Raw genomic sequence first — 242,161 nt, 5'->3', positions numbered from 1 at the left:
CAATGAGCCAATGAAATTCAGCGGTCAACACCGGCGACCACCTATAAGAACCTACGACAACCTTCGACCTCCTGGCGACCCACTACCACTGCACCTACGTCACGAGAATTCTCGCTACTCTCCATGGCGTCAAAATTCTGGTCGCCGCTAATTTTTCAACAGTTTGAAAAATTAGCGGCGACCAGAATGAAGTCACAGCTAGTTGCGAGAATGCGGTAACTACTCACGACCATGAAGGCGACTCCCCGGCAACCTCCGGCGAACATGTAGCGACCTTGTGGCGACCTCATAGTCTCCTGTAGTCGCCTCAAAAGTCGTGTAAGTGGGACAGGCCCTTTCATACTTAAATATGTTGTTTTTTCCCCCATAAATTCTTAACTCCAAAGGGAAAGTATTTGCATTTCTGCACCACCTAATAATCATAATCATAATAATACTTTATTAGCCAAATATGTTTTGCAACATACGAGGAATTTCATTTGCCATACCAATAAAAAGCAACAGAACACACACAACACATTTTAACATAAATATCCACCACAGTGACTCCTCCACATTCCTCACTGTGATGGAAGGCAAAATAAGTTCAATCTCTTCCCCTCTTTGTCCTCCCGCAGTCGGGGGCCTCAAGCCTTCCGTTGACGGGGGGATCTTGGCTCCTGTATTCAGCGGTCGAGCCCTCCGCGTCAGGGCGATCAAGCTCCAGGCATCAGGGGGCGAATCTCAACTCCGCCGCGCTGGGCGATCTGACCCCAGGTTGGGGCTGGTTGAAACCTGCATCATTTGGAGCTCCTGACATCGGTCTCTGCCCGAGACTGCAAGCTCCTCGGTGAAATCCGCAGGCCGCGGTTTGATCGTCGATCCCAGGCAAGGGATCGCTGGCTCCGCTGGTAAGTCCACGTCCACGCCGGTGGGGCTCAAAGTCAGTCCTGAGCAAAGGCCGCCAACTCCATGATGTTGGTCCACAGGGCGACCGGAGATACGATCCGGAAAACAATCGCATCTCTGGCAAGGTAAGAGATTGAGAAAATTTTCCCTCTGTCTTTGGGATGTGGGAGGAAACCCATGCTGTCACAGGGAGAACGTGCAAGCTCCACACAGACGGCAGCCAAGGTCAGGATTGAACCTGCTTCTCTGCTGTGACGCATCATCTTTATCAGCTGCCGCACACTGCTCAGCTGTCAATGGAAAATAAGTTGTAGCATTAGCACAGGGAAGTTAAAAGCAAAGATATCAACAACTAATTGAAATGTAATAACAAAGAACTGCAGATGCTGGTTTATACCGAAGATAGACACAAGCAGGGTCTCGATCCAAAAAGTTACCTATCCATTTTCTGCAGATGCTGCATGACCCAATGAGTTTCCCCAGCATTTTGTGTCTATCTAAGGAATTGAAATTTGCTGCTTAAGAACAGAACAGCACAGGAACGGACCCTTCGGCCCACAATGTTTGTGCCAAGTTAAACTGATCTCATCTGCTTGTACATAATCCATATCCCTCTATTCTTTGCACTTCCTATCTAAAAGCCACTTAAACGCCATTATCTTGTCTTCCTCCACCACCACCCCTGCGAATGCGTTCCAGGCCCCACTATGTGTGAAAAAAAACTTGCCTTGCACATCTCCATTAAGCTTTCCCTCTCACCTTTTAGCTATGCCCTCTAGTATTGGACATTTCAACCCTGGCTTCCACTCTATCTATAACTCTTATACCTTTATATACTTCTGTCTTCAACCTCTGACATTCCAGAGAGAGCAGTCCAAGTCTATCATACTTCTCGCTGAAGCTGTAACCCTCTAATCCAGGCAGCATTCTGGTAAAACCTCCTCTGCACCCTCTCCACAGCCACCATATCCTTCCTGTAATGAGGTGACCAGAACTGCATGCAATACTCCAAATGCACACCATACGCCTTCTTTACTCCCTATCTCCTCATGCTGCCACCTTCTGTGAGCTATGAACTCCAAGAGCCCTCTGCACATTAACGCTGTTATGGGTCCTGCCAATAACGGTATACATTCCACTTACATTCAACCTCACACTTGCTCGGGTTAAACGCCATCCACCATTTCACCACCTATTTTTGCAGCTGATCTATATCCCACTGTATCTTCTGACAGCCCTCCTCACTGTCTGCAACTCCTCCAATTTTGGTGTCATCAACAAAATTACTCACCAATCCATTTACACTTACGTCCAGGTCATTTCTATACAGCACAAGCAGCAGAGATCCCTGCGGAACTCCATTGGTCACAGATCTCCAGTCACAATATCTATCGTCCACCATAATACTCTGTCTTCATTGAATATGCTAGTTCTGAATTCATACTACCAATTCATTGTGAATCCTGTACATCCTCTGGACCAGCCTACCATTAGGGACCTTATCAAACGCTTTTCTAAAATCTCCATCGCCCCACCTTCATCAATCTCCTTCATCTCCTCCTCAAATAACTCTAAATCAGAATCAGAATCAGAATGCTTTATTGTCATTGCATGTGTCACATACAACGAGATTACTGTGTCTCTCCATTTAAAAGAACTTCAAACATTCACATACTCATACTTTTTACACTCCCTCCCTCCCCAAACCCACCCATGGATTCACATTTACATAAATTAACACTGTCTCCCACCCCCCCTCCTTCCCCATAACCCGCTCCCGAGACAGAGTTCAGTTCCAAGATTGCTGATGGGTAAAAGCTGTTCTTGAGTCTGGCAGTGCGTGACTTTAGCGACCTGTACCTTTTTCCTGAGGGCAGCAGTGTGAAAAGGTGGTGACAAGGATGTGTAATGTCTTTCACGATAAATCAACTTGGTAATACAAAATCATGCTGGCTATCCCTAATTAGCTAATCTCATCTAAATGGGACTAAATCCATTCACAAAGAATTTGAGTTTAGTTAATTGTCACACATACTGAGGTACAGTGAAAAACATTTGTTGCGTGCTAACCAGGCAGCGGAAAGACAATACATGATTACAGTTGAGCCATTGATAATGTACCAATACATGATAAAGGGAATAACATGAATAACATTTAGTGCAAGATAAAGCCAGTAAAGACTGATCAAAGGTAGTCTGAAGGTCTCCAATTAGGTAGATAGTAGTTCAGGACTGCTCTCTAGTTGTGGTAGGATAGTTCAGTTGCCTGATAACAACTGGGAAGAAAGTCTCCCTGAATCTGATGGTGTGCATTTTCACACTTCCTATACCTTTTGGCTGATGGGAGAAGAGGGAGTGGCCAGAGTGCGACTCATCCTTGATTTACCGGGTGGCCTTGTCGAGGCTGCATGAGCTATAATTGGAAGGGAGGTTGGTTTGTGATGATCTGGGCTGCTTGCACAAACTCCTGCAATTTCTGGTGGTCTTGGATGGAGCTGTTCCCAAACCATGCTGTGATGCACCCTTTCGATGACGCATCTGTAGAAGTCCATGGGAGTTGTTGGGGACATGCCAAACTTCCTATACTTTCTAAGGAAGTAGAGGCGTCGGTGTGCATTCGTGACCACTGCTTCAATGTGGGTGGTCCAGAAGAAAATGGTAATATTTACTCTTAGGAATTTCAAGTTTTCAACCATCTCTACTTTGGTGCCGTCAAAGCATGTACCACTTGTATGAGTACCACTTTGCTTCCTGAAGTCGATCACTATTTCCTTTGTCTTGCTGATATTAAGAGAAAGGTTGTTGTCTCGACACCAGTTCCCGAGGTTCTCGATCTCTGTCTTGTACCTCGTCATCATTATTTGATATCCAGCCCACAATGGGGGTGCAAATTTGTAAATTGAATTAGATTTGTACATGGCTGTACAGTCATGGGTGTACAAGGAGTAAAGAACGGGGTTGTGAACGCATCCTTGCGGAGCATCAGTGTTGAAGATTATCGTGGAGGAGGATTTGTCCCCTATCCTCACTGATTGGGGTCTGTTGGTCAGAAAGACGAGGATCCAGTTGCAGAGATGAGTGCTGACGAGTCCCGCGAATATGGTGTTGAGCTTGGAGAGAATAATATACAGTGTTAGGGCAGTGCTGCAGTCTATGAATAGGAGTCTAACGTAGGTGTCTCTCTTATCCAGGTGTTCCAGGGATGGGTGTAGGGCGTTCCCGGGTGATGGCATCGTCAGTGGATCTGTTGTGGCGGTAGGCGAACTGTAGTTGGTCAAGGCCGCTGGGTAGACTGGATTTGATGCATTCCATAACTAGCCTGTCAAAACATTTCATGATGGTGGATGTCAAGACCACAGGACGGTAATCGTTTAGGCATGAGATCTTGCTTTTCTTCTGCACCGGGATGATGGTGGTTTTCTTTAGGTAGGTGGGTGCCACATACTGGAGTAGGGGGAGAAAATATATATATATTTTAAAAAGTATATGGAACTTCGTCTGGCAACTTGTTCCATATACCCTCCACTATGTGAAAATGTTGCCCGTCAGCTTCCTGTTAAACCTTCCCCATCTCATCTTAAACCTATGCCCTCAAGTTCTTGATTCCCCAACTGTAGGGAAACGACTTTGTGTGTTCACCCGATCTATTCCGCCCAAGATTTTATACACCTTTATAAGATCATCCCTCAGCCACCAGCACCACTAGTAATAAAGTTATTGCCTGCCCAACCGCTCCCTATATGGTGCAGGCTCTTGTCCTGGTCAGAATCTGACCAAGTCTGACTGCTGATAAAAAATACTTTGATTGTTAATTTCTTGCCTTACTCTTTATTCTCTCTATGTTCTTGGGCTTTGTCCTTTCATTTAATAGGACAGTATTAAATGAGACAGATTTTTTTAACAAGACTTTGTTATAAATATCATTAGATTAGATTAGATCCTTTATTTGTCATTTAGACCTTTCGGTCTGAACGAAATGTCGTTGCCTGCAGCCATACATATAATAATAAACAACAAAACACACAATAAACACAAATTAACATCCACCACAGTGAGTTCACCAGGCACCTCCTCACTGTGATGGAGGCAAAAGTCTTAAGGTTACTGTCTCTTCCCTCCTCGTTCTCCCTCTGCGCTGAGGCGATATGTTGTTACCCCACTGGGCGATGGTAGTCAGTCCCGCGGCTCAACCGAGCTCCGCGAACGGGCCGGTTTAAGCTCCGCGGCCAGGGGTGGTCGAAGCTGCAGCCCTCCAGTCCAACGAACGCAGCTGTTGATAGAGATAGAGAACCTCATGTCCTGGTGTCGAGACAACAACCTTTCAAGCCAAAGGAAATAGTGATCAACTTCAGGAAGCACATACCCCAGTGTAGTGACAGATTTTTATCTCGGTTCAAGAATTTAGTCCTTTAGTCATTTTAATTGAAGACGGGATCCGAAGATAATCCATACGCACCCACGAGCTCTCCACCAGACACTCAATGCCGGCAAAAGATAAATCTTCCAAACACAGTCTCTTGATTAATAGTTTCTTTATTGTAGTAGTAAAACAATAAGATATTCATCCAAACTTGTATAAGTGCATTTCAATTCCATCGTGGTCATGCTCGTGTATGGTCAAAAGCTATGACCTCTCCCCCATTCTTCAAACTAAACTAACTACTGGGGATTCTGCACGAGAATCCCAGCCGCAAGCACGCCTCAGACTACCTATAAATCTCACCCACATAATTACAGGCAGATAAAATGTAAAGGTAAGTGGTTATAGTTACAACATACTGAGTTAAGCTAAATGGCTACTACAGCCAGTTTGCATTGATGGCGCTGAAGTAGAGATGGTTGAAAGCTTCAAATTCCTAGAGGTAAATATCACCAACAACTTCTCCTGGACCACCCACATTGAAGCAAAGACCAAGAAAGCACACCAACGCCTCTACTTCCTTATCAAGAAGGCTTAGGAAGTTTGGCATGTCCCTAACAATTCTCGCCAACTTCTACAGATGCACCATAGAAAGCATTTTATCGGAGTGCATCACAGCTTGGTTTGGGAACATAGACACAAAATGCTGGAGCAACTCAGCGGGACAGGCAGCATCTCTGGAGAAAAGGAATGGGTGACGTTTGAGGTCCAGTCCCTTCTTCAGACAGATGTCAGGGGTGTGGGCTGTACAGGGATAAAATGTAGTTGGAAACAGTAAGACTGGTCAGAGAACTGTTAGGGGGAGGGGATGAAGAAAGAGGGAAAGCAAGGGCTACTTGAAATTAGAGGTCAATGTTTAAACCACTGGGGTGTAAGCTACCCAAGCGAAATATGAGTTGATGTTCCTCCAATTTGCGTTGGGCCTCTGACAATGGAGGAGGCCCAGGACGGAAAGGTCAGATTGGGAATGGGAGGGGGAGTTAAAGTACTGAGCATCCGGGAGATCAGGAAGGTTTAGGTGGACTGAGTGAGGTGTTCAGCGAAACGATCGGCGAGCCTGCGCTTGGTCTCGCCGATATACAGGAGTCCACACCTGCAACAGTGGATACAGTAGATGAGGTTGGAGGAGGTGCAAGTGACCCACTGCCTCACCTGAAAAGACTGTCGGGGTGCTTGGACGGAGTCGAGGGGGGAGGTATAGGCCCAGATGTTGCATCTCCTGCTGTTGCTGGGGAAAATACCTGGGGAGGGGGTGGTTTGGGTGGGAAGGGATGAGTTGACGAAGGAGTTGCTGAAGGAACGGTCTCTGCGGAAAGGGGTGGAGATGGGAAGATGTGACCAGTAGTGGGATCCCATTGGAGGTGGCTAAAATGTTGCAGGATTATATGCTGTATGCGCCGGCTGATGGGGTGGAAGGTGAGGACAAAGGGAACTGTCATTGATACGAATGGGGGGAGAGGAGAGCAAGAGCGGAGCTGCAGGATATCGTGGAGACCCTAGTGAGAGCTTCATCTATAATGGAAAGGGGCACCCCCATACCCTAAAGAATGAGGACATCTCCAATGACCTGGTATGGAACACCTCGTCCTGGGTGCAGATGCGGCGTAGACGGAGGAATTTGGAGTAGGGGCTTGGAGTTTCTGAATCGGCCACTCCCGAAGTCTACAGGCTATAGCATCTTTACAGGAAGCAGGGTGGGAAGAAGTGTAGTCTAGATAGCTATGGGAATCAGTGGATAGTCTGTCTCCTGTGATGGAGACGGTGAGAGCTAGAAACGGTAGGAGATGTCGGAGATGGTCCAAATGAATTTTAGTGTAAGATGAAAATTTATAAAGCAAGTCAATGAGTTCTGCATGGGTGCAGGAGGTAGGTTTGGGAACAGCTCCATCCATGATCGTAAGAAATTGCAGAGAATCGTGGGCGCAGCTAAAACCATCAGGCAAACCAACCTCCATTCCATTGACTCCGTTTACACCTATCGCTGCCACGGCAAGGCCAGCAGCATAATCAAGGACAAGTCACACCCTGGCCCCACACTCTTCTCCCCCCTCGGGCAAAAGGTATAAAAGTGTGAAAACGCGCACCTCTAGACTCGGGACGTTTCGTCCCAGCTGGAATCAGGCAACTGAACCATCCTCCCAACAACTATAGACAATAGGTGCAGGAGTAGGCCATTCGGCCCGTCGATCCAGCGCTTCCATTCAATGTGATCATGCCTGATCATCCCCAATCAGTACCCCATTCCTGCCTTCTCCCCATATCCCCCTGACTCCGCTATCTTTAACAGCACTATCTAGCTCTCTTGTGAAAGTATCCAGAGAACCGGCCTCCACCGCCCTCTGAGGCAGAGAATTCCAGAGACTCACAACTCTCTGTGTGAAAAAGTGTTTCCTCATCTCCGTTCTAAATGGCTTACCCCTTATTCTTAAGCTATGGCCCCTGGTTCTGGACTCCCCCAACATCGGGAACATGTTTCCTGCCTCTAGCGTGTCCAAACCCTTAATAATCTTATATGTTTCAATAAGATATCCTCTCATCCTTCTAAACTCCAGAGTATACAAGCCCAGCCGCTCCATTCTCTCAGCATATGACAGTCCCGCCATCCCGGGAATTAACTTTGTAAACCTATGCTGCACTCCCTCAATAGCAAGAATGTCCTTCCTCAATTAGGGGACCAAAACGGCACACAATACTCCAGGTGTGGTCTCACTAGGGCCCTATACAACTGCAGAAGAACCTCTTTGCTCCTATACTCAACGCCTCTTGTTATGAAGGCCAACATGCCATTCGCTTTCTTCACTGCCTGCTATACCTGCATGCTTACTTTCATTAACTGAGAGCAGTCCTGAACTATTATCTACCTCATTGGAGAACCTCGGACTATCTTTGGTCAGACATTACTGGCGTTATCTTGCACTAAACATTATTCACATTATTTTGCTTTATCAAGTATCTGTACTCTGTGGATGGCTCGACTGCATTCAAGTGTATTGTCTTTCTGCTGACTGGTTAGCACGCATCAAAACCTTCTCACTGTACCTCGATACACCTGACAATAAACTCAACTCAAACTCAGTAGGTGCGGAGGTCTCATTACTGTAGTATGTGAAGATCAATGTTGTAGGGTTTGGTTACATGGGTGTTCAACTTACTTAACCCTGACCACAACTACCGAGAGCCTGACCCTCTGTGATGAGGGTGTTAGGACAGTCACGGGTTAGAGCCCGAAAGAAGAAAAAGTAACCTTTGTCTTCTATTACTGTCACATTCAGGTAATGTTGAACCTTATTGGGTTGGATATTCCAGAATGATGCTCTACACCCACAAGGACATTATTCCAAGATTTATTAAAGGGGTAGTTACTTGTGTAACGACAGATTTTTATATCGTTCAAGAGATTACTCCCACTAGCTGCTAAATGGACTACATGGTTAATGGGAATGTCGTTATTCGCATGCGAGTTCACCGTCAGAGACCTTCAGAGCTTCTTCACAGATAAGTCTTCAAAAACACAGTCTTTTGATGAATAAATTCTTTATTGTTGATGAAAAACAATAAGGTACATCCAAACTTCCGACTCGTTACTATAATCTTCATCGAACTCCAGCTTATCGCTTTAATCATTAGAAAATTCCTCGTGTCGCCGTTACACTTTGCATGGTCAAAGGGTAAACCTCCATGCTGGTTCCAAACTAAACTAACAACTAAGCTTCTGCGCAAGAATCTTAGCTCCAAACATGCCCTAAAATACGTCATAAATCCCACCCACAATATAAGTGCAGTCTAAAATTTAAAGACATATGCCATTATTAATGACACACAAAACAAGCCAAATGGCCACTACAACTTGGAAAAGGGATAAAAACACATTGAATTTGAAGAAGACTAGTAGGATATGCAGCAGGGCTATCCACAGTATGTACCAGGACTTAGTGAACAATTAGAACAGCTGAGAGAGAAGATAGAGATGATAAAGAGAATGTCAGCAACTGTGTAAAGATGCTGAGACATTGAGTAAGGCAGAGGGGTGAGCAGTGCAAGCATTTCTTAAAGAAGCTAAATACTCAAACATATGAGGGGACATTAATTAGAATGTCAGAGAGTAATATTTCTCGGGAAGAGCATAGGGAACAGGTGTGTGGAGTTTATCCCAATGGCTAATGTCTCAGGTACAGGGTGGCATTCTACAACCTCCAGGTCCCCAGCTGGATATCAACTTAACAACTGAACATACATCCTGACTGTCATCTATAAGAGCTGACTCTAGCTGGTCAAGTGGATCAGATATACCAAGATACTCGGGAAACATATATTATTGGAGTTGTTATCCATGTTTCACACCAGCTGAAGAATAAGACTTTTACCCTATAGCAGGGGCATGATATTGAACAATATAAAGAGGGAGCTTGGATAACAGTGTACAATGCTACTGATCATGCTGTAATAATTGATGAAGAACCAAGAATGGACAGATGTCAAAGAGGGAATCACTGGGCCTGCCCAGAAGAAGAGTCTTTTTGTGGATTAACTAAGTTTGTGATTAATGTAAAACCTAATGCTTCTTTTGTGCGTGTTGCTCTATTACTAGGAAAATATTATGTCTCTATCTCTGCCAAATGGTATGGAAAGAATGGCCGGAAGTGTACTCTACCTGGATACAATCCAGGGTTTTAGAGACACATCACTACCGGAGACAAGGAATAGATGATACCGTTGGGAGGAAAATTTAATAACGGTAAACTTGGTTATTGCTTGGTTATTAAACTTGATGATGCGTGTCCCACTGAGTTACTCCAGCATTTTGCATCTATCTTCAATATAAACCTGAGCTGCTAAATTCCTCTACAGATAACCTCTCTGTAGAAGGAAGAGATGACACTATATATTAAACTGGCTATGGCAAATAAAGCAGAACTCAAGTTCAAGTGAGTTTATTATCATGTGTCCCTGTATAGGACAATGAAATTCTTGCTTTGCTTAAGCACACAGAAAATAGTAGGCATTTACTACAAAACAGATAAATGTGTCCATATACCATGCTAGAGTCAGTTATTAAAGATGGGATAGCAGCACATTTGGAAAGTGGTGAAATCATTGGACAAAGTCAGCATGGATTTACAAAAGGTAAATCATGTCTGACGAATCTTATAGAATTTTTCGAGGATGTAACTAGTAGCGTGGATAGGGGAGAACCAGTGGATGTGGTGTATCTGGACTTCCAGAAGGCTTTCGACAAGGTCCCACATAAGAGATTAGTTTACAAACTTAAAGCACACGGCATTGGGGGTTCAGTATTGATGTGGATAGAGAACTGGCTGGCAAACAGGAAGCAAAGAGTAGGAGTAAACGGGTCCTTTTCACAATGGCAGGCAGTGACTAGCGGGGTACCGCAAGGCTCAGTGCTGGGACCCCAGCTATTTACAATATATATTAATGATCTGGATGAGGGAATTGAAGGCAATATCTCCAAGTTTGCGGATGACACTAAGCTGGGGGGCAGTGTTAGCTGTGAGGAGGATGCTAGGAGACTGCAAGGTGACTTGGATAGGCTGGGTGAGTGGGCAAATGTTTGGCAGATGCAGTATAATGTGGATAAATGTGAGGTTATCCATTTTGGTGGCAAAAACAGGAAAGCAGACTATTATCTAAATGGTGGCAGACTAGGAAAAGGGGAGATGCAGCGAGACCTGGGTGTCATGGTACACCAGTCATTGAAAGTGGGCATGCAGGTGCAGCAGGCAGTGAAGAAAGCGAATGGTATGTTAGCTTTCATAGCAAAAGGATTTGAGTATAGGAGCAGGGAGGTTCTACTGCAGTTGTACAGGGTCTTGGTGAGACCACACCTGGAGTATTGCGTACAGTTTTGGTCTCCAAATCTGAGGAAGGACATTATTGCCATAGAGGGAGTGCAGAGAAGGTTCACCAGACTGATTCCTGGGATGTCAGGACTGCCTTATGAAGAAAGACTGGATCGACTTGGTTTATACTCTCTAGAATTTAGGAGATTGAGAGGGGATCTTATAGAAACTTACAAAATTCTTAAGGGGTTGGACAGGCTAGATGCAGGAAGATTGCTCCCGATGTTGGGGAAGTCCAGGACAAGGGGTCACAGCTTAAGGATAAGGGGGAAATCCTTTAAAACCGAGATGAGAAGAACTTTTTTCACACAGAGAGTGGTGAATCTCTGCAACTCCCTGCCACAGAGGGTAGTCGAGGCCAGTTCATTGGCTATATTTAAGAGGGAGTTAGATGTGGCCCTTGTGGCTAAGGGGATCAGAGGGTATGGAGAGAAGGCAGGTACGGGATACTGAGTGGATGATCAGCCATGATCATATTGAATGGCGGTGCAGGCTCGAAGGGCCGAATGGCCTACTCCTGCACCTAATTTCTATGTTTCTATGTTTCTATGATATAAATATATACACACATGAATAAATAAACTGGTAAAGTGCAAATAACAGAAAGTGGTTATTAATAATCAGAGTTTTGTCCGAGCTAGGTTTAATAGCCTGATGGCTGTGGGGAAGTAGCTATTCCTGAACCTGGTTGTTGCAGTCTTCAGACTCCTGTACCTTCTACCTGAAGGTAGCAGGGAGATGAGTGTGTGGCCAGGATGGTGTGGGTCTTTGATGATACTGCCAGCCTTTTTGAGGCAGCGACAGCGATAAATCCCCTCGATGGAAGGAAGGTCAGAGCCGATGATGGACTGGGCAGTGTTTACTACTTTTTGTAGTCTCTTCCTCTCCAGGGCGCTCAAATTGCCGAACCAAGCCATGATGCAACCGGTCAGTATGCTCTCGACTGTGCACCTGTAGAAGTTAGAGAGAGTCTTCTTTGACAATCCGACTCTCTGTAATCTTCTCAGGAAGTAGAGGCACTGACAGACATTATTGGATAGCATAGATATGTGCCATTTCGGGTCAATACCGTTCTTCAGATTGGAGTCTGAAGAAGGGTCCCAACCTGAAACATCACTTATCCATGCTTTCCAGGGTTGCTGCCTGACCTGATGATTACTACAGCACTTTGTGTCTTTTTTTGTAAACCAACATTTGCAGTTCCTTGTATCCTGACAGAAATTAATATTGTACATCATTGATGATATAGGAAGGAAATTATACCCTGTGGAAGAACCTACTAACTATACCCTGAAGAATATGTTAGTTGTATTTTCAGGCACATTGTAACCTGCCTAGAAATGAGGCAGTTGCTGCTATCAGTTCTTTATATGCACCCAGATGCAGAGAGAATCTTTTGTCACTTGCTTAATAGAGTAAGATTGTTAGAACTTCATAGCAGCTGTTGTAGATATAATGGACGTGCTTATCAGAGATCAGATAACTTGTGGAATTTGGGAGTGTGATCTGAGGGAATGGCCATTACATGGACAGAATTAATTGGAAAAGTACTCAGACATGTATAGGTGGAGAGCTATCAAAACCTAGGCAATAAACATTGGATCGCCAACAGAATAGAATATGTAGATATGTAGAACTGCAGATGCTGGTTTAAATCGATGGTAGACACAAAATGCTGGAGTAACTCAGCGGGACAGGCAGCATCTCAGGACAGAAGGAATGGGTGACGTTTTGGGTCGAGACCCTTCTTCAGACTGATTTCAGAGGAGTGGGCGGGACAGAGATTAAATGTAGTCGGAGACAGTAAGACTGGTGGGAGAACTGGGAAGGGGAGAGGATGGAGAGAGAGGGAAAGCGAGGGCTATTTGAAGTTCGAGAAGTCAATGTTCATACTGCTGGGGTGTAAGCTACCCAAGCGAAATATGAGGTGATGTTCCTCCAATTTGCGCTGGGTCTCACTCCGACAATGGAGGAGGCCCAAGACAGAAAGGTCAGATTGGGAATGGGAGGGAGAGTTAAAGTGTTTAGCAACCAGGAGATCAGGTAGGTTAAGGCGGACTGAGCGGAGGTGTTCAGTGAAATGATCGCCGAGCCTGTGCTTGGTCTCGCCGATGTACAGGAGTTGACACCTGGAACAGCGGATACAGTAGATGAGGTTGGAGTAGGTGCAAGTGAACCTCTGCCTCACCTGGAAAGACTGTTTGGGTCCTTGGATTGAGTTGAGGGGGCAGGTAAAGGGACAGGTGTTGCACCTACTGCGTTTGCAGGGGAAAGTACCTGGGGAGGGGGTGGGAAGGGACGAGTTGAGCAGGGAGTGGCGGAGGGAACGGTCTCTGCGGAAAGCAGAAAGGGGTGGAGATGGGAAGATGTGGCCAGTAGTGGGATCCTGTGAGAGGTGGCAAAAATATTGGAGGATTATATGCTGTATGCGACGTCTGATGGGGTGGAAAGTGAGGACAAGGGGGACTCTGTCCTTGTTACGTATGGAGGGAAGGGGAGCAGGAGCGGAGCTGCGGGATATCAAGGAGACCCTAGTGAGAGCCTCATGTATAATGTAAAAGGGGAACCCCCGTTTCCTAACGAATGAGGACATCTCCGATGACCTGGTGTGAAAAACATCATCCTGGGCGCAGATGCGGCGTAGATGGAGGAATTGGGAGTAGGGGGTAGTTTCAAGTTTAAATTTATTGTCACATGCACCAATTGGTACAGTGAGATTTGAGTTACCATACAGCCATACGAATAAAAATAACACAATACATGATAGAATTTAACATGAACATTCCCACACGGCAGAATCAACGTTTCCCACTGTGAGGGAAGGCAATAAAGTTCAGTCATCTTCCTCTTTGTTCGCCCGTGGTCGGGGCCTCGACCCCTCCGCAGTCGCTGCTACGGCGGCCCGATGATCAGGCCCTCTCGCCGGGATAATCGGAACTCCGACGTCAGAACGGAAGAACATTATCAGCGGCTTGGAGTTTCCGAATCGGCCACTTCTTACCGGAGACCGCAGCTCCCGAAGTCTACAGGCTATAAGAAGTGTGGTCTAGATAGTTATGGGAGTCAATGGGTCTGTAATAGATGTCAGTCGCTAGTCAGTGGGAGGGTCTAGGACTAGAGGTCATAGCCTCAGAATTAAAGGATTATTTTAGGAAGGAGATGAGGAGGAATTTCCATCTCAAGTCTCAAGAAGAGCTAACTGCACACCACTATGTGGCTCCTGAACCAATCATTTCTTTCACACTCCATCTCCATACGTCCTCTTGCTCTTCATTGGACTCCATTATTGTACTTTAATTAAAAAACATAGAACAGCACAGTGGGCTCCAGCTGTGGCGAAGAATTCCACCGATTCACCACCTTCTGACTAAAAAAATTCCCCCTCATCTCCTTCCTAAAAGAATGTCCTTTGATTCTGAGGCTATGACCTCCAGTCCTGGACTCTCCCACTAGTGGAAACATCCTCTCCACATCCACTCTAAACCAAGCCTTTTGCTATTCTGTATGTTTCAATGAGGTCCCCCCTCATTCTTCTAAACTCCAGCGAGTAGAGGCCCAGTGCCGTCAAACGCTCATCATAGGTTAACCTACTCATTCCTGGGATCATTCTTGTAAACCTCCTCTGGACCCTCTCCAGAGCCAGCACATCCTTCCTCAGATATGGTGCCGAAAATTGCTCACAATATTCCAAATGCAGTCTGACCAGCACCTTATTTTCTTTTGCACTGTTTGGATTTTGCACTATAATCTTCACATTGAGCTGAGTTGCTTTCATTGTATTTACTGTTGTATATATCATTACTATGTGCATTGTTTACTCTGTGGTCTTCATGTGAACAAAGAATTTCATTGCTCACTGGTGTTTATGACATTAAACTAATCTGATCAAATCTTACATAGACACAAAAAGCTGGAGTAACTCAGCGGGACAGGCAGCATCTCTGGAAACATAGAAACATAGAAAATAGGTGCAGGAGTAGGCCATTCAGCCCTTCGAGCCTGCACCACCATTCAATATGATCATGGCTGATCATCCAACTCAGTATCCTGTACCTGCCTTCTCTCCATACCCCCTGATCCCTTTAGCCACAAGGGCCACATCTAACTCCCTTAAATATAGCCAATGAACTGGCCTCAACTACATTCTGTGGAGGAGAATTCCAGAGATTCACCACTCTCTGTGTAAAATATGTTTTTCTCATCTCAGTCCTGAAAGATTTCCCCTTTATCCTTAAACTGTGACCCCTTGTTCTGGACTTCCCCAACATCGGGAACAATCTTCCTGCATCTAGCCTGTCCAACCCCTTAAGAATTTTGTAAGTTTCTATAAGATCCCCCCTCAATCTTCTAAATTCTAGCGAGTCCAAGCCGAGTCTATCCAGTCTTTCTTCATATGAAAGTCCTGACATCCCAGGAATCAGTCTGGAGAGTAGGAATGGGTGATGTTTTGGGTCGAGACCCTTCTTCAGACTGGTCAGAGATAAGGGAAACGAGAGACGCAGATGATGATGTAGAGAGATAAAGAACAATGAATAAAAGTTATGTAAAAAAGTAACATTAAGGAAACAGCCCATAGTTAGCTGTTTGTTGGGTGAAAACGAGAAGCTAGTGTGACTTGGATGGGGAGGGATAGAGAGAGGGAATGCTGGGGTTACTTGAAGTTAGGGAAAACAATATTCATACCACTGGGCTACTAGCTGCCCACATGAAATATGAGATGCTGTTCCTCCAATTTACGTTTAGCCTCACTCTGACAATGGAGGAGACCGAGGACAGAAAGACCTGTGTGGGAATGGGAAGGAGAATTAAAGTGTCCAGCAACCGGGAGATCAGGTAGGTTCAGGCGGGCTGAGTGAAGGTGTTCCGCGAAACAATCACCCAGTCTGCGTTTGGTCTCGCCGATGTATCAGAGTCCACATCTTAAACAACGGATACAGTAGATGAGGTTGGAGGAGGTGCAAGTGAACCTCTGCCTAACCTGAAAGGACTGCTGGGGTCCGAGGGAGGAGGTATAGGGACAGTTATCTTACACCTGAAATGAAAAAGACACTCTAACATAATGAATATACACCATATCTTTATCCAGTTTTATGATTTGATATTTTTATATTTTTTATTATTTTTCGTAATTTATTTTTTTAGAATGGAATAAAGAATTTTCCTCAATATATTATTAATATTCTTTCCACCTCGTGTTCGTTCAACTCTTATTGGACTCTTCCTGAAAAGACTAATTTATATTTTATTTGGTAACTAATTTTGCATGTTACTGTGCATCGTATGAGCTGAAAGCTAAAGGTTCCACCTGGTCGGCTGCTCTGGAATGTTAGATCACATGAGATCCAAGGAGAGATAGCTGAATGGATAAAGAATTGTCTTCATGGAAGGCAGCAGAGGGTGATGGTGGAAGGTTGCTTCTCAAACTGGAGGGCCTGTGACTGGTGGTGTGCCTCAGGGTTCGATGTTGGACTAATTAATCTTTGTCATCTATATCAGTGATTTGGATGAGAACGTACACGGCAAGATTAGCAAGTTTGCAGATGACACTAAACTGGGTGATATTGCAGATAGTGAAGATGGTTGTCAGAAATTGCAGCAGGATCTTGATCGGTTGGCCAGGTGGTCTGAGCAAAGGTAGATGAAATTTAATACAGAGAAATGTGAAGTGTTGCATTTAGGAAGACCAACAAGGGCAGGACTTACACAGTGAATGGTAGAACTCTGGGAGTGTTGTGCAGCAGAGGATGTTATAGTGCAGGTACATACTCCTTGAAGGTGGAGTCACTGGTAGATGGGGTGATCAAAACCTTTTTGGCACATTGGCCTTCAGTCAGAGTATTGAATATAGAAGTTGAGAAGTCATGTTGCAGTTATATAAGACATTGGGGGAGGGGGGGGGGGGCATATTTTGACTATCATGATTAGTTCTGGGCACCATGTTATAGGAAAAATGTTGTTAATTTGGAAAGGGTGCAGAGAAGATCTACAAGGATGTTGCCAAGTTTCGAGGATCTGAGCTATAGGGAGAGATTGAGCAGGATAGGACTATTCCCTGGAGGGCAGGAGAATGATGGGTCATCTTATAGAGGTGTATAAAATCATGAGAGGAATAGATCGGGTGAACGCACGGTCTCTTGTCCAGACTAGAGGAATCGAGAACCAGAGGACATAGTTTGATGTTGAGGAGGAGAGATTTTATAGGAATCTGAGGGGTGACTTTATCACGCAAAGGGTGGTGGGTGTATGGAATGAGCTGCCGGAGGAGGTAGTTGAGGCAGGGACTATCCCAACATTTAAGATGGTACATGGACAGGACAGGTTTGTGGGAATATGGGTCAAATGCAGCCAGGTGGGACTAGTGTAGATGGGATATGTTGGCCGATGTGGGCAAGTTGGGCCGAAGGGCCTGTTTCCACGCTGTAAGTCTGTGACTCTATGACTCTAGTTGTGAAGAAATCTATGGCCCAGCCTATTCAATCTGCCTGCTTGAGTAGCAAGAAGAAAAATAAGAAGAAATGCTGAACTATTTTCAGTTTTGTTTGTTTCTCTTCTCACATGAAACTACAAAGAAAATAAAATCAGTCAGATCTGCATGTGAAATAAAAGCATCTAAAAGTTGATAATAGTTCTCCTTTGTGGCTGAATTGTTTATTTTTTGCTTAGTTTAGAGAAACAGCACAGAAACTGGGCCCTTCAGCCGACCGAATCTGTGCCGACCAGCGATCCCCGAACACTAGCATTATCCAACACACTAGGGCCAATTTACAATTTTGACCAAAGTCATATTAACGTACTAACCTGTATGTCTCTGGAGTGTGGTTGGAAACCAGTGCACCTGGGGATAACCCACACGGTCACGGGGAGAACTTACAAACTCCGTATAGACAGCACCTGTAGTCAAGTTTGAATCGGGCTTTTCAAGATTACTGCGTGGAGCTTAGCAAGAGCACAATTTCATAAATAATTAGTTAAATCTCGCCTGAATTTCTTGAGACAGGGTATTTGTGGCCTACGGCAATGTTGCTGACTCTGACCTGATTGTAACCTGAGTGACTTACAAGAATGGTACTTCAGATTTGTAATGCCACAGAGCAAACTGAAGCAAAGTGTGGAGGCAGCAAATGTGAAGCAGGAGACCATTCAGAGTCATATTGAGGAGACCATTGAGGAGATATCTATAAATACTAATGACATGTATTAATGCTGGATGGGGATGAATACAGGGTTGGAAGGGTTTGTGAAACTTCTTTGAAGAAGTTCAATGGCCATGATGACGGAATGGATTTTCAGATACTGCCTCCCACTGACGGTTGCACTAGCCTCACACGATGCTCACTGCACCTTTTGCCAGAACTCTTGCCAGATCTTTGGTTTCCTCCCACACTTCAAAGACGTACAGGTTTGTAGGTTAATTGGCTTGGTACGAGTGTAAATTATCCCTAGTGTGTGTTTAGGATAGTGATAATATGGGGCGATCATTAGACTTGGTGGGCCGAAGGGCCTGTTTCCACACTGTATCTCTAAACTAAACACCATCACAATTAACGTTGTTCCATCTTTCACATTTTGCACAAAACAGGCATAGAGTTGACCACAAGTAGAATTATTAACACATTTCTTTCACCCTCAGAGGTCACGGATGACTAGTATTGTGGCCATCAGTAACTTACAAATGGGTGACAGGCAGGCCAGCAACATTGAGCTGTGAGGGTCAATGCTTGCCACTCTTTAGTTAATAGCCAATGGCAGGGAAACAAAAGATCAAAAAGGACAGCACAGTGACGTCGCGGTAGAGTTGCTGCCTCACAGCGCCAGAGACCCGGGTTCAATCCTGTCTACGGGTGCTTGTCTGTTCAGAGTGTGTACGTTCTCCCCGTGACCTGCGTGGGTTCTTTCCAAGATCTTCCGTTTCCTACCACACTCCAAAGACGTATTGGTTTGTAGGTTAATTGGCTTGCAATATATGTCGAAATGTAAAAATGTCCCTCATGTGTGTAGGATAGTGTTAGTGTGCGGAGATCGCTGGTCGGCACGGACTTAGTGGGTCAAAGGGCCTGTTTCCGCGCTGCATCTGTAAACTATACAGTAACCTGATAACTAAGCCTCCTTTTCACATTCCACTTACAATCATTTCATAATCTCTCCGAATGAGAAAGCACAGATTGTGTCAGTTTACACCTCTTATCTCTCCAACGTGTCCCTTTCTTCATTTAGAGAGCAAGGAATAGCAACCTGTGAGACGTTTGATAAAAAAAACAGGTAGAAACTAAAGGTGCATGCATAGCATTATTTAATTTACACATTCCCAGCTCAGCTATTAAGGCTGGGCATAATTTAGAGCCCAGTTTTGAGACAGATTCTGCATGATCTGAACCAGGCATGATGGTCTGCAACCAGAGCACGGGAAAAGCAGAGCGGAGGTGCTAGATTTTGGGAAGGTTAGGCAAATGCTGCTGCATCAAACTCAGATGAGGACCTTAAAGGAATTATTTTTGCAGATAGTGGGTCAGTTATTCATCTGAAACATTCATTGTGATTCTCAGTCCACAGATAACCTGTGTGGAATATCGAGAAGTATGGAAAAATCCAGCAACAACTTTGCATCAAAATTGGAAGCCATTCTTTCCTGCAAGGAAGAGGCGGAGAACTCCATTACCTTGAAGAAATATTGGAGAAACTCAGCGGGACAGGCAACATCTCTGGAGAGAAGGAATGGGTGACTTTTTGGGTCGAGACCCTTCTTCAGACCTGAAGACCTGCTTCAGAGATGCTGCCTGTCCCGCTGAGTTACTCCAGCATTTTGTGTCTATCTTTGGTGTAAACCAGCATCTGCAGTTCCTTCCTGCCTGCTCCATTATCTTGCTGGTGTTAATATCTACCAATAGGCAGATATCTCAATAACACAGGTGGAAGTCATCATTTTTTCTTTCCCCACCCCCCATCAGTCTGAAGAAGGGTTTCGGCCCGAAACGTCGCCCATTTCCTTCGCTCCATAGATGCTGCTGCACCCGCTGAGTTTCCCCAGCAATTTTGTGTACCCTGGAAGTCATCATTGTCAAGGTGCTGTAATGAAAGCTCTGCCACTCAGTACCATTGCCTGTCTGTGACCAGTTCATGTTGAGATGAGTAGTCTGCCACTGGGCCTTTTAGATCAACAACTATACATTGTTTTCCTCCAAGCCATCTGCAGTCTTCTGCACTGTAAATCAGTGACCTTCACCAACCAGTCCACTTCCAGGCATTTGGCACTAGTTTGCAGGATTAGAGCAAGTAAAATGGTAGACACCAAGGAAATGAACAAAGTCAGTGCTTAACACCTTTTGGATCATAAATGTATCTGTTAATGTAAATTATCCATAGATAGACAACATGTGTTTGAAGGAAATGCAGATGCTGGTTCCTATTGAAGATAGACACAAAATGCTGCAGTAACTCAACAGGTCAGGCAGAATCTCTGGAGAGAAGGAATATGTGAAAATTTGGGCCAGAACCTTTCTTCAGACTCTTAATATGAATAATATAAATTGTCTGTACACAAAAAAGCTGGAGAAACTCAGCGGGTGCAGCAGCATCTATGGAGCGAAGGAAATAGGCAACGTTTCAGGCTGAAACCCTTCTTCAGACTTGTCTGTTGGCTTTGACAAAAGGTAATTGAAACCCTGAAACATCACCCATTCCTTCTCTTCAGAAATGCTGCCTGGCCCGCTGACTTACTCCAGCTTTTTGTGACTATCTGCGGTCAAAGGGAGAACGTACAAACTCCAAATACAACTTTAAATAATTTTAAAGTCATATCCTCACTCTTTTGCAGTATCATATAGATAAATGTGAGGTTATCCACTTTGGCGGCAAAAACAAGGGGGCAGATTATTATCTCAATGGGGTTAGGTTAGGTAAGCGGGAGGTACAGCGAGACCTGGGTGTCCTTGTACACCAGTCACTGAAAGTTGGCGTGCAGGTACAGCAGGCAGTGAAGAAAGCTAATGGAATGTTGGCCTTCATAACAAGAGGATTTCAGTATAGGAGTAAAGAGGTTCTTCTGCAGTTGTATAGGGCTCTGGTAAGACCACATCTGGAGTATTGTGTACAGTTTTGGTATCCTAATATGAAGAAGGACTTCCTTGTGATTGAGGCAGTGCAGCGTAGGTTCACGAGATTGATTCCTGGGATGGCGGGACTGTCATATGAGGAAAGATTGGAAAGACTAGGCTTCTATTCACTGGAGTTTAGAAGGATGAGGGGGAATCTTATCGAAACATATAAAATTATAAAAGGACTGGACAAGCTAGATGCAGGAAAAATGTTCCCAATGTTGGGCGAGTCCAGAACCAGGGGCCACAGTCTTAGAATAAAGGGGGGGGCATTTAAGACTGAGGTGAGAAAAATATTTTTCACCCAGAGAGTTGTGAATTTGTGGAATTCCCTGCCATAGAGGGCAGTGGAGCCCAAGTCACTGGATGGATTTAAGAGAGAGTTAGATAGAGCTCTAGGGGCTAGTGGAGTCAAGGGATATGGGGAGAAGGCAGGCACGGGTTATTGATTGGGGACGATCAGCCATGATCACAGCTGGCTCGAAGGGTCGAAAGGCCTCCTCCTGCACCTATTTTCTATGTTTCTATGACAGGTAGAATGGGACAATCAGTTGACTTCCAGCTGAAAACTTCAATAACTTTCTTTACTCAACAGTGGAGGACAAATTATGAAATATTGTGCATGTGTCTATCCCAAGCATTAACAAGTCAACAAGGAAAGATTCATTCCAGTGTCATATCAACGAGCCCAGTTCTTTGGCACTTGCTTTGATCAGAGTATGCATGATATTTTGATAAGAGCATGCTTGGAAAATGTCTGACCTCTTTCACAGAGATCATTCTCTTCCGAGGTTCAGTTCCAAGAATCACTCGCTGAAAGGTCTGGGGAGATATTGTGTCTAGTTGGCATTTCTCCAGCACTGCCCCTTCCTCTTGTAACACCAACACTAATTGATGCAGCCCAACTCCCCCCAATGGGACTAACTTGTTTGTGCTAAAGTTTGAAGTCAAAACAACATCTTTAAACAGCCAGCCTGTCACTTACAGCAATTGCAAGTCTACAAAACACCAAATCTTTGTTCAATTGAAATAATAACCAATGGAACAATTGGGCAGCAGCGGCATCATATTACAAAATGCCATGAACATTCTGCACTCATTATATTCACTATTAGGGCTCAGATCAACCAGAATGACGTGCTTTTAATGACCATTTGTATTTGGGCTCAAAAATGTGACGGTGAGCCCCCTACTTGAACTTCTGCAGAAGGTTCTCTCACAGCCTGTTGCAGTGGGAGTTCAAGGTTTAGGCCTAGTAACAATAAAGGGACACCAACATTTATCCTAGTCAAGATGGTGTGTGATTTTGCAGAACATGCAGATGGGGGGGTTTTGTGCATCAGGAGCTCTTGTTTTTCTTAGTGAGAGAAATTGTGGGCTTGGAAGATGTTGTCATAGAGACATAGAGTGATACAGTATGGAAACAGACCCTTCAGCCCAACATGCGTTTGGTCCATAACCCTCCAAACCTGTCCTACCCATGTACCTGTCTAACTATTTCTTAAATGTTGGGATAGCCCCGACCTCAACTGCCTCCTCTGGCAGCTTGTTCCATGCAACCACCACCCTTAGTGTGAAAACGTTACCCCTCAGATTCCTATTAAATATTTTCCCCTTCACCTTGTCAGAATAACCTAGGCGAGTGATTCAGTCATTATTACACTCCAGTGTTGCAAGATGATGCAGCAGCCAAATTGCCTCCAGTGCCTTGGTTTAAGTTGTACTCTTCACAATTGTTGGCGCTGTGTTCAAACAAGCAAGTGGAGAATATTCCATCTCGTTCCTAACTAGACAGTGGAAAGGCTTCGGATGTGAGAAGGTCACTCTTCACAAAAGACACAGCTTGTGCCCTGCTCTTACAGCTATAATAATGAAGCAGCTGCTCCTGGAGCATCTGATCAAGGGATCCCAGCAATGGTAAAACCACTAAATGTCATCATCTAGTTATGACTCTCTTATTGAAGGTATCCACTGTCATTGTATGTGTCCATGTGTATTATATTCCACCTGCTGATGTGTTGCATGCAGGCATGGACTGTTCCTTTTACTGATTTTGTTTAGTTTAGAGGTATAGCGCGGACACAGGCCCACCGGGTCCGCGCCGACCAGCGATCTCCGCACACCAGCACTGTCCTACACACGCTAGGGACAATTTTACATTTATACCAAAGCCAATTAACTACAAAGCTGTACTTCTTTTGGAGTGTGGAATGAAACTGAAGATCTCGGAGAAAACCCACGCAGGTCACGGGGAGAACATACAAACTCCGTACAGACAGCACCCGTAGTCAGGATCGAACCCGGGTCTCTGCCGCTGCAAGGCAGCAACTCTACCGCTGCGCCACCGCGCCGCACACTAATTTGTTGCAAATGGAATTGAACATTGTCCAAATGTCAGCAAATATCCTACTTCTGATGAACCTGCTGGAGATGATTTAGGCCACAAGTTCCTTGAGGAATTGCTGCAGTGATGTCCTGTAGCTGAGATGATTGGAACTCCAACAACTGTGACCATCTTTCTTTGTACAAGGGGGCCAACAACATTGGATGCCCATTGACCAGTTTTATCAGGATTCTTTCATGCTGCAAATGTTGAATTGCTCAAATGTTGTCCAGGGCAATCATCTCATTTCTAGAATTTAGTGCCTTAGTTTAGAATAAGGCTGTGGTGACATGTGAAGTTTATTGGTGCCAGTGAGTGGATTATTGGTGAGCAAGATAGACCTAAAACGTTAGCATTCATAGCAAAAGGATTTGAGTATAAGAGCAGGGAGGTTCTACTGCAGTTGTACAGGGTCTTGGTGAGACCACACCTGGAGTATTGTGTACAGTTTTGGTCTCCTAATCTGAGGAAAGACATTCTTGCCATAGAGGGAATACAGAGAAGGTTCACCAGACTGATTCCTGGGATGGCAGGACTTTCATATGAAGAAAGACTGGATAGACTTGGCTTGTACACGCTAGAATTTAGAAGATTGAGGGGGGATCTTATAGAAACTTACTAAATTCTTAAGGGTTTGGACAGGCTAGATGCAGGAAGATTATTCCTGATCTTTTGGGGAAGGTGTGACCTGTACAGAAAGGACAGGTTGCACTTGAACTCGAGGGGGACCAATATCCTGGCGGGGAGATTTGCATAGGCTACTGGGGAGACTTTAAACTAGTATGGTTGGGGGGAGGCACTCAAATTGGGAAAGCTAGCAGTCAGTGTGTGAGGCAGGAGGCAGAGAATGGTAGCACTCTGACCCAAAATGTAGGGGAGAGAGAAGAAAAAGACAATAAACAGAGAATAAGAGAGGGTGGGTTTCTTAAATGTGTATATTTTAATGTTAGGAGCATTGAAAGAAAGGTGGATGAACTCAGAGCCTGGATTGACACCTGGAAGTATGATGTTGTGGCGATCAGTGAAACACGGTTGCAGGTGGCTGTGATTGGAAACTAAATATTCCAGGATTTCGTTGCTTCAGGTGTGATAGAATTGGAGGGGCAAGAGGTGGAGGTGTTGCATTGCTTATCAGGGAAGATATTACAGCAGTGCTTTGGCAGGATAGATTAGAGGGCTCGTCTAGGGAGGCTATTTGGGTGGAACTGAGAAATGGGAAAGGGGTAGCAACACTTATAGGGGTGTATTATAGACCGCCAAATGGGGAGCGAGAATTGGAAGAGCAAATATGTAAGGAGATTGCAGATATTAGTAGTAAGCACAAGGTAGTGATTGTGGGAGATTTCAATTTTCCACACATAGACTGGGAAACACATTCTGTAAATGGGCTGGATGGGTTGGAGTTTGTAAAATGTGTGCAGGATAGTTTTTTGCAGCAATACATAGAAGTACCTACTTGAGAAGGAGCGGTGCTGGACCTCCTGTTAGGAAATGAGACGGGTCAGGTGGCAGAGGTATGCGTTGGGGAACAGTTCGGGTCCAGTGATCACAATACCATTAGTTTCAATATAATTATGGAGAAGGTCAGAACCAGACCTAGGGTTGTGATTTTTGATTGGAGAAAGGCTAACTTTGAGGAGATGCGAAAGGATTTAAAAGGAGTAAATTGGGACAGTTTGTTTTATGGGAAAGATGTGGAAGAGAAATGGAGTGCATTTAAAGGTGAAATTTTAAGAGTACAGAATCTTTATGTCCCTGTTCGGTTGAAAGGAAATAGTAAAAATCGGAAAGAGCCATGGTTTTCAAGGGAAATTGGACACTTGGTTCGGAAAAAGAGGGAGATCTACAATAATTATAGGCAGCATGGAGTAAATGAGGTGCTTGAGGAGTATAAAGAATGTAAAAAGAATCTTAGGAAATAAATTAGAAAAGCTAAATGAAGATATGAGGTTGCTTTGGCAAGTAAGGTGAAAGTAAACCCAAAGGGTTTCTACAGCTATATTAATAGCAAAAGGATAACGAGGGATAAAATTGGTCCATTAGAGAGTCAAAGTGGACAGCTATCTGCAGAGCCAAAAGAGATGGGGGAGATATTGAACAATTTATTTTCTTCGGTATTCACCAAGGAGAAGGATATTGAATTATGTGAGGTAAGGGAAACAAGTAGAGTAGCTATGGAAACTATGAGATTCAAAGAAGAGGAAGTACTGACACTTTTGAGAAATATAAAAGTGGATAAGTCTCCAGGTCCGGACAGGATATTCCCTAGGACATTGAGGGAAGTTAGTGTAGAAATAGCAGGGGCTATGACAGAAATATTTCAAATGTCATTAGAAACGGGAATAGTGCCGGAGGATTGGCGTACTGCGCATGTTGTTCCATTGTTTAAAAAGGGGTCTAAGAGTAAACCTAGCAATTATAGACCTGTTAGTTTGACGTCAGTGGTGGGCAAATTAATGGAAAGGATACTTAGAGATAATATATATAAGCATCTGGATAAACAGGGTCTGATTAGGAACAGTCAACATGGATTTGTGCCTGGAAGGTCATGTTTGACTAATCTTCTTGAATTTTTTGAAGAGGTTACTCGGGTAATTGATGAGGGTAAAGCAGTGGATGTTGTATATATGGACTTCAGTAAGGCCTTTGACAAGGTTCCTCATGGAAGGTTGGTTAAGAAGGTTCAATGGTTGGGTATTAATGGTGGAGTAGCAAGATGGATTCAACAGTGGCTGAATGGGAGATGACAGAGAGTAATAGTGGATGGTTGTTTGTCAGGTTGGAGGCCAGTGACTAGTGGGGTGCCACAGGGATCTGTGTTGGGTCCACTGTTGTTTGTCATGTACATCAATGATCTGGATGATCGTGTGGTAAATTGGATTAGTAAGTATGCAGATGATACTAAGATAGGTGGGGTTGTGGATAATGAAGTAGATTTTCAAAGTCTACAGAGAGATTTATGTCAGTTGGAAGAGTGGACTGAAAGATGGCAGATGGAGTTTAATGCTGATAAGTGTGAGGTGCTACATCTTGGCAGGACAAATCAAAATAGGACGTACATGGTAAATGGTAGGGAATTGAAGAATGCAGGTGAACAGAGGGATCTGGGAATAACTGTGCACAGTTCCCTGAAAGTGGAATCTCATGTAGATAGGGTGGTAAAGAAAGCTTTTGGTGTGCTGGCCTTTATAAATCAGAGCATTGAGTATAGAAGTTGGGATGTAATGTTAAAATTGTACAAGGCATTGGTGAGGCCAATTCTGGAGTATGGGGTACAATTTTGGTCGCCTAATTATAGGAAGGATGTCAACAAAATAGAGAGAGTACAGAGGAGATTTACTAGAATGTTGCCTGGGTTTCAGCAACTAAGTTACAGAGAAAGGTTGAACAAGTTAGGGCTTTATTCTTCGGAGCGCAGAAGGTTAAGGGGGGACTTGATAGAGGTCTTTAAAATGATGAGAGGGATAGACAGAGTTGACGTGGATAAGCTTTTCCCACTGAGAGTAGGGAAGATTCAAACAAGGGGACATGACTTGAGAATTAAGGGACAGAAGTTTAGTGGTAACATGAGGGGGAACTTCTTTACTCAGAGAGTGGTGGCTGTGTGGAATGAGCTTCCAGTGAAGGTGGTGGAGGCAGGTTCGTTTTTATCATTTAAAAATAAATTGGATAGTTATATGGACGGGAAAGGAATGGAGGGATATGGTCTGAGCACAGGTATATGGGACTAGGGGAGAATACGTGTTCGGCACGGACTAGAATGGTCGAGATGGCCTGTTTCAGTGCTGTAATTGTTATATGGTTATATGTTGGGGAAGTCCAGAACAAGGGGTCACAGTTTAAGGATAAGGGGGAAATCTTTTAGGACCGAGATGAGAAAAACATTTTTCACACAGAGAGTGGTAAATCTCTGGAATTCTCTGCCACAGAAGGTAGTTGAGGCCAGTTCATTGGCTATATTTAAGAGGGAGTTAGATGTGGCCCTTGTGGCTAAAGGGATCAGGGGGTATGGAGAGAAGGCAGGTACAGGATACTGAGTTGGATAATCAGCCATGATCATATTGAATGGCGGTGCAGGCTCGAAGGGCCGAACGGCCTACTCCTGCACCTATTTTCTATGTTTCTAAGTGCCTTGTGAGGAAAGTGAAAGTCTTTGGCTCAAGAGTCTTCGGCAAGGAGGCTACACTTGATCGCAATTTGTGATTTTTGACCACTGAAGAAATGGCAGGCATGTTGGTGCAGTGTGTTTCCTGCAGGATGTGGGAAGTCAGGGACACTGCTGGAGCTGCTGGAGACTGCACCTGCAGAAATTGTGTCCAGGTGCAGCTCTTGAACAAACGTGTTGGGGAACTGGAGCAGCAGCTGGATGACTTCCGAGAAAATGAGAATTTCCTGGACAGGACCTACAGTGAGGTTGTCACACCAAGGATACAGGAAGAGCGAAGGTGGATGACTGGGTGAAAGGGGAATAACCATGGAGTCCTGGAGACCCCAGTGGCTGTACCAAATGAAAACATGTACACCCTTTGGTGCTGTCGGGGCAGACGACGCTTCCAGTCCAAGCGGCAGACAGGTCGGTGGTTCCAATCCTAGCGATGAGACTCGACTGGTGAGACCGACTTCGGGCAGGGCCATAGTGGTGGGTGACTCCATTATCTGAGGAGCGGACAGTAGATTCTGTGGCGGCAGACGAGACACGTGGATGGTCTGTTGCCTCCCTGGTGCCAGGGTTCAAGATGTCACAAACTGACTTCAGTACATTATCGAGAGGAAAGGTGAACAGCCAGAAGTAGTTGTGCACGTGGGCACGAACGACGTCGGGAAGAAGAGGAAGGAAGTTCTGCAACGTGAGTTTAGAGAGTAATGCCCCTGTCCCACTTAGGAAGCCTGAACGGAAACCTCTGGAGACCTTGCGCCCCACTCAAGGTTTCCACGAGTCGCCAGAGGTTTTGGTCACTCGCCTGGAAAGCCTCGCCGAAGCGCGAGCTGCATCTACTGACCAAAGATCCTACAGGATCTTTGCTACCGACCGCACACACCCACACACACACACACATCACGAAGGTGGGGGCCAGGGACAGCGGAGGAGTCTGCACGATGAAGAGGAAGGTAAATGGCTGCCACAGTGCACGGTAAGTCCTTTAGAGAGTGCGGGAGGGAGGGAGAGAAGGAGAAAGAAGGGGAGAGAAGGGCAGAGAAGGGGAGAGAGAAGGGGAGAGAAGAGGAGAGAAGGGGGAGAGAGAAGGGGAGAGAAAAGGGGAGAGAGAAGGGGAGGGAAGGGGAGAGAAAGGGGGGGAGAAGGAGTGGAGACAGTTTAAAGAAGTTTAATAAAGTTAGCGGGCATTTTACCTTCCGCCGGATCTTCTAGGTCCTGAAAACCAAAGATCATAGGATCTTTGCTGAAAACTCCAATGAGCCAATCAAAATGGCCGGTCAGCGAAGGAGATGGCTTTCGACTGCCTGTAAGTAAATAGCGCCCCCACTCCACTGGCTTCGACCAAACGGCAACCTGTTTTTAGTCCAGGCCGGTTTTGAATTTGTTGAAATAATCGCAGGAACATAGAAGAAGCCTCGACTACGCGGAAACCACTTTCGACCATTAGGGAGAGTGACCAAAACCTATAGGAACCTCACGGAAACCTTGGGTGGGGCGCAAGATCACCAGAGGTTTCCGTTCAGGTTTCCTAAGTGGGACAGGGGCTTTAGGAAGAAGGCTGAAACACAGGACTTCTAGGGTGGTTATCTCTGGAATGCTTCCAGTACCTCGTGTTAGTGAGGGCAGGAACAGGGAGATAGGGGATCTGAATGTGTGGCTGAGGGGCTGGAGCAGGGAGCAAGGATTTAGATTTATAGACCACTGGGATCTCATCTGGGGTAGGGGTGACCTGTACAAAAGGGACGGGTTACACCTTAACTGGAGGGGTACCGACATTCTAGCAGGCAGGTTTGCTAGGGCTACACGTGTGGGTTTAGACTAAATAGTGGGGGGCAGGGATTGACAAATTGGGAGTATAAAGATGGAGTTGAAGAGGAAGTGAGTACAGGAAAAATTACAAAAGAAATTGGCAAGTATGATGTTGTGGGAATTACAGAAACATGGCTGCAAGAGGGCCAGGGCTGGGAACTGAATATTCAAGGGTACACCTCATATCGAAAAGACAGACAGGTGGGCAGAGGGGGTGGGGTTGCCCTGTTGGTGAGGAATGAAATTCAGTCCCTTGCGAGGGGAGACATAGAATCAGGAGATGTGCAGTCAATATGGATAGAACTGAGGAATTGTAAGGGTAAAAAGACCCTAATGGAAGTTATCTACAGGCCCCCAAACAGTAGCCTGGACATAGGGCACAAGTTGAATCAAGAGTTAAAATTGGCATGTCACAAAGGTAATGCTACGGTTGTTATGGGAGATTTCAACATGCAGGTAGGCTGGGAAAATCAGGTTGGTACTGGACCCCAAGAAAGGGAGTTTGTGGAGTGCTTCCGTGAGCAGCTTGTACTGGAGCCTACCAGGGACTAAGGAAGACACAAACAATCTTCCTGATGTACTAGTGGCCAGAGGATCTGGGGAGGCGGGGGAACTGAAGGAACTCCACATTAGGCAGGAAATGGTATTGGATAGACTGATGGGACTGAAGGTTGATAAATCCCCAGGGCCTGTTGGTCTGCATCCCAGGGTACTTAAAGAAGTGTCTCTAGAAATCGTGGACGCATTGGTGATCATTTTCCAATGTTCTATAGATTCAGGATCAGTTCCTGTGGATTGGAGGGTAGCTAATGTTATCCGACGTTTTAAGAAAGGCGGGAGAGAGAAAACAGAATTATAGACCAGTTAGCCTGATATCGGTGGTGGGGAAGATGCTGGAGTCAATTATAAAAGATGAAATAGTGGACAGATGCATGACAGATGCAGTTTAATGTGGATAAATGTGAGGTTATCCACTTGTTGTAAAAACATGATGGCAGATTATTATCTGAATGGTGTCAAATTGGGAAAAGGGGAAGTACAACGGGAACTGGGGGTCCTTGTTCATCAGTCACTGAAAGTAAGCATGCAGGTACAGCAGGCAGTGAAGAAAACGAATGGTATTTTGGCCTTCATAACAAGAGGAGTTGAGTATAGGAGCAAAGAGGTCCTTCTGCAGTTGTACAGGGCCATGGTGAGAACACACCTGGTGTATTGTGTGCATTTTGGTCTCCAAATTTGAGGAAGGACATTCTTGCTATTAAGGGAGTGCAGTGTAGGTTCACCAGGTTAATTCCCGGGATGGCGGGACTGTCATATGTTGATAGAATGGAGCAGCTGGGCTTGTATACTCTGGAATTTAGGATAAGAGGGGATCTTATTGAAACATAAGATTATTAAAGGTTTGGGCTTACTCGAGGCAAGAAACATGTTCTCGATGTGGGGGAGTCCAGAACCAGGGGCCATAGCTTAAGAATAAGGGGTAGGCCATTTAGAACGGAGATGAGGAAAAATGTTTTCACACAGAGGGTTGTGAATCTGTGGAATTCTCTGCCTCAGAAGGCAGTGGAGGCCAATTTTCTGGATGCTTTCAAGAGAGGTTTAGATTGAGCCCCTAAAGGAGGCAGGAATGGGGTACTGATTGTGGATGATCGACCATGATCACAGTGAATGGCGGTGCTGACTCGAAGGGCCGAATGGCCTACTCCTGCACCTATTGTCTATTGTCTACCATGCAATCATGGCTGATCTATCTCTCCCGCCTAACCCTATTCTCCTGCCTTCTCCCCTAACATCGTACACCTCTGACATGTTGGGGGAAGGTACTGTACTGGGGGAAAGCAGATTACAATGCCATTAGGCGGGAGCTAAGGAGGGTAGATTGGGAAGCAGTTGTTATTAGGTATAAGGATAAAGTAGGGAATCCATGCTTGGAGTCGGAGGATGTAGGCGAGGTGCTAAACTAGTACTTTGCAAGACCAGTGTGGAGAACACAAATATCTAGGGGAGTTTGAGATCAAGAACTAGGTGGGGCTGAGGCTCTTGAAGAACATTAAGGTTAAAAAGTCCCTTGGGCCGGATGGGATCTATCCAGCGTTATTGAGCACGGGATGTGATTGTGGGGCCTTGATGAGGATCTTTGTTTCTACTTTAGCCACAAATAAGGTCCCGGAGGACTGGAGAGTGGCCAATGTTGTTCATTTGTTCAAGAAGGGAAGTAGAGAGAATCCAGGGAACTATAGGCCTCACATCAGTGGTAGGGAAACTATTGGAGAGAGCTCTTCGAGATTTGCTCCCATTCAGAAGAGAATGAGCTAATTAGGTCTAGCCAGCATGGCTTTGAACACGACAGGTCATGTCTTACTAACGATTGAGTTTTTTGAGGATGTGATGAATGAGATTGATGATGGTAGGGTGTTGGATGCTGCATGCATGGATCTTAGTAAGGCTTTTGATTGTCCCTCATGGTACCCTGATCCAGAAGATAAAAATGCATGGGATTCACGCTGATTTGGATAAATGGATTCAAAACTGGCTTATTCATAGAAGACATAGAAGGTTGTGGTGGATGGAAGATGTTCTGGCAGGAGGTCTGTGACCAGTGGAGTTCCGCAGCGATCTGTGGTGGGACCTCTGCTGTTTGTGATATATATAAATGACTTGGACATAGATGGGTGGGTAAGTTTGCAGATGACACCAAAATTGGAGGAGTTGCAGACAGTGAGGAGTGCTGTCAGAAGAAACAGTGGGATCTAGATCAGCTGCAGAAATGGGTGGAAAAATGGCAGATGGAATTTTATCCGAGCAAATGTGAAGTGTTGCACTTTGGGAGGTTGAATGTAAGGGGGAGAGTATACAGTTGAAGGCAAGACCCTTAACAGCATTGATGTGCAGAGGGGTCTTGGAGTCCAAGGTCAAAGCTCACTGAAGGTGGCAGCACAAGTAGATAGGATGGCAAAGAAGGTGTATGGTATACTTCCCTTCATTGCCAGTGACATTGAGTATAATAGTCATGAAGTCATGATACAGCCCCATAAAGCTGGTTTGGCCGCATTTAGAGTTACCCCATTACATAAAGGATGTGGATGCTTTGAAGAGTGTGCAGAGGAAGTTCACCAGAATGCTGCCTGGATTAGAGTGTCAGCGAGAAGGAGAAGTTAGATAAACTTGGATTCTTATCTCTAGAATGTCAAACGTTGATAGAAGCATATCAAATTATGAGGGCCATAGATAGGGTAGACAGTCAGAATCTTTCTCTCAGGGTGGACATGTACAACATCAGGGGATATAGCTATAAGGTGAGAGGGGAAATGTTTAATGGAGATGTGCGGGGCATGTCTTTTACGCAGAGAGTGGTGGGGGCCTGGGACACATTGGCAGGGGTGGCGGTGGAGGCAGATACGACAGTGGCATTGAAGAGGCTTCTAGATAGGCATGAGGAAGTGCAAGAAATAGAGGGATATGGATCATGTACAAGCAGACGAGATCAGTTTAACTTGGCATCATGTGCGGCACAGATATAGTGGGGCCAGTTCTATGTTCAAACTGATCCTTCGATCCTGGTACCCCACCACTGCCACAGTGAGGCCACACACAAACACCACCTCATATTCTGCTTAGGTAGTTTGCAACCTAACGGTATGAAAATTGAATTCCCCATTTTAAGGTCCTGCTGCTAAACCACAGAGATTGATTTCACAAATTGAATATTTGAGCTAATTTATAGTATGAATCCAAAGAAAAATTACACTAATGCAAATTTCATGAAATATTTAAAAAACTCAAAATTAATATTACATGTGAGCATTGTTATTTGGGTTAATCTAAGTATCATTTGTACACTAGGGTGAATATGCAATGTTGATATCCCAAAAGACTATCAACACATTGAACAAGGGTGCTTTGAAAGCATATTCATTGATATCAAATGTTATAAATGTAAAAACAATATTTGCATCACCTCAATAGGTTACTGAAGGGATTTAATTGTCACAATGTTTTAGATTTAACCATTCGCAACATTTGTTAAGCAAGGCATTCTTAATTATTTCTGAGGGAAAACAGATGGTGAAATAAATATGAAACAAAAGACAAAGACCTGATGAAACTTCGAACTATTTCTTTAAAATTAAATCATGAAGAATATAATTTGTCAACATTCCCTTTTAAAGCATAAAATCTTCACACATTATCAGAGTAAACATCTGCTTACATGCAAAATAAAACATTTTTTTTTGTTGAAAAAGACTGACAAATTCATACCATTGAACTCTACTTTGAGTCACAAAAGGCAACAACTTTTTTTATGTTAATAGGCATTTTTGTGCTGTCTGAGGCAACTTGTAATATTTGAACAAAATTCTCGGTTGCATGTTATCAACTGCAGGAATTTTCTGTCATGCAATTTTCAACAAAGTTTAAAATAATACAGAAACTGTAGTTGTACATTGGATATTGGAAACCATACAGAAACAGAATTGTATATTTGAAATTCATGATGTCCTGAAATCATAATTAAAAAACTGAAGCATCATTTTTTTCCAGATAAATTTCACAAATCATAGTTTATCAAACCATAGACATGAATTGGGCTGAATTAGATATCAGTGATAAAATAATTATGGCCATCAAATACAAAATGTTTAAAGGAAATTTGGGGACAAATATAACTTTAAATTTTTTTTAATTGAAAAACTCATATCAGAGTATTCAGAGAATTATTTTATTCATTATAATCTATGGAAACCCTGCATTCATTCATCAGGGATTGGAATTACCAAACCAAATGAATTTTCACTTTACATTTTTTGATATTGATAATAAACTATCACTGGTCTCTGATTGCCAATATAATTAATCAGACAAATAACATTTCTGTACTGTTCAATGATTTACTACAGTTAGCAGTTGAATTCTAACCAAACCAGATGAAAGCAATATCTTCTGACAGGCCGATGTGTACAATGTTGTTGCAATAGCTTGCCAAGCTCTGTGCAGAACTGGAACATGCAGACTGTACATTAATTGGCTAGATTACAGACGATGTACTTCATCAAAGCCCCCAGCACAATATTCGTAAAGTAGATCTTTTTAGTAGTTTAAAAGCTTGTTGCATTTAACCTTTGTAGATAAACTGTTACATTGATGACACATGCAAAGAAACGCACAGGGTCATAATAATAGTCGATACTTTTTACTAAAAATGAAACATGTGTGTATTATCTATATTCCAAGATTTCAATTTTTTTCAGCCAAAGTCATTTTGTTATATTCTTCATTCAAAAGATCATGGCCTCCGTCAGCTCCGGACTTCTCTATGACTGCAGTTTGGTCATTTGAAGGCACTCTTGTAGTTGGGATAGTTGTATAGAATTAATAAATTGCTTGCTTTGCATCAATGGCTGCCAGTCCTAGATCTGAAACAATAATATTGAAAAAAGGAGTGCTGATACTTAGGTAATTCTCTCGACTAGCCCACAAAGTCAGTCAGATGCTCTCTGGCTATGTTTTATTTTATCAGGTTGTCATCTGCCAAGTGAAAACGCCCACAAAATGCATAGAAAGGTGGAGAATTGATGGAATAGTCTCCAAGTGGCCCTTGGTTTTAATGAATAACGTGTGGATGGTACATGCACCTTGACAAAAGTCCAGTTATCAAAGAGTAGTTGATTTTGCTCCTATGAAGCACCATGTTATTTTGTTCTATGTTAAAGATGCTATATAAATACAAATGTTGTTGTTGATCTGCTTCTGGCCTCAACAATGTCTTTAATCAAGATATTTGATTTTACAAATGTAAGATCATATTGCCAGTTACAGCAGAAGTGCCAGACTACATCATTATATTGTACTTCTTCATTAAACCTTTCCATGTAGTTTAGATGAAATACAATTGAGTGTATAGTGCCTCCAAGAATGGTTATTGAATGTATGTTACAGAAGCTTCAATTTTTATTGATTTCTCTGGAGCTTTAGATGTGATTCATAGGAAGAACAAGATCTCGATTTTAGTACCTTGGAATTCTGAATTTTCATATCCAGATATAATTTCAGTTTTTTACTGGAACAAAAATGTTACATGTTGTATCCACCCATAGCCCTTTTTGGTGGGCTGCAAGTCTGTGCCTGTAATTCCCATTCCGTGTTTTTCTAAACTTAAATGAGGCAATAATTGGAAGCTGAGGAACTAAGAAGGGGACATTTCAAGATCCATTTCTCTGGTAGACCAAAAGCTGGGAGACTTTAAAGATACAGTGCGGAAACAGGCCCATCGGCCCACCATGTCTGTGCCGAACAGCGATCATCCCGTACACTAGCACTATCCTACACACTAGAGACAATTTACGATTTTACCAAAGCCAATTAACCTACAAACCTGTATGTCTTTGGAGTGTAGGAAGAAACCGGAAGACCCGGAGAAAACCCACGCGGTCACAGGGAGAATGTACAAACTCTGTATAGACTGCACCTGTAGTCAGTATCGAACGTGGGTCTCTGGCGCTGTAAGGCAGCAACTCTACCACTGCGCCACTGTGCACCTTTGAATTAAATTTGTCTTCAGTGGGTTGACTTGTGACAAAAGGGCGTCTCTAAAGTACATTCTAAAAATTGTATTATACAATGGTGATTTTCCAGGCTTTCTCAAAGTTGATTTGTTTAGTTTAGAGAATCACCATGGAAACAGACCCTGCAGCCCACTGAGTCCACATCGATCATCGATCACCCGTACACTACAGTACATATGTCCTACGCACTAGAGGCAATTTACAGAAGCCAATTAGCCTACAAACCTGCACGACTTAGGAAAGTGGGAGGAAACAGGACCACTCAACGAAAACCCATACGGTCACAGAGAGAACGTACAAAGTTTGCACAGGCAGCACCTGAAGTCAGGATCGAACCTGGGTCTCTGGTGCCATGAAGAGACTGTGCAAAAACACCCAGTATATTATCGAGACACGAGAAACTGCAAATATGGAGCAGCAAAAAATCTGCTGGAGGAACTCGCTGGATCAGGCAGCATCTGTGGAGAAAAATAGACAGCCTTCATTTTAGGTCAGGACCCTTCATCTGGACCCAAAAGGCTGACTGTGCATTTCCCTCCACATTTGCCCCCTGACTCGCTGAGTTTGATATATTATCTCTATGCTTAAATCAATCTGAGATACTCCCTTCAAAATTGAGGCACTTATTGTAATGACATTTGGGAAGAGGCCCGATGGGATATCCTTCTTTGAGCTCATACGATTATTATGAGTCTTATTTAGTCGCGATCACCATCACATGGGTTCTAATGAATCAAGCAAAACTGTACTATTTCAATTTAACAAAGTTCAGAATTCCTCTCTATTACGAAAGGGTTTCAAATGAAATTGTTAAGCTTGGATGGAAGCAAACAGTATTCATTTGCTTAAATTTTAATCTTAAGGAACATAATCATCAGCGATTTAAAAAAGAAAGATAATACATTTGGTCTTATGCTTCAGGGGAAAATACGATGCTGTGCAAGGCATTAATACAACTTGAAAATCAGTCACTGAATTCTATTTTCCAGAAATACGAACAATATTGTTTTCACGGAATTAGGTAGAGATATTCCTCACCTCCAGGTTTAATATCCTTTGTCTATTACATTGGGTGCAAATCCAAAATGTCAATCATGTACAGTGGGTGACAGCAGCATGGTGGCGCAGCAGTAGAGACCAGGGTTCTATCCTGACTACAGGTACTGTCTGTACAGAGTTTGTACATTCTCCCCGTGACTGTGTGGGTTTTCTCTGGGTGCTTCGGTTTCCCCCAACACTCCTAACACGTGCAGGTTTGTAGGTTTATTGGTCTCTGTGAATTGTCCCTCATGCGCAGGATAGTGCTCGTGTACGGGGATCCCTGGTTGGCGCAGACACGATGGGCCGAAGGGCCCGTAATCACGCTGTGTCTCTAAAAATTAAACTAAAACCACAGTTAGAACGCTTAAGAATGTTTCCCTTTTTTGAGGAACTCATTCCATATCATCATTCTCTTTTGTTGGACCTTTATTATGGGAAGTAAAAATAAATAGTTTGTGGTGACCCCAGAGCTTGGGATGAAGCAGTGATTAAGAAGACATTTAGCGGATGACTCATTTAGTCTTGAGTTACAGGACAAAGAAGATTAATTTCAAAGTATTGCTACAGGATACGAGTGATGTTAAATCTATGTACTTATTTTTGAACTATTCAGCCACAGTGTAGCAAGTATTTTAAAATGCATTTTGAAACTGCTTACATTTGTCTTTTCGATGTGTACTTAGCACACGTTAGTGCTTAGTCAGCATAGAGCCTCGAAATGCAATCATTGTTTAGTATGCATTTTCTCTGCTAAGGTTGCACAAACGGTTATTAAATAATTCTGCTTTTCTCAAAGCTCTGATGCATTGGCATTGAAGGTTAATCTGAAACCCTGATTGTAGTATTTTGCCATTTAGTTAGGTGGAGATCGCTGGGAAAATCAGCTTATTTTGCTTTCAAGTGAGTTGTAGTCTTTGCGATAAGGTTTTATTTAAATTAAAATCTCCTATCAACAGGGTATGGAATAAAAATAGCAAATTGACCTAAAAGAACCGTTTTCTACCTTGTAAACGGCAGAGGAAGATTAAGAAATATTTTCTCTGTAGCTCACTATGCAAAACCTTGATTTTTGGATAAAATCAACGGACTTTAAAATCCTAAAGTTGAATGATTCTGAAAAAGGTATGAACGAAGTCTTAAAGCACCAGAACTAGATGTTGTGGGTAGAATATATTTTAAGTAAATTTATTCACTATCATTTTGGACATCTCTAGATTTTGTTGGACTTTTATTATGGTTAGTTTAAAATAAAAAAATCTGGTGACACAAGAGCTTGGGATGAAGCACTGATTAAGAAGAAATTCTCGAGTTAAAGGACAAAAGTGATTAATTTCAAATTATTGCTACAGGATTCCAGTGATGTTATGTACTTATCGTTGAACTGTTCAGTCTCAGTGTAGCAAGTCTACAGGTGTATATCTTTATAGTATGATTGCCCAACCTGTGGTCCAGTTCTTGCACATTTTTCATGCATTTGCAACATATATTGCTCAAAAATGTCCTATTCAAACCAATCTAGGTAGACATGTCTAGGCAAAAGCACAATTCACAGAGCGATTACTGATTTGTGTGAATGTTTGACATGTGGTATGTTGTCTATAAAATGATATTTATTGACTGTATTGTCAATGTACTCTCTGTAAACTGGAGCACCACATAAACTCTGATGCCTGGATTATATCCTCTTCACTAACTGTTCCAGTATTTAGAGAGTCATAGAGCCATACAGAACAGAAACACTCCCTTTGGCCCAGCTTGCCCCTGCCGACCAATGTGGCCCATCTATACTAGTCCGACCTGCCCATGTTTGGCCCAGACCCCTCTAAACCTTATGTTGGAAGGAACTGCAGATGCTGGTTTAAACCAAAGATAGACACAAATTGCTAGAGTAACTCAGCGGGACAGGCAGCATCTCTGGAGAGAAGTTTTGACCCGAAACGTCACCCATTCCTTCTCTCCAGACATGCTGCCTGTCCCGCTGAGTTACTCCAGCAATTTGTGTCTATCTTCCCTCTAAACCTTTCCTATCCCTGTACCTGTGCAAATGTATTTTAAATGTGGTAGTTTGTGCCTCAACAAGCTCCCTCTGGCAGCTCATTCCATACACCCACCGTGTGAAAATGTTGCCCCTCAGATTCCCATTAAGTCTTTCTGCTCTCAATGTCCTCTGGTTTATGATTCCCCTGGGTAAAAGACTGTGGATCTACCCTATAGTTACTCACATGATCTTATACACCTCTATAAGATCATCTCTCATCTTCCTATGCACCAAGGAATATAATCCTAGCCTGCCCAAACGCTCCCGATAGCTCAGACCCTCATGTCCTGGCAACATCCTCGTAAATGTTTTCTGCACTCGTTCCTGCTTAACAACATCTTTCCTACAGAAAGGTGACCAAAACTGAACACAATACTCCAACTATGCTCTCAGCAGCACCTGCACAGCTCTAACATAGAAACCCAACCTCTATACTCAATACCCTGACTGATGAAGGCCAATGTAGCGTAAACCTTCCTGACCACCTTAACAACCTGTCACACCACGTTCAAGGAACTGTGTACCTGCACTCCTAGAACCCTCTGCTCTACAATATGCTCCAGGGCCCTGACATTTTCTGTGAAGGACCTGCCTTGGTTAGACTTCCTAAAATATGTGCAAACTAAAAATGATTTTTTGTCGCATAATAATTTTTTTAGAACTTTTCATCCTTGTCCTCACATCCTTCCATGGTCTCATCCATTCCAAATCTCTGGAATCTCCTCCACCACAGCCCTTGTTCTCTGATTTTGCATCTTGGTTATCCCTGCATAATCGCAGGTAGTCATGTCCACAGCCTCAGGCATGCCTGGATCGGGCACTGCTCATAAGAACTAGAGTGCAGATTGGAATTTGAAAGTGGTGCTGAGACCTGGCGACTGTTGCATGTGAGCTCAATGGACTAGTTCTGTACAGTTTGCCAATCGGGGATGTGCTTAGGTCTTACTTTATTGGACTTAATGTAAGAAAATAAATTCACTTGGCGTTTGTGTTGTCACAAATATAAGCACCATTGAGGTTTCAACCTGAAATCTAGATTTCATATTCTTAAACACTCCATTGGTATTATCTTAAAACCTATCTCCCTATTCCAAACTATTAATCATCTACCCTTATATCTCCTTACATTAGGTCAATTAATACAATTGTGTTCCAATGTTCAATATTTTGAGGAGGAGTTGAAAATTTAAGGTGCCACAAGGAATCTTCTCTCTAAAGACTTGCTACAGCACAGAAGAAGCTCTTTCAACCCATTGAGTAAGCACCAGTTCTTTGTGCAATAATCTTGTCAGTCCCACTCTCTTCCTATAGCCTTGTAAATTCTTTACCTTTAAATAGTTATACAAATTATTACTGAAAGCAACAGGTGAATCTGATCAACTGCTTATTCGGGGCCAGATTATAATTTGTATAAAAAAGATTTCCCTTGTGAAATCTCTGAGCATTTGGCCAATCAATTTAGACCTTTGTCGTCTGGTCACAGAGAGCACCAAAATTGTTGTCATTCTTGTTATAACATTAAATAACATATTTCCCTAAATTTGCCAATAACATTTAAAGCAACTGCTGAATACGTTAACTTAGAGATATGGATTGAAGTATTATGAGTTTGATATCTAACCTCCCATTCAAAGTTTAGTTTAGTTTAGAGATACAGCATGGTAACAGGCTCTTCGGCCCATCGAATCCACGCAGACCAACAATCCCCCCATACACTAGTTTGATCTTACATTCCATGGAAAATTTACAGAAGCCAATTAATTGCACGTCTTTGGAATGTGGGAGGAAACCGGAGCACCAGGAGGAAACCCACGTGGTCACAGGGAGAACGTGCAAATTCCGTACAGACAACACCCATAGTCAGTATCTAACCAGGGTCTCTGGCTCTTGGAAGGCAGCAACTCTACCGTTGTACCACTGTGCCGTTCGACTGCAGACTTGCCTGATTCTTTGCTTCTGTCTTATATCCCTTTGTACTTTTTGCTATAATCAATCAAATTCAAATTTAAGATTAACAGTTAACCAAGCAGCAATTGCAATCTATTGAAGAATTTCAAAAAGCTATGCCTCACTGCTTGTAGAAATGTTTCCTAACTTTACTCCTGTAACTAAAGTCTAAAGAAGGGTCCCAATCTGAAACATCACCAATCCATGTTCTCCGGAGATGCTGCCTGACCTGCCGTGTTACTCCAGCACTTTGTATCTTTTTTTCTTAGCTCTCTAAGGCCTAGTTATAATTTTTAGACTTTTGTCATTGTTTCCCAACTGGCAGAAATAGTTTGTCTCCATCAAACTTGCCCTCCTTTAATAACTTAATATTGTTAATTGAATCATTAAGGACCCCTCACACCCCAACCATGGACTGTTTGCCCTCCTCCCATCAGGGAGGTGGCACAGGAGCCTCAGGTCTCGCACCAGCAGGCTAAGGAACAGCTTCTTCCCCAAAACACCATTACCCTGCTGAACTCACAGGCCCGGCACTAGCCCCCCTCCCCCCTTTCTCATCAGTATTATTTATAGTTTACACAATCTACTGTTAAGCTCTATTCACCAGAATATAGCACGTTAATCTTTCATCTGTATATATTTATTTGCCTATGTACATAGATCAATATATCCTCATTTGTATATATTGTTTTAATCAGCATTTTACTACTTTGCACTCTGATTAGATGCTAAACTTCATTTTGTTGTACCTGTACTTATATTTGTGCAATGACAATAAAGTTGAATCTAATCCAATTTAATCTAATCTAATCAGAACATTCCTTCCACATTTCAGAGAATGCTACTTTTGGGTTTGTACAATCTGTCTTTGGTTATCCCTGGAGTTAGAGAATAATTCTAGTAAATAACAATGGCACCTCCACCAAGACAAATGTTCTTAAGATGATGCACCATAACGACTCTCTGTACTCTGTGTGTGTGGTCTGTCTGTACTCTGTGTGTGTGGTCTGACCAAGGTTTATACATGTACAGTATATCCACATATGCCCTTCGGGTAGAAAGACCACCATTTTGTTTGGCTTTATGATTATTTTCTGCACGATCCCATAAACTTTTCATCTGCACTGCTTTCAAAGCCACATATCTTTGCATGGTCAGGCAACATCTCTGGAGAACTTAGAACAGTACAGCACACATGCACAGACCCTTCAGCCCACAATGTCTGTTCCAAACATTCCCAACTCAAGACCAACACTTATCCATTTAATCCATTTCCTCCACGTGCCTATCCAAAGTTTCGTAAATGCCACAATCGTATCTGCCTCAACCACCTCTCCTGGCAGCACATTCCAGGCACTCACTGTGTAAAAAAACCTGCCTTGCACATCTCCTTTAAACTTTACCCCTTTTATCTTAAAGCCATTTCCTCTAGTATTTCATTTTTCCATTGTGGGGAAAAAAGCTCTGACTGCCTACCCTATCTATGCCTCTCATCATTTTATATATTTCTATCGCATCTCTCCGCTACTCTGATGTTCCAGATAAATCAATCTAAGTGTCCATCGGCTCCCTGCAGCTCATACCCCCTAATCCAGGCATAAACCCTCATCTGCATCCTTTCCAAAGCCTCCACACCCTTCCTATAATGGTGTGTCCAGAACTGCACGTAAGAATCCAAACGTGGGCTAACCATGGAGGACTTGGATTGAAGCCATTTTGGGTCATTACCCTTCTTCAGACCCGACCCAAAATGAAACCTATCCATATTCTCCACAGATGCTGCCTGATCCATTGAGTCACTCCAGCACTTTTTTTGTAAACCAGCATCTGTAGTTCATTGTGTCTCCAGATACTTTAGCATTTTGGCAAACCGGAATATGTGGCACTCAATCAGTTTATTTCAACTGAAGAAATGATTGCTCAATATTTTCCAGATTACTTTAATGATTTTGAAATAGCATCAATATATTTTGTTTTATTTATTGGGGACATCATGCATTATATTATGAATTTATTTAATGGAAATGATGCAACTCATTTAGTTAAGTTTTGTTTATTATCGGCATGTGTACAGTGAAAGGCATTTTTGTTGCATGCTATCCAGTCAGTGAAGAGCCTACACATGATTACAATCAAGCCGTCCACAGCGTACAGATACAGGATAAAGGGAATAATGTTTAGTGCAAGGTAAAGTCCAGTAAAGTCTGATTAAAGATAGTCTGAAGTTCTCCCATGAGGTAGATGGTAGGTCAGGACCCCTCTCTACTCAGTGATAGGGTGGTTCATTTGCCTGAAAACAGCTGGGAAGAAACTGTCCCTGAATCTGGAGGTGTGCGTTTTCACACTTCTGTACCTCTTGCCCGATGGGAGAGGGGGGAAGAGGGATTGAGACACCCCAAGGGTGAGACTCATCCTTGATTATGCTGGAAAACCAAATGAAAAATTGAAAGGAAGTCAAAGACTGCACTAAATATTTTTGGAAAAAGAACTATTAGTATATTGCTAACGTTGCGCTTATATGAGATAACCTGAATTTATCAAATTCTTGGCGTTTTAAAACATCTTAATCTATTACTGCTGTTCATTGTTAATGTGTAATTTATATATTTTTCTTTGGATCTTATTGGTAGCAACAACTTCAGAATTACATGCCTTTTCACCAGGATGAATGGCTCGTGTGAATCGGTGATTACCCAAGTGCACACAGTATTGTGCCCTGTAGCCCATATGCTAAATATCTTGCTGATGCACCTTTTCAAGTCGTCCATGAGCTGGTTAGCAGCACTTTCTGATCAAGACTAACGCAACCATTAAACATTTATAATTCCCCTGATTTTTAAACATGGCTGGGATTCTAGCAGACTAAAACATCAGAATGAAAATTCATCTTTAACCAAAGACTTTCCCTTTCTCTGTGAAATCCAAAGACAATCACCATTTTGGATGGGAAACTTTACAACAACAGTTATTGCAAAAACCTTTAAAAATGGCAAAAACATTTGCAAATGTTGTCTTTTCTCAAAACTTCTATTATAGGAATATTATTTGCTCCCAAATGCTAAAAATGACATAAAATAGCATTGTTCATGCATTTAGTTTGTTTGATAGAATAGCATTGAGCTCCAATGAATTCTGAGTAGGCAAGGCCAGAAGATAAAACAGCATCTACGAGCCACAGAGAAAATATATGATTAGACAGTCTTTGTGACTAAATATAGGGTTAAATAATTAAAATTCTTCATCCTAAGAATACCCAGGAAAGGTAGCGAAACAACCAATACAGATTGATTAATTAATCATTTCTGAAGAATTTGAGGGATTGGGTGAATAAGTCGAGTTGAAATGAACAGAAAAGCAATCTGTTTCAAGGGGCGAATGATTTGTGCATTACATTCTGTTCCACGGAGTGTGGGGCCTTATTACTGCACACTGTGCCAATTAACCCTGACTTAATTTCTCCCCTCATCCACCATCGATTGTCCCCAGCATCTTGATAACCCCCCCCCCCCCCTATTTTCGCCCCTTCCTCTGATCTCTGCCATTCCCTGTCTCTCTCCCCAGTCCTTCCTTGGAGAGAGTTCTCTCACTTTCTACTAGGCAATGTGAAACATGATGGCAACCAATAATTTTGGAAAACCACCAATGTTGAAAGTGTGTATCTCCTTTAAGTGTATGAAGTCCATGATAACGTTTTCTCAAAGTAATGATGCCTCAGTTTCTAATTTTTTTTAGTATCACCCAATTTGGCATCAGAGCAGAACACCGCACCCTAAATGGGCAAAATCCATTTTCTTGGTTAATATATTTTTGGAAATGGGCAATTATGGGTTAACGCTGTCATACACATGGGAATTTCATTCAAAAAGATTATTAGCGGCAAAAAGTCAAGACTGGACAGCGTAATACTAAATAATCTAGAAACAAGGAACTATAGATGCTGGTTTTTCAAAAAAAGACACTGTGCTGGAATAACTCAGCGGGTCAGGCAGCATCTCTGAAGAACATGGATAGGTAACGTTTCAGGTCGGGATCCTTCTTCAGACTGAATACCTACACCATTTTGCAAGTGAGAATCGCTCATATGGTTCACGAAGTTTTATTACTGATTTGTTGTTTGCTTATGTGTGTCAAAATGATATAAAACATTTACAAAACAAGCATTGTCATCTTAACGTAGCTAAATTGAAATCTCTATACAAATCTGTGCCAATTTTTTGAAGGACTATGGGGCTTTGTATCAATGTTGGTTTACATTTAAAATTGCTTGATTTTAAAAGAAGAAACATTTATGTGTGAGACTAGAGCATGAGTATTATATGGATTGAATAATAGATCACAACCTGTGATGTTTGCAGATGCAACAGAAAATTAAATCAAATAACTCGTTGAACACAACGTTGGACTTTCAAAGAGGTTTTCCAGATTAAAGAAACATTGCATGCAGAACACATCTTTCACAAAATGTGTCCCATTACTTTTGTGCGAAGTTTTTACTTTTGTTATTTTGGCTCTAAATGTTTGTTGATTTAAGTAAATTGCACGTAATTACAAACAGGAAGACATCGTAAAAATACAAGTAGCACAAGGACCACTTGTAAACGACTGGCACATTCTATTTTGTTTTATCTTTTTAGTTCACCTTTGCAGTCATGGGGTGGTATATTTACCTGCATCAATTTTACCACAAGTTTTCACGGCTTTGTTTCACTTGTAAGTGCTTCTGTGTGCGATTGTAAGATGCTAGCCCTGTATTTATGCTGAGAAATGCTATCAGTGTGAAATGAAGTGGCCACCCAGCTTGAAGAATAGAATTCTTATGCAGGGACAACTTAAAATGGCTCTGGCGTTGCTAATATTATAGTTTCTTTTGATAAAACATATTTGCATGGGGAAGTGCATTTGGAAAATGTTGACAAGATTTGTAAGCTTGCCAGATTGTTATTTTTTATTAGTAAATTTGTTAAAATATCAATTTCACATCACACTTACAAGTCACTGATAAGATATTCTCAATGGTGATAATTAGGATTCATTAATAAAATAGTTGTTAGAGAAGCCTTTTAAAATGGGGCAAGTGATCTAAGGGAATCATATTTGTATTGTTCTTTTTGCCGTGGATGTAAAATGACTACCAAATTAACAGAATAGGCCTAAGCAAGCAAGGTTTGCATCGAAAAAATTATGCATTTTACTTATTTGTGAAGTATATAAAAATTCTGCCATGCCTAGTTTAGTAGGTAGACAAAAATGCTGGAGAAACTCAGCGGGTGAGGCGGCATCTATGGAGCGAAGGAAATAGGCAACGTTTCGGGTCGAGACCCTTCTTCAGACTGATGTGAGGGTGGGGGGGGGGGGGCGGGAAGAAGAAGGGAAGAGGCGGAGACAGTGGGCTGAGGGAGAGCTGAGAAGGGGAGGAGAAAGCAAGGACTACCTGAAATTAGAGAAGTCAATGTTCATACCGCTGGGGTGCAAACTGCCCAAGCGAAATATGAGGTGCTGCATCTCCAATTTACGGTGGTCCTCACTCTGGCAATTTAGTAGGATAGTATGTCCATACAAATAAAAGTCCTTTTTGATAATGAATTTCATCTAAATCCTTATTTGCTTATTAGTTATCTCAAAATATTTAGTTGACACATATGAACCAAGGGCCATGCAAAGGCATGCATTTTAAATATCAAGAGACTATGAAAAAATAACATTTTATTTAGTTCCTTGTGAGTGTTAGCTTTAAATTTGGAAGGATTCAAAACAAAAATGAGCACATAAACAGTGCCGGCACTTCAGTGAAGAAGCGCTGTATTTTTGAAGTTGTTGCTTGTGGGTGCCATGTTAGGCAGGCCTTTGTTTACATTGGTGCACATAACAAACTTCACGGGACCATTTGGGAAGGATTATGGGAATATTTCTGCTTTCCTGGCCACCATTTATCTTCCAAATAATATAAATTAGTCCGTAAATTATCTTATTGTTATTTATGTGCTAATGGCTGTTGTGTTTGCATGCTTTACACCAGTCAACACATTACATAAGCATTTCAGGATCTTCACAATACTTTACAAGTGGTAGTCAAGGGGAAGTCCTTTCTTGTTCTAATTACTTGTTCCCCTCATTGTGTTCACAGCTGATATTTTAATTGCAGTCAATTGTAAAATTTGTTAATTTCTGTGTTTAAGAAGGAACTGCAGATGCTGGAAAATCGAAGGTACACAAAAAAGCTGGAGAAACTCAGCGGGTGCAGCAGCATCTATCGAGCGAAGGAAATAGGCAACGTTTCGGGCCAAAACCCTTCCTCAGAGAAAGGGTTTTGGCCCGAAACGTTGCCTATTTCCTTCGCTCCATAGTTGCTGCTGCACCCGCTGAGTTTCTCCTGTTAATTTCTGTGACAGTTTCAGGCATTAAAATGGGTTGCTTGTGGACAGGTGACTGATACTGTGTGGAGATGAAGGCATGGAGATGCAGCTGGATTTCTCTTGACAAGATAGTTTTATCATCTCTATCATGTCTAGGCTTAAGCTATTGACAAGATTTAGGAACTATTGTTGTTTGAGCAATTAATTACAATGCTCATGTCTTTGTAAATTATTATTATTAAGTTCAAAATAATACCTAATTGTTAATAATTTATAAATCCTTAATGTGGACTGATGTCAATATTTGATAACTAGTTGGGGAGATGGCACTATTTATTGGAATTAGGTAATTTTAATTGGATTGATAACCATTAAAGATGCATATTTATAGCAATTTCCTTTTATGTTAGACTACCAACATTAAATTCCATAATTATCAAATCTCTATCTCAAAGTCAGATCTTCTTAATTCCACAGCTTGCCTGCTATTTACAAGTGTTTTTTTGTTAATCTTTTCAACATTTCATGTCAGTTACAGCTTTGGAAGCAGTCCCATATTGAAGGACCATGAAAAGCAATTGAGAAAATATATCTGTTAAAAATCAGATGCAAAAGGCACAAATTCTTGAACTCAGAATTAACTCCTTAAGTGCTGAATTGTTTTTATGTGACTTTCAAGATGTGTACATTTTCATGTCAGGAAAATTAGTTCCATTAAAATTTTAAATATTGAATATTACAAAATAGAATTATAGAAAAGGTTTCATTTGAATCATGAACATTTCTTCTTTCACATCCTTGGAAAGAACTAAACAGCCATTTGCAGGTTCTGATTTTTGTTGTGGTGCAGTAATACTACTGTTAATCAAAAAATGAATACATCCTCTCTCACCTTTCAAGGTCAGGAGTCTTCTTTTCTAAAAAAAAAGAACTGATTAAAAAATATAAAATAATTGTAAAGGCTTGTAATAGAACCTAATGAGTTGATTAATATGGTATAATTACTGTCTTCAGCTCATTTTAATCAAAATATTATGAATGTATCCACAACAATAAACAATAGAACATTATAGTTTTGAAAATTGACTTGAGTAGACCAACAAAAAATACAGTAAACTACAGCATCTTGAGTACATTCAGAGTAAATCCTCGTGGATAACCAAATGGTCTTTTCATTTCTTGATGCCAAAACTAAGATAATGTTACCTTTTGTCTAGGTTGTCTACAGTTCTTCTCTTCAAACAATGCATATTAAATCATTGAAGTGATGGGGAAGCATATTTTACCATTCTGTCATGCCACAGAGCTATTTTATTTATGCCATTAACTTTGACTAAAATCCAGTATTGATATCTAGGAAAGGCAAAATGTGAAGAACTTGACCACGTTCTCAGACTTTTTCATATTGAAGTACATCAGTTTTCTTTTACACAGTTCATTGACAAATAGGCATTCAAATAAAAAAGTGGATAAACAAAATGGCGACACCAATGTTTAGCAAAATCACCATAGCAACCAGAATGGGATTGGAGCCCTAAAAGAAAAAAGAGACAAGATTTACAAGTCATTAATATTATGTGCCCACAGCAAATCTCACAAATACATACCTGACATATTTTCCCTTTTTTTTTTAAAAGGAAATGTATCTATATTATTATTTAAAGATGTTAATTATTATGAATCATAATCTCCTAAATAGTTCATCTTCATCTGTTATCCCATAATTAAGTTAACATTTCCAAAAGATGGAATTTGTCTGTACACATAGACTTGAGCCCAACATTCTGTTCATAATAGTCACCATTTAAACAAAAGTATTTACATGAAAACAAAGCAAAGGACAGTTGAAATTAATGTCAAATGTTTTCATATAATTCATAATATCTTACATAATTAAAGTGATTTAATAATATTTTGTGTTTCAAGTCTCCTGGCCATGTGATCCTACCCCTGGATCATTAATTGTGAAGAAATCACGACTTAAAAATTGTGAAGAAAACCTGTCCATTTTGCTGGAAGAAACTTCACTCTCCCTTCCTTATCAAGAAGTGTCTTGAAAGCATACTTGGGTTGGTGAGTGCTTACCAAAATTATTTCAAAAATGGCAAAAGTGTCTACAATACCGGGAATTATGATGTTATGTTTTAAGTGAAAAATATGAAGTGCCTCTTAGCCAACTAACATTTTGAAATTCTATCCATAAAATCAATCCTGGATCATTACAATTTTTCATTTTGTGATTTGTCGCTTCAGTGTACAACAGCAAATAATTGTTTTAAGTTATTAAGGTTTAGTCTGTGTTCACATATAACAAGACAACCTTCAAACATCAACTAATAAGGACAAGTAGCATATGTGGCTGATAAATGTTAGGTGAAGGCGGTCTCGAAGTATAGAAAGTCAAAGCAGATTCCCTGGATATTTGCTGATAGACACATGTGGCAGAATCTGCGGAGAATTCAAATATCAAAATTCTTTGGTTCAGCAAAGACCAGAAACACAAGTGCATCAACTGTGCCTTGTCTACAAGGACAGAGACCTTATTTAATGTTATCTCCTTTCTGCAATCTATGAGGCACACAGGGACTGCTGGAATACACTTTGCATGACCGGATAGGTGCAGGTCCTACAACAGTCAAATACCCTGGCATTATGCTGGATAGACAACTGATCCTTGATAAACACGCGTTACTTCAACCACCACCAACATAAGGTAACCTGTAGCAACTTATTAAAGTTTCTTCACTACATTTCCCAGTACCATGTCCTCCAGTGCCCAATGAAGGACAGCAGGACTAGGCTGCTGCCAATTGTAAGTTCCAAATTACTTTATAATGACTTGAAATATATTAAATATATTACCAATTCTTTATCATAGCTGAATGAAAATCCTGGAAATCCCTGCAGAATAGTTCTGTGGGAATAATTTCTACAACCTGATTCTAATGCTTCCAGGAGGTGGCTCACTCCCACTCTATCAAATGTAATTACAATGGCCTTGAGAAATAAAAATACGCTCATTTGCACCTTGTACGATTTCATAACGCCTCTGATAGCTACTCGTAGAACCATTTACTGTATCAGAAACCCATCAACTCTCTCAAGATTCTGCCACATACCTATACAATGTACAATGGCTGTAACCTACTGGTCAGCAGTTGTTTGGGATATGGGGGATCCCATAAAATGACAGGGAGAATGAATAAAGCCAACACAGACAGGACAGGGGATTTACACCATGCAAACACAAGTTATTTAGGTAGCTTAAAACCCAATGGTATGAACATTGAATTCTCCAATTTTAGGTAACGTACCAGAACCACAATTCCACTCATTCCCTCCCCCAACTCTCCTTCCTGTTGCCCACCTGGTCATGCACTCGTTTCTCCTCTCCCCACCCCTCCCACCTACATTTCCTTCTCTGGTTTCACTGTTCGTATGTCACATCTTTAGTCTTTCCATCCTTGGCTTTTGATGAACCATCTACTATATGCTCCCTGTATCCACCTATCACTTGCCAGGCTTTGTCCTGCCCGCCCTCTCATCAGTCTGAAGAAAGATCCTGGGCCAAAACATCACCTATCCATGTTTTCCAGAGCTGCTGCCTGACCCTCTCGGTTACTCCAGCACTTTGTATCTTTTTTTTTTAAACCATCATCTGCAATTCCTTGTTTCTACATTTTGTGCTTTGTCTAACTCAATTTCTATATGTGTATCTTTAAGCGTTATGAAGGAATGTAAAGCACTTTTTCCATGAATTATTTTATGACTACCTAAGTGGATTGATGCACCATGTGTGTAGGAAGGAACTGAAGATGCTGGTTTACACCGAAGATAGACAAAAATTGCTGGATGTAACTCAGCGGGAGAGGCAGCATCTGGCTGTCCTACTGAGTTACTCCAGCATGTTGTGTCTATTTTCCATGCACCATGTTGTACATTGTAAAGTCTATGATGTTATTTGACTCGAGGTAGCAAACTAAGAATCTCTCTTCAGGGGAAAAAAAAAATGAAGAAATATTTCCTTGTCTTTTTCAACATTTAGTGTGTTTCCATGAAGGCCCAGAAACAGCCATTGTCAAACCTTGCAGGATGATGGGAGAGAAAGAATTTAAAACTGAAAAGAAAAATAATTTAATGAGAGGATAAGGAATGTTTAATGCTTTCTGCACGATGGATTAATATGCCATTGTAGAAGAATATTAATATCTACATGAGAAATGAACAATAATAACCAAGGTTTATCATGCATTATATTTTAGATGATGATAAATGTTTCAATTTAATATTTCTGAGCATAGGAATCTTCAAAAGACACTATCTGTAGTGTAACGAGCCTTTGTTTCCCTCCCTTGACCTGACTTATATATGAAATCTTATCTGACCAAAATGTGAATTCTGCTTTTAATCAAATCTTGCATTTTACAATGACAACAAAACAGTTATGCATATCATACTCCACTGCAGTGGAGATTAAAAGCTGTTTGCTTTATGCAGGCACAATCCAAAGATAATTTATAATGTCCTACAGGAACTTAGATTAAGCACATAATGCCAAGTACTGAATCTGAGCCTGGATTACATGAACCACTTTCATCAGCCTTTGAACATACTATGAAAAGGGTGCTTGCTGGATACGTATATATACTCTTGAAAAATGATTTTGTAATTAGTGTGTATTAATATTTTCTATACAAAGTAGTGTTATTTAGATGCAGGTAGCACCATTCATTTCTGGTACTTCAAATGAAATCCAGTGAGCCTTTAAGGTATAAGCTGTTGCTAGGTAACTACCCAGAAAGCCAATGACATGCCTGTATTTCATGCCTCAGCAGGTTGGAGGTTGTTGTGCTTCTGAAAATGAACTACATTGGGTTCGGAAAAAACCTTGCAATATATTGATGCTTGGATATGAATTGACTTAATAATTAGATATGCCTCCTTGATTCCTTGGTGCTTAACATGAATAAGTGATGTATCCATTACAGGATGTGAACAGCTGATTACTATAAGTTGATTACACCTATCAATTTCATAAAAATATGTTCCCAGCACTGTAATATTATTTTTCTTATCAGGCATATTTCATTACTTACTTTGCACAATGGCAGTAGCAGTACACCATCAGAATTAGATTTAGTTAGCTGATGCAATTTGTTATATTGTACTTTATTCCATGTTTTATCCTCACACTTCCACTCAAGCAAAATTAATAACTCTCTCCACAGGTGGACCTCTCAATCGCATTGGTCAAATGTTCTTTTTATATAAGAGATATAGTGTTGAAACAGGTCTTCGGCCCACCGAGTCCACGCCGACCAGCAATCCTAGCACTAGCCTACACACTAGGGACAATTTACACTTTTACCGAAGCTAATTAATTTATAAACCTGCATGTCTTTGGAATGTGGAAGAAAACTGGAGCAATCGGAGAAAACCCATGCGATCACAGGGAGAACGTACAAACTGTGTGCAGACAGCACCCGTAGTCAGGATTGAACCAGGGTCTCCGCTGCTGTAAGGCAGCAGCTCTACTGCTGCGCCACCGTACTACCCTATGGATAAGAAACTCCAGTCCATTGTGTTTTTATTGGAGGTATAGGCATTAATTTGACATAGTTGTGTTAAGTGTATGCAATAAAATTCACGGCCTGAATTACATCTCCCAGTTTATATTTCTGTTGAAGATGGAACTGATTGTAGAATTCTTATTGCCAAAATGTTTTACCTGCCTTCTCATGGGAATTAAAAGCCTTCAGTTATGTAATCTTATGCAATCCTCCAACAACAGGGAAGTACACTTCTTTATTGCAGTAAAGTCAATCTTTATACCTTGAGTGGGATGAAATATATAGGACGTGTGCCAAAGCCAAAGGCTGCTGGTCTGTTTCAGCCTATGCCTGTTGCAATAGGTTTTAAGGTGGAATTAATACATTCAATAAGGGCCATGAAGAGTCGTTAAATAATCCTGGTATATATACAACTGATGCGGATCTGGGTATGTCAATGATACAAAACTTTGCAACATAGTAAAGTGAACATACTGTAGAACAAGTGAACAAGATATTATCAAACTTTGCAAGGCCTTGGAATGAAATGGGTAACCTCCTGGCAGTGTAATCTAACTGGTACTACTTTGATGTGCATGCACGGTGGCTCGGCAATAGAGCGACTGCCTTACAGCGCCAGAGACCCAGGTTCAATCCTGACTACGGGTGCTGTCTGTACGGAGTTTGTACGTTCTCCCCATGACCTGCGTGGGTTTTCTCAGAGATCTTCTGTGTCCTCGCACACTCCAAAGACATACAGGTTTGTAGGTTAATTTGCTTGGTATAAACGTAAATTGTCCCTAGTGCGTGTAAGGTAGTGTTAATGTGCGGGGATCGCTGGTCAGTGAGGACTCAGTGGGCCAAAGGGCCTGTTTTGGCTCTGTCTCTCTAAACTAAACTAATTTGGGGAGCTTTTTTCTAAATTCCTGAAGATGGCACAGCAAGTTGATAAAGCAATTAAGAAAACATACTTGCCTTTGTTATTTGCATTATAGAATACGGGGACGAGATATTAATGGCAAAACTTTTCAAATCACCGGCTAGGTTTTAACTGCAAAATTATGCAAAATAATTAGACAGGCTATGTAGAGAGGTCAGCTGGAAAGCTTCCAGAGATTAGAAAGTTCCATTTTATGATTGGAAAAGATGGGAATGTTCTCCCGGAGAAGAGAAAGTTAAAGGGAGCCTAAAGGGAAATATTCACAATTTGGAGGGGCTTTGATTAAGCCACCTGGGGGGAGCTGTTTCAGCTGCTGGCGGCAAGTCATTATAAATCATAGATTGAATGTACTTGGTTGGAAGGATTCATAAACTGAAAACAATGACTAAATATTAGAGAAATCAAAATAAATTCTTTGCAGCCAGAGGGTTGTTAAAAATCTGGAACGTTCTTCTAAAGAGGGTGAAGAAATAGACTCAATAGGAAATTTCAAAAGGTCACTGATTAAGTGCTTGACCAATTTACACAATTGCAATGGTACAACTGGGAGGGTGAATGAATGAATGAATGAATGAATGAATGAATGAATGAATGAATGAATGAATGAATGAATGAATTAATGAATGAATGAATGAATGAATGAATGAATGAATGAATGAATGAATGAGACGAGTCACAGTGAAATTCTTTGTTTTGCATACCCAAGGTAATTGAGAGGTGAGATGAAGACAGGTGGAGTGTAATGATGAACAATTAGAGGTTGTCATCCACTATGGTGCACACAAGAGAAAGGTGAAGTGTTTATTACATGGCGAGAGACTGGCTAGATGTGTTTCTGTACATAAATCATTTAAAACCAACATGCCCAAGGTATGCAAAGAGTCGTCACATAAATGACACTAAATAGAACAGCTGACTTTAACAGCTTGCACAGGTATGTGGGAGCAATGAGCTTATTCTAGGACTCTATGAATATGTATTGATCAAGTTTCTTATCCTCTGCTGATTAGGTTTTTGGAAGAAAGCAGAGTAAGATTCTTAGGAAAGGAAAAGTGACTTGCATATAAAACATAAATTGCCATGGCAGTATTCTTGTTATGTTAATAAAATATATTTTGTCTGTATGTTACAACTACATTCCAACTTGTCTCACTATTAAACCATTTACTGGGACTACAGATCCTTCTGTGATCAGTTCATTTTCTTATTTGAGCTATTTGAAAGTTTAGTTTAGTTTAGAGATACAGCACGGAAACAGGCCCTTCGGCTCACCGAGTCCGCGCCGACCAGCGATCCCCGTACACTAACACTATCCTATACACACTAGAGAGAGTATTTACCGAAACCAATTAACCTACAAACCTGAAGGTAGACAAAAATGCTGGAGAAACTCAGCGGGTGAGGCAGCATCTATGAAGCAAAGGAAATAAGCAACGTTTCAGGCCTGCTCATCCTCACCCGCTGAGTTTCTCCAGCAATTTTGTCTACCTTCGATTTTCCAGCATCTGCAGTTCCTTCTTAAACCCACAAACCTGTACGTTTTTGGAGTGTGGTTGGAAACCGGAGCATCTGGAGAAAACCCACACGGTTGTGGGGAGAACTCCATACAGACAAGCACCTGTAGTCGGGATCAAAACCGGGTCTCTGGCGCTGTACGGCAGCAACTCTACCGCTGCGCCACCATGCCGCTGTAATGTTGGTAGATTTTTGTAAAGTGTACATGAGAAATGAAGCAAAGACTCAAAATACAGTTGCGTGTAAACCCCACTGAATAGCAAAATGGTGGTGAGAAGCTGTTTGTCTTCCAGCTGTCCCTGTGTTTCTGTATTAAATTAATTGTTTACTTAATTAATTATGGTTGAGGCTGTCCTTAAATATTCTTATTTATGACTTGCAAAGAAACATTTCCCATTATTATTATTATCCAGAGAATGTGTGACAATTTATTAGCAGCAATTCCTTTTCCTCTTTAGATTTGATAAATTGAAAGCAGTGACAGGAGTGACCCCATGACCCTGTGAATCCTCTCTGTCCTTCAATCAGATCATTGCGGATCCCTAGCTTTGCTGCCTTATCCTCATATCCTCTGGATGTTCTTAAATTAACAACTAATATACTTAGCAATTTTGACATGTTCATTCAATTTTGTACCGAATTTGGTCTGAATATTGCAGCAAATCTGGATCTTTTTGCAGACAATGGGTTACTTATTTAATTGTATAATTATTGTTGCCTGACCCACGCAAGGTGAACACATTTAGTGCATTATTGCTGTTTGTTGCTGACAATGTGGTGTTGTGCAACAAATTATAACAATAAGGATCTCGGCGAAAGAGCTACTGCCTTACAGCGCCAGAGACCCGGGTTCAATCCTGACAATGGGTGCTGTCTGTACGGAACTTGTACATTCTCCCCGTGACCTCCGAGATCTTCGGTTTCCTCCCACACTCCAAACACGTACAGGTTTGTAGGTTAATTGGCTTGGTATAAATGGAAATTGATCCCTAGTGTGTGTGTCTGTGAGTGCGATAGTGTTAATGTGTGGGGATCGCTGGTTGGTGCTGACTCGGTGGGTCAAAAGGCCTGTTTCTGCGCTGTATCTCTAAACTAAACTCAACTCATCTAAAAAGAAACCTACATTTAAATCTACTGATTTCTATGACATTAAAATGACTGGTAGAATTTTATTTTCCGTATGTCAGCTGAACTCAGAATAACTCTGAAGAACCATGTACTCTTGTACTCGGCTTGTACTCGCTAGAATTTAGAAGATTGAGGGGGGATCTTATAGAAACTTACAAAATTATTAAGGGGTTGGACAGGCTAGATGCAGGAAGATTGTTCCCGATGTTGGGGAAGTCCAGAACAAGGGGTCACAATTTAAGGATAAGGGATGTCTTTTCGGACCGAGATGAGAAAAACATTTTTTACACAGAGAGTGGTGAATCTGTGGAATTCTCTGCCACAGAAGGTAGTTGAGGCCAGTTCATTGGCTATATTTAAGAGGGAGTTAGATGTGGCCCTTGTGGCTAAAGGGATCAGGGGGTATGGAGAGAAGGCAGGTACAGGATACTGAGTTGGATGATCAGCCATGATCATATTGAATGGTGGTGCAGGCTCGAAGGGCCGAATAGCCTACTCCTGCACCTATTTTCTATGTTTCTATATCTATGTTTCTATGATCTGCAACCAAATTGGCAGCATGAGTTGTAACGTCATCTTTACCCTGTGGTGCTTTCTAAAGTGAGGGGAGGCAGTGCTGTGAACATGGATACTGAGGTAGACACACCTTTGAGAGTCAGAAGCATAGTTACACCATTGGTAGTTATTAAAATAGACAGGAGCTGCTTTTGTTCTCTGGCCAGGAAACGTCAACAGTGGAAAAAAATAATATTTCTATTACACATTGGTAAGGTGGCAAGTTACTTACTGAATTAGATTTATATTGAACCATTGTTTCTTCATCAGACTGAGATATATTTACTGACTGTGAGTTTGGTGATGTACTAATGTCATGCCTTGATCGAGGCTCCAGCTTTACATTCATTCTCAGGTTGTCCAACCTCTGTACATTGGGCTCAGAGGGGGATATAAGTATAAAGTTCTCTTTATTTTGCATTGTGGGCTTTAGCCTCTGTACTCCATAGCTAAGGAAATCTGGATGGTAATCTTCCATCATGTTTCTGGAGCTGAGTTTATTGTGGTGTTGTTCTGAATATGTGTCTTGCACATAGGAATCCATGCGTTGTAAGGGTTTCATTTCCATTTCATAATTACTAAGTTTTTCTTCATCCTGTTCATGCAACTGTTTACTTGAATCATGATTATGCAACTGGTAGGATGTCCATGAAAAAGTTGGCGACTCGGCCCCCTTTCTGTCAGTGAGTCTATGGTTGTATTTGCATTCGTTGCCTCTCACCCTGATCTCTTCAACCAGTGACGTTGTGTTTGAGCTGCTGCTCCCTTTGCTGCCTCCTCTACGAGTTCCCGATCTCTGCTTCTCATTCCACTTGGCAGATCTTGGATAGTCACTCCTTCCCCCTTCCAGCAACATCTGAATGTCCTGCCCTTTGTCACATTCCATGTTCATCTGTCGGACAAGCCTGGTACCCTTTTTCCTGTACTTTGGTGGCGAGGTGGATGGTGAGGTGGATGACCGGCTTGGCACAGGACTATGTTCGGGAGTGAGATCCGGGGGTGTCGTTCCTTTCCTGTAGAGCTCTGGACTCTCTTCTAGTGGGAGACTCTCTGAGGAAATTCTGTCGATCTCATTCTCCGTTGAGTTTTGGAGTGTTGGCCTTTGATACTCAATTCCTGATGGGAAAAGAAAGAACACAAAATATTTAATACATAGCTTCCTGCCCCTTTGTCAACTACCACAGCATTGAATACCCACGGCACAGTTTCCTCCTGATCTGATTACAAAGGATAATCTGTAACAACCCTGAGCTGTCACGCTGTTCCTCTTAAAACACGTTATCACAGATTAGGTTGAATAAATGGAATTGACATCAATTGCAATTACCTTTGGATAACCAATAGCTTTGGTGGAGAATTATCTCCGTATTTGATACAAGGACAGTCATTTCCTGCAACAACTCAATCCAAGATTCACTGATAGACATCTGGCATATTAGATTGACAACTCTACCATACACGCTATTGTTTTATGACTGCTTTTCCTTTCTAATACATATTGATAGAGTTTGTAAAAAATAATTTTGGACTTAAGTAGCGTTGATTATCTTCACCTGTGGTAAGTTAATGCATAATTCGACTTTTTTTAAATTCTGGAATAAATGTAATAAAAAAATATTAACATTGCAATTTCACCCGGAGAAATGAAACTATAGTAGATGCTGGTTAAAATCCAAGGTAGACACAAAATGCTGGAGTAACTCAGTGGGTGAGGCAGCATCTCTGGAGAAAAGGAATGGGCGACGTTTCGGGTCGAGACCCTTCTTCAGACTGATGCCAGGGGAGGGGCAGGACAAAGATGGAATGTAGGCAGAAACAGTAATATTAGTGGGAGAACTGGGAAGGGGGAGGGGATGGAGAGGGAAAGCGAGGGCTATCTGACGTTAGAGAAGTCAATGTTCATACCGCTGGGGTGTAAACTACCCAAATGAAATATGAGGTGCTGTTCCTCCAATTTGTGCTGGGCCTCACTCTGACAATGGAGGAGGCCCAGGACAGAAAGGTCAGATTGGGAATGGGAGGGGGAGTTGAACTGTTGAGCTACCGGGAGATCAGGTAGGTTAAGACAGACTGAGCGGAGGTGTTCAGCGAAACGATCGCCGAGCCTGCGCTTGGTCTCACTGATGTAGAGAAGTTGACACCTGGAACAGCGGATACATTAGATGAAGTTGGAGGAGGTGCAAGTGAACCTCTGCCTCACCTGGAAAGACTGTTTGGGTCCTTTGATGGAGTCGAGGGGGAGGTAAAGGGACATGTTTTGCATCTCCTGCGGTTGCAGGGGAAAGAACCTAGAGAGGGGGTGGTTTGGGTGGGAAGGGACGAGGTGACCAGGGAGTTTCGGAGGGAACGGTCTCTGCGGAAAGCAGAAAGGTGGAGGTGAGAATATGTGGCAGTAGTGGGATCCTGTGGGAGGTGGCGAAAATGTTGGAGGAATATATGCTGTATGCGACGTCTGATGGGGTGGAAGGTGAGGACAAGGGGGGACTCTGTACTTGTTACGAATGAGGGGAGGGGGAGCAAGAATGGAGCTGCGGGATATAGAGGAGACCCTAGTGAGAGCCTCATCTATAATGGAGGATGGGAATCCCTGTTTCCTAAAGAATGAGGACATCTCCGATGCCCTGGGAAAACTTCATCCTGGGCACAGATGCGGCGTAGACGGAGGAATAGGGGATAGAGTCTTTACAGGAAGCAGGGTGGGAAGAAGTGTAGTCTAGGATAGCTATGGGAGTCAGTAGGTTTGTAATAGATGTCGGTCAATAGTCTGTTTCCTGTGATGGAGACGGTGAGATCTAGAAATGGTAGGAAGATGTCGGAGATGGTCCAAGTGAATTTGAGTGCAGGATGGAAATTAGTGGTGAAGTTGATGAAGTCAGTGAGTTCTGCATGGGTGCAGGAGGTAGCACCAATGCAGTCGTCAATGTAGCGGAGGTAGAATTCAGGGATAGAGCCAGTAGGGATTGTTCGACGTACCCTACAAAGAGGAAGTCATAGCTCGGGCCCATGCGAGTGCTCATAGCTACACCTTGGATTTGGAGGAAATGGGAGGAATTGAAGGAGAAGTTGTTGAGGGTAGGGACCAGCTCTGCTAGGTGGACATGGATACTGTTCAGGGACTGACATATTGCAAGTGGGAATTTCCGTATTTGCAGTGTCTTCTTAGTCCTAGCTTTGCTGCTTTACAGTTGTATAATAGTGTACAATACAATAAAGTTGTATTGCTGTATTGCTGCATTGAATACATGGATCATTGGCCTGCCTCTTTAATTAATATCTCGTGGCATCTTCAGTACGAACCGAGTCATTCTCAATTCCATTGTGGTCTTCAAAAGGATAATTAGGGATAGTTAATGGCCATTGAAAAAGAGCATGTTGATTTATTTTACTGACCTTACATTAAACACTTGTCCTTGCTTCATCTCAGTATTGCAGATTGTTACCTTTCCACCTGCATTGCAAACTTGCTCCCACTTTTCCCTGGAGTCCACTGTTCGTTCTATCATTGTAATGCTGAAACTACTTTGAAGTTGGAGTTGGTATTTTTTTAAGACTAATCAAATGCCATTTTCTGGTATAAAGTTGGAAAGCCCAGGCCCTGTGACCAGCTGGGCTCTTCACTTTTGAGTAGATATTGAAAGTGTCTCAGAACTTCTTGGTCTGGAAGTTACTCATTGTGTAAACATTGGACTTGGCAGGAAAAATGGTTCATCCGTGCAGGTTCATGGTTAATAATCAACGTTAGCGTAGATGGTACAGTAAAAAAAAGATCTGCTTAAAGTTTCAAAATGCCCAGACTTGTTATTTGAACAGGAATCCTGTTCTTGAATGTCGAAAGAAAGCACTCCAGATGCTGGTTAATAAACAAAAGGTCACATTGTGTTGGAGTAACTCAGCGGGTCAGGCAGCATCCCTGGAGAACATAGATAGGTGAGGTTTCAGGTCAAGACCCTTCTTCAGACTGATTGTGGTGGGGTGAAGAAAGCTGGGTAAGGGGAGAGGCAGGGTCTGCGGGGGAGGGGATGGGTCGCCACTAGTAAGGGAGAGCTTACAGGCAGCTCTTTGGACAAAGGACAAAGATAAAAAGGCAGGAAGGAGGATGTGAGACACGGTTGAAGAGTTGTGGGTTGTCAAGCCAGAGGGTGGAAATTGGCGGGAGGGGGGGTGGTGAGTGGAGGGGGGGTGAGTGGAGGGGGGGCGGTGAGTGGGGGGGAAGGGGGAGTGGTGAGTGGAGGGGGGGCGGTGAGTGGAGGGGGGGGCAGTGAGTGGAGGGGAGGTGGTGAGTGGAGGGGGGGCGGTGAGTGGAGGGGAGGTGGTGAGTGGAGGGGAGGTGGTGAGTGGAGGGGAAGGGGGGGGCGGTGAGTGGAGGGGAGGTGGTGAGTGGAGGGGAAGGGGGGGCGGTGAGTGGAGGGGAGGTGGTGAGTGGAGGGGAAGGGGGGGCGGTGAGTGGAGGGGAAGGGGGGGCGGTGAGTGGAGGGGAAGGGGGGGCGGTGAGTGGAGGGGAAGGGGGGGCGGTGAGTGGAGGGGAAGGGGGGGTGGTGAGTGGAGGGGAAGGGGGGGTGGTGAGTGGAGGGGGGGTGGTGAGTGGAGGGGAAGGGGGGGCGGTGAGTGGAGGGGGGGTGGTGAGGGGAGGGGAAGGGGGGGCGGTGAGTGGAGGGGGGCGGTGAGTGGAGGGGAAGGGGGGGCGGTGAGTGGAGGGGGGGCGGTGAGTGGAGGGGGGGCGGTGAGTGGAGGGGGGCGCTGAGTGGAGGGGAAGGGGGGGCGGTGAGTGGAGGGGGGGGGGTGAGTGGAGGGGGGGCGCTGAGTGGAGGGGAAGGGGGGGCGGTGAGTGGAGGGGGGGTGGTGAGTGGAGGGGGGGTGGTGAGTGGAGGTGGAAGTCCAGGTGGGGCACAGGGGAGGGAAACGGTGGGGGGAGAAGATAAGATGGGGTGGGGGGGTGGGGGGGGGGGGGGTTGGAAAGGTTAACTAAAATTGGTGTATTCAATGCTCATACCCTTAGCTATCCAAAGAGAATATGAAGTGCTGTTTAGTTTATTGTCACGTGTACCTTGGTACGATGAAAAGCATTTTGTTGCATGCTAACCAGTCAGTGGAAAGACTATAGATGATTACAATCAAGCCGTCCACAGTATACAGATACAGGATAAAGGGAATAACATTTCGTGCAAGATAAAGTCCAGTGCAGTTCATTTAAGATAGTCCGAGGATCTCCAATGAGATAAATGGTAGCTCAGGACTGCTCTCTAGTTGGTGATAGGATGGTTGAGTTGCCTGATAACATCTGAGGAGAAACTATCCCTGAAACTGGAGGTGTACGTTTTCATACTTCTGTACCTCTGGCCTGATGGGAGAGTGGGGAAGAGGGAGTGTCCGGGGTGAGACTCATCCTTAATTATGCTGGTAGCCTTGCTGAGGCCGCGAGAAGTGTAGATGGAGTCGAAGGAAGAAAGGTTGGTTTGCGAGATGGTCTGGGCTGCATCCACTTGTGCTTATTGGTTACAATTTGAGGAGTATGATGATGCTACTGAGTATGATATGCCAATATACCAGCTAGCAACTGATCTTCTCCATAAAGACTTGGTCATTTACTAGAAATTGTAATTTCTTTACCTGTCTGTTATGGACTTACAGCACATAATACAATAATATTAAAGTTCTGATCTTGAGAATATCACATTTTTGAATTAAGGCAGTCTGGATGTTTATTATTATTTCCATCACAACGGTCCATTTTGTAATGATCTACAATTAGGTAAATAACTAATTATATGCTTTAATTTCAGGTCATCCAAGTAAGATGTTTCATATTTGTTTCAGAATGCTTCAATCTATAATAACTGAACGTTATTCTCTAAATTTTTAAGAAAGTTATGGGCTTTTGCCTGTTCTCGATCACAACTTGTGTGTTAATCATTGGAAAAGCAATAGGGAACAAGATGCTAATTTCCAAGTATGAAAATTACCATAACGTTTTTAATACTGAAGATATGAAAGTGAATTAGGTGTCAAATTAAAGATCTTTTTATGCTTTATCTGATTTTTAGAATCTCAAAATTTTGTAACATTCCTAGCTATTGTGGTAAGATTTCCATTTACTGTTTTACATTATTCTCATTGGTGACCCTCGGGCTATCCTTGATCAGACTTTGCTGGCTTTACCTTGTACTAAACATTATTCCCTTATCATGTAATCATGTATTGTCTTTCAGCTGACTGGATCGCACGCAACAAAAGCTTTTCACTGTACCTTGGTACACGTGACAGTAAACTGACCTGAACTGTCATGTTATTCCTGGTAACCTTTTAGTCATAGACACAAAATGCTGGAGTAACTCAATGGGACAGGCAGCATCTCTGGAGAGAAGGAATGGGTGACGTTTCTTCAGATCTGAAGAAGGGTCTCGACCTGAAACATCACCCATTCCTTCTCTCCAGAGATGCTGCCTGGCCCGCCGAGTTACTCCAGCAATTTGTGTCTATCTTCGATTTAACCCAGCATCTGCAGTTCCTTCCTGCACAACCTTTAAGTCATGCCAGTCACCTTCCCATTGCAAGATTATGTACATTTCTCCTCTTGGATATTTCACTTTGCAATTACACTGGCTAGCAGAACAGAAAGATCTTTCAGCTCCCCATAGAGATCAAAACAGGTTTTAGCTTCACTGTCAATCCTTGGGGGGATGCTGCTCCATTTATTACATTCATTCAAGTTATAGCGAAGACTTTACTTGAACCCGCAAGTTGTAAATACACTTACTATAGTTACATTGAGAACTTGGTCAATTTGTGCCTTCCAAGAATGTTCTTCAGTGACAATGAAAGAGATATTATTGCGTTTATGAATCAAATTCTTATTTGATCTTTGATTAACGTGGCCTACGATCTTTAGTGGCCGAATCCTTCTTAAGTCGTACATTTGCTCAAAATGCTCCTTTAAGTACCACTAAACACTAAAATGTGGACATACTGTAACATAGAACAGTACAGCTCTGGAGAAGGCCCTTTGGCCCACAATGTTTGTGCTGAATATGATGCCAAGTTAAACTGATCTCATCTACACACCTCTGGTTCCACCAACACCACTGGTGCTGTGGTCCACGCTCCCACCCATCTTGGTGTAAATACACTTGCCCCACCCATCTCCATTAAACTTTCCCCTTCTCACCTTATAGCTATGCCCTCTGTTGGACATTCTCCACCCTGGGAAAAAGATTCTGACTGACTACATTCTGACTCTCTACCCTATCAATGATGAAGGAAAAAAAGGCCACGTAAAATTTATTAAAAAAACACAAAACTTTGAAATAATTATCAGAGGGAGTGCTAATCCAGCCATGCAAAATTAGTTGTGTTGGGACCTAAGTGATTGTTAACCTGTAATTATGGTTTTGTAATGTCCCAAAAGACAAGAGAACTTTATGCAATAAAGATCAAAGATTCAAAGAGGGGTTCATATATTCCTAGATTATTGCATTTTTGCTGATTATGCTGGAGGAGGCTGTATATACCTGTGCAAAATACTGAGTTATGAGACTATCTTCTGGATCTCCGTGGAATTGATATTTCAGAAGTTCCCCTCACTTCCTCTCCCCAATCAGATTGGAATCAGTTGGAGTTCAGAAAATAGGTGCAGGAGCCATTCGGCCCTTTGAGCCAGCACCGCCATTCAATATGATCACAGCTGATCATACTAAATCAGTACCTGGTTCCTGCTTTTTCCCCATATCCCTTGATTCCATTAGCCCTACGAGCTATGTCTAACTTGAATACGTCTCTTGAGTTCCTCTAATTGCAACGGAAAAAAATATTCATAAATGGGCCTAGATAATGTTCATATAGAGTGTTAAACAGGCAACAATGACAGGGCAGTGTGATGCTCATTTAGAATCTGACATACAGTTAAACAACTCTTCCTCCAGGTACCAATGTTACCAATTCACGCTGGATAATAATTGAACCAGTACACTGGATGTCTAAACTTCATGTGCCCATTTGGCTCATTTTATGAATCTCACTAAAGAAAGAAAAGCATCGCAAATGCTTTTTGAGTGAAAGCTGGAAATGTTATTCACAACTGGTTTATAGACACAAAATGTTGGAGTAACTCAGCGGGACAGGCAGCATTGCTGGAGAGATTTCTGAAGATCTTGCCTAGACCCAACACACTGATGCAATTATAAAGAAAGCCCATTAATGTGAGAAGATTACAGAGATTCGGTATGTCAGAGAGGATTCTCTTGAACTTCTACAGGTGTACAGTAGAGAGCATATTGACTGGTTGCATCACGGCCTGGTTCAGCAACTTGAATGCCCAGGAGTGAAAAAGACTGCAAAAAGTTGTGAACACTGCCCAATCAAGAAGAGTCTCGACCCAAAACATCACCCGTTCCTGCTCTCCAGAGATGCTGCCTGACCCCCTGAGCTACTTCAGCACTTTGTGTCTATCAACGTGTACTCACCTCCCCACCATCGGATGGGTTTTACCAGAATCGCTGCCTCAAAAAGGCAACCAACATCATCAGAGATACACATTTTACCCCTGCCATCGGGAAGAAGGTACGGGAGCTTGAAAACAGCAACATCCAGGTTCAAGAACAGCTTCTTCCCTACAGCCATTACGCTACTGAACACTAAAACCTGCATTAAGCCCTGAACTACATAGACTATTATTGCACTATTATTGTTTATTGTGTTTTTTATCTGTATGTATGTGTGCGTGTGCGTGTGCGTGAGTGTATACATACATAGATATATAAATATTATTTATGTATAGGATCTGTATACATGTATATATGTGAGTATGTGTATATATATATATATATATATATATATATATATATATATACCGACACACACACACACACACACTGAACTTTTTTTTCTCGTTTAACATGTTGTTTACATGTACTATGTTTACATATTGTGTTGTGCTGCTGCAAGTAAGAATGTAATTGTTCTATCTGGGATATCATATACTTATTGAAAGTCTGATCTTATACGTGTGTATATGTGTGTGTATATGCAGTTGTCTTTACATCTTTGCAAAAACACTACACTGTAACAATTACATTTTTACATATCCCGGTTGACATTTTTCCCTTCGAGGCCGGGACCACCTTATCTGAACATTTTATGCTGTATTTCTCGACTTATTCTCGACATTAATGATTAAAAGTCTAAAAAAAGTCAAAAGATTTTGAAATTAAAAGCACCAGCTTCAACTGATGACATCACAATGGCTTAGCTAGCAGAGACCAGCCTCATCCTATATTTGACACGTTATTCGCTATTAAAGCTTTAAATGTACCAACTTCCACAAGGTTTTTACAGATTCTGATTCACATTTCCCCCCTCTAGGCAGAGATCACTTTCACTGAATATTTTATGCTTTATTTCTCGACTTATTAGTGATTAAAGTTTAAAAAATCAAAATACCTTGAATTTCAAACCGACTAGCTTCAACTGATGACGTCACAATGGCAGCTTCAACTGATGACGTCACAATGGATAGACTAGCAGGGGAGGGCGAATAGCTATTGCAACACGCAGGGCAAGTGCAATTGGAATTTTATTTAAAGAGCACTGCTGAGGGAGGCAAGGGGAGTGGTGGAATCTTACGTTCTGGAACGGCTTGAGTTGGAGGACCATGCCTCCCGTGGGGGCTACGGGTAGGGAACGGGTGCGTTGGGGGAGCAGACCCAATGGGTCTGCACTTAGTCTAGTACAACAATAAAACACTCTTGACTCTTGAGAAGGAATCTGGGTCTGAAGAAGGGTCTCGACCCGAAACGTCACCCATTCCGTCTCTCCAGAAATGCTGCCTGTCCCGCTGAGTTACTCCAGCTTTTTGTGTCTCTCTTCGCTTCAATGACTGGTTTGGTAGGAAGGCCATTCATCCCTATGCCTTGAGCCACAATTTGGTGTTTTGCATGTGTATGTCACCTTACCTGATTGGAATGGCACTGTTTGCATTTCTCATTCAAAATCAGATAACTTCAGATGTAAAGAAATTTGAAATAAAAGCAGCAACTGGACTACTGGAAACATGTCAGCATCTGTGCAATGTTAAACACAGTTAACTTATCTGGTTGAAGATGTTCGTCTTCACATAATGAGCTCTTTCTGGGTGTGGCAGAGCTGACCATTTCTGCTGGAAGTGTGTGATATTGGTTATCCATTTGTACAGTCGCCATTAGAACGTTCAATGGTGCTTCATTATCACATGTGTGAAGTGCAAACGCACTATAACATTTTTTTCTTACAAACAGTCCAGTAGAGTATTGCCATACCTAAGCACACTCCCGATTAGCAATTGCCCAGTAGTAGTCTACTGAGCCTGCATGCATGAGGTGCCATGTTTTGCGCCCTTTTCCAAGTCCAGTCCACGCTCCATTTGTTTTGAGTGGTGGTAATTCAGGCAAGTCCCAGGCTGCTGTGGGCCTCCAGCCATTGCCTTCCTTGGTTGACCAGCAAGCAACATCCTCTCCTCGCCCGCCCACCTTTATTCCCGGGGAGCCTCCTGCAGCCGACCTTGAGGGCGCGGTAGGCCAGATCCCGGTTCCCTCTCCTCTCCTACCGGCCTCGCCTCTCTCCCGCCACATCCGCCGTCGTTGCCGGCTCCATCCTCCTGGCCTCTGGTCTTCGGGCGCCGGCTCTTATAGTCGGTCGTGGTCCGTCGGGCCTTGCATTTTCACTGCATTCCACCGGTATTGGCCGCGGTCCGCCAGGTGTTGTGATCGGCCGCAGTCCGCATGGTCGCGGTTCCCCTGTAGGCTGCAGTGCCATGTTTCTTTGATTGTGTTATCACTCTCTAATTGACCCTTTTAACCCATTTGACCAAAGGACGGCTACATCTTGGGTGCATGACAATCCTATCATCAATATTTGTGTTGCCCTGTCTTCAACCAGCATTCATTCTTTCCTTGTCTTCAACCAGCATTCATTCTTTCCTTCTTTTCATAAATGCAACCTAACCATCTTTTTAGTCAGAAACAAAAAGATGGAGTAACTCAGCAGGTCAGACAGCATTGTTAGCTGTGGGCATCCAAATGCAAATTGGAGGAACAGCACCTCATATTTTGTTTGGGCTAATTACAACCCAGCGGCATGAATATTAATTTATCTAATTTCAAGTAACCCTTGCATCCTCTCTCTCTCCATCACCGCCCCCCCTCCACACACACACACACACACACACACACACACACACACACACACACACACACACACACACACACACACACACACACACACACACACACACACACACACACACACACACACACACACACACACACACACACACACACACACACACATTCAAGTTATTGTACCAGCATCAGTCATCTTGTTGAGTCTCATTGTCTGTCACCAAGCCCGCAGCTAACAATGGCCTGTCTCCTTTATCATCATTACTTTTTTGCATATCTTTCATTCACTTGTTCTATGTCTCTCTACATCACCGTCTATATCTCTCGTTTCCCTTTCCCCTGACTCTCAGTCTGAAGAGGGTCTTGACCCAATACATCATCTATTACTTTTCTTCACTGAGTTATTCCAGCTTTTTGTGTTTATCTTCAGTTTAAGCCAGTATCTGCAGTTTCTTCCTACACATTTTGTTAGTGAGTTAGTTAGTTTAGTTTATTGTCACGTGTACCGAGGTACAGTGAAAAGCTTTTTGTGGCGTGCTACACGTGATTAGAATCGTCCACAGTGTACAGATACATGATATCGGATAAAATAAATAATGTTTAGTGCAAGGTGAAGTCTGGAGGTGTGGGTTTTCAAACCTCTGTACTTCTTGCCTGATGGGAGTTGAGAGAAGAGGGAGTGTCTGGGGTGTGACACGTCCTTGATTATGATGCTGGCCTTGCCGAGGCAGCGTGAGGTATAACTGGAGTCAATAGAAGGGAGGTTGGTTTGTGTGATGGTCTGGGCTGCGTCCACAATTCGCTGCCATTTCTTGTGGTCGTGGATGGAGCTGTTCCCAAACCAAGCTGTGATGCATCATGATAAAATGCTTTCTATGGCGCATCTTTTGAAGTTGGTGAGAGTTGTAGGGGACATGCCCAACTTCCAAAGCCTTCTAAGGAAGTAGAGGCATTGGTGTATTTTCATGGCCATTCGATGTAGCTAGTCCAGGACAAGTACTGGTGATATTAACTCTGAGAAACTTGAAACTTTCAACCATCTCTGCTTCTGTACCATCAGTGTATACCGGGGTATGTGCACCGCTTCCCACCCTGAAGTGGATCACTATCTCCTTTGTCGTGCTGAAATTTTGGGAAAAGGTTGGTGTCAACTACTCTTCCCCTTCCCACACTGACCTTTCTGGCCTGGGCCTTCTCCACTGCCAGAATGAAGACACACACACCAACTGGAGGAACAGCACCTCATATTCCGCTTGGGTAGCTTACAGCGCAATGCTATGAACATTGAATTTGCCAATTTTAGATAAATTCCAACAACCCCACCCATCCCATTTCTCGCTCTCAGTAGTAGGCAGGACTGTGGCACTGATCCTGGCTCTGAGGCACAGCAAGGAGGGGTAGTGTCAGGCAGAGTCACAGTGGGAGGAGGTTAGAATCTGCAGCAGCGGTCGAGACTCCAGGATGGTGTGTTGCCTCCCTGGTGCCAGGGTCCAGGACGTCTCGGAGCAGCTGAATGACATCCTCAAGGAGGAGGGTGAAGAGGCAGACGTCGTTGGGCACATTGGCACAAATGTAATGGGTAGGTAATGGGAAGAGGTCCTGCAAATGAATATAGGGAGTTAGGCAAAAGACTAAAACAGCCGGATCTCTAGGGTAGTGATCTCCGCATTACTCCTCGTGCCACGTGCCAGTGAGGGTAGAAATAGGAAGATTGGACAGATCAATGTAGTGATAAGTTACACCTGAACTGGGGGGAACCGACATCCTGGTAGGCAGGTCCGCTAGTGTTTCACGGGTGGGTTGTCATGGTAGGGGATTTTAACTTTCTCAATATAGACTGGGACTGTTATGGTGAAAAAGACAGATGGGGTGGAATTTGTCAAATGTGTTCAGGAACGTTTGCTCAGGCAATATGTAGAGGGCCTACATGGAGAGGGCAAAGCTTGATCTACTTGATCTACTTGAAATTGGGAATGGCTCATAAGGTCTAGGAGCAGAATTAGGCCATTCAGCCCATCAAGTCTACCCCGCCATTCAATCATGGCTGATTTATCTTTCCCTCTGAACTCCATTCTCCTGCCTTCGCCTCATATTAGCCTCTTAGGACCAGAGACCACTGTTCTATTAGCTTTAAGATAGTGAAGAATAAGGACAGGGCGGGCCCATTAGTTAAAATTCTGAATCAGGGCAAGGCCAAGTTTGATGGTATTAGACAGAAACGTGCTCAAGTTGATTGGACCTGGTTGTTGGTGGGCAAAAGAACATCCAGAAAGTGGCTGCTTTTAAAGGTGTTATAACACGAGTTCAGGGCATGCATGTTCCTGTTAGCGTGAAGGGCAAGGTAGGTGGGCATAAAGAAACAAGGATGATGAGAGAAATTGAGGCCGTGGTCAGTAAAAAGGAGTTATGGAGCAGGTAGAGGCAGCTGGGATCACGTGTATCCCTGGAGGAGTTTTGTGAAGAGAGGAGCGCACTCAAGCAGGGAATCAGGAGGGGAAAAAGGGGACAGGAGGTAGCTCTGGCAGATAATATTAAAGGAATTCTAAACAAATTTTACAAGTATATTAAAGGAAAGAGAGTGACTATGCAAATCGGGCCCTTCAGAAACCAAAGCGGAGCTGCAGGAGAAGAGCAAATCCCTCAATGAATATTTCTCCTCTGTGTTTATTGTGGAGAAAGACTGGGGAACTTGGGGACAGTTAATGGAGGTGTCTTGAGGACAGTCTGTATTATGTCGAGGAGGTGCTGATCGTCCTAAAGTAGATAAAGATAGATAGATCCCCCAGGCCTGATGAGATATGTCCTCGGGCACCGTGGAAAGCTGGAGAATAAATTGCAGGAGCCCTGTCTGTGATCGATGATTCACCATTCACTGCAGTTGAGGCGCTGGAAGACTGGAGGGTGGCTAATGTTGTGCCTTTACTTAACAAGGGCTGCCAGGAACAGCCTGGGACCTATAGACCAGTGAGCCTAACATCTGTGGTAATAAGCTGGTTACTGGAGAGTATTCTGAGGGATAAGATATATATACATGTATGCGTTTGGATAGACGGGTTAATTCGGGATAATCAGCATGGTTTTCTGTGTGGGAGGTGGAGTTTAGTGAAACTGATTTTTTTTTTTAAGTAACCAAAGGTTGATGAGGGCAAAGCCATAGATATAGTCAATATTGATTTCAGCAAGGTATTTGATAAGATTCTGCATCGTAAGCTCCACTGGAAGGTTAGACCGCATGGGATCCAGGCCGATGTTAGAAAATTGGCTTCATGGAAGGAAGCAGAGGATGATTTAAAAGCTTGCCTTTCGGACTGGAGGCCTGTGACTAGTGGTGTGCCTCAGGGTTCGGTGTTAGGCCCATTGCTGTTTGTGATTTATTTCAACGATGTGGATGAGAATGTAGAAGGCAGGATTAGTAAGTTTGCAGATGATACTATAGTGGGTGGCATTGTAGATAGTGAAGATGGTTGTTAAAAATTACACCAGCATCTTGATCAGTTGGGCAAGTGGGCTGAGGAACAGTTAATGGGGTTTAACGCAGCTAAGTCTGAGGTGTTGCACTTTGGGTAGTCAAACCAAGGCAGGACCTTCTCAGTGAATGGCGGGGCTCTGTGGAGTGTTGTCGAGCAGAAGGATCGAGGAGTGCAGGTACATAGTTCGTTTAGTTTAGCATAGAGATACAGGGCAAAAACAGGCCCTTCGGCCCAGCGGGTCCGCGCCGACCAGCGATCCCCGCACATTAACACTATCCTACACACACACTAGGGACAATTTTTACATTTACCAAGCCAATTAACCTGGAAGGTTAATTAACCTTGAAGATGGGAGGAAACCGAAAATCTTGGAGAAAACACACGCAGATCATGGGGAGAACGTACAAACTCCGTACCGCCAGGATCGAACCCGGGTCTCCGGCTCTGCATTCACTCTAAGGCAGCAACGCTACCACGGCGCCACCGTGATCCGCCCGTGAAAGTTCCTTGAAAGTTGAGTCACAGTTAGATAGGGTGGTCAAGAAGGCTTTCAGCACATTGGCCTTCATCAGTCAGGATATGAGTATAGAAGTTGGGATGTTATGTTACAATTGTATGATACATTGATGAGGCCACATTTGGAGTATTGTGTTCAGTTTTGGTCACCCTGTTATAGGAAGGCTGTTGTGAAACTGGAAAGAGTGCAGAGAAGATTTGTGAGGATATTGCCAGGACTCATGACCTGAGCTACCGGGAGAGGTTGTGCAGGCTATGACGTTATTCCTTGGAACGCAGGAGGATGAGGGGTGATCTTATTGAGGTGTATAAGATCATGAGTGGAATAGATAGGGTAGATACATAGTCTTTTATCCAGAGTAGGAGAATCAAGACCCAGGAGTCATAGATTTAAGGTGAGAGGGGAAAGATTTAATAGGAACCTGAGGGGCCACAGGGTGGTGGGTACAGGGAATGTGCTGACTGAGGAAGTAGTTGAGGCAGGTGCTATGACAACATTTAAAAGACACCTGGACAGGTAAATAGATAGGAACGGTTTAGAGGAAAAAGGGCCAAACGCAGGCCTGTGGAACAATTGTAGATGGGGCATCTGGGTTGGCATAGGCTGAAGGGCCTGTTTCCATGCTGTATGACTCTTTGACACCCCTCTTTCTCCCCTGTATCCCACCTGGACGCACACCATTATCTCCCTTTCCCCTTCCCTCCACCTACATCCCTCCCCCAATTGGCATCACAATTCACAACTGGCCTTTGTCCAACCATCGGCTTATCAAAAACCTCCCTCACTTGTGTTCACCTATTACCATTCACGCATTGTCCTGCCCCCACCCTCTTCTTTCTCCCCCCACCCCCACCCCAACCCCACCCCACCCCACCCCACCCCCCACCCCACCCCCCACCCCCCACCCCACTTCACCCCCTAGTACCCCACCCCCTCAACCAACCCCCACCACACCATCAACCCCATGCCACCCCACCCCGATCCCACCCACCCTCACCCCCCCCCCACCAACCACATTCACCCAGCCCCCCTCAACAAACTCCCAACCCCGACCCTCCACCCCTCACCCCACCCCCCCAACACACCATCACCCCCACTCCCACCCCACCCCGATCCCACCCCCACCCCGATCCCACCCCCACCCCGATCCCACCCCAACTCCACCCCCACCCTGATCCCACCCCAACCCCACCCCCACCCTGATCCCACCCCACCCCCCACCACCACCACCCCCACCCCCACCCCGCCCCCACCATTAGTCTGAAGAAGGGCCCCGCCCTGAAACATCACCTATCCATGTTCTCCGGAGATGCTGCCTGACCCGCTGAGTTACTCCAGCACTTTGGAGCTCATCAGCATTCTCAATTTATGATGTTTGTCTGTCACTCCCTGAGTAAAATCCGTTCAGATGTAGGTTTAGTTCGCTAATTTTTTAAGTTTACACTCGGGCATTTTTGAAACAATTCTAACCTGTTGATGTTGGTATAAATCCTTCATGTTATTCTCCTTTTCAATTTCAGCCTCAAACTAAAATGAGAGGAAGTAGTGTTTACTTCTTAGTCCCAATTTAAAAATCCAACTGTGTAAGAATGATTAATTAACGTTCTCGTGACGTCAAATAAATGATACAAGAGAAAGGTTAATTAGGTCCATAAATGTAATACGCATGCTATCATAATGGGAGATTTATGCCAATAAATCTGGTGAAATTACCATTCAAACCTTAGATTGAATTTTTTTTTTAAATAGATAAGGACGGCAGGATAAGGTGACCACGGATGACCAAGGAGGTCGTAAACTTGGTCAGGAAGAAGGAAGCATATGTTAGGTTTAAGAAGGTGACCTCAGATGTAGCTGATGAGGAAGATAAAGCCAGTAGGAAAGAATGTAAGCGGGCGATTAGAGGGGCCAAAGGTGGCCATGAAATCTGATTAAAGAAAATCCTTAGGCACACATTAAAAAATATCAGGGTGACCAGGGAAAAGATAGGAACACTCAAAGATAAAGGAGGAAGTCTATGCTTGGAGTTGGAGGATGCAGGTGAGGAACTAAATGAGTACTTATCTATATTCACCGAGAGAAGGACTTGGAGGATAGCGAGACCAGTGTGGAGAATACAAATATGCTCGGGCAGTTTGAGATGGTGAAGGAGGTGGTGCTGAGACTCTTGAAGAACATTAATGTGGATATATCCCCAGGACCTGATGGAATCTATCCCAGGTTATTGAGGGAGGTAAGAGAGGAGATTCAGGGAGCCTTATCAAAGATCTTTGCTTCTTCTCTTGTCACAGGGCAGGTCCCAGAGGACTGGAGAGTGGCCAATGTTGTTCTTTTGTTTAAGAAAGGAAGTAGAGAGAATCCAGGGAACTATAGGCCGGTTAGTCTCATGTCTGTGGTAGAGAAACTATTCGAGAGAATTCTTCGAGATTGGATTTACTCCCATTCGGAAGAGAATGGACTAACTACAGATAGCCGGCATGGCTTGTACACAGTTGGTCGTGTCTCAGTAACTTGATTGAGTTTTCTGAGGATGTGGTTAAGGAGATTGATGAGGGTAGCGTGGTGGATCTTGTATACATGGATTTTGGGAAGACTTTTGATATGGTTGATCATGGTAGGCTGATCCAGAAGATTAAGATGTACAGGATTCATGAGGACTTGGTCGTATGGATTCAGAACTGGCTTATTCAATAAAAGACGGACGGTTCTGGTGGAAGGAAGTTCTGGCTGTAGGTCTGTGACCAGTGGAGTTATGCAGGGATCTGTGCTGGGACCTCTGCTGTTTGCGATACAAGTGACCTGGATGTGAATGTAGATGGGTTGGTGAATATATTTGTTGATGACACCAAGATTGGAGGAGTTGCAGACAGTGAGGAATGCTGTCAGAAGATTCAGTGGGACATGGCTGCAGAAATGGGAGGAGAAGTGGCAGATGGAATTTAACCTGAGGGTGTGTGGAGGTGGTTGCACTTTGGGAGGTTAAATGTAAGGAGAAAGCAAACAGTTAATGGCAAAGGTACACAAAATTGCTGGGGAAACTCAGCGGGTGCAGCAGCATCTATGGAGCGAAGGAAATAGGCGACGTTTCGGGCCGAAACGGGCAGTTAATGGCAAGACCCTTAATTAACAGCAGTAATGTGCAGATGGATCTTGTGGTCCAAGTTCATAGTTCACCAAAGATGCAAATAGTTGCAAATAGTTGCACATGAGATGGTAAAGAAGGCATCTGGTATTCTTGCCTTCATTGCTAAGGGCATTGAATATAAAAGCTTTATAGGACTTTGGTTAGGCCGCATTTGGAGTTTTGAATTCTGTTCTGATCACCCCATTAGACGATTGGAAAGGGTGCATAGGCCTCGAGCAGTGGCAGAAGACTCATTTGATAGGTCTCGCAGCCGCAGAAGGCTGCCGGGATACATCGCGGAGCAGGCCGCAGGAAGAGCCGGTGGGTCCACGAGCGGTGGCAGACTGGGTTCACTGCCACGGAGACAGACACAGCGGGCCCCATCCTGCATGGGGAAGCTCAGATGCTGCAGGGGGCAGCTGGGATGCTGCAGGGGGCAGCTGGGATGGTGCAGGGGGCAGCTGGGATGCAGCACGGGGCAGCTGGGATGCTGCAGGGGGCAGCTGGGATGCTGCAGGGGGCAGCTGGGATGCTGCAGGTGGGTGCTGGGATGCTGCAGGGGGAAGCTGGGATGGTGCAGGCGGGTGCTGGGATGCTGCAGGGGGAAGCTGGGATGCTGCAGGGGCAGCTGGGATGCTGCAGGTGGGTGCTGGGATGCTGCAGGGGGCAGCTGGGATGCTGCAGGGGCAGCTGGGATGCTGCAGGTGGGTGCTGGGATGCTGCAGGGGGCAGCTGGGATGCTGCAGGTGGGTGCTGGGATGCTGCAGGTGGGTGCTGGGATGCTGCAGGGGGCAGCTGGGATGCTGCAGGAGGCAGCTGGGATGCTGCAGGGGCAGCTGGGATGCTGCAGTAGGCAGCTGGAATGCTGCAGGTGGGTGCTGGGATGCTGCAGGGGGCAGCTGGGATGCTGCAGGGGGCAGCTGGGATGCTGCAGGGAGCAGCTGGGATGCTGCAGGGGCAGCTGGGATGCTGCAGTAGGCAGCTGGGATGCTGCAGGGGGCAGCTGGAATGCTGCAGGTGGGTGCTGGGATGCTGCAGGGGGCAGCTGGGATGCTGCAGGGAGCAGCTGGGATGCTGCAGGGAGCAGCTGGGATGATGGGGGGCAGCTGGGGGCAGCTGGGATGTTGCCAAGCTCGTCCATGAAAACCGGAGAGTCAAGGTGGAGGAGCCACTGGCAACGACAGATGCAGGGACAGGGACTGGGGTGTCGCATGGTCGGCTGCAGGTGACGCCCCTGGGACAGAGGTGGTCGGGCGAGGAGAGGGACGTGGGTTCACAGGGCAAGCTGGTCGATGATGATTAGGGAACAGCAGCCTGGGCTTACCCGGATTGGGTGGCTCTCCAGTATATTGAGTGCCTGGACTTTGAACTTTTTAAACATGCCACCAAAGTATTGCGACATGCATGTGTGAACTATGCAAAAAGAATCTGACCGTGCAGTGTACACGTGACAATAATGAACCATTGAAGAGGATTACAGGGTTTCAGCTGCAGGGAGAGGTTGGATAGATTGTTTTCTGTAGAACGTTGGAGCTTGAGGGGAGATATGATAGCAGGATATAAAATGATGAGGGGTGTAGAGACGGTAGATGGTCAGAACCCTTTTCCCAGGGCGGAAATGTTGAACACTTGACATCATAGCTATAAGGTGAGAGGGGGAAGGTGTGGGGTGAGGGGTAGGTATTTTTACATAATGGTCTGGAACTCATTGCCAGTGGTGGTGGTGGAAGCAGATACAATAGTGGTGTTTAGGAGGCTTTTAGATAGGCACAGAAGTGCAGGGAATAGAGGGACATGGATCATGTGTGTGCTGATGGGGCCCATTCCTGTGCTGTACTGTTCTATGTTCCATGCCCCATGTGATGGCAGTTTCTACGTAATGGCTCCTACATACCATGAAGCCCAGAATAACAATCCGTTCAAAGCTTGCCAATGTGAGTTATATGATTGGCAAGTTGCAAGCAACTATCAATGTTTTCACATAATCAGCAATATAATCGATGGGAACAAGATGTCAATATCTGCACACAACTAGAAATAAAGAATTAAATCCTCTGGAACTGTGGGGCAGCAGAATCACAAGCTCGCTGATGAAGTGCATTTTTGGGAAAGTTTTATCCCATGAGAATCGTGTCCTACATGGTGCAATATATATTTTTCAGGCCATGGTAATGTTCAACAAAGGGAGTCTCACTACTGATGGGACAGCACAGTGTTACAGAGGTAGAGCTGCTGCCTTACAGTGCCAGAGACCCAGGTTCCATCCTGTACGGAGTTTGTACGTTCTCCCCGCGACAGGCGTGGAGCTTCGGTTTCCTCCCCCACTCCAAAGACGTGCGGGTTTGTAGGTTAATTGGCTTGGTACAAATTGTAAATGATCCCCAATATGTGTTAGTGTGCGGGCATTGCTGGTCGGCGCGGACTCGGTAGGCGAAAGGGCCTGTTTCCGCGCTGTATCTCGGAGAAAGGGCCTGTTTCCGCGCTGTATCTCGGAACTAAACTAAACTAAACTGGACTATGACATTCAACAGCATTATGTTGGTTGAGACCCCTGCCATCTGTCTTGTGGAGATCATCAATGATCAGAAACTTAATCAGGTGTTAGATAGTTCATTAGCCAATAAATATTTCAGTTTGAAAGTAGATCAGAAATTAAATGTTTAAGAACTAAGGAACTGCAGTTGCAGGAAAAACCAAAGTGGACAAAAGTGCTGGAGAAACTCAACGGGTGAGGCAGCATCTATGGAGCGAAGGAATAGGCGACGTTTCGCGAGACCCGAAATGTCGCCTATTCCTTCGCTCCATAGATGCTGCCTCACCCGCTGAGTTTCTCCAGCACTTTTGTCTACCTCAGAAATTAAATGATCTGCAGTTCAAAATCAGACACCCAGGCACTTTCCAAGTTCTATCAGTCATATGTCAGGATGATGAGTTAACACCTTAACTTGGTTTGAGAAGATGGGTATATGCTGAATGATTATTGATTGCTTTGTATTTAGGCTGGGGGAAAACACCACTACAATATCACAACAGAACACATTTACACACAGTACGATGGCATTTTGATACTCTTTTTGTTCGGAATACATCTGCTTGTGAAGCTATTATTTCAGTTTTACTATATTAATGGAACATGCTTTGTTTTCGCATTTAGATTCTACTTGCATTAAATGTGTTCTGTATTCCTGCGGTATAATTCATCCTTTATATTCTTTTCATTGTATAGAGCAGCACAAGAATGTGGACAATGACATTTTTGTAGATGTAAGGATTTTAATTGGGATTTTATAAAACTACTTGGAAGGTGGATGCTATAGATAGAATTCTGAGCTAATGCATGTGGTTATAATGAAATTGAACATATTACTTATAGTGTTGAATTATTAATTTTCATTAATTTAATTTTAAGGTTTCTGGCACCTAAAAAAAGAAATAGGTAATCAAGGATTAATCCATGTTAGTTTCATGTTAAGCCCCTGTCCCACTTTGCCGAGTTACTCACAAATTCTCCCGAGTTTTGCCCTTGATTCAAACTCGGAGATGCCAGCCGTTGGTACTCGGGGCTATTTATTTTACTCGTGGACATTTTTCAACATGCTGAAAAAAAAGTCCCGACTTAACTGATGCCCCAAGTACCTACGGCTGGCATTACGAGCTGCTACAAAATATCTACGGACTCCTACGGACATTCTCCGAGTTTGAATCAAGGGGAAAACTCGGGAGGATTCGTGAGTAACTCAGGAGAGTAGGACAGGGACCAACATGTTGGTGTTTTTACTTTCCATTTTGGGTCTCAAGCTTTGGAAATATTTAGACAAGAAATTGTTTTTTTTTTGCCAGGTTAAGATGTCATCCATCCTTAAAGACTAAAGTCCTATTACTTAACTTATTAGTTATTTAGACATATTTTTGGTAAACCTTTATTTGATTCAGGCGACATAGAGCGGAGCTCAGGCCACTGGAGATAGGGGGCGAGGAGGTGGAGAGGGTGCCTAGTTTTAAATTTCTGGGGATCAACATCAGTGAGGATCTTAAATGGTCTGTGAACTCTGCTGTAGTTGTAAAAAAGGCGCAACAGAGACTTTACTTCCTCAGAACACTGAGGAAGGCCCAACTGTCTGCTAAACTGCTGGAGTCTTTCTACCGCTGTTCGGTAGAAAGCATACTGACTTACTGCATAACTGCCTGGTTTGGGAACTGTTCAGCAGCTGACAGAGCAGCTCTCCAGAGGGTGATAAAAACTGCCCAGGGTATCATTGGACTCCCCCTGCCCCCTCTGGAGGACATTTACCAGTCCAGATGCCGCAGCAGGACCTGTAATATCGTGAAAGACATTACACATCCTTGTCACCACCTTTTCACACTGCTGCCCTCAGGAAAAAGGTACAGGTCGCTAAAGTCACGCACTGCCAGACTCAAGAACAGCTTTTACCCATCAGCAATCTTGGAACTGAACTCTGTCTCGGGAGCGGGTTATGGGGAAGGAGGGGGGGTGGGAGACAGTGTTAATTTATGTAAATGTGAATCCATGGGTGGGTTTGGGGAGGGAGGGAGTGTAAAAAGTATGTATGTGAATGTTTGAAGTTCTTTTAAATGGAGAGACACAGTAATCTCGTTGTATGTGACACATGCAATGACAATAAAGCATTCTGATTCTGAAAGAAGATAGACCAGAAAGGTTATGGATATTTCTTGTTATGATACACCATGTGATGCACAATGTCATTTATGTCATAAGCTATAAAAAAATGCCAGGGAATCTTTTAAGTTGCCTGTATCAATATGTAAGGAGAACAATAAATGGGTACAAAAGAAATGGTAGTTTGACCTTATTTGTTCTTTTTTATTCTCAATGATATTTCAAGAGTTATCACTAGCTGGCAGAATTACTCATGTTATAAAAATACATAAAGTGCAAGAGTAACTCAGTGGGGCAGGCAGCATCTCTGGAGACCATGTGTAGGTGATGTGTAGGAAGGAACTGCAGATGCAGGTTTACACCGAAGATGGACACAAAATGCTGAAGTAACTCAGCGGGACAGGCAGCATCTCTGGAGAGAAGGAATAGGTGATGTTTCAGGTGAAACACTTGTTCAGACTGAGTGTCAGGGGAGAGGGAGTCTAGAGGTATGGAAGGGCAAGGTGTGAAAATGACAGATCAAAGCAGACAATGTAGAATGGTTCATTGTTAGCTGAGGGGAAGGTGACAAGGAGGCAAACAATCAGTGAAATTAATCAGAAGGATTAAGCTGCCCAAACAAAACATGAGATGCTGTTCCTCCAATTTGTGCTGGGCCTCACTCTGACAATGGAGGAGGACCAGGACAGAAAGGTCAGTGTGGGAATGAGAGGAGGTTAAAGTATTTAACAACCGGAAGATCAGGTTGGTTTAGGCAGACTGAGCGGAAGTGTTCAGCGAAACGATCGCCGAGCCTGCGCTTGGTCTCATGGATATACAGGAATCTACACCTGGAACAGCAGATACAGTAGGTGAGGTTGGAGGAGGTGCAAGTGAACCTCTGCCTCACCTGAAAGGACTGTCGCGATCCTTTACGGATTTTTTGGGATGGGGTATAGGGACAGGTGTTGCATCTCCTGGGGTGTACCTGGGGAGGGGGTGGTTCGGGTGGGAAGGGACGAGGTAATCAGGAAGTTGTGGAAGGAACAGTCTCTGCGGAAACCGGAAAGGGGTGGAGATGGGAAGATGTGACTAGTGGTGGGATCCTCATGGAGGTTGCGAAAATGTTGGAGGATTATATGTTGTATGCGACGGCTGATGGGGTGAAAGGTGAGGACAAGGGGGACTGTGTCCCTGGTGCAAATGGGTGGAGGGGGATCAAGATGGAGCTGCGGGATACCAAGGAGACCCATGTAAGGGCTTCATCTATGATGGGAGAAGGAAAGCCCTGTTCCCTAAAGAATTAGGACATCGCGGATGTCCTGGTATGGAACACCTCATCTTGGGCGCCGATGCGGCGTAGATGGAGGAATGGGCAGTACGATAGGTGATGTTTTGGGTTGGAACCCTTCTTTTCATCTGAAGATGGGTTCCAACCTGATACGTCACCTATTCATGTTCTCCAGAGCTGCTGCCTGAAGGGCCTGCCCCACTTGGGCGTCATTTACGTGTCACACAGATGGCGCGCAAAGATTTTGTACATTCCAATATCCTGGGGCGCCGCTCGCGACTGCGCGTCACTGTCTACATCACCACGCACCATGCACGCGTCGTGACGCATAAACGATGTCGCGTAAATGACACACAAATGGCGCCCGAGTGGGACAGGCCCTTTACTCGCTGAGTTACTCCAGCACTTTGTGTCCTTTTGTACAAACCAGCATCTGCAGTTCGGGTAAGATTAATTATGCTAATATTTATGTACATGTACAGAAGAAAGTGTACAAAATCCAACATGACATGATTGATGTCCTCTTTAAACATTCACATGATACCACTAATAATGAAGGTTACACATTTTCTCACAGAGAATGGTGAGTCTGTGGAATTCTCTGCTTCGCAGGGCGCTGGAGGCTTTCAAGAGAGAGCTAGATAGGGCTCTTAAAAATAGCGGAGTCAGGGGATATGGGGAGAAGGCAGGAACGGGGTACTGATTGGGGATGATCAGCCATGATCACATTGAATGGCGGTGCTGGCTCGAAGGGCCGAATGGTCTACTCCTGCACCTATTGTCTATTGTTAAAGTTCTCAAGCACTGGCTTCAAACAGTAAAAGCATAATCAGGGGTAAAGGTTCAAACATTAATTTGCCTTTCGTCAAGTGGTGAATAATAACAGGTCCATCCCAGTTTGGGGAGAATAATACTAACTTTCAACTATTAAGTTTTAACTTAAGAATTTTGCAGGGTTTAATTTGATTGCCCTGGTAACCTCTGTGGATATAATGGGAATTCCAGCTTCCAAAAGAAGTGTTTTATGGATCAGGTTTTTAGTTTCAGTTTTAGAGATACATACGGAAACAGGCCCTTCGGCCCACCTAGTCCACGCCGACCAGCGATCCCTGTACACTAGCACTATCCTACACACTAGGGACAATTTACAATTTTTACAAAAGCCATTTTTACATAAACCTGTACATCTTTGGAGTGTGGGAGGAAACCGGAGCACCCAGAGAAAACCCACACAGTCACGGGGAGAATGTACAAACTCTGTACAGACAGCACAGGTAGCCAGGATGGAACTCGAGTATCTGGCGCTGTACGGCATCGACTTTAGCGCTGTGTCTACATGCCGTGCCATCCCTAATAATTGAAATGTTGAAATATTGCTTTTTAATGATGAACTGAAATACAATGAGGAATGTACAGCTGTTCAGAAAGTTTTAAAGGAAGCAAACGAGAAATAGTGGCCTGGATTTTCAGGGCTGGGGGGAGCCATCTACCTGGGTATTATTCATTCATTACTTAATAGAACAATTCAGTCGCTTTGACAAAAAAAAGAGTAAGAAAACGAGGAAGGAAAGGGATGATAAGAACAGAGGTGGTAAAACGGAAAGAAAATAAATAGCAGGGACAAGATAATGACTGAGAATTTGATTAAAATAGTAAATATTATGATTCATGTCATGTGATAGGAGCAGAATCAGGCCATTCAACCCATCGACTACTCCGCCATTCAATCATTGCTGATCTATCTTTCCCTCTCAACCACATTCTCCTGCCTTCTCCCCATAACCCCTGACACCATCATGAATCTATCTATCTCTGCCTTAAAATGATCCATTGACTTGGCCTCCACAGCCTTCTGTGACAATGAATTCCACAGATTCACCACCCTCTGAATAAAGAAATTCCTCCCCATTTCCTTCTTAAAGGAACGTCCTTTAATTCTGAGGCTATGATCTCCAGTCCGAGTTCAAGGATTCAAATAAGGTAAAATAACGTGAGTTGGAGTAAAGTCCTCAATTATGATTTAACTCTATTAGTTGTGAAAAAGTAATTGACCACTTTTACTAAAATTAACTGGAGACACTCGGCAGAGTTATCATTAGACTGGAACATTCATTATATTTCATCCTTTCCAGCTGCTGTTTTCACACTCACATTTTATAATGCAAACGCATGAATTGTGGGCAAGAATCGACCACTCAGTCCTTTACAAGACCATGGCTGATTTGATTGTAATCTCCACTCCACCCAACATAATCTTTTGTCTTCTTCCTTATCAAGTATCTATCTAGCTCAGCTTCAAACATAGAAATGTGGCCACTTTGCTTCTGCTGCCCTTTGAAATAAAAAAGTTCCAAAGACTCACAGCCCTCGTACAAAATATTTTGCCTAATTTCATCACAAGCCAATCCCCCCCCCCCCCCCCCCCCCCCTCCATTCCAGAAATTAATGGAACAAACCTCCTCTGCAATGTTCCTATTGCGTATGCAACTTTCCTTAAATAAGGAGACCAATATGGTGTACAGTATTCATAGAGTTATAGATACAGCGTGGAAACAGGCCCTTCAGCCCAACTTGCCCAACATCTCAGCCACACGTTTGGCCCATATCCCTCCAAACCTGTCCTATCCATGTACCTGTCTAACTGGGGTGGAAGATTGCAACCTTCACGTGGTCTGCCCTGTTTCGACGAATGCAATCAACCTGGCGGGCACAATCAAATAAGATCAAATAGAACAAGTTGTCCTACAACTTTAGGTTGTGTATTGTATTGTATTGTTGTATTGTATTGTATTCAAATTTATTGTCATTGTCTCAGTTAGAGACAACGAAATGAATTTCCCTTACAGGCAGTATCATAAAAATAAATAAATAATAATAAATAATAAAACATATTAAAAATAAAATATACGCAAGAAGAAGAAGAAGACCTAACTGTTTCTTAAACGTTGGAATAGTCCCAGCCTCAACTACCTCCTCTGGCAGCTCGTTCAATACACCCACCACCCTTTGTGTGAAAATGTTACCCCTCAGATTCCTATTGAATCTTTTCCCCTTCAACTTAAACTTATGTCCTCTGGTCCCCGATTTCCCTACTCTGGGCAAGAGACTCTGTGCATCTACCCGATCTATTCCTCTCATGATTTTATACACCTCTATAAGATCACCCCTTATCCTCCTGCGTTCCAAGGATTAGTGACCCAGCCTACTCAACCTCTCCCTGTAGCCCTGTAGTTCCCTCTCGTCCCAGCAACATCCTCATAAATCCTCTCTGTACCCTTTCCGGCTAGTCTGGATGATCTTCCAATATAACCGAACCATAACCTCGATACTTATGTCTTCAACTCGCCCAGCATAGTTGATAACATTCTACCAATAAACAATCAGTTCTCCAAAGGCTGACTTCACTACATATAGGTAACAACAAGGTGAAAGCTTCAAAAGGTAAAAAACTGTAGAATGTTGTTGTTACCTTGTTGTTGCATTTGTGTAGCATCTTTCACATCCTTTATGGTATATTCTAAAACATTTTGCAGCCAGAAAAGTGTATGTTAAACACGACAGTGTAAAAAATGTATAGCCAGTTCATACACAATAAGGTGCCATAAATAGCAATATGATAACAACAAGATAATCTGCTTTTCTGATGTATCGGAAGGAACTGCAGATACTGGTTTACACTGAAGATAGACACTAAATGCTGGAGTAACTCAGCGGGACAAGCAGCATCTCTGGAGAGAAGGAATGGCCCCAAATGTCACACATTCCTTCTCTCCAGAAATATCCTGTCCTGCTGAGTCACTCCAGCATTTAGTGTCAATTTGCTTTTCTGATAGTGACCAAGGTATAAATATTGACCAGGATACTGAGGATAACTCACCTGGTCTTCATTTAAAAGTGCCACGACAGCATCTTTCTCCATCCGAGAGCAGGTGAGGCCTTGCCTCAACATCTCATCTGAAAGATGGCATCACTGACAGTGCAGCAGTCCCTCACAACTGAACTCTTAACTCCACTTTCTGAATAGGATTTGAAAGTCCTGACGTGGGAAAGTGAATGCCACCAAACAAGTACAGCTGACACACATTTATTTTCTTTAGTTTAGTTTAGAGATACAGCGCGGAAACAGGCCCTTCGGCCCACCGGGTCCGCGCTGACCGGCGATCCCCGCACATTAACACTATCCTACACACACTAGGGACAATTTTACATTTACACCAAGCCAATTAACCTGCAAACCTGTACGTCTTTGGAGTGTGGGAGGAAACCGAAGATCTTGGAGAAAACCCACGCATGTCACGGGGAGAGCGTACAAACTCCGTACAGACAGCGCCCGTAGTCAGGATCTAACCCGGGTCTTTGGCGCTGTGAGGAAGTAACTCTACCGCTGCACCTCCGTGTCGACTTATTTCCACATTTCTATAAAGATCTGCATTTCTCAACAAGATTAACAGGTGAGTTCATCTGGTTGAGGGCATCTTTTCAGAATATAAACATCTTGAATGGAAAGTGAGTATTACCTCCTCTGCCGGGTATAATGTTATTATAAAATGAAATGATAGAAAGTGCTAAACCAGGCTTCCCATATCCTGTATTAGCAGACCATATATTTATCATTACGTTACAGAACAGGCGGTTTAGCAGCAAAAGACACATAGTTTGAAACAAATTGTGTCAACCTCATTATCCACACTGATGGCGGCAACTTCATTATACAGCATTATACTGACCGTTGCCTGGTTGCTGTGTGGATGGTGAGAACTCTTTGGCAGTGATCCTGGCAAGCTGGGCCTCATCCTGAGCTTTTTGAGCAGCTGTATCAGCCACGTCCGATTTTGATTTGGCGTGAGATGTCCTGTAAGGAAAGTGAAGAATTACAGATCTTTAACAACAATGACATACCCACTCACCAACGTGTCAAAATCAAAGCACTATTGTGACCAAGTCTACAACTTCCATTCAAAGGGAGTTTGGCCATTATGTTTTTGTAAGAATAAACCCATTATTAGTTTACTTGTTTAAGAAGGAACTGCAGATGCTGGAAAATCGAAGGTAGATAAAAATGCTGGAGAAACTCAGCGGGTGAGGCAGTATCTATGGAGCGAAGGAAACAGGCAACGTTTCGGGCCAGAAATGTTGCCTATTTCCTTCACTCCATAGATGCTGCCTCACCCTCTGAGTTTCTCCAGCATTAGTTTACTTGTTCTAAAGAATAAAAGTTAGATTGCAAACAACTCTATCCTTTGTCACCAATTTTGGATCCATATCTAATGTTTATCTTAATTATCGGAACAAATATTTTCTGTGCTATAACCTCACACAAAATTATCGAAGGAAGGTTTGATTTTGTGTTTTACTTCCCAAAATTGGAGAAGCCCTGCTCTCATCAACCTTCTTGGTTATTTCTTCAAATAACTCAACCAAATTTGTGAGATTCAATCTCCATTGCACAACCCCTATCTACCCACATCTTTCCAAATGCATGTTTATCTTATCCCTCAGAATCATCCCAGAATTGGCAGTGGAGGACAATTCACTGGATGCTTTCAAGAGAGAGTTAGATTTAGCTCTTGGGGCTAACGGAATCAAGGGATGTGGGGAAAAAGCAGGAAACGGGGTACTGATTTTGGATGATCAGCCATGATTGATCATATTGAATGGCAGTGCTGGCTCGAAGGGCCGAATGGCCTACTCCTGTACCTATTTTCTATGTTTCTAATTAATTGGCTAAGACTTATCTGAATTAAACTCTGTTAGCCATTCGGCAGCCCACTTACCCAGCTGATCAAGATCCTACTGTCATTCTTGATAAACATCTTCACTATCTATGATACCACCTATTTTAGTGTCATCTGCAGACTAACGAATCATGCCTTGTACATTCCCATCCAAGTTATTGGTAAAGATGACAAACAGCAATGGGCCCAGGTACCAATCCCTGAAGCACACACACGTCACAGGCCTCCAGGCTTCTTATCAAAGGCCTTGCAAAAGTCCTTGCAGACTATCTCTATGGCCCTGCCCTCATCAGCCTTCATGGTTACTTCATCAAAAAACTCAATCAAATTTGTGAAACTCGATCTCCAATTCACAAAACCATGCTACTACCCATATCTTTCAAGATGCATGTATATCTTATCCCTCAGAATCCTCTCCAGTAACTTTCCTACCACAGGTGTTAGGCTTACTGGTCTATTGTTCCAAGGTTTTTCTTTGCAGTCCTTCTTAAATAGAGGCACAACATTAGTAACCCTTCAGCCATCCAGCACCTCACCTATATCGAACGATGATTCATGTATCTCAGCTAGGACTCCTGTAATCTCTTCTCTAGCTTCCCACAGCGTCCTTGGATAAATCTGATCAGGCCTGGGATGGTTCCAAAGGTCCTGTTATTGTCATGTGTACCAATTAAGGTGCAATGATATGCAAATTATCATACAGCCATACTAAAAAAAGCAACAAGACACACAACTACATAAAGGTTAACATCAACATCCACCACAGCGGATTCCCCACATTCCTCACAGCGATGGAAGGCAATAAAGTCTAATCTTCTTCCCTCTTTATTCTCCCACGGTTGGTGTGATCGAAGATCCCGCGTCGGGGCGGTCGAAGCTCCCGTGTCGGGGTGGTCAAAGTTCCTGCGACCTGGAGCTCCTGAAGCCGGTCCCCAGCAGAGGCTGCTAGTTAGATAGTTATTTACCTTCATAAGTCACAGGTGTCCAGCATCTACTAGACTATAACGCGGTACGCCCTTGAGACAACTCCATTAAAGTTCCCAAGTTTCCAAATCTTTTGTGTTTCTCCTCAATAAAATAGAGGAGAAATATTAATTGCCCATCTCCTGTGGCTCCACATGTCTTTACCCCTCCCCGCGGCCTACCACCTTGATTGGTGCGGCCTTTCCTGACGGAGACCGGCCAGAGCCTCAGCTTCAGCAGCGGCACAGCACGGGATTCCATCGCGGAGCGAGCGGTGCCTTGCTGGGAATCGCCATGTTGGAGCTCCGGAGTGCTGGGACTGCCGACTTTGACACTGTGGAGCTGTGGTCTGCAGAGCTTCCAGCCGCAGGTGGCGCTGACTTTCCCGCCGCGGGCGGTGCTGTCGCTGACTTGACGTTGACGTTTCAGGTTGAGACCATTCTTCAGAGTCTGAAGAAGGGTGTCGATCCTGAAAGGTCACCCATTCCATCTCGCCAGAAATGCTGTATGACCCGCTAAGTTACTCCAGCATTTTGTGTCTATCTTTGGTGTAAACCAGCATCTGCAGTTCCTTCCAACACTTTCTATTATACTATCTTTTTAAAGCTATTTAGATAAAAGATTGAGTTGTAATGAGGAATATTGAGAAGAATGTAATTTTTGTTTGAATTTTCAAATTAATTTTGAACATTCAACGATTTAATTTATCTGTTTACTGAAAGAAAGCTGTTTCTTTATCTAAAAGTCAATAAAGGAGATGGTGACATCATCACTAGGTAGCTTTTTACTTAATGACCAACTTCAATGAAATGGCGCAGTTCAAGTTTTGGAGTTTCATAAATCATTAATGTTTGCTTCGTAATCAAGGAGAATAAATCAGTGAACCATCAGTCTTAGTTCATGGCAACTCCTGGAGAATATGGTGCCATCTTTACTCCACTCAAGCAAGACATTTTGCACTAAAATAACCTGTACCCATTTATTGTTTTTATTTGCTCTTAATTACAATAAATATCATAAACATTCCATGATGAAAGTTATTATTTTCCCAGTTTTTTGATGTCTATTGATTAACCAATATTGATTAATTTTTGGAATGGAATTGAATACTTTATCGTCATGTGACAATCACAGTGAAATCCTTTGCTTGCATATGCATGGTATGCAAATAGACGGTGCTGACAAAGTTACAATGTACCCCTGCCAGCTCCCCCTTTGTTCTTCCCCCTCCCCCTCCCATGGAGTTCCCCCACGCCCTCATCGACTGCCGACCGCAGGTTGACCCGCAAGGGTCCCACCATCGGCGAGGCTCCCACTGTCACCGAGGCTCCCACCATCGGTGAGGCTCCCACTGTCACCGAGGCTCCCACCATCGGCGAGGCTCCCACCATCGGCGAGGCTCCCACCATCGGCGAGGCTCCCACCATCGGTGAGGCTCCCACTGTCACCGAGGCTCCCACCATCGGCGAGGCTCCCACTGTCACCGAGGCTCCCACCATCGGCGAGGCTCCCACCTTTGGCGAGGCTCCCACCATCGGCGAGGCTCCCACCTTTGGCGAGGCTCCCACCATCGGCGAGGCTCCATTTTAACTTGCACTAAACGATATTCTCTTATCCTGTATCTATACACTGTAAATGGATCGATTGTAATCATGTATTGTCTCTCTGTGACTGGACCTGTAGCTTTTCACTGTACCTCGGTACACGTGACAATATACTAAACTGAAGTTCTGAAACAAATAAGATAAATCAAAATTGCTTTGGTAGCTAACAAGGGAGTGGAAAGTGGGTTAAAATCAAACATTGATGAAAACAATTTATCAGTCAGCACTTGTTATTGATTCATTGCGAAAGAAGGATTACTTTTAGAAAAATCATGATGAAGTATACAGTAATTTAGGACATGTATTAAATGTCGCACGAAGGGAAAGAAATGGCTGAGGCTACTGCTGTTAGAATTTTTTACAAAAGACTCTAATCAAAAGCTAGAGGGTAGACACAAAATGCTGGAGAATTCAGCGGGACAGGTCTCGACCCGAAACATCACCCATTCCTTCTCTCCAGAGATGCAGCCTGTCCCGCTGAGTTCTTCCAGCATTTTGTGTCTATCTTTGGTGTAAACCAGCATCTGCAGTCCCTTCCTGCACAAAGACAGGGCATAGCTTTAACTTGAGAGGGGCAAGGTTTAAATGAGATGTGCGGGGACATTTTCTTCACAGAGGATGGTGAGTGCCTGGAATACAATGCAGGGGGAAGTGGATGAAGCAGATATGTTAGTGGCATTTAATAGACCTTTGGATAGGCACAGGGATATACAGGGAAGGATCCAGATTATATGCAGGTAGATATGTGATGGACTTTGTATCATGGTCAGCATTGACATTGTTGGCTGAAAGTCTTGTGTTGTGCCGTTCTATGTTCTATGTTCTATGTTCTGCGTTTTATGAAGTAACCTTTCATCTTTTTTGTTTTAATTGAGGTAGGATGAGGGAACTGTCTAATATGAGGGTGAGAACACCCATTGGAAAACTGTTCTGCAGAGCAAAGGCAAGGATAATTAGTTGAAAATAGATACAAAAGCTGGAGCAACTCAGCGGCACAGACAGCATCTCTGGAGAGAAGGAATGAGTGATGTTTCAGGTCGAGACCCTTCTTCTCGACACGAAACATCGCCCATTCCTTGTCTCCAGAGATGCTGCCTGTCCCGCTGAGTTACTCCAGCTTTTTGTGTATATCTTCAGTTTAAACCAACATCTGCAGTTCCTTCTTACACAAGGATAATTAATGCAGTTCTGCTCTGAGATTTACGTCCTTTAAATATTTTGTTCAATTCATCTAGGTGTGAATAATGAACAGGGAAAATGGGGTCGCTAGGAAAGCATATCCATCCATTTCTGTTGATGTAATATTTATGTATTGATTATGCTGGCATTGATGCAGCGTTGGTCTTTGCGGATGATTGCGCTCTCCTGGCGTCCAATTAATCGTGTGCATATTTGCAGAGGCGGCACAGTTGTTTGGTCTTAATATCAGTCTCAGTAAGACAGAAGTCCCCCACTAACGAGCCAGCTCCAGGTGTACACATTGACACCACACAGCTGAAAACAGTTGACGCTTTCAAGTATTTGGGCAGCGTAATATCTTCTGATGGTTCGCTGAGTAATGAAATATCGACCAGTCAGCATGGCCAGTCAAGCACTTGGTCGACTCCGAGCATGGATGTTAAATCACCACAACATCAAGCTGTCAACTAGGCTGAAAGTCTACAAAGTTGCAGCAGTCTCCAGCTTGCTGTATGGATGTGAACATGGACCTTGTACAGGGATCACATCTGCCAGATTGAGAAATGCCGCATGCACTGACTCTCTGCGGTCCGTCACGGGCATCCTCTGGCAAGACAGGGTGATAATGTGGACGTGCTGGACTGTCTGGCTTCACGAGCATCGAAGCAATGATCATAAAGGCCCAGCTTCCATGGACAGGCCATGCGATCAAGATGGATGAATCCTGCATGCCTTGTCAACCCCTGTATGGAGTTCTGTCACTGGGTCAAAGGAACCCAGGGAAATGCCCAAAGAACCGGTTCAGCGACTGCATCACGGCCCACCTCCAGCACACAGGCCCAGCCCCTAAAGAACTGGAAACCTGTGCCAGTGACAGGACTGGCTGGCGTACAACCACGAGGAAGGCTGTCAGCAGTTTCGTAGACAATTGCCGAAGCCGACTGGTTCATGGCAGTGACCATCATTTCATTAGTTTTAAAGTAGCTATGCAGAAGGATAGGACTTAAAATCCTAAATGGCCCGGACTGGGTGGGCCGAAGGGCCTGTTTCTGCACTGTATCTTTAAACTAAACTAAGTCAGGGAGCTCCTGGCTGGTAAGACTGACGTCAGTAGTCTGAACGTTGGTGGAGACTCTTAGGAACAGGATCTACTACCATTTGGATAGGCAATCTAATATGGACAGTCTCACAAATCTGATAGAGATCTTTGTAGTACTCACCGAGGATTTATATGGACCTTAGCAAGCACTTTGACAACTGGAAGGTTATATTGGATGCAATACAAGGGGAGTTAGCCGATTGAATTCAAAATTGGCTTAGAGGAGGGTCAAAGGGTACTTATGAAGGATAGACACAAAAAGCTGGGGTAACTCAGCGAGGCAGACAACATCTCTGGAGAAAAGGAATAGGTGATGGTTCAGGTTGTTTTTAAGATTGGGGGCCTGTGACCACTGGAGTCCACGGCTGTTATTTATATACATCAACGATTTGATGACAATTAGCTTAGTTTACAGCATTTCAACGTTCTCGCACTAAATGTTCAACCCTTTATCTGTGGACAGCTTGATTGTATTCTTATATGGTCTTTTCTTCGACTGGATAGCACGGGGGAAAAAAAAGCTTTTGCTGTACCTTGGTACATGTGACAATAATAAATTAAACTAAACTAAACTATGATCTAGATCAGTTGGGAAGATGGCACACGACAAGGGGAATGGAATTGAACTTTGACAAGTGTGAAGTGTGTGGTGTGTCAAACCAGGGCAGGACTTTCACAGTAAATGATGGAGCTCTGGATAGACACAAATCTGAGCGTACAGATCCATAGTTCCCCCAAAGAAGCGAGAATCTCTTCCCTGGGAAAAATACTGTTAATATTCAACTTATCCATGCTTTCGTGATCTTGTACATCCCAATAACGTTACCCCTCAATCTTTTACGCTCCAAATCCCCAGCATATCGAACCTTTCTCTCTAACTCAAGCCTTAAAGGCCTGGGAACATATTGGTGAATCTCTTTGGCACCCTTTACAACTTAATGACACCCTCCCTCTACCTGGGCAGCCAGAACTACACGCAGGATTTCAAGTGTGGTCTCACCAACACAGTGACATCATGATGTCCCAACTTTTGAAGTCGATAGTTTTCCCAATGCTGTTGGATTCCGCTTCTTAGAATCCCCTCCAACAACTTTCCCTCAACTGATGCAAGGCTCACCGACCTGTAGTTCCCTGGCTGGTCAAACAACTTCATCAATACTTTGTCCACCTGACTCGCTACTTTTGGTTGTTTGACCAAACATAGAACACTGACCAGTACAGCACAGGAACAGGCCCTTCGGCTCACAATGTTTGTGCCGAACATGATGCCAAGTTACACACAATGTGCTGGAGTAACTCATCGGGTCAAGCAACATTTCTGGAGAAAAAGGATGTTTTTTCTCCAGGACGGTTATATTGGATGGAATCCAGGGTGAACTAGCCGATTTAATTCAAAATTGGCTTGGAGGAAGGATAGTTTAGTTTAGTTTAGTTTAGTTTAGAGATACAGCGCGGAAACAAGCCCTTCGGCCCACCGGGTCCGCGCTGACCAGCGATCCTCGCACATTAACACTATCCTACACGCACTAGGGACAATTTTTACATTTACCAAGCCAATTAACCTACAAACCTGTAAGTCTTTGGAGTGTGGGAGGAAACCGAAGATCTTGGAGAAAACCCACGCAGGTCATGGGGAAAATGTACAAACTTCGTACAGACAGCGCCCATGGTCGGGATCGACCCGGGTCTCCGGCGCTGCATTTGAGCCACGGTGACTGTTATGGAAGGTAGACACAACAAAGCTGGAGTAACTCAGTAGGTCAGACAGCATCTCTGGAGAAAAGGAATAGGTTACAATACGTTTCAGGTTGTTTTAAGATTGGAGGCTTTGAGTCAGGACCTTTAAGAATGGTCCCAACCCAAAATGTCCCCCATCCTGTTTCTCCAGTGATGCTGCCTGACATGCTGAGTTACTCCAGCACTTTGTGTCTATCTTTGGTATAAACCAGCATCTGCAGTTCTTTGTTTCGACTGTATATGATGCCAATTAAAATTGATCTCTCCCCGGCTGGTACATGGTTCATATCCCTCTATCCTCTGCACTTCCATGTGCCAATCTAAAAGCTTCAAACACCATTATCATATCTGCCTCCTCCACCACCTCAGGCAATGCATTGTAGGCCTCTACTACCCTCTATGTATAAAAACTCACTCCTCACCTCTCCATTGAACTTTTCCCCTCTCACTTACAGCGATGCCCTCTAATGTTGGACATTTACACTCTGGGATAAAGGTTCTGATTGTCTAGATTACTTTGGAATGTTTTTTTCCCTTGCTTCCAATGAAATATGTGACCTGATAGAATAAAATATACAAGCTCTTTACCTGTGCAAAGGGAAGCCCAGTCCATAAAAGAGAAATTGACATTGTTGACTAATTCTCCCCTTTTACTAATTAGCCCCATCATAATTATCTGCAATCTCCCTACAGGGCAACACAGTGGTTCAGTGATAGAGCTCCCGCCTTACAGCGCCAGAGACCCGGGTTCGATGCTGACTACGGGCGCTGTCTGTACGGAGTTTGTACATTCTCCCCTTGACTGCGTGGGTTTTCTCCGAGGTCTTCAGTTTGCTCCCACACTCCAAAGACGTACAGGTTTGTAGGTTAATTGGCTTGGTAAATGTAACAATTGTGCCTAGTGTGTGTCGGATAGTGTTAATGTGCGGGGATTGGTGTTCGGTGTGGACTCGGTGGGCCTGTTTCCGTGCTGTATCTCTAAACTAAACTACACATCTGCTCCCTTAATTACCACTGTCAAATGCAGGCAAATAGAAGTAGCTTTTGATGAGGCGGTACCCAGACGTGGCGTCGAAAGACGAGAAGCCGAAGCAAAGAAGTCGAAGCCAAATAACCGAAAACATTACGAAGCCGAAACACCAACGAACCGAAAGGGTGGGACGCCTAAATACAAACTAACCGAATGGCCGGGGAGGGGGGGGGGGGGTGGGACGAGATAAAATTGTTCGTTGCCATGCACGCTTATCATTTGCCCACCAGGAAATTTGTGTACCCCCTCCATGTTTTAAAAGCAATTTACTGTGGCTGCCAATGCCACGAGCCGTCTGTCCCCGCGGCCGGGGTGGGGGTGAATCACCCAGTGTGGGTGTCAGGGTCCGGGGGTCGGGGGGGGGGGTTGGGGGGAATCACCCTGGTGTGGGGGTTGGGGTCCGATGGCGGTGCACCGCGGTCAGTGACTCTGGGACCAGCCTGTCCCACACCACTGCTCCACCCGGCCCACAGCCCGTCACAGTGCGGCCGCACGGGGGAGATGAGGCGGAGACGCTGACACGTCCCGCCCCCTGGCGTCGTCATGTCCGTTATTTGACTTTTCGGCAGTGCGGCATTCGGTTCGTTGGCTTTTAGGCGTCCCACCCTTTCGGTTCATTGGCGTTTCGGCTTAGTTTCCTTTCGGTTATTTGGCTTCGACATCTTCGCTTCGGCTTCTCGTCCTTCGATGCCACGTCCGCACAGGGATGAGGCATCTTCTTCGGCATGGATGAGTTAGGCTGAAGGGCCTGTTTCAATGCTGCATGAATCCATATCAAATTGTCTTCCTTGAAATAAAATATATATATATCTGCAGAAAAATGTCAGAACCAAAAATTGGCCCATGCGTTATGCGGAAGCGTTATGCGGCAAGCGTTATGCGGCAAGCGTTATGCGGCAAGCGTTATGCGGCAAGCGTTATGCGGCAAGCGTTATGCGGCAAGAAAATGTACCCAATCTGGTCAGGAAAATAGCAAATGGAAATTAATCCCAGGAAGTGGTAGGTAATGCATTTCTGGATGTGCAAGGAGGATTGAATATGAATAGGAATCAGTTAGCGGTGAAGCACAAATGCTCCTTGGAGCATGTGCTGAAAGATCCTTAAAGGTAGCATGGCAGATCCTTAAAGGTAGCATGGCAGATCAATAAAGACATGCGTGATGCTATCATTTTTAGCTGTGGCATAAAATAAGAGTAGGCCAATTATGTTGGAAGCTGTATAAAACCTTATTTAGGCTGATGTCTGATAACCACTTTGGAGCAAAGTTGCAGGGTGTATTTACAAAGTTGTTGTAGGCACTTACTGGAAAACTGTGGTCAAGACAAAAGATAAAATACTACCATTTACCTCGAGGGAGCAAATGAGGGGGCAATTCCGTGGTATAAAGTGATGAGGGGCCCAGACAGTTTAGTTGAGTCTAGTTTAGTTGAATGTCAGGTGTACCAAGGTACAGTGAGAGGCTATTTGTTGCAAGCTAACCTGTCAGTAGAAAGACTATACAAGATTACAATCAAGCCATCCACTGTGTACAGACACATGATAAAGCGAATAACATTTAATGCAAGATAAAGTCCAGAAAGTCTGATTACAGATAGTCCGAGGGTCTCCAATGAAGTAGATAGCAGCATAGGACCGCTCTCTAGTTGATGAGCAGGGTGCAACATCGTTGATTATGCTGCTGGCCTTGCCGAGTCAGCATGAAGTGTAAATGGAGTCAATGAAAGGGAGGTTGGGTTTGTGTGATGGTCTGTGTTGCATCCACAATTCCCTGTAATTTCTTGTGGTCTTGGATGGGGCTGTTCCCAAACTATGCTGTGATGCATCGTGATAAAATGCTTTCCACGGCGCATCTCTAGAAGTTGGTGTAAGTTCTTGGGGACATGCCGAACTTTCTAAGCCTTCTAAGGAAGAAGAGGCATGGACATTGTTTCTTGGCCATTGCTTCAATATGGGTGGTCCATATTTGGTGATATTTACTCCGAGGAGCTATCAACCATCTCTATTTCGACACCGTCAATGTGTACCGGGGTATGTGTACTGCTTCACTTCCTAAAGTCAATCATTATCTCCTTTGTCTTGCAAACATTGAGAGAAATGTTGTTGTCTTGATACCAGGCCACAAGGTTCTCAGTCTCCTTCCTGTACTCTGTCTCATCTTTAGTTGACATCAGAGATGGCATCAGCCGTGGACCTGTTTTGCCAGTAGGCAAACTGCATAGAGTCACAGAATGATACAGTGTGGAAACAGGCCCTTTGACCCAACTTGCCCACACCGGCCAACATGCCCCAGCTACACTAGTAACACCTGCCTGCATTTGGTTCATATCCCTCCAAACCTGTCCTATCCATGTACCTGTCTAACTGCTTGTTAAATATTGGGATAGTCCCAGCCTCAACTAACTCCTCTGGCAGCTTCTTCCATACACCCACCACCTTTTGTATGAAAAAGTTACCCCTCAGATTCCCATTAAATAGTTTCCCCTTCACCTAAAACCTATGTCTTCTGGTCCTCGATTCCCCAACTCTGGGCAAGAGGCTCTGTGCATCTACCCGAACTATTCCTCTAATGATTTTATACACCTCTATAAGATCACCCCTCATCGCCCTGCATTCCAAGGAATAGAGTCCCAGCCTATACAACATCTCCCTATAGCTCACACCCTCTAATCCTAGAAATATCCTTGTAAATCTTCTCTGTACTCTTTCCAGTTTGACAATATCTTTCCTATAACATGGTGCCCAGCCAATGCTCTAAATGCGGCCTCACCAACATCTTATACAACTGCAACATGACCTCCCAACATCTATACTCAATACTGACTGATGAAGGCCAATGTGGCAAAAGCCTTTACATAGAAACATAGAACATAGAAAATAGGCGCAGGAATAGGCCATTCGGCCCTTCGAGCCTGCACCGCCATTCAATATGATCATGGCTGATCATCCAACTCAGTATCCTGTACCTGCCTTCTCTCCATACCCCCTGATCCCTTTAGCCACAAGGGCCACCTTATCTACCTACAACTCCAACTTCAAGGAACCATGCACCTGTACTCCTAGATCCCTCTGCTCTACAATCCCGAGGGCCTACCATTCACTGTGTAGGTCCTGCCCATGTTAGACTTCCCACAATGCATCACCTCACATTTCCCTGAATCAACCATTCCTCTGCCCACCTGGCCAATCGATCCAGATCCTGCTGCAATCTTTCACAACCATCTTCACTATCTGCAAAACCACTCACTTTTGTATCATCTGCAAACTTGCTAATTTTGCCCTGTATGTTATCATCTAAATCATTGATATAGATGACAAACAGTAACGGGCCCAGCACCAAATGCTGAGGCACATCACTAGTCACAGGCCTCCAGCCCGAGAAGCAAACTTCCACCATCACCCTCTGCTTCCTTCCATCAAACCAATTTTCTATCCATTCAGCTATCTCTCCTTGGCTCCCATGCGATCTAACCTTCCAGAGCAGCCTACTATGTGGAACCTTGTCGAATACTTTGCTGAAATCCATGTATACAACATCTACAGCTCTGGCCTCATTGACCTTTTTGGTCACGTCTTTAAAAAACGCAATCAGATTTGTGAGACATGACTCCCACATGCAAAACCATGCTGACTATCCCTAATCAGCCCTTGTCCATACAATTGCCCGTATATCCTATCCCTCAGAATACTCTCCAGTAACTTACCAACTACATATGTTAAGCTCACCGGTCTATAGTTCCCAGCATTTTCCCTGCAGCCCTTCTTGAAAAAAGGCACAACATTTGCCACCCTCCAGTCTTCCAGCATCTCTCCTGTATTTAAGGACGACTCGTAAATTTCAACCAGGGCTCCCTCAATTTCCTCTCTAGTTTCCCGCAATGTCCTCTGATATATCTGATCAGGCCCTGGAGATTTGTCTACCTTCATACATGACAGTACCTTCAGCACCTCTTTAACTGTAACACTAACTGCTCTCAAGACACTGCCATTGACTGCCCCAAGTTCTTCCATCCTACTGTCTTTCTCGGTAAATACCGAGGAGAAATATACATTGAGGACCTTGCTCATCTCCTGTGGCTCCACACAGAGATGACCACTTTGATTCCTGAGGGGTCCCACTCTCTCTCTAGTTATTCTTTCCCCCCTTATGTATTTATAGAATATCTTGGGATTGTCCTTAATGCTACCTGCCAGAGCTTTCTCCTGGCCCCTTTTGCCCTTCTGATCTCCATTTTTAATTTTCTCCTTAATTCCCAAAACTCCTCCAGGGATGCACTTGATCCCAGCTGCCTATACCTGTCCCATGCATCCTTCTTGTTTTTGAACAATGCCTCAATTTCCCACGTCAGCCAAGCTTCCTTCTGTTTGCCTGCTTTGCCCCTCTCTCTAACGGGGACGTACATGATCTTTCTTCAGTACAGTTTTAAAAACATCCCACTTGGGCCCATGTTCCTTTCCCCTCAAATAACCTGCTCCAGTCAACTTGAGCGAGACCTTCTCTCAAGGTTGGCCTTACCCCAGTTGAGCATTTTAACACATGGACCCTCTCTGTCCTTATCTATAACGATCTTAAACCTAATCGAACTCTGGTCACTGGACCCAAAATGTTCCTCCACAAACACTTCATTAACTTGCCTTCCCAATTTCTCAATACTAGATCCAGTGTTGCCCTCTCACGTGTGGGGGCTTTAGAAAACTCTCATGAACACTTCTGAGAAATTACACCCCATCTGAATCTTTCACGCTATGATTTCCCCAGTCTATATTGGGAAAGTTAAAATCCCCGACTACAACAACCTTATTTGACCTGCAGCTGTCTGTAATCTCCTGGCACATTTGTTCTTCTAATTCCCGTTGACTATTCGGGGGTCTGTAGTACACCCCCAACAAGGCGATCATCCCTTTCTTGTTCCTCAGCTCCACCCATATAGCCTCACTAGACGAACCGTCTGTAATGTCACCTCTGATCACTGCCGTGACATCCTCCTTAACCAACAATGCAACCCCCCTCCCCACCCCCCTCCTCTTTTTCCCTCACCCCTGTCTCTCCTGAAGCTCCTGTACCCGGAACATTGAGCTGCCAGCCCTGCCCTTCCGTTAACCAGGCTTCAGTAATGGCTACAACGTCCCAGTCGCTCGTACCTATCCATGCCCTAAGCTCATCTGCCTTCCCCGTCAAGCCCCTTGCATTAAATACATACATTTCTTCCTTCCTCGCTCCCTGCCTTTCTCCTGGTTATTCTGTCCTCTAATCTTTCTCTCACCATCCTCCACACCAGCTTCTCACCTCCCACCTGCCACTGTCCTGTATGAGAGCCCACCCCCCACCAATCTAGTTTAAACCCACCCGTGTAGCACTAGTGAACCTGCCTGCCAGTGGATCAAAGCTGATGGGTAGACTGGACTGGACAGCAATGATCTATTTCCTTCAGCAGAGAAGGCAAAATACAATTTAGAATAATTGTTAAATCAAAAGGTAGATAAGGAGAATTTATTACATCCAGTATGTGGTAGAGATTTGGAACTCATTACCTAAAAGGATAGTCTCCCATAGGGCAGAAGGTATAGATCTGTGAAAACGCACACCTCCAGATTTTTCTGTCCTTTCTGTCCTGAGCCTCCTCCATGGCCAGAGTGAGTCCCATCGCATATTGGAGGAGCAGCACCTCATATTGCGCTTGGATAGTTTACACCCCAGCGGTATGAACATTGACTTCTCCAATTTCAGGTAGTCCTTGCTTTCTCCCTCCTTCCCTTCCTCTTCCCAGCTCTCCCACAGCCCACTGTCTCCGCCTCTTCCTTTCTTCTTCCCACATCAGTCTGAAGAAGGGTCTTGACCCGAAACGTCACCTTTTTCTTCGCTCCATAGATGCTGCCTCACCTGCTGAGTTTCTCCAGCATTTTTATCTACCTTCGATTTTTTCAGCATCTGCAGTTCCTTCTTAAACATCTCCAGATTCAGGGACAGTTTCTTCCCAGCTGTTATCAGGCAAATAAACCACCCTACCACAACTAGAGTGCAGTCCTGAACTACTATCTATCTAATTGGTGACCTTTGGACTATCTTTGTTCATACGTTACTGGCTTTACCTTGCACTAAACGTTATTCCCTTATCATGTGTACACGTGTAGGGAATCTATACATTGTAAATGGCTCTAATGTAATCATGCATTGTCTTTCCGGTGACTGGTTAGCACGCAGCAAAAGCTGTTCACTGTACCTCGGTACACGTGACAATAAACAAAACTAAACTGAACTGGTGAAAGCAGAAACCCTCGACATGTTTAAACAACTTTGGGATGTGTTCTTTGAGGTCCGTTGACCCTTGTGACTATGGGCCTTGTACCAGAGAGTGGTATTGGTCTATTTTTATGTCCAGTGCATAAAAAATAGACCAAATCTGCTCTTTCTCTTTTATGAATGATTATTTATGATTCCCGGTTGTCAGACTGATGGTTTGTGGCGATGGCAAAATTCCACAACTTCCAATGAGCCGTCAGTGAATTGTTGCATGTTCCAAGTCACCAAAATCAAAGAACTTCTCATTCTGAGTGAGAAACAGTGAGGAATCTAAGAACACAAGAATACAGGAGAATAGGCGTAGGATAGCCAAACATATACTCTCATCCTCATGCTACCCAAGAGGACACAGTTTCAAAGAATCAAATATATACATCACACAAAGAAAGACACAAACCTTATGTTACTCTCACTCTGGGCTACACCACTTAAGATGAACATAACATAAGAGGTAGCACACAGCAGATGTAGGGTCAGCACATCACAGCGATGGGCAGTGGTGTAGCTGTAGAGCTACTGCCTTACAGCGCCAGAGACCCAGGTTTAATCCTGACAACGGGTGCTGCCTGTACGGAGTTTGTACGTTCTCCCCGTGACCTGAGTGAGTTTTCTCTGAGATCTTCGGTTTCCTCCCACAATCCAAAGACGTACAGGTTTGTAGGTTAATTGGCTTGGATTAAATATAAATTGTCCCTGGTGTGTGTAGGGTAATGTTAATATGCGGGGGTTGCTGGTCGGTGTGGACTCGGTGCGCCGAAGGGCCTGTTTCCGCGTCGATTATCTAAACTAAACTAAGCAGAAGGTAAATTACTTCAATAATCAAAATATATCTCCACAGAAAGACAACAACTCAAAATCACACAACAAAAACACAAATATACACAAAATTATTGCCTGAGCTTTTGAGATAACAAATGGAGTATGGATCGAACCTTGTTCTGCAAACTTCAGTACATTCCAACTTAATAAAGTTGATAACACAAGGCATACACCATAGAGATTACGATGGGCCTATGGATAATATGGGACAGAATCCATCTCTATCCTGTACCATAACTGATAAGCAACGTGTTGTTTCCATGCTGTATCTTTGAAATAAACTAAACTAACATGATGTATCAACTCATCAGAAAGAGAGAGGGAAATAGACAATTTGACCCTACTCATGCAGACTAACGGCACAGAAACAGGCATCTTAGCCCATCTCGTTCACACCAACAAACTTGCCCCATCTAAACTAGTTGTTTGCCGCATTTAGCCCAAAACCCTCCAAACCTTTTCTATCCATTTATCTGTCCAAATGTCTTTTAAATGTTGTCATGGTACCTGCTTCAACTACCTCCTCCAACAGCTCATTCCATATATCCACCAGGCTCTGAGTAAAAAATGCTGCCCTCTGTTTCTTATTTAATCTTTACCCTTGCAAATTATAAAAGGACTGGACAAGCTAGATGCAGGAATAATGTTCCCAATGTTGGGCGAGTCCAGAACCAGGGTCCGCAGTCTTAGAATAAAGGGGAAGCCATTTAAGACTGAGGTGAGAAAAAACTTTTTCACCCAGAGAGTTGTGAATTTGTGGAATCCCCTGCCACAGGCCAAGTCATTGGATGGATTTAAGAGAGAGTTAGATAGAGCTCTAGGGGCTAGTGGAATCAAGGGATATGGGGAGAAGGCAGGCACGGGTTATTGATTGGGGACGATCAGCCATGGTCACAATGAATGGCGGTGCTGGCTCGAAGGGCTGAATAGCCTCCTCCTGCACCTATTTTCTATATTTCTATGTATCTTAAACCTAGGCCGAGTTCTTGACCCCACTACCCTGAGATAAAAGACTATGCATTCACCCTATCAATTCCCCGCATGATTTTATACACATCCATAACGTCACCATTTTCCTGCGCTCCAAGGAATAAACTCCAGACGGATGAGTCCATTGAGTCCTGGCAGCATCCTCGTAAATCTTCTTTGCACTCTATCCAGCTCAGTGACATCCTTCCTATATTAGGGTGACCAGAATTGAACACAATACTCCAAATGTGGTCTCACCAACTGCAACCTGACATCCAAACTTCTATACTCACTACCCTGACTGATGAAGGCTGATGCACCAAAGGCCTTCTTTACCACTGACATTACTTTCAGGGGACTGTGTACCTGTACTGCTAGATCCCTCTGCTCTATAATATTCTCTGATACATAGCATTCACGGATAAGGTCGTAGCCTGGTTTGACTTTCTAAAATGCAACACCTCGCACCTATCTGCATTAGACTCCATTCAACGTTTCTTAGCCAACTTTATCGCAGCTGATCAAAATCCTGCTGTGATTATTAATAACTATAGATACATAGATACATAGAAAATAGGTGCAGGAGTAGGCCATTCGGCCCTTCGAGCCTGCACCGCCATTCAATATGATCATGGCTGATCATCCAACTCAGTATCCCGTACCTGCCTTCTCTCCATACCCCCTGATCCCTTTAGCCACAAGGGCCACATCTAACTCCCTCTTAAATATAGCCAATGAACTGGCCTCAACTACCCTCTGTGGCAGAGAGTTCCAGAGATTCACCACTCTCTGTGTGAAAAAGTTTCTTCTCATCTTGGTCCTAAAGGATTTCCCCCTTATCCTTAAGCTGTGACCCCTTGTCCTGGACTTCCCCAACATCGGGAACAATCTTCCTGCATCTAGCCTGTCCAACCCCATAAGAATTTTGTACGTTTCTATAAGATCCCCTCTCAATCTCCTAAATTCTAGCGAGTATAAGCCAAGTCTATCCAGTCTTTCTTCATATGAAAGTCCTGACATCCCAGGAATCAGTCTGGTGAACCTTCTCTGCACTCCCTCTATGGCTATAATGTCCTTCCTCAGATTTGGAGACCAAAACTGTACGCAATACTCCAGGTGTGGTCTCACCAAGACCCTGTACAACTGCAGTAGAACCTCCCTGCTCCTATACTCAAATCCTTTTGCTATGAAAGCTAACATACCATTCGCTTTCTTCACTGCCTGCTGCACCTGCATGCCTACTTTCAATGACTGGTGTACCATGACACCCAGGTCTCGCTGCATCTCCCCTTTTCCTAATCGGCCACCATTTAGATAATAGTCTGCTTTCCTGTTTTTGCCACCAAAGTGGATAACCTCACATTTATCCACATTATACTGCATCTGCCAAACATTTGCCCACTCACCCAGCCTATCCAAGTCACCTTGCAGTTTCCTAGCATCCTCCTCACAGCTAACACTGCCCCCCAGCTTAGTGTCATCCGCAAACTTGGAGATGTTGCCTTCAATTCCCTCATCCAGATCATTAATATAAATTGTAAATAGCTGGGGTCCCAGCACTGAGCCTTGCGGTACCCCACTAGTCACTGCCTGCCATTGTGAAAAGGACCCGTTTACTCCTACTCTTTGCTTCCTGTTTGCCAGCCAGTTCTCTATCCACATCAATACTAAACCCCCAATACCGTGTGCTTTAAGTTTGTATACTAATCTCTTATGTGGGACCTTGTCGAAAGCCTTCTGAAAGTCCAGATACAACACATCCACTGGTTCTCCCCTATCCACTCTACTAGTTACATCCTCGAAAAATTCTATAAGATTCGTCAGACATGATTTACCTTTCGTAAATCCATGCTGACTTTGTCCAATGATTTCACCACTTTCCAAATGTGCTGCTATCCCATCTTTAATAACTGACTCTAGCAGTTTCCCCACTACCGATGTTAGACTAACTGGTCTGTAATTCCCCGTTTTCTCTCTCCCTCCCTTCTTGAAAAGTGGGGTTACGTTTGCTACCCTCCAATCCTCAGGAACTACTCCAGAATCTAAAGAGTTTTGAAAAATTATCACTAATGCATCCACTATTTCTGGAGCTACTTCCTTAAGTACTCTGGGATGCAGCCTATCTGGCCCTGGTGATTTATCGGCCTTTAATCCATTCAATTTACCCAACACCACTTCCCGACTAACCTGGATTTCACTCAGTTCCTCTATCTCCTTTGACCCGCGGTCCCCTGCTATTTCCGGCAGATTATTTATGTCTTCCTTAGTGAAGACGGAACCAAAGTAGTTATTCAATTGGTCCGCCATATCCTTGTTCCCCATGATCAACTCACCTGTTTCTGACTGCAAGGGACCTACATTTGTTTTAACTAATCTCTTTCTCTTCACATATCTTCTCTTTCTCTTCACATATCTTCACTGTTTCCGACTCCACCTTACTTTCATGTCTGCTGCAAACTTACTGATCAACCCTTGTACATTCTCAACCATATCATTGATGATATACACCACAAACAGCAATGGGCTCAGCACCGATCGAGGCACATCAGTAGTCACAGGCCTCCAGCCAGAAAAGCAATCTAACATCACCCTCCTCTGCTTCATTTAATGAAGCCAATTCTGTATCCAATCATTTAGCTCTCCCTGGATCCCATGCAATCTAACTCTTCAGAGCAGCCAACCATGCTGAACCGTATCAGAAGCCTTACTGTTTATATAGACAATGCCTTGCCCTTGTCGACCTTCTTACTTACTTCTTCAAAAAGCTCAATCAAATTCATGAGGCACGATCTCCCAGGTACAAAACCATGCTGTCCTGCAAAGACTCTATCCCAATTCCTCCGTCTACGCTGCACCTGCGCCCAAGATGAGGTTCCACACCATCACATCCGAGACGTCCTCGTTCTTTATGGAATGAGGGTTTCCCTCTTCCATCATAGATGAGGCCCTCACACAGGGCCTCACGTATCCCGCAGCTCCGCCCTTGCTCCCCCTCCCCCCCAGTTGCAACAGGGACAGAGTCTCCCTAGTCCTCACCTTTCACCCCCATCAGCCATCGCATACAGCACATAATCCGCTGACATTGTCACCACCTTCAACGGGATCCCACCACCTCACATCATCCCATCTCCACCCCTTTCCGTTTTCCACAGAGACTGTTCCCTCTGCAACTGCCCGGTTAACTCATCCCTTCCCACCTCATATCTCGCTTGGGCAGCTTACAACCCAGGAGAATGAATTTTGATTTCTCAAACTTCAAGTAACCCTTGCTTTCCCTTGCTCTCCGTCCCCCCCCCCCCCCCCCCCACCCTAGTTTCCGACTAGTTTCATTGCATCCTGATTAATTTGACTGTGTTTACTGTTGCTGTAACCTTCCCCTCAGCCAACTATGAACCATTCTACATTTTCTTGATCATCTTCTACTTTGCTCTGCCATGTAAACACCTTACCCTTCCTGATCTCTAGTTTCCCTTTCCCCTGACTCTCAGTCTGAGGAAGGGTCTCGACCCAAAGTGTCACCCACTCCTTCTCTCCAGAGATGCTGCCTGTCCCACTGAGTTACTCCAGCATTTTGTGTCTATCTTCTGACTATCCCTAGTCAGCCCCAATCAAACCTCAAATCTATGCCCTCGTTCTTGATTCGGATGGCAGGCACTGGAATATTGCATCCAGTTCAGCCTCCTTATCGAAAACCTAGAGGAATATTCCTGGCCCTTCCAATCCACATGAATTCTTGAGAAAATATAACATTGGCTTGGCTCCCTGCAGCCCATGATGAAGGTGTCAAAGTATTTTTTGATGTTGGAGATTGTGTCTTTTCCAACTATTTAAGACCAGACTCTATCTCCTGCAGACAGACACAAGATGTTGGATTAGCTCAGAAGGACAGGCAGCATCTCTGTAGAAAAGGAATGGGTGACGTTTTGGATCGAGACCCTTCTTCCGACTGAGAGTCAGGGGAGAGGGGAGGGAGAGATACAGAGATAAGGAGGTGTCAGATGTGGGAACGAGACATCAAAGAGGGTGGACATCAAGGAAAATGTAGAATAGATCATTGTTAGCCAGGAGAAGGTGACAACAAAGTAAACAGAGATAAAATGTAATCAGGGACAGTCAGACTGGTCAGAGAACTGGGAAGGGGGAGAGATGGAGAGAGAGGGAAAGCAAGGGTTACTTGAAATTAGAGGTCAATATTCATACCGCTGGGCTGTAAGCTGCCCGAGTGAGATATGAGGTGCTGTTCCTCCACTTTGTGCTGGGCCTCACTCTGACAATGGAGGAGGCCCAGGACGAAAAGGTCAGTGTGGGAATGGGAGGGGGAGTTAAAGTGTGTATCTTTATCTCTATCTCCTGCACATGGATATATACTGCTCGAAGGTGCATTTTCATCTGGGCACGCACGGGAAAGATGGGAATAACAAATGCTCATTATTTTAACTGCCACCCACTCAATAGAATTGTGGCAATAATTTAACTGTTAATTTCTCATTAATTAATCATGCAAAATCCAATTATAAAATAGTGATCCATTTTGTTGAATATTTATACATCACAGGCTTAGTGGTAACCATGCTACAAGAAATTTAGGTCAAGTTGGTCGATGTTACTGTTTATACGGAAGCCTCATCTCACTAATGTGCCCCCATACAATTCTATTCCTTCCCCCTTACATATTTACAACGTTTTTCTTCTCATCCATCAGTGCTACCTTCTTCATCTACTGGCAGCATTCTTGCAATTCTTCAATAAAGAAATGATTCTTAATTTCTCACTTATTTGTTTTCATGGCGATTATTATGTGCTTGACTTGCTCACAAGTGATGCCTTCGCTCCTGCTCCACCCATGTAACCCTCTTCATAATGTTCAAATCCTATATTTGCTATATTAATATTCAGACATCTTCCATGCTTCAAGTCTGTGTGCCCTAGTTACATGCTTAAAGTACAATAGGGTGGTGAATCTGTGGAATTCATTGCCACAGAAGGCTGTGGAGGCCAAGTCAATGGATATTTTTAAGGCAGAGATAGATTCTCAATTAGTGTGGGTGTCAGGGGTTATTGATTCATTGATTCAAGAAGTTTATTGCCATGTCAACAAGTTGATAGGAATGTGTCTTGGTTCGCTCTCAGACAGATACAATACAGTACAATACAACCACCACATACACCACAATAAATAATACAGACAATACCGTACGAAGGACAATATATACAGGAAGGACAGTACCCAGCAGCGTCATGTTAAGCGTAAGTGCAAGTGCAAAGGAAAGTGCAAAGTGATTAGTGCAAATTCAAATATCTGATGGCTTGGAGGTAGGTGCTGTCTCTGAAGCGAGATGTTTTACTTTTAATGCTTCTATATCTCCTTCCTGATGGGAGGAGATTAAAGAGGTAATGTGCCGGGTGAAAGTGGTCTGCTATGATTTTTTTGGCCTTTCTGATGAGTCTTGTTGAGTAAAGTGATGTCACTGAGGGAAGTCTGCTGCAACCGATGATCTTAGAAGCTCGGCGCACTATTCTCTCCAGCCGAATGGGGAGAAGGCAGGAGATGAGAGGGAAAGATAAATCAGCCAAAACTGTAACGTTCAGGTTCAGGAACAGCTTCTTCCCCACAGCCATCAGACTATTAAACACAACAACGAATAAGCTCTGAACTGCAACAGACTATTAATATTATTGCATTATATTTGTTATTTATTCAGTATGTGTGCATGTGTATTTGAATTTAATTTGAATTTGATTCCTTTATTGTTGACTTGATGGGTCGAATGGCCTAATTCTGCTCCTATCACTTATGAACTTATGTACTTATGAATTCAAATGTCTCTGAATTTTGGCATTATATGCATGACACCAGCTAACATTCACAGCACGTCAAAGAAAGAGAATTCCAATAATCTATTTGTATAAAAGATTTCTGCTCAGCTCAGTCTTAAATGGCCCAAGTCTTATCCTCATTTTTGATTTTCCACTGAGGACCCACAATCCTGTTCACATCAATGGGACGCTGGTGGAGAGGGTCAAAAGCCTCAAATTCCTGGGCATGCATATTTCCGAAGAACTTTCCTGGACCCAGCACACTGATGCAATTGTAAAGATGGCACATCAACACCTCTGCTTCCTGAGAAGATTACGGAGAGTCGGTATGTCAAGGAGGACTCACCTGAACTTCTACAGATGCACGGTAGAGAGCATTCTGACCGGTTGCATCGTGGCCTGGTTCGGCAACTTGAACGTCCTGGAGCGGAAAAGACTACAAAAAGTTGTGACCATGGCCCAGTCCATCACCGGCTCTGAACTCTCCACCATCGAAGGGATCTATCGTAGTCGCTGCCACAAAAAAGCTGCCAAAATCATCAACGACCCACACCATCCTGGCCATGCACTCATCTCTCCGTTATCATTGGGAAGAAGGTAGAGGAGCCTGAAAACTGTAACGTTCAGGTTCAGGAACAGCTTCTTCCCCACAGCCATCAGACTATTAAACACAACAACGAATAAGCTCTGAACTGCAACAGACTATTAATATTATTGCATTATATTTGTTATTTATTCAGTATGTGTGCATGTGTATTTGAATTTAATTTGAATTTGATTCCTTTATTGTCATTCAGACCTTTCGGTCTGAACGAAATTATGTTGCCTGCAGTGATACACAGTAACAGTAAATAACAAAACATACAATAAACACAAATTAACATCCACCACAGTGAGTTCACCAAGCACATCCTCACTGTGATGGAGGCAAAAGTCTTAGTCTCTGTCTCTTCCCTCCTTGTTCTCCCTCTGCGCTGAGGCGATCGATCCAGGCCGAAGATGCCGCTCTCCAGTCCAGCGGACCTCCGTGGTGATGTCGCGCTGCCGAAAGCCGGAACGCCGTCTCCGCTCCGAGTCGGCCCACCACAGCCTCAGCTCCGAGTCCCGCTGCATCATCTCCGAGTCCCGCAGCCTCAGCTCCGAGTCTCGCAGCCTCAGCTCTGAGCCGCTGCCGAAAGCTGGAACGCCGCACCAGCGAGTCGGGCCACCGCTGCCTCGGCCCCGAAGACGGCCAGCCTCGCGTTGGTAAGTCCTGGCTGGCTCTGCCTCCGGAGCCTCGAGGTCGGTCGCAGGTTGGAGACCACCAGCTCCGCCATTAGGCCTCAGCGCAGACAGAGGCAGAGAAGGGGGATACGAAAAGAAAAAGTTGCATTCCCCCGAAGGAAGAGACAAAAAAACATGTTTCACCCCCCCCCCCCCCCCATAACACAACCCAACAAACTAAAACTTAGCCAAAACAAGCCAAAAAAACAACGACAAAAAGTAAAGACAGACGGACTGCAGGCGAGCCGCAGCTGTTAACAGTGCCGCCACTTCTGGTATACACACACTGAACATTTTTCTTCTCCTATTATTCACTATGTTTACATATTCTGTTGTGTTGCAGCAAGTAAAGGCCCTGTCCCACTTTCCCGAGTTACTCACGAACTCTCCCGAGTTTTCCCCTTGATTCGAACTCGGAGAATTACGGTAATAGCTGTTCATAGGTACTCGGGGCTATTTTTTTAACTCATAGACATTTTTCAACATGTTCCAACTTACCTGATGCCCCGTGTTCCTACAGCTGGCATTACGAGTCACTATGAAACATCTACGATTCCTATCGGCTCGCTACCGACATTTCCCGACATTCCCCGAGTTCAAATCAAGGGGAAAACTCGGGAGAGTTCGTGAGTAACTTGGGAAAGTGGGACAGACCTTAAGAATTTCATTTTCCTATCTGGGACATATGACAATAAAACACTCTCTTGACTCTTGACTTGAACTTAGGAACTTCTGAATAACTCATTGATACAGCTGATTATTGCAATGACCAGTCGATTCCTCGGATCATCACGACTCAGGCAGCAGCACAGATTGTTAAGTCTTGAAGCATTCTGCAAATATTGGGATGTCAGCTGCAAAATGATGGTTTCACATCCGCACATATAACAGCCAATGCTTCAACGCAGGTGAGGCCAATCCACATGAAGCTGTGGGGAGGATGGGGAAAATGCAACAGTATCAGATGTCGTGTGGTTAATGGAGAGGTGGTGCAGGATTGAGACCAGGCAAAACCTACGCACTTTATACTAATGAATATGCAACACTGATGGGGTGGCAGAGCCGGCAGCCTGGAGAAACTGCTGGAGGAAAACCTTTGAAAAATATTAAATTTCATGACAGCAACTATTGTTGTCAGGCTGATAATAATAAAATAATGTTTGGAAAAGCCCATGAAAATGCACAAAAGGCAGCTTACAACCCAGCAGTATGAATATTGATTTCTTTAACTTCAAGTAACCCTTGCTTTCCCTCTCTCCCCATCCCTCCCCCATCCTAGTTCTCCGACGTTCTACTGTCCTCCTGATTAAATATTACTGTCTGTATGCCTCGTTGTCACCTTCCCATCAGCTAGCAATGAACCATTCTACATTTCCTTATCATCATGTGCTTTGATCTCTCATTTTCGCTCCTTGCCTTCCATATTTCTGGACTCCCTCTCCCCTGACTCTCAGTCTGAAGAAGGGTCATGACCCGAAACATCACCTATTCATTTTTTCCAGAGATGCTGCCTGTCCCGCTGAGTTACTCCAGCATGTTGTGTCTATCTTCGGTGTAAACCAGCATCTGCAGTTCCTTTCTACATACAGTATATTTCACAGGGTTGCCACATCCTGCACATGCCTGTTCAGTATGCGTTTAGCTATAGTGCAATGCTAATTATTGGCCATTTTCCATTATCCACTGAGGAATTCTCCACCATTACACGAAATGATTGAAATCCCAATGTATTAAGCGTTGTGCTAGGGGAGATTTCTGAATAATAGCTCCACTTGAGAACTGTCCAGGTTTGATCCAGAGTCTGCAAGGGCTTCAGAATGATCTCTGGGGCACTGTAGCCTGAAAAATCTACACCTACCAACTCACCATCAGCCATCTCCCATCCACCCTACTCCACAAGGACAGATGTGCAGCTGTATTTTTTTAAATCAGCGCACTATTGAATCAACGCAGCACACTGATCAATGTGACAACAGCTCTGTGGAACATCACATGATTGCAGATTCAGAATTCCCTGCGTTATTGTGAAACTGAACCATTCGTACCCCAACTGGAGAGCAGTCCGGCTCTGCCACGGTCAGTTTTTCGGAGCCCCGCGCGATGTCGAGACCAGCTCCGCACAACTTCATACGGCTCTGGCAATCGAAGTGGGACCGGCCCCGCGAGGCCGTACGCCTCAAGCGACCACGTTAGGTCGCGCTTGCCGCATGGAGTCGCCTGCTCGTGGGACAGGCCCTTTACAAGCTTACTTAAATATGACTTTCAGGATGTCGAGAGCAAGCGTGCAAAGGAATCATGCATGTAGCTTTTGAATACGTTGATTACTTTATTGGATATCCCTATGAGAAGAACAAGTTACAATGTAAGGAATATGAGTTACAGGTTTTAGAAAGTACTGCATGGCAAGGACTGAGAACAAATGAGAAACAAGTAATTTCATACCACATGAACTCTACAGCATGTCGCCAGGGCAAGGTTCAATGCCTACTGTACCGTTAAAACACAGTGAAATGATTGCTACACTAAAATCCAGATTTAGCTCCAAATGCAACATACTTTCCGTCCAAATTTTATTATGTAATCACATTATCAATATTTCTGCACTGTAATATTACTCTGTTTCCATAATGTGGATTAATTAATCCTTTTGTATATTCTTGAAAGGCTTGTGTTCAAATAAAAGATATTATGTGGCTTTTTATTGTATTTTATATTAACAATACAACAAGGTATTTTTGAAATGTAGTTAATACTGTAACAGCCAATCTACATGGAGTAGGCTTCCACTAAGGGATAACCTGCCGGTAATCTTTGTTTTAATAAGATTAGTTGAGGTATAAATATGTGTTGGGTCAATAATCACTGACCTCTACAGGGTATGTCCCTGACAACTTGATTAGGCTTTGAGGCCTACTATGTAGTCATGCCTACTATGTTCTGTTGTGCTGAAGCAAAGCAAGAATTTCATTGTCCTATCAGGGACACATGACAATAAACTCTCTTGAATCTTGAATCTTGAACCTTGAGGTAACTACTTGGAATACTCAGCACTGAACGAGAAGCCTTTGTACATTTATGGAACTTTTGTGGGTTCCATTATCAGTGGTTGCCACTCAGAGCCACACTAGTTCAACCAATGTTGTGGCTACCCAAGTGCCAAGTCACAGCCTCCAGTTAGGTCTCAGTGTCAACTAACATCATGAGTTCCCAGATAGACACAAAAAGCTAGAGTAACTCTGCGGGTCAGACAGCATCTCTGGAGAAAAGGAAAGGGTGACATTTCAGGTCGAGACCCTTCTTCAGATTCAGTCTGAAGAAAGGTCTCGACCGGAAACGTCACCTATTCCATTCCTCCAGAGATGCTGTCTGACCCACTGAGTTACTCCAGCTTTTTGTGTCTATCTTCGGTCTAAACCAGCAACTGTGGTTCCTTCCCACACAACAAGAGTTCCCAGGCCTGACACTTCCATTTTGACCATGAAAAAACATTTAAAGATTCAAACTAATTTATGGAGCATTTGAACTAGTGTGCAACATTGGTGCAATGCTGACCTGTACCTCACGTATAAGGCTCAAACCAATGCAAGGGATACAGATGAAATGTGTAAGAAGGGACTGCAGATGCTGGTTTAAACTGATGATTAAAGATGGAGTAACTCAGTGGATCAGACAGCATTTCCGAAGGAAAGGAATAGGTGACGTTTTGGGTCGAGACCGAGAGTCAGGGGAAAGGGAAACGAGAGATATAGACGGTGATGTCGAGAGATTATAGAACAAATGGTTGAAAGATATGTAAAAAAGTAACAATGACAAAGGGAACAGGCCATTGTTGGCTGTGGCTTAGGTGAAAACAAGTTACAGACAACAATTGAACACTTTTTGTATCGCTGCTGGTCAGTCCAGACTCTTGCTTCAAGCTAGTGTGAGCTAATATTATTTTTATTTAAATATAAGCTTAGACGAAGCAATAAATCAGGAAAAAGTACTTGGTAAGTACAAAAAGCTGGAGTAACTCAGCAGGTCAGACAGCATCTCTGGATGGAGAAATCTGTTTCTTCTGTCCCGCTGAGTTACTCCAGCGTTTTGTGTCTATCTTCGGTTTAAACCAGGTTTAAACCAGCATCTGCAGTTCCTTCCTACACAAAAGGACTTGGTATGTATAAATGGGAAACCAGTATTATCTGGTTTTCCACATTTCTGCAATGCAACTGTTGCTGACAAAGACACTGCAGTAACATTTCCCCAGCAAGCATATTACATGCAAGCCCTGCAATTTCAATACCACTGCATTAATCAATTGTAGAAATGGTTCTTGAGTTTTAAAGGCACAAACAGATGGAGAGGAAATCTCTCCTGGGGATGAAGTGGCATTTTATTTCTACTCTCATGTTACTTTGCTCCCTGCAGCATTATTAGTTAGTATGAACTGGCAGGATCGTGCTTCCATATAGTACAGGCCAGGTAGTAATATTATTTACAGGCATCCAAAATCTGAATGTTGGTTAAATTCATTTTTATCCATGACAAGAAAATATTAAAATACTTGAATAAATACATCATCAATTAATGTTAGAAAGCTAATCACTGTTTAATGGCAGCCAATGAAACAAATATAATTCAAATAACCAGATATAATTAGCTTTTGGTTTTATTAGCTGTTAACCTGGGAAGCTGACTCAGCAAATGCAAATATCTGCAGAAGCTGGTCATCTAAAATAAAAACAAAAATGTTGGTAGTACTGAACATGTCAGGCTGCATTAGTGAAATAGAGTTAGTGGTTTAGGTCAAAGAACCTTCATCGTTTATGATGATGCGTATTCAGAGCTTCAAATGAGATATTTTTAAATTATTAACCTGATTTAGTTTAGTTTAGTTTAGAGATACAACGTGGAAGCAGGCCCTTCGGCCCATCGAGTCCGCACCGACCAGCGATCCCCGCACATTAACACTATCCTACCCTAGGGATAATTTTACATTCATACCACACCAATTAACCTACACACCTGTACGTCTTTGGAGTGTGGGAGGAAACTTAAGTTCTCAGAGAAAACCCATGCAGGTCACGGGGAGAACGTACAAACTCTGTACAGACAGCTCCCGTAGTCAGGATCGAACCCGGATCTCTGGTGCGCTGCGCCACCGTGCAGCCCTGATGTTCAAAAAAGTATTGTTCCTTTGCTCTTGAACACAGTACTCTAGATGTTGCCTCACCAACGTCTTGTACAATTGTAACATAGCATCCCAACTTTTATACTCAATACACTGACTCATGAAGGCCAATGTACCAAAAGCCCTCTTAACAACCCTTCTTAACCACCTCAGGGTAATATGCACCCTATTCCTGGATTCCTCTGCTCTACAAGCCCCACCATTCACTGTCTGGGAGCAACTCAAAGATATCGGGGGAAAACCCACACAGTCACGAAGGGAGAACGTACAAACTCCGTACACAGCACCTGTAGTTGGGATCGAACCCAGGTATCTGGCGCTGTAAGGCAGTAAATCTACTGCTGCGCCACCTTGCCACCCTGCAGACTTACTAATCATGCCTTGTTCATTCTCATCCAATTTGTTGATATAGATGACAAGCAGCAATGTGCCCAGCCAGCAGTAATCCATGAGACACTAACTAGTCACAGACCTCCTCCACCACCATCCTTCCTTGAAGCCAATTCTGTATTATTATTTATAAATGTACAAAATCATCGTTATTTCCCGCTTAAATATTAATTACAAACACATAAAGTCACAATTTAGGCTTTACCAGATAGTTGTAGATTCAAAGTACTGATTTAATCAAAAAAATGTGTAAACATGATTATTTAAATAGAAGATAGACACAAAATGCTGGAGTAACTAGCGGGACAGGCAGCATCTATGGAGAGGTAACGTTTTGGATCGAGACCATTCTTAAGTCTGAAGAAGGATTTTGACCCAAAACGCCACCCATTCCTTCTCTCTGGAGATGCTGCCTGTCCCGCTGAGTTACTACAGCTTTATGTGTTTATCTTCAGACTGAGAGTCAGGGGAAAGGGAAACAAGATATATAGACGGTGATATAGAGAGACATAGAACAAATGAATGAAATATATGCAAAACAGTAACGATGGTAAAGGAAACAGGCCATTGTTAGCTGTTTGCTGGGTGAGAACGAGAAGCTGGTGCGCCTTGGGTGGGGGTGGGATAGAGAGAGAGCAATCTAGGAGTTACTTGAAGTTAGAGAAATCAAATTCATACCACTGGGTTGTAAGATGCCCAAGCGAAACATGAGATGCTGTTCCTCCAATTTGCATTTGGCCTCACACTGACAATGGAGGAGACCAAGGACAGAAAGGTCAATGTGGGAATGGGAAGGGGAATTAAAGTGTTTGGCAACCAGGAGATCAGGTAGATCCAGGCCGACTGAGCGAAGGTGATCAGCGAAATAAATGCAATTTGATAAAAGCAGGGTCGGTGAACGGGAAGAGAATCTTGACTTGGCATAAATAATATATATTCAACATTGAGAGAGATGCAGTGATTTTCTTGCTAAATTTAATCTCTCTCTTTCTTGAAGATTGATTTAATTATTAATATTCTCCCTGGCTGAGAATGCTCCATCATGGTTTGTTCATAATAAAGAAAAAAGCCACTTGCTACTAACACTTAGTTAATTTTCTGATAATTAACACTGTTGCAATGGGTTTTAAATGTGAAAATTGTTTTAACTAAAGAAAAACACATACTTTTTCCCTCCTGCAGATTTCCCCAGTTTAGTTTCCAAGTAATATACGCTGCCCTTCTATGATCTGCACATTTGTTTTTAAAGCTATTTAATCTTGGTCTGTAATTATCTGCCTTTATTGTTTCAGCAATTTTTGTTGCAGAGTGATTCCTTAATAATTAATCTAGTATATTCCTTTCTTAATCATGGCATAAGGTGAGCAAGGAATGATCTTAGAACATACAAAGAACATAGAATATGCACCCTATTCACAATGTTTGTGCCAAAAACAATGCCTGGCTAAACTGGTCTCATCTGCCTGTACATGATCCATATCCCTCTATCCCTCACTTCCATGTGTCGATCTAAAAGCCTGTAAAACACCATCATTGTATCTGCTCCCACCTCCACCTAGCCCCCATCACTCTGTGTCAAAGAAAATGCCCCGCACATCCCGGTCTCACCTTAGAGCTATGCCCTCTAGTGTTGGACATTTCCACCCTGGGGAAAAGGCTCCGACTGTCTATCCCGAAGATAGACACAAAAAGCTGGAGTAACTCAGTGGGATAGGCAACATCTCTGGAGAGAAGGAATGGGGGACGTTTCTGGTCGAGGAGTTCAATGGTTCTGAAGAAGGATATTGACCCGAAACGTCACCAGTCTGAAGTCCGCCTGCTATGAGGAACCTTATCAAAAGCTTTACTAAAATCCATGTATACAACATCCTGCACGCTATCTTCATCAATCCCCTTTGCCTCAAAAAACCCAATCAAAATAGTGAGACATGACCTACCATGTACAAGCCGTGCTGGCTACCCCTGATTAGCCCATTCTCTTCCAATTGGGAGTAAATCCTATCTCAAAGAATTCTCGCTAGTAGTTTCCCTACCACTGACGTGAGGCTCATCAGCCTATAGTTCCATGGACTTCCTCTACTTCCCTTCTTAAATAAAAGAACAACAATGGCTAATCTCTAGTCCTCTGGGAGCCTTGGGATTTTCCTTAATCCGACTCCCCAATGATATTTCATGGCTCCCTTTGTCCCTTCTAATCGCCCCCTTGAGTTCTTCCCTCCTTGCTTTATCTTCCTCATCTTATGCCACCTTCTTAAACCTGACATGCGCTTCCTTTTTCTTCCTGACCAAGTTTACAACCTCCTTGGCCATCCACAGTTCCCTCACTTTGCCATCTTTATCTGTCCACCGTATATGCGGATCCTGCACTTTGATCAGCTGGCCTTTAAACGACTCCCATGTGTTGTCTGTGGGCCTACCCAATCACAACTGCTACAGAAGATCAGATCACTATGATTCTCACTGGAGCAGCTTAACCTTACAAGCATGTACATTGATGGAAAGAAGCGATAACAAGGATCTAAATATACTGAAGGCTGTACTTCACAGCTCTGCTTCACTGTAAATGTGCTATTATTACACCAACTATGAAGACAGTAGAAGCTGCAATCATAGGTAAATAATATCCATCAGAGGCTTTAATCTTCATGATAGACTAAACATCAACTTGGTTAATGTAACTTGGTGGGCAGGTTTATTAAATATTGTTGCGCATCATGAGACAAAGTTAAGATAGACATGTTTTAAATTTCATGTGCGATGCTCCGCTATTCCCTGGGAAACGTCTTTTCATTTTGCACTGTACAACTGTTGCTTGCAAGATGACAATAAAGGTTGATTGATTGATTGATTGATTGATTGATTGAAAAAGAGTAACTCAGTGGGTCAGACAGCATCTCTGGAAAAAAGGAATAGGTGACGTTTCGGGTTGAGACCTTTCTTCTGAAGAAGCGTTTTGTGTCTATTTTCAGTTTAAACCAGCATCTGTAGTTCCTTGCTGCACATTAGACAAAGTTAGTTGCTCTGTAGAGTTATCATAATGCAGAAGAACAGTGACATAGAAACATAGAGAATAGGTGCAGGAGGAGGCCATTTGGCCCTTCGAGCCAGCACCGCCATTCATTGTGATCATGGCTGATCGTCCCCAATCAATAACCCGTGCCTGCCTTCTCCCCATATCCCATAGAAACTTGAAGACCTTGAGAGTACAGTGTATGACAATACAAGTATTTCACCCTCACCTTTGGTTTTTCTGCCAATTACAAAAATCATGTTTTTAGTTTAGTTTAGAGATACAGCACGGAAACAGGCCCTTCGGCTCACCGCGTCCGCACCGACCAGCGATCCCCGCACATTAACACTATCTACACCAGGGACAATATTTTTTAAACATTTTATACCAAGCCAATTAACCTACAAACCTGTACGTCTTTGGAGTGTTGGAGAAAACCAAAGTTCTCAGAGAAAACCCACGCAGGTCACGGGGAGAATGTACAAACTCCGTACAGACAGCACCCATAGTCAGGATCGAAACCAGATCTGTCATAGTCGTAGCAGGTCGCCGAACCGGCGACTGGGCTATGATAACGTCTACAACAACCGGCGTCCTAGCCGACGTCAAGCTACGGCAAGCTACCGACCCATTAGGACATCCACCTACGTCCACCCACAACAAGCTACAACAAGCTACGACCATTCAGTCGCCGATACCTGTCGCCGGTTGACGTAGGTTCACGTAGGTAGTCGCCAATGGAATTCCCCAAAGTCAGCATCAGCGACAACCTACTTCATCCTGGTGACAACCTGTGTCATCCTGGCGACAGCACTACGTCAGGCTACGATCATTGGCGTCAAACCCACGGACGCCGACTGTCGCCGAAAAGTTTGGAACATTTCAAAATCCAGCGCCGACCAGAAAAAAGGTACGACTCTTTGGGCGACTGAGGAAACCATACAGGCGACACCCATGTGGCGACAGTACCTTGTAGTCGCCTTAAAAAATCACCTAAGTGGGACAGGGGCATAAGACAGCAGTTCTGCCACTGCGCCACCGTGCCGATGTATTTCTCCCAAATATAGTAAAGTGTCACAGAAAACAAAAGTGCACAGGCCTCCGCGTGAATGGTCACAGGAACCTCCACTAGTCACCTGCCTTTGAAGCATAAGCTTTCTTTCAGACAGTGTTTTCCACTGCAACTGGTTGGAGAGACCTAGCTTCACAGGGCAGTGCATTGGAGCTGTTCCCTAACTGTACGTAGCTGCCTGCATTCCCAGAATGGTTTAGACAGTTGCAAAAACCCCATGACCAAGCCCACCAGCTGTCAAAGCCATCACTGAACTCTAATGTGTGTGAATATCTTTTCATATGGACAAGCATTCATAATGTTTGGGGAACTATAAGAAATAAAAATATTTTTGAAAATAAAATTAAGACAAATCATAAAAAAGTTAAAATAATTAAATAGATGAAATGTTTTGACTTGTGTCAAATGCAATGCCTATTCACCCTTCTGTCTGCAGCTGTTTGCTCCAATCCCAGTGGGAATGCTGCATTTGTTCCAAGACTAACTTGGCACAGCTCAGCAGACATATGCTCGGCTCAAGAACTCCGACATTTCCATAAGTCTCCACTCCCTTATTGGACTCCAATGGAAGTGCAATAGTGTGTCACAGATGCCTCGTGGCCACACAGAGCCCATCAAAACACTGTACTTCACTCTGCTCTCAGAAATCCCAGGCATTTGCCCACTACACAGCACGGTGGCTCAGCGGTAGAGTTGCTGCCTTATGCCCCTGTCCCACTTAGGAAACCTGAACGGAAACCTCTGGAGACTTTGCGCCCCACCCAAGGTTTCCATGCGTTTCCCGGAAGTTTTTGTCAGTCTCCCTACCTGCTTCCACTACCTGCAACTTCCGGCAACCACCTGCAACCTCTGGGAACCGCACAGAAACCTTGGGTGGGGCACAAAGTCTCCAGAGGTTTCCGTTCAGGTTTCCTAAGTGGGACAGGGGCATTACAGTGCCAGAGACCTGAGTGTGATCTGCCAACGGGTGCTGTCTGCACCGAGTTCGTATGTCCTCCCTACAATCGCGCAGGTTTTCTCCAGGTGCTCCAGTTCCCTCCACATCCCAAAGATGTACATGTTTGTAGGTTAATTGGCTTTGGTAGGCATTGTAAATTGTCCCTAATGTGTACGAGAGTGCTGTGGACTCTGTATCTCTAAAGTACACAGCTGCCAGATACAAGCTTTTCATCGTGTAGCTTAAATACAATTTGGATGAATAATAGGAGATTACTATGTTGAACTTGACTGGGTCAACCCGTTAAAATAAAATCAAGCCTAACTTGAGTATTGAACAAAATACTTCCATTGGCAAATTGTGTGATACTATTCTTTACCATTACAAGTGGTGAAAAGGAACCATCATCATGGACAGTTTGAAGCGACAGAAACCATTATAAATACACTGCTCTGTGCCAACATTTTCATAAGGTCATAAGTGATAGGAGCAGAATCAGGCCATTCGGCCCGTCAAGTCTGCTCGGCTATTCAATCATGGCTGATCTATCTTTCCCTCTTAACCCCATTCTCCAGCCTTCTCCCCATCAACCCCTGGCGCCCGTACTAATCAAATTTTGTTCCATCATTTTTGTGATTTGGACTTTTATTGCATACCTATGACTGCAAAGTTGATTTGAGTTTTGTGATTATCATTGTAAAGTATTTATCTGATGTTCTTTGTACAAGTTTTATTTGGTGAAAGAGTTTTATTTGTTAAAACAGTCACTCCAAAATGGCTGTCAACTACACAATAGTAGCCACATACACCATTCACTGTTTCTCCAAGAACACTACCCACACCCTCCTCTCTACCTCTTCTACCTCTTCTGTCAGTCATAAAGCCCATTAATGCCAATACTTGAGAAGATTCAGTATTTCAACGAATACTCTCTTGAACTGCTACAGTATATTGACTGCTTGCATCACGGCCTGGTTCGACAACTCGAACACTCAGGAAGAAGAAGATTGCAAAAGGTGGTGAACACTGCCCAGTCTACCACTGATACCGGGCTCCCTGCCATGAAAGAGATCCACAAGAGTCGATGCCTCAAAGAGGCAGCTAGCATCATCAGAGACCCACACCATCCTGACCACGCTCTCATTTCACTTCTGCCATTGGGAAGAAGAATATAGGAGCCTGAAAACTGTAACATCCAAATAGTCTGAAGAAGGGTCTTGACCCGAAACATCACCCATTTCATCTCTCCAGGGATGCTGCCTGTCCAGAACTGCACACAGTACTCCAAGTATGGTGTCACTGGTGACATGTACAGTTAAAGCCCTGTCCCACGGTACGAGTTCATTCCAAGAGCTCTCCCGAGTTTAAAAAAAATCAAACTCATGGTAAGCACGGAGAATGAACGTAGCGGGTACGTCGGAGCTCGGGGACGTCTCTTAGCGGCTCGTAACGCTAACGGCAGGTACTCGGGAAGACTCACTAATGGCAGGGAAGCATGGGAAGACTCGTGAAGATTTTTCAACGTATTGAAAAATGTCCACGAGAGCCCCGAGTACCGACAAGTGGCCATTAACGTAAATCTCCGAGTTCGAATCAGGGCAAACTCGGGAGAGCTCTTGGAATGAACTCATACCATGGGACAGGGGTTTAATAATGTGATGTCCTAACTCCTGCACTTAATGCACTGACGGATGAAGTCAAGTGTGCTGAATGACTTCTTACCATCATGTCTGTATCAGGGATCAATACTGGCACACATGGAACAATAACAATGAAGCCGATGCCTTTGGGATGGGTGGGAAAATAGAACTAGTCCTAAATCAATTGGACATGTTCATAATTTGTAAAATAATAACATTCTAGCTCTGGTGCTGAAGACGCATGCTACAGAGCTGCTTCTGCCTTTGGCCAAGCTGTACCCGAAGCTTCAATACAGGCGTCCATCAGACAAAGTGATAAAATGCATCGAATGCAACCAACTATTGGCCAATCAGTCTACTCCTAGATTATCAAAAACATTGATCAACTGTGTCATAGACGATCACATGCATTTTCTCATCACTATCTTCCTCATTGACACTATGCTTGGATTTTTTCAGGGCCACTCAGCTCCAGCTCTGAACAAAAGCTTGATCAACATGTTGGCAAAAATAAAGCTGCATTCCAGAGTAAATGCCTTTGACATGAAAACAGTGTTCGGCTTGATACTGAGTACTGTATTAAGACCAAGGAACATTGAGGTCAATGGGAAATGGAAGGAAATTGGCTGGAGATGCATTTCATATCAAGGAATATTGTTATTGTTGTGGGGAGTTTGATATCTCAACCATAGGATAGTGATGCAGTTCTTTTCCACCAATCCATCGTCAAATATTTTACCAGTGGCTTCTTTCCATGGATTCAGAGGTGAGAACGTTGGCAGATGTTTGCAGTATATTGATTCACTTTTAAAACTCCTCAGATAATGAAACAGTCTTCCCATGTGCAACAAGATCAGATCAATATTCAGGCTTGGGTTTTAAGGTGTGATTTATGAAACATGAGTGCAAGGCAATGGCCATTTCACACAACACTGATCCCGGCTAGCTCCCCTTGATATCTGACAGCATTGCCATTGCTGAATCTCCCACAATAACTATTGAAAGCTAACAATATTCCATGAACTTAACTAGACCAAACTACCTGGTTGTAAGAGCAGGACAGAACTGGCTATTCTTCAGTGACTGTGTAGAAAAGGAATACGCGATGTTTCAATAGAGGGAAATGTTTCCCTTTCCCCTGACTCCCAATCTGAAGAAGGGTGTCTACCCGAAACGTCACCAATTCCTTTTCTCCAGAGATGCTGACTGACCCGCTGAGTTGCTCCAGCTTTTTGTGTCTATCTTTGGTTTAAACCAGCATCTGCAGTCCCTTCCTGCACATTCTGCAGTGACTGATCTCCTGGCTTTCCAAAGCCTCTACAAGACGAGGCAGGATTGAGGTGAAATACTCTCCACTTGCCAGGATGAATGGAGCTCCTATTCATGTGGATCCCAGGTTACGGTAATTTGGCAACATCCCAAGCAAAGCTGCCCTCATGATTACCACTGTATTCATCATCGTAAACATTCAGTCCCCGCACTACCAACACAAAGTGGTTTCAATTGCACTGTTACATTTCATCATGGATTCTTCTCGAAAGATGATCTCTGTTGCATGGAAGATGAAGGGCCTCGTGGACTTACCAAAACCTCCTTCTCACACACATGAAGAGCTATTTCTTCATCATGACAAGGTCAGAATGTAGAAACTTCTTATCTACCAACACAAGGGGAACTCATAACATTATATCATTAAGCTCACACAGTGTTACAGCTAGTTCCCCACAATCAGGTACACAGTGAACAGCGGAGACGGTGACAAAGAAATACATGGCAAGGATTCATAAGACACTATTGTACTATATACTTTGTGCTGAAAGGTACTTTAGAAAACTAGCCTCTTGTTCCACAGAATATAACATGAAATTCTTTCAATACATCTTTTTAAAATTAACCAGTCTGAAAAACATTTTAATGAGTTCCAACAAATCAATATAGATTAGATTAGATTAGATTAGATTAAACTTTATTAATCCCCTTATTCAGGGGAAATTCTGATATCCTAGCAGCACACTAATAAAAATACAACATAGCATTCAAAAAGAAGTTCAACACAAAAACATCCCCCCACAGTGATTCCCACTGTGGGGGAAGGCACAAAGTCCAGTCCCCATCCTCTTGTCCACCCAAAGTCGGGCCTATTGAGGCCTCCACAGTCGCCGCCACGGCGCCCGATGTTCTCGCCGGGTGATGGTGCTCCGGCATCGGGAGAACCCCCAGCGGCTTGGGGTGCCAGGAACGGCCGCCTTCCCACCGGAGACCGCGGCTTCCAAGCCAACAGACCGCGCCAGACGGAGCTCCGCACACTGGTGATCTTGGCGAGATGTAAGTTCAACGTCGCAGCTGGCCGCTCCGCAGAACCGCGGCTCCACGATGTTTTCCTCGGCGGTACCAAGCATACTGGAGTCCCAGCGCGGCGACCCAGGAAAGGCATCGCCCGCTCCGCAATAGCGCTCCAGCGCTGCGCCGCCACCAAAGCCGATGTTCTGCGCCGCCGCCAAAGCCGATGTTCTGGCCAGGTCCCCTCAGGGAAACGTCGCTCCAGGACCCGCTGGTAGGCCGCGAGGACAGGTCGAAGTCGCTGCTCGGAGGAAGGCAACCCCTCCGACCAGGTAGGGACTCGAAAAGCAGTTTCCCCCTTCCCCCCCACCACCCCCCACACATAAAAAGATTAGGCCCCCTGACTACACACTCAACGTACTAAAAATAATAAAAAAGAAGGGGAAAAAAACCGGACAGCTGCAGGACAGGCAGCCGTTCAGGACAGCGCCTCCTCCGGATCCGGTTATACACCTATGAGTGATGAGGAAACCATGTGAGAATAATTGATATTTTATTGGGGGTTTTTGTTGTTGCATCTAACGTGTCTGTAAAGCTGTAGCTAATAAGAATTTCATTTTTTCCGGTTCATACCATATGAAAAATAAACACTCTTGAATCAGAGTCATAGAATCATTCAGCATGGAAACAGGCCCATCAGCCCAACTCATCCTGCCACAGAGGGCAGTGGAGGTCAAATCACTGGATGGATTCAAGAGAGAGTTAGATAGAGCTCTAGGGGGCTAGTGGAATCAAGGGATATGGGGAGAAGGCAGGTACGGGTTATTGATTGGGGACGATCAGCCATGATCATAATGAATGGCGGTGCTGGCTCGAAGGGCCGAATGGCCTCCTCCTGCACCTATTTTCTATGTTTCTATGTTCCTATGTTTCTATCCATGCCAGCCAAGATGCCCTATCTAAGTTAGTTCCATTTGCACTTGGTTGGGTCATATCTCTTAAAACCTTTCTTATCCATGAACCTATCCAAGTGTCTTTTCAGACACTTGCTGTTATAGTAGCTGCCTCAACTACTTCATCTGCAGCTCGTTCCATAATTTCACCACTCTCTCGGTGAAAAGATTGCCCCTCAGGTTCGTATTACAACTTCACCTCAAACATTCTCCTACCCTGCATAAAAGACTCTGTGCATTAACCCTATCTAATCTATTCCCCGCATGATTTTATACACAGTACCTCCATAAGATCACTTCTTAGTCTCCTGCTCCAAGGAATCAAATCCAACCCAGCCCAATCTCTTCCTTGGGCACAACCCATCAAGTCCTGGCAACATTCTCGTACATTTTCTCTGCACTCTTTCCAGCTTAATGACATCCTTCCATAGCAGTGTAGCCAAAACTGAACACGATACACCAAGTAAGTCCACACCAACATCTTGTGCAACTGTAACATAACATCTCATCTTCTATGCTCAATTGCCTGAGTGATGAAGGACAATGCACCAAAGGCCTTGACCACCCCATCTATCTGTGAACACTTAAGTGGGTGGCAACTGACACTAAAATGGGTGCTATTGTAGATAGCGAAGATGGTTGCCAAAAATTGCTGCCAAATCTTGATCGGTTGGGCAGATGGCTGAGGACTGGTTGGTGAAGTTTAATACAGATAAGTGCAAGGCATGGTATTTTGGGAAGTTAAACCAGGGCAGGATCTTCACAGTGAGTGGCAGGGCTCTGGGGGGGGGGGGGGGGGGGTGTAGTAGAGCAGAGGGATCTAGCAGTGCAGGTAGAAAAAGTTATCCCCTCAGGCTCCTATTAAATCTTTTCCCCTTGAACTTATGTTCAGCCATGTCCTCTGGTTCTCAGTTCCCTTACTCTGAGCAAGAGACATTTTACCTCATCGATTCCTCTCATGATTTTGTACATATCCGTAAGATCACACCTCATCCTCCTGTACACCAAGGAATAGAGTCCTAGCCTGCTCAACTTCTCCCTATATTTCAGGTCCACGAGTCCTGGCAACATCCTCGTAAATCTTCTCTGCATCTTTCCGAGCTTGACAACATCTTTCCTACAACAGGGTAACAAAAACTGAACAATACTCCAAATGTGGCCTCACCAACATTTCGTACAACTGTTACATAACTTCCCAACTTCAATACTCAGTACTCTGACTGATGCAGTCAATGTGCCAAAAGCCTTCGTGAACACCGTAACTACTTGTGACTGCATTTTCAGGGAACCATGTACTTTCATTCCTACATCCCTCTGCTCAACAACACTCCCCAGAACTCTGCTATTCACTGTGAAAGTCTTGCCCTGGTTTGACTTCCAAAAATGCAACACCTCACATTTATCTACATTAAACACCATTAACCATTCTTCACAATCACAATAATACTTTATTAGCCAAGTATGTTTTGCAACATACGAGGAATTTCATTTGCCAAGTCTGTCATACAAAGCAAAAGCAACGGAACACATAAAAACACATTTTAGAATAAACATCCATCACAGTGACTCCTCCGCATTCCTCACATTCCATCAGGAAGGCGAAACAAAGTTCAAATCTCTTCCCTTTGCTCTCCCGCGGTCGAGGACCTTGAGCCTTTCATTGATAGGATGAGCTTGACTCCCGTAGCTGGCGGCGGGACCTCCGCGTGAAGGCGATAAGCTCCTGCATCGGGGGGATGTCAGCTCCCCTGCGCCAGACAATCGAACACCGCGTCGGGGCTGGTTGAACCTTCCGCGACGTTGGAGCTCCCAACATCCACGGCCTCTCCCGAGATTACGAGCTCTAGATGTAAAGTCTGCAGGCAATCCCAGGCAAGGGATCGACTATGATGTAAGTCCACGCCCCGCGGTGGGGCCCAAGGTCAGTCCGAGGAGGTCTCCAGCTCCATCGATGGTAGGCCGCAGAGTGACCGGAGAATGCCATCCGAAAATTAATCGCATCACCGGCAAGGTAAATAACTAAAAAATAAGTTTCCCCCAACCCTTCCCCATCCCCCCACATAAAACAAACCAGAGAACAATTACACAAACTTTTAACACTCACTAAAAAAATTTTAAAAGATGAAAAAAATAAACAGACTGTTGGCGGGGCTGCCAATCGTGCGGCGCTCCTGGTAGATTCTTCAGCCCACCTGCCCAACTGATCAAGATCCTGCTGCAAGTTTTGATAACCATCTTCGCTATCTACGATACCACCCACTTTAGTGTTTTCTGCATACTTACTAATTATGTCTTCTACATTCTCCTCCAAATCACTGATACAAAGCATAAACAGCAACGGACACAGCATCAATCCCTAAAGCACACCACCAGTCACAGGTCTCCAGTCCAAAAAACAACCTTCCACCACCACACTGTGTTTCCTTCCATGAATCCAAGCCTGTTCCAAGTTTAGCCAGTTCTTCCTGGACCCTATGCGATGTTACCTTCCAGTGCACCCTATAATGCGGAACCTTATCAAATGCCTTGTTGAAGTCTATGTTGTCCACATCTACGGCTTTGCCCTCATCAACATCTTCAAAAACCTCAATCAGATTCATGAGAAGCGACCTGCTACATGCAAAACCATGCAGATTATCCCTAATCACCCACTGTCTATCCAAAAGCATAAATACCTTATCCCTTAGAATTCTCACCAGTAACTTTGCCTGTAATATACAGATATACATTCACTGGTCTATAGTCCCCAGGCTTTTCCCAGCAACCCTTTTCCCAGCTTGTTCTTATGCTGTACAATTCTTTGTTCTATATATTCGATGCCTATGAGATGGTTTCTTAGAGCAGCTTATAGTTTAGCCTACAGGGCATGTCCCACTTGGCCGTCATTTACGCGACAGGCCGGTAGTGACAGTCCGCACATCGTGCGTCCGCACAGCCGCATGGAGCGGTGACATCATTTAAATACTCAGTTCATGATATTTACCCAGTTTATGATATTCACGGTGATTTTCTAAAATGTTCCAGTTTCTTGAGTGGTGCTAGCAATTGGAAAACTGCAGATGTGATGCCCCTATTCAAAAAAAGAGGTGAATGAAAAGTAGCAAGCTGCAGACCAAATTAATCTGTGGGAAGGAACTGCAGATGCTGGTTTAAATTGAAGATAGACACAAAACTCAGTGGGACCGGCAGCATCTCTGGAGAGAAGGAATGGATGATGAAGGGTCTCGACCTGAAACGTCACCCATTCGACCCGAAACGTCACCCTGTCCCACTTGGCCGTCATTTACGCGACAGGCCAGTGGCGCGTGAAGATTTCGGGCAGCATGAAATCCTGGCGAGCAGCGCGATACCGCGCGCAACTCCACACTCCTCCACGCCACTCCATGCGCCTGTCCCACACTACCCACACACTACCCACACGCTACCCACACGCTACCCACACGCTACCCACACGCTACCCACACGCTACCCACACGCTACCCACACGCTACCCACACGCTACCCACACGCTACCCACACGCTACCCACACGCTACCCACACGCTACCCACACGCTACCCACACGCTACCCACACGCTACCCACACGCTACCCACACGCTACCCACACGCTACCCACACGCTACCCACACGCTACCCACACACTACCCACACGCTACCCACACACTACCCACACACTACCCACACACTACCCACACACTACCCACACACTACCAGGTCGTGTAAATGGCGCGCAAATGACGGCCAAGTGGGACAGGCCCTTAACAGACAAAAGGTAATTCTGGATTTGGTATTGCTCAATGAAACGGATTGGATTAGGGAGCTTAAGGTAAAGGAACCACTAGGAGGTGGTAACCATGATATGATAAAATTCAACCTGCAATTTGAGAGGAAGAAGATGAAATCAGATGTGTTGATATTACTGTTGAAGAAAGGTGACTACAGAGGCATGAGGGAGGAGCTGGCTACAGTTGCTTGGAAAGGAACCCTCGCGGGATTCACGGTGGAACAGTAACGGAGGAATTTCTGGGAACAATTCGGAAGATGCAGGATCTTTTCATTTCAAAGAGGAAGAAAGATTCTAGGGAGAATGAGGCGACCGTGGCTGACAAAGACAAAGTAAAAGTGAAGGTATAAAACATTGCAAAGGATTGGGAAGCTCTGGCCTCTCACTGAAAAAACAACAGATAGACAATAGACAATAGACAACAGGTGCAGGAGTAGGCCATTTGGCCCCTCGAGCCAGCATCAACATTCAATGTGATCATGGCTGACTAAAAAAGCCAAATGGGGGGAGAAAAGATAAAATGTGAAAGTAAGCTAGCCAATAATATAAAAGAGGGTAGTAAAAGTTTATTCAGATATATAAAGAGAAGGAAAGAGGCAAGAGTGGACGTTGGTTTGCTGGAAAATGATGGGGAATAAAGAAATGGCAGAGGAATTTAATACGTTTTTTGCTTCAGTCTTCACAGTGGCCAACACCAGCAACGTGCCAGAAGTTCAAGAGTGGCTGTTACTGAGGAGAAGCTGAAAGGTCTTTAGCATGGAAACATGCTTTTTGTGCCAATCAATAAGCACGCATTTTCACACTGATCCTATATTGAAGCTGTTTATTCTCCCTATCTACCTGTCAATGGCCCAGCTCACCCATTCAACCATTCACCTACACACTAGGGGCGATTTATATGTTCATAAGTTCGTACGTTCTAGGAGCAGAATAAGGCTATTCGGCCCATCAAGTCTATCCCGCCATTCAATCATTGCTGATCTATCTTTCCCTCTCAACCCCATTCTACTGCCTTTGCCCCTTAACCCCTGACCCTCGCCACCCGTACACCCTTACTATTTACAGAGGCTAAGTAACCTATCAATGTTTTGGAATGTGGGAAGTACCAAAGCCACCCAGAGGAAACTCATACAGTCAGAGGAAGAGCATTCAAGCTCCTCACAAAGACCAGCCAAACTCAGATATCAACCCAGGTGACGAGCTACTAATTGTGCCCTCGTATTGCTCAAAAGCCTTCATCATCTGTTGTTGAATCATGAGATATATCTCAAACCTCAGAGCGCTGTATTTAGGATTTCCCACTTAAAATTATACTTGATATGATTTATATTCTTGGAGGAAGAGGGGCAACAGTTGGTTATGAAGAGGCAAAGTCATATGAGTAGAACTGGAAAAGATTCCGACATTTCCAGCACTCTCCATCCAGCAGGATCACTGTAAAGCTTGTAGTTAAGTTAATGTCAAACTCAAAAACTTCTGACACTGACAGAGAAAGTGATCACAATCCTATGCCACATGTTCATTCTGATCTCAATGGCTGCTGTGATCCCTCTGCAAGGCAGGCCACCATTTTCCTCCTTGCCAAGGCACAGAATGCACAGAATGTGACTGTGATAGGGCATGTTTGGAGGGATATGGACCAAACGCGGGCAGGTGGGACTAGTGTAGTTGGGACATGTTGGCCTGTGTGGGTAAGTTGGGCCGAAGAGCCTGTTTCGACACTGTATCACTCTATGACTCTGTCATACGCCTTCAGAAGGGCAAACGTTCTCACAAAGTAGGGATAAGAAATAAACAAAGTTTAACATTCAATGGACATTTCTGGTGCCCACCTTTTGGCCACCGAGCCCACCTTGCACAACATTATCTGGTCATTTTAAACAGCTAGGATATGCTTCACAATTAGTAATGAACTGCTGTTTGATTCTTGAGAATGCTGGAAAACGTAAATAGATCAATACCCAAAACACATAGAGTAGTGTCTCCCTGACATCTAAGAAGCAAAGATGTCCCCCCACATATACACAGCTAAAAAATAATAAAAACTAGAATCAAAAACATACATTTAACGAGACAAAAATTAAAAAAAAGACAGACGGACTGCGAGAGCCCCGAGAGTGGTCATTACCGTAAATCTCCGAGTTCAAATCAGTGCAAACTCGGGAGAGCTCTTGGAATGAACTCTCACCATGGGATAGGGCTATTAGTAGAGGCTGGTGGAATCAAGGGATATGGGGAGAAGGCAGGCACGGGGTATTGATTGGGGACGATCAGCCATGATCACAGTAAATGGCCGAAAGGCCTCCTCCTGCACCTATTTTCTATATTAACACAATATTAACAAATAAATATAAAACAATCAATAATGCAATAATTTATCAGTAATACTAGGTAGTCAGGCCATAATAGTGCAAACCGAGGTACATGGTGCAACCAAAACAAAGTCCATAGTAGATTGTTGCTGACATAGGACTTTGTCGTGAGTTTCAAGGTGCTTGTTGAAGTTGATGCAAAGAAACCATTCTTGAATGTTGAGGTAATTGTTATCAGGCTCCTGTACCTTCTTCGTAATGGTAGCAGCAAGATGAGAACGTGGCCAGGGTGGAGGAGGTCTTTGATGATATTTACCGCCTTTTTGAGGCAGTGCTTCCTAGACGTAGATCAATTTAATTGAAGTGATGTCAGGACTTGTCAGGACTGGGCAATATCCACTACTTTCTGCAACCATCTTTCTTTCTTGGTGTTTGAGTTCCTGAACCAGGCCATGGGGTGGGAGATTGCAACCTTCACGTGGTCTGCCCTGTTTCAACTAATGCAATCAACCTGGCGTGCACAATCAAATAAGATCAAATAGAACAAGTTGTCCTACAACTTTAGGCTGTGTATACCATACGCAAGAAGAAGAACCAGGCCATGATACAACCAGTCAGTATGCTCTCTAATATACACCTGTAGAAGTTTCATACAGTATTCATAAGCATGCCAACCTCCTCTGTCTTCAAAGGAGGTAAAGGAATTACTATCCAGAGATGCTGCCTGTCCCGCTGAGTTGCTCCAACATTTTGTGTCTGTCTTTGGTGTAAACCAGAATCTGCAGTTCTTTCCTACATGTTCATCTGGTTCATCTGGGAATAGATAGCGTTATTGTACAGAGTCTTTTACCCACCCTGGGTGTGCAATAACTATAAATTCTCATTCCTTCGCTCCAGAGATGCTGCCTGTCCTGCTGAGTTACTCCAGCATTTTGTGTCTGTCTAAAGGTATTGATGAGCTTTCTGTTGTTGATTGTACTGCCTCAAAAGTCTAAGTCTATTGGATCCAGCACAAACCTTCAAATATCTGCACGATCAGATACTTGTTGTTGTTGGCTCTCCCCATCACCGCCCCATTGTTGAAGACCAGTTCATGAATCATCAGCTCTCTCTTCCTGATCTTAGATATCTTCATTCCTTTCATCCCATACTTGGTGGCCATGGTGTTATCATTAGGTTTTGACATCTTGCATCTTCTACTATGATCTCTCCACCATTCTCTCATGTAAATCTACTTCTTTGATCAAACTTTCAGTCATTCCTCCTTATTTTCATCAATTAATGTAAACTTGAATATGTTTCTACATTTTCTCAAATTAAAGCTATGATATAAATATATGTCCATGTTTTCGTGTGTTCATTGTTTCTGCACGTGGCCTGTACTCTTATGTTTGATATTCCTTCTCGGGTATTCTAAACTTTACATTCACCCTAGAAACATAGAAATAGAAACTAGGTACAGGAGGAGGCCATTCGGCCCTTCGAGCCAGCACCGCCATTCATTGCGATCATGGCTGATCGTCCCCAATCAATAACCCGTGCCTGCCCTCTTCCCATATCCCTTGATTCCATGAGCCCCTAGAGCTCTATCTAACTCTCTCTTAAATCCATCCAGTGATTTGGCCTCCACTGCCCTCTGTGGCAGGGAATTCCACAAATTCACAACTCTCTGGGTGAAAAAGTTTTTTCTCACCTCAGTCTTAAATGGCCTCCCCTTTATTCTAAGACTGTGGCCCCTGGTTCTGGACTCGCCCAACATTGGGAACATTTTTCCTGCATCTAGCTTGTCCAGTCCTTTTATAATTTTATATGTTTCTATAAGATCACCCCTCATCCTTCTAAACTCCAGTGAATACAAGCCTAGTCTTTTCAATCTTTCCTCATATGACAGTCCTCTTTGTAATTTATTTAAGAAGGAACTGCAGATGCTGGAAAATCGAAGGTACACAAAAATGCTGGAGAAACTCAGCGGGTGCAGCAGCATCTATGGAGCGAAGGAAATAGGCAACGTTTCGGGCCGAAACCCTTCTTCAGACCATGTATCTTTGTAATTTAGTTCAGTTTAGTTTAGTTTCTTGTCACGTGTACCGAGGTACAGTGGAAAGCTTTTGTTGCGTGCTGACCAGTCAGCGGAAAGACAATACATGATTACAATCGAGCCTTTCACAGTGTACAGATACATGCTTGGGGAATAATGTTTAGTGCAGGGTAAACAACTGTCTGTTGTTCAATCAGCGTTCGATCAAAGATAGCCCAAGGGTCCCTGATGAGGTAGATAGTACTTCAGCACTGCTCTTTGGTTGTGATAGGATGGTTCAGTTGCCTGATAACAACTGGAAAGAAACTGTCCCTGAAACTGGAGGTGTGCGTTTGCGCACTTCTATTCCTTTTGCCCGATGGAGAGGAGAAGAGGGAGTGGCCAAGGTGCGACTCGTCCTTGATTATGCTGCTGGCCTTGCCGAGGCAGCGTGAGGTGTATGGAAGAGAGGTAGGATTGTGTGATGGTTCATAATTTGCTGCAATTTCCAGCCTTCTTGGATGGAGCTGTTCCCAACCCAAGTTGTGATGCATCCTGATAAAATGCTTTCAATGGCGCATCTGTAGAAGTTGATGAGAGTTGTGGGGATATGTCAAACTTCCTAAACCTTCTTAGGAAGTTGAGGCATTGATGTGCTTTCTTGGTCGTTGCTTCAATGTGAGTGGGCCAGGAGAAATTGTTGGTGATATTTACTGCTGGGAATTCAATCATCTCTGCTTCTGTGCCGTCAATGCAAACTGGGGTATGTGCCTCGTTTCACTTCCTGAAGTCGATCTCTATCCCCTTCGTCTTGCTGACATGGAGGCAAAGGTTGTTGTCTCGACACCAGGACAAGTCCAGCAGCAGCTTTCCATACCAACTTTTAAAAAGTTAAATCTTACCCTTTTGCCTTTTTTTGCTGCCAGTACAACGTGTTCTGAGAGTCAGGCGGCTCTTTAATCGTATGTAGGCATTTAATGTAGGTATGTAGGTATGTAGCCAGCAGTTGTCTGTCTTTTCACCGTTTTATTTTTATTTTTAGTTAGTTAAAGTGTTTTGTTTGGAGGTCTAGACATTTTTGTGTGGGGGGTGGGGAAAGGGGGAAACTGCCTTTCAGGGTCCCTACCTGGTCGGAGAGGCAGCTTTTCTCCGGGCTGCAGCTTCGACCCGTCCTCGGGGCCTACCAGCGGGCCTGGAGCGGCGTTTCCTGTCGCGGACCGCCCAGAACCTCAGCTTCGGCGGCAGCACAGCACTGGAGCGCTATCGTGGAGCGGGCGATGTCTTGCCTGGGTCGCCGCGCTGGAGCTCCGGTGAGCTGAGACCGCCGGGAACAACATCGCGGACCTGCGGGTCTGAGGAGCGGCCAGCTGCGGGCGGCGGCGCTGAGCTTTACACCGGGAGCCTGGGATCTCGCAACAAGATCGCCAGTTGTGGAGCTCCATCTGGCGCGGCCTTGTCGGCTTCGGAAGCCGCGGCCTCCAGTACGGAGGCGGCCGTTCCAGGGTTCCCAGGCCGCTGTGAGGACTCTCCCGACGCCGGAGCACCACCACCCGGCGAGAACGGCCAGGAACATCGGGCCTTCGTAGAGGCAACTGTGGAGGCCTCAATAGGCCCGACTATGGGTGAACTGAGGTTGGGGACTGGACTTTGTGCCTTCCCTCATGGTGGGAGCCATTGTGGGGGGATGTTCTTTGTGTTTAAGACTCTCATTGGTGTTATGTCTGTATTCTTTTTTTGTGTGCTGCAAAATGGCAAAAAGCATTTCACTTCATTACACCTCGGTGTATGTGAATGTGACTAATAAAAACCTTTGAATACTTTGAATACTTTGAATACAGAAATTAAATCTCTGCTCTGCTTCCTATCCTGAGTTTTCTCCCAAGTATGTGTGATATTGGTGGAGGGATTCCTTCATTTGTCCCACACATGATTTTTCATTTGCTGATCTGAAGAATGCTCTTTTTTAGTGTCTGTGCCTGTAAATCGATTTCTTCCATCAATCAGTAGTCTGACATTCTTTGAGCTTCCTATTTATACTTGAAGTTACTGGTTTCTGCAGGTGGAAGTGGTGCAACATTGATGCCATTTCATCAACATTACATCTTACATTGAATGCATTGGGACTGATTTTATCAGGTGAAAATGAGCAGAGATTTATATCACCTATTTTGTGCCACTAGTTTAGTTTACTTTAGGGAAACAACATGGAAACAGGCCCTTCGGCCCATCGAATCCGCACCAACCAGTGATCCCCACACACCAACACTACCCTACACACACTAGGGATCATTTTTACATTTACACCAAGCCAATTAACCTACACACCCCTAAGTCTTTGGAGTCTTTTGGGAAAGACTCCCACAAGTCTTTCCAGTCAGTGGGAGGAAACTGAAGATCTCTGAGAAAATGCACGCAAGTCACGGGGCGAGCATACAAACTCCGTACAAACAGCACCCAATATCAGGATCGCACCTGGGTCTCTGGCGTTGTAACACAGTAGCTCTACCATTGTGCCACCAATCTGCCCTTCATTCCTATCCCTTCATTTCCAGAGATGTTATCCTTTGCAATTGCTCTGATCAATTTATAATATTTGCCAACATACTTTATATCCGAGCTATACTACAACTGGCTGAATAAACAGTAGTTTAACATTAATACAATGTTCTTTCCTCTGATCACCAACAATTGGGAATTACTAAAAAACTTTGCTTGCATTGTGAAATACTATTCAAATCCAAACCAGTATTATATTTTATTCTAATTAAAAAATACTGCTTCTGCATATAAGCTTGCTTTAATAGTGTTTCATTTCTTGTTCCCTTTATCATGTACAGGAAGGAACTGCAGATGCTGGTTTATACTGAATATAGACACAAAATGCTGGAGTAACTCAGCAGGACTGGCAGTATCTCTGGATAGAAGGAATGTATAACTTTACGGGTAGAGACCATTCTTCAGACTGAGAGTCAGGGGAGAGGGAGACACAGAGATAAGGAAGGTTAAGGTGCGAAAACAAGACGTCAAAGGGTACAAAGTTCAAGGAAAATGTAGAATAGATCATTGACAGCCAGGGGAGTTGACAACGAAGCGTATAAAGATAAAGTTTAATCAGGAAGACAACCAGACTGGTTGGAAAATTAGGATGGAGAGGGATGGAGAGAGAGGGAAAGCAAGGATTACTTGAAGTTAGAGAAGTCGATATTCATACCGCTGGGTTGTAAGCTGCCCAAATGAAATATGAGGTATCATATGACCTATTGGAGTATATGTATCTGTACACTGTGAATGGCTCGATTATAATCGTATACTGTATTGTCTTTCCGCTGCCTGGTTAGCATGCAACAAGCTTGTCCCTGCAACTCGGTACACGTGACAATAAACTAAACTAAACTACATTTCTGATAGGTAATTGTAGCTTTACTCTCTGCAATCTCCTGTCTGATGAGTTCTTTATAGTTGATATTTAATGATTTTGTCCCAAGCATAGACTTGCATAGATCATAGATCAATACAAACTCAGGAAAACACAATTAGCTTTTTCCTCATCAGTACATTTGGGTGGCTGTAGATGTGGACTTTAACCACTGATTCAAGTCTTTGATTAAGTGTCCAGCCTGATTGTTGCCTCAAAACCTTCAATTTTATAAGCATGTTCCCTTAACTAATCATTTAAAGTGAATCTATCATTGTCCAACCACCCAGTTGATCTGCTCAATAAAACTTCAGCAGGTTTTTAATTTATTTTCATAGTCAATGAATTCAAAGTTAATAATGTCTACCTGGACAAGCTGAGTGTTGTGGGGATAATGAGTACTGGAGTATTAATGTCCACAGTCAGATCTGGGTGTGATGCTCTCTACTCTGTTCCTGATGTGAGCTGCAGGTTCAATTCCAATCAAGTTCAAGTTCAAGTGAGTTTATTGTCATGTGTCCCTGTATAGGACAATGAAATTCTTGCTTCAAGGCCGATTAGAGGCTGTGCTGCACCTCAACAAACAGACCCCGTGGCCAGCTGAGGGTAGCGGCCAAACCGGCCCATGCTTGGAGGACCCGACAGGAAGTGGAGCCCACCGAGCCATCGCTGCTCATCCCCGAAGACCAGAGACCAGGAGGAGACCTGGATCTGGACAGCCACGCCCTCAAGGTCGACTGCAGCAGACTCCCCTTGGAATAAAGGTGGACGGGCGAGGAGAGGGTCAATCAAGGAAGGCAATGGCTGAAGGCCCACGGCAGCCTGGGACCTGCCTGAATCAGGCATTGCTTAAAGAACTGGAGCGTGGACTGGACTTGGAAAATGGCGGCACAACATGGCGCCTCTTGCACGTGGTCAGTAGATTATTTCTGTGCAAATGCTAATTTGGGATGGTATGGTGATATCCAACTGGACAGTTTGTAAGAAAAGAACTTGACTGAGCATTTATACTTCACGCATGTGACAATTAAGCACCTTTATAGAAAATAGGTGCAGGAGGAGGCCATTTGGCCCTTCGAGCCTGCACAGCAGATCCATAACTGTAGCATGTGCCAGATAAGGAAAAGATGCAAAAACAATTTTAACAAATTTATAAAATACAATGTTCGTAACTCATTTTAGGTATGTTAGCAGCATTTTTTTGAAACAGCACAGAAACAGGCCCTTCAGCCTACCTTGTCCACGCCAAACAAGTTGGCATATTGGGCTAGTCACGTTTACCTGTATTTAGCCTAAAACCTTCTAAATCCTTCTTATCCATATTTCCCAAAATGTCTTTCAAAAGTCATAATTGAATCTGCTTCTGCAGCTTCCTTGAGCTGCTCTTTTTGGATACAGATTACCCTCCTAGTGGAAAAGTTGACGCAGCAATCCTTTTTCAATAACTCTCTTCTCACTTTAACCCTGTGCCCTCGAGTTTTTGAATTCTCTGCGCTGGGAATAAGATTGTGAGTGTTCACTTTATTCATGCCCCCGTGTGATCTTGTACACTTCAATAAGGCAGGTCGGGTCGCTGGCTAAATCTTGGAAGCGGTCACTTTTTTCCTCACCGAAGGATCTCAGAAGATAGGATGACTACCAAACATCCCAGCACGATGCTGACACATTGGCTTGGATATGTTGGACTAATTCTGCAACAAAAGGCTGCAAATCTGCCCTCCATTCCAAGAAAATATACCCTGGAATAAAACAATATATTCTCCAGATCCTCCAAGCTGATCAAAAAGGCACAGCAGCGCCTTTACTTCCTGAGGAGGCTCAAGAAAGCCCACCTGTCCCCCCAGATCCTGACCAACTTCTACCGGTGTACCATCGAGAGCATCCTGACCGCCTGCTTCACGGTATGGTACAGCAGCTGCACTGTTGCGGACAGGAAGGCATTACAACGGGTGGTGAAAACCGCGCAGCACATCATCGGTGCCCCGCTCCCTGCCATGGATGCCCTCCACCGAAAACGGTGTCTGAAACGGGCTGGGAAGATCATTAAAGACTCCTCCCACCCCAACCATGGACTGTTTGCCCTCCTCCCATCAGGGAGGCGGTACAGGAGCCTCAGGTCTTGTACCAGTAGGATGAGGAACAGCTTCTACAATCATACCGTCGCATTGCTGAACTCGGAGTCCCGCCGATAGATTCCTCCGGTCCCTCCGTCCCCATTGTTTAATTATTCTGTACTTTTTATTATTCTGTATCCTCTTTTTTTTTAAATTTCTATATTGCACTACTACGGACTGACGCAAAACTGCATTTCGTTGTACCCATACTCAGTATTTGTGCAATGACATTAAAGTTGAATTGAATTGAATTGAATTGAATGCAGCAAATAGCTACATTCCATGCAAAGATTTTGTCCTTTGCATCGTCCTTTTGCAGTGCAAGTAATGGCTGAATCTTTTAGACTTTAGAGATACAGCGTGGAAACAGGCCTTCGGTCCACTATGTCCGCGCCGATCATAGTGATCCCTGCACATTAACACTATCCTACGCACGCTGGGGACAATTTTACATTTATACCAGGTGAATTAACCTACAAACCTGTACGTCTTTGGACTGCGGGAGGAAACCGGAGCACTCAGAGAAAACCCACGCCATCACAGGGAGAACGTACAAACTCAATACAGACACCACCCATAGTCAGGATTGAGCCTGGGTCTCGGGCACTGTAAGGCAGCAGCTTTACCACTGTGCCGCTGAGACACCCTAAAGTGGTGTCTGCACACTTTGCAGCGTTCCACTCTGAAGCTCACATGAGCCAGCCTATCACTTTATTCCCTGACTGATATTGTGATTTGATTTAATTGGCCAGAGAGTTAGAGTCAACAGACCCTTCGGCCCAACTTGTCCATGCCGACCAACATGCCCCATCTACACTAGTCCCACCTGCCTGCAGTTGGCTCATATCCTTCTAAACCTGTCCTATCCATGTACCTGTCCAAATATCTTCTAAACATTGTGATAGAACCTGCCCTAACTATCTCTTTCGCAGCTCGTTCTAGGACCCCCCACCCTTTGTGTAAAAATCAATGAACTCCTTCCCCCCTCACCTTAAACATATCCTCTGGTTCTTGATTCCCCTACTCTGGAATAAAGACTGCACATTTTGCCTGTCTATTCCCGTCATGATCTTATACATCTCTGTAAAGTCACCCTCATCCTCCTGTGCTCCAAGGAATAGAGTCCTAGCCTGCCCAACCTCTCCCTATATTTCAGGCCCTCGGGTCCTGGCAACATCCTCGTAAATATTCTCCACACCCTTTCCAGCTTGACAACATCTTTCCTATAACAGGGTAACAAAAACTGAACAATACTCCAAATGTGGCCTCACCAACATTTTGTACAACTGTAACATAACTTCCCAACTTCTATACTCAGTACTCTGACTGATACAGTCAATGTGCCAAAAGCCTTCTTGACCACCCTAACTACTTGTGATGCCATTTTCAGGAAAACATGTACTTGCATTCCTACATCCCTCTGCTCAACAACACTCCCTAGAACTCTGCCATTCACTGTGAAAGTCTTGCCCTGGATGACTTCCAAAAATGCAACACCTCACATTTATCAGCATTAAACACCATTAACCATACTTCGGCCCACCTGCCCAACTGATCAAGATCCTGCTGCAATTTTTGACAACCATCTTCACTATCTATGATACCACCCACTTCCGTGTCATCTGCAAAATTACTAATCCTGCCCTGTACATTCTCATCCAAATGGTGTAAACCATAAACAGCAAAGGGCCCAGCACTAATCCCTGAGGCACATCACTAGTCACAGGCCTCAAGGCCAGAAAAAACAACCTTCCACCATCACCCTCTGTTTCCTTTCATGGTCAATTCTTTATCCAGTCAGCTAGCTCTCCCTAGATCCCAGGTGATCTAACCCTCCAGAGGAACCTACCATGCAGAACATTTTCATATGCCTTGCTGAAGTCCATATAGGAAATGGTTGTTGCTTAGCCCTCATTAACCATTTTAGTAATTTCCTCAAAAACCTCACTCAGATTTGTAAGGCACGATCTCCCACTTACAAAACCATGCTGACTATCCATAATCAGTCCCTGTCTATCCAAATGCATATATATATATTATCACTCAGAATACTCTACAATAATATGTCTTACACAGACATTAGGCTCATTGGTCTATATTACTCATGCTTTTCCTCACAACCCATCTTAAATTGAAACAAAAGATTAGCCACCCTCCAGGGCAATTTTTTTACATACAGAGTGGTGGGGGGAGGGGACACACTGCCAGGGGTGGTAGTGGAGGCAGATACGATAGTGGCATATAAGAGGTATTAGGATAGGCACATGGAAGTGCAGGGAAGATTATGGATCATGTACAGGCAGATGAGATCAGTTTAACATGTCATGGAGGGTGGCTAATCTTTAGTTTCTGTTTAAGATGGGTTGCAAGGATGCTGCCTGTCCCGTTGTGTTACTCCAACATGTTGTGTCTATCTTTGGTGTAAACCAGCATCTGCAATTCCTTCCTTCGCATTCATTTGGCATCATGTTTGGCATAAAAACATTGTGGGCCACAGAGTCTGTTTCTGTGCTGTGTTGTTCCAGGTAACTTTAAAGAATAAACAATTGTCTATAATACTACAACATGTTGGGTCTGGCGATCTGAAGGACAGTATGTGGAAAGATATCCCTTTTGTGTGGAGGTCAGAAATTAAGCTATTTATTCTGCAAGAGTGTAATCTTTAGTCATTTGCACGAAACACACTTCCAAATTGTTTGATTCTATTTAATTAAATGCAACTGGATTTGGTGCGGTCATACAATATCCAGCTGGGAAGAAATTTCTGCTCCTTCTTATTCAGCAATAGAATCAAAGTGTGATTGGATACAAATTGCATAAAAACAGGGATTAATTTAAAAGCTGTTTAATCCACACTCCAGCTTCCATAAACCACAGTTCACTATTGATGGAAATGCATCTAAGCACATCCAGTGAAGAAAATAAATTAGCTTTCAGGTCATTTCATTTACTTGATCCACAGTTATATGTGACTTCTCATAAAGTCATGGAGTGATACAGAGTGGAAACGGGTCCTTTGGCCCAACTTGCCCACACCGGCCAACTTCTATTGTGTAAGTAACCCCACAAAATTGAATTTGTTTATGATTTGTTTTTAATTTTTTATTCACGAAAAGGTAATTATTTGCCTAAAATACAATTATCAGGTACAAATGTAAGGCTCTCCTGTAGGACAAAGTACAAAGGACATTTATTGTCACATACAACAATTGGTGCAGTGAAATTTGAGTTACCATGCAGCACACAAATAAGATAAACACAACACTATAGAATTTAACATAAAACATAAAACATCCCCCACAGCGGAATCAACGTTTCCCACTGAGAGGGAAGGCAACAAAGTTCAGTCCTCTTCCTCTTGTTCACCCGTGGTCGGGGCCTATTGAGGCCTCCGCAGTCGCCGCAACGGCGGCCCGATGTTCAGGCCCTCTCGCCGGGATGATGGAACTCCGGCGTGGGAACGGAAGAACACTCTCAACGGCTTGGATTTTCCAAATCAGCCACTTCCTACCGGAGACCGCTGCTTCCGAAGTCCACAGGCCGAGCTGCACGGAGCTCCAACACTGACGATCCTCGGTGAAAGATCCCAGGCCTCCGCGATGTTTAAAGTCAGCGCCGCCCGTGGCTGGAAGCTTCGCAGACCACAGCTCCACGGTGTTAAAGTCAGCACGCCCAACACTCCGGAGCTCCAACATGGCGATCCTAGTAAGGCATCGTCCCGCTCCGGATTGATGGAATTCAGCGCTGCGCCACCGCTGAAGCTCTGGCCTGTCTCCGGCAGGAAAGGCCGCGCCAATCCAGATGGTAGGCCGCGAGGAAGAGGCAAAGATGCAGCTCGGAGGAAAGCCGCATCCTCGACCAGGTAGTGACTGAGAAAAATGGTTCCCCCCCCCACCCCACATAAAAAAGACTGAAGACCTCCAAAAACAAACTTTTTGACAGACTAAAAATAACAAAAAGGATGGCACCACCACTCAGAATTTAATGCTGTTCGGTTAAAAATGATCTACATAGGATAATTCTGGAAGTGCTATCTACCCCATCTTACATACACAAATCACAGGTTGATGGGCTACCATTTCATAAAAATGTAGTAATGTTAGACTGCTAGAATCACATATTTCTGCATTGATTTCAAACTGTTGCAACGATTAGCTTGGTGGATGCACGTGCCATAACTCCATGATATGTCATCTCATGTTTCTCTTTGTCACTAACTGCAATGCTCAGGATTTGACAATGCAGTATGTCAAACATGCAAAAGCTGCCAATGTCAGTACAGCATAAGAATAGAACAAAACCGTTTCAATCTTTTATGTTTGGAAAGGAGTTGAGTTATGGAGAGATATTTGAAACAAACCCTATCAAATACTGGAAGTGTGGAATGAAAACAGGAAATGAAGAAGACAGAAAACGGATCAAAATAAATGTCACTTTATATTTTGTGTTTATCTTTTTATGAGAAAATGGGCGGTAGTTCGTTACAGTAATACGTGTACTACCTGGAGCCGCAGGCTGACAAATAGGCCTGGATTTTGCTGAGACCAGCAATTCTCAGCTAAGTTGCCAGCACATTCAGGAGTGTTCCATGCACATACAAGTCTCGCAAATACTGCCCAGCATCATCATCATTTCCCATAACTTAGTTTAGGTTTATCAAGGTACAGTGAAAGACTATGTTTTGCATGTTGTCAAAACAGATCAGATATACTATAAATAAATACAATCAAATTAAACTCAAGTTTTATGGATAGAGCAAAGGGGAAGATGCAGAATGCAGAATATAGTTCTCAATATTGTAGCACAATAGACACAAAAAGCTGGAGTAATTCAGCGGGTTAGACAGCATCTCTGGAGAAAAGGAATAGTTGACTTTCGGGTTGAGACTGTCTTTCAGACCAGTCTGAACACTGGGCTTCAGCCCCATCCTACCCTTTCGAGCTTTGATTACTGCAGTTTATTTCTTGGAAAACTAGCTCAAAAAACTATGGTCTTCCCTAAAAGGTTATATTACAGTAAATTTGGGAAATATCCTGCTACTTTGAAATTAGAAAACTACAGGTAGAGAGAAAATCAGACAATACCCTCGTTATGGAAGGATTGTTCTGAGGCCTGATAACAGAGGGAAAGAAGCTGTTCCTGAGCCTGGTGGTGCTCATGTTCAAGCTTCTGTACCTTCTGCTGGATGGGATCAGGGAGAAGAAGCAATGACCTTGGAGGGACCAGTCTTTAATGATGTTGTCTACTTTTCCAAGGCAGAGTGAAATGTAGATGGAGTCAATGGTGGGAAGTCCGGTCTGTGTGATGGACTGCGCTCTTTCTACAACTCTCTGCACTTCCTTGCAGTCTTGGCAGAGCTTTTCCCAAACCTAGCTGTGATGCAACTCAACAACATACTGTATGCTTTCTATGCTGCTTCTGCAGAAGTTTGTAAGAGTCTAGGGGCTAGTGGAATCAAGGGATATGGGGAGAAGGCAGGCACGAGTTATTGATTGGGGATGATCAGCCATGATCACAATGAATGGCGGTGCTGGCTTGAAGGGTTGAATGGCCTCCCCCAGCACCTATTTTCTATGTTTCAATGGAGACATGCCAAATTTCCTCATTCTACTCTACTCTACTAGAGGTGTTATTGCGCTGCTTGGCTGTTGCATCAACGTAGTTGGTTCACATTTCCCTTGTCTCATATCTCCCCTATACTCTGAGGATTTATCTATCTTAGCCTTCCATAATGTCAATTCTTCCACCTCCACAGCTTCTGGAGTAAAGAATTCTAAACATCATCACTTGCTGAGAGAAGAAATCCCTCTGCTTCTCTGAAATGAGGCTGTCTGATGCCACATTCCCCAACAAGGCAAATGTCCCCCCAGGATCCACGTTCTAGAATCTGACATCTTTCAATACAATTGCTGGAATATAGATGAATTTGACGTATAGGCCCAAGTGCTCAGTCTTTCCTCATAACACAACTCTTCATCACACAATCAATCCAGTACATCTCTGAACTGCTGAGATAAAACAGAAAATGCTGCAAATACACAGCAGATCAGGCCATATTTATGGCAAGACAGTGCCTTCAACTTGAAATATTAATTATGTTTCTCCCCCCACAAAAGAAGCCTGCCCTGTTACAGCATTTTTTGTTACCAGCATCATCTGCAGTTTTTTTTTGTATTTTCACATCTCTAAACAGCTTCCATGGTGACCAAATATTTTAGCAGTGGTCTAGACCTTAGTTTAGTCCTTCTTAAACTGGTGAATGGTTCACCCAAGGGTGAATGAAATTACTTTGGGGTGAATGAAACTAGAGGGGTGAATGACAATTTATTCAGATATTCATATAATTTTTACTACACTTAAAAAAAGCATTGCCATTAGTAAGCTCTTATTGGTTTTAATGGCAGTGGAGCTGGAAATATGATATGTTTTTTTCTCTCTACCTATGGTTTTCTAATTTCAAAGTAGCAGGATATTTCACAAATTTACTGTAATATAACCTTTTAGGGAAGACCATGTTTTTTTGAGCTATTTTCCAAGAAAGAAACTGCGGTAATTAAAGCCCGAAAGGGTCGGATGGGGCTGAAGTGTTTAGATGTTGCAATATTTTTTTAATCATTCTAATCAAATGATTTTCCAAATCCAGTGGTAATCAAACTTCTTTCTTTTCACTCTGTTTTCTTTACATATTTTTAGGATGTTCAAAAAGTTGAATAAAATAAACACTTAAGAAATTAGTTAATTTATGTTTTTTGCTCATGTGACAAAATAAATTATATATAAAATTATACACAAGGGAGGATAAGACGAAAATTACCAAAAAACATAAGAAAGTTTAGGCGAGAGTGAATTAAATTTTGTGATAAAGACTCAAGGGTGAATGACACTGAAATAGTTTAAGAAGCACTGGGCCAGATGCGGTTTCACCACAGGAGTCTTCAGCACCAAAGACAAATTCATAAGGGGCTGAGCTCCAAGGCATTGCCTGCAGTTTCATTGATGAATACAACAGATAGACATCACATCAATATCTGCAAGGCACATGTCTTCCATCAGCTTGGCCCTGGAGCACCACCCATATTTCACAGTTGTACATTTAAAAACATGTCCTACTTTCAGAGGACTTCTGGGGTTGACCAAGTGAGCCTCAAATCCGTTTGATTGTGAAGTAATCATTTTACTTCAAGGGCAAAAATCAACTTTGACCAAATATCATGCACTGGTTAAATGTGTGCAGAAATCAACGTGCTGCAATACAGTTTTTGTAGGACATGGGACATTGAACTTTCCCACAATAATGCAAAAAAAATTCCACATCCCACAATAAAAAACATTCCCACTTTTATACATTACAAGACTATGTGGGGCCCGTTGGGTCCCTGTCACATGGGAGGTCTGGTCCCCCAACGCAACCTGTGCCCCAACGCAATATTCCACCACTCACCCGTTCCCCCCAACGCAACCCGTTCCCCCAACGCAATATTCCACCACTCACCCATAGCCCCTAACTGCACAGGCGCGGCTCATTTCCCCTCATCCCCCAGCACTCCCTCCCCCTCCTCTTCATCCTCCCTCTTATTTCCCCTCTCCTCCTCCCCAATCCCTTTCTCACCTCTCTTTTTCCTTTCCCCTACCCTCAGTCACTCCCTCCCTCCCTCCATAACTCATCTCCCCTCCCTATCCCCCCACCAATCCCCATATCCCCCATCTCCCCACTCCTCACCTCCCCTATCACCCCCCACTATCCCTCCTGACCTCCCCCACTGCCCTTCTCACCCTCTATTCCCTACTCCCTACCTCCCCTACTCCCCCCTCCTCTTCCTCTATTTCCCCTCCTTCCCCTTTCTCCCTCCTCACTTCCCCCACTTTCCCCCCACTCCCTCCCTACCCCCTCCTCTCCCTCAATCCCCCCACTCTCCCTCGTTGCCTCCCCAGGACCTCGAGGTTGCCGGAGTCGGCCTCAGAGTTGGCCTCGGAGTCGGCCTTGGAGTTGGCCTTGGAGTCCGACTCGGAGTCAGCCAGGCTCTGCCCGCTCCACTCCTTCAGCTTTATTCTTCCCGCTGGTGAGTGACAGAATAATAACTTTTAAACTATACTATCAATCGCAACTAAACTTGTTGCTCTTGAGCACAGGAGAATGGTGAGTAAGGTGGCGAAAAATTATTGCGCTATCATGTACTGTTTTTGCGTAAATAGTAAAACCACGCAAACCGGAACACAAGATCTGAGTTTTAATTATGTATAGGTTATTCATATATTCAGCAAAACAGGAACAAAATCCTAAAAAGCGTTTATGCCTGCGTATTTAACTGTAATATTATCATTTATTATAGATAATTTGTCACCAGACATCACATAGCACTTTTTAAACTAGAAGTTTAAATGTGGCTCCAATGTGGCATTAAGCCTCCTTTTGTTAGTTGTGATGCTAATTAATTATTAAAGACCCTGGTCGTACCCATAAAATAAGCCTATTGCCTACTTCCTTTTTGGCATCATTGCAGTCCATGTTTGCTTTACTTTCTAAGTAATGAATTCCCATTGTATGTCATGTTGTTCCATCAACTCATACATAAAATCTGGACATCAAGAAGTGTTTTGTCTCATTTTGGAATGTGCTGGGAATGAGCTGCACTGTAACAATGATATTGTTGAAAGGATTGCAAAATAAAATCTTTCTTTATTATGCTGTATCACTTCAAAATGAATATTGTGTGCATTGGAGCTATTCAAACTCTCTCTCCAGCTTTCCTTAAGATACTGACCTATTGTTAGGATGCAGCTTAGTGGCAGTGGCCCAAAGAGGGATCCTTTATTTATGAGCCATTGTAGTAAACATTTACCATCTGCTTAACTGCAAGGGGCAGAATAGTCATATCTATTATATAGAGATCTATTATATGGAGATGGTGCCCAACCCAGGTGACTATCTGCGTACTACCCACAGAAGCAGATCTACCATTATATATTACACTCGCTCCACACTTTAAAATCTCTGCTCTTACAGCGACATTTCAAACTTTACTGGCTTTAACTTGCACAAAGTGTTATTCGCTTATCGTATCTATACACTGTAAATAGTTTGATTGTAATCATGTATTGTTTTTCTGCTGACCGAATAGCACGTGACAATAATCTAAACAGAAACGGAACTGAATATTAAACTGTGAATCCACGAGCACTCGTTTCTACAAGTATCATATCTCAGCAAAAGCCTTTGTCCTCACTTAAATCCTTTGGATCTAACGCCAAATGCGTTGCATTTAAAATACCTCTTGCAGATATCCAGAGTTCAAACTGAGGTTTGGAGATTTAAGGAAGGATTGTTTCCAATGTACAAAAGCCAGTTCGTATCCTCAGTAGATAGACACAAAGTGCTGGAGTAACTCAGCGGGACAGGCAGCAACACCGGAGAGAAGGAATGGGTGACGTTTCGGGTCGAGACCCTTCTTTCATATTCTCAGAATTGCTGGAATAAGTTCTAAACATTTTCTTCCAAATCGTTTTGAGAGCATTTTGGAACGGATTATTTAATTGTTATTTGCTAACAATGACCATTACATAAAACTAATTGAAATAAAAACTTTGGTTACAAAATAATTCTTCACATCAATAGTTAAAATATATTGTGATATTTTCAACATTCTTGTTTTGACCATATATCGATATTTAATTTTGTTATTGACATGTTATACTAGGAAAACATTTTGGACATATGGACAGTTACATGGATAGGAAAGGTTTAGAGGGATATCGGGATGCATCACAGTTTGGTTTGGGAACAGCTCCATTCAAGACCGCAAGAAGTCGCAGAAAATTGTGGACGCAGCCCAGACCATCACACAAACCAACCTCCCTTCCATTAACCATTTATACCTCACGCTGCCTTGGCAAGGTCAGCAGCATAATCAAGGATGAGTCACATCCTGGCCACTCCCTCTTCTCCTCTCTCCCCAATCAGGCAACATTTATAATAGGGACACAAAAATGCTGGAGAAACTCAGCGGGTGCAGCAGCATCTATGGAGCCGAGGAAATAGGCAACGTTTCGGGCTGAAACCCTTCTTCAGACTGATGGGGGGGGGGGGGGGCAGGGAGAAGAAAGGGAAAAGCAGGAGGAGGAGCCCGAAGGCTGGGGGATGGGAGGAGACAGCCCGAGGGCTGAGGAAGGGGAGGAGACAGCAAGGACTAACAAAATTGGGAGAATTCAATATTTACGCCCCCAGGATGCAGACTCCCCAAGCAGAATATGAGGCGCTGTTCCTCCAATTTCCGGTGTTGCTCACTCTGGCCAAGGAGGAGACCCAGGACAGAGAGATTGGATATGGAGTGGGAGGGGGAGTTGAAGTGCTGAGCCACCGGGAGGTCAGGTTGGTTATTGCGGACCGAGCGGAGGTGTTCAGCGAAACGATCACCCAGTCTCCGCTTGGTCTCACCGATATAGATCTGCTGACATCTAGAGCAGCGGATGCAATAGATGAGGTTGGAGGAGATGCAGGTGAACCTCTGTCGCACCTGGAACGACTGCTTGGGTCCTTGAATGGGGTCGAGTGGGGAGGTAAAGGGACAAGTGTTGCATCTCTTGCGGTTGCAATGGAAAGTGCCCGGGGAGGGGGTGGTACGGGAGGGAAGGGAAGAATTGACAAGGGAGTTATGGAGGGAGCGGTCTTTGCAGAAGGCAGACATGGGGGTATCCGACCTCTCTGTCCTGGGTCTCCTCCATGGCCATATGTAGCATTGTAACAAAACCTACCATCAGCGGCGCTCCAGATTGGCCACTACATGTGCTTGCGATTCCGGAGGCTGGAGGGGGGGGCGGGATTAAAATTCAGGTTTGTATTGGTTGTCGGAGAGGTATTTGCTCGGACCTACAAGTTGATAAAGAAAATTTGTTCTGCGCTTCCATTCCCGTTTTTTTTAAAAAGTTGCTGATCGATTGCATCGCTGGAGTGAAGTTAAACGCGACTTCTAACGCCTTCAACATCACGGATCAAAATCAGCATCAAGATTTTCCACATCAGGCCAAAACAAAAGTTATTTTGTTTTTTTAACATCTTACCTTGCTTTTTGGTGTGGCTTCATTTTAATCTGATGATTCAAAATATGTTATTTAGCCCCGATATCGGCCGTGTCTTGCCTGCTGGTATTGGGGGGGTTTATCATGGCAGCGACCACATTCCGATCTATCACAATCCACTCTCAAGATAACCAAATTCATTATTTTTTTGCACAATCATGTCACTGGAACATCTAACTCATCTATATTTTGTGTTATTGTCTATTTAAAAAATGTGGCTATTTATAAAAATATTTTTTGCCTTTTAAGAATGGGATAGATGGTGATGTAATTGAATTTAGATGAATTTAATTGATTTGATGACACTGATGAATCTGATTTTTTTGTTGGGTATTTACTATTTGTTTTAACGTTACAATAATATTAAAGTTCTGATCTTGAGAATATCACATTTTTGAATTTTCAAGGCAGTCTGGGTGTTTATTACTATTTCCGTCACAACGGTCCATTTTGTAATGATCTACATTTAGGTAACTAACTAATTATATGCTTTAATTTCAGGTCATCCAAGTAAGATGTTTCATATTTGTTTCAGAATGCTTCAATCTATAATAACTGAAAATTTCATTCAGTTCTCTTAATTTTTAAGAAAGTTATGGGCTTTTGTGTCAATTGACTGTCCTCGATCACAGCTTTGTGTTAAGTTAATGGAAAAGCAATAGGGAACAAGATGCTAATTTCCGAGTATGAAAATTATCATAACGTTTTTAATACTGAAGATATGAAAGTGAATTAGGTATCAAATTAAAGTTCTTTTTATGCTTTATCTGATGGGATAAATTAGATTGATTTTTAAAATTTCAAAATTTTATAACATTCCTACAATATGATGCGATAGAACTTTATTTATCCCAGGAGGGAAATCGATCTGCCAACAGTCATAAAACATAAGATACATGAAATTAAAGTGACGAGTGGAAAGGATTGGGGATGTGAAAAGATTGGGGGGTGCGGGGGGGGGGGGGGGGGGGGGGGGGAGGGAAGTCAGTCTACCCCATGAAAGAAGGGGTGGAGTTGTACAGTTTGATAGCCACAGGGAAGAAGGATCTCCTGTGCCGTTCTGTACTGCATCTTGGTGGAACCAGTCTGTTGCTGAAGGTGCTCCTCAGGTTAACCAGTGTGTCATGGAGGGGTGAGCTGTATTGTCCAAGATGCTCCACAGTTTGAGGAGCATCCTCACCTCCAAGACCATCTCCCATGAATCCAACTCCGCCCCCAGGATGAGTTTGTTAATCCTGTTGGCGTCCGCGGCCTTCGCCCTGTTGCCCCAGCACACGGCAGCGCAGAAGATGGCGCAGGGGGTGACTGGCAACCTGTGAAATATTTCACCATCGTATGCCTTAAGACGTTCAGCACTTCTTCAACTTTAACACTGTCCTCAAGCCACTTCCATTACCTGTCCCAAGTCCCCAGTCTTCACATCTTTCTTCACACTAAACACAGAGGAGAAATGCTCATTGAGGACCTTGCCCATCTCTACTCGTGGAAAAAAATGTTTTTATGTCTGGCTGTGGCAGCTTTGACAGTCCGGAGTTGCCTTCCAGAGGGAAGTGATTCAAAGAGTTTGTGGCCAGGGTGAGAGGGGTCAGGGATGATCTTACCCGCCCGCTTCCTGGCCCTTACAGTGTACAGTTTGTCAATGGAGGGAAGGTTGCAGCCAACAACCTTCTCAGCTGATCGGACGATTCGCTGCAGCCTCTGTGTGTCGTGCTTGGTGGCTGAGCCAAACCAGACCATGATAGAGAAGGTGAGGACAGACTCTACGATGGCCGTATGGAATTAACCATCATTGCCTGTGGCAGATTGTACTTCCTCAGCTGCCGCAGGAAGTACATCCTCTGTTGTGCCTTTTTGACTGTGGAGTCGATGGTGGCCTCCCATTTAAGGTCCTTGGAGATGATAGTTCCCAGGAACTCAGTAGACTCCACAGATGTGACTGTGGTGTTGTTGATGGTGATTGGGGGGAGGGGAGAGGGAGCTCTCCTAAAGTCTACTCTCAATTCCACTGTCTTAAGAGCATTGAGCTCTAGGTTGTTGCGATGGCACCAGGACACCAGCTGTGTCACTTCCTGTCTGTAAGCAGATTCCTCCCCATCCTGGATCAGTCCAATCAGGGTTGTGTCGTCTGCAAACTTGAGAAGCTTGACAGAGGAGTCAGTGGAGGTGCAGTCGTTGGTGTGGAGAGAGTAGAGGAGAGGGGAGAGTACGCAACCTTGCGGTGCTCCTATGCTGAGAGTCTGCGGGTCCGAGATGTGTCCAGACGCTGGTTGGTAAACGAAGAAGGGTCTCGTCATGAAAGGTCACCTATTCCTTCTCTTCAGAAAAGCTGTCTGACCCGCTGAGTTACACCGGTTTTTTGTGTCTATGTACGGTACGCTGCTGTTCATCAACTACAGATTGCCGTTCAACACCATTCAAACCATTAAACTCCGTCTCAGCTTATCCCCATTTAACTGGATCCTCGACTTGCTCATCAGCAGGCCACAATCGGTACAAATGGGCAACAACAAATCCTCCTTAATAACTATCAACACAGGAGCGCCTCCAAGGCTATGTGGCCAGTGACATGCTCTACTCCATCTATACCCATGACATTAGAGCCAGGCACTTTCAAAGCCATCTTTAAATTTGCAGACAATACCACTGTTATTGGTCAAAAAAGTAAGGCAGAGTACAGGACAGAGATTAAAAATCAGGTTGAATCAGATTGAACAACAATCTTGCTCTCAATGTCAACAAGGAGCTGATTGTTGACTTCAGGAGGAGAAAGCTGAGCACCCATGAACCTGTCTTCATTGTCGGGACAATGTTGGGAAGAGACAGCAACTTCCTGAGCCTGCATTTCTGTGAAGATTTGTCCTGGGCCCAGCACGCTGATGCAATCACAAAGAAAACTCACTAACACCTCCAATTGCTTGGAAAATTGTTGAGGTTGAGTATGTCAACATTGGTATCTCCACTATCGACATTCTACAGATGTATGATAGAGAGATACAAAACATGGTGAGCACTGCCCAGTCCATCACGGGTTCTCATCTCCCCACCATCGAAGGGTGGGGAGAAGAGTCGCTGCCTCAAAATGGCAGCCAGCATCATCAAAGACCCACACCACCCTGGCCACACACTCATTTCACTCCTGCCATCAGGAAGAAGGTACAGGAGCCTGAAAACTGTAGCGACCAGGTTCAGGAACAGCTTCCCTTCAGCCATCAGGCTAATAAACACAACAACCTGAAATAAGCTCTGTACTACATAAACATGGGGGCATTGGTTATGTGTTTGTGCAGCATTATTGGTTTTTTTAAATGTGTGTGTGTATACTTACATGTGTGTATATGTATATACAGTATATATGTATATACACACACACACTGAACTTTTTTTCTCATTTATAATATTGCTTACAGTGTACTATGTTAAAATATTCTGTTGTCCCGCTGCAAGTAAGAATTTCATTGTTCTATGTGGGACATGGCAATAAAACACTCTTGGCTCTCTCTTGGCATATTGACTGGTTGCATAACATGCTAGGAATGAAGGAGATTACAGAGTGGTAGATACGGTCCATCAGGCACTGATCTCCCCACCACAGATACATATGAGTGGTGTTGCCTCAGAAAGGCAGGACATTTCATCAAAGACCCACATCACTCACACTGCACTCATTCACCCCTACTATTGGGAAAGAAGTGACTGAGACCTGGAAACCATGATTGCCTCAGGTTCTTGAACACTCCCCCCTACACTACACAACATGAACCTCAGCAGCAATGAATTTCTACGGACTGTGTCTTTGGGTTTAATTTGCACCATTATTAGTTGCAAACTTATTGAATATTTGTTGTCAATTATATTTATCTGTGTGTATTGCGATTATGGGCCTGCTAAACTGTTGCAAGGAAGAATGTCATTGTTCTGTTGTTGGTACATGTGACAATTAAACACACATGATGATGCTGGGGGACTGGAGGAGTGACCAAAATGGGTAGATCAGCGGGGGATAGGACAGAGATATAGAGGAAGAGGATCAGGACCATCTGTGGGTTACCTCAAACTGGAAAATGCTCTGTTCTTACCATTGAATTCCAGAATACCCAGGCAGGCCAAACTCCATCCATTCTCCTCCTCTAGGGTGGCATGGTGGCGTAGAGGTAGAGCTACTGCCAACATCGGGAACATTTTCCTGCAGTTACAGTAAGTGAAAATCTAGCAGGCAAGCAGGATGCTTTCTCCAAACACCCCCATTTGAAGGCCACTATCTTCCACCGTTTCTACCCAGTGCTTGGTACTTACTTCCAGCAGCCACTGGTTGTCCTCCTGGATGCACCGAGCCACAGCCTGGTCCATGCCAGCCACCAGGGTGAATTTGGCACAGAGACTCGCACGGCAGCAGGGCAATGCTTCCGACGGCCCGGGACTTTTGCACTGAGACTGCTCCATGGCCGGAGCTGCAGAGAGCGACTGCCAGCCCAGCAAACACTCGCCAGTCCCAGCCCCCCGTCCGCATCTGCCCCCGCCGCTGCTTCTGCTTCCATCCCTCTCTCAGCCCCGGTTCTCCAACACCCACGGCCCATGCAGTTTATATGCGTTTTTTAATTTTCGTTGATCACAGAATTTCTCACGACAGAGCATGAGAAATTTGTGATCGGCGTGAGAGCGTGAGAATTTGACTGAATGCGTGATTCTCACGCTCAATGCATGAGAGTTGGCAGCCCTGTCCCTATCCACACTCAAGCCTAGTGCAGGGTTTTGACCCGAAGTGCGACAATTTCATCTCTGCACCCCCCTCCTCCTCCCACAGATGCTGCTCAACCCAATGAGTACTTTCTGTAATTTGTTTGTTGCCTTTTAAAGGGATATCAGGATCAGAGTTTCGGGTTGAGACCCTTCTTCAGACTGAGAGTCAGAGAAAACGGAAACAAAAGACATTGACGGTGATATAGAGAGATATGAAACAAATGAATGAAAGATATGCAAAAAAAAAACAATGATTTAGGAAAGGGTTCATTGCTAGCTGTGGGTTTGGTGAAAACGAGTTCTACAAACAATGAAACTCACCAGGACATCAGTAAAACTTGTATTAGTTTAAAGTTTAAATTAGTTTAAACAGGATCGTGCTTTCCTGAAAGTGATACCCCCAGGACTATGTGATGTGAAACCCATTATTATATTCTAAACCGAGTAATGCACAAGTAACACCATCATCCTATGCGTCCCTGATGTTGCTATGGAGAGGAGACGGTTGCCCACCTCTTTGCAGAGTGTGGATTTGCAAAACGAGTCTGGAGAGGTATGAAAGGGTCCCTGGAACGATTTATCCCGAACAGCTCCGTCACAGAGGACTCTGTGATTTACGGACTGTTCCCAGGGACACATTCAGAGACTGACATCGAGTGCTGCTGGAGGGTCATCAACTCGGTGAAAGACGCTCTTTGGTCTGCCCGAGCGTTGCTCACCACCCAGCAGAGCGAGATGTCCGTCGGGGAATGTTGCCGACTGGCCCACTGCAGACTGCAGGAGTACGTGCTAAGGGACTCGCTGAAGCTTGGTGCAGCCAACGCCAAGGCTCGGTGGGGGAGGGCCACAGTCTAGGGTCCTTCCGCTGCTGGACATGGGGGGCACAGTATGGTGGAGACGCCCCTCAAATTAAATTAAGGGAAGGTATCCCACACCAGGGGGCCACATGAGTGGCACAGGTGGGGGACATCTCTTGTGGAACTTGAAATGTCAGATGGAAATTTTCGCACTGTGTACACATTGTATATATTTATTACTTGAACAGGGGCCACAGAGTGGCACTGGTGGGGGACTGTTTGGTGAAATTTGACAAATGTAAAAAAATTGTACTGGAAAAAGTTTGTATAGTCTCCGAAAATGTCGGATGAATTTTGTTGGAATGGTTCAGAAATTGTATATATTTTCCAATTGAATAAAGTATATTTTGAAATTAAAAAAAAAATGCGTCCCTGATGTTAAATCTCTGTCTGGGTTGCAGAAAGACACCCATGGCAGGAAGTGCCCAATTGAATTTTCAAAGTGAAATGACCTGGAAATGATTCATGCTTCAGAGATGGGAAATAAATCAATTTTCAACTGTATAATGCTGAATGAAAGATGTAATAGAACTGAATTTCCTGCCAATGATTTTCTGATAGCATCTTTTCTTTCTGGCTTTACTAATTCACTTGTTATTTTAGTTCATGGTGGATGCACCTACTGTGATTTGCAAGGATTTTCCACTAAAGCATTTATTCACAAGCAATGATTAACTGGAAGTGATGAGTGTAAAAATTATCCCCAACCCTCTAAAAAAAAGTACCATTTGTGATATTACCTTATTATGGACGTTATGATTTTTATTTTCCTCACATTTTCCAACAAGATCAAAACAACAGTAGTCTGGAAAGGCATGATTTGCTCAGGGAGTGAGGCCAGAACTAGAAAGTATTGTAGATTGGAAGATTGGGTACAGCCGGCAACTGGCCTTCACTGATATTAGTGATCGCCACTCATGTGTCTAGAGGGCTACACTGGCGGTCAGGGTTGCAATGACGTTCAGAGCCGTCAACTGAATTTCGAGCTTTGGCATTTAGTACCCTGGAGGAGAGGTAGGCATAGGATGAACTCTAAACAAAAGCAATCGATTAAAAATAAAATAAAGGGGCTCCTCAGGTAATCTGAGCAGTAACTTTTTCCCACAAAGGGTGGTGGATATATGGAACAAGCTGCCAGAGGAGGTAGTTGATGCAGACACTATCCCAACATTTAAGACTTACATTTAAGTTAGACAGGTACATGGATAGGACAGGTTTAGAGGGATATGGACCAAATGCAGTGAGCTGGGACTACTGTAGCTGGGACATGTTGGCTGGTGTGGGAAAGTTGGGTCGAAGGGCTTGTTTGCACACTGTATCATTCTATGATTCTATGACTATAATTCTATGACCTTCATCAGGCTCTCAATTCAAAGCTGGAGCGCACTCAGAGAAATCGCTTTAAAATCATTTAACTGCAAAGCAAGCAGCATTTCAAGAATATACTTCCGTATGATTATTGCCTTCTCTAACTTCAAGTACCCCTTGCTTTCCCTCTCTCTCCACCCCTCCCCATCCTTGTTCTCCGACCAGTCTGACTGCCCCCTTGATAACATTTTAATGTTATCTTTGTACGCTTCATTGTCACCGTCCCCTAACTAACAATGATCTATTCTACATTTTCCTTGACCTTCGTCCCCTATGATGTCTCATTTTCACACCTTGCCCTTCCTTATCTCTGTGTCTCCCTCTCCCTTGACTCTCAGTCTGAAGAAGGGTCTCGACCCAAAACGTCCCGCATTCCTTCTCTCCAGAGATGCTGCCTGTCCCACTGAGTTGCTCCAGCATTTCGTGTCTATTTCAATCAATGCATGTTGAATCTGCCAATAACACACTAAAATTAAATGTCCTTATTGCACTGGAAAACAGATGCTCGACAACATGTGCCCAGCAACATTCCTGGAGCGTCACACTTCCACACGCTTTGGGAATCATTGATTTTCACTAACATTGAACTAGAAAAGACAGTGCCACCCAGCTGTCTTTCTGGGAGAGCGTGTCGTGTTCCCGCTTATCAAAAGAATTCCAATTTTTAACTTTCAAATTTAAATGACTTTGCCCTAAGCAGTAGCTACAGTGTAATATTGGTCCAGATGTTCACTCAGTTTGGGCGCTCTTCACTCATCCTAAATAATTGATAAAGGTCGTCATGTCTCAATCAGGATATTCCTTGGGGAGACTATTGAAAGATGCTGCAAAAGCTCGTGAATTATGTCAAGAAAAGAATCTTACCTTCTCTACCTTATTTACCTTCTCACTTCCACAGACAATAAAGGTGATTTCATCATTAGGAAGTCGGTTTACAGGCAACGAATATGATAATAAATGTAACTTGAACTTGAACTTGGAAACTGGACAGCCAATATTTCCAGCCGGAAACCCAGTTTATTTCTGGGCCTGAGCTTCATTGGCATTCTGCTGGTGAGCTGCTCGTCCTCTTTGATGTCTTGTTCTCACACCTTACATTTCCTTATCTCTGTGTATCCCTCTCTCCCCTGACTCTCAGTCTGAAGAAGCGTCTCGACTCGAAACGTCACCCATTCCTTCTCTCCAGAAATGCTGTCGGTCCCGCTGTGTTACTCCAGCATTTTGTGTCTATCTTCAAACAGACCTCCCTGGCTCAGAGTTGCTGTAACACGACAGAACCCAAGAGCAGGCCTTTGGTAGTTCTGGAACTGAAAGAACAATTGTGAAGAGGAAATCACAAGGGGAGATGTGCCAGCTGATCGGGGAACTGGCCATTCAGCCCCTCATACCTGCCCCGTCATTCAATGAGATCAGGGCTGATCTTTTGGCTCCACAGCTCTTTCTTGTACTATCCCTATATCTCATTTTCTCCATGTTCCTAATCCCATATTCCTTGATCCTTTTAATTTATAAAACATATATTCTTGATAGTCGAGTCTTGATGTTCCCCTTTGTTAGTGAATTCCAAAGTTTCACTCCCCCTGGACATTTCTTCTCATCTTTGTCCTGAATGGTTGGCTTCTCATATTGAGACTGCAACCCAGTTCTGCGTGGATTAAGATATGATGAGCGTTTGACGGCACTGGGCCTGTACTCGGAACAACAAGGAGAAACACAAACATTGTTTTCTAAGAATGTTGATAACACCGCATCTCATTTTTCCAAGGTCATAAGTGATAGGAGCAGAATTAACTCATTCGGCCCATCAAGTCTACTCCACCATTCAATCATAGCTGATCTATCTCTCCCTCCTAACCCCATTCTCCTGCCTTCTCCCCATAACTATTGACACCTGTACTAATCAAGAATCTATCTATCTCTGCCATAAAATTATCCATTGACTTGGCCTCCACAGAATGAATTCCACAGATTCACCACACTCTGGCTAAAGAAATTCCTCCTCATCACCTTCCCTGAAGAACGTCCTTTTATTCTGAGGCTATGACCTCTAGTCCCAGACTCTCCCAGTAGTGGAAACATCCTCTCCATATCCACTCAATCCAAGATTTTAATTTTCGGTGATTTTCAATGAGGTGTCCCCTCATCCTTCTAAACTCCAGCGAGTACAGGCCCAGTGCCGTCAAACGCTCATCATATCTTAATCCACGCATTCCTGGGATCATTCTTGTAAACCACCTCTGGACCCTCTACAGAGCCAGCACATCCGTTCTCAGATATGGGGCCCAAAATTGTTCACAATACTCCAAATGCGGCCTGACCAGCACCTGATAGAGCCTCGATGTTACATCCCTTACATTACAACTCAAGTGAGTGTAGACCTATTCTGTTTCATCTATCCTCCTATAACAAACCTGGAGAACTGTTTTGTATTCCGGGACTCAGAAGAGGTACCACAGAAAAATTGCAGTTCAGAATGAAGTAATTAATGATATAAAGAGGACCAGTATAACCAAATACCATGGGAAACTGGCATATTGTTAAAATACTGATGTCGCAGTTTGGATCTTGAGACGTAGCTGTGAGTTCAACACCCATTATGGCAGTTGAAGGAACACAAATTAATTTAAATTAAATAAATCTAAATATATTTACATTCATAATGTAATCACTGTAAAACCCCATCTGGTTACGAATGTCCTTCAAAAAACAAAATCAGTTCAGAGGCAATTTGGGATGAATAATAAACATTGCATAACTGGAAACTGGAAAGAGAACAGGTTTAACAGAGGTAAAGCCAGGGTGGATTTAATGCTCGGAGAAATGAGGAAAGTGATCAGTTTCCTAATTTCAGTTTTCCAATCATCCATTTCTGTCTCCCACCAGTTCCCATCCTCCCTTCCCTCCAGCGTGCCCCTTAAATCTGAAGAAATCTTGTCCATTGGGTGCCAGAGAGAGAGTTATAACCAACAATCAAATCCCTTTGTGGGTGAGGGTGAGGCCAAGTTATATGATCACTGAATCACTACTTGGAAAATGCTATGTCCAGCTGTTTCTGACATAATGTCTCATTTAAAAAAAATACAAATTCCTACACATTCGAATTTAGAAGTGAAGGAAAAAATTCCGTAGTTTGGATTTGAAAATCAAGATAAAGCTGGAGCCAGTGAGGTAGCTCTGTGGTGAAGCAAGTGTCTCTACTCAGAAAATTCCCGTAACGGCAGCACAATGTAAAACCTCTCTTTCAATTCATTTGTATGGATGACAAACAGTAATAGACGCAGCACTGATCCCTGAGACACAGACTAGTCACAGGCCTATACATATTGACCAGAAACGGGCTACAAACAGCCCAGGATTGTTTATTTTTGAGATACAGCGTGGAAACATGGACCAAAGAACCAGTCAATCTCCATTTTGTGAAAAAATCAGAGATGATCACTTTAGCAAATCAAATCAGTAAATAATGACTATGCTTGTCTGCCTTTTCCCGTTTCCCATCGCTCCAAGTAATGTTTGGAGATACAGCGCAGAAAAAGGCCCTTCAGCCCATCGAGTCCACACCAACCAGTGATTCCCGCACATTAACACTACTCTACACACACTAGGGACAATTTACAATTAACCTACAAACCGGTACGCCTTTGGAGTGTGGTAGTAAACTGAAGATCTCGGAGAAAACCCACGTGGTCACGGGGAGAACATACAAACTCCATACTGATAGCACCCGTGGCCGGGATCGAACCCAGGACTCTGGCGCTGGAAGTGCTGTAAGGCAGCAACTCTACCACTGCGCCACCGCGCTACACAAAGAGCAGAACTAAAGGCAGCCTCAGCAATTGTCAGTGATCGGAATGAAACTGCTTTGTCACCAGCCATTATTAGCACAGCTCCTGTATAACTCGATGCAGAAAGTTACAAGAAAAACATTGAAAAAAACAGAGCAACAGTTGGCTAATGTGTACGAGTCCTTCAAGCAGTGTCACTGAAGGGTTACCACCCAATGAGTTACTTAATGGACTTGGGTAGCACGACTTTATAGGCATATAAGAAAGAAATAGATCTTTTAATCCTTGTCCATCATCCAATATGATCACGGCAGATATGCCCCAAGCCTCATCTTCTCTACTATGTCACTTTCCCACAGCCCTCAATTCTCTGATCTGTCCAAAAATTCTTCCTCAAGTACTGCAATTCATCTAGCCTCCCCAATCCTCCCGGCATAAAATAATTCCCAGAAACTCCTTACACTTTTCTTATGCACCTGAATTACAGCGGGATCTTGATCGGCAGGGCAAGTGGTCCAAGGAATGACTAATGGAGTTTAATTCAGATAGAGTGATTGCATTTTGAGAAGTTAAACCAGGGTCTATACCGTGAACAGTGGGGCTGTGGGAAGAGTTGTAGAGCAGAGGGATCTAAGAGTACATCGTTCCCTGAAAATGGCATCACAGGTAGATGGGGTGGTCAAGAAGGCTTTTGGTACATTGGCATGAAAATAGTGTCACAAGTCGATAGGACGATGAAGAAGATTTTTGGCACGCTAGTGTTCATTGGTTGAATTGAGTATAGACTTTGAGAGATGTTACAGTTGTACAAGACATTGGTGAGTCCGGGCTTGGGGTATTGAGTTTAGTTTTGGTCATCCTGCTATAGGAAAGATGCCATTAAGCCAGAAAGAGTGCAGATAAGATTAATAAAGATGTTGCCACAATTCCAGGGCCTGAGCTGTCAGGCTAGGCTCAGACTTTTGTTTTGAGTGCTGGAGACTGTGATGATTTTATAGAGGTATATAATATCCTGAGGGGAATAGATATGGTGAATGCACAGAATCTTTTCCTTTTTCTTTCTTTTTCAGGTCAGACCAAACACAAGAGGGCTGCGCGGAGGCAAAGAGGTAGAGTTGCTGTCGTACAGCGCCAGGGACCCAGGTTCGATCCTGACCATGGGTGCTTGTCTGTACAGAGTTTGTACATTCTCCCCATGACCATGTGCATTTTCCCCAAGTGCTCCGGTTTCCTCCCACACTCCAAAGACGCACAGGTTTGCAGGTTAATTGGCTTCGGTAAAAAATGTCCCTCGTGTGTGGGATAATGTTAGTATACGGGGAACGCTGGTCGGCGTTGGAGGCAGGAGGCCTGTGTCCATGCTGTATCTCTAAACTTAAAAACTATACAACATCTCACACTTATCTGAATCAACCAGAGGGCATAGGTTTAAGATGAGAGGGAAAAATTTAGTTGGAACCTGGGGATAACATTTTTACACAGGAAGTGGTGGGTATATGGAACAAGCTGCCAGAGAAAGTAGTTGTGGCAGATGCAGAAACACCATTGAAAAGATATATGGACAAGACCATGATTAGGAAAGGATTTGAGGTGTATGGGCCAAACCTGGACAAATGGGGCTAGCTTAGATGGGGCATCTTGGCCTACATTAATGAGCTGGGCCATAAGGCATGTTTCCATGATATATGATGCATTGCAGAGTATTTTTGAGGATTTACAATGCATAAGCAGTCCTGTACCATTTGGCTATTCAGGTTTTCTCCACCATTCAATAAAGTCATGGAAGATCAAGTCTTGGCTTCAACACTTTCCTGCTTGCTCTGCAATAGACATTAAATCTCAGCCTAGAATACACTCACATATTCAGGCACCACAACTTTATGAATAAAGGGCTTGTCCCACAGGCTATGTTTTAGTCATAGCAGGTCGTCGAAAAACCGGCAACTGGATAAAATTTAAAATAGAATCATTACTTTAACAAACAAAAAAAACCCGAACTCAGCACCGGCGACAACCTACGTTAACCTGGCGACAACCTGCATTCACCTGGCGACAACCTACATTCACCTGGCGACAACCTACGTTCACCTGGGGACAACCTACGTTAACCCGGCGACAACCTACGTTCACCTGGTGACAACCTACGTTAACCTGGCGACAACCTACGACAATCACCTACGTCAGGAGAAGTCAAACTATGCTTATTGGCGCAAACCCACTGTCGCCGACTGCCGGCAAAAATTTTCAACATGTTGAAAATCCAGCGGCGACCAGAAAGATGCTACGACTCTTTGGGCGACTGAGGAGATGACTCACGACCGTACAGGTGACACCCCGGCGACCATGTGGCGACAACCTGTAGTCGCCCAAAAAATGGCCTAAGTGGGACAGGCCCTTTAGAGCACAGCATAGATGCACAATCCTCAAGGAGAAGAAATCCTTCCTGATTTCAGGTTAATTATTTGAAACTCTGCCCTCTATTTCCAGCTTCCTCCATGAGGGGAAACATCCTCGCTACATCTAATTTGTCTTGTTCCCTCGCAATCTTCAATCTTTCACTGGTCACCTTTTATTTCTCTAAGCACCAAATTGTGTAGGCACAACCTGGTCAACCTCTCTTCATATAACAAACCTTTATTTCAGGAATCAACAGAATGAACTTTATGTAATAACATAAAACATAGAACACGGAAGAGTTATGTGTAGGAAGGAATTGCAGATGCTGGTTTACACCGAAGACAGGCAGCATCTCTGCAATGGGTGAGAAGCAATGGGTGACGTTTCGGGTCGAGACCTGCTTTCTTCAGAGTCTGAAGAAGGGTCTCGACCCGAAATGTCAACCATTCTTTCACTCCGGAGATGCTGCCTTTCCCGCTGAGTTACTCCAGCATTTTGTGTCCATCTTAGGTCCACCATAATTGCTACGTATGAAGAGAGTAGTTTCTCTCATAAAATGCCACGATAGGTTTGAGAATGACCAGGTGATCAGGAACTAATTAGATTGAAACCAAAGCCATGCCTCAAGATGCAACTTGATAAACATCTGAAAATTGAGGCCCAGAGACTGACAGAGCAAATGGAAAGAGTGTTGTAGGTGCAGCAAATCATTGTTTTCCATGACATGCATGGATCTGATTGCACAGTCGCGGCTATCTCTGGCCCAATGTCCAAAGAGCAAAGGTGACCATGTCAAGGACAGAGTCCATTACCCACTAAACAAAACACTCCAAAGAATATCTTGACCCCAACATCGGCACACTGGCGCATCTGGTAGAGCTGCTGGCTCGTGACTTTACAGACCTGGGTTTCATCCTCACCTGTGGAATTCTGTGTGGAGTTTTCTTGTTCTCCCTGTGACCACGTGGGTTTCCTCCAGTTTCACCCACATCCCAAAGACGTGCGGGTTTGCTGTTTAATTGGTCTATGTAAAATGACACCTCGTGTTTACGGAGTGGATGAGAAATGGGATAACATAGGATTAATATGAATGGGTGATTGATGGTTGGCATGGACTTGGTTGGCTGAAGGGTCTATATCCATGCTGAGTGCAGAGGACATAAAACAGTAAAGCACAATAACATGCCCTTTGGCCCACAATGTCTGTGCCGAATATGATGCCAAGATCAATCCTTATCTGTTTGAACATAATCCATATCCCCACAGTCCCTGCATATCCATATAGCTATCCAAAAGTCTCTTCAATGCCACTATTGTATCTGCCTCAACCACCACCCCCAGTAACACATTTCAGGCACCCACCGTCTCCTTTAAATTTTGCCCTTCTCACCTTAAAATTTGCCCTCGAGTATTTGTATCTTTAAAGTTAAGCTAAATTAAACTCTGTCCTTGATGTCAGTGCCTTGATTCCATCTTCATAAATCTATCCAGTTCAATCTCAGGACCAAGCCAATGGACAAGGATGAAAATGGACACTGAAAAAGAAGGCTTTGGGAAACGATAATATTTTGGCTAAGGTGCTAAACTTGACAGAAAGGAACCGCAATCACAAATCCACAACCCCATCTCCAACACGAGGGAAAAGAAGAACGTCAGAATCTTCAGAAACTCCATCATTGATACTATAAGCATGGATGGAGAAAAATATAATGATGATAACTACTGTCTGCCGCAGGAAACGTTATTGCCGGTGTTCTCCCGAAACGCTTCCTCGTCATGATGGAGGCCTACTCTCGAGAAGGTAGCGTGGATCCCAACCCTCTACAGCACTATGGCCATGATCTTCAACACACTCCAACTCAAGAGAAAATAGACACAAAAAGTTGCAGTAACTCAGGAAGACAGGCAGCATCTCTGGAGAGAAGGAATGGGTGACGTTTTGGGTTGAGACACTTCTTCAGGCTGGTTAAGGATAAGGGAAATGAGAGACACAGACGGTGATGTGGGGAGATAAAGAACAACGAATGAAAGATTTGCAAAAAAGTAAAGATGATAAAGTAAACAGGCCATTGTTAGCTGTTTGTTGGGTGAAAATGAGAAGCTGGTGTGACTTGGGTGAGGGATGGATAGAGAGAGAGGGAATGCTGGGGTTACCTGAAGTGAGAGAAATCAATATTCATCCCACTGGGCTGTAAGCTGCCCAAGCGAAATATGAGATGCTGTTCCACCAATTTGTGTTTAGTCTCACTCTGACAATGGAGGAGACCGAGGACAGAAAGGTCAGTGTAGGAATGGGAAGGAAAATTAAAGTGTCCAGCAACCGGGAGATCAGGTTGGTTCACGCAGGCTGAGCGAAGGTGTTCCGTGAAACAATCGCCCAGTCTAAGTTTGGTCTAACTGATGTATAAGAGCCCGCATCTGAAACAACGGATACAGTAGATGAGGTTGGAGGAGGTGCAAGTGAACCTCTGCCTAACCTGAAAGGACTGTCGGGGTCCATGGACAGAGTCGAGGGAGGAGGTATAGCGACAGGTGTTGCATCCTCTGCAGTTGCTGGGGAAGGTACCTGGGGAGGGGGTGGTTTGGGTGGGAAGGGATGAGTTAACCAGGGAGTTGCGGAGGGAACGGTCTCTGTGGAAGTCGGAAAGGAGTGGAGATGGGAAAATGTGGCTCGTGGTGGGATCCCGTTGGAGGTGGTGGAAATTTTGGAGGATTATGTGTTGTATGTGACGGCTGATGGGATGAAAGGTAAGGACTACTGGGACTCTGTCTCTGTTGTGACTAGGGTGAGGGGGAGCAAGGGCCGAGCTGCGGTGTACTGAGGAGACACAAGTGAGGGCCTCATCTATAATGGGAGAGGGGAACCCTCATTCCCAAAAGAATGAGGGCATCTCAGATGTTCTAATATGGAACACCTCACCTTGGGCGCAGGTGCGGCGTAGACGGAGGAATTGGGAGTAAAGGGTAAACTCAAGAGAAACGTAGGGAGACACGAGCACCACAAAACATTATTTTATATCAATAAAAGACCATGGAGAACCAGCTTCAAATGAACTGTACGGAAATATGGCTCCATTTTACATCGGATGGTATTTAAGCTGTGATCTTAACCCAGCAAGTTTACAACATGTAGAGTAACAATGCAGGCTGATATCAAGTAAGATTGCATCTTTAGCCCAACATTTTCCTTCATTTTCTTTTAACTGCATCCTCATCTGTCATCTTAACTAAACTCCCTGCTTGAATGGAGCTAAACTACAGCACAAATGGGAAATTGATCAACTTAATATCAACTCTCTTCATTAAGTACAAGATTATTTATATTTCATGGAGGCCATCTCAGCCCATTGAGTCTGCTACTAATTTCCCATCCAATTACAAATGGAATGTGAATTTAGGCATCTTCAATTTTTATTCAATTTTCCTCTTCTGACCCTAATTGAAGCTATATTCTTATGACTTATATTTGTGCCCTCTGTCTATTCCTTACATATTCAGTTATCATTCCCCATTTTGTTACCCTGCACTAAGATCCATTCTTTAAATAACCATTCCCCAACCTCAGTCCACCCCACCCACTACTTAACTTATCCTTATCTACAGCCCCAGTTATTTAATTCAGTTATTTTGTTCTTACTCCCAGCCCAGTTTAAGTAAAGACATTGCCAATGGAACAGCTCGCTCTGTCCAAGCAGCGGTCCCAATGCCAATGGATGAAACCCCTTGCATGTAAATCACTGCTCCAATGTTCACATAGCTCCGGCAGTGATCCAAACATTATTACCTTTGTGGTTCTGCTTTTTAATTTGGACACAAGTTGCTTGGACTTCTTTGGCAGAATTTCACTCTTTATCTATGCTACATGGACATCTGTGACTGGATTTTTCCCAACCACGTTCCTGTCCAGTCCTGATTTTTGGGCTTAAGGTAGACAATGCCATTTTCTGGACTCACTCTTGCAGTATAAGTATGCAGTCCCCTAATTCCATTTCCCTACACTTTTTCACTCTCCCAAATCGAACACCTTCATCCACCCCGACCCCCACCCATTTCACAGTCAGTTCATTCACTCGTCATCCCTATAGTCCCTGCTATCATCTACACAGGTTCAAGGCTCCTCATAAAATATCCCTCACAGTCACAACCTCCTGTTCCACTTGCCTGATCAATTCTGCAATGATGATTCTGAGAAGGGTTCAGCTAGATTCCTTCTTACATTGTAATATGAGAATTTGGATTCCAGTTCATCTAGTGAGTTGAAATTCCTTGAACTGCGGATAGTTACATTAGATTTGATGGCCATGGACCTGATTCTTTTGGAGAAGGCAACTTTAGATGAACAAGATAACCTGATCTGCATTATTCTGAAACATGTAATTTTGTAACAAAAGACTGATCCAGTCCACATGAAGTAACCTTTCAAATGTCTCATTTGGAGACTGATAAAATACCTAATACTTCCAGGACCCAAATAGAAATTTCTCAGTTGTGTTGAGGTTTCAACCAAGTAACTACATATGGTTTTGGCTTCTTTTCGCCAGTAGTTTAACCTGATGACAGCTTTGGGAAAAATTGATGAGTCATGTAAAAGTTAATGAATGATTCATATGTGACTCTCTCTCACACAAACTCAATGAAAACAGACAGATTCAAGTTGAACACCGATCAAATACAAATTTCACTTAAGTTCAATTTAACATTAGGTTCAAACTGGGCTGGAGCTAAGGTGAAAGGGTAAGCAGAGTGATTGCCCTTGATTTGGTCCCTTGATTTGGGAGTGGGTCAATGGTAGCTGAATGTAAAATCACGGCAAAATATATTTTAGTAGGAGAGGAAATGTCTGTGTTCCTCTTTATTTGGATGCCAGAATCTTTCTCATGGCTAGCATGAGCCCACATTGCACATGGCATGTTAGCATTCATTGCGAGAGGATTTGCGTAAAGGTGCAAGGAAGTCCTACTGCAGTTGTACAGGGCCCTGGTGAGACCGCACCTGGAGTATTGTGTGTAGTTTTGGTCTCCTAATTTGAGGAAGAACATTATTGCTACAATACAGTACAATACCATTTATTGTCATTTGAGCCTCAGTGAACCCACAGTGACCCCACTGTGATGGAAGGCAAAGTCTTTTCTCTCCCCTGTTCTCCATTTCTCTCCCGATGACCAAGCCCCAGGCGGGCGATGCTAAGTCTCACGGCCATTTTAGGCCGTGCCGGGCGATTTACGGCCCCGCTCCCGGTCTAAAAGTCACAATGTTGGAGGCCCCGGCAGGGGCTGGAATGTCCCACGGCCATGAAGCCGCGCCAGGCGACGCGGGTCATTCCAACCTCGCGACACGGGCTGGAGAAGTCGCGTTGCGGGAGCTCCGGGAAGTGGTCTCTCCCCCCGGACCCGCGAGCTCCCGATGTCCCAGTCCACCGGACCTGCGGCTGCGTTGCTGGAGTCTCCGAGCCCCAGGAGTCGAGTCGCAGCAGCGAGTCACCACCGCTCCCCACGCTCCGAGGCCGGCCAGCCCCACGATGGTGAGTAGTCCGCAGCTCCGCAGTCTCCCGAGCCCCCGGTTCGTTCAGGTTGGAGGCTGCTCCACGGTGCTAGGCCCCAACGACAACGGAGACCCGACAGGGAAAAGGTCGGGTCTCCCGGACAGGGAAGAGATTTTAAACAGTTTCCCCCTCCCCCCCCCCCGCCCCCCACATATACACATTTAAAACCAGTATTAAAAAAACACCAACACTGCATTTAACTAGACAAAAAATGTTTTAAAAGACAGACAGGCTGTAGGGGCCGCTGCAACGGGTGAGTCGCACTCCCTGTACTATTGAGGGAGTGCAGCGTATGTTCACCAGGTTAGTTCCCGGGATGGTGGGACTGACATGATGAAAGAATGGATCGACTGGGCTTGTATTCACTGGAATTTAGAAGGATGAGAAGTGATCTTATAGAAACATATAAAATTCTTAGGGGATTGGACAGGCTGGATGCAGGAAAAATGTTCCCGATGTTGGAGGAGTCCAGAACCAGGGATCACAGTTTAAGAATGTGGGGCAGGCCATTTAGGACTGAGATGAGGAAAAACTTTTTCACCCAGAGAGTTGTGAATTTGTGGAATTCTCTGCCACAGAAGACAATGGAGGTTGATTCATTGGATGTTTTTAAGAGAGTTAGATATAGCTCTTAGAGCTAACGGAATCAAGGGATATGGGGGAAAAAAGCAGGAACGGGGTACTGATTTTGGATGATCAGCCATGATCATATTGAATGGCGGTGTTGGCTTGAAGGGCCAAACAGCCTACTCCTGCACCTATTTCTATGTTTCTATGCCGACTCTTACATGTTTTGCACTAAAATTTGCATGATGGGCATTTTTGAATTTTTGAAATGTTGCTGCTTTTTTCCACTTTCCAATATTAGTCACTGTATTCTCCATTGCAAATCCTGGTCAAAGCCGAGCATATTTGGCATTTCCTTATCTTTTTTGAGCCTATCCAAAAGTAAAAATCTGCCCAGGGCCACATATGGTCAACATACCACTAACAGTTGAACAAAGAGACCACCACAGCCTCTACCAGTGTTTAGAATCTACATAGTGTCATTTAGTTTTAGTTTTAAAGATACAGCACAGAAACATGTCCTTCGGCCCACCAGGTCCAGGCCGACCAGCCATCCCCGCATATCAACACAGTCCGACACACACGAGGGACAATTTTTACATTTACCAAGCCAATTTACCCGCATACCTGTACGTCTTTGGAGTGTGGGAGGAAACCGAAGATCTGGGAGAAAACCCAGCAAGAATGTACAAACTCCGTACAGACAGCACCCGTAGTCGGGATCGAACCCGGGTCTCCGGAGCTGCAATCACTGTAAGCACTTCTCATCTACCATTTTTAAACAAGGTCTTCAGTCCTGATACTTTTATTATGTACATAATCCTTACAATTAAAGATGCCATTACATTGCATTCAATGTTTATATTGTCGACATGAACTTGTATATATCAAACATAACGGTAAATTCTATAATCTGAAATGAATGAACAGACATCTTCCTACCTGGATGCAGAAATCTCAGCTTTCTGTTTGGCAATAGCTGCAGCTCGCTCTGCTGCCTCCACTGCCCTATCCACTTTGTCTCGAATCTTACTTGTCCGTAGAGGAATCAGATTCTTCCTTTTCCCACTCACCAACACATTCTGTTTATATTTGCCTTCTTCTTTAGTTCCATCAGGGAATGTTGTACATCCATAACCATGCCTCTTGTTGCTCAGCCACTCCCCTTCAAATTTCAGACCATCAGACCGGTGGCTTAACCCAAAGCCAGAGCGCTTGTCGTTCTTCCATTCACCGACATACATTTCCGTGGCGGTGGCGTCTATGTCATCCTCAATAACTGACAGGTCTGTCTCCCCCTCACCAAAGCTAATAGTGGAGTTGATATCGCTGGCTGTGGAGCTGACGGTACTCATTCCAGCTTCACTTCTAAACGAACTCTGCTTGCTTCTTTGGCTGGCCAGGGAGCTTTTGGACTCGGACTTTCGGAGTTTCAGTCCGCTCAAAAGGGACCTGCGGAAGATGCCTTTTTTTTTGTTTTTGGCTGAGAGAAGCTCATTGTTGCTGTGCATCGTGAGAACAAAGCCTCCCCTGCATCCAGCAGGACTTCCAGCTGGCGTGTCCGGGTGCATGGCTGTGCCATTGCTGTGTTCACTTCTCAGAGAGTTAATAGAAGTTCTAAGAGGGGACCTGATAACAGCAGCAATCCCATAGGGAACACTCTGGCGCACACCATACCCATGTCGCATTCCGCCCACCCATTGTCCCTGGTAGGTACCTGTAACAGAAGAAACATAGTGGAACCGTTAAATGAGTCATGTTCGCTTCCTTTGTTGAATACATTCACAGGTAGAAATATAACATTGTTTTTTGACACTGATCAAACACGAGACATTCAGGAAAAGTTTGATGTGAAAAGGAACTACCTGCTCCTCAAGGAATTAAGTAAAAACGTTGTGATTAACTCTCTATTTACACAATTGAAATGTAGTTCAGTTTACTTTATTGTCACGTGTACCGAGGTACAGTGAAAAGCTTTTTGTTGCGTGCAACCAGTCAGTATAGGAAGCAACTAACAGATACCAGGTGTGGGTGGGCTGAGGGAACTTTGGATCGGGCTAGGCTTGCCGCCACTGTTCAGAAGAGCAGGTGGGGAATTAATTGAAGAATGTTAAGATTGTGAGGGGCTGTAACAGGGTGGATGTGGAGAGGTGCTTACTCTTGTGGGAAGATCTACAACTGATTGAGGGGGCGGAACATTAGATTGAAGCAGACATCGATCACTGAGCTAGAGGCAAAGCACCAATTAAAAAGGGAAGCACAATACACAATCGGTGAGAGATCGGTTTTTCTACCTTCAAAACTTGAAGACAGTGGGAGAGCAGCCATCTTGCTGAAAACAGAAAGTAGCGCTGAAAGATCAGCGGGAAGATGTAGCAGAGTAGTTTTATTAAAGATCTACACTATAAAGGCTGCGGTAACTCAGTGGGGCAGACCTACAAGGAATACGTGATGTTTTGGGTTGAGACCCTTTTCAGACTTGCTGATTGAAGAGGTGGGACATTAGAATGAAGCAGGCATCCGATAAACTGAAGTAGAGACAGAGTGACAAATACAGTGGGCCGTGGGTCACGGGCAGTGGGCAACAGGCAGTGGGCAACAGGCAGTGGGCAGTGGGCAACAGGCAGTGGGCAGTGGGCAACAGGCAGTGGGCAACAGGCAGTGGGCAACAGGCAGTGGGCAGTGGGCAACAGGCAGTGGGCAACAGGCAGTGGGCAACAGGCAGTGGGCAACAGAGAGTGGGCAACAGGCAGTGGGCAACAGGCAGTGGGCAGTGGGCAACAGGCAGTGGGCAGTGGGCAACGGGCAACAGGCAGTGGGCAACAGGCAGTGGGCAACAGGCAGTGGGCAGTGGGCAACGGGCAGTGGGCAGTGGGCAGTGGGCAACAGGCAGTGGGCAACAGGCAGTGGGCAACGGGCAGTGGGCAGTGGGCAGTGGGCAACAGGCAGTGGGCAGTGGGCAGTGGGCAACGGGCAACAGGCAGTGGGCAACAGGCAGTGGGCAACAGGCAGTGGGCAACAGGCAGTGGGCAGTGGGTAGTGGGCAACAGGCAGTGGGCAGTGGACAACAGGCAGTGGGCAGTGGGCAACGGGCAGTGGGCAGTGGGCAACAGGCAGTGGGCAACAGGCAGTGGGCAACAGGCAGTGGGCAGTGGGCAGTGGGAAACGGGCAACAGGCAGTGGGCAACAGGCAGTGGGCAGTGGGCCGTGGGTAGTGGGCAACAGGCAGTGCGTAGTGGGCAACAGGCAGTGGGCAGTGGGCGACGGGCAGTGGGCAACAGGTAGTGGGCAACATGCAGCGGGCAGCGGTCAGTGGGCAGTGGGCAACAGGCAGTGGGCAACAGGCAGTGGGCAACAGGCAGTGGGCAGTGGGCAACAGGCAGTGGGCAGTGGGCAGTGGGCAGTGGGCAGTGGTCAGTGGGCAACAGGCAGTGGGCAGTGGTCAGTGGGCAACAGGCAGTGGGCAGTGGGCAGTGGGCAACAGGCAGTGGGCAGTGGGCAGTGGGCAACAGGCAGTGGGCAACAGGCAGTGGGCAGTGGGCAACAGGCAGTGGGCAGTGGGCAACAGGCAGTGGGCAACAGGCAGTGGGCAGTGGGCAACAGGCAGTGGGCAACAGGCAGTGGGCAGCGGGCAGCGGGCAGTGGGCAGTGGGCAGTGGGCAGTGGGCAGTGGGCAACAGGCAGTGGGCAGCGGGCAGAGGGCAACAGGCAGTGAGCAACAGGCAGTGGGCAGCGGGCAGCGGGCAGTGGGCAGTGGGCAGTGGGCAGTGGGCAGTGGGCAGTGGGCAGCGGGCAGTGGGCAGTGGGCAACAGGCAGTGGGCAATGGGCAGTGGGCAGTGGGCAGCGGGCAGTGGGCAGTGGGCAGCGGGCAGTGGGCAGTGGGCAGTGGGCAGTGGGCAACAGGCAGTGGGCAGTGGGCAGTGGGCAGTGGGCAACAGGCAGTGGGCAGTGGGCAGCGGGCAGCGGGCAGTGGGCAGTGGGCAACAGGTAGTGGGCAGTGGGCAGTGGGCAGTGGGCAACAGGCAGTGGGCAGTGGGCAGTGGGCAGTGGGCAGTGGGCAACAGGCAGTGGGCAGTGGGCAGTGGGCAGTGGGCAACGGGCAACAGGCAGTGGGCAACAGGCAGTGGGCAACAGGCAGTGGGCAGTGGGCCGTGGGTAGTGGGCAACAGGCAGTGGGCAGTGGGCAACAGGCAGTGGGCAGTGGGCAACGGGCAGTGGGCAACGGGCAACAGGCAGTGGGCAACAGGCAGTGGGCAACAGGCAGTGGGCAGTGGGCAACAGGCAGTGGGCAGTGGGCAGTGGGAAACGGGCAACAGGCAGTGGGCAACAGGCAGTGGGCAGTGGGCCGTGGGTAGTGGGCAACAGGCAGTGCGTAGTGGGCAACAGGCAGTGGGCAGTGGGCGACGGGCAGTGGGCAACAGGTAGTGGGCAACATGCAGCGGGCAGCGGGCAGTGGGCAGTGGGCAACAGGCAGTGGGCAACAGGCAGTGGGCAACAGGCAGTGGGCAGTGGGCAACAGGCAGTGGGCAGTGGGCAGTGGGCAGTGGGCAGTGGTCAGTGGGCAACAGGCAGTGGGCAGTGGTCAGTGGGCAACAGGCAGTGGGCAGTGGGCAGTGGGCAACAGGCAGTGGGCAGTGGGCAGTGGGCAACAGGCAGTGGGCAACAGGCAGTGGGCAGTGGGCAACAGGCAGTGGGCAGTGGGCAACAGGCAGTGGGCAACAGGCAGTGGGCAGTGGGCAACAGGCAGTGGGCAACAGGCAGTGGGCAGCGGGCAGCGGGCAGTGGGCAGTGGGCAGTGGGCAGTGGGCAGTGGGCAGTGGGCAACAGGCAGTGGGCAGCGGGCAGTGGGCAACAGGCAGTGGGCAACAGGCAGTGGGCAGCGGGCAGCGGGCAGTGGGCAGTGGGCAGTGGGCAGTGGGCAGTGGGCAGTGGGCAGCGGGCAGTGGGCAGTGGGCAACAGGCAGTGGGCAATGGGCAGTGGGCAGTGGGCAGCAGGCAGTGGGCAGTGGGCAGTGGGCAGCGGGCAGTGGGCAGTGGGCAGTGGGCAACAGGCAGTGGGCAGTGGGCAGTGGGCAGCGGGCAGCGGGCAGTGGGCAGTGGGCAGTGGGCAGTGGGCAACAGGCAGTGGGCAGTGGGCAGTGGGCAACAGGCAGTGGGCAGTGGGCAGCGGGCAGCGGGCAGTGGGCAGTGGGCAACAGGTAGTGGGCAGTGGGCAGTGGGCAGTGGGCAACAGGCAGTGGGCAGTGGGCAGTGGGCAGTGGGCAGTGGGCAACAGGCAGTGGGCAGTGGGCAGTGGGCAGTGGGCAGCGTGCAGCGGGCAGTGGGCAGTGGGCAGTGGGCAACAGGCAGTGGGCAGTGGGCAGTGGGCAACAGGCAGTGGGCAGTGGGCAGTGGGCAACAGGCAGTGGGCAGTGGGCAGTGGGCAACAGGCAGTGGGCAACAGGCAGTGGGCAGTGGGCAACAGGCAGTGGGCAGTGGGCAACAGGCAGTGGGCAACAGGCAGTGGGCAGTGGGCAACAGGCAGTGGGCAACAGGCAGTGGGCAGCGGGCAGCGGGCAGTGGGCAGTGGGCAGTGGGCAGTGGGCAGTGGGCAACAGGCAGTGGGCAGCGGGCAGTGGGCAACAGGCAGTGGGCAACAGGCAGTGGGCAGCGGGCAGCGGGCAGTGGGCAGTGGGCAGTGGGCAGTGGGCAGTGGGCAGTGGGCAGCGGGCAGTGGGCAGTGGGCAACAGGCAGTGGGCAACGGGCAGTGGGCAGTGGGCAGCAGGCAGTGGGCAGTGGGCAGTGGGCAGTGGGCAGCGGGCAGTGGGCAGTGGGCAGTGGGCAACAGGCAGTGGGCAGTGGGCAGTGGGCAGCGGGCAGCGGGCAGTGGGCAGTGGGCAGTGGGCAGTGGGCAACAGGCAGTGGGCAGTGGGCAGTGGGCAACAGGCAGTGGGCAGTGGGCAGCGGGCAGCGGGCAGTGGGCAGTGGGCAACAGGTAGTGGGCAGTGGGCAGTGGGCAGTGGGCAACAGGCAGTGGGCAGTGGGCAGTGGGCAGTGGGCAGTGGGCAACAGGCAGTGGGCAGTGGGCAGTGGGCAGTGGGCAGCGTGCAGCGGGCAGTGGGCAGTGGGCAGTGGGCAACAGGCAGTGGGCAGTGGGCAGTGGGCAACAGGCAGTGGGCAGTGGGCAGTGGGCAGTGGGCAACGGGCAGTGGGCAGTGGGCAGTGGGCAGTGGGCAGTGGGCAGTGGGCAGTGGGCAGTGGGCAGTGGGCAGTGGGCAACAGGCAGTGGGCAGTGGGCAGTGGGCAGTGGGCAACAGGCAGTGGGCAGTGGGCAACAGGCAGTGGGCAGTGGGCAGTGGGCAACAGGCAGTGGGCAGTGGGCAACAGGCAGTGGGCAACAGGCAGTGGGCAGCAGGCAGCGGGCAGTGGGCAGTGGGCAACAGGCAGTGGGCAGTGGGCAGTGGGCAGTGGGCAACAGGCAGTGGGCAGTGGGCAGTGGGCAGCGGGCAGTGGGCAACAGGCAGTGGGCAGTGGGCAGTGGGCAACAGGCAGTGGGCAGTGGGCAACAGGCAGTGGGCAACAGGCAGTGGGCAGTGGGCAGTGGGCAACAGGCAGTGGGCAACAGGCAGTGGGCAGTGGGCAACAGGCAGTGGGCAGTGGGCAGTGGGCAGTGGGCAGTGGGCAACAGGCAGTGGGCAGTGGGCAGCGGGCAGTGGGCAGTGGGCAACAGGCAGTGGGCAGTGGGCAGTGGGCAACAGGCAGTGGGCAGTGGGCAGTGGGCAACAGGCAGTGGGCAACAGGCAGTGGGCAGTGGGCAGTGGGCAACAGGCAGTGGGCAGTGGGCAGCGGGCAGTGGGCAGTGGGCAGTGGGCAGGCAGTGGGCAACGGGCAGTGGGCAGTGGGCAGCGGGCAGTGGGCAGTGGGCAGTGGGCAACAGGCAGTGGGCAGTGGGCAGTGGGCAACAGGCAGTGGGCAGTGGGCAGTGGGCAGCGGGCAGTGGGCAGTGGGCAGTGGGCAGTGGGCAACAGGCAGTGGGCAGCAGGCAGTGGGCAGTGGGCAACAGGCAGTGGGCAGTTGGCAACAGGCAGTGGGCAGTGGGCAGTGGGCAACAGGCAGTGGGCAGTGGGCAGTGGGCAGTGGGCAACAGGCAGTGGGCAGTGGGCAGTGGGCAACAGGCAGTGGGCAACAGGCAGTGGGCAGTGGGCAGTGGGCAACAGGCAGTGGGCAACAGGCAGTGGGCAGTGGGCAACAGGCAGTGGGCAACAGGCAGCGGGCAGTGGGCAGTGGGCAGTGGGCAACAGGCAGTGGGCAGTGGGCAGTGGGCAGTGGGCAGTGGGCAACAGGCAGTGGGCAGTGGGCAACGGGCAGTGGGCAGTGGGCAACAGGCAGTGGGCAGTGGGCAGCAGGCAGTGGGCAACAGGCAGTGGGCAGTGGGCAGTGGGCAACAGGCAGTGGGCAGTGGGCAACAGGCAGTGGGCAGTGGGCAGTGGGCAACGGGCAGTGGGCAGTGGGCAGCAGGCAGTGGGCAGCAGGCAGTGGGCAGTGGGCAGTGGGCAACAGGCAGTGGGCAGTGGGCAGTGGGCAGTGGGCAACAGGCAGTGGGCAGTGGGCAGTGGGCAGCGGGCAGCGGGCAGTGGGCAGTGGGCAGTGGGCAACAGGCAGTGGGCAGTGGGCAACAGGCAGTGGGCAGCGGGCAGTGGGCAGTGGGCAGTGGGCAACAGGCAGTGGGCAGTGGGCAGTGGGCAACAGGCAGTGGGCAGTTGGCAGCGGGCAGTGGGCAGTGGGCAGTGGGCAACAGGCAGTGGGCAGTGGGCAGTGGGCAACAGGCAGTGGGCAGTGGGCAGTGGGCAGCGGGCTGTGGGCAGTGGGCAGTGGGCAACAGGCAGTGGGCAGCAGGCAGTGGGCAGTGGGCAACAGGCAGTGGGCAGTGGGCAACAGGCAGTGGGCAGTGGGCAGTGGGCAACAGGCAGTGGGCAACGGGCAGTGGGCAGTGGGCAGTGGGCAACAGGCAGTGGGCAACAGGCAGTGGGCAGTGGGCAGTGCGCAGTGGGCAACAGGCAGTGGGCAACAGGCAGTGGGCAGTGGGCAGTGGGCAACAGGCAGTGGGCAACAGGCAGTGGGCAGTGGGCAGTGGGCAACAGGCAGTGGGCAGTGGGCAGTGGGCAGTGGGCAGTGGGCAACAGGCAGTGGGCAACAGGCAGTGGGCAACAGGCAGTGGGCAGTGGGCAGTGGGCAGCAGGCAGTGGGCAGTGGGCAGTGGGCAGTGGGCAACGGGCAGTGGGCAGCGGGCAGTGGGCAGCGGGCAGTGGGCAGTGGGCAGTGGGCAACAGGCAGTGGGCAGTGGGCAGTGGGCAGTGGGCAGTGGGCAGTGGGCAGCAGACAATGGGCAGTGGGCAACAGGCAGTGGGCAGTGGGCAACAGGTAGTGGGCAGTGGGCAGTGGGCAGTGGGCAGTGGGCAGCAGGCAGTGGGCAGTGGGCAGTGGGCAGTGGGCAGGAGGCAGTGGGCAGTGGGCAACAGGCAGTGGGCAGTGGGCAGTGGGCAACAGGCAGTGGGCAGTGGGCAGTGGGCAGTGGGCAACAGGCAGTGGGCAGTGGGCAGTGGGTAGTGGGCAGTGGGCAACAGGCAGTGGGCAGTGGGCAGTGGGCAGTGGGCAGTGGGCAACAGGCAGTGGGCAGTGGGCAGTGGGCAGTGGGCAGTGGGCATGTTGAGGCAAAGTGTGATTTGAGGCTTTGGTTAAGAGGCTACAGTGAGTAGGGAAGAAGTGCTGAGCTGTCAAGCCCAGAGCAGAACAGCAGCACGTGGGAAGTGTAAATAGGTGCTGTTAACAACACATAGAGGAGGCATCAGGGTCAGGCGATGTGCTGCAGCTGCACCATGTGGGAGCTAGTGGACCCTTCGAGGTTCCTGGTGACCACATCTACAGCAAGTGATGGATAATCAAAGAGCTTGATGATCTGGTGTCTGTGCTTCATATGCTGCATCAGTGACGGGGAGATTTACCTAGACATTGTGTTTCTGGAGACAGTCACACCTGGTAGAGTAACTGCTTCCAACATGGCCCATGGTCATGAGTGTGTGACTGCAATAGTAAATAGTAGGGGGTGTCTCAACAACTTGGTGTGGATTAAGTTAAAGGGAAGGAGAGTGCAGTACTGAATTCTACAGAAGTAGCAGGACAGAATGTTTAAGAAGGGATAAGAGTCTAAGATCAGGCAACATTGGGGCCAATGTGAGAAGCGGGGTGGTGAAAACTGAACTAAAGGTGAGTGCACACTGTATATGGAACAAAGTGGATGAGCTTGTAGTGCAGTTACACATTGGCAGGTACGATATTGTGGACATCACAGAGTTGTGGCTGCAAGAGGATCGGAGCTGGGAGCTGAATATCCGTTACACGTCCTATCGAAAAGACAGACAGGAGAGCAGAGGGGGTGGGGTAGCTCTGCTGGTTAGGAATGAAATTCAGTCTTTAGCCTGGGGTGACATAGGATCTGAAGATGTAGAATCCTTGTGGGTAGAGCTAAGAAACTGCAAGGGTACAAAAACCCTGATGGGAGGTCCCCGAACAGTAGCCAGGATATAATAATAATAATAATAATAACTTTATTTATAAAGCACTTTAAACAACTACAGTTGCCACAAAGTGCTGTACATGAGAAATCATGAACAAAAAGCTATTACAAACAATTAAAAACCATTAAAAACCGTACAACGAAGGACTATAAAAAACACACTAAAAATTAAAAGACATTAAAAGCACTAAAAACAGGAGCAATGCCTCAGCCAGTGTCGAAAGCCAAAGAATAAAAATATGTTTTTAGGGAGGATTTGAAGATGGACAGTGAGGGGGCCTGTCTGATGTGCAACGGCAAGGTGTTCCAGAGTGCCGGAGCAGCAACAGAAAAGGCTCTATCCCCTCTGAGCTTATATAGGGGCATCGGGCATGTAAGAAGGGCAATACTATAGTGGCCATGGGAAATTGCAATGTGTAGTGTACTTTCTCGGTAGTATGGAAAGCAAATAAAGAGAGCACATGGGCCACAGTTTAACAATAACTGGGAAGTCATTTAGAACAGAGATGAGGAAAACTTTTCCACACAGAGTGTTGTGAGTCTGTGGAATTCTCTGCCTCAGAGGGCGGTGGAGGCCAATTCTCTGGATGCTTTCAAGAAAGAGTTATAGATAGAGCTCTTAAAGATAGCGGAGTCAAGGGATATGGGGAGAAGGCAGGAAAGGGGTACTAATTGTGGATGATCAATGGTGGTGCTGGCTCGAAGGACTGAATGGCCTACTCCTGCACCTATTGTCTATTGACAGATTCTTCTTTAGCAAGGGTGTCAGGGGTTATGGGGAAAAAAGCAAACCCTATAAATAGCTTCAAGGCAGAGGCGAGTTAATGGGATAGGTGGCAATGCACAGATGAGGTTATAATCGCATAAGCAGTCTATTGAATGGCAGAACAGATACAGGGCCTACTCCTGCTCCTAATTTGCATGTTAGTATGCAAACTAAAACAGTGAGTAAGAAATAATCGAGACTGAAACAAAACGGTGAATTATGAATTAAGAAGAGATAATGCTGGGATGACCTTTCAGGTCAAGCAGCATCCGTGGAGGATAAAACAGTGACTGTTTTATTTTGATGATCTTTGTCAAAACATGGAGAAGAGAATTGACTTGAAACTTGGTGTAAGTCCCTCTTGTAATGGTGCAATCAGAACTGTGCAATACTCCAAAGTCCTATAGAACTGCATCATGGTTTCCTGACTCTGTGCTCACTGAAGATAAGCCTACCATATGCTTTCTGTACCACTCGATTTACACTGTTGCCAAGGAAGCTATGGATATGGATCCCAAGATCCCTCTGCACATCAGTGCTGTTAGGGCCTTGCCATTAACTGAATACTTGCATAGGAAGGAACTGCAGATGCTGGTTTAAACCAAAAATAGGCACAAAAAGCTGGAGTAACTCAGCTGGACATGCAGCATCTCTGGTGACGTTTCAGGTCAAGACCCTGACATTCGACTTCCCAAAGTGCAACACCTCACACTTGCTTGGAATAAATTCCATCTGTCATTTCACCACCCATGTCTGTAGCTGATCTATATCCTGCTGTAAACATTAGCACACTTCCTCTCAGTCTGCCACTCCAGCATTCTTGGTGTCATCTGCAAACCTACTAACCAACCCATCCATATTAATGTCCAAGTCATTTCAAGATTCAATTTATTTGTCACATGCACCAATTAAGGTACAGTGAAATGTGAGATACCATACAGCCATACTAAGTAAAAAGCAAAAATACACACAGCACATACCATAAAGTTTAACATAAACATCCACCACAGTGGAATCAACATTCCTCACTCTGATGGAAGGCAATAAAGTTCCGTCATCTTCCTCCTCATTTATATATATCACAATGAACAGCGGCCCCAGCACCACTCCACTAGTCACAGAATTCAACTATCTTTGGTCATTACCCTACCTTCCTATCCTCATCCCTCCTCCTCTCAGGATCATGCCAGTGCCCAGCTTTGGTCAATTGGTCTTTAAATGACTTCCACGTGTGGGCTTACCCAATAACAACTGCTCCCTAACGACAATGTAATCTGCCTTACTCCAATTTAGTACCTTCCCCTGTCCAGACTCACCACTGTTCAAAACAATAGGAGTTTTGATCACTATCTCCAAAACGCTCTTCCATTCAAACCCCAATCACCTGGCCAGACACATTACCCAACAAAACACAAAAAGTTGGAGTAACTCAGCGGGTCAGAGTGCATCTCTGGAGAATAGGAATGTGATGTTTCAGGACTGAAGAAGGGTCTCGACCTAAAAAGTCACCAATTCCTTTTCTCCAGAGATGCTGCCTGTCCCACTGAGTTACTCCAGTTTTTTGTGTCTGGCTCGGTTTAAACCAGTCTGTGTAGTTCCTTCCTACACATTACCCAACAAATGCCCAGGATGGCCCATTCATGAGCTGGACTATCCTCATTTATTTTAGGAAATCCTCTTGGATACTCCAGACAAATTCTGCCACTGTCTGAACCTTTTGCACAAAATAGGTCCCAGTTAATATTGGTAAAGTTATGCCCCTGCCCCACTTAGCAAACCTGAACGGAAACCTCTGGAGACTTTGCGCCCCACCCAAGGTTTCCGTGCGGTTCCCGGATGTTCCCGGAGGTTTTTGTCAGTCTCCCTACCTGCAACCTCCGGCAACCACCTGCAACCTCCGGCAACCACCTGCAACCTCCGGGAACCGCACGGAAACCTTGGGTGGGGCGCAAAGTCTCCAGAGGTTTCCGTTCAGGTTTCCTAAGTGGGACGGGGCACTAATGTCACCCACTGTGACAACCCTGTTCCTTTTGCATCTTTCAGTAATCCGTTAACATATCTGTTCCTTTATCACCCGCTGGCTGTTAGGGAGGGGAGCCTATAGCACAACCCCAATTACATCTTTCTTAGTTTTGAGCTCAACCCATATCACCTTAGTGGATAAACCTGCAGTATGTCTTCTCTGGGTGTCACCATGACACTCTCCCTGATGACAAGAGCGACCCCTCTTCCCCTTTTACCTCCCTCTCTTTCATGTCTGAAACATTGAAACCTTGGAACATTGAGCTGCCATTCGGTCCCTCTCACAACCAAGTCTCCATAATGGCCACCCCATCATAACCCAGCCACTGATCCCGGCTCTGAATCCATCTACTTCACTCAAAATATCAAACACTGCAAATACAAATTGCTTCAGGTATTACTTGAGTTCCCTCAATTTGCCACGTTGCTCTAAAAATCATTTAAGTCAAAGCTTCACACACAAAACTGGCCATGACCCCAGTTTGAAGCAATGATCAAGACAGGTTTCGGGTAGGTATTGCCCTTTTATGATGTTTATGAAGAATCAAAATTGGAAATTTGATTACCGATTACTCTATTGAGTTTTAAGTCTTGTCAGAGTTTTTAAATAGGGTTACATACAGGTTGGGAAACTGATAATAATACTGAAAAGATATACGTTTAGTGACACACTTATTTTCAACTACATGTTAATACCCAGGATATAACAACTATTTTTTTTATTACAAAGAATAAAATAAACTAGTCAATTTTATTAGAGACAATAAACAATAGACAATACTGACAGATCATTCTGTTTTATGAAGAGGTCATGTTTGTAATCATGCAGATTAATTTTTTTACAAAGTCTTAAATTGTTTTCTGATTATCTAATTTCAACCTCAAATTGAATCCAATGTCATGGTGATTTTTCAGGCATTTAAAAAAAATTTGAAATAGAAAAAATGTATCTACTTGCAAATAATCAGAAATAAAGATTGAGAGACTTAGATTGGATTTGTTTATCAATACATTGGGTGACACGGTGGCGCAGCGGTAGAGTTGCAGCCTTACAGCGCCGGAGACCCGGGTTTGATCCTGACTACGGGTGCTGTCTGTACGGAGTTTGTACGTTCTCCCCGTGACCTGCGTGGGTTTTCTCAGAGATCTTCGATTTCCTCCCACACTTCAAAGACGTACAGGTTTATAGGTTAATTGGCTCAGTATCAATGTCAATTTGTCCCTAGTGTGTGTGTGTTAATGTGCAGGGGGGTGGGAGATTGCAACCTTCACATGGTCCGCCCTGTTTCAACAAATGCAATCAACCCGGTGTGCACAATCAAATAAGATCAAATAGAACAAGTTGACCGACAACCTTAGGCTGCGCACGCCATACGCAAGAAGAAGAAGTTAATGTGCGGGGATCACTGGTTGGTGCAGACTCGGTGGGCTGAAGGGCCTGTTTCTGCACTATATCTCTAAACATTACTTGGAGCAATCGTAAACATGAAAAGGAAGACAAGCAAAGTAATTATTTGATGATCTGATTTGCTCAATTGATCATCTCTGATTTTTTTGACACAATGTTGATTGTTGATTGACTGGGTCTGTGTTCCGTATACATTGATGCGTGTTAGCTTTCCCAACCCTGGCCTATGAATGGAAATTATTATTGATTACTTTGCATTTAATCAGAAGGATATTAAAACTGATTGCCTGACTGCTTGAACCAATTATGTCATCTTTACTGTACATTAACTTGCATCCAGCCACTTACACTTGCATTTGAGATATAAATACTTTTCTGCAGTTAGTCTGAAGAGGGGTCTCGACCTGAAACATCACCCATTCCCTTCTATCCTGAGATGCTGCCTGTCCTGCCAACTTACTCCAGCATTTTGTGTCTAACTTCAGATCATTATTAAAGTGTATTGAATTCAAAGCTAGGTCCAGGAAATCCACATTTAGACAAGTCTAGATTAGAACCCGTCAGCAAATCAGCACATTTTGTTCTTTGCAACATGACATGGTTCCAGGATTTCAGCTGGGCCAGATGTCACTGAGCAGCAATGGTTTTACAGTTTGCAGCTAAGCCACACAATGTTGAGCACCCATAAGTTACTAGTTACAAACATTGGATAAGTTCCAATAGAAGCAACCGCAACTTTCCAACCAGCATTTTGGAAGCCACTGGGAAAGTATTTTAAAGGGATAGATGTTTTTAAAGGAAGTCAGTTCTCTGGTGGGGAATGACTCCAAGGTAATTACTGGATTTGCCATTATCAAAAATGCATTTAACAACTTGGGTCTCATTGTAATGCAGCTAGTGGAGTTACAGTGATCTGAATCCAAGCTTGACCTTGGGTGCTGTCCATGTGCCGTTTATGTATAACTTAACTTTCTTTAAATTATCATTGTTCTAACATTCATTTTGGCCAAAGCCAACATCCTGAGTTCACGTCTGCCTTTGGGTGCTGTCCATGTGGAGTTTCACATTCTCTCGGTCATTTTGGACATTTGTCCCAGGTGCTCCAGCTTCCTCCCACATCACAAAGATGTGCAGGTTAGTTAGTTCATTGGCTACGGCAAGTTGTCATAAATATGGGTAATTATTTATTCTAATATAATATAGTATAGGTGGGAGTTTACCAGAGCATGGGGAGAATTAAATGGGGCGGTGAAGGTGGTTGGCATGGTGGGCTGAAGGGCCTGTTTCTGTGCTCCATGATGTGATATGGTTTTATAACAGCTTTTAGAATCTGCATATGTCAATATGTTTTTGATTTGGTGGATGAATGTCACTAATTTTCGGGACTTGCAATGTTATACAAGTATTTCAACACTGGAATCTCTGGCAACAAGCATTGTCGTGGCCCAATTTCCAATTTATTATATAGCGGTAATTATCCTTGTGGCGTTTGATGAGAATACTGAGGGATCTTGTGCTATTGTGTAATTACATACCACACCACACAATCATCCATAAGAACATAGCTGATGAAGGCAAGCTAGTGTGCATTTATTCAACCAATTTGACAGGGTATTTTGTTGAGTTTACAGATAGAGTTGATGAGAGTAGGGTGGGCCATGTTGTTAATTATCTTGTGTAAAATGTACGTCCAGGGTTTTAATGAGACTGATCAGCAAAAATGGAGCTGATGGCACAAAAGGAATATTGATTGCATTAAAAATATGTTCAAGAGCAAAGGAACAATGCTTTTTTAAACATCAGGGTGGCACGGTGGCGCAGCGGTAGAGTTGCTGCAACACTGTGGTGGAATGGGCAGACACAGGGCAGATGAGGTTTAATGCAGATGAGGTTCAATGCAGATAAATGTGAGGTGACGCATTTTAGTAGGAAGAGTGTGAGGCTGTGTAAAATAAATGGTACAGTTTCAAAACGGGTGCAGGAGCAGAGAAGAGCTGGAGGTATTTGTATATAAATCATTCAAAATCACAGAGCAGCTTGAGAAGGTGGTTGATAAGGCATAAACGCAGTCCAGGGCTTAATCAATAGAAGCAAAGTGTATGACGGCAAGGATGTCATGCTGAACATTTGTAAAACTCTGGCCAGCCTCAGCTAGAATGTCAGGTTCAATCCTGGATGCCACATTATTGAAAGGATGCGATTATATGAATTCATTATAGGTTTATGAGAACATTTTCTGAGATGAGGTTGAAAATGAGAAGGGTTGGAAGGAGAGATTAGATGGGTTTGGTGTTTTTGTCAGGGGCGTGGAGGGGAGATTCGAAAGAAATACATACAATAATGGCAGGATTAATTGTGATAGGCTGTTCCCTTCGCTGTAGAGTCAAGGACTCAAGGCCATTGGTAAAATATAAAGAAGAGAATTAAGAGTGGCGCGAGGAGAATAATTGCAATCGACCATACTGCCTGCAGATGTGTTGGAAACAGATTACAGTTTGGTGTTTTCATGAGAGGAATTGGGAAATATATAGTGAATAAAAAATAGCAAAGCTATAGTGAAAAGGCCAGGATGTGGAAGCAATGATATTTTTTCTGGTAGAGAGCTGGTGTTGACTTGATGGGCCGAATGGCATCTTCCTGTGCTGTGATCATTACTTGATTCTATAATGCCAAAGAGGAGCTGGAATAGGCCATGTAGCAACCTGAGTCTGCTCTGACATTCAATATGGTTGTGCCTGAACTGATCTTGGCCTCGTCTGCACCTTCCTGCCTGCTCTCATAACTCCTGATTCCCCTGTAAACCAAAACTGTGTGTTGAATATATTCAGTCTTCAATGATTCAACATCCACTGTTCTCTGAGGGATTGAATTCCAAAGATTCAAAAAAAGAATTGTACTGTACCTAGGCAACAATAAAGTTCACCACTGAACTGTGGATCCACAGGGAGAAGAAATTCTTCCTCTTCGCCGAATGAAATGCACACACATAAGGTCATAAGGTCATAAGTGATAAGAGCAGAGTTAGGCCATTAGGCCCATCAAGTCTACTCCGCTATTCAATCAAGGCTGATCAATCTCTCTCCTCTAACCCCATCCTCCTGCCTTCTCAGTTCAGGCATAACCTCTGACACCCAAACTAATCAAGAATCTATCTATCTCTGCCTTAAAAATGTCCATTGACTTGGCCTCCACAGCCTTCTGTTGCAAAGAATTCCACAGATTCACCACCCTCTGACTAAATAAATTCATCCTCATCGCCTTCCTAAAGGAACGTCCTTTAATTCTGAGGCTATGACCTCTAGTCCTAGATTCTCCCACTAGTGGAAACATCCTCTCCACATCCACTCTATCCAAGCCTTTCACTATTTGGTACATTTCAATGAGGTGCCCCCTCATTCTTCTAAACTCCAACGAGTACAGGCCCAGTGCCGTCAAACGCTCATTGTAGGTTAACCTACTAATTCCTGGGATCATTCTTGTGAACCTCCTCTGGACCCTCTCCTGAGCCAGCATATCCTTCCTCAAATATGATGCCCAAAATTGCCCACAATATTCCAAATGTGGCATCAGCATTACATCTTTGTTTTTGTATGCCAACCCTTTTCAATATAAATGCCAGCATTGCTTTCTTTACTACCGATTCGACTTGCAGATTAACTTTTTGGGAATCCTGCACCAGCACTCCCAAGTCCCTTTGCACCTCCGATTTCTGGATTTTTTTCTCCATTTAGGAAATAGTCTACGCCTTTATTCCTACTACCAAAATGCATGACTCCACACTTTGCTACACTATATTCCATCTGCCACTTCTCTGCCCACTCTCCCAACCTGTCCACGTCCTTCTGCAGAGTCCTTGCTTTCTCTACACTACCCACCCTTCCACCTATTTTCGTATCATCCGCAAACTTGGCCACAAAGCCTTCAATCCCCTCGTCCAAATCATTAATATACAACGTGAAGAGTAGCGGCCCCAGCACTGATCCCAGCGGAACTCCACTAGTCACTGGCAGCCAACCAGAAAAATGCCCCCTTTATTGCCACTCTTTGCCTTCTGCCATCCAGCCAACCTGCTATCCATGCTAGTATCTTCCTTTTGATATTGTAGGCTCTCATCTTCTTTAGCAGCCTCACCTGTGGCACCTTATCAAAGGCTGTCTGAGAATCTAGGTAAACAACATCTACTGACTCCTTTGTCATGCTAGTTACTTTTTCAAAGAATTCCAGCAAATTTGTCAGGCAAGACTTCCCCTTCACAAAGCCATGCTGACTTCAGCCTATATTGTCGTGAACTTCCAGTAACTGCGTAACCTCATCCTTTATAATGGACTAAAATCTTACCAAGCACTGAAGTCAGAGTAACTGGCCTATAGTTCCCACTATTCTGCTTTACTCCCTTCTATTCTGCGGGGTAATATTGGCAATTTTGCAATCATCTGAGACCACTCCTGTCTCTAGTGATTCTTGAAATATCACTATTAACGCCTCCACAATCTCTATGCCAGCTTTTACAGAACCCTAGGGTGTAGTCCACCTGGCCCAAGTGACTTATCCACGTTCAGCCCTTTCAGCTTCCCAAGCACCATCTCCCTAGTAATAGCCGCTCCACTAACTTCCACCCTCTGACTCTCTTGAATCTCAGGCACGTTGCTGGTGTCTTCCACTGTGAAGACTGATGCAAAAAAATTATTCAACTCCCCTGCCATTTCTTTATTCCCTATTATCTCTTCTCCTGCATCATTCACCAGCGGTCCAACGTCCACTCTTTCTTGCTCTTTATATAACTGAAGAAACTCGTGCTATCCTCTTTTATATTATTAGCGAGCTTACCTTCGTATTTCATCTTTACTCCCCTTTTTAGTTACCTTTTGTTGTTCTTTAAAAGCTTCCCAATCCTCTGATTTCCCCCAATCTTTGCTATGTTATAGGCCTTCTCTTTTAGTTTTATACTGTCCTCGACTTCCCTTGACAGCCACGCTCATTCCCTCATTCACCCCTAGAATCTTTCTTCCTCTTTGGAATGAAATGACCCTGCATCTTCCGGATTATTCCCAGAAATTCCTGCCATTGCTGTTCCACTGTCATCCCTGCTAGGTTCCCTTTCCAGTCTACTTTTGGCCAGCTCCTCCCTCATGACTCTGTAGTCATGAAGAAGGGTTTCGGCCCGAAACGTTGCCTATTTCCTTCGCTCCATAGATGCTGCGGCACCTGCTGCGTTTCACCAGCAATTTTGTCTACCTTCGATTTTCCAGCATCTGCAGTTCTTTCTTGAACACTCTGTAGTCCCCTTTGCTCAGCTGCAATACCCCTTCTCCCTCTCAAATTGCAGGTTAAAACTTACCATATTGTGGTCGCTACCTCCTTTACATTGAGCTCCCTTATCAAATCTGGTTCATTACACAACACTAAATCCAGAATTGCCTTCTCCCTGGTAGGCTCCAATTCAAGCTGCTCCAATAATCCATCTCGGAGGCACCCTACAAATTCCCTCTCTTGGGGTCCAGTATCAATCTGATTTTCCCAGTCTACCTGCATATTGAAATCTCCCATGACAACCGTAACATTGCCTTTCATACATGAACCTCTTTCTTTGTGCTACCTACGTCATTGGTGCCCACATGGACCGCGACAGATGGATCTTTCTCCTCGTACTCCAAGTTCCTCTGCAGGTCAGACGAGATGTCCTGGACCCGGGCACCAGGCAGGCAACACAGCTTCAGAACTCTCGATCCTCGTGACAAAGAATAGTGTCTATTACCCTAACTTTACTATCCCTAATAACAACTAAGCTTTTCTTCTATTTCCCCTGTTGAATGGCCCCATGAATCATGGTGCCCTGGCTAAGTTGCTCATCCTTCCTACAGTCTTCCCACTCGTCCGCACAGGGAGCAGGAATCTCAGACCCGCTTGACAAGCTCAAGGGCTGAGGCTCCTTTAACACTGTCCTTGCCTCTATTCCCCTGCCTGCCTCACTTGCAGTCACACCCTCCTCCTGACCACAGACCATGTTGGAAGCAATTGTTCTAACCGGTGTGACTGCCTCGAGAAACACAGCGTCCAGGTAATTCTCCCGGGCCCTGATGTGTCGCATTGTTTGAAGCTCACACTCCAGGTCGTCAACTTTCACTTGCTGCAGATGTGGTCACCATGATTGACCAAGGGGTCCCCTGGCTGCAGCGCATCATGCAGCTACAGCACATCGCATTATCCTGCACGTCTCCACAAATCTTCTTGAAACTTCCTGCTTGCTGCTGCTCTGGGTCTGACAGGTCCGCTCCTCACTTCTCAGCCCTTCTCACCGAAGCCTCTTGGGCCAAAGCCTCAAGAGGCACTTTTCCTCCACACGGCCACTGCCAACACGCTGCTCCGCAAGTCTGGCCTCCCTTTCACCTGCTGCAAACAATCTCCAGCTAAGCCTATTGGACGCATGCTTCACTCTAATGTCCCGCCTGTACAATTAGCACTCTGAAACTGCAACTGTGTAACTTCTTCTCACCAATGTTTAAAATCTTTTGTCCTTAGAGCTAGCTGACTGGATACAGAATTATTGGAGCAGAGGGTAATGGTGGAAGGTTGTTTTTCGGACTGGAGCACTGTGATTGGTGACCTGCCTCAGGGTTCAGTGCTGAGTCATTGATCTGTGTCAGATAGATCAATGATGTGGATAAGAATGTACAAGGCATGACTAGTAAGTTTGCAGCTGATAGTAAATGATCAATGAAATGATTATCAAGAATAACCGCAGGATTGTGATCAGCTAGACAAGTGTGCTGTGGAATGACTAATCAAGATAGGTGTGAGAATTTGCATTTTGGGAAGTCAAACTAAAGCAGAACCTTTACAATAAATGGGGGATCTTTCTGAAAACACATTGGCTGTTAAAAATATCAGTAAGTTAAAACATATAATTTTTAAATTGCTGATATTGGAAATCTGATATAAAAACAAAGAGATACTGGAAACTTCAGCTGGTCAGGTTGAAAGCAGAAACAGAGTCCAAGATCGTTCCTCAAAGCCTTCACAAAGTGATCTCCAATCTGCCTTTAGTTTCTTTCATGTAGAGGAAGCTGACATTTCATTTCTGTCAATGGGAAGAAGGAGTCTGAAAACTGTAACGTCCAAGTTCAGGAACAGCATCTTCCCGACAACCATCAGGATATTGAACACTACGAACTCCAACTGAACTCTGGACTACAAACTGCCGGGTTGCACTAGGGAGCTTTGGGCTGTGCTGTGAATTGCACTATATTGAGTATTTTTATTAAACTTTTTATTTATTTTGTTTATGATATTATCTATCGTATACTGTGTTTACAAACCAGTTATGCTGCTGCTGCTGCTGTGAGTAAGAATTTCATTGTTCTGTTTCAGGACATTATTTATCAGGATACATTAAAACTCTGATCTTGTTAGTGTGTATATGTGTGTGTATATGTGTGTGCATATGTGTGTATATGTGTATGTATATGTGTGTGTATATATCTCTGTGTGTGTGTATGTGTGTGTATATGTATGTGTATATGTGTGTGTATATGTGTGTGTGTATGTGTGTGTGTGTGTGTGTATGTGTGTGTATTTCATAACAAGAGGATTTTATTCATAACAAGAGGATTTCGGTATAGGAGTAAAGAGGTTCTTCTGCAGTTGTATACGGCTCTGGTGAGACCACACCTGGATAATTGTGTACAGTTTTGGTCCTAACCTGAGGAAGGACATCCTTGTGATTGTGGCACTACAGCTAGGTTCACGAGATTGATCCCTGGGATGGCGGGACTGTCATATAAGGAAAGATGGAAAAGACTAGGCTTGTATTCACTGGAGTTTAGAAGGATGAGGGGATATCTTATAGAAACATATAAAATTATAAAAGGACTGGACAAGCTAGATGCAGGAAAAATGTTCCCAATGTTGGGCAAGTCCAGAACCAGGGGCCACAGTCTTAGAATAAAGGGGAAGCCATTTAAGACTGAGGTGAGAAAAAACTTTTTCACCCAGAGAGTTGTGAATTTGTGGAATTTCCTGCCACAGAGGGCAGTGGTGGCCAAGTCACTGGATGGATTTAAGAGAGAGTTGATTAGAGCTCTAGGGACTAGTGGAATCAAGGGATATGGGGAGAAGGCAGGCACGGATTGTTGATTGGAGATGATCTGCCATGATCACAATGAATGGCGGTGCTGGCTCGAAGGGCCGAATGGCTCCTCCTGCACCTATTTTCTATGTTATTATGTATGCGTGTGTATATGTGTGTGTATATGTGTGTGTATATGTGTGTGTGTATGTGTGGTTGTCTTTACATCTAACACTACGCCGTAACAATGACATTTTTACATATTCCGGTTGACATTTTTCCCGTCGAGGTCGGGAGCACCTTATCTGAACATTTTATGCTTTATTTCTCGACATTCTACACTCATTACTGATTAATTCAAAAGACTTTTAAATTAAAACCAACAGCTTCAACTGATGACATCACAATGGCTCAGCTTGCAGAGACCAGCCTGAATGGAGATTTCATCCTATATTTGACACATTTTAAAAGCTTTAAAAATGCCAACTTTCACAGGATTTTTACATATTCTGATTCACATTTTTTCCCCCCTCGAGGCAGAGATCACATTCACTGAACATTTTATGCTTTATTTCTCGACATTACTGATTAATTACCTTGAATTTCAAAGCGACCAGCTTCAACTGATGACGTCACAATGGCTCAGCTGGCAGGGGAGGGCGAATTGCTATAGCAACACGCAGGGCAAGTGCAATTGGAATTTTTTTAAAGATCACCGCTGAGGAAAGCAAGGGGAGTGCTGGAATCTTGCATTCGGGAATGGCTTGAGTTGGAGGACCACGCCTCCCATGGGGGCTACAGGTAGCGGACGGGTGCGTTGGGGGAGCAGACCCAATGGGTCTGCACTTGGTCTAGTATGACAATAAAACACTCTTGACATTCTGTCCGAAGAAAGGTATCAACCCTAAACGTCACCTATTTCCTTCTCTCCACAGATGCTGCCTCACCCGCTGAATTTCTCCAGCATTTTTTGTCTACCTTGACATTATTGAGGCCACATTGTGAACAATGAGTGTAGTACATAACACTGGAAATGCAAGTGAATTGCTGCTTCACATATCTAGATCTTGGAATGGTGGAAAGGAAAAAGGTGAAAGTTGCATCTCCTACAGTTTTATAGGAAAGCAGCAAATAACATCCGTGCCCGCGGGTGTTGAAAGAGCAGACCAGGGAGCCACAAAGGGAATGATCTCTTTGAAATGCTGAAAGGAAGGAGGGGGAGAACGTGGACAAACCTTGTCAGAAATTGCCGCCAGAAATTGCAGCGAATTGTGGACGCAGCTCAAACCATCGCACAAACCAACCTCCCTTCCATTGACTCAATTTATACCTCACGCTGCCTCGGCAAGGCCAGCAGCATAATCAAAGACAAGTCGCACCCTGGCCACTCCCTCTTCTCCCCTCTCCCATCTGGCAAGTGGTATAGAAGTGTGAAAACACACACCTCTAGATTCCAGGATAGTTTCATCCCAGCTGTTATCAGGCTACTGAACCATCCCACCACAAATACAGAGCAGTCCTGAACACTACCTACCTCACTACTATCTACCATCAGACTATCTTTGATCACTCTGTACTGGCTTCACCTTGCTCTCAACGTTATTCCCTTATGTATCTACACACTGTAAATGGCGCGATTGTAATCATGTATTGTCTTTTCACTGACTGGATACCACACAACAAAAGCTTTTCACTGTACCTCGTGACAATAAACTGAACTAAACTGCGATGCTAGATATCGCAAAGGCATGGTCTACATTGGAGAAACCAAACGTAATGTGGTTGATTGTTTTGTGGAGCCATATGAAAGGATTTGAAGCAGAAAATCCTTCACCCAGAGCAGGTTGTAATCTGAAACGTAGTTCCTGAGGGAGTGATTGATGCAAGTACTTTTATGGCATTTAAAGAGATTTTAAATTAGCATTTGAGATGATAAGGCAAAAAGCTCTAAAAGCAGGAAAAATGAATTTATATATACAGTAGGTACTTGATGACAGATAAATGCAGTGGACCAAGGGGCAGTTTCCAAACTCTGATTTTGATACCACAAATAATTTAACCACAAGCAATATTAGAATAGTTCCTGAAGGAAAAGATTGGCTGAAATCCTTCTGATGAAGCTATTGACATCCCTATAGCTCAGAACCAACTATCAATAAGATGTCTACTGGGATAGAATACATGTGGGGACTTTGGTAAATATAATTAAAGTTGTGTGATTAATTTGCCCTTATCCTCAATTCATCCATTGGCAATTAAAACTGACATGTGGAACCTCCCATATACATCCTTCAAGAAGACACATTTTGATAATATTTAGTTTCTCAACCGGATGACTATCGAGCTGTATATCATTGAGATTCATTACTTCTCATCGTCATATAGTCTTAGAGCATGGACACAGGCCCTTCGGCCCCACTCGCCTGTACTGGCCAATATGCTCCTTTGTAGGTAGTCCCATTTACCCACATTTGGTCCTTATCTCTCTAATCCTATCCTATCATTGTGTATTTTAAATCTTGTTATTGTACCTGCCTCAACTACCTCCTCTGGCAGCTCATTCCATATACCCAACACCCTTTGTGTGGAAAAGTTGCTCCTCAGGTTCCTATTAAATCTTTTCCCTTTCATCATAAACCTTTTTCCTTTGGTTCTTCATTCCCCTACCCTGAGTAAAATACTTTGTGTATTTACCCTATCAATTCCCCTTATGAGTTTATAAACCTTTATAAGATCACCCCTGAGCTTCCTGCGTTGCAAGGAATAAATTGCTAGCTTAACCAATCACTCCCTATAGTCCAGGCCCTTGAGTCTTGGCAACATGCTTGTAAATCTCTCCGCACTCTTTGCAGCTGTATCAGGGTGACCAAAACTGAACATAGTACTCCAGGATAGCCACAAAAAGCTGGAGTAACTTAATGCCATGCATTTTAATGCCATGCAAGTGTATGAAATAAGATCAAAGATTGATTCCCTGCATTCGATCTACTTGACTCTGACAGGCCCAACACTCTCTTCCTATCAAATACCTGTACTGACTCTCTTCAATCTAAAGAGGAAGGTAAATGCTTCAGACTCTAATAGGCAGTAATAACGTTTGACAACTTATGTGGATGGTGAAAATTCAGTCATGAATGGATCTGTCACTGAGGAATTAATTCATTGTTTTTGTTTGAACAGTCCAAGGAAAATACGAGTGGCATTATCATTTAATTATTAAATTTAGTTTAGTTTAGTATAGTTTAGAGATAAAATGCAGACCACCGAGTCCACGCAGACCAGTGATCCACACACATTAACACAAGACGACACACACTCTGGACAATTTACACTTATAATGAGTATATAAACCCAAGCCACTTAACCTACATAACTGTATGTCTTTGGAGTGTGGGAGGAAACCGAAAATCTCGGCGAAAACCCATGCAGTCACTGGGAGAACGTAGAAACTCCGTACAGACAGCACCCGTAGTCGGGATCGAACCCGGGTCTCCGTCACTGCAAGCACTGTAACGCAGCAACGCTACCACTGTGCCACCGTGCCGCCCCAAATGTGTTTATTTATATGCCAGCTGGTCTTACTGAATGTACAGGAATACAACTACACAGCAACTTCATGTATATTTTCATCCGGAAATGTTTACAGTGTCATGCCATGTGTAATGACATTTGAATCCTATTTTAAAGAATCTATTCAGATTTTTTGTCTCCCTGTCTGCATGTGTTCTCATAATTTTTATACCATTAGAAAAATAAATAAATTATTGTGTATCCAACTGAAAGTTAAATTTTTCTTCATATCCATCATGATCTCATATCGAAACATAAAAATCACAACATTATCATAGAGTGACATAGCATGGAAACAGTCCCTTCGGCCCAACTTGCCCATCATTGGGAAAAATTGCCTTATATCGTGGTAATACTAAGGAGTTACAGAACAGTGTTTGATGAAGAAAAAATATGTTCTATTTTGAGATGTTGAAATATACATAAAGGTTTCAAAAACATCAGCATGACGATTTTCATGTTTTTTTAAATCGTCAGATAGATATCAAAAGTTAACTGACTGCCATATGATGCTGTGAAGTCAGTGTTATATTACAATGGTAAGGCAACATATATTGAGACATTTCAGGAGTATTCATCAGTCTGAAGAACACTCTCGACCCGAAATGTCATTCCTTCCCTCCAGAGATGCTGATGTCCAGCATTTTGTGTCTATCTTCAGTATAAACCAGCATCTGCAGTTCCTTTCTACACAAAATATCTAAACTTGACTCAATGCAGATTACAGTAGATAATCTGCAAATCACCAACCTGCTTAACAAAAATGTAAATAGGCCTTGGATTTGATTTCTAGCATTAGGATTCTGCCATTACTACCCAGACAGTAAATATTATTTCTATAAAACACAAATAAACTCTGAATAAAAAGATGTAATGCCACCATAGAACCAAGTTAATTGTTGTTCCATTAAATCAAATTTTTAAAAACTCAAACTGGCATTTGACGTTTCATTGGAAAATTCCCCAACATAGTTCTGTCTGTGCTGTTTGAGTGATCATTAATAGCCAGACAATGAGAATAAAAATCTACCTTGCTTGTTGTTTAGTCATTGACAGTGGTACAATGTACTTCTGCATCTTTAGTTCAGGAAAAGTCAAGCAAAGGTGCAGTGTGGCAGATTAGACCAGAATACCCACCTTCACAACCATATATCCTCTGGAAACCTCCACTAAAGCTCACATGTGAAACTTTTCTATTGGCCAACATAACAAAATATAACCAATTGCTGATTAAAGCCTACCACAAAAAGTAGACAAACCATTGTAAAGTGAAGGAAGCAAATTAGTCATATTCATGGTCAAACTGCTGGGAAACAGGCTCTTTGGCCCAACATGTCCATGCCGACCATCAATGCTAGTCCCATTTGCCCGTGCTTGACCAATAACCCTAATACATTTCCTATCCATGTGGACACAAAATGCTGGAGTAACTCAGTGGGACAGGCAGCATCTCTGTAGAGACGGAATAGGTGACGTTTCAGGTCGAGACCCTTCTTGTTGGACAGGCTAGATGCAGGAAGATTGTTCCCGATGTTAGGGAAGTCCAGTTTAAGGATAAGGGGGAAATCTTTTAGGACCGAGATGAGGAAAACATTTTTCACACATAGAGTGGTGAATCTCTGGAATTCTCTGCCACAGAAGGTAGTTGAGGCCAGTTCGTTGGCTATATTTAAGAGGGAGTTAGATGTGGCCCTTGTGGCTAAAGGGATCAGGGGGTATGGAGAGAAGGCAGGTACAGGATACTGAGTTGGATGATCAGCCATGATCATATTGAATGGTGGTGCAGGCTCGAAGGGCCGAATGGCCTACTCCTGCACCTATTTTCTATGTTTCTATGTTTCAGGCTGATGTCAGGGCAGGGGGCGGGACAAAGATAGAATGTAGTCGGAGACAGTACTAGTGGGAGAACAGGGAAGGGGGAGGGGATGAAGAGAGAAAGCAAGGGCTATCTAAAATTAGAGAAGTCAATGTTCATACCGCTGGGGTGTAAGCTGCCCAAGCGAAATATGAGGTGCTGTTCCTTCAATTTGTGCTGGGCCTCACTGTGACAGTGGAGGAGGCCCAGGACAGAAAGGTCAGATTGGGAATGGGAAGGGGAGTTGAAGTTCTGAGCCTCTCCTATCCATGTATCTGTACAGCTGTCTTTTCAATATAATCTGCCTCAACTACCTCCACTGACAGTTTGTTCCATATACCCAAGACATCTGAGCGAACAAGTTGCTCCTCAGGTTTATATTGAATCTTGACTTTACCTTACTAAATGTCTTCTTGTTTTTGATTCCTCTACCCTGGATAATAGACTGTGCGTTCAACATGTCTATTCCCCTCATGATTTTATACACCTCTATAAGATCACCCCTCAGCCTCTTGCGCTCCAAGGAATAAACACTTAAGGGCCTGTCCCACCAGCATGCGATTGCATGCGTCTAGCGTGACCAAACGGTAGCGGAGTTCACGCTGAGTTCACGCTAAGTTTGCGGTAAGTACGCGCTAAGTACGCGCAAAGTTCGCGCGTGACGTAATTTACGTCAAACTCACCAATCAGCTGGGCAGGAGGTGGGCCGACTGAATTTGGACGTCGCACGGCATCGGGCGGTGACGTCATCGCGCAACGGCACACTGGGTGGTGACGTCATCGCACAACGCCACGCGCTAGGCGTACGCCGTCAAGACGCTGCGTACGCCCGTCGAGACGTTGCGTACGGCCTAGATGCGGCTGCGGGCCGACAGGTCGTTGACGCGCGGAATTTTCGAACAGTGCAAGATTTTTGGAACCCCGCGTGATGTCGGGACAAGCCCCTCACAACTCCATATGCCTCAGCCAGTCGAAGTGGGACTGGCCCCGCGAGGCCGTACGCCTCAAGCGACCATGTTTGGTCACGCTAGACACATGCAATCGCATGCCGGTGGGACAGGCCCTTAAATAAAAGCCTTCCTGGGCCACCACTTTCACGGAACTAAGTGGCTGCACTCCTAGATCCTTCTGCTCTACCACACTCCCCTGGGCCCTGCCATTCACTGTGAATGTCCTGCCTTGGTTTGACTTCCTAAAATGTAACACGTTGCATCTATCCTCATTAGCCACCATCAGCCATTCCTCAGCCCACTTGCCCAGTTAATCAAAAGCCTGCTGTAATTTTTGATAGCCAATATCTACGAACCACCCACTTTAGTGTGTTCTTCAAACATACTAATCATGCCTTGTACATTCTCATGCAAATGGTTGATGTGAACCACACATAGCAACAGGGCCCTGTACCTAACCAACGCATTCATTACAGGCCTCCAATCCAAAAAACACCCTCTGTTTCCCACCATGAAGCCAATTCTGTACATTTTGTTTGATCTCTTGAACCCTATGTGATCTAATCTTCCAGAGAAGCCTACCATGTGGAATCTTACCAAAGGCCTTGCTGAGGTCCATATAGACAATGTTAACCATCTTGCCCTCTTCCACCTCTTTGGTTATCTTTTCAAAACACTCGATCAAATTTGTAAAACACGATCTCCCACATATAAAACCATGCTGATTATCCCTAATCAGCCCCTGTCTATCCAAATGCAAATATATCTTATCCTTCAGAATCCTGTCCTGTGGGACTTATCTCCAGGCCCCCAAACAGTAGCCTGGACATAGGGTGCAAGTTGAATCAGGAGTTAAAATTGGCATGTAGCGAAGGGAATGCTGTGGTTGTTATGGGAGATTTCAACATGCAGGTAGACTGGGAAAATCAGTTTGGTACTGGACCCCAAGAAAGTGCCTTTGAGTGTCTTAGTGATGGATTCTTAGAGCAGCTTGTATTGGAGCCTACAAGGGAGAAGGAAATTCAGGATTTAGTGTTTAGTAATGAACCAAATTTGATAAAGGAACTTGAGGTTAATGAGCCATTAGGAGGTAGTGACCATAATATGGTCAAGTTTAATCTACAATTTTAGAGGGAGAAGGGTGGATCGGAGGTGTCACTGTTACAGTTGAAGTACAACGGGATCTGGGGGTCCTTGTTCATCAGTCTATGAAAGTAAGCATGCAGGTACAGCAGGCAGTGAAGAAAGCAAATGGCATGTTGGCCTTTATAACAAGAGTAGTCAAGTATAGGAGCAAAGAGGTCCTTCTGCAGTTGCACAGTGCCCTAGTGAGATCACACCTGGGGTATTGTGTGCAGTTTTGGTTCCCTAATTTGAAGAAGGACATTCTTGCTATTGAGGGAGTACAGCGTAGGTTTACAAGGTTAATTCCCGGGATGGCGGGACTGTCATATGCTGAGAGAATGGAGCGGCTGGGCATTGTACACTCTGGAGTTTAGAAGGATGAGAGGATATCTTATTGAAACATATAAGATTGTTGAGGGTTTGGACACGCTAGAGGCAGGAAACATGTTCCCGATGTTGGGGGAGTCTAGAACCAGGGGCCACACTTTAAGAATAAGGGGTAAGCCATTTAGAACAGAGATGAGGAAACACTTTTTCTCACAGAGAGTTGTGAGTGTGAAATTCTCTGCCTCAGAGGGCGGTGGAGGCCGGTTCTCTGGATACTTTCAAGAGAGAGCTAGATAACGGAGTCAGGGGATATGGGGAGAATGCAGGAACGGGGTACTGATTAGGGATGATCAGCCATGATCACATTGAATGGTGATGCTGACTCGAAGGGCTGAATGGCCTACTCCTGCACCTATTGTCTATTGACTTACCTACCACAGATGTTACTGTCATTGTTCTATAGTTGCCAGGCTTTTCCTTGCAGCCCTTCTTAAACAGAGGCACAACATTAGCCACCCTCCAGTAACCTGGCACCTCACTCGTGGCTACTATATCTCAACCAGGGCTTCCCCAATATCTTCTCCAGCTTTCCACAGTGTCCCTGGATACATATTTAGTTCAGTTTAGAGAGACAGAGCGGAAACAGGCCCTTTGGCCCACTGAGTCTGCACCGACCAGCAATCTCTGCACACCAACACAATCCTACACAGATTAGGGACAAATTTATATTTACACCAAGCCGATTAACCTTGACCTTGTACGTCTTTGGAATGTGGAAGGAAGCTGAAGATCTCGGAGATAACCCACGCAGGTCACGGGGGAGAACGTACAAACTCCGTACAGACAGCACCCATGGGCAGGATCAAACCTGGGTCTCCAGCGCTGTAAGGCTGTAGCTCTACCACAGGCCAGCGAGATTTATTTACTTTCATATGCCCTAGGGCATCCAGTACCTCCTTGAACGTAATGTAGGCAGTCTTCAAGATTTCTCCATTAACTGTTCTAAGTTCCCTAGCCTCCGTGGTTTTCTCCACGGTAAAAACTGAGGAGAAATACTCATTACGGACCTAGCCTCGTCTGTGGCTCCACATGTAGATGACTGCTTAGTTACTGAGGGACACCATTCTCTCTCAAGTTACCCTCTTTCCAGTAATCTATGTGTAAAATCTCTGGATTCACCATATTTGAACAATTCAAAATATTTATTTGTCAATTCTTACAAATACTATGACATTACATTGATTTAATGGTAGACAAAAGCCATTCTAAACTAGGTATAATGCACATTATTTCAAAAATTCTTTCAAAATGATGCATTTTGTTTTTACAGTTTGAGATTTCATCTACTTTTGATTCTGAAACCAAAATTTCCAAACAGTGAACGATAACTATTAAAACCTCCCAAATATTTTTAAAACCCAGCACTGCTACTTCCTTTGTTCATATAATCATGGAAATTTCAGGTTACCCCTCACCTAGGGATCTTATAGTCACAGATGAAGTCATGGAATTGTACAGTACAGAAATAGGCCTGATGTCTCATCACGTTTACGTTGACCTTTTTACCCATATACACTAATCTCATTGCCTGCTCTGGGTTCTTCTGTGCCTGGCCACTCCCTCTTCTCCCCTCTCCCATCGGGCAAAAGGTATAGAAGTGTGAAAACGCACACGTCCACATTCGGGGACAGTTTCTTCCCAGCCGTTATCAGGTAACTGGATCAGCCTACCACAACCAGAGAACAGTCCTGAACTATTATCTACCTCATTGGTGACAGTCAGGCATCCCTTGATTGGACATTACTGGCTTTACTGTGCACTAAACGTTATTCCCTTATCTATACTCTGTAAATAGCTCGATTGTAATCATGTATTGCCTTTCTGCTGACTGGATAGCACGCAACAAAAGCTTTTCACTATACCTCAGTACACGTGACAATAAACTAAACTGAAATAAACTAAACTGCCTGAAAAAGGGTCTCGACCCGAAACGTCACTCATTCCTTCTCTCCAGAGATGCTGCCTGTCCCGCTGAGATACTCCAGCATTTTGTGTCTATCTTCAATTTAAACCAGCATCTGCAGTTACTTCTTACACATAAACTATTTAAGTTCCTTTCTAAATGGGTCTGAAATGTAGAAATTGAGTCAGGCTTTAACACTTCCTCTGACGACAAATGCCAGATATCGACTACTTTAAATTTATGATTCCCTTTAAAACTCCTTCCTCTCATATTGCCCTTTACCCTTTTGTGTTTGATAACCTTACTCTTGGAAAAAGATTCTGATCATTTTATAAGGTAACCCGCAGCTTTCTCCACTCAATTGATCAGCTGCAAAGTGTACAATAATGCACGTGTACCCGGCATAGCTGAATTACCTGTTTTTGCCTTTTTTTGTCAGTACATTCTTTGTTGTACATGGCTATATCTAATATTTCTACAACAAACAGAATAATACAACTATCCTAATCATGGTCTGAAGAACATATTAATATTGTCCATGGTACACCCTGAACATTCATATCGCAAACATCATAAGAATATCAGAAACAACATCATGCCAACCCTCAAGCATGTTCCAATATTCAATTACATCCTGGTGATTTTTTTTTTCCTTAACACCATTTTATTTGCCTTATCTCCATATCCTTTGATTCCTCTAATATTCAGAAATCTATCAAGCTCAATTTTGAAAATCAATGATGGAGCATTCACAACATTCTAGGGTAGAAATTTTCAAAGATTGTCCACCCTCTGATTAAAGAAGCGGAACTAGTATCATGGTTATTGTGTACTAGATGGGCTGAAGGGCCTATTTCCATGTTGTATCTTTCAATCCATTCTCATTTCAATGAAATGCCTCTTATTGTGAGACTATGATTTCCATTTTCTGGATATCAAACAAGGGGAATATCCTGCATCTACTGGGATTGATACGATTTCAATTACATTATCATTTTTCTTCTAAACTATAATGAATAGAGGCATCGCCTCCTCAATCTCTTCTCACATGGCAGGTCAGCTGTGCCAGGAAATATTCTGATTAATTCGATGCATTCCATCAGTGGCAAGTCCGCCTGGCTTTTGGCAAGGAGGCCATGATAAGACACCACATGTGGCCTCAACACACCACATAATCATTGTAAGATATTTTTCATCTTGTGTTCAAAGCTAATTAAAATTTGCCTTCCTAATTGCCTGCTTCACCTGCAATTTACCTTTCAGTGATTAATGTAAAATGACATTCCGGACCAGTTAACCATTAATATTTCCCATTCATTCACTATTTTAAAAAATACTCGGCATCTCTTTTTTTCTTCACTGAAGTGGATAACCTTACAGTGTTCCACATTGTACTCAGTCAGCCATATTTTGCCTATTCACTCATCTCGTGTCCATTCCTTTTAAGACTCTTTGCATCCATATGACTTATTCCTACTTAGTTTCATGTCATCAGCAATCTTAGAAAATGATTGACAAGGATTGAAAATAGTTGGGGTCAAGCTCCAAATGCTGCATCACCCCACCAGTCAACGGTTCCCTGTTCTTGTCTCAAATAGTGGAGCCACGTTTGCTACTCCACAATCTGCACAAATTATTTCAGGAACATTTGAATTTTGAAGTTGACAACTGCAGCGTGACCACCACCTTCAAAACCCAGTGATTTATATCAACAGCTCTCTGGAAAGTAAGAGATTTTGGGGTCATTAACTTTCTGTGTAGTTTCTTTTCCTAATACTAATTTATTTTTACGTGCTAGATTGAAGAGGAAGGACTCCAACTGGGCTGCAAAATGACCAGCAAGAGGGGTCAAACGGAGGGGAGCGCACCTAGGATGCCAGGTGTTGCTGTTAAGCCCTCTGGAGGTGTCGTGGGCCTATCAACGAAACATCAAGGAAGGAGAGTGCCCACCTGATGACCCCAATGAAGTTTATACCCCTACCCCCACTCAAGATAGTAAGAAGGTGCCAATCATAGTCGGGATTGTCATATCAAGTCCTGTAAGCTCAACTGTACTAGATTTTTGTTGCTCTATTAAGTCTTGGAGGTTTTTAACCTCTTCTTCCAAGATAGACACAAAGTATTTGTTCAAACTCATAAATCATCCTCATTGTAACCATAACAATATTTGGTGAAGACCGACAGAAACTCAGTCTGCTGCTATATTTTAATTTCAGTCACACACCATATGTTAGCCTGCTACCCAGTCTCAGAGCAAATAGACCTTTGTCTCATTTTTGATTTCTAACCTTATTTACATTATTGTACATCATTCTTAATGTCCATCATCCATTGCTGAGGGGTGATCCATTGCTGAGGTGTTTAAAGTCATGAGGTAAATTAATAGGGTGAATGCACAGACTCTTTTGCACAGGCTAGGGGAATCAAAAACAAGAGGATTTATGTTTAAGGTGTGAGGGACAAGAGAGAGACAAGAACTTGAGGAGCAAAATTCTCACACAGAGGTTGGCAGGTTTTCTGGAACAAGCTGACAGAGACAATAATTGAGGTAGATACTGTAACAGCATTTAAAAACACATGGGTCGGTGCATGGACAGGAAAGGTTTAGAAGGATATGGGCCATATGCGGGCAACTGCGACTTGGATGCGGTGTCTTGGTCAGCATGGATGAGCTGGGCTGAAGAGCATGTTTCCATGCTGTATGACTCTATGACACTATCCTTGCGGTGTAGAGAGATGAACTGAACCCACTCTTCGGATTCAGACATCAAGGTCAAACTGCCAATGACATAGATTGTGTGGCTTGGCATGGGTTTGGGGTGGAAGATTGTAACCTTCACGTGGTCCGCCCTGTTTCGACGAATGAAATCAACCTGGCATGCACAATCAAATAAGATGAAATAGAGCAAGTTGTCCTACAATTTTAGGCTGTGCACGCCATACGCAAGAAGAAGAAGAAGGCTTGGGTTTGTAATTTGGAGGCCCAAGACAGCAGTAATCATCACCAAGAGAAATTCCTGCTCCTTCACAACCCATATTTTGCTTAGATTTGTCTGAGCTTGTGAGCTCCATCACCCAGGAAATTGCTTCAAGACTACACCATGTTAAGTCTGTACATGAGTCGCAATGTAAGGAGTTAAAGGTTACAAATAATCGGCCAATTTCCACCTTAACTACGACCTTAGATGTTAACATCAATATTTATTTTTACAAACTTTTAATTATGTTTGTGTTTAATGTTTCATGCTTAATAGATGTATCCCAATGCAATTGTTGCAGAAATGTCATCCTCCCGTGAAATAACGCTGAAAATTTATATTCAAAGTATTTACAAAAACCCGACATTTTTGTGAATTTAGAAAAATCCACCACTGCATGGTCGCTGTAAAAATCAATAGCAAATTGCTTTTAACATTTCTGTAATTTTTGCTGCATGGTTTTATTCGAGTCACAGAGTGATACAGTGCAGAACCACCCCAACTTGCCCACACCAGCCAACATGCCCAAGCTACACTAGGCCCACCTGCCCGCATTTGGTCCACATCCCTCCAAACCTGTCCTAAAGGGTGACATAGGATCAGAAGATGTAGAATCCTTGCGGGTAAAGCTAAGAAAATGCAAGGGTGGAAAGACCCTGATGAGGGATATTTACAGGCAACTGAATAGTAGCCAGGATATAGGGTACAAATTACATCAGGAGATACAATTGGCGTGTAAGAAAGGCAATGTTGTGGTGGTCATGGTGGATTTCAATATGCAGGTAAACTGAGAAAATCAGATTGATATTGGACCCGGAGAGAGGGAATTTGTAGAGTGCCTACAGATGGTTTATTTGAGCAACTTGTAGTTGAGCCTACCAGGGAAAAGGCAATCCTAGATTTGCTATTGTGTAATGAAACAGATTTGATTAGGAAGCTTAAGGTAAACAAACCCCCCAGAAGGTAGTGACCATAATATGAAAAAATTCAACCTGTAATTTGAGAGGGGCCACAGCAAGTTCACTGTTGTTGTGAAGTGTCTCTATGCTTGCACTTTCTTTAAATTTCATAGCAGTGGAAACTGATATTATGTGATTGCATATTTTTGTTCAGGACTTTAGATGATCAGTGTGTAGGATGTAAAACATTACTAAAAATAGATATCTTCCCGTCTTCATCATTTAAAAAGTGCCAGTAATCCCAGTATGGTGATTAATGGTATCATGATGACACAGCAAACTGGGTTTGTTTCTGAACATGGGTGCTGTCTATGTGGAGTTTGTACATGTCGGAAGGAACTGCAGATGACAGTTTAAACTGAAGATAGACACAAAAAGGTGGAGTAACTCAGCGGGACAGACAGCATCTCTGGAGAAAAGGAATAGGTGACATTTTGGTTTGAGTCTGAAGAAGGGTCTTGTCCCGAAACATCACCCATTCCTTTTCTCCAGAGTTGCTGTCTGACCCGCTGAGTTACACCGGTTTTTTGTGTCTATCCTCTAGAGTTTGCACATTCTCCCTGTGACTACTAGTTTGACTACTCTGATTTTTATCTCATACTCTGAAGATGCGCTAGTAGGCTGGTTGACTACTGTAAAATGTCACCAGTGTGGACGAATGGCAGAAAAATCATGGGAGTTGCTGGGCAATGTGAAACTGAGTAGGCTGCAGAGAAATAGGAAGGGTGATGGGACTGATGGAGTAACCTTGCTGGGAGCCAACATAGGCAGGCATGATGGGCTGAGTGGCCTTTTTATGAGTAGTTCGGTCATTTAAATCACACCATGAAAATATAACACACAACACTCCTACAATTGACAATAATGTGTCAGGTGTGAGTAGTTCCAGAGGAGGCAGAAAACAACTGCATTCATCTGTTGACATTCTCACTGCAGGCTCCGTGAACTCAACGCCAAAAACACGAGTTCAGGAAAACAAGCACAGCCATTTGACGGTGCTTTTTCACAGTTGCGTTTTAAGGAGACATATTTAAATGCCAGAATGAGTAGGAAGGACCTGCAGATGCTGGTTTACACCAAAGATAGATACGAAATGCTGGAGTAACTCAGCGGGACAGGCAGCATCTCTGGAGAGAAGGAATGGGCGACGTTTCGGGTCGAGACCCTTCTTGAGAAAGGGAAGGGTCTCGACCCGAACCTTTAAACGGCAGGGTGCTGTTTCCTTATACATTGCAATGCATGCCGCGGGAATGGGGAGAAAATATGTACATTCACCGACATTCTGGTGTCGTTCGGATTTGCTTTGTATTATATCAGCTTCCGCTCCCATCCTACTTTAGGTAATTTAAAAATGTTATGTCATGTAATTGGAGTAATCTAAACATATCGTTTCCGGTAGGTTAGAAATGAACAATATATCATGTTGAAGAGACTGTTACTATTAGCACCCTAGTATTTATTCTCGGTACTGCCCAAACATGCTTTAAATCAGTGGCATTATCTCCACAATCTGTGCTTTGTTAATCGATATTGTTTGTCGGATCCACCTCTTTAACGCGTTGCTGGCCACTTTTTATCTGCTCATTTTCTTTCCCTTCCGTGTTCCACATAGATATCTGGTCGCATTTTATTGAGGCCATCGCCATAGAATTGAAATCATGAATTCGCCTCATGCAGAGTTGAAGCAAGTCCTCTCTTGCTTCGCTGTGAAATCTGGCGCATCATGTTCTCCAGTTGCAGCTGAACACCGGCTCCACTAAATGTGAAAACCGCATTTTATTCCACAATGCGGAAAAGTTTTGTACGATGGCCAAGAGGACACAAACTAGTTTATTTCAATCATCTGAACCCTTCGATGCAATAATGATAAGATTTCTGCTAAGTCAGCAGATCTGGATATTAACTTGCAAGCGTTGCCTAGTCATCACAAGCCTATCATGATACCTTCGCAGTGTACGCGGCCTCCCATCTTATTTCATCCTATGAGCCGGTCGACATGTTGATTATTGATTTCCATTTCCATGGGTTTTATAAAGCTCTGCACATTTTAACTACAGAATGTTTGGCTTTTACGTTTCGTTAAAAAAAAATCACTTATTCACACCTGGCATCGCAGACAAAAATCAGATTGTCTATATTTGTGCACTATTGTCTATAGCCTTGTGGCTGGCATTGTATCGCTTGTTCTATTAACAAGAAACTATTCTGCATCTGATATATGTTATGTCTTTCTATCAAGCGTCTACTGTATTAAGCCACATGGAAGTTTTCTCTGGTTATCGCCATTACTTTTTTTTAGAAATAGGCTTTCAAACTAACAAAGATAAATGTGTTGGTGTATCCTTAGTTACACTTCTCCATCTATGGTATAGTTGGTGATCGTCGCTTCCAGTAGCTCATGAATGTATGTATTTTCTGTTACGGTTACCTATCTGCTGTGGCTTTCCTTATGGTTTGGACGTTGAATCAAGTTCCTCAGTTTCATAACTCATTGACATTCTGGTCAATGGAAACTCACTTTCTGATTTTAGAATTTTGGATTTATAATAGCAAAGCATTCGGAATTAATTACTAATTTACAGATTATAGAAAATATATTTTTTGTCCCTGGAATTCCCTTAAGATGAATGTGAGTGCAATTATTTACTCTGTGGCTGCCTTACCATTACTAGATGCCTCTCGCCCAGGCGCTTATTTCATTACAAATGTCACCGTTTGAATAAGCAGATTGAGGTTGACTTATCCTACCTCCATCTCTATAGGTCTCTGTTCCGTATCCATCTTGAAGCCCGTTGTTCCACGTTCCCTCATACTTGGCTCTGGTGCCAATGCTCTCCCGCGCCCCATATCGTCCTTTGAATCCATGGCACCATTCTCCTTTGTAGACCCATTTCCCTTTGCTTTCCACTCCGATGCCGTGTCTCTTCCCCTGTGCCCATGTTCCCTGGTAAGTATTGCCACTCGGCCAGGTGTATACTCCCACCACCTCGAAACCGTGGCTCCAAGAGCCCGCGTACTCTCCTTGCCCTTTTGGTCCGGTACAGATGCCATATCCATGGGCCTTGCCATCTTCCCAGCCCCCACAATACGACCCTCCATCATCAAAATCGAACCTGCCACCCCTGGACATGCATGAAATGAGGATTACAATTCAGAGCAAGAAGGCGTTTGGGCTATTCAATCGGATTTAAACAAAAACAATCAAAAAAGCACAAAAGGCGAGCAACGCCTTCAAATAACGTGATGGATCCACTAAAGATGAACCAACGGCTGGTTGCTAACAAAATCCAGTCATCTGGGATCCGACTGTCTGCGATAATTATTCACAAATGCTGGCATATTTGCAGGGAAATCTTGTAAAGAAGCGATGAGGTTCAGTTGGTTAGGATTACGCCTTTTGGCACAGCAATGCGTCTCTACACCTCAAGAGAAAAACAACAGACCTGATGTTTTTTTCCAATCTTGCACCATTGCTCTAATGCTGGAGGGAGGATGCTTGTGTTTTCTGAGCTGTCTGGAGTGGATGTTGCTGAACCAAGGGATCTGCGGAGATGCACACACTCTCTCCCGTCCTCGAGTCCTGGTGCTTCTGTTTATAAAACCCTGTTGGAAGGAACAGGGCTCCTCGCAAGCCTTCTCGATAAACTGGAGGCGCAGGAGCTTGCGTAACGTTCACACACACTTAGAGAATCCCACTGCTCGGATCTGTTACTGCTGCAGAGAGCAGGCTAATCTCTCAACACTCGCCCGTTTCAAAGCCACGCCGAGCCTGCTTCTGTGCATTCAGAAAATGATCAGCGCCAGCTAGCTGTGTCGGAAATGGAGCTCTGTCATCATTTACATCGGAAATTCGGTATTATACTTACATCTTGTATCAACGATGTATTTATATGTACACACACGCACACACATATACATAAACACACATATAGATAGATCGATAGATAGATCGATGGATACAACGCGAAGCTGGTATTCTGAAATGAGCGACCGAGCCCATCTTTACAATTAATATTGAGTATTGTTGTTGTCGAGTTGATCCATATTCTGTGATTCTAGAACTGTTCGCTCTCTGCCTTCGCATCAATTAGATGGGAGGGTCCAATAAACGGCAAGATGTTATTCAAGGAAACGCTGTCGATGCAAACATCAAATGATAACATTGTTGTTGAGGACATCAGGTAGCATTGCCGGGGTCGGTGCAATGATATTTCTGACCTTAGTTCTTTTAATGACTGGTTTACTCGTCGATTGCATAAACAAGCTTTGAATGGAGTGTGTGTGTGTGTGTGTGTGTATGTGGTGACTTGCACGTTGCAAAATGATGCATTAATCAATAAGGCCAAAGCAGCCTTGGAGGCAGAATAATATTATTCTAGTTGGCCAGCTTGTTTGGTAGTTACTTTACCTACACATAATAATAATTTTCGTCGGAAGCTTTTACCGGCTTTATTGGGGGAGGAGAGATGGAGAATAAAGTCATAAGAATGTGTTGATGCCTGTAACTCGCCGTCTAATTAGCCCTCTCGGCCAATTGCCAGCAGATCACACTGCTGCCTTCAAATAACGAACACTCCTCGCAAATGGCATACATACATACAACCGTGTGTATTTTAATCTCTTTTTCCACGTTTTACTGTCAATAATGTACAATTTGTCCCCTTTTCTGTGTATTTCTAAAGCCTGTTGTATTGGGTGTAATCTGTGCTGGCAATCATCCAAACTGATTGCTCGTCTGTTTTGTTAGAAACGGAGGTGGCGTGTAAGCAGGAGAGACACCATCTGGCCGCCCGTCTTCTTTGCAACTGGCGAAAAGTTCATTTTAAACAATTGTGGAACACAGTAAAACAAAAACAAAAAATGCTGACAATATCCAGCAAATCGTGCCGCATCTGTGGGGGGAAGGAACCAGCGTTTCAGGTCGAAAACCCACCCTCTGAATTGAAAAGGAGACAAAGAGACGTGGAAAGCTGCAGGCCTTGTCGCCATAGGGCAGACCATGGGGATAAACTGTAAACAAGGTCATCTGGTCAATACGGAATGAGAGCGACAACATTGATGAAATAATGCAGGAGATGTGAGACCAGGAGGAAATGTCCAGTATGTGTAGGAAGGAACTGCAGATGCTGGTTTACACGGAAGATAGACACAAAATGCTGGAGTAACTCAGCGGGACAGGCAGCATCTGTGGAGAGAAGGAATGGGTGATGTTTCAGGTCGAGACCCTTTTTCAGACTGAGAGTCAGAGGAGAGGGAAGGACAGAGATATGTAAGTGGAATATCCCTTTTGATGTCTTGTTTCCACACCTTACACTTTCTTATCTCTGTGTCTCCCTCTCCCCTGACTCTCAGTCTAAGGGTCACCCATTCCTTCTCTCCAGAGATGCTGCCTGTCCCGTTGAGTTACTCCGGCATTTTGTGTCTACCTTTGGAAATGTCCAGTATGTCAGGCTGCTGAGCAGTTCCTCCATTCCCAGAGATCATTCCCATTCCCAAGCTGATCCTACGTCACAGATGGATGACCGAAACAGACCAAGAAATCAAGCTGTAGAATTCAATATTGAGTCCAGAAGGCTGCAATTGAAAGTCACAAGGAAGATGAAATGCTGTTCTTGGAGGTTGCTTTGGGCTTTATTGTGATGTAGAATGAGGTCATAGAATGATAGGTCGGATGGGAGTAGGGATGAGAAATTAAAGATGCCACTGCAGACTGAACATAGGAATTCTGCAAAGTGATCGCCCAATCTGCATTTCTCCAAACTAGAGGAGCCCACATAGTTTACATAGCCCATGCAGTACACCAGATTGGAAGAGGTGCAAGTGGTTTGCTGCCATACCTGTAAAAAATGTTTTGGTCCCTGGAAAGGAAAGAAGTAAAAAGTCAACTGTTGTATTGCCTGCAGTTATAAGGAAAAGTGCCACGAGAAAAGGGTGATTGGTGGGAACGTAAAAGGGGATCAGGGAGTTTCATAGGGAATGGCCCTGCAAAATGTAAGATGTAACATTATTATTTATTTTATTATTATTATTATTATTATTATTATTATTATTATTATTATTATTATTATTATTATTATTATTATTATTATTATTATTATTATTATTATTAAATCGTTGAAAACATCAGCGACGCAGTGGGTCCTGGTTTCTGACGGGCACGGTGACAGGCACACCACACATCTCTGTCCTCCGTGCAGCTGGCAAGCTCCTCTTTTGTCTCTACACATGTGTCTTCCATCAACGTCTTCAGCATCATCTTGATTGCCCGTCCCGGGTCACGTCTTCCATGGGTGGGTTCCCACAGCACAACCTTGTTTGATGGTATTTCTGGGTGGCGGTGGCAGTGACCAGCGAGCCTCATCCTTCTCCACCTGATCTACTTGCTCAGAGGTGGAATCTCCCCCATGGAGCTGGGCGTTGGTGACGTGGTCCCCCCAACTGACATTCGGGTGTATGTACCATCAAGAGACTTGGACTGTGCTCGAGCGAGAGTCCATGCCTCACACCTGTACAATAATATGGTATCTACAGTTGCATGGAAGAATCTCAGTTTGAGACCCTTAGACATCCGAGACATCCAGATTTTCCCCATGTTATTGAGGGCTTTCCATGCGAGTACTTTCCGGACCTTGATGTCATTCTCCGAGCTCTGCATCCTCGCCCCAGGTACTTGAAGTCCTCCACTTTCTTGAGAGATGCACCACCACTGGTCTTGAGAGGCTCATGGTCACCAACGTTGAACGCCATGTACACCATGTTCTTGGCATTGAGGTGGAGGCCCACTTTCCCGCACTCTGTCTCGACCCTGCCGAGCAGCTCCTGTGTCTCCCTCATCTGGTCTGACAGCAGGACGATGTCATCAGCGTAGTCGAGGTCTGACGAGTTGACTGGCCCGATTCTCCTCGAACGCCTTGGGGTGAATGTGAAGCCGAGGTACCCATGTTCCTTGAGCGCCTGCCTCATGGCATAATCAAGGACAAAGACGAAGAGAAAGGGTGCCAGCGTGTCTCCCTGTAAGACCACTGCAAGGATCTCGAACGCTTTGCTCTCGCCATCCGGGGTGACAACCTTGGCCGTGGTGCCCGAATGCATATCCTCAATGGCTCTCAGGAGACGAGGAGGGATACCGTAAGCCTTCAAAATCCTCATCATTTTGCATGGATGAATCGAGTCAAACGCCTTCTAGAAGTCTATGAAGGTTAGGACAGCCGGCAGATTGTTATTCTTCACCTCCTCAATGATTCTTCGAAGGGCAAGGTTCTGTGTGACCGTGTTCCTCTTCTCTCTGAAGCCGTTCTGATTATAACATAGCTTCAGGTCGATAGCAGCCCTAATCCAGTTGAGAATCAAGTGGTTGTAGACCTTGGCCAAGGCACACGTCAGGCTGATGCCACGATAGTTGTCAGTCTTGTTCTGGCTCCCAGATTTGGCGACGGAGATGACGTTGGATCGTGACCACTATGTTGGCTTGTCATTCATCATTAGCACTGTGTTGCAAAACTTGAACATGATGTCGCCAAGCTCACAGTTTTGCAATACCTCTGGAGGGATGTTATCAGGGCCTGGAGTCTTCCCTTGCTTCAGAGGTCTTCACGTTTCGCAGGTGAAGGGGCCGTGGCGAATCTGTACATCCATGACGACAGTCTCGATCTCCATTTATTATTGTGCATCAAAATGTTACTTTCACATGCATGACCAAATTACTTTCATATTAACAAAATTCAATTATTCCTTTAGTTACTCATGAAATTCAGAGCGGTGGCGACAATTGAAAACAGAGAAACATGTTAAAGATAGTTTTTAATGAAACTGCGCCCTGTAAATTCTTCCTGAGAATCGTGCAATTCTTGTTGCAGGTACTACAGAACACCTGGTCTGAAGTCGATAAGTGTTCCTTCTGTTTGGTAGAACTCCATGACCATACAGATCTGGTGTTGGATGTGACATTATGGCACTGCAATTGTTACACAATGCTAGAAGTTGCTGGTGAATCCACTTACAGACCTTAACTCAGTTAATCGATGCCAGCCCCAGCTGAAAAGGAGTGTCAAGCAGAAAAATGTTCCCAATGTTGGGCGAGTCCAGAACCAGGGGCCACTGTCTTAGAATAAAGAGGAGTCCATTTAAGACTGAGGTGAGAAAAAACCGTTTTCACCCGGAGAGTTGTGAATTTGTGGAATTCCCTGCCACAGAGGCCAGTGGAGGCCAAATCACTGGATGGGTTTAAGAGAGAGTTAGATAGAGCTCTAGGGGCTGGTAGAATGAAGGGATATGGGGAGAAGGCAGGCACGGGTTGTTGATTGGGGACGATCAGCCATGATCACAACGAATGGCGGTGCTGGCTCGAAGGGCCGAATGGCCTCCTCCTGCACCTATTTTCTATGTTTCTATGATAATGAATCCCATTCCAATTAGTTGAAGTGCATATTTGTCAGGAGCCTTGTGAATTTCTGACAGTACCCAAAAGCAACGACCAAACGTAACTGATTATTTAATTCGATTTTGCATATGTTGTGGAAAAAAGTAGTAATTATGGTCCAGGAACGCTGAGGCCCTGTACAAGAAGGGACCGGGCCGGCTGTACTTTTTGATAAAGCTCAGCTCCTTCAATGTCTGCAGTAAGATGCTGCAGATGTTCTACCAATCAGTGGTAGCCAGTGCCATCATCATTGCTGCCGTGTGCTGGGGCAGCAGGGCGAAGGCCGCGGATGCCAATTGGATCTACAAACTCATCAGGAAGGCTGGCTCCATCCTGGGGGCGGAGTTGGATTCATGGAGGTGGTCTTGGAGGTGAGGATGTTCCTCAAACCGCGGAGCATCTTGGACAATACAGCTCACCCCTTCCATGACACACTGGTCAACCTGAGGAGCACCTTCAGCAACAGACTGGTTCCACCAAGATGCAGCACAGAACGCCACTGGAGATCCTTCTTCCCTGTGGCTATCAAACTGTACAACTCCTCCCCCTTCTGTCATGGGGTAGACTGAGACTGACTCCCCTCCCCCCCCCACCCCAATCTTTACATATCCCTAACCCTGGACTTTCCACTCATTACTTTAAATCAATGTGTCATGTATCTAGTGTTTAATGAATGTTTGCAGATCAATTTCCCTCCTGGGATAAATAAAGTCCTATCATATCGTATCTTTAATAGCCTGATGGCTGATGAAGCTGTTCCTGAATCTGGACATTACAGTTTTCCTATACCATCTTCGCAATGGCAGGAATGAAATGAGTGCGTGACCAGGGAGATGTGGGTGCAGCTGGATGATGCTGACTGCCTTTCTGAGGCAGCGACTCTTGTAGATTCCTTCGATGTTGGGCGGGGGGGGGGGGGGGGGGTTCAGTACATGTGATATACTGGGAAGTGTTTACCACTTTTTGCAATCTTTGTCATTCCTGGGTGTTTGAGTTTCCATAACAGGTGGTGATGCAACGAATCAATGTGCTCTCAACTGAACAGGTTTGTGGATCATTGTCCTTCCTCTTCCAAAGTCCACAAGCAATTCCTTGGTCTAAAGGGCCTGTCCCACGAGCATGCGACTGCATGCGGCAAGCGCGACCTAACGTGGTCGCTTGAGCCATACGGCCTCGCGGGGCCGGTCCCACTTTGATCGCCGGAGCCGTATGGAGTTGTGCCGAGCTGGTCCCGACATCACGCGCGGCTCCGAAAAACTGACACTTCAAAAATTCCACTCGGCAACGGCCTGCCGGCCCGCAGCCACATTGAGGCCGTACGCACCATCTCGACGCCGTATGCAGTGTCTTGACGGCGTACGCCTAGCGCGAACTTTCCGCGGACTTCGCTCGAACTTCACGTCAACTCGTACGGGATCACTCGACCTCCGCGCGACCCCCACGTCCGGTTTGGTCGCGCTCGCCGCATGCTGTCGCATGCTCGTGGGACGGGCCCTTTACTGAGCAAGGTTGTTATTCTAGCACCAATTGGTCAGTTGATCGATCTTTCTCCTACACCATGACTGATCATCAAATGTAATTCGTCCAACATTAGTGGGGTCGTCTGCAAACTTGAGACGGGGTTTAAACTGTGTCCGGCTACACAGTGAGGAAAGGTGACGACAGAAACCAAGGCTTGGGATGATGTGGAGAGGACAAAGGGATGTCAGTGGTGGAATCAGATAAAGAAGGTGGGGATGAAATATAGAACTAAATGGGGGGATGGTGGCAAGAAAGGATTGGGGAGAGGAAGGAAAGATAAATAGTGGATCCCAGGTACTGAGGGGTGGGTGATGAGCAGATGGAGGAGGGGTAAGGCACTGGGTGACAGGGAGGGACGAGTGCAAGCATTTGGGGGGGGGGGGGGGGGAGAGGGAGTGGAAGGCTAGGTAGAGTAGAAGCAGGGGAGAAAGCAGGAACGGGGTACTGATTGTGGATAATCAGCCATGATCACATTGAATGGCTGTGTTGGCTCAGAACTTGGCATACTCCTGCATCTATTGTCTATCTGAATTGGAGCTTTTAATGTTTACTAGACCAAGTGCAGACCCGTCTGTTTCCCCAACGGCGTTTGCGGGGAGGGGGGGGGGGGGGCTGCGGCATCACACTCATGGGGATGGGGAGAGAGATGTGGGGGAGGGGGGGATGGGGAGGGAGGGGAGAAGGGCGGGAGGGAGGGGGAGAGGGGTGGGGGGAGAGAGGGGAAAGAGTGGGGAGGGAGAGTGGAGGGGGAAGGGGGAGAGAAGTGGAAGAGTGGGGAGGGAGGAGGAGAGGAGTAGGGGGAGTGATGGAAGAGGGACAGAGAGGTAGGGGGAAGGGGGCGGGGGGGAGAGGTAAGGGGGTGGGGTAAAGAGGGAAGGGGATGGGGGAGAGAGGGATGGGAGAGGGAGAGGGTTGAGGAGAGGGAGAGGGGGAGGCGAGAAGGGGGAGAGAAGTGGTAGAGTGGGGAGGGAGGGAGGGGGAGAGGGGTAGCGGGAGTGGTGGAAGAGGGACGGGGAGTGGTGGAAGAGGGACAGAGGGGTACGGGAAGGGGTGGGGGAGAGAGGGGAAGAGTGAGGGGTGGTGGAGGTAGAGGGGTGGGGTAAGGAGAGAAGTGGAAGAGTGGGGAGGGAGGCGTAGGGGGAGTGGTGGAAGAGGGACAGAGGGGTAGGGGAGGGGGGCGGGGGAGAGAGGGAAGGGGGTGGGGTAGAGAGGGAAGGGGGGTGGGGGAGAGAGGGATGGGTGGGAGAGGGAGGGGTGAGGAGAGGGAAACATAGAAACATAGAAATTAAGTGCAGGAGTAGGCCATTCGGCCCTTCGAGCCTGCACCACCATTCAATATGATCATGGCTGATCATCCAACTCAGTATCCTGTACCTGCCTTCTCTCCATACGCACTGATCCCTTTAGCCACAAGGGCCACATCTAACTCCCTCTTAAATATAGCCAATGAACTGGCCTCAACTACCTTCTGTGGAAGAGAATTCCAGAGATTCACCACTCTCTGTGTGAAAAATGTTTTTCTCATCTCGGTCCTAAAGGATTTCCCCCTTATCCTTAAACTGTGACCCCTTGTTCTGGACTTCCCCAACATCTGGAACAATCTTCTTGCATCTAGCCTGTCCAACCTCTTAAGAATTTTGTAAGTTTCTATAAGATCCCCCCTCAATCTTCTAAAATCTAGCGAGTACAAGCCGAGTCTATCAAGTCTTTCTTCATATGAAAGTACTGACATCCCAGGAATCAGTCTGGTGAACCTTCTCTGTACTCCCTCTATGGCAACAATGTCTTTGTGCATTGGGCATTGTGATATCACACGATGGAACGTTCACCAGGGGCTGGGGCTCCTGCAAAGGCATATGTAAATGAATCCATTCCAATTGGGCATCTGTGAGCATCAGGCATTGTGACATCACACGATGGAACGTTCACCAGGGGCTGGGGCTGCTTCTATGGCTGAGATTTATTTTTGAAATATTGGGGGGGCGGGGGAGAAGGATTTTATTTAAAATGTGTACATAAACACGACGAAATGTAATCAGGAGTGGATACTTTGAAAGAAAAGTGAAATCTCTACCGAAATGGAAAAGATCTCGGCGATTCTGTGTCTGGTTTCGGCGTAGCAAGAAATCACAGGAAGAAAGGCGGCCGGCAGCTGGACGGACGGACGCCGGCAGGCACACAGTTTTAATATATAATAGATAGATAGATGCCATCGGCGATGCGAAGGGCCCAAATGCCACCGGCTACGGGAGTCAAGATCATCCCGTTAGACCAGGGGAGAGCAAAGGGAAGAGATTGAACTTATTTTCACCTTCCATCACAGTGAGGAATGTGGAGGAGTCACTGTGGTGGATGTTTATGTTAAAATGTGTTATGCGTGTTCCTTTGCTTTTTATTTGTATGACTGACTTAGCACATGAAATTCCTTGTATGTTGCAAAACATACTTGGCTAATAAAGCATTATTGTGATTGATTGTGATTGTGCTTGATCGGGCTGTAGGCTAGGCAAACAAAATACAAGATGCTGTTCTTACACTTTGTGTACGGGCTCACTCTGGCAGTGGGGGATGCAGAGGACAGAGGGGTGGACATGGGAACCAGTAGAGCAGCTAGCAACTGGGAGCTCCAGCTGGCCCCGGCGGACAGAGAAGCCTACAGTACAATGCCATGAGCACTGGCTTCTCCGGCTTCAGGTAAACAACCCAGCCCCCGACCTTCCCATCTTCTCAGACCTTCCCTTTCACTTCCCCTACCCCCCCTCTATCCGCTCTTCACCCACACTTCCCTACTCTGGATCACCCATTATTCTCCCACCACCCACACCCCACCTTCCTTTCCTGTCAGATTGCACTATTTGCACCCTTTTGTCTTCTCCACCTATCACTCCCACCCTTGGTTGCTTTCTCCATCCTTCTCCCCCACCCCCTACTCACTTGCCCATCCCTCGGTCCTTATCTGCATCCACCTATCACTTTCCAACTCTTGTCTCATCCTTTTCTGCCATGTCTCGCCCCTCTGCTCCATCGGTCTGAAGAAAATACCAATCTGAAGGGTCTCGACCCGAAACATCACCCATTCCTTCTCTCCAGAGATGCTGCCCGACCCACCGAGTTACTCCAGCATTTTGTGTCCACCTTCTGCAAGTCTAATATCAGTTATCGTCTGGGGGAAGTAGATTGTAGATTGTTTGCCCAAAGAATTTAGGACATAATTATTAAATAGCAACCTCAACCATTGCAACCAAACATCCATAGAACAGCACCTTACAGTTCCTTCTTACACATCCATAGACCAGGTGTTTACCTTCTCTACACAATATTTCAGGCTTCATGTCTAGTGCTGAGAAACAAAATAGGAAGAAATGAACATAATGAACAAAATAAAAACATATTTTTACTTTAGACTCTTTATTACACTTTATTTGCTGTGTCAAAATGGTTTATTCATTCAGAAATAGCTGCACAACTTGAATTTCTGGTACCTTTTCTATGCTTCTATTAAAAATTGTGATTCTAAAAAAAATTCAAAACACTTCACCATTACCAGTTGTGTTTACCAATCATTAGATTAAATCCCAATTTTGCATATCATTCTCAATTATAGTACCATAAATAGAAAAAAACATATGACATAATATGGCAGATGTATCCATTTCTGTTATTGTTACAGATATACTCTTTATACAGTATTATCAATTAATTCAGTATTCAAATTATTTTTAAGGTTGCAATGTTATTTATCACATTTAGCCTGTGCACCATACATTTGATTGTTTATAGTTTTCAGGCCAGGGAATTACCTCTGCTTCTGCTATAACTTTATTTTGTACCTGAAGTGGATTAACCGATTCTTTATGATGTTTCACATATAATAGGAAATGATGATGATAAATACTTTATTGATCCCCTCAGGGAAATTCAGAAACATGGCTTATTCTTTCCTCAAGAACACATCTTAACATTCTGAGGCTCTAAATTTGGTAAAAAGCAAACATATTGGTTAATAAACAAATAATCCAAAGCAAATAGATTATTCCATCCTGGATGTTTAAGAAGGAACTGCAGATGCTGGAAAAATCCAAGGTAGACAAAAATGCTGGAGAAACTCAACGGGTTAGGCCGCATCTAAAGAGAGACGGAATAGGCGACGTTTCGGGTCGAGACCCTTCTTCAGACTGAGCGGTATGACCATTGACCTCCAATTCCAGGTAGTCCTTGCTTTCTCCCTCCTTCCCCTCCCCTTCCCAGCTATCCAACAAACATACTCCCACCGCTTCTTCCTTTCTTTCTTTCTTTTTCCCGCTCCCCCCCCCCACCACCCCCGACATCAATCTGAAGAAGTGTCTCGACCCGAAACGTCGCTTATTCCTTCTCTCCATAGATTCCATCCTAGATAGTATTTAAGGATGATATTGCTGGTTTACTGAGGTATTTATTTATGTATGAATTGGTACTAAGGGCATCGTATATAAACTCCAAGCAGACACCTATTCTTTTCACAGCACATAAAATACAATGGATTATTTTAAATGATTTGTTTATTTGTTCATTACAGGATGGTCCATTTAACATGGGATTGATTACTGCTGTTATTGCTTGATGTGAAGAAAACAGCTCTTATTCCATTTGAAATGCAATTGGTTTGCCTCTTTCTCAAATGTTATTATCTGGGCCTTTGATTAATAAAACATTATTTCTTGATCATTGGTCCAAATAGGTATAATTCTGCTTGAAGGCTAAAAAATATGTTCCCATCGTTTGCAACCAGAATAGCAAAAATATGTTTTGGCACAAGAAAAACAAATTGCAAAACCAATGTTTTTTTGTGCAGATATTACGAGATCGTATCCACATTGTTAATGATAATTTTTACATACAGCATATTTTCCACATAGCACATATTCCAGATACTAACATTATTGGATATTAGATCAGCTGCTGAATTATATCACATGTTTTCTTTGTAGAGAGGAGGGAATAACTGAATAGTAGGGATGATACAAATATAGGAAGGCCTATCTAATTTTCTATATATTGAAATAAATGAACAGTAAAATGACTCCCTTACAATATGGTATCTTTCCTTCCCAATCTTCATGTCCTTGCTACACAGACCTCAATGATGAAAGAAAAAAAAGCTTTGGCCGAATGGATTTAACTCTGGGAACTAGAGGACACAAATTAAATGAGTAGCAGTCCATTTAAAGTAGTTTTGGGCTCACCTTTATCCATGTATCATGGCTCACTATCTTATAGTTAAATCTTTTATAATTGCACAGGTCCTGTTTTCTTATTTCCTTGTTTGTCTCATAAAGATCTTTAAAAACAGGTGGCAAAGGGTCTCTTTTGGCCAAAGAGCGTAATTCATTATTATATTCCCATTGAAGACTATCCAATTTATGAAAGTGTCTGTGAGGAATTCCATTTTGTAAGGAGGACTGGTATTCATGTTCTGTGGTGGCATCCATCTTAGGTTTAGGTGGTAGTCTGTAGGTACCATCCAAACTTGCTAATGCAAACAAGACCTGATTGTGGAACAAAGGAAAAGGGCAAACGGTTTTGCATATACCAATAAAAAAGAGAGTTGGAAATGTGGTGTGTACAATGTGCTTGTAAAGCGGTGTAATTCTGTGATCTTTGACATTTAAACCCACGTCTTTTGCAAGGAAAGGAAAAGTGTAGTTATAGCCAGTGCAAAACATTAATACATCTGCAGGATACTCTATTCCATCATTACCAATCACACCAATCTGTGAACATTTGTTCACACCCTTGACTAATAGACAATTTGGAGGGACGGGTGAGGATGTAAATGAATCTTTATACACCAAGACAACTTGATTTGCAACCAAGCACAACTCCAGTGCAATGTCTATTCCAGATGAACCAGCACCGAGCAGAACAAGGTTCTTCCCTCTGAAAGGCTCAGCAAACCGGTACTCATGACTATGCATCGACTGTCCTTTGAAGTTTTCAATTCCACGAATGTGCGGGATCAAAGGATCAGAGTAGTGGCTAAAAATATAAAATTATAACTTACTAAAAATACTTGGAAGCTGTTAATTTAATAACAAATACATTTCAAAGTTAATTTGCAAAATCTTGTTGACTAGATGTTCACTTTTGGTGTAATGTTGTATTCAATTAATTTTTGCGATGCTTTCTTATTGAAAAAATTGTAGTTAAGGGAATCATGGCCTGGAATTTGCAGTTAATGGCAAACTAATGAGACTAGCAATCCAGTTTTAGAATTAATCCAGGTTTAGTATTAAAATTCTGTTGGGATGCGAGTGACATTTTTACTTGATGAGTAAACCTGGCTAGAATAGTCCCCACTATAAACAGGATAAATGGCATCCATTTTTTGGACAATCAACACCATAAGATTAAACACCATAAGGATTAGTCCGTCAGCATAGATTTATGAAAAGAAAATCATGCTTGACTAATCTTCTGGAATTTTTTGAGGATGTGACAAGTAAAATGAATGAAGGGGTGTCAGTGGATGTAGTGTATCTAGACTTTCAGAAAGCATTTGATAAGGTCCCGCACGGGAGACTGGTGACTAAAATTAGAGCACATGGTATTGGGGGTAGGGTGTTGATGTGGATATAAAATTGGTTGGCAGACAGGAAGCAAAGAGTAGGAGTGAACGGGTCCTTTTCAGAATGGCAGGCAGTGGCGAGTGGAGTGCCGCAAGGCTCGGCGTTGGGGCCACAACTGTTTACGTATTAATATTTTGGAAGAGGGAATTAGGAGCAACACTAGCAAGTTTGCGGATGACACAAAGCTGGGTGGCAGTGTGAACTGTGAATAGGATGTTAGGAGGTTGCAGGGTGACCTGGACAGGTTGAGTGAGTGGGCAGATGCATGGCAGGTGCAGTATAATATAGATAAATGTGAGGTTATCCACTTTGGCGGCAAAAACAAGGGGGCAGATTATTATCTCAATGGGGTTAGGTTAGGTAAGGGGGAGGTACAGCGAGACCTGGGTGTCCTTGTACACCGGTCACTGAAAGTTGGCTTACAGGTACAGCAGGCAGTGAAGAAAGCTAATTGGATATTGGCCTTCATAACAAGAGGATTTCAGTATAGGAGTAGAGAGGTTCACAAGATTGATCCCTGGGATGGCGGGACTGTCATATGAGGAAAGATTGAAAAGACTAGGCTTGTATTCACTGGAGTTTAGAAGGATGAGGGGATATCTTATAGAAACATATAAAATTATAAAAGGACTGAACAAGCTAGATGCAGGAAAAATGTTCCCAATGTTGGGCAAGTCCAGAACCAGGGGCCACAGAATAAAGGGGAGGCCATTTAAGACTAAGGTGAGAAAAAACTTTTTCACCATGAGTTGTGAATTTGTGGAATTCTCTGCCACAGAGGGCAGTGGAGGCCAAATCACTGGATGGATTTAAGAGAGAGTTAGATAGAGCTCTAGGGTTATTGATTGTGAACGATGAGCCATGATCACAATGAATGGTGGTGCTGGCTTGAAGGGCCGAAGGGCCGAATGGCCTCCTCCTGCACCTATTTTCTATGTTTCTGTTTCTATTTTTCAATTTCGACAATTAAATTCTGAAAGAGTAAAAGTTTATGTTATAAAATTAAATGGTATGTTGGTAGTAATTAAAACGTTTAATGCCATTAGACTTGTAGTGGCTATGCCTGACTTGTAGTGGCTATGAGGAAGTGGAATACCAACATTTTGCAAAGGAATAGTGGAGAAAAGTTACTCAAATAATTTTCGTAAAAAATAATTACATTAAAAAATACATTTCTCAAAACTGCTAAATGTATCATGGTCTCACCCATTACAAACAATAACAGAATCATATCTCTCCAAACTACGACTCTGACTCTTCAGATTCAAAGATGTTATTTCCCATGAACTGTGAGCATCTTCAGTAGGTCTGGAAACAGGTTTCAGTAGTTCAACATATGTTAGAAACTGTGAAAAGATTTACCAAAGATTCACATATCTTTTGTAGATACAAATGCCATGTAATTTCTAAAAAAATGCCCAGTATCCTTTCAACCCAAATTAGAACATAATATTGTTCTATCGGACCTGAATGCCCTTAACTCCATTTAATATCATGGATAGCCTTTCAAAAACCATGACCTCAATATTCCTTGGTTTCTTTAACATCTATATATTTGTCAATCTTCCTCGTCAATATACCGTATTACCTGGCAAAGAAGACGCACCCGACGCCCTCCTTCTTAACGCTCCTGCCCTCCCCGCAACTTTACCCCTGCCGTTCCAGCCAAGTTTGCTACTTTGTGCAGCCCAGGCCATGCTGACCCGGCCAAACTCTCCAGCGGCGCTGTCCTTTTACAGCCGCTTCCCACTTCACACAGTTCCAGGGACGATGGCATGGCAGGTTCCGCGGAGCAGTCGCTATGAGAATGGCATTGCTTGGCCAATTCCACTCCAGTGGACGGCCTGCTGCCCTGGCGGAAAGATGCTCTGTCTTCCCGCCCTGTGGACCGGACCTGAGTCCTGGTACAATGTCGCCATTAGCAAAGTGTCTGCAAGGGTGACACTGGACCTAGCCACCTAGCCAGAGAATGTAAATCAGCTGCCAGCAATGGGGGATAGACTTGGCTATCCCTCAGTACAGCAACATCGTTCTTGATGTGGTTGTACTGAGGGATAGCCAAGTCTATCTTTCTTGGCTAACAACCTAACCTTCGGCCTCCAAGACGCAGGTAAATTTTCGGGCCTTATTTTAGGGTAATAAATAGCGTCTTCTTCGCCGTGAAATACAGTACTCATCCACAAAACTCCACTGTCCTTTTTAAAAGTGAATACCAAAGATTCTCCAGGCTCTGGGTGAAATATTTTTGTAATCTTCTTTAAGGTTGGCCAATCCCTTATGACCCAGTCAGCAGAAACGTCAATTGCTCATTTACCCTGGCAAGCCCAATAAGAAATATAGCTTCGTTTTCTCCGAGAAAGAGCTTTAGTTTAGTTTAATTTAGAGATTTAGCACGGAAACAGGCCCTTCGGCCCACCGAGTCCACGCTGACCAGTGATCCTGGTACACTAGCACTATCTTAAACACAAAGGACAATTTACTTTTTTTTTAAACCAAAGCCAATTAACCTACAAACCTGCACGTCTTTGAAGTGTGGGAGGAACCCGGAGCACCCGGAGGAAACCCACCCGGTCACGGGGAGAACGTACAAACTCCACACAGACAGCACCCGTAGTCAGGATTGAATCCGGGTCTCTGGCGCTGCAAGGCAGCAACTCTACCACTGTGCCGCAGTAAGTAGTGGCAGATGACACGGTGATGTGTAAAGACGAAAATTAAGTGAAGAATGAAAATCATTTTTGTATAATAATCCTGCTAAATACAGCTATTAGAATTGCTGCACAAACCCAAGCCTATAGCACACATCACTGGAGCATCGTTAACTTCACCAAAGCTGCAAGTCAAACAGATAGTTGTTACTCAAACAGACTTCTTATGCACAAGAAATATAGAAAAATGCTTGCAAAATTATAATGGCCCCTAAAATGAAACAGATGATCATTTTAAGTTGTGTAGAATATTTCTGTACAGAGTTTGTATGTTCTCCCCGTGACCATGTGTCTTTTCTCCGGGTGCTCCATTTCCTCCCACACTCCAAACATGTACAGGTTTGTAGGTTAATTGACTTCAGGAGGGATCCATCAAATTGTAATAGTCATACAGCATGGAAACAGGCCCTTTGGCCCAACTTGCCCATGCTGACCATGGCGCGCCTTCTATACTGGTCCACCTGACCACATTTGGTCCATATCCCTCTGAATCTTTCCTATCTACATACCTGTTCAAATGTCTTATAAATGTTGTTATAGTACCTGCATCAACTACCTCCTCTGGCAATACTTTCCATATACCCACCACCCTCAGATTGAAATAAAATGCCTCTTGGGTTCCTAATAAACATCTCCCCTCTCAATCAATCAATCAATCAAATACTTTATTGTCATTCAAAAATACACCAACTAATGCAAGTCTGAACGAAATTTTGTTGCATCTGGCTCACCGTGCAACAAAAGGATAAAATGGATAAAAATATAAAATAGATAAAAAGATAAAATTGATAATTGTTGCGGCGCTTTATATGGAATTCAAGAGTCTGATGGCTCGGTGGAAGAAGCTGTTGCAAATCCTGGCCGTTCAGCTCCTTATACTGCGATACCTTTTGCCCGAGGGCAGCAGAGTGAACAGTCCATGATGGAGATGTGTGGGGTCGTTTATTATGCTGTTGGCCTTGGACAAGCAACGTTTGCTCGCAATGTGGAGGAATTGAAGGAAGAGAAGTCCCGATGATTTTTTCAGCCATCCTCACCACTCTCTGCAGGGACTTCCAGTCGGAGGCTTTGCAGTCCCCAAACCAGACAGAGATGCAGCTGGTCAAAATGCTCCCTATGGTGCCCTTGTAGAAAGTGGTGAGGACGGGATGGGGGAGGTGAGCTCTTCTCATCTGGCAAACGCTGCTGCGCCCTCTTAACTAGTGATGCAATGTTTTGTGACCAGGTCAGACTGTTCATGATTTGCACCCCCAGGAACTTAGTGCTACTGACCAACTCCACATCGATGTCATTAATGTGTAGTGGTGTATGAATGTGCCGGTTTCTCCTGAAGTCAAAGATGACCTCCTTTCTTTTGTCAACATTCCGGATCAGATTGTTCGTGTTGCACCAGTCCACCAGTCGTTGATCCTCACCTTTATTGATCCTCCGATTCTTTATTCTCATACTTTGGGTAAAGGACTGTGCATTCACCCTATCTATTCCCCCCATGATCTTATACAATGCAATAAGATCAACCCTCAATAAAGTCCTAGTTTGCCCAACCTCTCCCTGTAGCTCAGGTCCTCAATTCCTGGCAATACCCTCAAAAAGGGTGGAGGCCTTTATCGAGGCGTGCAGTCTCGATGCCTCCGGAGCGCCACGTAGATGCCCAGGTCAGGGCCCGGCCGGGGCCTCGCGGGTCGGAGTCTGGGTCGGCGGAGTGGCCGATGGAACCCGCAGCTGGGGCCCGTGTCGACATCACGGAGGTGTGATGAGGGGCTTCTACAGCGGTGAGGTCTCAGTGGCGGTGAAGCTTCCCGGGTTGACCCATGGTCGATGAGAACGTGGAGGACCACCATGAGGGGGGGAGGGGAGAACAATGGACAATTGGGGAGGGGGGGGTGGAAGGACAAAGGACAATGGGGACCCCGGCGTGGGGGAACCGCTGTGGGGGGTATGGGGGCAGAACAAAGGAGGAGCTGGCGTCCTTTGTAACTTTGTCAGCACAGTAGGTGGCTGCTATTTGATTACATTGGGTATATAAGCAAAGACTTTCACTGTGCCTTGTCACATGTGGCAATCACGTAAACCATTCCAATATTCCATTCCAAAAATCTTCTCTGCACCCCTATCCAGTTTCGGGTCAGTGTCAGGTCAGAGCAGGAGCAGCAGCTTTCAGCAGCAAGCCCATTGATTGTTTGCAGTATCCAAAAGGGTTAATTCAGTAGCAAATAAAAACAAGGTCAGTTGTAGCAGAGAGAAGTGGTCTGATAAAGGGTCTGGACCAGACATGTCACTCATACCTTCTCTCGAGATACTGCCTGTCCCGCTGAGTTACTCCAGCTTTTTGAGTCTATCTAAGGTGTAGCAGAGCAACCTTTTGGGAGTGGCTGTTTTGAGATCAAGTGGGAGATTTTGGGTGTGCTGTGTGGAGGTCAGCTATTAGTCTCTGGCTCAGGACTCTTCTGTGAAGGCTGAGGCTATGTGAGGTGAATACAGGGATAAGGTACCGTTTGCTCTTGTGTGTGAGTCTTGTTATTTTTGTTTATTTCTCTTTATTCTCTGAACAATATTTCTATTTGTTCAGTTGCAGTGGTGATAGGAGGTAAATATACACACTGCTCCTGCTGCAGGATGTGGGGACTCAGGGAAACTGCTTGTCTCCCTGATGACCACACCTGTGGGAATTGTGAGTAGTGATCTCTGGATTGCTTCCAGTGCCATGTGTTAGTAAGGGTGGGGACCGGAAGGTAGGGGAGAGAATGTGTGGCTGAGGAGTTGGTACAAGTGGCAGGGATCCAGATTTCTGTAACACTGAGATCTCCTCTGGGGCAGAGGTGACCTGTATGAGAGAGATGGGCTGCACCTTAACAGGAGGGGAAGCAATATCCTAGCATTATATGAGATCATGAGATGGTCAAGGTTCCAATGAGTATGTTTCCTTTGTTCTTAACCACAGAGTAAGACATGAGAATTGAGGAACTTGGGAAAGTCAATGGAAGTGTCTTGAGAGCAGTCAGTATTACGATCAAGCAGATGCTGACTGCTTATGGAGGTAGACAAGCTAACGTTTGTGGAGGTAGTCAAGCCCCCAGGGTCTGATCAGATATATCTGAGGACACTGTGGGAACCTAGAGGGGAAACTGCAGGAGCCGTCGCCGAAATTTATGAGTCGTCATTAAATATGGGCGAGGTGCCAGAAGACTGGCGGGTGGCAAATGTTCTGCCTCTATTTATGAAGTTGCAGGGAAAGGGCTTGGAAATACAGGCCGTTGTGTCTAACATCTGTGATCCAAAAGTATTCGGAGGGAGAAGATATTGTGCATTCATATGGACAGGAAGCTAGAATTTAGAAGATTGAGGGGGGATCTTATAGAAACTTACAAAATTCTTTAGGGGTTGGACAGGCTAGATGCAGGAAGATTGTTCCCGATGTTGGGGAAGTCCAGAATAAGGGGTCACAGTTTAAGGATAAGGGGGAAATCTTTTAGGACCGAGATGAGAAAAACATTTTTCACACAGAGAGTGGTGAATCTCTGGTATTCTCTGCCACAGAAGGTAGTTGAGGCCAGTTCATTGGCTATATTTAAGAGGGAGTTAGATGTGGCCCTTGTGGCTAAAGGGATCAGGGGGTATGGAGAGAAGGCAGGTACAGGATACTGAGTTGGATGATCAGCCATGATCATATTGAATGGCGGTGCAGGCTCGAAGGGCCGAATGGCCTACTCCTGCACCTATTTTCTATGTTTCTATGTTTCTATGATTAGGGATAGTCAGCATGGTTTTGACCGTGGGAGATCATGTCTCACAAATCTGAGTTTTTTGTAAATGTGACAAAAAAGGTTGCTGAGGTCAGAGGGCAGACGTTGTACAAATGGATTTTAGTAAAGCATTCGACAAGGTTCCACATGGTAGGCTGCTCTGGAAGGTTAGATCGCCTAGGATCCAAGGAGAGATAGCTGACTGGATAGAAAATTGGCTTCATGGAAATAAGCAGATGGTGGAAGGTTGCTTTTGGGACTGGAGGCCTGTGACTAGTGGTGAACCTCAGGGATCAGTGCGGGCCCGTTGCCGTTTGTCAACTACATCAATTATTTGGATGAGAACATACAAGGCATGATTAGCAAGTTTGCAGATGACATTACAGTGGGTGGTATTGTAGACCGTGAAGATGGTTGTCAAAAATTTCAGCAGGATCTTGATCAGTTGGGCAGGTGGGCTGAGGAATGGTTGATGGAATTGAATGCAGAAAAGTGCGAGGTGTTGCATATTGGGAAGTTTAATCAGGGCAGGACCTACACGGTGACTGGTAGTGCTCTGGGGAGTGCAGTAAAGCAGAGGGATTGAGGTACATAGTTCCTAGATGGTGGCGTCATGGGTTGATTGGGTGATCAAACATAGAAACATAGAAATTAGGTGCAGGAGTAGGCCATTCGGCCCTTCGAGCCTGCGCCGCCATTCAATATGATCATGGCTGATCATCCAACTCAGTATCCCGTACCTGCCTTCTCTCCATACCCTCTGATCCCCTTAGCCACAAGGGCCACATCTAACTCCCTCTTAAATATAGCCAATGAACTGGCCTCGACTACCCTCTGTGGCAGGGAGTTCCAGAGATTCACCACTCTCTGTGTGAAAAAAGTTCTTCTCATCTCGGTTTTAAAGGATTTCCCCCTTATCCTTAAGCTGTGACCCCTTGTCCTGGACTTCCCCAACATCGGGAGCAATCTTCCTGCATCTAGCCTGTCCAACCCCTTAAGAATTTTGTAAGTTTCTATAAGATCCCCTCTCAATCTCCTAAATTCTAGAGAGTATAAACCAAGTCTATCCAGTCTTTCTTCATAAGACAGTCCTGACATCCCAGGAATCAGTCTGGTGAACCTTCTCTGCACTCCCTCTATGGCAATAATGTCCTTCAAGGAGGCTTTATGCACATTGGACTTCTTCATCAGTCAGAGTATTGAGTATAGACGTTGGGAGGTCATGTTACAGTTGGATTGGTGAGGCACAATGTTATAGGAACGTTGTTGTTAAGCCGGAAAGGGTACAGAGAAGATTTACAAGGATCTTTTCAGGACTTGAGGGCCTGAACACTCGGCAGAGGTTGAGCAGAGAAGGGCTTTATTCCTTGGAGAACAGGAGGAAGAGGGGTGATCTTATATGGGTGCACACGATCGTGAGAGGAATAGATACGGTAAATGAAGTCTTTTTTTTACTCACAAAGGGTGCTGGGTAAATGGAATACACTGCCAGAGAGGTACAGTGCCCTCCATAATGTTTGGGACAAAGACCCATCGTTTATTTATTTGCCTCTGTACTCCACAATTTGAGATTTGTAACAGAAAAAAACACATGTTGTTAAAGTGCACATTGTCAGAGTTTAATAAAGGCCATTTTTATACATTTTGGTTTCACCATGTAGAAATTACAGCAGTGTTTATACATAGACCCCCATTTCAGGGCACCATAATGTTTGGGACACAGCAATGTCATGTAATGAAAGTAGTCATGTTTAGTATTTTGTTGCAAATCCTTTGCATGCAATGACTGCTTGAAGTCTGCGATTCATGGACATCACCAGTTGCTGGGTGTCTTCTCTGGTGATGCTCTGCCAGGCCTGTATTGCAGCCATCTTTAGCTTATGCTTGTTTTGGGGGCTAGTCCCCTTCAGTTTTCTCCTCAGCATATAAAAGGCATGCTCAATTGGGTTCAGATCGGGTGATTGACTTGGCCATGCAAGAAATTACCATTTTTTAGCTTTGAAAAACTCCTTTGTTGCTTTAGCAGTATGTTTGGGATCATAGTCTTGCTGTAGAATGAACCGCCGGTCAATGAGTTTTGAGGCATTTGTTTGAACTTGAACTGATAGGAATTGTCGATAGACTTCAGAATTCATTATGCTACTACCATCAGCTGTTGTATCATCAATGAAGATAAGTGAGCCAGTACCTTTAGCAGCCATACATGCCCAGGCCATAACACCCCACCACCGTGTTTCACAGATGAGGTGATATGCTTTGGACCTTGGGCAGTTCCTTCTCTCCTCCATACTTTGCTCTTGCCATCACTCTGATGTAAGTTAATCTTCATCTCATCTGTCCACAAGACCTGTCTCCAGAACTGTGGTTGCTCTTTTAAGTACTTCTTGGCAAACCGTAACCTGGCCATCCTATTTTTGCGGCTAACCAGTGGTTTGCATCTTGCAGTGTAGCCTCTGTATTTCTGTTCATGAAGTCTTCTGCGGACAGTGGTCATTGACAAATCCACACCTGACTCCTGAAGGATATTTCTGATCTGTCGGACGGGTGTTTGGGGATTTCACTTTATGTTAGAGAGAATTCTCCTGTCATCAGCTGTGGAGATCATCCTTGGCCTGCCAGTCCCTTTGCAATTAGTAAGCTCACCAGTGCTCTCTTACTTCTTAATGATGTTTCAAACAGTTGATTTTGGTAAGCCTAAGGTTTGGCTGATGTCTCTAACAGTTTTATTCTTGTTTCTCAGTCTCATAATGGCTTCTTTGACTTTCATTGGCGCAACTTTGGTCCTCGTGTTGATAAACAGCAATAAAAGTTTCCAAAGGTGATGGAAAGACTGGAGGAAAGACTAGGTGCTGAGAGCTCTCTTATACCTGAGGCATTTAAACACACCTGAGCAATTACAAACACCTGTGAAGCCATGTGTCCCAAACATTATGTTGCCCTGAAATGGGGGGACTTTGTATAAACACTGCTGTAATTTCTACATGGTGAAACCAAAATGTATAAAAATGGCCTTTATTAAAATCTGAATTTGTGCTCTTTAACCACATGTGATTTTTTCTATTACAAATTTCAAATTGTGGAGTACAGAGGCAAATAAATAAATGATGGGTCTTTGTCCCAAACATTATGGAGGGCACTGCAGTTACATAACATAGAAAATAGGTGCAGGAGGAGGCCATTCGGCCCTTCGAGCCAGCACCGCAATTCATTGTGATCATGGTAAGTACTATCACACCATTTAAGATACATGGATAGGATCGTTTTAGAGGGATATGGGCCAAACAAAGGCAGGAGGGACTACTGTAGATGGGGCATGTTGGTCAGCATGGGCAAGTTGGTCCGAAGGGCACGTTTCCATGCTGTATGACTCTAGACAACATCCTTCGTACAACAGGCAAAACTGAAGACAATATTCCAAAAGCAGCCTCACTAACAACTTGTACAACTGTAACAGAACATCCCAACTTCTCTTCTCAATACTCTAACTGATAAAGGCCAATGTACATGAAGCCATCTTGTCACTATGTATCTATGATACCACTTTCCAGGAACAGTGATCCTGCACTCCTAGATCCCTCTTATCTACAAAATCCCCAGTGCCCTGCCATTCAATGTGAAGGTCTTGCCCTTCCCAAAATGCAACACCTCGCAGTTATCTGCATTCAACTCCATTAATCATTCCTCAGCCCACCTGCCCAACTGATTGAGATCCTGGAGTCATTTTTGATAACCACCCTCACTGTCTACAATGACACCCACTTTTGTGTCATCTGCAAACTTACTAATCAGGTATTTTATATTCTCATCCAAACTACGAGCAGCAATGGGCCCAACACTGATCCCCGAAGCACACCACTAGTCACAGGCTTTGAGTCTGAAAAACAACCTTCCACCATCACCCTCTGCTTCCTTCTAAGAAGCCAATTTTCAATCCAGTCGTCTAGCTCTCTCTGGGTCCCATGTACCTTCGCTCTCTACGACACCACCAACTTTGGTGTCATCTGCAAACTTCTTCATCATGTCATTGATGTAATCGTTGATGTAATCAGTGATGCAATGCAAAGCACTTCTATTCATCTTCCAAGGGCTTAAGATTGTATATTTTTGGTCAGATTAGCAATTCTCCATATAGAGACACTGAATAATACAGCATGTTATTCATTGTGATGCAAAGGACTGTTTATGTTGACCAGTGATCAGTTCTGCAGCCAGACTAAACTTGCACATGAAGTGGATGTAAACACTTCAGCTTAGTTTAAAAAATAGGACTAAACTGCAGAGAAAATCTAAATTACTTTATAACCTACTTGCCTAACTCTACATGGCCACCCCGCTATCCATGCTAGTATCTTCCCTCTAATATCATGGACTCTCGTCTTCTCTAACAGCCTGACGTGCAGCACCTTAGCGAAGGCCGCCTGAAAATTTAGATAAACAACATCCACAGTCTCCCCTCTGTCTGTCCTGCTATAAACTTCTTCAAAGAGCTCCAGCAGATTTGTCATGCAAGATCTTCCCTTCACAAAACCATGCTGACTTCGGCCTATTTTATCCTGAACTTCTAAGTCATGCGTAACCTCAGCCTTTATAATTGACTCTAAAATCTTACCAATCATCATGGGGAAATGAATACGCCCGATTGCTACTCCCAAGAGAGAACAGAAATCAGTCACCTTTCTTAACTGATTCAGGATACTTGGAACAAATACCTGGAATGACTTGCTTGGTACTTTTAATGACTGTGAAATTAGTGAAAAACTGGAACGAGAGATGGAAAAAGTCCAAGGACTGGAATAAGTCATCCACGAGTCAATTAATAACTCATGGCTAATTTGTATCTCAAACCCACCTATCCTCACCCACACATCATCCTCCATGCATTTCCGTCACCTCCAATGAGATCCCACCACGTCTTTCTATCTCCACCCCTTTCCACCTTCCACAGAGACCACTCCGTCTGTAACACAGTTGGACCTTGTCTTCATTGACACGATTCCTTGAGTATGAAAGTTGGGATATCACGATGCAGCAGTATAAATCGTTGGTGAATTCACACTTGGAGTGCAGTGCGCAGTTTTGGTTGCTCAGCTCTGGGACTGATGTCATTAGGTTGGAAATGGTGCAAAAGTGATTCACCAAGATGTTGTCTGTGCTTCCAGACTCGAGTTATAGGAAATGATTGGATATGCTAGGACTTTACTTTTTGGAGTGCAGGAGGCTGAGGGGTGACCTTATTGAGGCATACAATATTATGAAGGACATGGATAAGCCAAATACAGTGCCTTTTTCCCAAGGAAGAGGGTTCTATACCTGGAGGGCATGGGCTTAGATTGAGAGGGGAGAGATTTAAGAGAGATCAGGACAATGTTTTCACACAGTATCTGGAATGAGAAATCTATAGAAGCATTTGCAATAATGACATTTAAGACATTTGGACAGATATATGGATAGAAAGGAGTTAGAGACTCAAGGGCCAATGGGACTAGCCCAATACAGAGCTTGACAGATTCTTGATTAGTGAGGGTATCAAGGGGTAATTGGGAGAATGAGGTCAAGAGGGAAAGATAGATCTGCCATGATTGAATGGCGGAGTAAACTCAATGGGCTGAATTACCTACTTCTGCTCCTGTGATTTATATATTTGGTCAGCGAGGACAAGGTGGGCCGAATGGCCTGTTAGATCGCATGGAGCTGTTTAGATGTGGAAGTGTGGAAATCCTAACGTCGATATGTTTTGAAATATAATGACAGTGATTTTAAACAATTCGACACTCATGACAGTAATCTGCAAACTCCAGGCTTTTACCAAGAGCTATAGAATTGTTAAACGTCAAAGGCAATACTTGGCTTCATTAACAATGCTGTATTTCCAGGCTGAACTGAACCTCTTCTCAGTAGAAATTCTTATGATCTTACAGTTTAGAAAAGTAATCTATCAAGGGGCTAACCCTTTTACATTTTACATGTACCTTTATGTGTCTCTGAATTTCAAAGTGTTCAGTGTACTTTTCCAGATATGATTTGACGTCAGTGTGATGAATGAAAGAGGTGGGTGAAGCTTCAAATGGAAAATCTGGAAAGCCCATGATCTCCTTTGGAAGATTTGTCCTAAAGAAGAGATTGAAGAGAATAAACAATATTATTTTGGTAATCAAACATATCGAGTCAACAAATGTGATTTAGCTTGAACATAATGAAGGGCATCACAGTGGCCACAGTAGAGCTGCTGCCTCACAGCGCCAGAGATCCTGGCTACGAGTGCTGTCTGTGAGGAGTTTGTACGTTATCGCCTTGACTGAGTGGGTTTTCTCCAGGTGCTCCGGCTTCCACCCATATTCCAAAGACATTCAGGTTTGTAGGTTAATTGCCCCCTGTAAATTGTCCCTAGTGTGTAGAGAGCAAAAGTGGGATAACATAGAACTAATGTATGCTGATCCATGGTCGGCGTGGACTCAGTGGGCTGAGCCCCGTTTCACGTCTTATCTTAAACCTATGTCCTCTGGTTCTTGAATCCCTTATATATGGAGAATCTGTACATCTACCCTTTCACTTCTCCTCAGATCGTATCCACCTGCATGAGATCACCCCTAGCCTCCTGCGCTCCATGGAATAAAGCCCTAGCCTGCCCAACCTCTCCCTATAGCTCAGGCCCTGGCAACATCCTCGTAAGGGAAGTAAAGGGGCAGCAGGGTTGTGCAGTGGTAGAGTTGCTGCCTTACAGCACCAGAGACCAGGGCGGTCATGGTGGCGCAGCGGTAGAGCTGCTGCCTTACAGCGAATGCAGCGCCGGAGACCCGGTTCGATCCTGACTACGGGTGCTGTCTATATGGAGTTTGTACGTTCTCCCCGTGATCTGTGTGGGTTTCTCCGAGATCTTGGGTTTCCTTCCACACTCCAAAGACGTACAGGCAGGTTGGTAGGTTAATTGGCTTGGTAAATGTAAAAAATGTCCCAAGTGGGTGTAGGATAGTGTTAATGTGCGGGGATTGCTGGTCGGCGCGGACTGGGTGGACCGAAGGGTCTGTTTCGCACTGTATCTCTAAACTAACTAAACTAAAAGACCAGGGTTCGATCCAGACTATGGGTGCTGTCTGTATGGAGTTTGTACGTTCTCCCTATGACCTGTGTGGGTTTTCTCCAGGATTTTGAGTTTCCTCCCACACTCCAAAGACGTACAAGTTTGTAGGTTAATTGGCTTGGAATAATTGTAAATTTTCCCAAGTGCGTGTAGGATAGTGTAAGTGTGCAGGGATCAATGGTCAACACAGACTAGGTGGGCCAGTGGGCCTGTTTCCGTGCTGTATCTCTAAATTAATCTAAAGCTAAATTTTCTTTGCACTCTTTCCAGCATAACATCTTTCCTATAGCAGAGTAAACAAAAATGAACACAATACTCCAAATGTGGCCTCACCAATGTCTTATACAACTGTAACATTCCATCCAACTTCTATACTCAGCAGTATAAACATTAATTTCTCCAATTTCAAGTAATTACCTGCATTCTGCCTCTCTTCGTTTAAAGATTCGGGTCAAGCCCCTTCCCATTCTCAAGAAGGGACTCGACCCGAAACATCACCCATTCCTTTTCTCCAGAGTTGCTGCCCGTCCAGACGAGTTATTCCAGCATTTCAGTTTAGTTTATTGTCACTTATACAGTGAAATAAAATACAGGCTCGGCGATCACTTCGCTGAACACCTTCGCTCAGTCCATCTTCACCAACCTGATCGGCAGGTTGCTCAGCACTTCAACTCCCCCTCCCATTCCCAATCTGACCTTTCTGTCCTGGGCCTCCTCCGTGGCCAGAGTGAGGCACAGCGCAAATTGGAGGAACAGCACCTCATATTTTTTCTTGGGTAGTTTTGACTTCTCTAATTTTAGATAGACCTTTCTTTCTCCCTCCTTCTCCTCCCCCTTCCCAGCTCTCCCACAAGTCCTACTGTATCCACCTATTTCCTTCCCCCCCCCCCTCCCCCATCAGTCTGAAGAAGGGTCTCGACCCAAAACATCGCCAATTCCTTCTCTCCATAGATGCTGCCTCACCCGCTGAGTTTCTCCAGCATTTTTTGTCTACCTTCGATTTTTCCAGCATCTGCAGTTCTTTCTTAAACAGTGAAGCAGATGTTGTGTCTACCTTCTATAGACACAATATGTCGCTCTTCCAGGGAGATGCTAACTGCATTTCGTTGTCTCTGTACTGTACACTGACAATGACAATTAAAGTTGAATCTGAATCTGATATCTTATCCCTGTTTTCTTTCCAGCGACAAAATACTGCCAAAACAATCCAGAGCATGTTGCTGTGCTCTCTCAGCCTGGTAGTGGTAGCGAGTGATGTGATGTAGGGTACCTGAGGTCTCTGTACATACTGGCTTGTATGGGCAGCCCATGGTCATCTTTGCCCGTTCTCTCGGTGTAAACCCAAGTGCCTCCAACACCAGTGGACTGCTCATACACCACTGGAGGGGCGAAGATGTGCGGCTTGGCCAGGAGGTGCCGGGCAGCACACAGTCCGCTTGCCCCTGCTCCGATCACGGCCACTTGCAACTGGCGGCCCGTCATTACTGCTGACCAGATCTTTGCTGCTGACCAGATCTTTGCTGCTGACTTTCACGACAAAATAAAACAGTCAATCTCTAAGCCCTTTCCCTCGCCAAACATGCCTGTGCCCGACGCACTGCCTGCGGCCGCGGCTGCTGCAACTCAGCGGCGAGCAGCGCTCTCCCGCTCTCAGTAAATATACATCCCACACCGGACACACAACGGAATCATCTCAGCGCTAAAACCGGGGACGCATTCCCTTGTAAAAGTCTCCCGGCTCCGACGGACTGAGAGCGTCTACTATCTACGCTGCCGCTTGGTGGGTGTTCATTGTAAACCACATGTACCGCCGTCAATCATTATAGTGGCAGTGGGCGGTACCCGATGATGAAAGAGAAACAAACATTTATCTTCATTTTATAAATCCTCTCTGAAGGTTTTCGAAACATAAAATTCACGTCCTTGGTTTGTGCCATTTTGTGCAGTTGCTTTTGAATTTCCCCTGGTCTGTGGCCAGCCCAGTGCCTGCAATGGCTTCACGTTACTGCTGTCTGATGTGGACGCGTTGTGTGGCGCTCCGGCACCGGGCTCTACACGGCAACTGATCGTAACATAGAAAATAGGTGCAGGAGTAGGCCCTCGAGCCAGCACCGCCATTCAATATCATGACAGATCATCAAAAATCAGCGTCCCGTTCCTGCTTTCTCCCCATATCCCTTGAGCCCAAAGAGCACTTTCCAACTCTCTCTTGAAAACATCCAGTGAATTGGCCTCCACTGCCTTCTGTGGCAGAGAGTTCCACAGATTCATAACTCTCTGGGTGAAAAAGTTTTTCCTCATCTCAGTCCTAAATGGCCTCCCCCTTATTAGAAACATAGAAATAGAAAATAGGTGCAGGAGGAGGTCATTCGGCCCTTCGAGCCAGCACCACCATTCATTGTGATCATGGCTGATCATAATCAATAACCCGTGCCTGCCTTCTCCCCATATCCCTTTGATTCCACTAGCCCCTAGAGCTCTATCCAACTCTCTGTTAAATCCATCCAGTGATTTGGCCTCCACTGCCCTCTGTGGCAGGGAATTCCACAAATTCATAAATTCTTATTCTTAAACTGTGCCCCCTGCCCCCTGCCCACCCCCCCCCCCCCTCCTGGACTCCCCCAACATCAGGATTAGCTTCACCATGCATGTTCACTGTTGCTCGGCGGTGGCCCGTTTGACCAGGGTCGAGAGATGGCAATAAGAGTAGAAATCTTGACTGATTTGACTTTGCTGTCTTGAGCCCAGGCTCAATTATAATTGCAGAAACACAACCACTGCACCTTCTCAGATTAACCCCTTATCTGTAGATTGGGGATTAAATTTTGTAAATGTGTGGAATACATACAACATTTTACATTTACTTCGCACAGTGAAGCAAACCCAAAGAAGCACTGATGATCTAGTTTTTTTTAATTGTCTTACATGTATGATTCCAGTAAAACTGGAGAAATAAGTCAATAAATGGTGGTGGCCCGTGGTGGATGACGATGTCATGGTTGTGCAGCCCCGTGTCTTGTGGCATTGAGTGTGACTCAGGAGCCACACCCGCGGGCGGGGGCAGTGGGGGCATGTGAAGGCTGCTGTGGGGGGATTTAGCGCTGCAGCCTTCCTCCTATCTCTGCCACTACAGTCGGCTTCGGCAATTGTCTACGAAACTGCTGACCTCCTTCCTCGTGGTTGTACGCCAGCCAGTCCTGTCACTGGCACAGGTTTCCAGTTCTTTAGGGGCTGGGCCTGCGTGCTGGAGGTGGGCCGTGATGCAGTCGCTGAACCGGTTCTTTGGGCGTTTCCCTGGGTTCCTTTGACCCAGTGACAGAACTCCATACAGGGGTTGACAAGGCATGCAGGATTCATCCATCTTGATCGCATGGCCTGTCCATGGAAGCTGGGCCTTTATGATCATTGCTTCGATGCTCGTGAAGCCAGACAGTCCAGCACGTCCACGTTATCACCCTGTCTTGCCAGAGGATGCCCATGATGGACCGCAGAGAGTCAGTGCATGCGGCATTTCTCAATCTGGCGGATGTGATCCCTGTACAAGGTCCATGTTCACATCCATACAGCAAGCTGGAGACTGCTGCAACTTTGTACACTTTCAGCCTAGTTGGCAGCTTGATGTTGTGTTGGTTTAACACTCGTGCTCGGAGTCGAACAAGTGCTTGACTGGCCCTGCTGACTGGTCGATATTTCATTGCTCAGCGAGTCATCAGAAGATATTACGTTGCCCAAGTATAAAGCTAAAAATTTAGAATGTATCTGTTGTAAAGGTTTAGAGATATAGAGTGAAAACAGGCCGTTTGTCCGAACCATGTCTATGCTAATCTAAGTCTATGCCAACCATCGTTCACTCATGCACATTGGGATGTGGGGGAAATCCCGAGGACCCAGATAAAGCCCATGCTGTCACAGGGAGAACGTGCAAACTCCAGTTTGTGGCTCCAGAGGAATTTTTGCATCTTTTCATCTCTCCTCCTGGCTGCTGTCTGGTACAGCTGTAACTCTATCTTCATTCATAACCCAAAAGAGGCTGTCTGTAGTGTACAATGTATAACCTGTGCTGCATTATTAGTCGCAAGTCAAGTTGAGTTTATTGTCGTTGGACAAGTCTCGTTTTTTAGTGTGCAGAAAGGAACTGCAGATGCTGGTTTACACCGAAGATAGACACAAAATGCTGGAGTAACTCAGCGGAACGGGCAGCATCTCGGGAGAGAAGGAATGGGTGATGTTTCGAGTCGAGACCCTTCTTCAGGCTTCAGACTCAGGGGTCTCAACCTGAAACGTTACCCATTCCTTCTCTCCAGAGATTTAGTTTTAGTTTTAGAGATACAGTGTGGAGACAGGCTCTCCATGTCTGCGCCGACCAGCGATCACCCCGTACACTAACACTACCTACACACTAGAGACAATTATAATTTTATTGAAGTCAATTAACCTACAAACCTATGTCTTTGGAGTGTGGGAGGAAACTGGAGCACCCGGAGAAAACCCATGTGATCACAGGGAGAATGTACAAACTCCATTCAGACAGTCCTCGGAACCAGGATCGAACCTGGATCTCTGGCACTGTAAGGCAGCAACTCTACCGCTGCACCACTCTGCCACACATTAAGTGAGTTTATTTTATATGTACAAGTACTGTACAGTGAGGTACAAGTGGCAGAGAGTTCCACAGATGTGACATTACAGACGGTTCATCTAGTGAGACTGTACGGGTGGAGCTGAGGAACAAGAAAGGGATGATCACCTTGTTGAAGATGTACTACAGACCCCCGAACAGACCCTTGTGCCAGGAGATTGCAGACAGCTGCAGGTCAAATAAGGTTGTTGTAATAATGGCATTTTGTCACGGCTCATTTCCCCTCATCCCCGAGAGGGCAGTGAGGTTGAGTTACCGCATCGGCGGCGGCGGATGAGACGGACGGTCGCAACCATTCACCCGAGGGGACGGGTAGACAGGACCGACATTGCTGCAGAGGGCAGGCGGGGGAGAGGGGTGAGTGAGGGAGAGAGAGACGGGACCAGGGCCTCCACTGAACCCTCCCGCCACGGCCGCCGCCAGTTGTGGGGGAGACGGTAGACAAGTTACTGTGAGGAGGGGAGAGAGGAGTTTGTGAGTGAGGCGGGAGAGGCCGAGGTGCAGGAAGGGGCGTCGCCATCCTGGCCGTGGCGTTGACTGACAGTAAAGGAGACCATCGACGTGGCGCTGACTGACAGGAGATGAGACCAATCTGCGCATGCACGGTTTTTAAGATCTTTAAACCTTAATAACTTTTAATATACACCACCAATCAGAACAAAACTTGTTGCACTTGCAGCACAGGAGAATGGTGAGTAAGGTGTGTAATGTGTGCTATCGTGTACCATTTTCGCGCAAATAGAAAAACCACGCAAACTGGAAGAGCATACGATCATAGTTTTAGTTATGTATAGATAGAAGATAGATAGATAGATAGATAGATAGATAGATAGACAGATAGATAGATAGATAGATAGATAGATAGATAGATAGATAGATAGATAGATAGATAGATAGATAGATAGATAGATAGATAGATAGATAGATAGATAGATAGATAGATAGATAGATAGATAGATAGATAGATTGCTACTTCTGTTGACGCTGCCAACACATGGATTATTATTTCTGTAAAATTGTAAGCCTCTTTTGGAATGTGGAATTCTCTCACTGCAAACATTTTGAAACGGCATTGGCATATTTGAACATGCGATTATAGTTGATTTCATAGAGAATAATGTGGCATGGTAAAAGGCCCCTCCGCCTGATTTGTCCATGCTGACTAATGTAACCTATGCTAATTCAATTTTCTTCCATTTGGCCCATATTCCTCTATTCCTTTCCATCCGTGTACCTGTCTAAATGCTTTTTCAGTGCTGTGATTATACCTGCTTCTAACTTGCGTCACCCTCTGTATGAAAAATCTGCTTTTAATATTTCCCCTGTGAGCTTAAACCTATGTCCTCTAGTTTTGGACTCCCCTACTCCTTGGGAAAAATATGTGAATATCTACCCTATCTTGGGCACTCAGAATCTTATAAATGTCTGTACAGTCACCCCCTCAGCTTCTTGCTCTCCAGTGAGAACAATCCCAGCGTTTGCAACTTATAACTAAAGCCCCCCATTCCAGGCAACTTTCTGGTGAATCTCTTCTGCATTCCTTATCGCATTCCTTTCTACAGTCTGGTGACCAGAACTGCAGATAATATTCCAAGTGTGGCCTAACCAATGTATTGTGCAGCTGCAATATGATGTCCCATCTCTTATCCTCAATACCTGTGCCTATGAAGACAAACAAGCTAAATGCCTTCTTCACTTGTGCGACCATTTTAGGGGAACTATGAATTTACACCCCAAGTTCACTCTGCACAGTAATGCTTATAAGGACCCCACACTAAGGACATTCCATCTGCTACTGATCCACCCAAATCTTAATGGTTAAATGGTTCAATGTTACATTAATGTCACATGTACCGAGGTACAATGAAATTCATTTTTGCATTCAGTTCAGTACAGGTCCACCACTGATTTCCCAGTACCCTTTGTTCCAGAGTCTTGCCATATTTTCTGTTTTTCCTGACCAACAGAGGTCATGGCCTTGGGGGACCGAGATACTGACCCACAAAGGTGGCTGTGGTGGTCAGCTATGGGAATGGATCTGCCGGCTCCGGCCAGGCCGGGCTGAAGTTCTAGAGGCCAGGCACCAGGTGGGCCAATTCCACCCGCAAATCGGCACCGAAGTCCAGATGAGGTCGGGAGGGATCATCTCACGCGCCTTAGTTGCCTCATTTTCAGGGGGACTTCAAGTGCGCTCCCCTTATTTTGTCCAGATTTAAAATGTTGTCGGATGCTGGAAATTCGACAGTGAACCTGTATCACTATACACAAGCACATCTTATATACAGTACAAGTGTATTGAAATAGTATACTGAGACAGTATACAAGAGTCGCATGATTTGGCACCATTTTCGAGTCCCAGTTGTTGTAAGTGCAGAGTTTCTTAACCTGGCCGCACAGGGCGGTTGTTCTGGCAGTGTTGTAGTCTTTGATGTCCTCCACTGCTGCTCCACAACTCCATGCATCTAGTCCACGTGCTTGGCCTCTTGGAATGGCGTCTGATCCAGCCGAGCCCCAGGCTGCTGCGGGGCCTCCAGTGGCCCACTCCACCGTGGAGGTGCACTGCACTGTCTC

General features: G+C 44.6%; 2 protein-coding genes across 4 annotated transcripts; both read right to left on the bottom strand.

Moving 5' to 3' along the window:
• Positions 1-48,556: 48,556 nt before the first annotated feature.
• jph3 (junctophilin 3) lies at positions 48,557-208,976 on the bottom strand. The gene is made up of 5 exons (XM_033035637.1): positions 207,626-208,976; positions 170,277-171,051; positions 86,129-86,253; positions 57,467-58,350; positions 48,557-49,081 (listed from the first exon to the last, which is right to left on the bottom strand). Exons 1-5 carry the CDS (start codon positions 208,005-208,007, stop codon positions 49,001-49,003), a joined length of 2,247 nt encoding a protein of 748 aa, XP_032891528.1. The 5' UTR covers positions 208,008-208,976; the 3' UTR covers positions 48,557-49,000.
• A 10,361-nt stretch (positions 208,977-219,337) lies between these two features.
• Positions 219,338-236,760, bottom strand: LOC116982422 (putative flavin-containing monooxygenase FMO GS-OX-like 11). Of its 3 annotated transcripts, none has more exons than XM_033035635.1 (4): positions 236,222-236,760; positions 233,843-233,981; positions 222,629-222,768; positions 219,338-219,975 (listed from the first exon to the last, which is right to left on the bottom strand). In XM_033035635.1, exons 1-4 carry the CDS (start codon positions 236,431-236,433, stop codon positions 219,972-219,974), a joined length of 495 nt encoding a protein of 164 aa, XP_032891526.1. In that variant the 5' UTR covers positions 236,434-236,760; the 3' UTR covers positions 219,338-219,971. The 3 variants fall into 3 exon arrangements, with proteins under 3 accessions (XP_032891526.1, XP_032891525.1, XP_032891527.1); XM_033035634.1 differs by having other exon boundaries at positions 219,338-220,832; positions 236,222-236,758; XM_033035636.1 differs by lacking the exons at positions 219,338-219,975; positions 222,629-222,768 and adding an exon at positions 220,703-220,832 and having other exon boundaries at positions 236,222-236,759.
• Between the last annotated feature and the right edge of the window lie 5,401 nt (positions 236,761-242,161).

The sequence above is a fragment of the Amblyraja radiata genome, chromosome 17 (genome assembly GCF_010909765.2).
Source record: "Amblyraja radiata isolate CabotCenter1 chromosome 17, sAmbRad1.1.pri, whole genome shotgun sequence".
In the NCBI taxonomy this organism is placed as follows: domain Eukaryota; kingdom Metazoa; phylum Chordata; class Chondrichthyes; order Rajiformes; family Rajidae; genus Amblyraja; species Amblyraja radiata.
This window is presented reverse-complemented; position numbering and strand designations above follow the sequence as displayed.

What these genes read in the sequence shown, in the direction of transcription:
- jph3 (XM_033035637.1), bottom strand. Translation starts at nt 208,007, where the DNA reads ATGTCCAGGGGTGGCAGGTTCGATTTTGATGATGGAGGGTCGTATTGT. An exon ending in AGAGACCTATAGAGATGGAG is followed by an intron (nt 171,052 to 207,625) that starts GTAGGATAAGTC and finishes CTTCTGTTACAG; the next exon opens with GTACCTACCAGGGACAATGG. An exon ending in GCTGAGATTTCTGCATCCAG is followed by an intron (nt 86,254 to 170,276) that starts GTAGGAAGATGT and finishes CTTTCCTTACAG; the next exon opens with GACATCTCACGCCAAATCAA.
- LOC116982422 (XM_033035634.1), bottom strand. Translation starts at nt 236,433, where the DNA reads ATGACGGGCCGCCAGTTGCAAGTGGCCGTGATCGGAGCAGGGGCAAGC. An exon ending in AGTATGTACAGAGACCTCAG is followed by an intron (nt 233,982 to 236,221) that starts GTACCCTACATC and finishes TCTCTTCTTTAG; the next exon opens with GACAAATCTTCCAAAGGAGA. An exon ending in AAATTCAGAGACACATAAAG is followed by an intron (nt 222,769 to 233,842) that starts GTACATGTAAAA and finishes ATCTTTTCACAG; the next exon opens with TTTCTAACATATGTTGAACT.